The following is a 234,173-nucleotide window of genomic DNA, read 5'->3' as shown; positions in this document are numbered from 1 at the left end:
ATCAAAAAAGTAATTCTAGAAGCACCTTGGGTATTACTTGAACTCTATCATTACTGTTATTAGTTGCTACTCAGCCTACCCTACCATGTACCCTTCCCATCACCCCCGTTTAACTTGACCTTATTTACTCCATTTCCAGGTATTTAAAATAGTCCAGGATTTGGCCACTTCATTTTTTGTTTTGTTTTGTTTTAAATAAAGCTTCTTCAAGCTGTTTTCAGCTTTGGAACCAGAAACCTCCAAACTTTGTAAGTTACATAAATGCTTAGTACATCATAACCTTCAAAAGGTTGCCAATTAGAAGAAATCTTAAGCATTGTCAGGAAATTCCTTCTCTCTCTATATAGCCTTATGCATAGCAGACTTGTTGCTTTCTTTCCTTTTTAAAGTTGGAACACAGAACATAAAACCCCAGTACATCGGCATTGTGAGGTCCTTGTGACCTCACCTTTCAAATAGGATATGGTTACCTGGGAAACTAAGTTAATTACATATGGAACATCAGAGGCTAAGCTCAGGTGGCAACAGGATGGGTCAGATCAAGGAAGACTGAGACTCCGGACCAACCCTCACGGCTGGTGAGGGCCAGGGACTCAATCACAGGAACAAGGTTAGGAGTTAGTCACCTAAGGCATAGGCACTTGGGGACAGGACAAGAGAAGCAGGACGCAAACCAGAAGCCCGTTTCATTTAAAAAAGAGATTCATGATAAGTAACTCCAATTGTTGGTGGAACTATGCAATCAGTTAACAGTTATTTGAGAACTTGAATATAAGGCAGTCACAGGAGAAAAAGGCAGAACTAGTTAAAAGAGAACAGCAAATCAGAGTATCAGAAGGTAAAAAGCATAGGGAGGTGAAAAGAGCTTTGGAATTGGAAGGTATGACTTCCAACTAGCTATAAATGACTAGTAAGCCTTTTAAATTTTCTCAATAAACCTTTCTATTAATCCATTAGATGATTAAATTGAATTCAGTTCTCACTGAATATTGAATTGAATACTCATATCGCTAAAGTCCCTTCCAGATTTTATTTTTTGTTTTTTTGAGACAGAGTCTGGCTGTGTCGCCCAGGCTGGAGTGCAGTGGCGTGATCTCTGCTCACTGCAAGCTCTGCCTCCCGGGTTCACACCATTCTCCTGCCTCAGCCTCCCGAGTAGCTGGGACTACAGGTGCCCGCCACCACGCCCGGCTAATTTTTGTATTTTTAGTAGAGACGGGGTTTCACCATGTTAGCCAGGATGGTCTATGATCTCCTGACCTCGTGATCCGCCCGCCTCGGCCTTCCAAAGTGCTGTGATTACGGGCGTGAGCCACCGCGCCGGGCCAAGTCCCTTCCAGCTTTAATATTCAGGAATTAAAAACTGTTTTAGAATTGAAACCACAAATTGTCCTGGTTTCAGACAAGTTTGGTACCTGAGCAGGAGGTGAGGATGTATTTACAATTCAAAAGTAGTGGTTTTATAGGGGTAACAAGTCAAGCAGGTCATCACATGGTGTGACTGTTTCTGACTTTACTCTCTCCTATCTTTGTATCGTAGCTTCACTCGCTCCTTGTAATGTAGCTGTTATATGACAAGTTCTTTCACTGCTTTTACAAGCTGTACTGCTTCAACACCGGCCAAAACTTCCTAAACTTCCACTGAACATTTTCATCACATTGAGAATACAAGAAACAATTTAAAACAAAAATTTCAATGTGGGTTTTCAAACCTGATCAGTGTTGAAGCTGGATGTAGCCCAGATATCTCACCTTAAAATCTTTTTTTCTTTTTCTTGAGACAGGGTCTCACTCTGTTGCCCAGGCTGGAACGCAGTGGTGTGATCATAGCTCACTGCCTCCTGGCCTCAAGCAATCCTCCCTGCTTGGCCTCCCAAAGTGCTGGGATAACAGGTGTGAGCCACTGTGCCTTCCTTGCCCCATGCCTTAAAAACTTTTAAGAGTGGGATAAATGGACCATATATCTTTACTGCTAAAATGACTTAAAATTCCTGCACAATTCATGTAGCATTTCGGGAGTAGCAACATCCCCATGTACGTTTTTACCTAGGCAGTTCATCAGTAAAGGTATTTGTCAAGTGGCTTTCTTGTAGCCGGGAAGAAAGTGCATGTTAAAAACAACAACACCGGGCTGGTTTTTACTTTGTAAGTTTGAGCAAAGTGGTAGCTATACCAAACCTGGGAGTGGCTGAATGTCTTTCTATTTAGCAGTGAAAGATGATGGGAAACCAGCCAGATGGTCCTGATTTTAGGGTGAGATAGAGAGGTAAGCTCCAGATCTCATATAGGTTGCCTTTATTTCTGAGCTGTTTCTCACAGGACGGTGAGCTAAACGCTGGGTGCTTTTCCATGCAGAGATTCTTGTTCGGGGCTGGGATCAGCCATCCTACTTCACAAACAAGGAATATGCGGAAGAAGGAGTATACACAACGCTAACAACCCCAATATCAATGGAAACCCCACTTCCCACACTTTTCCTTTGGGACATCTGCCCCACCCCCCACTCCTCCCGCGTTACACGTTGCCAGGCTGCTTTGGGCGTTCCTTCCTCTGTAGTGCATTGCACGGGTACGTCATCAAATGTGCGTGTACACGTGCCAGATTCGCCTTTAAACGGTAATTTCCCCTAGGTCCAGATCGTGTACTTTCCTGTATGTAACGGTAGTGCAGTACCTGAACTATTAGTTATTTAAGTAATACGTAATGAATGAAGAGCTGAAAATGCAACCTGTTGATGGAAGAATGAATGAACGCGCTCCCCTCCTTCCTGCGGGGCTGCGCCGAGAAAATACGGTTCTGATTTAGCCACGACGTTAAAGGCTTTGACCTGTAGGGGGAGGGGAAAGAAAAGACGGGAAAAAGAAAACCAAAAAACAAAAAACCGGAAAAAGGGAAAAAGCGAAAAGGGGGAGGTCGCTCGGCCGCTCGCTGTCTCAGCCCGGTGGCCCCGCCCCGCGGCGGCCGGTGGCTGTGCGCGTGCGCAGGCGGGAGCGCGGCGGCTGGTCCAAGCCCGGCGCTGGGGGCGCGCAGCCGAGAAAGGGTTTGACGTGGCAGTTCCCAGCCCAGCTGCAACTCCGAGCGTGAGTCCAGGCTAAGGGGACGCCGGCCGGGGAAGAGGCGCGGCGGGAGAAGCGACCGCAGCGGGAGCCCGGCCACCGAGGGCTGCCGGCACTAGGCGCAGAGCCGCCAGCGCTCGGAAGCCCGCGGGGTGCGGGAGAGGGAACAGGTAAAGCCTCCCACCCGCGGACGCCTTCAGGCGGGACAGCCCCTGCCCAAGCACAGCGGAGCGGGTTGCGGCGCCCGGCCCGGGGACGCGGCGGGAGGCCGGGTGCTCACCTGAGGCAGTGGCGGCGGGAGGAGAACTCATTCTTTGTTCTTTAGCCTTTTAGTGCAGTTTAATAGTGGGGCCGGCGGGATGGGGGAGCAGGAGGTGGGCGTGGGCATTTTTTACCCGCCCCCACCTTTTGCCTTGGGATGCAGGAACTGCCTTGTTAGGATCCTCAGTGGCCACCATTCGAGTGTCATTGCCAGCGGTTTTCTCGTCTCCTTATCAACTTAATTTCCTTTTTTGAAGGAAGGAAATGTTAGAAATATTCATGGTAAAAATGGCAACTATATCTTGAAGCCTCGGGACATCCGAATAGTGAAACTGATCTGGCCAAATACGAACTTGTTCCAGGGTTAGAAGTGCACCTTGGCTAGAGTTGCTGGGTGACAGTGAGCCAGGGGGCCGTTCTGGGGTTGGGGCTCCCCAGATTTTGATCCTAGGCCTGCTCATACCAAGTGGCTTTCTGCCGTGTCGCCGCTTGAAGCTGAGTCAGGTTTCTTTAACTTGGTGCTCTGTGTGAGGAAGTTTGACGTGGCAAACTGGGTTGCGTGAGGAAGCTGATTCCTCTGAGGACCAGTTCAGAGGGACCTGGCTGCTTCCTGTTCTTTGGAGTGACCATCTCAGCCTCTCTTTTCTGTCACTCAGCAACAGGCTGCTACTTAGGTGTGTTCGTGCCGACTTCCTAAGTGCTCTTGGTTGGATGAGCTTGACCAAAGCTCAGGCTGCCACGTCTCTCTCTGCTAAGTGGGAGGAGGAAAAAGGGGTTGTCAGAAACGAAGTGGACCAGAAGGCCTTTGCCTGCCTCTCTCCTCTTTTTCAGTTCTCCCCTTCCCAGGAGAAGGAAATGATCTCATAATATTTTTACATGGTTGCTTTTATTTTGGAAACTTATAGTTTAATACGGAAACAAAATCAAATCACAAATTTTAGGCTTCAAATTTTTAATTTGAAATGTTATTTCTTGAATATAGACATTCTAAGTCTTAGCAGGTATCACTGATCTCTTATCTTAAATTGTAGCAAATAAAAGAACAAAAGGAAGAATATGCTTGTATGGGGCAAATAGACTGGAGATAAATTGTAGAATCAGTGGAAATCTGGAAAGGCTTCATTTTCTAAAAGAAGGAACTGAGGCTCAGAGAGGTTCTTCAGCTCATTCCATGTCACACAGTTAAGTATGGCAGACATAGAATGGAAACCCACTTCTCTTGCATTCAAAGCATTTTCTGTCGTATTTAATTTTTTTTTTTTAAAAATCATCAGTCCTATGAAATATCTCTTATTTTGTTAAAACCTGGAAAAAATAGAAAATTTAAAGCAAATTTGGGTTCTGATTAGAATCAAGATTTAAAAAAATCAAGATGAGTCTGTTATATTTGTGATGTGTGTGCCTACACACTTACAAAATTACACTTTTTTTCCTTAGTCCCTTAAATATAGGTGCATATGTTCTTAGAGATGTGATATGATTTAAATTAGAAAGAAATTCTGTCGCCTTTGAAAAACCACTGACAACACTCAAGTGGTTATAGTGACCACCTGGCTCGGTCAAATTATGACTCATAAAATAAGCCCATTATCAACGTTGTCTGTTGCTATGTTTGTTGGACTATGATTTCTCTTTGTCCTAATGACTAGATTAAAATAATTAATTAGATGAGCACTAAAAAGACATAAGTCATAAAACATCTGATTGCAGGCTACTGGCAGTTATGGTGGTCAGTCAATTGAATGGCATGGTGTGCTCTGTGCTGAAATGTGACCATGGAAACCAAAAGCACAAAATCATAGGAACACTATGAGAGACTATCTGTGAGATGCTTCAGGCTTCCATTAAAAAAGTGGTTGCGAGTTGTTATTCAGGTCTCACGCTTGAGAATTTGCCCAGGATTATTGAAGTGATTTACTGAGTTTCAGAGAGCTATGGTTAGGCCCTTTTTAGGGGATAATGATATATTGTATAATACAAAGATTTCTCATGTACCTGATATCTGTACTTTTCCTCAAACCATCATAAACATGTAATAACAGTGTTTATATTTTTAATAGCTTTACATAACTAAAACTGTCTTGGTAACATGTTTCTTGTTTCTCTATTGCAGACTTCTTTTGTAGAATTATCCTATGGAATGATATTTTCATAATGAGTCAACAAGGTTACGTGGCTACACCTCCGTATTCTCAGCCTCAGCCTGGAATAGGCCTTTCTCCACCTCATTATGGGCACTATGGGGATCCGTCGCACACAGCATCTCCAACAGGTACAGTGTGTTATTTTGACTTGTATGTGATTATTCAGTTCTCAGGCTCAGAGACATAAGATGTTCTAAAAGAGGAGATTTGAAAGCATTGAATGATCATTATATAATGAAATGGCTTGAGATTACAGGATCATTTGGAAAAGGCTCTCATAGCAGAACTCTACATCACTAGTTTGGTTATTGCATGGAATACAAGTTTAGTTTTTAAATATAGACTAAAACAAACACTTCCTGTTTTATTTTTACTGTGAGTCTTGTTCTTGCTGTTAGTTAGTGGTGTAAGGCTATTGTAAACATTGAATGAAAAAAGAATTAAATTTATAAATGAATTAAATTTACATATCCTTATCTAGGATTGGCCCTAGATAAATCTGTACATCATGTGAGGATAATTCTTTGTACAATTCTTTGTACAAATGGACCATGTATAAATCAATGAGTAACTCTCAGGGCTCACTGGAACTAGCTTAGATATCTGGGATCCAGGCTGTGCTAGGTAGAATGTATATAGTGCAGAATCAGCAAGGGGTGAGGACTCCCTTTAGTGGGGCTTGATGTTAGCAGCCACACACAGTATGCTGCAGAAGATGCTCTGAGATTGTGAATTTCCTGTGGAAAGTCAGTCTTATGATTTATTCTTCCCGAGATTTTAAAGATGTCCAGATGAAGCATCCCTCTTCTTGTTCGGACCATCCTCTCCAGAATGTTTATAATCTTGCCTTACTGGATCCTGTAGAAACCATTAACCCCTTCAGTTTCTAACTGGTGGTTCATTTCTCCTCAGCATTTATTTATAATGATAATTATAAATTATTCCTTTTTATGATGTGTCGAAATCTGGCCCTAAAAGCTTTTCCTGTATTGTCTTATTTAATCCTCATACAATGCTATGCAGTAAGTTATTTTTGCAGCTAAGAAAACTGAATGTCTGGTGTCATGTGACTTGTCTAAGGTCACAGACAGCAAGTAGTAGCACCAGGATTCATACCCAGATCTCTCAAGAAGGCAAAAAACAAATTGCATACACACCTAAGTATAACACTCTATATTATTCACCCTTCCCTCTTCACAGGCATCTTCTTGAGAAAGTACTCACTATGCTTGGTAATCTCCACCTTTACCTCTCCTTCCCTCCATGGCTCAGCATAGTTTACACTCCATAGTTTGCCACCCCATCCACACTTTCACTTCCCTCACCAGGACTATCAGTGTCCTATTTCTCAATGCAGTAGACATTGTGCTGTCTGTCCTCTTTTGTATTTGACACTGTTTACCACTCTCATTTTTACAAAACTCTTTTCTCCTTTGGTTTCAATGACACTATCCTTTTGTTGTTGTCTTTTGAGGTGGAGTCTCCCTCTGTTGACCAGGTTGGGGTGCAGTTTTGTGATCTCAGCTCACTGCAACCTCCGCCTCCTGGGTTCTAGTGATTCTCCTGCCTCAGCCTCCTGGGTTCTAGTGATTCTCCTGCCTCAGCCTCCTGAGTAGCTGGGATTACAGGCGCCCGCCACCATGCCCGGGTAATTTTTGTATTTTTAGTAGAGACGGGGTTTCACAATGTTGGCCAGGTTGGTCTCGAACTCCTGACCTCACGTGATCCACCCGCCTCCACCTCCCAAAGTGCTGGAATTATAGGTGTGAGCCATTGTGCCCATTTTTTGGGTTGCTTTCTGGACATTTCTTTTGAAGGAATTCTTCTACATCACTCTTAAGTGTTGCTGTTTCTCCCTCCATGTTCCATCTTCACTACTGTTATCCCACTCTGTAGATTTTTCCCTAAGCTGTATCATTCATAGAAAGTGCTTGTCTCTCAGATCTATTTCTCCAGCCCAGATGCCTCTCCTAAGCTCTGGACCAGGGGTATCCAGTCTTTTGGCTTTCCTGGGCCACACTGGGAGAAGAATTGTCATGGGCCACACATAAAATACACTAACAATAGCCGATGAGCTAAAAAAAAAAAAAATCAAAAAAATCTCATAATGGATTAAAAAAGTTTTCAAATTTGTGTTGGGCCATATTCAAAGCTGTCCTGGGCTGCGTGTGGGCGGTGGGTTGGAAAAGCTTGCTCTAGACCCATATTTCCAGTTGCCCACCTTTGTTGAGGCACATCACAGTCACCATGCCCAAAACAATTCCATATTCATCATGGAAGCCTATGTTTTCTGGCATTTCAAATCTCACTCATTAGCATCATTTATTTCATGATCCATACCAGAAACTTTATTAAAAAAACAAAAAAACAAAACTTGGTGGGGTGTGGTGGCTCACACCTGTAATCCTAGCACTTTGGGAGACCAAGACAAGTGGATCACTTGAGGCCCGGAGTTTGAGACCAGCCTGGCCAACATGGGGAATCCCGGTCTCTACTAAAAAAATAGAAAATAAAAATTAGCTGGGCATGGTGGCACATGCTTGTAATCTCAGCTATTTGGGAGGCTAAGGCATGAGAATCGCTTGAACCAGGGAGATGGAGGTTGCAGTGGGCCAAGATCACGCCACTGCACTCCAGCCTGGGGAACAGAGTGAGACTCTCTCAAACAAACCAGCAAAAAAACCTCTCCCTCCTTTTTATCTCCTCCAATGTGATCGGTCTCCCAAATCTTTTTGGAGTGATTGTAAACAGCTGTCCTACCTGCTTTCTCCTTTCCATTCTCCTGTCACTCTTTTTGTTTAATCCATCCATCTCTCACATGGATTACTAAAATGATCTTGTAACTATTATCCCTCTCTCCAATACTGCCTTTTTCCAAACCATCAACTCCTGAGCCAGAGGGATTTTTTTATACCATGCAAATCTAATTTGAATTCTTTTGTATTCTAATACTTTTTCAGGCCTCTATACTATTTGCCATACTGTGTTATAATAGATGTTCCTATAGTAGATGTTCCTGGAGCAGAGAAGGCACTCATGGCTGTTTTTAAAAAAAAAAAAAATTTTAATTGGCAAATAAAAAATTATATATACATATATATAATGTACAACATATTGTTTTGAAATATGTATACACTGTGGAATGGTTAAATTGAGCTAATTATAAATGTTTATTCAATGAAGTGGATGACAAACTGTAGCACTCATTAGCAAAACACTCTGGTATTTACCAATATTTAATTAAATTAAATTAATTTATTTATTTGAGACAGGGTTTTGCTCTGTTGCCTAGCTTCCAAGTAGCTGGTAGAGATGGGATCTCCCTATGTTTCCCAGGCTGGTCTTGAACTCCTCAGCTCAAGTGATCCTCTCGCCTTGGCCTCGCAAAGTGCTGAGATTATAGGCGTTAGCCTCGGCACCTGGCCTTACCAGTGTTTTTAAAAGCTGTCTTTGTTGGATTAAATCCTTCATGCTTTAATTTAAACTGCTTTCTCCTTACTTAATGGCTATTAAATATCAGGTGAATAACCAGGCTATTATACTCTCTGCAAATATATCTTTCTATGCATATTGTGGTGTTTTGGTTTAATTATTTAAGACTTTCACTAAATTACTTCAGCTCTTTTATCTCTGATTATATTCTGCTGAAAAACCTTAGATACCTTAATCTTCAGTCTTCCTGTGTCTTCTTGTCTAGCCTTTTAGTGACGCTTTTATTGGTCTCCTGACAGACACAAGCAAACTTATTGTGGTTCTTTGAAGTATCTATTCCACTGTAGATCTGGCCAGTGCTAACTCTTGCTTTGTGTTGCTCACATTATCGTATCTCCATTTATGCTTATTCATTGTGTTTTTGTAAAGCTAGTGCTGTATACTAACACTTTTTTTTTTTGAGACGGAGTTTCGCTCTTATTACCCAGGCTGGAGTGCAATGGCACGATCTCGGCTCACTGCAACCTCCGCCTCCCAGGTTCAAGCGATTTTCCTGCCTCAGCCTCCTGAGTAGCTGAGATTACAGGCATGCGCCACCACACCCGGCTAATTTTGTATTTTTAGTAGAGACGGGGTTTCTCTGTGTTGGTCAGGCTGGTCTCAAACTCCCGACCTCAGGTAATCCACCCGCCTCGGCCTCCCAAAGTGCTGGGATTATAGGCGTGAGCCACCGCGCCTGGCCCCTAACACTTTTTTTTTAAAGAGACAAGGTCTTGCTCTGTTACTCAGGCTGGATTGCAGTGACGAAATTATAGCTCACTGCAGCCTTGAACTCCTGGGCTCAAATGGTCCTCCTGCCCCAGCTTCCCAAGTGGCCAGGATTATAGGTGTGCCCACCATGCCCAGCTAATTTTAAAATTTTTTGTAGAGATGGGGTCTCACTATGTTGCCCAGTTCTGTCTCGATCTCCTGGCCTCAAGCCATCCTCCTGCCTTGGCCTCCCAAAGTGCTGAAATTACAAACATGAGCCACTGCACCCAGCCACAAATTTAACAATTTATTTGATGAACAAAATAATTGTGGTAATATGACACTTAATAAAATAAGCCTAATCTCAGTCCTCATAGTATTTACTTAGCTAGTGAGAAATGCACCAAAGAAATTAACAATGACAATTTTGGGGGGAAGTACTACTGTAAAGGAAGTAGAGGGTGGTATGGAAGCACGTGGCAGGGGCACCTAAACAAGACTTAGGGTGGAAGGGCTCCTTCCCGGAGGGAATGCCCTGAAACATGAGTGAGAATTGGCCAGGTCGGGAAGCAGTTTGCTGGGATTGGAAGGCGGTACTTTTCAGGACCTGCAAGACGTTTGGCATAGCCGGGGAGTAGCATGGGAACGGTGAGAGATGCCACTGGCGGGGGAATGTGGGATCATTTTAAGGAATTTAGACTTTATTGTAAGGGCAGTAGAGTACCACTGAAGTGATTTAGTCTGGGGAGGGTCACAATCCAATGTATGTACAGTTTAGAAAGCTACATAGAACATTACTAAGTGTGGAGAAGGAATTACAGCTGGGCATACTGCTCTCTGCAGCAGGGTTTTTCAACTTCAGCACTACTGACATTTGGGGCCAACTAATTCTTTGTTGGGGGAGGGTAACAGAGTGCCATCCTGTGCATTGTGGGATATTTAGTAGCATCTTTGGTCTCTATCCACTGGATGCCAGTAGTACCTCCCCCAACCTTCTGGGAGTTGTGGCAACCAAAAATGTCCCAAACATTGCCAGATGTCCTATTTTAGGGGCAAAATCGCCCTTGCTTGAAGACACTGGTCTGGAGACTGAGAGTTAAGAAGTATTAATGTAAGGCCGGGCGCGGTGGCTCACGCCTGTAATCCCAGCACTTTGGGAGGCTGAGATGGGCAGATCACGAGGTCAGGAGATCAAGACCATCCTGGCTAACATGGTGAAACGCCGTCTCTACTAAAAACGCAAATAAATTAGCCGGGCGTAGTGGCAGGCGCCTGTGGTCCCAGCTACTCGGGAGGCTGAGGCAGGAGAATGGCGTGAACCTGGGAGGCGGAGCTTGCAGTGAGCCGAGATTGCACCATTGCACTCCAGCCTGGGAGACTGAGCGAGATTCTGTCTCAAAAAAAAAAAAAGTATTAATGTCCTGAAACTAGAACAGGGGCTGTGGGGTGGTGATAGGGCTCCTAATAGTGAGCTTATATAGGTGGATCAAGCACGGTGCTTTAGGGACCATGGTCATTACAATTCTACCCATATGATAGGGAGCTTATCTTTGTTTATTTTAGATAAACATTTTCCCCCCCAACAAATGGCTTTTAATTTTGGTTTTAGTTTGTCAGGTCCAGGACCAAATTCAAGGCATGCTATTCTGTGATGTGGTTTGGTCAGTGTTACTTTGCTGATAACAGTCCCCTTTAGTGGAAAGGGATTTGTTAAAGGGTATCAGGAAGCAAACAAAACATCAGAAAAAGGCAGAGAACCAGACTTGGGAGTATGTGGTCCATGAAAATGAACATTCCCATGCAGGACCATTCCACCAGAAGTCACCACCTTTCTCTCCCAGGAGAATCATCTCTGCCACCAGGCTGGCCAGAGTCTCCCAGAGGTGTGCTGCTTTGCTGAATTTAGAGCACATGGCAAAACAAATTGTAAGGCAGTCTAGGAATTTTCACTTTTCCACCTCAAGACCTTATATTAATATTAACAGAAAAGCAAGTCAGAAAGGGATTGGAATTGTTGTGTTTACTGGTCTATGGTATCTGCCACTGTGTGAGAGACCAACTTGTGATCTTAGATTTTTTTTGGTGGCAGGTGTCTTAAGAACAGTTCATTCTCATTGCACGGTGTTCCTTTCCTATTAAAATTCTCATATTGCTCTATAAAGAACCTGATTCTGTTTGTGTTTGAGTACTTTTGAAAATGCCAATAACATGGCTGGGGGAAGACTATGACTTTGCAGATATCAGTGATACTGACTTCCCTTTGCCCTGGGGGTGAAGTGCAAGTGACACATAGGACTTTGCAGTCTGACCCCAGCCAACCTGGACAGCTTCCACTCTGGGTACTTTCCCTCCCAGCCTCTCCACACCAAGCCTTTCCCCTGTCCTGATCGTGCCATCCTCTCTCATGTCTTTGCTCAAGCTTTGCTTTCTAACTGGAATCCCTTATCCTGTCTTCTATATGAAGAAAACTCCTGCTTGTCCTTCAAGATTCAGCTCAAGCAGTCCTCCTTCTTTGAACTCTTCTCAATTCCCCCAGGAAGAGTTAGGTAGTCTCTCTGCATATTGTAACAGTCATCCCAAGACATTGTAATGATTTGTTTACATGGTTGTCTCTTCTCTCAAATGGCTCAAAGGCACCTTAAATGTATGTTGAATAATAATGAGAATGATTTGAGAATGCCACAGAATGATTTGAATCACTGCCATAGAGTTGATTCCCAAACAAAAGGGAGAGCACAGTAATATTGATGTATAAAGTTCTGCTTGCATATATCAGAGCTTTTTTTTTTTTAATTCTCTAGACATGTCTATAGGGGTTTTCATGAAAATTGCTGCTATCCTACTTATTTTTTAAAAGGGGGAATATTTTTGGAGAGCCGTGAGGCAAATTTAAAAAAAGAAAAAAAAAAGACCAAAAAAAAAAAAAAAGAATATTTTTGACTTCTCGTAGTGCATGTAATTATTTAAGTTGAAAATATTTTAATGCTACTGTTGTGAATTGCCTACTTTTGTCCAAAATAATGTTTTTAAAATGAAAATATAAATGTGCTTGTAATTATGTTGCACATGCTTTGTTAGAATAAAAATGCTTAAGAAAGGAGAGCAGGGGCTATGGCCAGGGAAGATGAAACAGCTGTTTTAAAAACCGTCATATCCATTGGTTCATTTAATTCTCAGAACAATCCTTGGAGCTAGGGAATATTATTGCCATGACATGGGATTACAAGTTGAAGCTCTGAAAAATATAGTATCTTATCGGAGTCACAAATTCAAACTTGTCTGTGACTGCAAGTCTCATGTTTTTCTAACTTTGCTGGGTTTGGGGTTTAGAACTTAGTATTAAAGTGTAGTGCTATAAGGATAATATTTATTGAAAATAGTGGTATATGAATTTGCTAAGTAAAACTATGTAGAATTAATATAAAAATGTCCTCAGTTTAAGGAATCCTATTTTAAGAGAGGAAACCTTGTAAAAGTTTCAATATTATTCATGAAGACCGGCACTTCACTAGATACCTGTCATTTTAGATTATGCAAACATCTGAAAGCACTCTCTCGAAAGCAATTATGATGACAATATAAGAAACTCTTCCTGGGTGACTACACATCATCAGTCAATTCCTTTCTATCTGAGAGAATAAACTTTCTGGAGGAATATAACAGAATAAAGGAAATGTTAATATGAAATACTATGACGAAGTCAAAAGGAGAAGTGCACAGCAGGCAGCTAGGTGGTCATTGATGACCTTGCCAGAGAGCAGGGTATGGTCAAAAGTAAATCGAATGAGGGAAAACAAGCAAGTGGAGACAGCAGATAGAAGAACTGAAGTTTTTCTCTTTTTTTCTTTTCTCTTTTTTTCTTTCTAGAAGCTAGAAGAGGTCTCAGGTAATCTAGTCTAAGCCTTTCATTTTACAGGAAGAAAACTGAGGTCCTTAAAGATAAGCTTCTTGCCCAGGGTCTTACAACTAATAAGTAACCAGTGGGGCCTTGAACTACTCTAACCCAAGCCCAGTGATTTCTCTCCTTTACTGCAATTTCTCAAGAAGAAAAGAGAGAAATGTCTGAAGACAGTTCCAAAGAGAAGTCTTTAAAGATCTCTATTTGAGAAGAGCTGCTAATAAATGAAAACACAGACATTCCCAGAAGCATCCGTTAATTGCATGTGGTCCCATATTTTGTCTGAGCAAGCATGGTGAATCTGACTCTGAGTGAGCAGTGCCCCAACTGTTTATCATCCAGCCAGTTAAGATCCTGGAAAGATTTTTAAGCTCTGAAGGAAGTGCTCAGGATTTTTAGAAAGATAGACCCTACTCCCCATCTGCTTTTGTTGTGCTGTAAGTCAAAGGCATTTCTAGTGTTCTCCCCCATGCCCCGTTTAGTTACAGTTAGAATGCTTTACCATGACCCTTCCTGCTTTTTCCAGGTTTATTTTCTGATATCTAACTGCCATTTTTCATTGCGTGTTTTAGTATTCTTTGTGTGGTAATATACTTTATCAAGGTGCCTCTGTCATATGCAAATTTATTTTTTTCTGTTTTGGTTTCTGTTTAGTGATAAAATGATTCCCTTCTTTTCTGCTCTTTCATCATTATGATAGTCAAATACTCATGCCAGAGCCTGGTATTGACAGGTCTGTAGGTGATGGTTAAGCTTGAAAGAGATTTTGTTCTAATCCATTTGTTTCCCTCCTCCTCCACCTAGTTCTCATTTTTAACCTAATGACTTTGCCTCATCTCTCTTTGTACTTTAATACACTTCTAAATTCATGCCCCTCTCTTGCAGGTATGATGAAGCCAGCAGGGCCTTTGGGGGCCACTGCCACTAGGGGAATGTTGCCTCCGGGTCCCCCACCTCCTGGACCCCATCAGTTTGGTCAGAATGGAGCTCATGCCACTGGTCACCCTTCCCAAAGGTGAGCTAGGTAGATTCCAACCTTCGTTTGTATATTCTCCTAAAATGATTTCAGAAATACCTTCTAAGCTTGTGTGTTTATTGGTTGAAAGTTTGACATTTTGATGATGTTACACACCCCTGAAAGGATCTGTTAGATAACTGCCCTAGGAAACAAAGCAATAAGAAAAGTTATGGCTGGGCATGATGGTTCACAGCTTTAATCCCAGCACTTTGAGAGGTTGAGTTGGGCAGATGGCTTGAGCCCAGGAGTTTGAGACCGGGCTAGGCAACATAGTGAGACCCCATGTCTACAAAAATAGAAAAAATTAGCCGGCCTGGTGGTGCACGTTTGTAGTCCTAGCTACTGGAGAGGCTGAGATGGGAGGATCCTGTAAGCCCGGGAAGTCAAGGCTGCAGTGAGCTATGATTGTGCCATTGCACTCCAGCCTGGGCAACACAGTGAGACCCTGTCTCAAAAAAAAAACAAAAGTTATGAAGAAAAAGGCAGTATTAGTAGGTATTTAAAAATGTATCAAAAATAACTTGTGTCAATACCATACATGTTAGTTTTGAGTTATATTCAGTTTATTTTAGAATTTTATATCAATTTTAATTCCTTTAGATGCCCATGGCCTTTATTCTTGAATAAAACTTTAAATCATTCTATTTTCTTGGATCCTTCACAGAACTGAGCTCAGTGCCAATGGGTACTTAATAAATATTTTCAAATTAAATCAGATTGTCGCCAATGGGTCTGTGAGCTTGATGTGGAAGGCACACAGATGCCAGTGAGGGATTATCAAAAGGCAGAGCTGTAGTAAAAACAACACAGGAAATAAATATTGTGTTTGTGTTTATAATAAATTGAGGAAGGGAAAAGTTGGAAGCAGGCCTGGAGAAGCCAAGATGTATGAAATATTTAGAGCCTGCAGCCCACTAGGGACTAATCCCTGGGAAAGAAGCCAGTATCACACCTTCCCTGTTAGAAATCCCATTATTCTTTATCCGGTGAGGTGTAGCTGCTGAGAACCTGTGCCAAGCCAGTGCCAAGCCGCAGGCAGTGTTTGCTTTGGAGTTTCTCCAAGGATTACCCAGAGGCTTCATTTCTCAGGTTCCTTCCCAGGTAGCAAGGTTTGGGGGTGGGGAGGCGTGGGCAGTACCCCCTAGATATGACTGTAGATCCTCCTAATGGTGAAGCCTTTTAGTCATGGCCTTTCATGAAGCCTATAGTCCTCCATAATAGGAAAACTCCCTCTGGGATTTTTTAAAGTCATCAGGTTAATTCTCCTACAGGGCATTTGTGAGCTTGGCACTGGCTGGCTCTTGTTTGTCATGATAACATGACATTTGCCGGTTGAAATGGTAGCTATGGGATGCAAAGGGTAGGTCATTAAGCGTGATTGTGGTTTAAGCTTGGAGCAAGAAGTCAAAGGGTCTTACTCGGGACCTGAACCTACTGCCCTGAGTCTCAAAAGAGTGATAGAAAGGCAAGAGAGGAAGAGCAAAAAGACAGAGAACCAAAATGCCTCTTCTGGTTCAAGCAGTTTACTAACTGTGGACACTGGTGAAGTTCCTTGGCCATGCCTGTCCTCATTTTCACTTGTAAAATGAGAATATAGAATTCTCAGTCCAGAAGTAAAGGGGAGAAGATCTGGAAAAATTCACTGTTGCCGGGTGTGGTGGCTCACAGACTCACTTGTAAAATGAGAATATAGAATTCTCAGTCCAGAAATAAAGGGGAGAAGACCTAGAAAAATTCATGGTTGCCGGGTGTGGTGGCTCACATCTGTAATCCCAGCACTTTGGGAGGCTGACACGAGAGGATCGCCTGAGCCCAGGAGTTCGAGACAGCCTGGGCAACATGATGAGACCCCATCTCTACAAAAAAAAAAAATAGAAAATTAGCCAAGCATGGTGGCATGCACCTGTGGTCCCAGCTACTTTGGAGGCTGAGGTGGGAGGATTGCTTGAGCCCAGGAGGTCAAGGCTGCAGTGAGCTGTGTTCATGCTATTATATTCCAGGCTGGGTGACAGAGGGAGACCCTGTCTCAAGGCAAAAAAAAAAAAAAAAAAAAATTGTTGTAAACTTCCAGGCATCTCAGATATTTTTTTTTAAAGAAAGAAATGCAAAGATTGAACAGCTGGTTTCAAGTTTAGAAGAATGTTTTGGTCACTGGTATTAGCTTGGAATTGATTGATCTTTTTGGTTTATTGCCATTTATTTCACTTGATCAGGTTGCTTAGGAGTGAGTAAACCATGGACTTTACCATCAAGCAGGCCCTAACTTTGTGATTGTGAGCCCAGCACAGGGTCTGGCCCAGTGAAGAGCAGAGGACTCTAGAGTCAGGACATGTTTGCTAATCTTGGCCCAGACAATTACTAGCTAGATAAGTTACCTAACCTCTGTGTGCCTCGGTTTCCTCATGATGATTTTAACAATAATATGTGGTTGTGAGGATTTTAATGATTAATACATGCAGAGTACCTTACACAGTGCACTAGGCCCATGGACTCAACACCTTAGCATTTGTCAATATCATTTCCATTGGATCTGAAAAGTCCACTGTTTATAGCTTGTCTGTCCTTAGAGCTCAATCTAGTTACTCATGACAGCTCAGGAATCTCTTGATAGCTTAAAGAATCTGCTTTTGTGGTGATTCCTAGGGAAGTACTGACAGATTTTACTCCCTCTCTTCTACTGTTCACTTGCTACAACTTGCATACTGGATTGAAGGTTAGAATTGGGGTTAAAAAGTGAAAAAGTCAGGGAAAAGTATAGTATTTCAGGCTGAGCCTTCCTGGTTACCATGCTGCCTTGCCCTCATGGGACATGCTTCTGTGAATGTAGCGCAATGCAAGGGTAAAGTGCACCGTGATTGTGCAGGTGAATCACATCAGTCTGATGACAGAGGCTGTCAAAGAGCATAGATGGCATATGACTTTTCTTTGTGGATTCTAGCATTTTATCTGTGTCATTTGTACTTAGTATACCAAAGAAATATTTTAATTTTACTATATCTAAATTATCAAATAAAAACAAGATATAAATAAGTTACTATGTTGATTTGAATTTAACATGTAAAATTTTTATCTTTAAAATACTGCTATTTTAAATATAATGTTTTATAAAATTTAAAAATCATACCTAGTTATTTGTCTTTTTGATTTGACTGAGGAAGAATAAATGTCTTAAACTTGCAAGCAGTGCAAAAGTTATCTACATAGAGTTACTACTGGGTAGGATATTAAATAAAATCTGCAACCTAAAAATCAGTGTTTTTAATTATAAAATAAAAATTCAATCAATCAAGTTTAAGTGATGTATTCTGATGAAGAAACAGTGAATTTGAGGGAACAGTGGACCCATCTTCCCAAATTGAAGCTGATATGTGTGAATCTACTAAGAAATTGATTTCAACAAAAGTTGAAGGAAGGAGCAATAAAAATAAGAGAAGTAGTTGTTTTTTCTTCAATTTTATTTGCTGTGGAGAACGATGCTAGGATTTGGTGGAACTTTCATTTTTTCTCTATGGGCTAGGTATTCAAAATTCTGATTTTGTTTCAATCAAATCTTGAAAAATTTGGCATCTTAATTCCGCATACAAACTTCAGCATACATCTCATTTCTTGAGCAATTTATTGCAAACTTGAAAATGGGGAGTGTTTGAAGTTGAACAGGCCACAGAAAACTGAGTCAACTCTGCAGAGGATTAGGATTAAATTGAGGCTAAATTTTCATGTTTTATTAATCATCTGGTAGTAATTCTTTATTGAATTCTTTCTTATGGTGAATCTGCCCTTCTCTGACATTCAGTGAAATGTAAATTAAAATATATACTTGACATTCAATGAAACCATAAATTAAAATATATAATTGAATGTTTTTCAGTCCAGAGCCATGTTGAATAAAGGCAGTCAACATGAGAAACATTTATTTAACTCTATATGGTTCTTAATTTTAACATTATATTTATAGCAAAAAAAAAAAGGGATCACTCCATTTCACATGCTTTTTCAGAATTTGAAAGCTGAGAGCTACAGAGATTAAGTGGCTTACCTATAGTTACACACCAGGTTTCTACACTAGGGCAGGAGGACCTGGATTCCCACCTCAGCTTTGTACAACATGCTATGTGACTTTGAATAAAGTAATGAAATTAAAAAATATTGGCTGGGTGCGGTGGCTCATGCCTGTAATCCCAGCACTTTGGGAGGCCAAGGCGGGCGGATCACGAGGTCACGAGATTGAGACCATCCTGGTCAACATGGTGAAACCCTGTCTCCACTAAAAATACAAAAATTAGCTGGGCGTGGTGGTGCGTACCTGTAATCCCAGCTACTCGGAAGGCTGAGGTAGGAGAATCACTTGAACCTGGGAGGTGGAGGTTGCAGTGAGCCGAGATCTTGCCATTTTACTCCAGCCTGGGCGACAAGAGCGAAACTCCATCTCAAAAAAAAAAAAAAAATTAAACTAATTTGTATGTTTAAGATGTTCTTTCATCTCTTCCCTCATTTATGTGAGGCATTTATATGAGGGGTTTGTTAGCCATTTAATACTATTCTATTTATTTTAAAATTGATAATAATTGCTTTTAAAAACCAAATCTATTTAAGACTTACCATATTTAAGTTGGTCAGAAAGAAATAATTTATTTGTTAATTTCTGAAACCTAACTCCTGGGGTATATGTTAGGCACTGAATCATAAGTAGGCATTTATGGGTTGAAAGTAATAACTGATGGTTATATAGTCTCTCATTCTCTATTTTAAATCCTTAACCTTTGTTAAGTTAAAAAAATTACTTGAAGCTGCTTGTGTTATAACTCCTGTTTGAAATATATTTTGTCCTACCTGTATTGTAAAAACAAAAAATGATTCACAGATCTGTATATTTAAAAGTACTAACATTTATGAAACACCTTTGAAAATGTTTTGGGGAGCTTTTTTCTCCATATAAATGCAACATCCCCAGTTTCTGCTTATCAAATCCAACATCTGTAACCATACCTCATTGCATCCATGAATATATTCTATAGTACATGTATATTCTGCCTGTGTGTAATTACTTCATTTATTCCCTATATGACAAACTTTTTTTTTTTTTTTTTTTTTTTGAGACGGAGTTTCCCTGTGTTGCCCAGGCTGGAGTGCAGTGGCGCGATCTTGGCTCACTGCAAGCTCCGCCTACCAGGTTCACGCCATTCTCCTGCCTCAGGCTCCCAAGTAGCTGGGACTACAGGCGCCCACCACCATGCCCGGCTAATTTTTTGTATTTTTAATAGAGATGGGGTTTCACCGTGTTAGCCAGGATGGTCTTGATCTCCTGACCTCGTGATCCGCCCTCCTCAGCCTCCCAAAGTGCTGGAATTACAAGCATGAGCCACCACGCCCTGCGGACAAAGTTTTTTTAAAAGACGAAAAAGTATTATTTCTTAAAAAGAAGAAATGTTTTCGTCTTAGGAAACAATGGATTTACAAAACAGACCTTTAATGTAATTCTTGAAATCATTTTTTAGTGATCACAACATATTTTAAATGTGTCATACAAGACTAGAATTATATTTTTTGTGCTTGTGTTTCACCAGTGTCATTAATTGATTAGAGATATAAAGAAAACTTTTACTGTGAAAAGTTAATGTTTGTATTTTCTATCTTTTATTCATTTTCTTCCAAAAAGTATTTAAGTCAAAGGGTGCTTAGCCTAACTGTGTTGGGCTTTTTGAAAAATTTGACAGGAGAGAAATTGGATAGTTTTGTTTAACAATATTTTTGGGTTACAATGTTATTCATTCCATTATTTCTAGCCAATTTTCTGCTATAGGATAGCTTGTACTTGTGCATACAATGGAAAGAATGGAAAGAACATTTTCTTTTTTTTCTTTTTTCTTGCAACATGTATTTTATTAGGCAGCCTTTCTGTATCATTACAGAAGAGTCCTAAATTATAAAGTCAATTCCGGCTACCGATAAAACATAGACTCTGCAGAAATAAGCTGTTCAGAGGTATGAGTGGAAAAGAGCATTTTCATCACTCACCTATTTATCTCAAAGTGTGAGATACTATTCTGCAAATATGCTTAATGTCATGCACTCAGAGTAATGGTTGGAAGGTTAATTTTCTGTTTTGTTTATAATAATTATTCAATTTAAACATATGGATAAAAATGACAAGATAAAATTAGTGTGATGCTTTGAAAAGTGTACTCACTGAAGACCTGGAAAAACGCTGGTCCTAGTGTTGTCACAAATAAATTGTGGGACTTCAGGCAAGCACTGGCTTCCCTCAGGCTCTGCTCCTAACCTCTCAATGGCAGAAGGGGCAGAAGGCAAGACATGGGCCATGGGGAAATAGTTTCCAGTTTTCAGATAGAGAAATTGAAATCAGAGTATACCATTTGGGAAAACTTAATTTAAAATTTAAAATTCATAAGAATTTATAATGTGACTCTCAGGCAGGCTTTAATCGCATTTGGCAGATTAACCATGCTAGGCACATTGTCCAGATAGCGGCCATTGTTTAATGCAGAACAAGAAAAAATAAACGTCTAATAAGTTCAAGCTAAATCAAAGGTAAAGCATGATGTAATTTTTAGATTTTTTTTTTTTTTCTCTTTGGGACAGGGTCTGGCTCTGTTGCCCAAGCTAGAGTGCAGTGGTGCAGTCTCAGCTCACTGTAGTCTTGACCTCCTGGGCTCAAGTGATCATCTTACTTCAACTGCCCAAGTAGCGCCACCACTCCTGGCTAATTTTTTATTTTATTTTGTTTTATTTTTTGTAGAGAAGGGGGTCTCACTATGTTGCCCAGGCTGGTCTTGAATTCCGGGGCTCAAATTGTCCTCCCACCTCAGCCTCCCAAAGTGCTAGGATTATAGGCATGAGCCGCTGCTCCTGGCTGTATTGTTTTCTTGATTTTCATTCTGTTGATGATTAACTTTAGTATAGATAAGGCTCTGGTTGGCTCAGTTTCCCAGATTGATTTCCAGAACTGGTTTTATGCTCACATTAGGATTTTTTTTTTCTGTCTTGGCATGTTCAGCATGTGAGCATAAATATAAGATGATGCTACATGATCATATTGAGTTCATGTCAAGCTTAATTAAAGATTTAGTGTATAATATCAGTCATTTTCCTAGGCCTACTAGACAGGTTTAATTTAATTTTACAAGCTATTAACATTATTGTACGCCATTTGCTTGAGACGCTGTGATATTGTTTGACATCCTGTTTTCCTCTCTCAGATTTCCAGGCCCTCCACCTGTCAACAATGTGGCATCCTCATATGCACCATACCAACCCTCTGCACAATCTTCTTATCCAGGTCCTATATCCACTTCATCTGTCACCCAGCTGGGCAGCCAGCTCAGTGCTATGCAAATCAACAGCTATGGTAATAGTTTTATTATTAGTGTTTATTGACTGCCTTGTGTCCTGGTCATTTTTAATGAGAGAGGTTTTCTTCATTTTTAAAATAGATGTAACTAGGGCATACTGTGTTGAAGTAGTATTTGGACACTTTTAATAATAAAGCATCTATCTTATGTATGGCTATGGTTAATTGTTTTCTTGATCATGCTGCCACTTATTTCAAGGTAATTGAAGGACCCTCAGAATACCTTCCATTCAATGATTGAACAATAAAAAAAGACAAAAAATGCTGATTTCACAAATAAACATTAGAATAGTGAAATTATTTTAAGAAATAAATAAGGATAATTTAAACCTTGTATTGTTTATGATGGGGCCCCAAAATCAGAAATATAGTACTCATTGTTTCACAGTGCATTTTAATTATGTGTTTAGATCATGGAAAGAATGGAAGCTCAGATGTTGTGAGGCAGAAAAGAGAAGATAGGAGAGGAAAGAGTCACAGTACTGAGATTTACATCAACAGAAATGCTGTATATCCTGTGAGTCATGGAAAGCTCCACTGTAATGACAGCACAGTCGGCCATTTATCTAGATGAAGAATGTTTCCATGTTACTTAAAATTAGTTTTCTGAAGTATCATTAAAACCCCTCTATTTTCTGTCTTTTACTCATTTCAAAATGGATAAGTCTTCAAAGAAGCAACCCAATTTCCCATAATCAGAGAAAGGAAAACATAATCTGGTTTTACAGCTATTTCCAATATGATTGGAGAGCATGTTGGTGGCCCTTCTCTTCTCTCTGGTTATTTCTACCTAATTCTGAAATTTGTTTGGTCAACTCACGCACAAGATGCAAATAATTTATTGAATGTGCAATTTACCTGAGTAATGCTTGTTATGTAATAGAATTTTTATATGATTTTCTAGATTTGTACCAGATACAGATGCTTTAATTAATGCATATATCATGTAATTACACAACTGAGTTAAAATTTATTCTATGAATTCCCTCACTTAAATTATAAATGTTGCTTTTACCTTTTAAAAATTTTCCAGGCCAGGCATGGTGGCTCACACCTATAATCCCAGCACTTTGGGACGCCAAGGAGGAAGTATTGCTTGAGCCCAGGAGTTTGAGACCAGCCTGAGCAATATCATGAGACCCCAACTCTACAAAAAAAAAAAAAAAAAAAAAAGAACTTGGCGTAGTGGTGTGTGCCTGTAGTCTCAGTTACTTAGGAGGCTGAGGTGGGAGGATCACTGGAGCCCAGGATGTTGAGGCTACAGTGGTCCATTATCTTGCCATTGTATTGCAGCCTCAGTGACAGAGCAAGACCCTGTCCTAAAAAAAAAAAAAAAAAAAAAAAAATCCCAGTTGTATAAAATAGCATTTGTTCTATTTTCTGAATGAAGATTTCAATTTGTGGCAAAAAACCCAAACATGTGTTTCTAAGGGTGTCCTCTTGCTTTATGTCAGGAAAACAAACATCTCTGTCATGTACTTTGCAGAAGTCAGAGAGTTGAGAAATGTGGTATTTAAGTGGGCTGGTCTCCTTTCTCACACAGGTTCAGGCATGGCTCCTCCAAGCCAGGGACCCCCTGGCCCTCTGTCAGCCACATCATTGCAGACTCCTCCACGACCTCCACAGCCATCCATTTTGCAGCCTGGATCTCAAGTTCTTCCACCACCACCCACCACACTCAATGGTCCTGGTGCCTCACCTTTGCCTCTACCAATGTACAGACCAGATGGGCTCTCTGGGCCTCCTCCTCCAAATGCCCAGTACCAGCCCCCACCTCTTCCAGGCCAGACCTTGGGTGCTGGATATCCTCCGCAGCAGGGTAAGGCAGACAGGGTGCAGGGGAAGGCTTTGTGTTACCCAGGGGAACCCTTAACTGAAAATCAGCTTTGTTCCTATGTTACTAGGTATCTATCACTTACTTTTAAGAAATGGTAGTTTTTGAAGAGTTTTGGCAAGAGCAAAGAAATGGGGAACCACACTCATACTTGACTCCTTGCCTTTTTTAATAAGATGAAAAATACAACATGCTTGACTGAACAGCATAATATCATCAACAAGTCTTACATGCTGGATTTGGGATGATAGTCATTTCTCTTTAAATTTTTTCCAAGCAGCCAACTCTGGTCCCCAGATGGCAGGCGCACAACTGTCTTACCCAGGAGGCTTCCCCGGAGGTCCTGCACAGATGGCTGGTCCGCCACAGCCCCAGAAGAAGCTGGATCCTGACTCTATCCCTAGCCCAGTAAGTGCTCTTCTCACTCTCACAGTCTCACTCACAAAGGAGCATTCATTTTTCTCAGCAACTCATCAGTTTGTTAGCATTTATCCTGTTCATTAGCATAGAAGTTAGGAGATACTCATCACATAGAGGGAAGGCTTCCTTCCTTATATGCATGTATGGGGGAAAGCATGCTAGGGTTATGGGCATACTAAAGGTCTCCATGAAAGAGCAGCCTGTGCTGATTTTTTTTTTCTTTTTTTTTTGGTGTCATATAAACTTGGCAGTGTCTACAATGTTTACATTGACGTATTTTGGCAGTATCTATTGCTATCTAATGAGTAATTAACAGACTATATCCTATAGAAATATGCTATTTCAGATAACTAAAGGATCCTTTTCAATAAGAGAAACCCATAGAGACTGAAAGTATATTTTACATCTTGCACAATAAAAAAACAAAATTTTTTTAATGTAAAGTTAGAACTAAACTCTTCACTCAAGTGATTTCCTTGGAGGGTTACTCTTTAATAATTTTATCAGTCAAGCTTTGCAAGGCCATTCTGCATAGCAAACAATCCCCAACTTTGCTTACAACTGCAAAGATGTATTTATCACTCAGTTTACATGTAGGCTGTGGCAGCTGCAGATTGGCTTTAGACTCTGCTTCATCCGTCCTTATCATTCCAAAATCCAGCGTGAAGAGGTAAACACTACTGAGGACATGCTATTTTGTGGCATAGGGAGGAAACAGAGCTGGCCAAAATGTGCAACAGCTCTTAAAGCTTCCACTCATGTGTGGCATGTGTCATAACCACTCATGTGCCCTTGGCTGAAACAAGTCATAAAACAAAGCCCATTGTCACTGAGGCAGGGAAGCTGCCAATCTTATGGCATTGGGATGTAAAATCCTTTTGGAATAATGATGAAATTGGCTACAGTTTATTTTGTGTCTTTGAATAGGTTCGATAAACATAAGTACTTGAAGAAGTTAGAAATAAAGGAGCAGGAAAAGCTACCTTATTAGCTAACTTATGCTGTGTAACCAACTGCTACAAAACAGTAGCTTAGCACTACTATTTATTAATACTCATGACCCAGTGGGTTCCCGGTTTTGCTAATCTGGGCCAGGTTCATCTGATTTTGGCTGAGCTTGCTCATGCATCTGGGGTCAGCTGGAGGCTTGGCTAGAGTGTGGATGGTTTAGGATAATGTATTAGTTTCCTGTGGCTGCTGTAACAAATTTGTAACAAATTACCACAAATCGGGTGACTAAAAACAACAGAAATGTATTCTCTCACAGTTCTGGGGACCAAAAGTCCAAAATCAATGTGTTGGCAAGTGCTATGGTTTGAACACTTGTCTTCTCCAAAACTCATGTTGAAACTTAATCTCCACTGTGGCAGTGTTGAGAGATGATTGGGTCGTAAGGGCTCTGCCCTTGTGAATGGATTAATCCGTTCATGGATTAGTGGGTTAATGGATTAATAGGTTATCATGGGAGTGGAACTGGTGGCCTTATAAGAAGAATAAAAGAGACCTGAGCTAGCACGCTCAGCCCCTTTGCCATGTCATGCTCTGTGCCGCTTTGGGATTCTGCAGAGTCTCCACCAGAAGAAGGCTCTCACCACATGTGGCCCCTCAACCTGGGACTTCTTAGCCTCCATAGCTATAAGAAATAAATGTCTTTTCTTTATAAATTACTGTTTCGGGTGTTATAAGCAATGAAAAACGGACTAAGCAGGGCTGTGCTGCCCCTGAAGGCTGTAGAGGAGAATCTGTTCCTAGGCTCTTTCAGCTTCTGGTGGCTCCAGGTCTTCCTTGGCTTGTGACCATGTGACTCCAGTCTCTGCTTCTGTGGTCACATTGAGTCCTCCTTCTCTTTGTGTCTTCTCTGGGTGTCTGTCTCAAAATTCCTCTGCCTCTTTTCTTATACATGTGATTCCATTCAGGGCCAGGATAAGCTCCTCCTCTCAAGATCCTTAACTTAATAAAATTATTTTGCCATATGAGGTAATGAAATGGAAAAGGTTCCCTCATCCCCCTTGGAGGGTATGCAATGGGGGTGTGGCTCGCTTCTTCAGTGCTCCAAAGCTCAAATCTCTAGGGGAGGATACAGATGGGCAGGCTGTGGGGCTCCGACTCCCATGGCAGTGTCTGGGGGTGAATGTTTACAGCTGAAGTCCCAGTGGGCGTGTGTTACAGGGTGCTCTTTTAGTTTGCCGTCTATAGGTGACTTGTATTAACCAGCTCAATTAGACCCCTTCCTTATCACAAGGACAGAGGGATTTCAGTATCCCAGGTTTTTGCCTTGCTGTACTGGAAGAATTGGATCACACATGGGCTTGGAGAATGAGTGCAAGGTTTTATTGAGTAGAAGTAACTCTCAGCAGGTGGGGGAGCCAGAGGGAGATGGTTTTCCTCTGGAGTCCCACCACTCAGTGGCCCTGGCTCTCCTCTGACTGCCCCGGCCAAACTCCGCCTCTTCCCATGTCTGTCAGTGTGCTCTTCCACTGGCGTTCTCCCTCCACGTCCTCTCGCCGTCTAGCTGCTTGTATCTTTATCCGCTGATGTGCTCCTCTCCACGTCTGGCTGCCTTTGTGTCTCCCCACTAGGAACTCGGGTTTTTATAGGCCCAGGATGGGGGTATGGTGGGCCAGGGTGGTTTTGGAAAATGCAACATTTGGGCACGGAAGGAGGAGTGCCTGTCCTCACCTAGGTCCGTGGGGTAGAGCCCTAACCAGGGACCCACCTTTCTCTACCCAGCACTTCCCTGCCCCCCTCCCGTATCAGTAATATTCACAGATTTCAGAGATTAGGACATGGACGTATCTTTCTGAGGGCCACCACTCTGCCCATCATAGATAGTGTCAATTGTTGTCTTGTGTTTGGTACCCATCTGTTGATGAGGAATGACCAGGCCACATTGTCAAGTAGGGTATACTGGGTTTGTTCATGGGGTGGCAGACATCCAAAAGGGAAGGTAGGAGTGTACGTGGCCTTTTGAGGCTTAGGCTTGGAACTGGCACATCGCTACTTCTGCTACATTTTCTTGGCCAAAGCAAGTCCCAAGACTGCCTCAGATTCAAAAATGGACTTTGCCTCTTGATGGGAGGAGGGGCAAGGCAACATTGAAAAGAGCATTGATACAGGGAAGTGTAGATAATTTTGGCTATTTTTGTAATCTGTCACTTATTCTATATTTGAATTTAAAGGATGTTAGAAATTAAATTTTGACAATTCTTAGTGCCTTTATTGATAATCATATTGCCAGTAATTACTTTTATGGCTTAAAAGAAAGAAGGAGGGAGATTTATTTTAAGTAATGGTTTTACTTCATTATGGGGACTGAATGGGAAAGTTAGGACAGCAGGCTGGAGACCCAGGGAAGAGTTGATATTGCAGCTCAAGTCTAAAGGCATCTGGAAGCAGAATTTTCCTCTTTCTCAGGGAACCTTTTTCTCCTAAGGCCGTCCGCTGATTAGATTAAGCCCAGCCACATTATGGAAAGTAATCTGCTTTACTCAAAGCCTGCCTGTTTAAATGTTAATTAGATCTTAAAAAATACTTTTAAAATACTTTCATAGCACCATTTAGACTTAGACTGGTGTTTGTCCCAAAAATGGCCTAGCCAAGTTGACACATAAAATTAACTGTCACATCCCCTTTCTCTTGCATCATCTGCACTTCTTTGAAAACGAACTTAAATTTTTCTGTGTCTAGATCATTCTCGTCAGAATATAAATATCCTATGATGCCTCCCATCATTAATAAAAGCAGCTTTCCTTGGCCTCTCCCCAAACCTGGATTCAGTTTCCACCCATCTCCTGGCTTTCTTTTAAAGCAAGAAATCTCCCAAAGAGTTGCCTATATCTGCTGTTTTCACTTAATCTCCTCCCACTCTCTCCTGATCCTATTCCAGTTTAGATTTCATCACCACAACCCCACAATACTGTGCTAGTCCAATTACCAATGACTTCCTGTTACCAAATCTAATGGTCAATTCTCAGCTTTCATGTGATTTGACATCAGCAGCAATTTGACACATCTGTTTACTCCGTTCTCCTTGAAATGAAACTTTTACATTTTGCTTCTGGGATTCCACCCGTTTGCTTATATCTCTGCCTACCCCACTGGAGGCTGTGTCTCCTTTGTTAATGTCTCCTCATCTCTCTGACTACCTAGTGTTAGAAGTGTCCTAAGGCTTAGTCTTTGGACCTTTCCAAAGACTTAGTCTTAGTCTTTGGACCTTTCCTTTCTCCATTGGCATTTACTCTCTGGATAACACTTCTCAAAATGTGCTCGCAGGACAGCACCATCAGCATCATCTGGGAGCTTATTAAAAATTCATGTTCTCAGGCCTCAGCCCAAACCTACAGAATCAGAATCTCTTAAGGGTAAGGCCCTGGAATCTGTGTTTCAACAAGCTCTTCAGATGATTCCTAGGCACACTAAAGTGTGCAAAGCACCACTCTAGGTAATTCCATCTATTTTCGTGGCTTTGAATGAGAATGCAGATATTCCTAGTAAAGACCTTTTCCCTGAAATCCAGATCCAATTCCATTCTTCTGGCTCCTCAGGCCAAAAACCTGGGAATCATCTCTGATTCTTCCTTTCTTGCACATCTCATATTTAGTTCTTTAGCTAATTCTCTTGGTCCTACCTTGTCTATTCATCCTGTTTCAAGCCTCTACTATCTACCTACCTAGGTTTTTATAAGAGCCTCCTAATTGGTCTCCCTGCCCTTTCAGTCTGCACAGAGCAGCCAGAGTCATCCATTCAAATTCTAAGTCAGATCATGTCGTGGCTACGGAAACCAATACTCTAAAAACCAAAGTTCTTACAATAGTCTGCAGGACCCTACATTATTTGCCAACCCTGGCTCCCCTATACCCTCTGCCACACACACACACACACACACACACACACACACACACACACACACACACACACACACACCTACCTCTGACCTGGTCTCTTACCACTCTTCTCCACCCGCTTTGACCAGCAACACCAGCCTCTTTGTTGTTCCTTGGCAGGCCAAGCATGGTCCTGCCTCAAGGCCTTTGCCTTTATTCTGCTTAGATGCTCTTCCCCTAGATGTATGCAGGACACGGCTCATGTCCTCATTTCCTTAATGTCCTCATTGCTCATCCTCAGTCTCCCTGGCACCCCATCCATACCACTCCATATCCACAGCACTGAATTACTGCCTGATGTTGGATGTGTTATTTGTACGTTTGTTTACTTATTGCCTGTCTTCCACACAAGAATGTCCACTCCATGATGGTTTTGTTCACTGCTGTGTCTCTAACACTTAGAACAGAGCCTGATACATAGTATATGTCCACATATTCCTTGAATGAATGAATGAATGAATGAATGATTGGGCAACAAAAGCAAGAAGGAGTAGATGCTGTGACTCATCCAGGACCCTTATAATACATACAGACAAATCAGTCCAGTATTTATTTTTATCTTAAAACTAATGAAATAGTGACGGTCAGATGGAGCCTGTTTGTGTTCCTATTACCAAAGGAACATACTTTTGCTAACAAAATAAATTTTTCCTTCTGGAAAGAAAGATGTAAAGTCACATTTACTGAGCTTCTGCTATAGCCCAGTCCTGAGCGAGGTGCTTATTATAACCCTTTTGGTGGTGGTTTTAAACAAATTTTGAAAGTAAGGAAATGTATCATCATCAAAACTCTTCCTCCCTCCTTTTCTGTGTCCATAAGAGGATTATTCAGAAGTTGGGTGCTTTCTGTAGGCCGGGCGCGGTGGCTCACACCTGTAATCCCAGCACTTTGGGAGGCTGAGGCGGGTGGATCACGAGGTCAGGAGATTGAGACCATCCTGGCTAACATGGTGAAACCCCGTCTCTACTAAAAATACAAAAAATAGCCGGGCGTGGTAGTGCGTGCCTGTAGTCCCAGCTACTCAGGAGGCTGAGGCAGGAGAATGGCATGAACCTGGGAGGCAGAGCTTGCAGTGAGCCAAGATCGTGCCACTGCACTCCAGCCTGGGCGACAGAGCAAGACTCTGTCTCAAAAAAAAAAAGGAAGTTGGATGCTTTCTACTCTGCTTTATCTTACCACTCCAAAATTCACATGATCCTGCTAAGCAGCCTTTCTTGCATGGCACACACGTCTTCTTGTTTTTCCCTTATCCTTGTTCATTTATCTCAAGATAATCACTTTCTTTTTTTCTCTTTTCCAATTCTGTTTTATGAACCCAGAATGCTCCACTCATAGCAGATAAATATAATCGTAATTCTAGCAGCACATCTTCTGAAGCAAAAATAAATCTATACCTTTTGAAGTAGTTTTGGAATTATCAAGGATCACTGTCATTAAATCTAAACCCTTCAAGTACCGAGTCACAGTCAAAATTGCTATTGAAGCTTCTTTATCTCTAAGCCTGTTTTTCAAGAACATGCATTTGAGGTAAATAAAAAAGGTATAGTATTTTTTAGCAATTATCAGAACGACTTTAATCTCCCATTCTTTTCTTTGTAGTATTCCATCCAAGATGTGAATTAATTTAGAAATGTAATTACTACTGATAACACTGTTTCTTTGGAGGCAGGGCTTTGTAAATTGCAAATGGATAATTTAAAAGTAAACTTTTTGGAAATTCAGTCTATTGAAGACTATATTCAATATGTTCTGTATATTATGCACACTAATACATTATCATGGCTTTTACCTCACTTTCATATTTGACTCTTTGTTGGTTGAAATGATTGCAATAAATATTGATAATATAAAAATGACTCTAAGCCAGGTGCAGTGGTTCATGCCTGTAATCCCAGCACTTTTGGTGGCTAAAGTAGGAGGAAAGCTTGAGCCCAAGAATTTGAGACAAGCCTGGTCAACAAAGTTAGACCCCATCTCTACAAAAAATTTAAAAATTAACTGGGCATAGTGGTGCACTCCTGTAGTCCCAGTTACTTGGGAGGCTAAGGCAAGAGATGGCTTGAGCCCAGGAGATTGAGGCTGCAGTGAACCCCCTTCACACCACTGCACTCCAGCCTGGGCATCAGAGCAAGACCCTGTCTCAAAAGAAATAAAAAACAACTCTGTTTTTAATGAATCCGATTAACCTTGTGGTCAAAATACAGAATATAATTACAGCGTTTCGATTTCTCTGCTTTTTGTCTCTGCTCATGGTAGCTTTAGTCTTATCTGTGTCTGACAGCAGTTATGTTTGGAGCCATTTTATATTTTAATCTAATAACAATTCACATCCTATGAAATTAGGAGGGAAGACCTGTAGACTTAAAGGCAGGCTAAATCTGTCATCAACATTTCATAAAACCAGTGTTGTCGGTACCAGCTGGGGGCTGGATTGGATGGAATGGGAGGGAAGAGTAGAGAAAGCAACATTTCAGAGTTTGGCAGAAGGCAATTTTCATATTATTAATGGTTTTAAGAATACTAAAAACTGCACCCTTGGTGCCATTTGGACACACTATTCCAGTCTGAACACACTTCCTGTTTCTCCATTTTTTTTTTCCTCTTCTTACACCCTCTCCATTTTTTTTTCCTTTTATTCCTCCTTGTTTCTCTTATGAAGAAAGAAGTGACGGAAGGGAGAAGAGAAAGAGGAACATAATTATTAGGATTCTTTCTTGTTCTCTTTTTAACTCCACACTACTAGATTTTGCTCATAATTTTCACCCCTACACAATTAGAACAGAAAGATATTTTGTATCTCTTATATTCTTCATCAATAACAATTGTTTTTAGTAGAGAAATATCAGATGTTTCCACATTACATGACAGAACTTAAGAGACTTTTGCTGCTTTTGACTTCTCTACAGCGGGCAAAAACCACATGGGATTGCTTTATACCATTTGTGTCTTACATCTCAAGGAACCAGGGATGCAGTTGGGGAAGCTTGAAAAGCAAATTGAAGATCAAAAGACATTTGAGGAGAAAGTTAAGGTTTTTATAGGTTGTATATTATAAATCATTTCTTCTGAGATAATTTTTAGCCTTTTGGAAGTTTCTTTTATTTGAAAAAGTATTTCCTTTATTTATTTATTTTGAGATAGGCTCTTGCTCTGTTGCCCAGGCTGGAATGCAGTGTCACGATCATAGCTTATTGCAGCCTTGAACTCCTGAGCTTAAGCAATCCTCCTACCTCAGCCTCCAGAGTAGCTGGGACTACAGTCAGGTGCCACCATGCCTGGCTAATTTTTAAAACCTTTTTAGTAAAGATGAGGCCTCACTCTGTTGCCCAGGCTATTCTTGAACTCCTGAGCTGAAGTGGTCCTCCCGCCTCAGACTCCCAAAGTGCTGGGATTACAGACATGAGCCATTGTGCCAGGCCAGTATTTCCTTTAAATAGTTGGTTTCAATTTCTTTTCTTACCAGATTTTTTTTTTTTTTTTTAAGAAAATGCTGGCCAGGTGCAGTGGCTCACACCTGTAACACCAACACTTTGAGAGGCCAAGGCAGGAGGATTGCTTGCACCCAGGAGTTTGAGACCAGCCTGGGCAACATAGGGAGAAGAGACCTTGTCTCTACAAAAAGATGAAGAAAAAGAAAATTAGCCAGGTGTGGTGGCACCCACCTGTGGTCCCAGCTACTCAGAATGGCTTTAGTCAGGGAGGTGAAGGCTGCAGTGAGCTGTGATTGCGCCACAGCACTCCAGCCTTGGTGACACAGTGAGACCCCATCTCAAAAAATGAAAAAAAATAAATAAATAAAAAAGAAAGAAAATGCTTACCTATGTTCTAATAAACAAATTGGATAAAAATAAAGTTCTCTGAAGGGTCACGTTGTCAGATTTGAAGCCAAAGAATTACAAAATAGAATTGGAAACTACTATTCTAAAATTGTAACCATTTTAACTGAAGACATGGTAGGTTTTTCCATGACAATTTGATCTGAAATGAACAGAAAGGATTTAGAAAATGCCAGTTTGTGTGAGTGTGTGAGACTGTGTGTGCATCTCGTGTGTGAATATTGAGAAGGAGGGGAAAAGGAGGGAGGAGAGAGCAAGGGTACTCTCTAAATGGAATGTTGGGAAGAACTGGAACCTACTTTAACGGGCTCTTGATGTCTTATTTATCAGATCCAGGTGATCGAGAATGATAGAGCCAGCAGAGGAGGACAAGTTTATGCCACCAACACCAGAGGCCAGATCCCTCCCCTGGTCACTACAGATTGCATGATACAAGACCAAGGTATTTGTTTTTAATTATGCCATTTATTAAGGTTTTAAAATTTCTCACCGTTTTTAAAGCAAATACACTGATACCCTTCAATAATGCTCTTAATAATGGAAAACCCCATTATAGCTGATAATCAGTTCTCTGTTAATCCCTCAAGTACCAAGAGGATGCTATCAACTGAATTTTATTCTGTGCGTATGGAAGTCTGGAGAGTTTCCAGTGAGGTACAGAGCAATATATCTGCTTAAAACAATTATTTATTTTAATTTATGGGTTTAAATTAGTTTATACCCTACTTTGGTTTAATTTATTCACTATGTTGGAAAGCTGGCACGAGCAGAGCAGTAAGGAATTACACTGTTTGAGATGTTAGCAGACCTGGTTCTAGCCCCAACAGTATTTTCTAAGCAGATATTTTTAACATTTTGGGTTCTGTTTTCCCACATTTAAACTGGGAAGAGGAGAAGCTGAGCTGCATCTCTACTGTTCCATACCTCTCAGCTCGAGAATATATTACCCTATTGTTGATGACAAGTTAAGAATATAGCCCGATGAAATCTGATGTCTGAGATTTTGAATATACCATTTTAATGGATCATGTACTCAATCCTAGAAGCATAACATCAGTATACAAACAAGCATTTTGTCTCATCCCAGAGTTGTTGAGCTAGCCAAGTTCTAGTTGGGGATCCTCTCTCTATCCTCTGTGCCACCTTCAGAGCTAACCTTATAGAGTGGGTAGCACAGTGAGGTAGAAAGAGACTTGATTGGGAGAATTCAGACTCCACTCCTTACTGCCCAAGTGAGCTTTGTCCATTTCACCTCTCTCTCAACCTCAGCATCACCCTCAGTAATATGTGGAGACTAAGACCGGCTCTGCAGAGCCAGTTTAAGAATTAGAGGTGACTGTGTGCATGAGTCTTTGTATGTGTGTGTGTGTGTGTGTGTATGCATGCATACACATAAGTATGCTTATATGTGTATAGAGGGCTCAATACACAGAAGGGTTTCATGTAAATTATAGGTGTTGTAGATACTAATATTAAAACAATTCAGATGACTTCATTTATTATTCTAAAAATAATTTTTCCTTCTCGGCCTTTTGGCTAAGATCAAGTGTAAAAATAATTTGTTTCTTCCTCATTACTTAGAACTCATTCCAACTAGTTAGATGAGTTCATATTTGTAAAGGATTTAGGGCTTGGTAGATAATAGGTTGAGGTATATGAAATTGTTGATTTTTTTTTTCTATCACTGTGACCTATAAAAGGTGGCAATTTCATTTCAACCTAATGATAAGTATTATATAAGTGTTTTAATATCTATTTATTTAATATTTAAAATAAATATAAAACAATATTGGGGCTTTTTTCAACCTAAGGAATATTCCTGACCAGCCTCATCTCCCACCTGTTTCTTGCTTTACAACTGCCTTCATATACCAAACTCATCCTCTTTCTCCTCATGCCTCTGATTCTCACATTGTACTGTTTTCTCTGCAACAGCCTGAGGATGGTTTTTTGTTGTATCCTTAGAAATTCACCTGGTATCTAGAACATACTAGTTGACCAATAAATATTTATCGGACACATGTACTTGGAATATATGACTCTCAGCCCTTTAATTGGGAAACATTTAGTTCTTCTAAACTCAATTTAAATTTTCTTTTTCAAGTCTTCTCCAGTGTCTTTTCCCATAATGCTTCATATATATTTCACCCGTATCACATTAAATTTTATTGTGGTTTAGATAGGTCTCTCCCACAAATCTTGGAGCTATCTGGGATCAGAATTCCACTTGTTCAGAACTTCACTCATTCATGCATATATCCAGAAAATGTTTATTCAGTACCTATTATGTGCCAGGCCTCTATGCTAAACCTGAGGTTAATAATATAATAAAAAATATACAAATTAACATTATTATTATAGCTAATAATTGCAAGTACTTAGTATGTATCAAGACAATTTTCTAACCACTTTATATGGAATAATTTAATCCCCCTGTAATGTTATGAGATAGGCGTTAATATCATTCTCATATTACAGAGTGGAAAACTGAGGCATAGAATGCTTAGGTAATTTACCTAAGAAATGTAGCTAGTAGGAGGCAAAGCTAGAATTTGAACTCAAGCATTCTGATGCAAGTGCCTGTGTTCTTAACTTCACTGCCTCTATTCAGAAATAAAAGACACAGCTCTTTTTTTAAATGAGTGAACAATCTGGCAAGGAAAAAGATAACTAAATATTAATTCAGTGAGATAAATGTTATATTAGAAAGATAAAACACATGTTGCCATGGGAACTTAAATGTGAGGTCACCAACCAGATAACTGACCCAGCCTGTCTTGCCCAAGTCGGGGACACCCAAACTGTGTCTTCAGTGAGCAAGTGTAACCCACAAGACTAGGGAGATGGGGGAGGGAAGGGTTGCCAGGCAGAGGAGGTGAATGTGCTAAAGTATGGTAGTGGGAGAGAGCATAATACATGTCAAGTAACAGCATGTGCATAGTTTTTTGATTTTTGAGGGACTTGTGGGTAGTTTTTAAATTGTGGTCAAATCTATATATATAACATAAAATTTATTATTTTAACCATTTTTAAGTATACAATTCAGTGGCCTTAATTACATTCACAATGTTGTGCAACCAAATCATTCTTATTACCTGTTTCTAGAACTGTAAAAAAAATCATCCCACACTGAAACTCTGTACCCATTAAACAATAACTCCCCATTCTTCCACCCCACCCAGCCCCTGGTAGACTCTGTTCTACGTTCTGTCTCTATGAGTTTGCCTACTCTAGGCTCCTCATTTGAGAGAATCATACAATATTTGCCCTTTTCTGTCTGGTTTATTTTACTTAGTATAATATTTTCAAGGTTCATCTACCTTGTAGCGTATATCAGAATTTCATTCCTTTTTAAGGCTACGTAACTTTCCGTCTTTTATACATACTGCATTTTGTTTTCCATTCATCTGTTGAAGGACATTTGAGTTGTTTCTACCTTTTGGCTCTTGTGAGTAATGCTGCTGTGGATATTTACGTACAAGTATCTATGCGAGCCCCTGCTTTCACTTCTTTGGAGTATATACTGTACCTAAAAGTGAAATTGCTGGATCGTATAGTATGGAAAGAGTATGAAGGAAGGAGTGGGTGAGCAGGCAGGACTAGTAAGGTGGCAGGGTCTCAGTCATCGTTCTCTCTCCTTAGCCTGCAGCCTAGCCCTTGGCAAGAAGAGAGAGCTGCCCTGGTATGGAGCCCCAAAGTTGGCCCAGTCATACCCTTTTGCTATGAAGCCCCTTTGTCTGACCTGGCTTATTTGCCAATAGTAATAAGCTTTTTAGGATGTAGCTCAAGATTCTCAGACTTGTACAGAAATTCACAGACATAAGTACAATATAGAGCTGGAAGGAACCTTGGACTTTATTTGCTCAGCTCTCTCACTTTACAGATGTAAGGATAAGGCCCAGGGAGGTTAAGTGGCTTGCCCAAGGCCATACAGCTGGTTAGGATCAGAGCCAACAAAGAAAAGTTTAAAATATTCTTAAACTTTAAAATATTATTCCTTTGCCTTTGGCTCCAGGATCTTATTTTAAGATTCCACTTGTCCTTTGGTTCCCATCCTTTAAGACCCTGTTCAAGCACCTCATCCTTCGTGTGGTAAATTCTGGTCCAAGTGACAGAGTCATTGTCTCCCTTCTTCTATTTCTTAATCTATTTGCTCTTCTGTGATGCTTACCATGCTATGTTGCAATGATCTATTTTTACTGTCACTCTTTCCAACTAGATTGTGAAGCCAGAGACTTTACTGTATTCTGTTTCTAAGCCCTTTCCTGGAGCTTTGCTTAGTAAATGTTTGTGGAATGAATTTATTGAATGTTTTCAGTAAAATTATCCCATAATGCTCTTTATTAAGCATCTCAAAAAGTTTCAAATCTTAGTTCCTGTGGTTGCTAAATTATCCACGGTAGCCAGACCTTTTATGCCCCACTGTTGTATACCTGTTTATAGAAACAAATTCTCAATTGCTTTTTCAAATTTTATTATTTGTGCACATTATCTTCCTGAACGAAGCATTTGTTTAGTCACCTTTAGAGCTCATTCATTTATGCATATTTCACTGTCAAAAAATAAACCCTTTAAAGGTAACAAATATCCAGCTTCAATATTTTATTGGTAATTTTAACGAGTATAATTGAGTGCAATGGAAAATTAAAATAAACTTTCAAATACTTTTAAAATTCTTAGTTCATGGTCTGTATAACATTGTGTAATGATGATAATAAGGAAAGTTTTGTTTAAATATGAAACAAACACTATTAAGCATTCAAGCATACTTACATATATTAATATTACCTAAGAGTTCCTTTACTTGTATTCCTGCTGCCAAAAGTCTGGTTTCCTCCTCTGTTACTGCTTACCTGGGCTCTTAAAGCAATGGACCAGTTTACCTGTCTGTATTCTTTTTCTATTCCTAGAAGCTATCTAACTTTGGGCAGACTGATTTTCTTCAATTACTTAATTGATCATTTTACCCTTGCCAAAAAAAGTTTGATTTTTTTTTTTTTTTTGAGATGGAGTCTTGCTCTGTCGCCCAGGCTGGAGTGCAATGGCGCGATCTCAGCTCACTGCAAGCTCCGCCTCCCAGGTTCACGCCATTCTCCTGCCTCAGCCTCCCGAGTAGCTGGGACTACAGGCGCCCACCACCATGCCTGGCTAATTTTTTTGTATTTTTAATAGAGACGGGGTTTCACCATGTTAGCCAAGATGGTCTCAATCTCCTGACCTTGTGATCCACCCGTCTCGGCCTTCCAAAGTGCTGGGATTACAAGTGTGAGCCACCGTGACTGGCCTTTTTTTAACCCTGACTAAAAAAATGTCACGGTTGCCCATGGGCAGACAGGGTTGGTCTCAACTCCTCATCCAGCATTCCAGGCCTTGACAACCTGGACTCAATTTTTCTGGGATGTTATAGAAATTTATAATTGGTTCTAATCCCACTTTTGCCACTTACTAACTCTTTGACTTTTGGAAAGTCACATAACCTCCCGGTGTCTCAGTTTCCTCCTCAGTAAAGTAGATTATAAATATATTAATCCATAGAGTTATTGTGGGGCTAAATGAGTTTACATGTAACAGTCTTAGAATGATGTCTAGCGCATTGGCTGCTGTTATTATTATCACCCTTGTTGTTAGTACTATGTCTTCCCCTTCTCTCAGATGCTCTGCAGAGCAGCCCAAGGACTGGATTCAGCCTGCAGTCATGTTAATTTGTCCTACACAGTAACTTCTTCTGTTTCTATTTGAATTAATTGTCATTATTTAAAAATCAGAATACATTATATAAAAATCCGAATTTCCAGTTTGTCCTAAAAATGTGAAATCTGGCACTAGTAGCTTGGAAATGAACAGAATAAAAGCTTTTTTAAGTCCAACCTCCCGTTCATTTCAGGCCTGCATCTGTGCAGCAAAACATGGCCAGAGAGAGGCTCACAACCCCGCCACAATCGCTGTTTAAGCTCAGGACCATAAACTTCCCAACATACTGTATTTCTCAAGTCTTTTCACTTTTCCACTCTCCTTAGTGACTATTTCATACTTTTTCAAACCTGCAGCACCTTCTCTCGCATCTTTCTTTTAGCTGCTTTACATCCTCCTTTCAGAAAGGAAATTCCATGCACCCCACCACCACATGGACCCCCAGTCTCAGCGCATCCTCCCACTGTGCCCACCTGCATTTGGCCCTCAGTGAGCAATCTGTGCTCCAGTCGAAAGCCAGCCTCTCTCCCTGTGCACCACTCAAGTATATTTCCACAGTAAGTTTCCCCTCTTCCTCTTAAATCATCAGTATTTTTCTTTCTACAGAATGATTCCCATCTTTTTTTTAAAAAAACCTTCTTTCATCTTAAAATATAAAAATGTTTTCTTGATCCACTTCCCTTACCAGCTAGCACTCTTTTCTTTCCACCCCTCTACAGCAAAACTTAAAAGGACTATTGCCAATTCTTCTCCTTCTGTTATCTCTTAAACTCACTCTGAGCAGATTTTTCCCTAGCATTCCACCAAAACTGCCTCTTTAGGATCTCCAGCAGCACCATCTGGCACAGATGATCGTGCCTCCGCATGATACACATCCTACACTTCACTTCAGGATGCTAGGCTCCTCGTTTCATCCTTCTCAGTCCTTTGGCTGCTTTCTTCTCCTCCTCTGACCTCCTTATCTTGGAGGACCCCAGGGCTCAGTACTTGGTCATCTTCTCTTCTTTGGCCATAATTATTCCCTTGGTGGTTTTAACCTGGTTTCATGGTTTCAAATACCATCTATATGCTAAGAATTCCCAAATGTGTATCTCCACCCCAGACTTTAGCCCAGTCTCCAGATGTACATATCTAATTGTCTACTCAGCATTGCTGTATGACTGTGTAATAGATTTCCCAAATTGGACATGTCCCTGACTAGATTCCTGATCTCCACCCGCACACCCGTTAAAACATCCCTTCCCTTTCTGCAGCCTTTACTTTGTCAGTTGGTGGCAATTTTATGCTTCTGGTTTCTCAGGCCAGCAATCTTAAGAGTCGTTCTTGACCATCACGCTCTCTCACACTCACATCTTCACACCTTATATGCCCTTAACAAATAAGTCACTGTACCTTTGAAATATATCCAGAATTTAGCCACATCTCAACACTTCTACTCCTGTCAGGCTGGTACTGCAGCAGCCTCCACATGGTCTCCCTGGTTCTACTCTTCTCCACTGCAATCCATTCTGAAAATGCAGGCAGAGGAACCTACATTACAGCATGACAGTCCTCTGTTCTAAAGCCATCAGTGGCTCCCCATTTCATTGGGAGAAAAGCCAGAGGGCTTAAAATGGTCTCAAGAGTCTACCTCATCTGGCCTGTTGCTTCGCTGAACTCCACACCAGTTGGTACCCCCCACAGTGGCTCCATTCCAGCTCCATGGGCCTCCTGCTGTCACTCTACTCCGGGCATGTCCTTCCCCAGATACCCACTAGGGTAAATCGCTTGCCTCCTATGACTCTTTGCTCCAATGTTACCTTTTAAATAAGGCCTACCTTGTAAGTATTTAAAATTGCAATCTGCCTGCCACTTCTTGGTACCCCTTCACTAGATATGCTTTTTTCACAGCATTTATCACCTTCTAATGTCCTATATAATTTACTTTTATTAGGCGTAATATTCATTGTCTGTGTCCTCTGCAAGAACATAAGCCCTGCAAGCACCTAGGACAGGGCCTGAAATGTCTTAGACATTCAGTGAACATTTGATTGATGATTACATTCTTTTAGTCATAATATTTTATTTCAAAATTTATCTTAGATAAGTTATTCTAGTGATACAAATATTCTTTATGTCATAGATATTGTTTTAACACTCGGATATGCCATGAAGTATAGATATTTTGGTCAGGAAGCCTAACATCTATTAAAAATAGTTTAGGGTGTTTTTGAAAATAATATTTCTATTATAAGTAGAATTTTCATTTTGAAATTCAATTTCCAAATTTAGAAAAAAATAGTCAAATGGAATCATATTTGACAAAGTATCACTTGCTAATATGAAATAGTATACAAATGCTTACCTTTCCCATAAGCAGATAGAAGAGGATGAAGAAGAAATGATTGTGATTCAAAAATTTTGTTCTGTCATATTTGTGTGTCTCTTTATTTTTTCCATTGCATCTAAATGCCTCTCAAATATATAGTAAGGCTATATTAAGACTCTGCTTACGGAAAATAATAATAACTAAGATACTTCTTTTATATCTTTGCAGTAGGATTCAGAGTATTTTTATTTTGTAAGAAATTACAGTATGCCTAGAATATAGATTGTAGAATTGCACAATACTACTTTTTTAAAAAACAAATCGTGAAGAGAGTTTTACAAATAAGAAATAATGCAATGCATTATCTAGAAGTACCTTTATAAATATTTGAATATCTTAGGGAAGGTTTTTTTCTAAACAAGTTTTAAGTGTATCCTTTTGAATGTTTCAGGAAATGCCAGTCCTCGATTCATCCGTTGTACAACATACTGTTTTCCATGCACGTCAGATATGGCTAAGCAAGCTCAGATTCCATTAGCTGCTGTCATCAAGCCCTTTGCCACCATTCCTTCAAATGAGGTAAGAATGATATATAATAGCAATTCAATAATTTATCAATTCCAAAATTACTATTTTCTCACAATTTTCTTATACATTATTCTATAATATAACCAGGAAACTGGAATATATTTTTATAATGCAAAACATCTAGTAATTGAATTCATCAGGAAAACAAATAATCCAGCAAGCTATGGTTTTTGGCATCCTGTACACCAAATACAGATGGACTGCGTCACTTTTTGGCATATTGTAGTAATGCACACATACAGAAAATATAGAATGTCACACAGTAGAAGTATTGTGACTTGTCACAAGGCCCTGATACCCTAGTTTAGAGCCCTTACATTGTGGGTGTTCTGTTGAGGGAAGATGATAGATCCTATAGTCCTTGATCTATTAGAGCAGATCTTACTACATCTGCTTAATTATCACTGGGTCAGGATACTCATCAACTCCTACTTAAAGATTAGAAAGTATGGGATAGATAAATCTGTATATATTGATTTGAAAATATGTGCTCAAAATACAGTTGAGCGGGAAAAAAAGATAAGTGGTTTACATTGAAAATCTGCAGTGTCAGGATGCTGCCAGTGGGTATTTGATCTAGACTTCCAGAAACAACCCAATTCCAACCTACACTGCTGCCATTCCTTCTTTTGATGCCCCTGAGTGATGAATGCCCACATGCGCACAGAAACACAGGCACTATAGCAGAGCAAGTCACACGGGAAGAAAAGCTTGACTTCCAGCTGGAGCTGTGACCATAACCCATTGTAGTATCCAGGTAAGCTAGGCCGAACCACAGATTCCTCTTGCTGCACTAAAGGCCAGAGCCCCAGTATTCACTCCCAGCATAAACCTCAGTGTTGGATCTAATGATCCTTTGAAGTAGGCTGATGTAATGTACACCTAGCAGCATCTAAGCAAGAGGCAGAGCATCTGCAAGAGCAAACAGATTCGTTCCCTTTCTTGGGCTCACCACACCAGCTGGTATGGAGAGTAAAGCAGTGTGAGGAAGGGGAGGAGGAAGCTATGGTGAGTGGGGCTTTATGTCCACTAAGGGAAAGAAGAGAGAAAAGAGAGATGTGTGATGTGTGCAGTAGCTTTCATGCCCTTTGGGATCTTCACTCACTGTCCTTATGAATGTAATGTAGTGCTGCCAACACTTCCTTTTGGGAGTAGAGTGAACTGGCTTAGAGTAGGTCATGGGAGAGGCATTGAACTGTTGTTAGAAGCCAAACTTACGTGTGGTATGGTTTCATATTTGCAAATCAAGATGTACATTCAGTATCTCCTTTACATATTTTAACCATAGTCTCTTCCATGATGGTTCTAGAAATTTAATATAATATTTATAAACACCTCATTAAACTCACTATGCTTAGTATGAATGAGGTAGACCAATATGTATTGACAGAGATGCCGCTATGTACAATGCATGCATTTTAAAGAAAAACTTAACTAGAAGTATTTTCAAAGCTATTTTCAACATTGTGTTTTGAAAATTTTCAAACATACAGAAAATCTAAAACAATTTCATAGTGAACACCTATATCCCTGCCACCTGGATATTACCATTAACATGTAACTACACTTGTTTTGTCACATATCATGATGTTCATCTGTCCATCAACCCATCTTTTTTATTCTGATCAGTTTCAAAGTAAATTGCAGACATTTAGACACTTAATACTAGATACTAAATACTCCAGAATGCATATCATTAGGTAGTGTTCAAAATTTGCTTACGGATTATTTTCTCATTTGAGGCAAAATTCATTTACAATAAAATGTACATGTCTTAAGCGAACGTTTATTGAGTTTTGACAACTGTGTATACCTATGTAGCTGAGACACCTATCAAAACATAGAACATAATTGCCACCCCAGAAAGTTATCTCATGCCCTTTCCTAGGCGACCCCCACCCCTTCACATAACCTCCCTTCCCTGGCAGCCACAGTTGTGATTGTTTTCTGTGATAGATTTGTTTAGCCTATTCTAGGACTTCATGTAAATAGAATGATAAAGCATGCTCTATTTTGTACAAAGGTTCTCTTACTCAGCATAACGTTTTAAAGAGCCATTGTGATGTTGCATGTATCAACAGTCTGTTTCTTTTTTATTGCTGAATAGTGTAATTCATTGTATGAGCATACCGCCACACCTTGGCCTACTATAAGAGGTTTTAGGCTGGGCACGGTGGCTCACACCTGTAATCCCAGGACTTTGGAAGGCTGAGGCGGGTGAATCACCAGAGGTCAGGAGTTTGAGACCAGCCTGACCAATATGATGAAACCCCATCTCTACTAAAAATACAAAAATTAGCCGGGTATGGTGGTGTGTGCCTGTAGTCCCAGCTACTCGGGAGGCTGAGGCAGGAGAATTGCTTGAACCCAGGAGGTAGATGTTGCAGTGAGCCAAGATTACGTGATAATCTTGGCTCACAAGATTGGAGACAGAGGGAGACTCTGTCTCAAAAAAAAAAAAAAAGTTTTTATGTGCTGACTTCATATGCAGGTATCTATAACAATATGTAGTATTGGTCTTTTCTTTTGAAAGTCAATTACTGTACTTTTAAATAAGTAAAACATAAACAATCAAAAGATGAAAAGGGCATACAATGAAAAATAGGCCTCTGCCTACCTCTGCTTCCTCCCCTTTCATGTAGCCCTTACCTGTTCTTTGTGATTCCTTCTAGAAATAAAATATGCATATAACAATATATAACTATCTATCCTTCAAAAAAAAAAGTATGTAAATGTAAATGATAGAATGGTACACACATTGTTCTATACTTTTTAAAATTAATATATCTGGCGCTGATTTTATATTATTTCCTACAGAGCTACCTCCTTCTTTAAAACAGCTGGGTAATATATTAATATGAGAAATATTATAACTGTACATACAAAATCAATTTTGAGATGCATACTGTCAAAAATGTGAAACTTTTATGAATCCTAAAATTGAGGAAATGTATTGCCATCAGTGTGCCTACAAGAACCATCCCCACAGCTTTTCTCAGGGGGATGGGGTTGCTACACATGTGCAGCCTCTGACTTATTTGTTCCTTTGCTATCTGAACCTTATCAAAGAGATCTTTTATTTTCATAAACAGAAGATACTTCTACCTTGATGGAAACCTGCAGCATATATAAATAACAAAATATCATAGGAAGCAATTCTATTGTATATCAGTATTGTGGATACATAGGATTTATACACATGAATAATGTCAGTTTTGGCTGCACCTTGTTAATGGCAATGAGTTTGCATGGTTTTCAGTTATCTACTAGCAAAAACCCCCTCCTTGCCCCTTCCTCGTGATAAAGCTGACCTGGGTCAAATATCCATGAAATAGAACAAAACTCAGCAATTGTTCACACCCAAAACTAGAGTCTGGAACCTTCTTGTTATCATCATTTAGTATTAATTATTATAAAATTATTCACTAATGTCTTCTGGAAAATAAAACCTGGCATTTCAATGCTGTTGAAAAAAATCTTTCAAACATTAGTTTAAGCCTCCTAAAAAATGCATATACGCATTTTATACATAAATTGAGTGGGTATGGTTTCTATTTTCCAAAGTTGTTTGTTTTAACCAAATACTACCTACCCAGTAACATAGGATCTTTTAGTAAGGACTTGTGCTGCATTTTCATCTCTGTGCTTTCCAAAGTATTAAACAGGAGGTTAGAATGGTAGCTTATTTCTGGAATCTGACTTAGGGAGACGCTCTACTTGTGAAAATAACATACTCTATTCCTTTAATGTTGTTGGAGACTCTGAATACTGACTATGTAAATGTATTTGACAGTACTGTTTTCTCTACTCAGGCTCTCTCTACACAAAGCCCTTTCTTTTCCCCTAGACATTCAAGAATAGAATTACTCTGAATATATTTAAGAATTACTTCCCTTTATATAGCAGTGCTTCCTGGTTTGAATGAAGACACTCTCTATTTAAAGGAGTACTTTTATTTTTATTTGTTGAAATAGACTTAGAAGTCAAAAAATAAGGACTGTGAAAGGGATGCTGCAACACCAGGAAGAAGTTCCTCAGGGGCATGTGCCCAAAAAATGTCTTCCTTTTTGGGCATGTAGCTGGACCTAAACTTGGAGAGCCACCAACATTAGGGAATTATTGCTGCTCTACTACACCAGCTAGCTAGATGCAAGTCTGTGTGCTACCAAGTGTTTGGGCCTTCTTGACAGATTCTCCTCTTTTGGCTTCCATGACACCGTCCTGGTCTAATTTTTCCTACGTCACAGGCAGGGAACATTTAAGTTCCCTTTATTATTTTCCTGATCTCTAATTTGGAGGTTAGTCAAGGCTTGAACTTGGGATCTTCTTTCCACTCTCCTTAGATACCCTATCCCCTCCAAAAACTAAATATCATCTGTAACAGCTGCTGCTGCTACTGATGGGAATAATAACAGTCAAAATTTATAAAAAGCAAAATTATGTTTTTTTGTTTTGTTTTTTAGTATTTATTGATCATTCTTGGGTGTTTCTCGGAGAGGGGGATTTGGCAGGGTCATAGGACAATAGTGGAGGGAAGGTCAGCAGATAAACATGTGAACAAAGGTCTCTGGTTTTCCTAGGCAGAGGGCCCTGCCGCCTTCCGCAGTCTTTGTGTCCCTGGGTACTTGAGATTAGGGAGTGGTGATGACTCTTAATGAGTATGCTGCCTTCAAGCATCTGTTTAACAAAGCACATCTTGCACCGCCCTTAATCCATTTAACCCTTAGTGGACACAGCACATGTTTCAGAGAGCACGGGGTTGGGGATAAGGTTATAGATTAACAGCATCCCAAGGCAGAAGAATTTTTCTTAGTACAGAGCAAGATGGAGTCTCCTATGTCTACTTCTTTCTACACAGACACAGTAACAATCTGATCTCTCTTTCTTTTCCCCACATTTCCCCCTTTTCTGTTCGACAAAACCGCCATCGTCATCATGGCCCGTTCTCAATGAGCTATTGGGTACACCTCCCAGAAGGGGTGGCGGCCGGGCAGAGGGGCTCCTCACTTCCCAGACAGGGCGGCCGGGCAGAGGCGCCCCCCCACCTCCCGGACGGGGTGGCTGGCCGGGCGGGGGCTGCCCCCTACCTCCCGGACGGGGCGGCTGCCGGGCGGAGGGTCTCCTCACTTCCCGGACGGGGCGGCTGGTCAGAGACGCTCCTCACCTCCCAGACGAGGTGGCGGCGGGGCAGAGACACTCCTCAGTTCCCAGACGGGGTCGCGGCCGGGCAGAGGCGCTCTTCACATCTCAGACGGGGCAGTGGGGCAGAGGTGCTCCCCATATCCCAGATGATGGGCGGCCGGGCAGAGACGCTCCTCACTTCCTAGATGGGATGAGGCCGGGAAGAGGCGCTCCTCACTTCCCAGACTGGGCGGCCGGGCAGAGGGGCTCCTCACATCCCAGACGATGGGCGGCCAGGCAGAGACGCTCCTCACTTCCTAGACAGGGTGGCGGCCGGGCAGAGGCTGCAAACTCAGCACTTTGGGAAGCCAAGGCAGGCGGCTGGGAGGTGGAGGTTGTAGCGAGCCAAGATCACGCCACTGCACTCCAGCCTGGGCAACATTGAGCACTGAGTGAGCGAGACTCCGTCTGCAATCCCGGCACCTCGGGAGGCCAAGGCTGGCAGGTCACTCGCGGTCAGGAGCTGGAGACCAGCCCGGCCAGCACGGCGAAACCCCGTCTCCACCAAAAAATACGAAAACCAGTCAGGCGTGGCGGCGCGCACCTGCAATTCCAGGCACTTGGCAGGCTGAGGCAGGAGAATCAGGCAGGGAGGTTGCAGTGAGTCGAGATGGCGGCAGTACAGTCCAGTCTCGGTTCGGCATCAGAGGGAGACCGTGGAGGGAGAGGGAGGAGGGAGGAGGGAGGAGGAGAGCTATAAATTTTAAAAATATTTATTTACTTATCACATTAACCTACTTATCCCCATTTTAGATATAAGTAAACTGAGGCACAGAGTTAGATAACTTGTTAAGGTCAACAGCTGCTAAATAGCAAAGCTAGGATGCAAAACCACACAGACTCTGGTGTCTAAAGTACTCTAAAGCACTGCGCTGTTACTCATTCATTCATTCGTTTTTACATTTTCAGTCCCATACTCACATATCCAAACACCTCTCTGAAATCTCTCCTTGGGTGCTTCATAGAAACCTCAAACTTAACGTGTCCAAAAATGAACTTCTGATCTCTGCACCCCAAACCTGTTTATTTTTCCACATATCAATAAGTGGCACTATCGTTTATCTAATTGTGTGAGACAAAAATAAAAAACTAAACAATTATAGTTAATAATAGAAAATGAGGGACATGCTGCTATTTTAGATGTTCATAATCTCTAATCAAGGAAATAACAGTTTTAAAGTATCTTTTCTAAGCAAATGTATTACTTGAATACTGTTATTCTATGTATAAAGTCATCTTTAATTATCTTCCTCTACTATAAATGATTTATTTCAGTGTTAGTAAAATTTTATGTTTTGTTTGCTTATCTAGTATTGCCATCATTACTGCAATTTTAAAATCTTTCCTTAGAGATAAGCTGCTTTGGCATCTACCAAAGTATTTATTTAGTACAGTGTTTTTTAAAATTGGTTCCATTGTTTGACAGGTTCCAACATTTCTAAGCATGCTATTGTGTTAGCAACGGCCTATAAAAATAAACCTAACCCAAGCGGTTTGGACGAGAGGATGTTCCTTAGGAACATTTGCTTTGGAGATGTTTGCTATTTCCAGGGGTATATCTATGTTGTCACTGTTTAAATTTCGTATTCCTTACCATACGTTTTAAATTTTTATGTCTTTTAAGTGAAACCCATCCCCACAGCCAGTATAATTAATTCTGAGGTATATATGTAGCAAAAGTAATTGGTTATGCTGTAAACCCTTTTGTTTAGTAAACTGTGTTTTAATTTTTGATGCTGTATTTTAGGAACTGAGGTAGTATGGTGTAGAAGTCCAGTGCAAAAGGATTGAAGATTATAACTAATTTAATTTTGCATTTTTTTCTCTAAAATAGGAAATGTTTATCTTTTGGACAAGTGCATAGTCTAATTATACATGCAATTAAGTAATTTCACCTATAAACCAGATGGTAGAAGCTTTTACTCCATCTGTGACTAGATTCAGGAATATCTGTGTATATTTTTCAGTTATAAATGGATATAATAGTCAAAGTAATTTCCTTGCTTATTGAATTAGCAAGGATAAACTTTCATCCAAGACTCAACATTTCAGTTGCGTTTTAATCCCCTCCTTACTCTGTGCTAGGAACTCTGCTGAACTTTAGGAATTTGGAAAACAAGAAAAACAAGATCAGTTACTCTTGCCTAGGACTTAATAAAAATTTTTCACGAATGCAGCTAACTTTCGTACAATGTGAAAAAGGCTCTGATGGGGATAGCTTCGTTGTTATATGGAGCTTATTTTCTGGGAAAATTTTACCTGAATTATGACTTAAATAAATAAGGACTTTGTCTTGTTAATAAATGCTGTTTAGGCAGGGCGCGGTGGCTCACGCCTGTAATCCCAGCACTTTGGGAGGCCGAGGTGGGTGGATCACGAGGTCAGGAGATCAAGACCATCCTGGCTAACGTGGTGAAACCCCATCTCTACTAAAAATACAAAAAATTAGCCTGGCATAGTGGCACGTGCCTGTAGTCCCAGCTACTCGGGAGGCTGAGGCAGGAGAATCACTTAAACCCGGGAGGCAGAGGTTGCAGTGAGCTAAGGTTGCGCCACTGCGCTCTAGCTTAAGTGACAGAGTAAGACTCCATCTCAAAAAAATAAAAATAAATAAATAATACATGCTGTTTAAATCTTTCTTGTTAATGATTGTTTATATTTTGATAGATTCAGCAGGTCTAAAGAGGGTACCATTGTGGGGGAAAAAGGAATGGATGTCAAGGAACCGATTAATGGAGTTAACAAGAAAGGAAAATTCTGTTAGAGAATAAGCCCAGCACCAATACGTTACGTCAGTAATGGTCTTTACATGTCACCTGCAAAAGGAATTGCTGGTCATGCATTTGACTTTTCAGCTAATCTTGCTTGCATGCGTTGACATAGTTTTGGCAGAACTTACAGTGCCTCACTGTAGTAGTTTATTCACGATGACCATGTCATCCCTTCTTTTAGGAAGATAGCAGCTTATGTAACAGGTGTAATCCCACTTTTATAGATGATGAAGCTCCACAGGTTCTGGGGCTATTAAAATTACCAGCTGGTAAGTGATATGCTGGAACTCAAGATTCCAAATTTCAATAAAACAGTATTTATTTTTCTTGCTGGCTAAAGTTTTAGCAATGAGCCTCTTGCTCTTCCTGGAAGCTTGTGAGTTATCTTGAAATAATCATTTTAGAGTTCTTAAAGTCTTTTTGACCTTAAGCCTCTGCTTAGTACTCCTTGTAGGCAAAGACTATCCAGAGTTCAGCAGTGGGCTGGGCATAGAGGTCTTAGTTGAATAAATGCACTCTTCTCAGGGTTGTAGAGACATTTAAAAGACAAAAATAAACCATATCACAGAATGGTGGTTGATTTGTAGGTATTTTAGGCCTCTAATTTTTTTTAGCACAGTGAATCTTAGTTGTTCCTTGGCAGCAGTTGGGTCTACTGATAAACATGTTGCTAATGAAATAAACATTTTTTTAAATCCTACTTTGGATATTTCATGTCTTTTAAATGACTACCAACTTCATTTATAACCCTGTTCACCTCTCTAACAAACTCTGTGGGTAAAGAAAAAATCATTTGAAAGACAATGTAGTTTTCACAAGTTCCTCAACACTGTGGGAGAATTAACTCAGTTTCTTCTATCACATATTAATGAGAGAGGTTCTCTTTCACTATAAAGGACAGAACAGTAAAACAATTGGATGAATTTTGGACCAAGATATTTTAGGAACCAATAAAAACTGGCTACTTTTTCCAAAGCACAGTAACCAAATGGTGGAACACTGGATTAGGAGCCGGGAAATAATTTCAGGTCTCCACTGTGCCTTGTATTGTGACCTTAGGCCTCCATTTCTAAGAGGGAGAAGCCTGGTTCTGTTATCTCATAAATCCAGAAAGCTGATAGTGTCTGTCTTACTTTTCCAGTTTTATTGGACATTCACCATAGATGCCATTTATGAAGCCCTATATGTTATTAGAAATTAATGTGAACAAATTTTGCAACCCAACCCAAAGTGATTTCATATGTATAGCACTTTCAGTTTAAGTCTGGAGTGTATTATATTATTCATTTAAAAAGAAACACATGGCCAGGCATGATGGCTGACACTTGTAATCCCACCTCCTTGGGAGGCTGAGGTCAGAGAATCACTTGAGGCCAGGAGATTGAGACCAGCCTGGGCAACATAGTGAGACCCCATGTCTACCAAAATAAATATTTTTTTAAGTAGCCAAGTACAGTGATGCATGCCTGTAGTTCCAGCTACTCAGGAGGCTGAGGCAGGAGAATCACTTGAGCTCAGGAGTGTGAGACTGCAGTGAGCTATCATAGTGTCACTCTACTCTATCCTGGTGTCAGAGTGAGACCTCGACTTTAATTTTGTTTATTTCATTATTTATTTATTGAGACAAGATTTCACTCTGTGACCCAGGCTGGAGTACGGTGTACAATCTCTGTTCACGGCAACCTTCACCTCCCAGGCTCAAGCGATCCTCACACCTCAGCCACCCAAATAGGGACCGCGGCCACGTGCACCACACCTGGCTAATTTTTGTATTTTTTGTAAAGACAGGGTCTCACTATATGGCCTAGGCTGGTCTCAAACTCCTAGCTCAAGCAGTCCACCTGCCTCGGCCTCCCAAAGTGCCGGGATTATAGACTTGAGCCACCACATCCAGCCTCAACTTTAAAAATAAAAAGAACACATGAAGATTGGGAGACTATGCATTTTCACGTATAGCCTAAATTTAGCTAGTTTAGTGATAAGTATGCTCTGAAATTAAACTGATTACTGTATGATATCATGGCCTGTAAAGAACTTAAAGAATACTTAAATTATTTATTTTTAAATGAAAACTTCAAAAGCCAGAATTTATTTTTTAAGTTGTGTATCATCATCTTGTCTGCTTTAATTATTTTTAAAGTGTCAACATAAAAACTTGGACATACAAAATGCATGTATTTAGAAATAAAATGATGAATGTAACATTTAAAATACCTTTGTTTTATCAAGTTACTTTCGAAACTGAATCTCATCTCTTAAGATTTTTGGTCACTGTTTATATAGTGCTATGAAAAAGTACTATGAAAAAGTTTGGCAGCTGAAGAACAGAATATTATCCCTTTTTAGAACAGTGTTCTAGCCTTATAGCACATGTGTAGGGAGAGTCACATTTGTCAGGGCAAAGATCATTTGAATTCTTTTTAAGTTACATTTTAGAAGCGAAATGCACCAAGCTTATTTTCTTAATCACAGAATTATTCCTGTAAGTCTTTATTCTTTTATTAAATGGGGAACAACTTCAGGAGAAACAATACAAAGAAAACATTCTGCCATGATTTAATTTTCAGTGAATTTTCAGAAAGTGTGGGTTTGATGACCTTCCTTGCCCTAGTGATTGAGGACCCAAATCAGCCTTTCTTGATGTAGAACAGTGGGGAGGATTGAGAAGCCACCACAGACGAGGAACTGTGTTAGAGCCTTTTTGCTGCTATTTCTCTAAATTCTAAGACCCATATTTTCTCGTATTTTAACATTTTAAAAATAGGAATATGCCTTATTAAAAAGGCTTCTTAGCAATGTGTCATGTTCACCTGGAAGGTTTGGTGTCTCTTAGAATTGAAGGGATTTTAGAATCAATGAAATATACTATCTATACCTTGCTTCATGCTTCTAACTTCTGTCAAATTTTGTGGATATTTAGATAATTCAAGAGTACCAGGGTCTACAATGTGTGCAGCTGTGCGTCTTTGCTAATCAAGTACAAGAAAGTCAAATATTTTAATGTTTATATTGGAAAGCTTCATAGAAATCAAGTTCCCATTGAATAAAAGGCTAAAAAATAAACAAAATTATACTTTTAAGAAACAAGAAAGAGAAAAATGTAGGAAAAGAAAACCCTGTCTAAACATTTAATTTGGCATTGTTTCTTGAAATGTTTGAAAGTGACCCCCAAGTTTGAAGCACAGATTATTTCTGAAGTGATTTTTTTTGTCAGGAATATAGCATTGTCATGAATGTGGTGACTAAGGCAGGAATTTAGGAGTTAGATGGAGTTAGGTGCATAAATTGACTCTATTTTAGCAGTATGACCTTGAAACATTTACTTTTTTGAGCCTTATTTCTTTCATAAGTAAAATTACAATAACATCCCTTAACCTGTAGTTGTTTAAAAATAAATCAGTCTTATCTTCATCTGTATTATGATTATTTGCTATACAATATCAAATTTTGCCATGGAAAATTTTATTTTAATCTTATCTTGATTTTGGGTGTCTGCTATATACAAGAAAGAGAAGTATGAGAACTTCAGGCAATTTATATTTACTTAAAGTGTATACATTTAAGAGGGATGTCATCAAACCCCTTCAGTGGTTCTAGCTATTATATAAGAAGGAGGAAACTGAATTAGACTCCACAATTTATATTCATATGTAAATGGGAAAGAGGCTTAATTACTCTGATTTTAAAGGAATGTTGCATGGTATCTGTCATTTGATATTAGATCACTATTTTCTCTGTTTCTTATTATTCAAATTATAAGCATCACCATAACATAAACATTTGTATAGACTTTATTTTTTCATAAGGTGTTTCATGAGCATTTGCTGGAATAATTTTTCTTCAATTCCTTCACACTATTCTGTCCTTTTAGTCACTTCCTGAGGGGAGCTTTTGGGATACTTCCCAAGCCCCATTCTCCCCTGTAGCTCAACTCATACCATGAATCCCAGTTTGCAATTTTGATATGTAGATTTGACTAACATCTTTTTCCTGCTGGGTTCACAAGGGTAGGGACCACATCTGATTTTTCTCACTATTGCATTTCTAGGACCTAAAACAGTACATGGAACATTTTTAGCTAAATAATATTTAACTATGATATTTTAATCATACAATATCATTTATATATAGAAGTATGGTAGAATTTTGATGCCAAGTAATTTGTTGACATTTTTACCATAGAGGTCTGCCTGTGCTCAAACATTTATTGAGCTTGTTGTATTCAAATGCCATATTTGATACTAAAACTGTTACAAAGTAGATAAGAAAGTAATTGACAATTTAAATGCCAAACTAAGGCGAGGATCTTGTATTTAGGAGTCATCTCTTTATCCTAGTGTCTGCTCGAGTTCAGTTTCCATGGTCTATATCAATGAAAATATTTTATTTCCCACACATGTTCTTATTTAAAAAAGCCATTTGGGGATGCACTACAAATTATGATTGCTTTAGTATTGCCAGCAGATAAAAACAGCTGCACTGAGTAGAATAACAATTTCATAAGGAATTTCCAGGACAGTAAAATTTTACATAAAGTTTAGCTTAGGTTTCACTTTTATTCTCCCCCTACTCCAGTGTTTCTCTCAATATCATCTCACAGAGGAAGGTATGTAGTATTTGTGAGTGTGTGTTTGTGTGTATTTGGTGGGGGGGGGGGGGGCAGGGAAGGATGTTATGAGCAGTACCTGTAACAAAAAAGAGCATTTAAAAATCTTTAAAATATTATTTGTTGTTTGGGAAAATAAAACCACCATTTACTTTCTTGAAAAATATTTCTGTAAAATGCAGTTAAAATAGAAGAGCCATAATTATTAAATCTAGTGTTTGTAGGTATCCTGGAGTTCATCTACCACAAAGATCACTTTCTTTTATCCTAAACTGTAAATTAAAGTACATTGTAGTCTTAACATGGAATGAGATTTAAGTTTTTTTGGGTTTACTACATCCCATACTTCCTTGTCCTCTATAGTTTGAAAAGTTTTGAAAAATTCTTTAAATAGTTCAAACATAATTTTGTCTATATTTCTTCTTTCTTACAGAAAAGCATAGAAAATGTTTCATATTTATCAACTTTTATTTTGATAACAAGTCATCTTTCCTCTTATTTCAGTTTATTGATATAGAATAAATATATAAATGTATTTATTTCTCTAAATGCTTTTGAATTCATCATCTGTTTTTTAAATTAAATTTTTTTCTCAACTTTTTAAATTCCTGTTTTCAAAAATGCTCTCCTTCAAATGATTTTTGGCTGTGTGCCCAAATCAAATTAACTCACCAAAGATGATTTGCTGTATTACTGGAAGTAGCCCAGCCGGAGCACAGGGGTTGGTTAGTCACCAGTGTTTTCTTCTGTTTAAATAGAGACAAGGTTTCGCCATGTTGGCCAGGCTGGTCTTGATCTCCTGAGCTCAAGTGATCTGCCCACCTCAGCCTCCCAAATTGCTCGTATTACAGGCATGAACCACTATGCCTGGCCAGTCTTCAGTGTTTACATCAATAGCAGATTGAACTGTGTGACCTTTAGAGCCCTATATTTTTTTCCACTCTGAAAGGAATTTGTAGAAAAAGTTTTAGACATATTTGGACAAATGCATAGCTTCCATAGGTGTCTACTCTAAAGGGAATTGATCATTTGGTTTGAGTTCTCTTAAGCTTCTTTACAGAAACAGTTTTATACTTGTATTTGTACTTGTATAATCACTCCTGGGATTTTAGTGATGTTTTCAGTCATCTCATATACCATAATCTGGACAATAATCCATTGTTATTTGATATGATAATTTATAAACTATGACCATTTTATGAAAGACTTTATGTCACCTTATTTCAAAAAGAATTTAAGAATAACCAATTCAATTCAATGAATACTCATTGTTCTCCCAGTATGTGCTGGATACTGTTCTTGGCACTTGAGATATGTCAGTGAACAGAGCAGACAAAGATCTCTGCCCTCATGGAGCTTACATTCTAATGGAGACTAGACAGTGAACCTGGTAAGAAGGTTATCTAAGTCTATGGAGGAAGGAAAAAGTAGAGCAGACTTGGGGGATGATGTCTGCCTGGGAGGAGGTGGAGTGTGGGTTTTGTAGATTAAATAGGGTATTCAGGGCAGGCCTGATTGAGAAAGTGTCATTTAAATTCAGACCCTCAGGGGTCTGTTCCAAGATGGTCGAATAGGAACAGCTCCCGTCTGCAGCTCTGAGCGTGATTGACGCAGAAGACGGGTGATTTCTGCATTTCCAACTGAGGTACCTGGTTCATCTCATTAGGACTGGTTGGACAGTGGGTGCAGCCCACAGAGGGTGAGCCAAAACAGGGCGGGGCGTCGCCTCACCCGGGAAGCACAAGGGGTCAGGGGATTTCCCTTTCCTAGCCAAGGGAAGCCGTGACAGACTGTACCTGGAGAAAACGGAACATCCCCACCAAAATACTGCGCTTTTCCAATGGTCTTAGCAAATGGTACACCAGGAGATTATATCCCATGCCTGACTCGGCGGGTCCCACACCCAAGGAGCCTTGCTCACTGCTAGTGCAGCAGTCTGAGATCAACCTGTGAGGCAGCAGCCTGGCAGGGGGGAGGGGTGTACCCCATCGCTGAGGCTTGAGTAGGTAAACAAACCAGCCAGGGAAGCTCAAACTGGGCGGAGCCCACCACAGCTCAGCAAGGCCTGCTGCCTCTGTTGACTCCACCTCTGGGTCCAGGGCATAGCTGAACAAAAGGCAGCAGAAACTTCTGCAGACTTAAACATCCCTGTCTGACAGCTCTGAAGAGAGTAGTGGTTCTCCCTGCACGGTGTTTGAGCTCTGAGAACGGACAGACTGCCTCCTCATGTGGGTCCCTGACCCCCATGTAGCCTAACTGGGGAGACACCTACTGGGACTGACTGACACCTCATACAGGTGGGTGCCCCCTGGGACGAAGCTTCCAGAGGAAGGATCAGGCAGCATTATTTGCTGTTCTGCAATATTTGCTGTTCTGGAGCCTCTGCTGGTGATACCCAGGCAAACAGGGTCTGGAGTGGACCTCCAGCAAACTCCAACAGCCCTGCTGCTGAGGGACCTGTTAGAAGGAAGACTAACAAACAGAAAGGAATAGCATCAACATCAACAAAAAGGACATCCACACCAAAACCCCATTTGTAGGTCACCAACATCAAAGACCAAAGGTAGATAAAACCACAAAGATGGGGAGAAACCAGAGCAGAAAAGCTGAAAATTCTAAAAACCAGAGTGCCTCTTCTCCTTCAAAGGATTGCAGCTCCTTGCCAACAATGGAACAAAGCTAGATGGAGAATGACTTTGACGAATTGACAGAAGTAGGCTTTAGAAGGTCAGTAATAACAAACTTCTCCAAGCTAAAGGAAGACGATCAAACCCATCGCAAGGAAGCTAAAAACCTTGAAAAAACATTAGACGAATGGCTAACTAGAATAAACAGTGAAGAGAAGACCTTAAATGACCTGATGGAGCTGAAAACCATGGCGCGAAAACTACGTGACGCATGCACAAGCCTCAGTAGCCGATTCCTTCAAGTGGAAGAAAGGGTATCAGTGATCGAAGATCAAATTAATGAAATAAAGTGAGAAGTTTAGAGAAAAAAGAGTAAAAAGAAATGAACAAAGCCTCCAAGAAATATGGGACTATGTGAAAAGACCAAATCTGTGTTTGATTGGTGTACCTGAAAATGACATGGAGAATGGAACCAAGTTGGAAAACACTCTTCAGAACATTATCCAGGAGAACTTCCCCAACCTAGCAAGACAGGCTAACATTCAAATTCAGGAAATACAGAGACCACCACAAAGATACTCCTCGAGAAGAGTAACCCCAAGACACATAATTGCCAGAATCACCAAGGCTGAAATGAAGGAAAAAATGTTAAGGGCAGCCAGAGAGAAAGGTCGGGTTACCCACAAAGGGAAGCCCATCAGACTAACAGCAGACCTCTCGGCAAAAACTCTACAAGCCAGAAGAGAGTGGGGGCCAATATTCAACATTCTTAAAGAAAAGAATTTTCAACCCAGAATTTCATATCCAGCCAAACTAAGCTTCATAAGTGAAGGAGAAATAAAATCCTTTACAGACAAGCAAATGCTGAGAGATTTTGTCACCACCAGGCCTGCCTTACAAGAGTTCCTGAAGGAAGCACTAAACATGGAAAGGGACAACAGATACCAGCCACTGCAAAAACATGCCAAATTGTAAAGACCGTCAATGCTAGGAAGAAACTGCATCAACTAACGGGCAAAATAACCAGCTAACATCATAACGTCAGGATGAAATTCACACATAACAGTATTAACCTTAAATGTAAATGACACAATTAAAAGACACAGACTGGCAAATTAGATAAAGAGTCAAGACCCATCAGTGTGCTGTATTCAGGAGACCCATTTCACATGCAGAGACACACATAGGCTCAAAATAAAGGGATGGAGGAAGATCTACCAAGCAAATGGAAAGCAAAAAAAAAAAAAAAGCGGGGTTGCAATCCTAGTCTCTGATAAAACAGACTTTAAAACAACAAAGATCAAAAGGGACAAGGCCATTGCATAATGGTAAAGGGATCAATTCAACAAGAAGACCTAACTATCCTAAATATATATGCATCCAATGCAGGAGCACCCAGATTCATAAAGCAAGTCCTTAGACACCTAAAAAGAGACTTACACTCCCACACAATAATAATGGGAGACTTTTTAGACAGATCAATGAGACAGAAGGTTAACAAGGATATCCAGGACTTGAACTCAGCTCTGCACCAAGCAGACCTGATAGACATCTACAGAACTCTCCACCCCAAATGAACAGAATATACATTCATCTCAGTACCACATCACGCTTATTCCAAAATTGACCACATAGTTGGAAGTAAAGTACTCCTCAGCAAATGTAAAAGAACAGAAATCACAACAGACTGCCTCTCTGACCACAGTGCAATCAAATTAGAACTCAGGATTAAGAAACTCACTAAAAACTGCACAACTACATGGAAACCGAACATCCCGCTCCTGAGTGACTACTGGGTACATAACGAAATGAAGGCAGAAATAACAATGTTCTTTGAAACCAATGAGAACAAAGACACAACGTGCCAGAATCTCTGGGACACATATAAAGCAGTGTGTAGAGGGAAATTTATAGCACTAAATGCCCACAAGAGAAAGCAGGAAAGACCCAAAATCGACACCCTAACATCACAATTAAAAGAACTAGAGAAGCAAGAGCAAACACATTCAAAAGCTAGCAGAAGGCAAGGAATAACTAACATCAGAGCAGAACTGAAGGAGATAGAGACACGAAACACCCTTCAAAAAATCAATGAATCCAGGAGCTGGTTTTTTGAACAGATCAACAAAATTGATAGACCGCTAGCAAGACTAATAAAGAAGAAAAGAGAGAAGAATCAAATAGACGCAATAAAAAATGATGAAAGGGATATCACCACCGATCCCACAGAAATACAAACTACCATCAGGAATACTATAAACACCTCTAAGCAAATAAACTAGAAAATCTAGAAGAAATGGGTAAATTCCTCAACACATACACCCTCCCAAGACTAAACCAGGAAGAAGTTGAATCTCTGAATAGACCAATAAAAGGCTCTGAAATTGAGGCAATAATCAATAGCCTACCAACCAAAAAAATTCCAGGACCAGATGGATTCACAGCCGAATTCTACCAGAGGTACAAAGAGAAGCTGGTACCATTCCTTCTGAAACTATTCCAATCAATAGAAAAAGAGGGAATCCTCCCTAACTCATTTTATGAGGCCAGCATGATCCTGATATCAAAGCCTGACAGAGACACAACAAAAAAAGAGAATTTTAGACCAATATCCCTGATGAACATCGATGCAAAAATCCTCAGTAAAATACTGGCAAACCGAATCCAACAGCACATCAAAAAGCTTATCCACCACATTCAAGTCAGCTTCATCCCTGGGATGCAACGCTTGTTCAACATATGCAAATCAGTAAATGTAATCCATCACATAAACAGAACCAATGACAAAAACCACATGATTATCTCAATAGATGCAGAAAAGGCCTTTGACAAAATTCAACAACGCTTCATGCTAAAAACTCTTAATAAACTAGGTATTGATGGAACATATCTCAAAATAATAAGAGCTATTCATGACAAACCCACAGCCAATATCATACTGAATGGGCAAAAACTGGAAGCATTCCCTTTGAAAGCTGGCACAAGACAGAGATGCCCTCTCTCACCACTCCTACTCAACATAGTGCTGGAAGTTCTGGCCAGGGCAATCAGGCAAGGGAAAGAAATAAAGCGTATTTAATTAGGAAAAGAGGAAGTCAAATTGTCCCTGTTTGCAGATGACATGATTGTGTATTTAGAAAAACTCTATCATTTCAGCCCCAAATCTCCTTAAGCCGATAAGCAATTTCAGCAAAGTCTCAGGATACAAAATCAATGTGTAAAAATCACAAGCATTCCTATATACCAATAACAGACAAACAGAGAGTCAAATCATGAGTGAACTCCCATTCACAGTTGCTACAAAGAGAATAAAATACCTAGGAATCCAACTTACAAGGGATGTGAAGGACCTCTTCAAGGAGAACTACAAACCACTGCTCAACAAAATAAAAGAGGACACAAACAAATGGAAGAACATTCCATGCTCATGGGTAGGAAGAATCAATATCGTGAAAATGGCCATACTGCCCAAGGTAATTTATGGATTCAGTGCCATCCTCGTCAAGCTACCAATGACTTTCTTCATGGAATTGGAAAAAACTAAAGTTCATATGGAACCAAAAAAGAGCCTGCATTGCCAAAGCAATCCTAAGCCAAAAGAACAAAGCTGGAGGCATCACACTACCTGACTTCAAACTATACTACAAGGCTGCAGTAACCAAATCAGCGTGGTACTGGTACCAAAACAGAGATATAGACCAGTGGAACAGAACAGAGGCCTCAGAAATAACACCACACATCTAGAACCATCTGATCTTTGACAAACCTAACAAAAACAAGAAATGGGGAAAGGTTTCCCTGTTTAATAAATGGTGCTGAGAAAACTGGCTAGCCGTATGTAGAAAGCTGAAACTGAATCCCTTCCTTACACCTTATACAAAAATTAATACAAGATGGATTAAAGACTTAAATGTTAGACCTAAAACCATAAAAACCCTAGAAGAAAACCTAGGCAATACCATTCAGGACATAGGCATGGGCAAGGACTTCATGTCTAAAACACCAAAAGCAATGGTGACAAAAGCCAGAACAGACAAATGTGATCTAATTAAACTAAAGAGCTTCTGCACAGCAAAAGAAACTACCATCAGAGTGAACAGGCAACCTACAGAATGGGAGAAAATTTTTGCAATCTACCCATCTGACAAAGGGCTAATATCCAGAATCTACAAAGAACTTAAACAAATTTACAAGAAAAAAACAACCCCATCAAAAAGTGGCAAAGGATATGAACAGACTCTTCTCAAAAGAGGACATTTATGGAGCCAACAGACACATGAAAAAATGCTCATCATCACTGGTCATCAAAGAAATGCAAGTCAAAACCACAATGAGATACCATCTCACGCCAGTTAGAATGGCGATCATTAAAAAGTCAGGAAACAACAGATGCTGGAGAGGTTGTGGGGAAATAGGAATGCTTTTACACTGTTGGTGGGAGTGTAAACTAGTTCAACCATTGTGGAAGACAGTGTGATGATTCCTCAAGGATCTAGAACTAGAAATACCATTTGACCCAGCAATCCCATTACTGGGTATATACCCAAAGGATTATAAATCATGCTGCTATAAAGACACATGCACATGTATGTTTATTGTGGCACTGTTCACAACAGCAAAGACTTGGAACCAACCCAAATGTCCATCCATGATAGACTGGATTAAGAAAGTGTGGCTACCCCATGGAATACTATGCAGCCATAAAAAAGGATGAGTTTATGTCCTTTTTAGGGTCATGGATGAAGCTGGAAACCATCATTCTGAGCAAACTGTCACAAGGACAGAAAACCAAACACCACATGTTCTCATTCATAGTTGGGAATTGAACAATGAGAACACTTGGACACAGGGTGGGGAACATCACACACCGGGGTCTGTTGTGAGGTGGAGGGCTGGGGGAGGGATAGCATTAGGAGAAATACCTAGTGTAAATGATGAGTTAATGGGTGCAGCAAACCAACATGGCACATGTATACCTATGTAACAAACCTGCACGTTGTGCACATGTACCCTCTAACTTAAAGTATAATAAAAATAAATAAATAAATAAATAAATAAATAATTCAGACCCTCACATAGAGGGAAATCTCTTTTTATGGCCTTATAAAGAAGTAAGACTAATGCAGGGAATACTTTGACTAATTTATAATTCTGCCAGAGAGACAAAGATAGTTTGCCTCTGGGCTTATTATTTTTAACGCTTTTTATCTTTAGGGTATTTCACAACTTTCCTTTGAGGAGTGGAAAGCTGCCAATTGTTCTGTCATAGAAGAAAAACACTAGCTATAGAAGGGTTTTAAGTCTAAGATAGATTAATCATTTGTAGAACATTGTGCATTATTGTAACAATGAAGTGTGTTTTCTGCTAGTGGCCTGTAACTAGACAACATATAATTTTCCCATAGAGATAAAAGATAAATTACAGTAGGTCAAAGATTGTAAGAAATGTGGCAAAATGTTGCTCAAGCATAAGATTCTGGAGAGATAATATCTTACTCAAAAGTTTTAAACATCTGTTCTAGCAAGAAAAATAATGCTGATCTTTGCAAATATGCCCTTAACTTGAAACATTGTGTCAGCATAACCCAATCCAAACAGACCATTTTTTGCTTAAGAATCATTACCTACCATTGATAGTTTAGTTATGAACTAGGACAGAAAAAACTGTTAAGGTGCTCTCTTAACTGCATTGGTATTTATTTTCCCTTCTGAAACTAAAGATGCCCTCTCACCAGGAGCTGCCCTTTCATAGACTTCAGTGTACAGTTTAATGTGACCTTCCCACCAAAAAGCCCTCCTGGCATTAGAGGCCTGGGTAGAAAGGTCACAGCTGTGCTTGCTTTAAAGCATTTTTGGCCATTCCAAGAGACGAATCTCCTAGTATAGTTATCAGTGTATATTTTGGAATAAAAGCACATTAGGGTTCATCACACCCAGATCTTCTGTAATAGAACTGGCAGATATCCTCAATTCCAGAGGAGACTTCTCTGTCTCCCTCCCTTTCCACTCCCCTACCCCTTCCCCTCCTCTCCCCTCCCCTCCCCTTCCCTTCCTTCAGTTTTCCCCTCCCTAACTCCTTCCCTATCTCTCTTCCTTGTCATCCACTCAAATATTTATTGAGAATTTACTCTGTAATGTAGGCCCTTGGGATCAGTGGTGAATGTGAAGCTAACATACTGCTGTTAAGGAGTGAAGTTTTTTAGTTAGAAATTCAATTTAAAAATTGTTCACAGTATTCAAACGTATTTTGAGTTTATTTTAAACATAAACCCAAAATTTAATGAATTGAGTGAAATATGAGATGATGAAACAAACAAAAATTCTAAAAACTCTTCATGATATTGGTAAAACGTGATAGAATTTGCTAATTTATAAGCAGGTTTCAAAATTTATAACACATGTACTATTTTCCCAAGGATATCATTTTAGTGAATGGTGAAATATCTTACTAACTTCTATCAGAATTCCTACCATGTAGTAACAACAGATTTTAGGTAGGGGTGTGTATGCGTCTGTCTGTCTGTCTGAAACCTGCTGAGTCAGTATACTACTACCTTACCTGGCTTTGAAGGCTCTCCTCAAAATCACTCCAGCCTTTCTCTTTATCTCCCTTCATCCCAGCTGTTCAAGGCTACTTGCCTGCTGGCCACCAACAAACCGTGGGCTTTTCCTCCTGTGTTAAGCTGTTCTCACTGGTTGAAATTCTTTCTCTCTCTCAGTGGACAAATAGCTCCTCATAAGTGCCCATATCTTCCTTGAGCGAAGGCTTTACTGACCCCTCTGAAGATTTCTTCTTTTTTTTTTTTTTTTTTTTTTGACCTTTTGCTTTAACACCTATCACAAATTATCCTGAGCGTATATTTGTGGGTACCTGAGCTGTTGTGTTTTTTCATTCAGAAACCATTGACCGACCCCTGTCTCAGGTATTGTGCTACAGGAGATACTACAGTAAACAGGCTGGACCTGTGAGTCATGGATTTGAGAATGTAGTCGTGGTTTTGAAAAGTAAAATAGTGTGATAAGTGCTTTCAGGCACAAGGTTATATGGGAACATATGGCAATTAAATATGTCTCCTGCAAGTGGCCTGGAATTAGACAACAAAATATATTTCTCCCTTGTGGATGAAAGGATCTTGAGGGGCCAGATTTAGACATGGTCCAGGATTAGACAAAACCTCTAAGAAGTCACAAGAGAGGGGATACCCCTTCCATTGTAACAGGAGAAGGAGAGAAAGGAAAGTGTTGGATAGATGCTGGTCAATTAGTGGGGGGAAAGTCAAGAGAGTTCTTACCTGAGGTTTTGTTTTCTTTGTGAAGAAGAATGTAAATTTAACTGCCAAGGGAGGTGGAGAAGGAGCTTATGGGGAGGAGCTTAATAAAGATGCAAAGGTATATGGCAGCTCCTATAGAGAATGGGAGAGAGAAATGACCAGAGACAATTAGAATGCTTACCAGGGAGCATGGTTTAAGGGCTTGATTCAAGTCACAGACCAGCGAGAATGGTACCTTTCTCTGAAACTGTATGCTTTTCTACAGATCCAGTCTGCAAGCTGTTTCTTGCACATATAGTATAGAGGAGATAAATAGCTGGAATAAATCAGAATTCAAGCTACAGCTCTGCAGTTTGTTCATAAGTCACTTCCTATCACTGACCTTGCATTCCTCTGAACAATGTGGATGGGAATTCCCCACTCCCTGGGTTGTTAGCCCCTCAATATCAAATTGAGATTTTATAAATGAGAACATTTTAAACTACAAGTGACCATAAGATCATAAAGATAATAGTTATGCTCTTACATTTATTATGAAAAGTCTGAATCAGTAAAATTTTTCAGTATTTTTCAATGAAAAGAAACCCAAAAATAAAAAACTAACTTCCAAATTAAAGAGGTATCCAAATCTAATACAAGATGTAGATATAATTAAGACAGAACAAATAGACTCTCTGATAGTATTGTTCAAAGAAAAAAAGGAAAACAATCTCCCAAGTGTCACTAACAAACTAAGAAAACTAAAATCTTCTGAAAATGCAAAAAAGCAAAGTTTTAGGTTAAGAAGAGCCAACTAAAAGCATTAAATTTTTAAATAAACATTATTTATAAAAATATAAATATAGTCTTAGAACTAACACAATGTATTAAGTGTCTTATCCTCAAGCTCGCTGTTTCTTTTTAGAAGACACATGATAGGATTTTATTTTTTAATTCAGAAAATATTCTTTCATTTCACATGTATTTAAAAAATTCTAAATAGAATAGTATTGCTCTCTAAAAAGCACTTGTACGGTAAATAGCCTATTGAACTGTACCTTTTTTGTCCATATAGGCCAAGCAAATGTCATATACAGTAAAGCTAAAAGTAGAAAGCACATATAAGCTGCTTCTCATTTCTCTTTCACATGGAAATGTCTTTAATAAATGCAGTTGATACAGACTCTTTTCCTTTTAGCCTCTGGGCATAATCCTTTGGGAATCTGACTGACTGCTCATCTTCCAGCATGCCTAATAGTCTGAATGTTTAACATTTTTAAAGGGTAGTTGTTCATCACAGGTTCTGGATTATCTTTTCACATACCATTTCCATGCTTCTACTTATATCCCCCAATTAATCCAAATTACCAACTGACCTCCTCTTGAGGCAGTTCCAAAGAATAAGCAGCACTCCAATTCCAAGAAGTAGCTGCTTGCCAAAGTTACATTGACAATAGGAAATCACTGCTGCTAGAGAGATACATTTACAGTGATTTCCTGGGAAATACAAGTTGATGCTGAATATGATCCTTAATCAGGCTAGAAAACTGTATAACATTTGGCAGGTCTTATTTTAAATCTTCTCATCTTATTTAGGTCCCATTGTAGGCAAAAATTTCTTTCCCATGACCAGTAACTGCTTAGCCAAGGTATTTCCTTCAGGCACTTTGTAAAGTAGAATATTGGTGCTGTGGGGACAACTGTAGAGTCCTAGGATGCTGATTACATTCCTGAATACTTCTAATGAAGGAAATAAAGAGAGAAAAAAAAGAGGGGGAGGAAGAAGTATACATTGAAAATGTAAAATAAGTTTTTTAAAAAAATTTGTGAATAAGTGTTAGAAAGAGAGGGGAAAGTAGGTGGTTGAAGAGTTTGTGTGTGTATATTAGAACTTACATGAACTCCGGTGCTGAAAGATAAGGAGAGTGGGTAGTGGACCAATGAGAGAAGAAAGGAGAGATGGGGCCAGTTTCACCCAGCAATGTTCTGGGTGTGGGTGGATATGACATTACTTATTCAGAGTATTCTGAAATCTGGGCTTTGGCTACTCTGTCTCTGCCCTTTACCAGCGCCATGCCTGTGATAGGATGTTCCAACAGGAAGCTAGGCGTTTGCTTTAGAAAATCATTTTTCTTCATCGCAGTGTACTGCCGTGTGCCAGGACACACCAGACATCACTGTTGCTTTGTTATTTTGCACCACGATGGCTAATGTGGAGAGTGGGCTTGGACGCTGGCAGCAGGGCATTCGTGTCATTGTTCTCTTTGCTTCACAGGCTGTCATTAGGTTGCCTGCTCCACTTTGTGGCTCCCTATCCCAACCGTACCTCTGTTTCCCTACATATACTCAAGGAAAGTCGGCAGAGGATTAGGAACTTCAAAAATAAGTTTTTCTTGGCAATTAGTAAATGTGGCACATTCTGTAGTTTCTATACAGTGTATGCATAAAATAGTCTTGTATTCCATGTTTATTTGTATTTTGCTTGGCCCGGAATATTTTTAAACCATTATCAAAAGTTTCTTTGAGAAAAGCAAGTTCAGTTAAAAGTTATTAGAGTTACATGTAATGAATGTAGCATGATTATCTTGGTTGTTTTCTTGCCTGCTGATAAGGTATATACAGCCTTAATTTTTAGTTGCATAGTGCCACCTATTGGATCTATGTGATAAAAACACTTTGGTATTTAGCTGCTTTCTTTAATTCCTCACTGCAATTCATTACTTTCCTAAAACAGAAATACTGTAGCCAGGCTTGGGTATTCAGATTTTTCTTAATAATATAGATGCCAAAACAAAAATACACACAGCCTACAAACTTGATACAGATTTTTCATGATGGGTCTTTCTACACTGTATTTTCTTTGAGCATCTGTGTTTGTTTTGGAAATACAATCTGTGAATAATTTAACATCGCCTTTCTAAGCTGAAAAGAGCTTTAAAAAGAGCTCTTGTTTATGATGTTCTGCCAAGTATTGTTTCTCCTCATACCCTGTTTTTTTCATGGCATTTGTGTGTACTTTTTTATTTACTGTCTTTCTACCCCGCTACACTGTAGGTCCCTCAAAGGTACCTGTGGTACAAATGTTAAAGTTACCCAAGAGAATGGCAGGAATACTTGGAAAACTGATAATGTATTCAAATAAGAAGACTTCTAAAATTTTACTAGTGGTATTAAGAAGGCATTGGTGGATACATCTTGATGTCTGCTTCTTTTACATGGAAAAATAATCAAAAGTTGTTTTATTTTGTTTCTTAATTGTTGGATATCATTTTAGTACTAAGTCTCATTTCTTAGAATGATATTCTCACTTGTGGTCCAAAATCAACCAGTGTTTATATACATACACAAGAGATACATTTTATTCAATTAAAGCACTTTTATTAAAATTAGTATCAGCACAGTATTTGGCACACCCGTTAATCCAAAAATACAAGGAAAAGATTCACATTTTTCCTCAGCCTCCCTATCACTTTCATGTTGTGTAAACTCAGGCCACACAGGGCCAGAACCAAACAATAGCCAGGTGAGGTTTTTATAGCCAGTCTTTCTATCTTTTCACTTTTCCACTTAAGAACAGAAAAGAAAGGGCAGACAGGGATATACTAAGAGCTAAATATTAAAGTATATTTGTAAACAAAATTTTTAAAATCTGAAAATATTTCTGAGGTAAATATAATTCCCTTGGCAAGGAAAAAAGATAACTTAGGCAATTTTTTGAAAAGTAACTTGATTTTTTTTTAAAGCCATGCACACCAAGATCGAACTCAAAAGAAAAGTAAGGTTAGCTATTTATGAGCTCATGCACACTGTGGTGCAGATAAGCTGACATCTGGAGAGTGCAAAGGGAAATCTTTGATGCTTTTCAACATGGCCTGAGAGAGATGAAACAAGCCCGTGTAATTTAGAAGCCCTTGCCCTGTTGCCTGAAAATAAAATGTAAACAGTTAAAAAGCTTTTAACATTCTTTACTGTCACCTCAGTTTTCTGAAGACCTTACTTACCTATCCATCATCTGGTTTCTAAAAAAGTGAAAATTGAAAAAACTGTAAGTGTATTTAATAGCCTAGACACAGTCATGACTTGACTCCAGTTTCCTGTTAGACATTCATTTTCAGTCCTGCAAGTTTGAATCTGTCAGGACTGGAATGCATAGGTGTTCTTTGCCGACAATTTCACAGTAATTTTAGGCTGGGTCTGGTTTTGAGCAAATCATATCAGTGATAATAAGGTCAAATTTGCTTCCATTACTTTTGGCTTGTCTGGCATATAATTGGATCTTATTTGGTTTCTAAAATCAGGGGATTTGTTACAGCCTTTGGACTTTTTGAAAATAAAAGGATGAGAAAAGTAAACTTGGCTGAGTGAATGGAAACTGCAGAATTTCTCCCAATTTTAACTTCTGAAAGCATCTCCTGATCTCAGAGGTTGGAGTTGTGGAACAGAGCAGTAACTGGAGTCATGATTGGTAATTGTACTTTTAATCCAGAGGAAGCTACCTGAACAGCACATATTTGTTGTCTTCCGCTTCTTACTCTTCTAGCTTTCCATTTATTGTTCTAAGAATCTCTTTTTTTGTACCTGCATGCTTTTGCTTCTCTCTTGCCTCCTCAAGTAATTTCTTCTTATTACCAGCTGAAGAGAACAAACATTTGTCACTATATGCCTTTCTAACAAAAAGTTTGTCTGAAAGAGTGGTGTATACATCAGATATATGAATTTGTATGTGTGAGTATGTATTTAAATAAAGTTCCTGGAGTGTTTTAAAAATCCATTCTGCTTCTCAACTTTTAACCATTAGAGTGTATCAGAATCCCCTGAAAGTTTATTCTCTGTCTTCTAGATCATTTTTACAATAATGTTTTTACAATAACTGACCAGATAGCCTTCAGGACCTGAAGCCCATCTCATACTTGCCCTCCTGTCAAAGATGACTTTGTCCTGAGCTGAGTGGTTTTGAGAGAGGAAAGGCTGTTCGGGATAAAAATTTTCCAACTACTTTTTGCCAGGCACAATGCTGTACACTGCACATGTATTACTCAGCTAATCCTTGTCACAACCCCTACCAGTGGGGCACCAGAGCCAGGCCCATGCTGTGGATCAGAAGCGACCATAAACAAGAAAATCCAATCCGTCTTCTGGCTTTCTTGAGGCAAGATGCGGGGAAGAGGGCATTGCAGAAATAGAGGGGAATGATTAAAGAAAAAATTTAAATCCTTCCCCGATTCTTTTGAGTATTGTGTTAATAAACCTGTTTTTTCCTGCTCTGAGACCTCCCAAATGATTTCCGAAACCTCAGCTTTCACGTTGAACATCTGGGCAGGGACATTGGGAGATCTCGGTTTTCTAAGACTGAAGCAGAAAACGGCCTGATGCCCCTACCCCACTGACCTCCTGCTCTTCAGGCCTCGGTTCAAAAGCAGTCTGCTTTATTTGTATCTTTTTCAGTAAAGAAAAACTTAATTGACATGCCAAAGCCTGCAATTCTCAAGCTTTTCTTTAAATGTTATCTTTAAGGAGATTTACAAAAACAAGTATCTCTGTGGTTTTCTCCTGAAAGCCAGAAGAGTTGGGAAGGCAGACTTAATGCTGAACTTTTTTACTTTTAAACTGTAAAAGATGTATCATGCTTTCTATGTATGTTCATGAGGAAGAAGCAATTGAATGATTTATTTTTTCAGTTCTGGCAAAGCATGGCCAGCTACACTGTGAGTATTCTGTGAAACGTTTTTTTCTGATAAACTAACAGAAAAGGTAGAATCGACCGCCTTGCCTAAATAAATGAACATTATTGCATATTTCTTCAAATAGCTGCATTTTTGAAGAAATAGTTTATGTGCTTTGGGGGAACTACATAGACAGCATACTGCTATGCAAACTAGAACTTTTAAAATCAGGCCCAACTCTCTTTATTTATAATCTATGAAGAAACTTAGCAAAATATGTGACACAAGTTGTCTAGAATGTTTTTAACGTAAGTATAAGTAGGTATTATTACCATCACTATATGTTCTCTCTCCACACACATATTGGCAAATATGCATATGCAGATAGACATAAATATACATATATTGATATATCCTTATAAGTGAGATAAATTAACTTTTGTTTGGGTATTCTGGACAACATCTTATGGCTTTGAATTCATGTGTTATCAATAAAGACATCTTTACTGTCCTGGGGCAAAAGCTAAGAGTTGAGTTCCTTAAAAATTGCCACTAGGCCAGGCGCAGTGGCTTACGCCTGTAATCCCAGCACTTTGGGAGGCCAGGGTGGGTGGATCACCTGCAGTCAGGAGTTCGAGACCAGCCTGGCCAACATGGCGAAACCTCGTCTCTACTAAAAATACAAAAATTAGCCAGGCATGGTGGCAGGCATCTATAATCACAGCCACTCGAGAGGCTGAGGCAGGAGAATCGCTTGAACCCTGTAGGTGGAGGTTGCAGTGAGCAAACATCATGCCATTGCACTCTAGCCTGAGTGACAGAGCAAGACTCTGTCTCAAAAGAAAACAAAAAAAGTGCCATTAAAAGACTTCCCAAATTATAGTACCTAGAAATCCTATACTCACCTGTTCATTTAATTTTTCTTGCTTCTCCATAGAGTCCCCTTTACTTGGTAAATCACGGCGAGAGTGGACCAGTCAGATGCAACAGGTGCAAGGCCTACATGTGCCCATTTATGCAGTTCATCGAAGGAGGAAGGAGATATCAGTGTGGATTTTGCAACTGTGTGAATGATGGTAAGCAGTGCCATTAAAAGCTCTTTGTGAAATTCTTTATTAACTAAAATGTATTATACTTCTTAGTTTAGGAGAAGCATACATTCTTTTTTCTGCTATATAGCAGTACCTTCTTTATAATTTTCTAGAAGGAAACCAACTATGACAGGCTCTATTTGGGAAATTTAAGCCCCTTTTAACCTTAGGTAACTACATGAGCCCCACATGGAAGTTGAAATGTTTCTTAAAAAACTCAAATGTAGGGGGAAAAATTTTATTTCTTAATCCCCTTCCACAAAGCCTCAGTGGGAAACAAAATAAGATTTTTACCTCTTATGATTACAGATGATAAACTTGAGAGACTTTTCCTCTTTTGTCACTTCTCAAGGTTATTCTTGAAAATCAGCTCATTGATACTTAGGAAAAGCTTAGGTATAACCCAGGGCTTTAACACTTATATAGATTTTTTTTTTCACTCCGATGTAAATGTTGGATTGTTTAAGGAGGAAGGAACATTATTAAAAAGGGCTTTCCCGTATTCATTATATTTTGTTTTATTCCAGTACGAATTTACTGATTTTGAAGAAAACTGCTAAGTTGCTGAAAGTGTTTTCACATTTATTACATTTATAACATGTCTATATATTTTTAATTATTTGTTGTTAAATGAGGTACATACTGAGGCTGAGAACATTCCCATATTCATTGACATTTTTTGAACCATGTGATGATTACTAGAGTATGAGTTTTCTTCTCTGTTTCTTATCTTTGTAGACAGGCTTCCCTGCAGGTAATTAGATCTGAAGAACATATAGCACTGTCTGCCTGTGAACACATGGTTCTACCCACGGGTGCTGACTACTCCCTAATGCTGACTGAGCTGGGGACAGTATTCCTCCTACATCATTACATTCATGGCATCTTGGCTCTGTGAGCATTCTCTGGTGGGAGAGCGTTGCTTGCCTTCTTATTTCCCTGCCACCTTATCTCGCACACACACAGTCCATGGCTTTACCCAACTTAGGGTGCCAGAGACTGGCCTTGCGAGTGCTTCTCATGCAGACCTTTGGTCAGTTCTTAAACGCACCTTGCTGTGGAGTTGAATCATTGGCTTCTAGACTCATCCCAGCCTATGGCCTAAGCCTCTTGGTACGTCTCTCTCCTTACATTAACTATGGTTTCCACTCAGGGCAAATTGGATATCCCATTGAGACCAGATTGTTAGTTCTCTACCCTTACTTCTCTTTCTAAGGAAGATCTTGTTTCCTCTCTCAACCTGAATGAAATCTGCAACCAAATTCATGGCTATCATTCAGTCTTGGGACCTGGATTTCAGGAACCCTGTGACAATTCATTTCTCTGTGCTTTAGTTTTAGAGGAAAAAATCCTGAGAAGGGACAGAGGCTTCTCCCAAAGCATTTGGACAAAGTCCTCCAGCGAGCCCACCAGCTCCTCAGATGTCTTCACCCAAGCCCCCAGCTTTCTTAGAAAGGTGACCAAAATCATACCCACCATGAAGAGCAGCAAGGATCTTCAGTTTGCTGTGACTCTTTGGCCTCCTACCCAAAGTGTTGGCTCAGGGCCTTAAAAGGCCCAGCCACTTCCAGGAAGAGAAAAACGACTCAGAATTCTTGTGTCTCAACACAGCAGATTATGTTCCCTCAGGTATCCATTCCTAGGAAGCTGCCATGTTTATTTTCCAATAGAATTATTCATACTAGGCTTAAATATGTGTCCCTACAAGGAAGCCAGACTCCCATAGATGTATGCTGACACCTGTCTTCTTTTAGGTTTAACAAAGACAGAGGTTTGTTGGAGTTAGAAAGAACCCAGCAGGCTTGCTTTAGTGATTCCACTCTTATTTCCTTGCAAAGTGTCCAGAGATTGTCCAGTGGGGAGTATGTGTGGTCAGAGACATGCAGGAAGACAGGGGCCAAAGGGTAGTACATGATTTATGGTATGACTTGAATGTTGGCTTACAAAAGATGATAGACAATATTAAATGCTAATGAATATAAAATAAAATTTAAAGGGAAAACATTTCACATATTACATTTCTGTGTGTAGATGTGAATGAATTGTATGTTATACTATGTGGAAACTACTGTACTATGCATTCTAAGATAGCCGAGGCAGCATCCTCCATCTCATCTAAATGTAACAAAATAGCAATTTAAGACCCTCAAAGTTTACTTACCTCAGCTGAGCCTGTCAGTTGCTACTTATGTAATCTTTTCAAGAAGTTGAATCTTCCAAATTCAGAGATCCATATGTGCATAAGAACCTTATAAAATTTACTTTAAAAGAAATGGCCATGATACAGTAACAACGTAGAACAATCAAGCCTCGGTGAGTTTTTTTTTTTTTTTAAAAAGAACAACCTCAGAAAACAGTCTTGTTATTCTTATGTCAGTTTCACAGCTAACAATAAATAATGCCAAATTGTTGGCTTAAAAACAAGAAGCATTATTTGTATGGTTTTTACAAATGGCAATGTTGTTCTTTACAAAAAGTTTAAAACCAGAGCATTGGTAGTTTTTCTAAATACTTTTGTTGGCAGTGGTTTAGTAGCCAGCCCTATTAATCTCAAGGCAACAGGAGTTCGTTTTTACAGAGATACCAGGCCATATTTGTCCAAGTGCTCAGTATGTGACTCATAAGTGCTCCTGTGCTATTGGATGACTTCCAGATCTTTGCCAGAACTAACCTTCTTAGACATTTGAATCAAATTAAAGTTCCTTAGCTGAGATCTTAGTGGTGTAGTCTTTCCCTAATACAGTAATCCTCTCCACTCTTAAGCCCAAACATTAAAAGATTACCATGCAAACTCCACATGGGTGAAGACATCTCTTAATTAAAGCATAATAAATATTGTAGTTCATAGTATAGTTCAAATAACGAATGTTTATTTCTGTTAGGTATATTAAAAATTCAAATAGTTAGAAAAGTCAGAATTCTTTTTAAAAGAGGTAATAAAATGGGGACAATTGAATTTGGGTTGTGACAACTTAAAAACACCAATACTTTTATACCCTGTTTCTCTAGGATGGTCTAAATCATAAATGTTCTTTGTTATCAATAACTTATAGAATAAGAACCCTCCTCTTTTCCAAGACATGTTTTTAAAATAGTAGGTATTTACGATATACTACATTCCAGCTTTAAAATACATTTTTCCAGATACTAACTCCTTTCCTCTCATAATAAATTTTGAGAACTTACTAAATTGTCTGTGTTTATGAAAACAAAATATTTTCTTTCCTATTTTGTTTTTATTAGTTCCACCATTCTATTTCCAACATCTGGACCACATTGGAAGAAGACTGGACCACTATGAGAAACCAGAGTTATCTCTAGGATCTTATGAATATGTTGCCACTTTGGATTATTGCAGAGTAAGTGTTCCCAGAACTTCAAGTGTTTATACATTGACGTTAAATTCAAGTGAATAACTTTCATATGTAAAGAACTGACTCTTGATTCACAAACAAAGCATTTTGGTGGTACCATGGAGTGGTAGAAATGCCTAAGACACAGATCCCATCTCCTAGGTTGTTAACATGATTCAACTGCCAAACCATCTACTGGAGGAATTATTTTTAAAAACTGAAATGTGGTGTCAGAAATAGAAAACAATAATTTTTTATGTCCTTGCCAGACAGAATATACCTGGTTCTTAATGCAGTAGTTCCGTACAGTGCCTCTGCCTCCCTTATTTTGTAAAGAGTCTCAGAAAAACTTCCCTTCCAAGAGAAAAGCTCAACCAAAATGGTTAGTAGGACTATTGACGTGTTTCTGTACCTCCCTTCACTCCTGTTGCTACCACGATGGTTTGGACTCTCAGAATCCCCCTTACACTGTCTATCTCAGCAGGCTGAGATCCTGGCCTTTGATTTTCCTGCTCTATAATGTCACCATGAGACACGCCCCCACACTCACTGCCTCTCATAAACCTCTATTGGTTATTTCTTTTCTAAAAAATTAAATTAAAAAAAATTTAGCTTTCTTTGTAAGGCCATTAAGCATTGCCCCCCAAACTATCACCTCAGCTGTCTCTTCAGTTATACAAAACTTTTCACCATATACTCTGAACTCAGCCCCTTTGACAACTCCATGCCTTTATACCAGATGTTCATCTGACCAGAGTATCTTTCCATTCTCCTGTCACATCTTACATACCCCAACTGGCAAACCCCTCCCTATTCTGTAATGCCTGGCTGAAATTTTAATTGTGTATATGCATTTGCAACTTTCTCTGTCTTTATCATGGTAATTATTTACTATAGCTTCTGTTTTTTCACGGAATTTGGTCTATATCTCTATTTTAGCATTTATCCCCATGGAATTTAAACCTTCTTACATGTCTGCCGTCTTCTTAGATTCTGATATCCTCGTCATCTTTATGACATTTACCACACTATCTGCCATGGGATAGGTAGTTGATCAGTGTATGTGGAATAAATAAAACAATGAATTTGCGGGTATTACTATTCCCAGGACTAGCCATTTCCCTTGTCCAGTGTCACAATGACATCATTATGGATACCTTGCAAGGCTTTAAAATTCTTCACTGATTTGAAAATCACATCTTCTTGCGTATCATTCAGATTTCAGCGCATATCTGAAGCACCATGTGTAGACTTGAAGAAACAGGACCATTCTAACTTATTTTCTTATTTTCTCTTCTAAAAATGAGTGCCTACTAATGCCCAATTCCCAGAAAACAGCTTCTGACCCACAGATTTCTTTCATAGATGTTTGCAAGGGGAGCAGTCATGTATTGAGTGTAGATGATAATGAACATTTTTCCTAACTAGAATTTTTTTCAGTTGACTGGCTCTTAAAATTTTTTCCATTAACATAACTTACTGCATTTATTTTACTGCTTTATATGATTATTTTGCAATATATTACGTAGAACTAGTTGTTAAAGAAAATGTGATGCTTTATTAGTTTAAGATGTTGCAACATCTGAACATACTTAGGGAAATTTAGGAATATTTTTGGTACAAATGCTTTATTTTAGGCAAGAAACATGTCCTAAAATACAGTGACTTTTGGACAGTTTATTTGTTCCTAACTGCTGTTAACTGAAGGAGAATCATTGGGCAACATGCAAACATTTAATGTTTTAATTAAATGTAAGAAAGCCATTGTAACTAATGATGGAAAATTTATTTGCCGATCTTTGCAACCATAGTATAAATCTGACCCTGCTCTCAGTTTCTAGTTCTCTGCCAAAAAAGTGACATGATCTTGATTATATGCTTTTTTAGTAGTAACTTAGGCAGAGAGTCAAATCTGTTTCTGGGAACAAAAGTCTTAGTATCTTCAAACTCTGTTATCTGGAAATATTCCAGAAGTCTAATTGATGGGAAATCTCACCCAGCCAGGCAAGGAACCAAATAAAAATTGTACATTTTGAAGAACTTTTTGTAAGCATAATCTTCCTTTTATTATTCCAAGTAGAGTTCATAATAAATATGCTGTAAACATCTCCCAATTTAATTATAATTTAAAATGTAAATAAAGTATAATAATGAGTTGGCTTAGCTATTCAGACAATGAAAAAGTTTATTTAATTTGTACATGTATTTTTTACACCATGCACTTGGAAAGAGGAATTACAAAATCACATTTTCGTATTCATCTTGGCTCATCTTAGTGTTGATTTTAGATGGTAAAATTAACATTATTGAACATTTACCATGTGCCAAGCTGTAGGCTAAATTCTTTCTATGTATTGTATCATTTAGTCCTCACGGTGAACCCATGTGGTGCGCACCATCATTACTTGAGGAAACTTAGGCTTAGAGACCGCGTAAGTGCCAGCTTCAGGCCATACATCCAGAAAGTAACGGAGCCAGACTGAAAACCGTATCTGTGTGATCACAGAAGCCCTATTCTCTAATCAGTACACTGTGTATACATGAGCAAGTATTAACACAATCATCCTGGAGTTCCCTCAGAAAAAAAAAGGCCTCAGCTTTGCCATATAACTGAGAGTTTATCATTAATAAGTTTATGGAATATATCTGCATGTAAAGTGTACTTGAAATGTGAAGTCTCCATCCAAGTCAGCTTTTTTTTTTTTCTGAACAAAAATGTAGTTTCTTCACTTAATTTTAATTCACTTTGACATTACCAGATGCCTAACATGTCTAAGGTACTTGTCTGTGTGCTTTAAGGCATAACAAAATTAGCAAGATAATAAACCTGCTCTCAAGGTACTTACAATGTATAGACCTGATAAGAAATGTCTATAGTTTTCATATAAACTCAAATATGATAAATGCTGTAAGAATAGAACAATCATAGTGCCGTAAGAAAACAGGATTGGGAAGGCTTCATAGAGGAAGTGACATTTGAGCTGATTAAATTATGAGCCTGGACATGAGAACTAGGACAGTGAGCAGAAATAGTTTCACAAACTTATTGACAATTTACTCAGATTTCTTTAGGGGCTAGGCAGACATTGTAGATGAAGTGACATGGACCAGGATAATTAGAGAGTATATTCCCCCTTCCCTCAAAACATATTCAAATTCAAATATTTTTTCAAACACTATGCCAAACAAAACACTTTTCCAGCCAAATTCTTGGCTTAGGCCCACTAGTCTGTGACTTTTGGACAGGAGATATTTTGGAAATGTAAACTACTTAAATTGTTGGGAGAATGTGTATTGGGAATAATGGGAAGTAAAGCTGGGACATTGTTTTGAGACGCAGTCTATCTTTTTATTTTCCCCTGGGTCCAGCATTGTATCTTTGATTTCTTAGGTTTTTATACATGTTTGTTAAATGAGTATCATGGTAAGTCTTGAATGTCAGGCCATTGAAGAACTTACGTTAATTCAGTAGGCCATGAGGACAATTAAAGGTGAAGGTGGAGTTGTTCCATTCATTCATCCATGCATTCATTCACTCAGTCAACAGTTAATGAGCACTGTTTGTGGTGCCATGCTCTGTGCTAGGCTCTGAGGACTCAGTAAATTTCCTGTTCTCAGAGAAGGAAGCATTGTGATCTGTATTGAGCATCAGACAGTTTATTCTGACAGCAGTCTGTATAATGAGAGGAGAGATTAGAGGCAAGGGAACATTAGAAATTAATGTAGTTGTCCAACTATGAGAAAATGAGGGTAGTATGATAATTCCCCCCAAAATTAAAAATAGAATTACCGGCCAGGTGCGGTGGCTTATGCCTGTAATCCCAGCACTTCGGGAGGCAAAGGCGGGCAGATCACGAGGTCAGGAGTTTGAGACCAGCCTGGCCAACATAGTGAAACCCCATCTCTACTAAAAATAAAAATAAAAATTAGCTGGCATTGGTGGTGGGCACCTGTAATCCCAGCTACTTGGGATGCTGAGGCAGGAGAATCGCTTGAACCCAGGAGTTGGAGGTTGCACTGAGCCGAGATCGCACCACTGCACTCCAGCCCAGGTGACAGTGTGAGACTTCTTTAAACAAAAAAAAAAAAATTGAATTACCATATGACCTAGCAGTTTCACTTCTGGGTATATACCCAAAATAATTGAAAGCAGAGTCTCAAAAAGATATTTGCATATCCTTGTTCATAGCAGCAGTACTCACAATAGCCAAAAGGAGGAAGCAACCAGGTGTCTATGGAAGAAGAATGGATAAGCAAAATGTGGTATATACGTACAATGGAATATCATTCAGCCTCAAAAAGGAAGAAAAGTCTGACCCATGCTACAACATGGATGAATGTTGAGGATGTTATGCTAAGTAAAATAAGCCAGCCACAAAAAGGATAAATATGGAATGATTCTATATGAGGTATGTAGAGTAGTCAGATTCATAGAGACAGAACATGGGATGGTGATTGCCAGGTGCTGGAGAGAGGAAACAGAGGTTGTTTAGTGGGTACAGTTTCAGTTTTGCGAGCTGAAAAGCATTCTGTGATGGATGGTGGTAATGGTTGCACAGCATTGTGAGTGCACTTAATGCCACTGAACTGTACGCTTGAAATGGTTAAGATGGCAATTTTTATGTTTTCTTTGCCACAACTAAAAATAATAGAAAAAGAGAGAAATTGAGGATCTAAATTTGGCTACTGGAACTAGAAGAGCCACGTGGACCTTCACAATTAACTGGTTGTGGATGCTAAGTGAGGTGGACAAGTCCATGGAGACAGTGAGATTTCAAGCCCAGGTTATTTTAGTTTATCGTGTTTTTTTATAAGTTTCTTGTAGGAAAGACCAGTATAGTTGGAGAGATATTGTCATAATCTCTAAAATTTTGAGTCTAAGGTGCTGGCAGAACTTTTATGTGGATGTGTGCCGTAGTTAATTGGAATGCTGGTATTGAGCTCAAAAGGAATCATGATGAGAGAGAATTTGAAGAGTTGCCTATATAGAGGTGCTGGTTAAAACTGAGCAAATGAACGAGATTTCTGTGATGGACGTGGGTGGGAGGAGAGAAGTTGGATAAAGATGAGAAAATGAAAAACAGAAGCAACAGTTAGAGAGCTGGGAGAGGAAATGATGCTTCAGTGTCCTGGCAGCTAAGAGAGCCAAAGTGGTCTGGTGTGCCTGAAGTTGCAAAGAGATAGAAGAGATCTAGGATAAGAGCTGGATTTTTATTTCAAGTCGCTGTACTTTGCAATCTGGATGGTTCAGTGACCTTTAAGAGAGCAGTTTTAGTAAGGTGGCATGGAAAACCAGCATTTTATAGAGTATATACATGTTAAGCTTGGCTGGACAAAGCCAGCTGGATTGAATGGGTAGAGAAATAGATTAAGAAAGCTAATGATGAAGCCATGACAGTTATCTAGGCACAAGATGACAAGCTTTCAGATGGTTAAGAGTAGGGATGGGCCGAAACATCGTTAAAGAATCATTCTGAAAGTGAAAACAATGGGACTCAGTTATTGAAGGAAAAGGAACAGCCAAATCTAATTTCACACTTTGAAGCCTTGAGTTGGCATGTAGTGACGTTATTCCCATATAGAGAAATGGGAAGAGAATGTGATTTAGAGGAACGATGAATTAATTTTGAATATTTCAAAAACCAGTTATAGTGAAGCATTTCTGTAGAAATGTGCAAATTGGAAATATGGAAAATATTCCATGAGGAATTGGTAATGCTGATAGAAGAGATTAAAAGAATGGTACAGCACACTTGGGTTTGTCACAAAGAGGTTTTGGTTTAACTAATGGAAAGGTTGTTATTTTCATCCATTATAAATCAGCACAAGTCTATGCTGTGAATTAAAGTAGGTGTGAATCAGGAATGATTTGCAATAAAAATTATTCACATAGACAGCAGAATTCCTTCATTTCTTTGTTGGTCTGATTTTGGCAAAGGCTTGAAGTTTTCAGGATGATGATTTTTAAGTCCTATAATTTGTTTTTATTTAAAATGAAGGATTTTATTTTAAAAAGTTATCTCTAGCCTTGTAGTGGATATAGAATGAATCAGTAAGATAATTTACAGACATTGTCATCTAATTTTAAAATAATTAAAATACAATTTTAGAAAATTTTTGTAATTTATTATGAAGTTAAAAATTAAGTTGGTCTAAATTCTTTATTCTGTATGTAGGTCACTAAAGTTGTTTGCCTGTGGCTCTCTTTTCTAAATATTTTGTAAGATGCAACTGAAGGATCACTTCCTAAAAGCTGTTTGAACACCAGCCAGTAAAGGGACCAACAACTAAAAAACATGTTCGTAGCAGCTGCTTTATGTCACAGTGATTATTTTAAACAGATAAAGAAAAGGCCTGACGTTCTATGTTACCACAAATATGTAAAAAACTAGGTCAGTACTTAAAAATATAGTACAGTTTTTAAAAGTATACAGTTATATTTTCATAAACAATTTCATATCTTTAAAATGGAAAGAGCTGATAGAAGAAGAGAGTCTAAAATAGTGACATCCAAGTTAATGAAGTTTTATTACAGTTTCAAAAACAAACACTATTATATGTATTCTTTTTTAGCATAATTTTTTAGTGTGCCAAACATATTTCGACCTGTAAGGCAGAGTGTTACAAGCAAGTCTGGCCATGATTCTGTACTTTCCCTTCAGCAACTGTAATAATAAAGCTTTGCAAAAGTGAACCTTCTGTGCTAGATGTCATAATAGTGTCTAATTCAATACTAACCCAGGTCATACCCTGGAAAATAAACAACTTCTTTTATCTTTTTAATAGCATCTGAAACCAGATGCTCTAGATATTCTGGAAAAATGATTTAATTCCACAGATGGTATATCCTAAATATTAAATGAAACATCTGATAACTTTCAAGAGTTTCTAATGAGTATTGACATTTGATTATGCAATGTATTTACTTTATATCTATTTATGTGATGTGTTTGCTTTCCTATAGAAGAGTAAGCCTCCCAACCCACCAGCCTTTATCTTCATGATTGATGTTTCATATAGTAACATAAAGAATGGACTTGTCAAGCTCATATGTGAAGAACTGAAGACCATGCTGGAAAAAATTCCAAAGTAAGGCAACCGTCATTCTTTTTACAACTTATACATTATTGCCTAATTAATTTATTGGCCAGAAGATAAGTGCTGAATGACCAATTGATTTTTTTTGCTAATGAGGACATTGGGTAATTAGTCATAAATCAAACAGCATCATTGTTTTGAGTCCTTAGAAAGTTAGAGTGATTTTTGTACAAAGCAAAAGAAACAAACTGATAAAAAGAAATGCTATGGTAAAGAACTTTCAAAGTACATTATAAATTATAAGAAGAATCCCAACAGTGTGGTAGGAAAGACTTTGGATGTGTTATTCACTTTTCAAAGCATTGATTTTCCAATGGAAACTAGTAGTTGCTGAGCATGGCAGAGTTCGAAGGGATGACAGGAAACTGAACTGTTGTCTTATGGCAGAGATGGTAGATTTTTAAGCAGTTTCCTTTTGCCCTTATGATAAGCTGTCCAACCCATTTGCAGCTTTACTGCCTCTGTGTCCTGTAACTTAACAGCCTGAGGTGCACCACATTCCTTGCCATTGCAAGAGAGAGGGCAGCAAGGAAAGGTGAAAAACTAATTCTAATAGCTAACAGATGAACATACCTTAGACCTTACTCAAGACTTCAGACTGTGCTTTAAAAAGGCTGTTGGGCATATTACCTGCTTTAATACAAAGAAGTAAATCAAACTGATGGCAGTCTTACCATAAGAAATATAAAGTTACACACATACACAGCCCAAAACAAATTTCAGGAGAGAAAAAACAACCAGATTTGTTTTGAAAAATAAAGAGGAAAAAATGTATCTTGGCTTGAATAAAAGCTTTTAAGAGCGGTATTTGGAAACTAGCATGGAATAACTAGCACTATCCTTTTATTTTTCTCTCTTATTGCCTCTCCTAAAACTAATATCAAATGTGGCTATTTTAAAATTATCTTATTATAAAAACTAGTTGTTTAAGATGAGGAATAACATCTAGTAAGGAGATTCATGAGCAGGGAGAATGCCATCCCTCATGCGAGGAAATATGAACAGGCTGGGAAATGTTGTCTGTAACCTAGTCCCTACGTGTCCCACCCCCAACCTGTCTCCCTGAACATCAACAATCTTTGTTCTGGAAAAGGATGTTTTTCTGGAGGGTGGGTTGTTGGCTTCAGCCCTTAGAGCTCTATGAATCTTTGGGTGCCCATTCCTCTGTATTCTTTGCACATATGACTGGTGCTTTGGGAGATGTGAGGCTCAGACAAATGAACTCTGGACCTCCCAGGAGTGGTTTTTGTTTGTATCTGTGAAGCTGAAGTCATAATATTTTCGAAGATGGTTTGGAAAAGCAGTGGGGATGTTTAAAAAACACCGAGGCAATTTCAAACTAAATTCTAAAATGAAGAATGAGCTGGGAGCAAGTTGAAGATGGTGGCATAAGAAAGGCGTCTGATGCCTGCAGATGTGTTTGTGACTGTAGGTTCCCTTACCCTATTCTTAAGGAAACTTGAGAAGTATGGATTTTCTGCTGAATATGATGTATTTTATTACAGAACTCTCTCATGGGGTTGGTTTAATCTGAATTTGAACTTGATTAGCATGAAAGAAAACTACTCTAATTGCTGGAAATGGTCTTTCTCTCTTTTCCTTCTCTCAAACTGGTTCAACTTAGGCTAATCTATTATCCTAGACAGTTACTTCACCAGTCCCTTGTTCCTTATCAACGCTGGTGATATGAAGCTAATAGCCTGTTGATATAAGTTATGAAATCACACTCTTTCCTTTGGTGTCATTATAACTTTATGTACCATTGGAGCACAGATGTGTGACTTTGGCAAAAGATAGGAGGAAAAAATAAAGATACTGTTGGTTATTCTCTGCCACTATTCCGATCTCTCTTTTAAAAGATTTTATTCAAGCCAATTACCTTTTTCTACTTTATCTTTTAAAACAAATCTGGTTGTTTCTTCTCCCCTGAAATTTATTTTGGGCTGTGCATATGTGTAACTTTATTTTTTTTAAGGTAAGATTGTCATCAATTTGATCTACTTGCCAAACAGCTTTTTAAAAAGCACAGTCTGAAGTCTTGATTAACATCTTAGAGTGTGTTAATCTCTTAGCTGATCTTTTGAAAAAGGAAGGCCTCATTCTTTACTATTTAACTTTGAATTTATACCTTTGGCCTCTCAAGGTCGCCAGACTTTTCTGACTTCTCTGGAACAGGAAAGAAAAGATTTGAAATGTTTCATCTGTTATTCAGATCAAGCTCTTTAGTTATTTTGCCTTTTTTTTTTTGTCTTTGTTTTTAATGCTGCTGTAACTAAAATATTCCAAATGCTTGATCTTAAAATTTTCTGGTTCATCTAGTTACCAATGTCTTCAGTATTGCTCTGTCAGGTTCATTCCATTAAAATGATGATGGGGCAAGCACTGAGAGAAGTAATCATTGAAAAAAAGAACATCAACGTATTAGTCTTTATGAAATCTCTTATATAACTTCACAAAACATGTCTAGAATTAATAGGAAGGAGAGGCTGAAAATTAGTTTTCTTCTGGATATGATTTAATAAGGCAGTTATACCGTTAAAGAAAATTTTAGGACAGTTCTGTTTCTCAAACAAAAAAAAGTTCCCATGGAGACCAGTACTAATATTTTGCAATAATGTAGGATGTTCTGATTAGATGCTTTTAAAAAATGTTAATTTAGATCTTAAGTGAACCCTGTGAATCCCAGGATACTCCTTTCCCGTCACTTGAAAATGTCCAAATCCAATGGGAAATAGTAATCTAGTTTTTCCTCTGTAGATTTTCTTTTATGTCTTTTGCCTTAGTTGATTCTAAATTAACTATTAAAAGAGAATAAAAGCCCTTTGTGATTTGCTGGGATATTTTTCACCTAATGTCATAAAAAGTTTTACTGGGAAATGGGAGCTTAACTAGTGGTGTGCTGGTAAGCTCTCAAAAAAATAAAGCCTTAATTTGTAGTGTTAGCTCAATCCATGGTGTCAGTGCTTCTAGCCAGGCTGGTTCTAAACTATCAGGGTGACATCACTAAACTGGAGTTGGGAAGAAGTGTATACTATTGGGTTATCAGTTGGGGCTCTAACTTGACATCCCAAATCCAGTTTTTCACCATCATGATAATCATCCTCAGTTAAATATCGAATTCCCCACATTGTACTCGACCCTCAGGGGACAGATAACATAAGCTTTGGGTCCTGTCCTTTATTAGCATGCAGTCAAGGACTTGTGACTAAAAGGTACCTTATGCTAAGAGCCCAATGAGAATGATTTATAAGTGTTTGGAAGAGGAAATGACTTCTAATTGGTAGCATCGGGGAGATTTCACAGAGGAGGAAGAATTTGCACTTGGTTTTGAAGAGTAAGATTCAAATGAATCGGGTGGGGGTTGGGGTGAGTATGGATGCAGTATAGCATAGTGGTTAGTTGCATAAAGTTGCACCATTTAGGATAATTGAGGTGTGTGTGAGTGTCTGTTGTATGTGTAGTTAGAAAGAATAGGGATTCTCATTTCTGAAAGCTTTGCAAGTGTCCAGAATATAAACAGTTTCCAAGTGCTTTTGCAAGGGATTATGAGAATCTATTTAAACTGCCCAGTGAAGAACAAATAACCTCAGTTGAAGTGAAGGAAGTAGAGAAGAAAACACAGTTCAGAGTCAGTACCTTATCAGCCTGTACTCTGTTGACATATCAAAGAAATTGGTAAGTCTGCAGCAGAATCAGCAATTTGAACTTGAGATACTTCCATCTAGATACTTCCATTTTCCTCTCCCTTGTACTCGAGTAACTCTTTAGGCCGTATGCAAAATTTAGAAGCTGGGCAAACCAGGTTCCTTTTCAAAAAAGTTGTCCTTTAATCAAAATAAGTTATGCTGACATCTAATGGTCAAAGAAAGTGGCATGTATGTTTTGTGTCTTTTCTTTAACCATTGAGCACTATGTAATATTCTCCATTGAAAATTGGTAAGAGCATCAATAGTATCTACGTGTTTTCTTTTAGGGGAGACAAAAATAGACTGTACAATGCACTCAACAAACATGAAACTAAGTTTAGACCATGAAATTCTGAAGGTACTCACTATAGACTATAGACTGGAACGAGAACATTCATGCCTTTATACTTACAGGAATACTAAGGCCTCGTTTTGGAATTCCTTAAAAAAAAAAAGCTACTTTTTGTTACAGTTTTAGAGCTTTGGAGCTTTTTAGTGCTTTGCCATGACCATCATAAATGCTCACCTAATAACAAGTACACTGTCATTTTATAAATGTAACTTATTTTATATATTTATATTATGTGTTTATAAGGTATATAGTTCCCCAAATCTAGCCTATTTTCTGTTGAGATTCTCTGATATGTAAGAAAAGAATCAGAGAAGAGGAGCAAGTGTTTTCTCAATAAAAGCAGCTGTCCTGTTAGTAATATGAGTGTGGCTTCCTCATCCCTTGCTTCAAATATTCCATTTGTTCTTCTGACCTTCTGGTGACTTTTGAGAGAGCCTTGTTTACAAGGAATGTAAGAAGCCTAGCTTATTCATGAAAAAAGCATTATTGTTTTCTATAGATTGAAAATAAATATGTTACAGAAATATGAACAAGTGTTTACTTGATTTTTACCTAGAATTTTGAGGATTTTTTTCCTTATCAGTTTGTTTATTTTTGTAATAACTCCTATCCCCCATTGCCGTGACTAGTATTGTTTACACTTGGTAACAGAAAGTAAGACAAAAACTTTAAACATGTTTTTATGTATTTTATAGAAGACACACTTACTGAATTTCAGATAGAAACCTCCTTTTCATCTAAATTTATAAAGCATCTCAAACACTTTTTTTTTTCCTTACAGGGAAGAGCAAGAAGAGACGTCTGCAATTCGAGTGGGTTTTATCACGTATAACAAAGTTCTCCATTTCTTTAATGTGAAGAGTAATCTGGCCCAGCCTCAGATGATGGTGGTGACTGATGTTGGAGAAGTCTTTGTTCCTTTGTTGGATGGTTTCCTTGTCAACTATCAAGAATCCCAATCTGTGATTCATAAGTAAATATCACGTGTTTTATAATTTAAAAGTAAATCAGGTGTCTGTCTTTAATTGCACTGTGTTTTGATTCAATCATACATTGTTTTATCATTAGCAAGGGGGTTTCAAGACACAGATTATAAAACTCTATCATTTATGTTAAGTCTGTCTTTTTAAAATATAGACCAGTATCTAAGAGATTTTTAAATATAGACCAGTATCTAAGAATTTTTAAAATGCTCACATTCAGCCCTATTGGTTCTTCCTCTTTTTCTGGAAAGGTATCGCAAGGGAGCTATTTCCTATATATGGATGAATGTATTCAATGATGATGGTAATAACTGAAGATGTAGCCACTGTTCCAAGAATTTATGGTCTAAGAGATCAGTATTGCAGTGAATAGAAAAAATATCTACAAAGAATGATTTTGTAAATGTTCCATTCAAATCATAGATTTTGGTGCCAAGCCACGCTAAGATATCATTTCCTAAGGAAAAATTACCTATAGGTGTTGGTGTCAAATAAATACCATATGTGTTTAGGCTTGAAATGTCAGTGATTTATTGCTTGAAGTTTATTAAAATATGCTCAACATTTCAAACCTTTTGCTTATTCATGTCTTATAGTTTGTTGGACCAGATTCCAGACATGTTTGCAGACTCTAATGAAAATGAGACTGTCTTTGCTCCTGTCATCCAGGCTGGCATGGAAGCACTAAAGGTGAGAAGAAGCCACTTCTAATTGCTAGTAAATAAATTTTAAAAACAGAGAGACAAAAAATAAGAAAGTTTCATTTATGAAAGAAAAGACAGTCTTCATTAAAACGTGGGTCACTAGAGGCTATTCCAAACTTCCACTCAAATCTCAGGAGGAAATGACCAAAACCACAGATTGCTCCCAGTGTGTCCATTCCAGCACTGTTAGCATCTGAGCAACTCATTTTGCCAGGATTTCCAGTTTAGCTCCTCCCTCTGGCTTTTATATGAACTTTATATGGTCTATTTTAAAATTAGTCCAACAATATCAGAACTACCAGATTCCCATATCACCCTCCCCAGCCATGGGATTTTCAAACATGACAGGCCAAGGCCTTGTGACAGTCAGTGACAGAGATGTGAATGCTGATTGCCAGAAGTAGATGAGAGGTTGGCCATGTCTCCAGTTGGGAAGCTGAGTCCAAAATGACTCTGATCATTCTCATAGTAATGAAGACAGTAAACTGAAGAAGCCATAATGATTAAAAAGCACTCACTCTCACGCCTGTAATCCCAGCACTTTGGGAGGCTGAGGCAGGCAGACCACCTGAAATTGGGAGTTTGAGTCCAGCCTGACCAACATGGAGAAACCCCGTCTCTACTAAAAATACAAAATTAGCCATGCGTGGTGGCACATACCTGTAATCCCAGCTACTTGGGAGGCTGAGGTGGGAGAATCGCTTGAACCCAGGAGGTAGAGGTTGTGGTGAGCCAAGATTGTGCCATTGCACTCCAGCCTGGGCAACAAGAGCAAAACTACATCTCAAAAAAAAAAAAAAAAAAAAGAAGCCCTCACTCTAAAGCATCATTATTACCTTAACACAAGAGTCAAACCACTTTGGCCCTGACAGCTAGTTTCTAAAATTAATTTTAAAATGTTGTTATTAAAGTTAAATTTAAATTAACTTTTAACATAAAATGCTTAGTAATAATAACAAAAACAGCAACAACTGTATTACAGAACTGAGTTTATGAAACACTTCCCACATAATTTTATATCTAAATGTATAACTTGGTTCTAAGACAGTGATTCTTGCTTGGGTTTTTTTAATCTGCAAGAGTATTCATTTATGGGATCAAAGACTATTGTGGATATCACTCAAAAAGTCTCAGAATATATGTCAATTTAACATAAAATTAATAACATATATTATAAAGCAACTTGAAGATATTAAGGCTCACCTAACAGAAGCAAACAAATAATAATTGGTTGGTCTTCAGAAAGAAAGGAATTTGTTTTATTCCACGTTACTACAAACAAATATCTTCTATTTCAGTTTGAAAGGGTTGTTTTTGTTCTTCTCTCCTCCAGTAAGGTATCTAGAAATCCATATGTAAATGTTCCTGTACACAATAAGTCATACATCACCCTACAAGTCTTTCTACTCTAAGAAGTTAGGACTGGGAATAATATTACATTCATGGATTTGTGTGTAAAAGGAAGGATGAGTAGATATTCATTAGCTAATATTTCACCAATTAAGAGAGCATAGTAGAGTTGTACAGCCAAGGTTCCACAGGATCTGAGTGTAGAGTTCCAGCTCAACCCCATATTTCATTTCTAAAAGGGAGCAATGCTATCTTACAACAATGGTTTCCACATTGGCAGTCCACAAGAGGTCTAGAGACTGCTTGGCAGCTTAGAAAGAAAAAATATATAAAGCAAATTGTGTACATGCATTCTATGTATCTGAAATTTGATACTAATTATGATGCATTATGAAAATCACTATGTTCTTAATAGCCGTGTTCTCCAAGGTTGCTCATGCAGTACAACGACTGCAGCAATCAGTATAGTCAGCCATCAGCCAGTTTACTAGAGTCCAACTCATTTCAGCCGATGTGATATATCTTCATATCTTTTGCATCTTATTTTTTGTTATATTTGCAATTTTATTGTTATAGTAATACATATTTTTACCTTGACATTTAAAAATGAGAAGAAACTAATATCTAAATATATAACAACTCAGGATAACTTCATAAATACAAACTTAATGAGTAGTATAATAGTGTTCTTACAAAGTAGAATGAACTATCTTTATAAAAGGTAAATAACTCTTTATAAATAGATAAGGAACTATCTTTACAAAGTGACACTGTTGGACGTAATGTCAATGGCAGTTACTGCTGTCCCTGCTGGCAAAGTAAACATTGTTCTCCCCAATGCCAGTTTCATGCAGAGGCTGCGTGATGCTCCACTGCTGTCCCTGCCCCTAGGCTGCTTACAGTGTGCTGGAAGAGATGTAACTCTGTAATACAAAACATAATGTTCATTGGTTATATTTTTTTTAAATGGGGTGGGAGAAGGGCAAAGAGTAACTTTGGAAAGCCCAGGACTGTGGCTGGTCAGCCAGATAACTCAGGATATTCTGCCCAGAAGACCAGAGATGAGAGTCTCATCCCCTGTGCGCAGGGAGTAGAAATGGAAAGAACATAAAGTGAAAGCTTTCTTATTGTGTATTCAAGTGAAAACATTTCAGAACAGTACTCCCCTATTTGAATTATAGCTTTATTTTCTATCAGCTAGATGCCAAGTAAAATCTATATATAATCAGTAGTAGTAAACTTCTTGAAGCAAACAGAGTAGACAAAAACTAACCAAAAATTGTGCTAATTTGTCATGAAGATAAACAGCAACTGTTTGGAAAGTTCTTATGCGTCCTTTTGAAAAGTCCTTGAAATATCCAGCTAAAGGCTTCAGTGCACTCTTTTCTGTTGTAAATGCTTCCATGTCCACAGCATCTTGTACTCATAGCATTTTTTTCCCCACATAGTCTTTCAAAATCTGCATTTATTTCAAAATCTGACCTTCATAACTCAACTATACATGAATTGCTGGCATTGTCTTTTAACTTGGCCAAAGAACAGTTTTCTGAGTTAGCTATTATTTCCACCATAAAATTGGGGGTAAGATTTGGCAAAAAAAAAAAAGAAGAAAAAAAAATTGGAAGAAAATGGCCTTTAGTGGTTATGCTTAAAATACATGATGAATTGGGGGGAATTTATCTGTAAATTATCCATAATACGTACCTAAGTGTGATTGCAGGGGAATGCATCACAAACAATGCTCCTTGCACAAAGGTTTATGGAGCACCATAGAATGGAAGGTGGTAGTCTCAATGGGGGTTGGAGAAACACAAAATCAAGGTCCTTCCTTTTCAGGGAGCCCTTGATCTACAGGAGAAGACAGTAGGATACTTAAAGTTGTGATACAAATGTCATTAATTCTAGGATAGTCTTTTCTATTAAAAAAAAAAGCAGGTAGAGATAATAAGCTCTGCCGAGGGTGTTAATAACTTGTCTCTCAGAGGAAAGGGTGTCAGAGCTGAATTTCAGACTATGAGTTCTCCAAGCCAGCCTCTCTCAACCTGTTTTCTGCCATGTTAAGAATGATATATGGCATTCATTCATTCTGTATGACTCGCTCCTATAGGCAGAGTCAGGCTTTGGTGAAAACATAAATTTTTGTAGGGAATAGAACATTTAATACATAGGAGCTTTATCTTTTATTAATTTGCTACTTATAAAAGACTATATAATTGTGTGTTTATGAAATTATGGATCTAGAATTAACCATTTTATAAGGAAAAAGTAAATATGACTTTTAAACAATATAGACCTTTTTTCCTAGTGGGCCCTGATTTTTTTTTCCCTCAGAGTTTTACTGTAGGTAATTTTCTTTTTCTTTGAGATGGAGTCTAATTCTGTCACCCAGGGTGGAGTGCAGTGGCATGATCTCGGCTCACTGCAACCTCCACCTCCCAGGTTCAAGCAATGCTCCTGCCTCACCCTCCCAAGTAGCTGGGACTACAGATGTGTGCCACCACACCCCGGCTAATTTTTTGTATTTTTAGTAGAGATGGGGTTTCACCGTGTTAGGCAGGATGATCTTGATCTCCTGACCTTGTGATCTGCCAGCCTGGGCCTCCCAAAGTGCTGGGATTACAGGCCTGAGCCACCACGCCCGGCCTACTATAGGTAATATTAACAAGACAATCAAGTATGTTTAATTATGATTAATACTGTGTACTGGATGATGGAATTCTCCCAACAATATTTTGTGTAGTTTAATGTATTGCCTGTGTCATGGGATAATTGAGAATTAGAGAAGTTAAATAATTTGTCCAATGTCATTTGGATAATAAAATGGCTGATTCTGATCATGGCAGGTGGGACCCATGTTCTTTACTGCTATAGTATAAAACGGCAATATTAATATGAGTAGAGAATGTCTAAATGAATAGAATTTTTGACAGTGAATGCCTTAGGGGAATTGGGTGGGCCAGGCAAGAAAAGTTGAGGAGAAGGTAGACTTTTTTTTAAAGCTTTATACCCTCTTTGATATTTGAATTTTTTAAAAATTATTTTTATAATAATAAAAGCTACAGGCCTGGGCATGGTGGCTTACACCTGTAATCCCAGCACTTTGGGAGACCAAGGTGGGCGGATCCCCTGAGGTTGGGAGTTCGAGACCAGCCTGACCAACATGGAGAAGCCCCATCTCTACTAAAAATACAAAATTAGCTGGGCGTGGTGGCGCATGTCTGTAATCCCAGTTACTTGGGAGGCTGAGGCAGAAGAATCGCTTGAACCCAGGAGGCAGAGGTTGTGGTGAACTGAGATCACACCATTGCACTCCACCCTGGGGCAACAAGAGCAAAACTTCATCTCAAAAAAAAAAAAAAAAAAGCTACAGAAATGATAAATTCACAGTCATAGAATTTCAGAGTTTTCCACATGCTTAACATTTTATAATCAATATTACTGTAAATTTTACTCTGATTTGGTCATTGGAGCTCATGTGTCTTTACTGGCCAAAACCTTGCTAGTCTCTTTCTCCTATGCAGCATACATATACCTGTAGATTCGTACATGTGCTTCTTCATTTATCCTTGTGTTCTTATTAATGCTGCATCTATCACTAATTTTCGGTGGAAGACATATGCAACAATAAGATCACAGCACACAAATTTTTGCTCACTACTGGCCATAGCAGAGACAAGACAGCAGGCCCCAGGTTACACCCCTTCTCAGTGTGTCAGCTGTGTCTTCACCTCTCTGACCCACTCCACAGAGCTTAGAATGTCACTCACTGAGAGAGACATTGGGACAGGACTGACCTTGAATTCTCTCTTTGTTTTTAAGAGAGCTATTCACAAACCTAAGTACCTTATTATTAGTAGCACTTACTGCACATCTCGCAACTGAGCCAGGCACACTGTGCCTTTGCAAATAACAGCTGCAGGCAGAGAGCTGGAGAAATGGATTCCAGGCCAAGGGAACAGAATGTGCACAGATATGGAGGTGTGTAAAGCATGTGGTGTATCCCAGGAAAGCAAGAAGCTTGTGTGGCTAAAACTTCCAGTGCAAGCAGATGTCAGGGGTAAAGACATGTTGGAAATAAGACTGGAAAGATAGATTCAGACTCAACTTCAAAGGGCCTTTGAAGCTATCATTTACTGTTTGTGTGACCTGGGGCAAATTGGATGAGTCTCAGTTTTCCTGTTCTTAAAATGCAAACAGTAGTACCTGCTGAACAGGGTTGTGAGTGTTAAAGAAAATACATGTGAAGAGCCTGGCACAGAGCTGCATGCAATAAATGTCGGTAGCAGCTCATCTCACTGTTTCTTACCCTTCCTGCTCCCACCCAGATAAAGGACTGTGGATGTTATCCTGTATTAGAAAGCCTTCAGGATGCCTTCCCTCCCTCCCTCCCTCCCCCAACCTCCCCTCCCTCCTTCCTTCCTTCTTTCCTCCTTTTCTTCCTTTGTTTGAGACAGGATCTTGCTGTCACCTAGGCTGGAGTGCAGTGGCATGATCATAGCTCACTGCAGCCTCAAACTCCTAGGCTTAAGCAATCCTCTCACCTCAGCCTCCTGAGTAGCTGAGACTACAAGCATGCACCACCATGCTCAGCTAGTCTTTTTATTTTTGTAGAGACAAGAGTCTCACTATGTTGCCTGGGCTGGTCTCAAACTCCTGGGTTCAAGCAGTCCTCCTGCATTGGCGTCCCAAGGTGTTGGGATTACAGGCGTGAGCTACTGTGCTCAGCTCTTCAGGATTCATAAGGATAAAAGCCACATACCTGATCAGAGCTATTGTCTTCACTTCAGAGGCAGTGCTCTGGAGCAGTGTGCAGTATGGCTTGGAAAACGGCAGGGGTTGGAAGGACAATATATTGAATCATACTTAATTCCAGGAAATTTTGCTTAGTAGGTTACTTCTTAGCTCCTTAAATAAAATTTTAAATCTTGATTCTTAATGCTGACTTGACTGTCATGGAGCTTTGACTCTTCTTTTTGTTGCTTCCCAGAGACTACAGATATATAATCTTGATCCCACACTTTTCTTTTCGGCATCATGCCTCACAGCTGGTTCCTGTTGTCTACTGTTGCCACACCACCACTACGTTCTTATGCATTCTTCCTCAAAATACCACTGTAGCTTTAATCCATGTTTACTGAAGATTTGAAATAAGAACTTCTCTTGCATCACCATCCTGGGAATTCTACCATCTACTTTACATTATGGGATTTACCTGGTCCTGAAAGACTGTACTGTAGGCTAAATAAGAAAGTATTTCGTCGTAACACATCATTTTAATAGTTTTTTTAAAGCATTATGATACACAGACCTATCTTTAAATGTTGGCTCTCTTTCATTTACACATTCTATGACTTTTGGCTTGTCCTCTCTCAGCCTCAGTTTTCTAATCTGTAAAATAGAATAGTACCTGCCCAAGGACACAAAGGTTATTATGAGGATTAAATTAAATGAATATAGTGCTTAGCTCATAGAAAGAACTTGTATTTTATTTTCTGATTCTCTTAAAATGTTCCTACTCATGGCATTTTCTGTGGGTTTTTGGGTTTTTTTTTTTTTTAGGCAGCAGACTGTCCTGGGAAGCTGTTCATCTTCCATTCTTCCTTGCCAACTGCTGAAGCACCAGGGAAGCTCAAAAACAGAGATGACAAAAAACTGGTTAATACAGACAAAGAGAAGGTACTTTGTAACTCTTTGAGTATCCATATGTCAATTATTAAGAGGAGTTAAAGAGGCAGTGTGTTCTTCATGTAAGAAAAAAGGGGAGAAACTAAATCTCATAAATTAAGTCCAGGGCATTGCATGTTACAGGAATATTTTGGATTACAGACAACTTAAAATATTTTATATTCCTAGAAAAACCGATGTCTGAAATATGTAAATTAAAATAAGGCCCCAGGCTGGGCGCGGTGGCTCATGCCTGTAATCCCAGCACTTTGGGAGGCCAAGGCAGGTGGATTACGAGGTCAGGAGTTTTACCATGTTAGGCAAACTCTTCCCTTGGCGGCAGAGGCCTGAGGCATGAAGCACAGGTGTGGGGTTCTCAAAATATGCCTTCACCTAAAACCTCTGACAGTGTAGCAGTGAGGGGAATGTCTGTGGGAAGGATAAGGCTATGGATATAGGGACCCAACTAGTGGTTACACGGCAACACACAAGTTGCCTCATCTAAGTCTGTAAAGTAAGGGCTGCAGTATCAGCTCCATTAGGATTGATGGAGTATCAAATAAAATTAAACACACAATTATTTCACACAGCACGGACCTGGCACAGACTGGGTGCTCAGCAGGTGGCCACTGCACTGATGATGACCACGGTGTGTTTCTTCAGCCCAGTTCACTTAACGGGAAAATGTCTATTTTTCCATTTTGAAAATTCAATAAGAATTCAATAGAAATTTAAAATTTAAACCAAAAACATTTTGTAATTTTTATTTTTTTCTTTTTTTTGCATCTTTTTTCCAGATACTTTTCCAGCCCCAAACAAATGTCTATGACTCATTGGCCAAGGACTGCGTGGCTCACGGCTGCTCTGTGACACTCTTCCTCTTTCCTAGTCAGTATGTGGACGTGGCCTCGCTGGGGCTGGTTCCTCAGCTCACTGGAGGAACCCTTTACAAATACAACAATTTCCAGGTAAATGCCAGCAATTTGTTCACCTTGGTCTTCTACTCCCATTTTAATTTTGTTGTTTAGATTATAGGTTTAAAAAGCTGTGTTCCCTGATGGGTAGATGACACATATAAATTCAAGAGCAGATGGAAAACAGTATACCGTTGGTCCTTTTTATAAGGAGAGTTCTGCATCTTGGCTTCAACCAACCTCGGATCAAAAATACTCAGAACCAAATATTGCATTATACTGAATATGTACAGACTTTTTTCTTGTCATTATCCCCTATAGGATAACAATTATTTACATAACATTCACATTGTATTGGGTATTACAAGTAACGTAGGCAGGGCACAGTGGCCCAATGCCTGTAATCCCAGTGCTTTGAGAGGTTGAGGTGGGAAGATCACGTGAGGGCGGGAGTTCAAAATCAGCCTGGGCTACATAGCAAGACCCTGTCTCTACAAAAAATTTAAAAATAAGTAACCTAGAGGTGATTTAAGGGATATGTAAAATGTGTGTAGGTTATATGCAAATATGCCATTTTATGTCAGGGACTTGAGCATCTGGTGGAGTTTGGTATCTGTGGGAGGTTCTGGATCAAATCCCTCACAGATAACGAGAGACGACTGTGTGTGTGTGTATATATATATAGGAACCATATATATTTATGGTTCAGCAATTCCATACTTCCTAAGTGTTTGGTGATAGAATGAGCTCATTCATCCTCAGAGTTAAATATCAATGTGAGCTTTCATAATGGAGAAAAATATATTTTATGTAAAATATACTTAAGATAATATTTTTAAAAGTGACTGCATATTTGTTTTAAATTATTGGGATTTTAGGGATCAGTTCATTACACTTCTCTTTTCCAAGCCTGATTGAGAGAGAGATTCAAGAGACAATCAAAATGTCAGCACTATAATGGACCTGAGTCTGCAGGCAAGTGGGCTTGCTGATTCACCCCTGAATTTGACACACTTATACACCCCGGCACAGAGTGGGCACGATTTGAGTTTCTCCTGTGGACCCCTGTGCCTTGAAAAAACATTGTATTGAGGGACAGAAAATATGTGCCTCCTGCAGGCAAGCTGCCTTCCTATGAAGAGGACCCAGAAGAGGCTGAGCTGTGCCCACCCAGTTCCTTTTCCCAAACTTATTAATCAGATGAGTCACTCCCCGTCACCTAAGGAGAAGGGGTCAGGGGTGTGCCTCTAATGTGTGTGCCTGGGCAGGCATGGAGGCATGGACTGGGAAGGTGTATTCTCCAACATAAATGACAAATGTTAGTCATCATCTATTTTTATTAATCATCAATAAAATTATGAATAGAGACTAGTTACATATTTATTTATAAACTAAGGGACTTGATAAGACCAAAGGTTGTAAAGGAAATAAAATTGAAAAAGCTTTAACAACTCTTTCTAAGACTTCTGGATAAAAGTATGTTTTTTCAGGTACACTCTAGAAAATAAACTCTTAATAATCATACAGAATTCTGACCCTTACTGATTCTACCCACATTCTGGGTATTGAGGTACATGAAGCCTACCATGCTAATCAATTTTAGCTCCTTTTCCAGTTAGGGGGATAAATTTCATCAGAAGCTCCCCCCACTTTTCCAAAAAGGACTTTATCATCTTCCATTCCTGGCATATGTGAATTGTACTGGGGTTCTTGCTAGGTCCTTTGCTATGTACTGGTGTGATCATCTGCATGGTAGTGACTTGGCTTCAAAGAGCAGCCTACCAAGTGATGTGTAGGCAGGGGGTGCTCTGTGGTGTAATCATCCAGGCTTATTACTTTTTTTTTTCTATTTAAGTTTTTGAGTTACGTGCCAACCCCATGTCATTTCTGATATAAAAGGATATTTACTTGTACCTCAATGTATCCATAATTATTACTGATTCTTTCAATGTTACTAAAAAAGAAATGTTATAATGCAGCAGAGGAAAAGCCAATAAGATGTAAACAGGCAGTAAAATATTTTATAATAAAAGAGTGTTAATGTTGCCTATGCTGCCATTCAGTTGTTTGTTTACTCCAGTTGTTGCAAAACTGAATCCTGCCGTAGCATTTCTTTCTTATCTTCAACAATACAAATTTTAATAGTCTTTTCCATTCAATAACATTGTAAGATAAAAATGATGGTCAAGAACTATGCAGGCACCACCCAGTTGTATGTAAGCAACTAAAGGGATTATTGTAAAGATTGTGTCTATGATCTCCCTCTTTCCTTTCCTCCTTCATTCCCTTCGTGTTTGGGACTGGGGGGAAGGGATGAGATGCGTGTGTCAGTGTCTCTCCTATGTGTCAAGTAGTAGTGAGAATTTCCTAAAGAGTTTCACTGACAGATGAGAAGCTTTAGAAGCTCAGCTAGTTTGTTTCCTCTCTTGGGTGACCTCTGAGCTCAGTATTGTGCACATGTGCATATTATATAAATGTTGCTTAGTTGTGGAATGTGGACAGTTTTCAGAAATACGGTGATCGTAGAGTAGTTAACAGGGCTAGGAGAAGGGGTTTCTACTTTCCCTGACATAGCTTCACAAAGCTCTGAATGTGGTCAGACTTAAAAAGCCCCAGTTGCAAGGTCTTTCCCTAGCCTCATTAAACGGGTATTATACATTGGGTCTTAACCTTGTCTCTAACCCTAAGCCACTGAGTGGATCACTTATGCTCTCTTAATTTTCCCATTTGCAATTAATAACCGATTTTCTCATCCAAGTGTTAAAATGAAAGAAAATAGTAGATGAGATTTTAGTTTCAAAAGTTAAGAAACACTGTCCAAAAATGCTATATTTTCTTTAACCAAAGAAGCATAATATATAATAACAAAAATATGCTAAATCGGGATTTTAAAAATAATTATTGTAACTCAGGATTAAAATGAGAACGTTATTTTAAGTATTTTACTGCCATCTGGTGGACATTGATTAGACTTTATTTTTTAGATGCACTTGGATAGACAACAATTTTTGAACGACCTCAGAAATGATATTGAAAAGAAAATAGGCTTTGATGCTATTATGAGGGTTCGTACCAGCACAGGTAATTATCATTTATACAATTCTTCGGGTCTCTCTTGAATAATTGTTTCTTTTTCAAATTAATAACAGGCCAACAAAGAAAATAACAGTAGAATAAAGAGAAGCAAAATTTCCCTTTTTCCCTTATCTTTAGGTTTCAGAGCCACTGATTTCTTTGGTGGAATCTTGATGAACAACACCACCGATGTAGAAATGGCTGCCATCGATTGTGACAAGGCAGTGACCGTGGAGTTCAAGCACGATGACAAACTCAGTGAAGACAGTGGAGCCTTAATCCAGGTGATTGAAAGTGTATTCCCACCTTTCGTTATTTTAGTTTGTTGCCGACAATGATCAGTGGGGAGACTGAAATACCATCAAATGTGTTAGTCTCTTCATAAAAAAATTCAACTCTTTCTCCAAAGTCAAAAGTCAGTAGTTTAGAACACTCAGTTGGGAGGTTTCTCCATACTCATTCATATTTGCTACTTATATGAAGTGACAATTATGTGTCATTGCATGCAAGTCCAGCAAATTTGTGGTAAGTATCACAGGCATCAGCAAACTGACTTCCAACGGCTTCAGCACCTATTCACATCTACCATATGAATATTAATTTGCTAGGGCTGCTATAACAAACACTACAGAATAAGCAGCTTAAACAACAGAAATTTATTTTCTCACAGTTCTGGAGGCTGGAATTCCAAGATCAAGGTTTCTGAGGGCCTAGAGGGAAGGATCTGTTCCAGGCCCCTGTCCTTGGTTTGTAGATGGTTTTCTTCTCCCTGTGTCTTCACATCATCTTCCCTTTGTTACATGCCTATATCCAAAGTTTTTCCTCTTATAAGGACACCAGTCATAGTGAATTAGGGTGCACTCTAATGAACTCATTTTAATTAATTTACCTCTTTAAAGACCTCATCTCCAAATACTTAGGTACTAGGGGGTTAGGACATTTGAGGAGCCACAGTTCAGCCCGTAATACGATGTTAAGCAAGTGGAATAGGATTTGGCTTTGTTTAAAGTGAAACTAACTAGAAGCCATAGAGACTGAATTAAAACAAGAAAAACTATGACCACTAGATATACATGGTCATAGTTTCCAAACATTGGCATCATCTTTAAAGGATGAAGAGAGGCTGGCATTAGGTTGAAGAAGAACTTTTAATTAAAGTTTATTTTTTAATCACATATATTTGGTGAAATGCTTTTATCTATGCATTCTTCAAATGTATATCATCAGCATAAGACCTAAGTCCATTGTGAAAGCTAGTTGTATGTTTTTAAGAAAGTGAGCCTTGAGTAGGGCTCTGAGCACATGAAGGTATTGTTTCTGCACCTGGATCCCTGGTAATAAAACATGAGCTATGAAAAATGCAGACTAGTTGTAGAAATGTGAAATAGATATTTACATGTGAATCACTCAACAATTTAAACCAGTGAAGTGCTACATTGAAACCCAGCAAATGAATGGGTCATTATTCTCCCATACTTCCTGTTGTTCATTCTTTAACAATAATAGAAAAAAACCTGTGGAAAAATAGTTAGAGGTCTTTTATCTATCTGTACACAGTGTTTTGTAAATGCAAGTAAGATCAAGTTAGCTTGGGTGGATATGTTAATCAGAAAAACATGTGACCTCAATGTTGCTTCTACAGTGTGCTGTGCTTTACACGACAATCAGTGGTCAAAGAAGACTTCGGATTCACAATCTTGGCTTAAACTGCAGCTCCCAGCTAGCTGATCTTTATAAGAGCTGTGAGACAGATGCTCTTATCAACTTCTTTGCCAAGTCAGGTAACACTTTGCCAATCCTGAGGTTCAGTAAACCTTGCTTAGTAATTCAGTCAAGATTTGTCAGTAGCTAAAAAGCACTGTAGTTTTGCAACCTTATGGTGGGTAAATTCAGAACTAATAAAAGCAAAGGCTGAGAGAGAATAGTCAGCATTCCTAACTCTAAATTAATAAGTGAGGTAACTCAGTTCAGGGTCTGGCTATACAGACTTACTTAAAGTTAACTTCTGGGGTGGCAGTCTGAGTTGAAATTTAGGAATATGATGCTTAGACCCTTATTATGGTACATGATCATGCCCTCTGACACATTGGGTTAATGGACAGAGACGATCTCTAATGTTAGACTAAACTTGCTTATCCATACCATGATAACTATGAAATAGAATGGGCCCAAGGTGGAATTTTCTTTGGCTTTCCTTGAGAAATTCTACACTAAAGTTTGGAAAAGGTAGCAATCCAGCCCGTAAGAATTCAGGACATCAAAAAATGACAAATTGGCCTGTCTTTTTTTCTGTGTGTACAATTCTAATATTCTGAAGGTAAATCTGGCCAATATAACCTTTTGCTGTAGGTAGGCCAATGTTCTCCATTAGTTAGATCATCATATTTAGTCAAGAGGAGACCATTAGCAAATGACTTGAACAGATTTAAATGCTATTATTCTTGCTGGTTGGTCTGAAGATAATAGCAACTTGTTCTTTTTTGTTTGATTATTTGAAGAGATCAGTGTCTGAGCTAAAACTCATGTCCTTTTCATTGTTTTGTGATGTAGCTTTTAAAGCAGTTCTCCACCAGCCTTTGAAGGTCATCCGGGAAATTCTAGTTAATCAGACTGCCCATATGTTGGCATGTTACCGGAAGAATTGTGCAAGTCCTTCTGCAGCAAGCCAGGTGAGCTACCTATTGCACATAGATGTTAAAGTGTTACAAACGACTACTCATTTCTTCAGCACATAGCTATAGAAGGCTTATGATGTTGCAGGCACTTAGATGCTGTTACAGTAAACAGTGTAGCTGAGAAGATTAAGAATGCAATTTGGGGGGGCTGTGGTTTTTTTTTTATAGCCAACATTTAAAAATGTGAACAAAAAAAATGGATGTGCATATTCAGTTGACAGTCACTACGGTATGTATAAACAAAAGAATGTTATATGTAAGAAGTGTCCTAATATAAACAGGATTCTGTTTTGTATCCAGAGATGGGTATTTTGTTATGAAATGTGTATGCTTAAATACATTTTAGGCATATTAACAAAGTTGACATGAGCTGATGGCAGTAATAACATTTTATAAACAAATATAATTTATAAATATAAATACAGGAATTCTTTACATTTAAAAGTTATTAATAGGTGTGAAGAGTTTTCAAAGAATTGACTCTCTCCATCATCTAGTAATTTGAAATTTTAGAAGATTCTTTGAATAAACCTCATTTAGTCTCTCTCCTATAAAAGGAAAAGCAGAACCTCAAGTCCACATTTATTTTGCATTTGCTCTCTTGTTCACATTCTTCTCTATGTCAATAAAAGTTAGATGGCATTTTTTATAGCTGTGTATCAAATATGTGAATATAGAATTCCAACTAAAATAGCAATAGATGGGAAAACTTTCTAGTTCATTCATTGTCAAAAGTGAGTGCTGAGAGGACATCTGAAGCCCCACCTAAAAGTAAATCCTCAGCAGGAAAGATAATGCAGATAAATTTTGGGTCCAAATTCTTAATCTGGGCAAAGAAAGAAAACAAAACAAACACACTTACTAGATGGATTTTTCATAAAAGTTCCTTTCCATGCTGTCCAAAGTGATTAAATTAGTCATCCATTCTTTTATCTCTTCTGTTGATAATCATATAAGCAACTCCTGAATCTATATGAGTATTCAGTCTTCTTTATTATTCAGAAGATTTGCCATTTTAGTCAACTCAAATATCAGTACTATTTCATAGCATGCTAGTTCAGGTTACACAAAGCCCACCAGGTACACCTGGAATCTAGCCAGAATGCAGTCCAAACATGAGCACTTTAAACATTTACCTCATTTTACTATTTGTCTTAGAGCTATGGAAACATTATTCTGTTTCTGGAGTATCTCACACTTCAGGAGCATTAGTTGAAGCAGTACAGATACAGTTAGTGTCCTCTCTGGACATTCATTTGTTAACTTTGAAACAACTGGATTCAAAGACCTTAAGTTAAAAACAAACTTATTGCCTATTTATGGAAGAAAAACCTGTTATTTTATTCTGGTTTAAAAGTTAAAAGCATTGTCTCTACCACTGGATAACCTGTTTGCACAATTAAATGATTTCTGGAGTTAAAACATTATGATTATAAATTTTCTCTGAATAAGTTGATAGGAGATTATTCCTGTTCTTATAATGAGGTTTTTCCATTAGCACTTTTCAAGTGTGCCTTTCAACCAATGATATGTTTTTAAAAAATAATGTAACTTAAGTACCTTATGATTAACCATCATGCAGTCTAGAAAATGTGGAGATTCTAAAACAGTATTGTCTGAAAACATAGAATAGTTGGACTTAATGTTCTCTTCAGAAAATCTAACTGTAAACTTGGTACTTTCCTACAGTTCACTTGTGAAAAATAATATCTATGAAGATGGAGAGATTCCTAAAGGAATTCCACTATTTTACCATAGAGCCCAAAGTTTCCTTGACCCAAGCAAGACCATCAAGGAGCTATCTGGATTGTATGATACTGGACCTCAGTAGAACTACTTTTACTGAATTGCTGGAGCCAAAACTAGGCTGCAGCAAGAGAAGGCAATTAGGGTACAAAATCTAAGGAAGCTGTCATTCTGAGGATCATATGATAGATGCTGGGTTAAGACATATGGCTGGGCATGGTGGCTCATGCCTGTAATCCCAGCCCTTTGAGAGGCCAAGGCAGGTGGATCACTTGAGGTCAGGAGTTCAAGACCAGCCTGGGCAACATGGTGAAACCCCACATCTACTAAAAATACAATAACAGCTGGGCGTGGTGGCATAGACCTCTAATCCCAGTTACTTAGGAGGCTGAGGCAGGAGAATAGCTTGAACCCAGGAGGTAGACGTTGCAGTGAGCCGAGATCATGCCACTCGACTCCAGCGTGGGCAAAAAAAAAAAAAAAAAAGACATATAACTAGAAACAAGATAAATTAGGTTGGGTGCAGTGGCTCACACTTGTAATCCTAGCACTTTGGGAGGCCAAGACAGGAGGATTGCTTGAGGCCAGCAGTTGAAGGCCAGCCTGGGCAACATATCGAAACCTCCACCTCTACTAAAAATAAAAACTTAGCCAGGTGTAGTGGTACATGCCTATAATCCCAGCCACTCAGGAGGCTGAGGCAAGAGGATCCCTGGAACCCAGGAGCTTGAGGATGCAGCGAGCTATGATTGTGCCACCATACTCTAGCCTGGATGACAAAGTGAGACCCTGTATCTTTAAAAAAAAAAAAAAAAGCAAACTTTAAGGCTTATAAGGCTTACATAAGCAATGTAGATTCTTTTAATTAAATCTAATATCTCACTGTTCTGAGCTTAAATATATCAATATCATATGGAAGTGCATTCATTTCAAAAGGCAAGTCAAATGACCTTAACTGCAAAATAAGCTTTTTTTTAAAAAAACAAAAAACAAAAAAAAACTCATTACCACTTCTGTCACTTTAAAACCTAAAGAAGGAAAGAATTTTCCAAATTCAAGCAAGCTCGACTTATATGAATTACTGCTCCCACCTCACTCTCATTCTTTACTCCCAAAGAATAATTTAGTTATTTATGGAGGGGGTCAGTGGGGTGGGGAGATTTTATAGTGGTAATCCGTGGCCACATTTTCTTCCTCACCTCAAAAACATTGAATAAGATTGTCTTCTTGTTTTCTTTCATTCTTTAACTCCATTTTTTTTGGTTTTGTTTTCATGATTAGATTTTCCTTCTCATTTACCACCTGTTTTTCTTCCCTCTGCCTTCTATAATCCAATCTCCTCTGATTAGACTTTTTAGTCCCAATAGTGTCATTGTGGGCCAATGTCACCCCTTTGTGGTATTTAGGATCACAGATTTCTGAACTCTTAATATGACCTCATTAATTAGAAGCAACCAGTGAAATTTCAATCTGATATTTTCAAACCAAATGGACATGCTTTATACAGGAATCTAAGAACATTCTTGATCCTTGATCTTGATAACATGTAAAATGGCTAACTAGCAACTAGACCAGAAATAGCATCGGGGCCACATGGCTCTGGAATATGACCATGATCTATCTGGTTCCTGCATCTTTTTATCATAGTTTTCCTTGGCTGAGAAAGTAATCCAGTACCAAATGTTGTTAAATGAAGATATATTATGCTAGAGAAAAAATTAGAAGAGAGTGTTCTACTCTTATGAATAAACATATATTTAACTGTCCTTGGTTCTTTGAAAGGAGATTAGAAGTCGACGGGGGAAACAAACTGCAAAGTAGAATCATTCTGAAATACGTTTGCCTGAGCCAGTTAGAAAGTTCTGTTCCCCACATTCCTTACTTAGTACATCATGAGAAGAGACTTACGATATAAATTTAAGATGCAGAATAAATTCTAACAGACCCTCAGGGACATTTTCTTTTCAGTGTGGATTCCGATAACTGTATATCCATTTTCATCATCAAGATAGAAAACTAAGCCAGGCATGGTGGCTCACGCCTGTAATCCCAGCAGTTTGGGAGGCTGAGGTGGGCGGATTGCTTGAGGTCAGGAGTTTGAGACCAGCCTGGCCAACATGGCGAAACCCCATCTCTACTAAAAAAACAAGTTAGCCGGGTGTGGTGGTACATGCCTGTAATCCCAGGTACTCAGGAGGCTGAGGCAGGAGAATCACTTGAACCCAGGAGGCGAGGTTGCAGTGACCCGAGATTGCGCCGCTGCACTCCAGCCTGGGCAACAGAGTGAGACTCCATCTCAAAAAATAAAAATAAAAAAGAGAGAAAGCTAAAAAGAAACCATTAATTTATAGATCAGATATTTCATTTATCTGTTTGCAAGTTATTATCTCGTATGTATAATTTTTCTTTTGGATATGTCCTTGTTCACTGACTTGTGCTATTAAGTGGAAGGAAGTGACATTCAGATCAGTCAAACTTGATTATTAGCTATTCTTACAATATTGATTTAGGAGAAAGTTAAACAATATAGGACATTATAATTTCTTAAATCATCAGGTTGTGTTCCTAGAATTGCTGCATTGTGTTAGGTTGTAGTATCTCACAAGGGCATGGACTTTGGGGCAGTTAGAATGAGGTCATGTGAGCCAAAGTGAGGGTGGAGAGAAGGTACAGGTAGATTATGAAGGTAGAATTAAAAGGATTTGTTTATTAATTGAGGGTAAAGAAATAAATGAATTAGGGTTCATCTGGAAGTTCTACACTGAATAGGAAACATGGGAGGAAGAACATGTTTGTGGAATTGTAGGAGTTTGATTTTGCATGTTATCATTCATTAGTGACACATCTAAATGCAAGAAGCATTTCCTTTTTTAATCTATAGTACTGCAATCTCTTTATTATGTTTTATGTATTTATATGTCTATCCCCAGCGAACTTCAAGCATCTTACAACATGGACTATGCCTTATTCCTTTTTATATCCTTGACACTTTGCACAGAACCTATGACACAATGGCATTTAATATTTGTTTGATGAGTTTAAGATGCATGAAAAGCATAACGGAAGAGATACCCTGTTGGCAGTTAGAAATGCTATTCTTGAAGTGGAAATATAGGTTATGAAATCATTTTTTAAAAATTTTATTAAACATATGTATATATCTAAACATATATATATGGTATATCCTATGTGCTAGGCACTATTGTGCTTTACAAATCATTTAATTATCATAACCCAATTATGAAGTAGATATACTATTATTCCATATTCAGCTAAAAAAAAAAAACACTGAGAAAAAGACAGGGTAAGTAATTTGCCCAGGGTCACACACCTGCTAAAAGACAGAGCTGGGATTGCATCCTAAGCAGTGAGTGGGTAGTGCTGATAACAGCTACACCAGACTGCTGTAGCACTAGATAAAATAAAAACAACTGCTGCTCTTTGAATGCCTACTCTGTGCCAGTTACTGTGTGCTCTAGGTGTTTTACATGGGTTACCAGTTAATCCTTACATCCTTACAAGTTCAGAAGCAAATAATGTTTCAGTCTTACAGATGAAGCTCAGGGAATTGTTCTCAGTAAAGATCAAGCGTATGAAACAAAAAATTGTCTTTTTCAGCTTATTCTACCAGATTCCATGAAAGTATTGCCAGTGTACATGAATTGCTTGTTGAAAAACTGTGTGCTACTCAGCAGACCAGAGATCTCAACTGATGAACGAGCATACCAGAGACAGCTGGTCATGACCATGGGTGTGGCTGACTCTCAGCTTTTCTTCTACCCACAACTTCTGCCCATAGTAAGCATGCTGGGGTGGTGCATTTCCCAGAGGAGGCTGGAAGGGAATCATATTTTGTGCTTTCCTGTATATCTGAAATATGTTGTTCTTAAGAGGAAAGTTAAAGTCACAAATGCCTTCAAAATATATGGTGTGAGATTTCGAGCAGGGGCTCTTTCTGCAAGTTGCTTATGTGCATCAGTATGTGCTCACTATGGTGAGGGGAGGGAATCTGAGGAGTTCTGCGCCTCTTTCAGTCTGTTTTCAGCACAGAAGTTAGGGCATCCTGTTAAAATAATTGTCAGCTCTGGCCAGGTGCCGTGGCTCACGTCTGTAATCCCAGCACTTTGGGAGGCCAAGGCGGGCAGATTGCCTGAGGTCAGGAGTTTGAGACCAGTCTGGCCAACATGGTGAAACCCCATCTCTACTAAAAAATACAAAAAAATTAGCCGGGCTTGGTGGTATGTGCCTGTAATCCCAGCTACTCGTAGGGGGCTGAGGCAGGGGAATTGCTTGAACCAGGGAGGTGGAGGTTGCAGTGAGCCGAGATAGTGCCTCCAGCCTGGGTGACAGAGCAAGACTCCGTCTCAAAAAAGAAAAATAAAATAAAATTGTCAGCTCGTATTACTCCTTCGCTCAAAACACTCCAGGATTTCCCATCTCAGTTCCTACCACCCTGGCCCAGTGCTGTGTGCCCCGCCCTCCCCTCCCTTCTAGAAATCTTCTGTTACTCTCCCTTTCCCCATCCCACTTCAGCCACACTGGGCTTCATGCTGATCCTCAAACACTCCATTTGGGCCCTTGCTTTAGGACCAGTGCACTAGCTTTTCCTTCCATCTGAAATGGTCTTCTCCAGTTGTCCCGATGGCACCTTCTCTTACCTCCTCAGGTTACCTTCTTAAAAGTTTGTGGGCTCCCTGGACTACCCTAGTTAAAATTTGTCCCCACCTTTATCAGCGACACACCCCATCCCACTTTTGTGCATCTTTTCTTCATAACTCTTCACACCATCTATATTCTGTATATTTTACTTATTTTATGTGTTGTCTCTTCCTCCCTGCACAAAACCATTTGCTGTGCAAGGTAGGGATTATTTTCTAATGACTGGAATAAAGTCTGGCACATAATAGGTACTCACTATGCATTGAGGGAGGGGAGGGAGGAAAAAGGAAAGGAAAAGAGGAAGGAGGGAAGGGAAGGGGAAGAAAGGAGTTTCTAACTCTCTTGTCTGTGCCTGCCCAGCACACGTTAGATGTCAAGAGTACAATGTTACCTGCTGCTGTTCGTTGCTCTGAGTCCCGTCTTTCAGAAGAAGGAATATTCTTACTGGCTAATGGCCTACACATGTTCCTGTGGTTGGGAGTAAGCAGCCCACCAGAACTGATCCAAGGAATATTTAATGTGCCATCTTTTGCACATATCAACACAGACATGGTAAGTATTATTTTCATTGCTTTTGTGGTAATATGAAAAATATAAATTCGTAAATGTTTTTATTTATGTGCAGTCAAATATTACAGAAAGAAAAATAATAAGGCATATATTTCTGTATATGAAAGAAATAATTTCATGTTTTGATCAATATCAATTAGCTGGTATAAAGTTATTTGTATAGAGTACTTTCAAACAACTAAAATATGTGACTTTAATAGAAAATGCTAACACTTCCAGATCATTAACTATGTGCCAGTCTCTGTACTCTAAATACTTAAATATACCATTTCAGTTAATTGTCATAACAAATCAGTGAGATGGATATGGTCTCAACATTTTACAGAGGAATCAGTTGAGGCTTGGAGACAAGTTCCTTCAGGTAGTAAAGTGGCAGAGATGGGAACTGAATTCAGTTCTTATGCTCTGGACTCATCCCTGGTGCTGAACTGCATACTCAGAAGAATGTAGAAATCTTTCATAAGTGTTTGGCTACAGACTAAATCAGATTACTGAGTTAACAAATAATAATTCCATAAAAAGAGACTATACACCCCTCTGTTGCAATAACAACAAAAGAAATTGTGAGTTTGATGTTAAATTAATACAAATGACTATTTTAAAGTATCTTAGGAAAACCCAGCTTATAATTTGTACAAGAGTCAACATTTATTGCAAACGTTATTTGTAGACCATTGTTGTGTGAGCATCACTGCCGATGGCTATTGTTTGACTCTGATAGTGGATTCCAGTAGAGCTCAGCAGATAGTTAGTTTCCTGAAGCCTCACTTACGTTGTGGCAAGATGGCTTAAGTCTAGTTGTTGAACCCAATTGTATGAAGTACAGTTTATCAATATATATAGCATCTTGCAGAAAGAGGCAAGATAAAAATTCAAGGCCATGACAGGTGATCAGTTTAGAGAGCTGCATATTCATGAGGAATGTCAAAAGTGTATTTTTAAGAGAATTCAGGGGCATCAATATTCCAGTTAGAGATTGGTTTTAAGATGAAGATTTAGAAATTGATATCTGCATATGTTTGAAATTAAGAAATGATTATAAATGCAATTTAAAAAAATAAAATTCAGTAGGCAAAGAACTATGAGTCTGAAGAATGTTTATATAAAAGTTAAGGAAGCTTCCTCTTGTAATATATTGACATAGTAAATGCTGAATGCATAGTTGCTGAACTGAACATCCACAGGAAATGGCCAGTGTCTCTACCACAAGGCAGCACATTGGTAGGTCTGTGCTTATATCAGCATACTGGTATTTCCTTGACTTTCATCAACAAAATGAAACAAAGTTAAAAACCAAATGTAAGCTACTTTCTTTTTAGAGGCAGCTGGCACTTTAAAACACATACATGAAGAATACTTACGTTGTTTGTTGAATAAATAGATCTACCATAATATGCCACATAATGCATATAGAGGATGGGAGTGTGAATATAAATAATGAATTTTTTGCTTTCCTTACTCCTGTGAAAAACATTGACCATAAACTTTTCCTGACACTTGAGGTTTATGGTGAAACATTCTAAGTCACATGTTCTCTGTCCAACTCACAGTGATGCATTGGCTCTTGGCATCTTCTTGCTGAGAAGCAAACATTAGCATTTTACTCTGTCTTAACGGAAGAAATGTAAGTCAAAATCCTTCATATCACCTGGATGCCATGTGCAGCTGGATTGGCCTGTAGACCACTAACCAGATTTCTGGGCTATCTAAGACGCTGCATTCCCTTTGAGAAATCAACATTTGGTAGTTTGTTTTAATGCCGGAACAGTAGTACTTGGATGGAATTTTCCATCCATTGAAGGAATAAAGTACATTCTTTTCTCTCGCAACATAGCCTTGAATCTTGAAAAGGGATCAAACTTTCACAGGAAGTTGTTTGCATAAAACATATACTATTGTCTCTTGGTATCCATGGGGAATTGGTTCCAGAATACTCTATAAATTCACAGATGCTGAAGTCCCTGATATAAAATGGCATGGTATTTGCATATAACTTGTACATATACCCCCATATATTTTAAATCATCTCTAGATTACTTATAACACCAGCTGGGCACGGTGGCTCACACCTATAATCCCAGCACTTTGGGAGGCTGAAGTGGGAGGATTGCTTGAGTGCAGGCGTTCAAGACCAGCCTGGGCAACATAGTGAGACCCTCTCTCTATCAAAAAAAAAAAAAGATTACTTATAACACCTAATACAATATAAAATGCTATGTAAATAGTTGTTAAACTATATTGTTTACAGAATAATGACAAAAAAACCCAAAATCCATGCCTTTTCAGTACAGATGCATTTTTTACAAATAATATTTTTGTCTGTGGTTGGCTGAATCCATGGATGCAGAACCCATGGATACAGAGGGCTGACTACGTCTGTGCTGTGTCATTTCAGTGATGTACATGTGTCAAATTCCAGAGGAAGAGTTTTTTTCAAAAGACAGAAATAATTGTCTTCTGTCAATTATGGGAATGGGTGCCAATAATTTTTAGTGCATTTTCCCCAGTTTTGGTTTTCAGGTAATGAACTACACCAATGTTCAAGTACATGGTTTTAGAAGGATGTTTTTAACATTATGATAATCTCATATTGCTACTTCTATCTAAATGTTATAAACTGTACTAAAACTTTGATTTTCTTAAATCTAAGACATTGCTGCCTGAAGTGGGAAACCCATACTCTCAACAACTCAGAATGATAATGGGTATTATCCAACAAAAGAGGCCATATTCAATGAAGGTAAGAAAGCAATTTTATTTTTCCCTTTATTCAAATGTTAAAAATTTCATTAAAGACTTAAAATGCACACCCTATATTTTTATGACGTGATCTTTGATTTTAAAAACTCACACCATCATAAATCTAAAATAAAAGTTAAAAAAAACCTCACATTAACCTCTAAGTATATCTACCTACTTACCAGTCACAAACATAAATGGCTATTACCATGGGTTAACTATGGGGTATCTTAAGTCAGTATTAACTTCATGATTTAATAGCAACTGGTACCATTAACAGACTTTGAAGTGACTTTTCTTCTGGTGCCTAAAATTACTTAATTATAAAAGTATCATTTAGAACATTTGTAAAATTTGATTTATTACAATGTTTAATTTATAATCTCTGAAAAGTTTTGTTATTCTTGTCCTTCCAAGCCCTTCTAGCTTTTTCTGAGTTTGAGTAAAAAATTTTAATATGTCTAGAACCCAAGAAAATTATATGTTGTTGCCACGTTCCAGATACTTACTTGTTTTCCTTCCCAAGCTCAATATTAGAGTCTCCTGGGATCTGGAATGTATAGATGATGATGATGTGCTGTGTAACACTGCTTACTGAAGAGCTATAAGACACTCAGCTGGAGGCACGTGTCTACAAGTGCCAGGGTATTTATGGGGCCAGTTGTCTCCTGAAATGTAAATGTGATGTCAATCTGAACCAACATTAGTAACTGTGAAAGTAACTCATGCATGCAAACATCAACTTTAGGTAGAGCTTAGGTAAATTGAACTAATGACATCTGGATGAATACACAACTTTTCTAGAACAGTTTTCACACCACACAGCACCTATGGTTCAGTTTAAGGGCAGGACCTAGAGATGACAGACAAGGCTCAAACTAAACACATTCTCTTAAGATTTGCTTACACGTTTTTCTAGGGCATTCTCTCTGAACGCCCTAGAAACATGTAACCAAATCTTGAGTCTCATGAAATGCAAATTGAAAGCCACTGGTATTTAGAATGCACAGCAATAATGATTCACCTTCATCCCAGCTGCAGCAACTGCATCCCTCCAACTGGGCATTTGCAGAGAAGAGGCAAGACTAAGCATGGAGATCATCCTTGTGCTCAGTAGTTCCTCCTTCAGGGAAAAACATTAAACTTTCCTCTGCTTTCTCCCACCTGTTCCAACCTCTTATCAAAGTTATGTCAGCTTTGGTTATAAAACCATCTGGGGGTGAGCTTCAAATATTATATGTGAATAAAATATTAAGCACCTGTGTGATAAAACAATTTTAGCTTGAATACTTAAAGAATCAGATTTTCTTATGTACTACCTGCAAATGTATCCATCTGTTCATAGATTGCTATCTCTATAAAGAATTAGAAATATCTAAAATCTACAGATGTCAGAGTTGAAAGGAATCTGGGAGATACCTGGCTTCCTGTAGCTGCACATCACAGACATGAAAGTGAGGCTCAAAGGAGCTCACTAGCTTGGTCCGGGTCTCACAACTAGATCATAGCAGATACAGGGCTTGTACTAGCTGCTTAGTCCCAGTGCACTTAGCATTCCACCCTTTCTCTGACACTTGAAAACTGACTAAACAAAGGAAATGAAAACATACTTTTAAAGGGTTAAGATTAGGTAGGAGAAAAGAGTTGGTATGGAAGGATCAAGAGTAACAAAATCAAATCTAGAAGGAACTGCTACCTTCCAGGTTATGCTAATTACTTTTTCAAAAACAGTCCTCTTAGACCTTATTGTCAGATTATTCTCTGTGGGGAACAACAACAAAAAAAGATTTCTACCACAGTATATCTACAGATGACCGAAACCAAGTGCCTTCCTGAGAAATTCTAGTCCTGCCCTGCACAGTTCTCTGTGCTCCAAATGTTTTTTATTCTCTCTCCTTCCACTTGTATTTTCTAGATTATTCCTTTCCCATTGGCCCTTTTCCAGTTTACAAGCTGTTCAAATCTACCTTCATAGAAGCTGCCACTTCTCCAAGATTCTGCTTCCCTTTCCTCATTCATTCTACAAATATTTATTGAACACCGGCAATATACCAAACATTCTACAACGAAGCTCCTTGAAAAAGTCTATATTAACTGCTCTTTCCTTCTTCTCATCTCTCCACTTCTCTGTAAACTGCCAAATTGCTAAAGACAATTGATTCTCAATCCTTTTGTGCATTTACAAGGTTGACTACTTCCTCAAATTCTCTCCTGTCAGCTTTCAAAACATCCCCTGCTCCTGATTCTTCTTTCTCAGTGACTCTTTTTCATAGGCTTCTCTTCATTCATCTGCCACTTAAGAGTTGGTATTCCCCGAGGGTTGTATCATGGCTCTCTTCTCGCTCAACATGTTCTACCTGGGCCTTCCTAATCACTCCCATGCTTTAGCGATTCCCTGTGAGTCAGCCAATGAAAGATGAGATTGGCTTTTGAAGCACATTAATTCTTTAAGACCTCTGGTAAGGTGACCCAGAGAATGTCACATTCAGAGTTAGCCAGTCTTCCCTTGGAGAAGGCAAACAAGAAGCAAGGAGGTGACAAGCAGTGATTATTTTAATGTTCTCTTCCTACTCTATAGGGCCATCCCCCTCCCTTTAGAAATGTAAAGCGGGGAAATAAAGATGGATCTACCAATCCATACCAGTATGCTTTCCTTTTATTGGTGTGGGTGTGCCCCTTGAAGAGACGACCATCACTGTGTCAAGACAGGCCAATACCACTTCCATGACTCCACTCCCCTGAGACCTTCCACTATACTTTCTGTGTCATCCTGACACCTGTAGATAATCAAATGGTAGGTTAGGATATTAATCACTGTAGCTTAAAGCTAAGTTTCTCCCAAGGCTGACATTCATTCCCTGTTCTACTTACCACCTCAGCTCATAGCGAGACACTTTTGTCAGAGGAGGTTGTACAATGAGCACCACACAAAAACAAAACAAAAAAAACCCAAGTGAATGGCAGCAATAGAAGATACCTCAGATGAGCAACCTGACCTTCTTTCCATTAATTTCCATAAAGAAAGTAAATTCTAAAGAAATTGGAACTTCAAGTCTTTCCTCCTTCAATGTCTTATCCTGCCCAGCCTCAGTCTGAATTGTGTCAGAGGCTAGACCCACACTGCCCCTACCAATCATGGACAATAGTAAAGTTGTAGTGGCATGTGGGAGAGGGTGGATAAAACATAAAATGAAAAGAATCCTGACTTCAGGTTCATCAGGAGGCAAATCTTAAACTTCTTTGGAGAAATCTCATTAAGGGTTAGTTTTGCTTCCCCATGTAGGAGTGGAATCTGCCTATGCACACAGCTATTCCAGTGCCAACTCCCAGTACCTAGAGCTGACACCCAAAAGCCAAGGCATCACACATATCTGTATCCACATGGAATTAGCTGAGTTGTGGCAACAGCAGTTGTTCTTATATATTATTATTTTTACTAGGTCGGGGCAACTTAAAACCTAACAGACTTGGATCCAGGCCAAAACGTTATAAAGGAAAAAAGCAAGTGGTGTTGACAGAGTTACTCTCTGCTTGATAACTAAAAAGCATAGAATGCAAAAGTAGGGAGGGCCCTGCCCTCCTAGCCAAAATTGCACATACCTTCCCTGCTGCAGCTGGTGAAGCAGCTAACTGCATGTGTTTCCCTATTGCAGGCCTTTCTGGTGGGTTTACCTCCTGAGAGGAAGAAGTGAGAAATACCCTCGCTCCTCTTAATTACATAGGAGGCAGGTGGAGAGGCATTGTTGTGCATGTATGGCTCAGTTAACCCCACTTGTGGCGCAATAAATATGAAATTATGACAATTCAGATCATCTACCTTGACTTCCTCAAGTAGGAATACAGGTGTAGAAAGAAGGGTTCAAAGTGTTCATGACAAAACTGCCTCTCTTCTGGGCTTCTTCCCTGTGGGTTTCTTCTTAGAGCAGCACTCTCCAGTAATGCAAATGAATATGCAATTCTATGTTTTCTGATGACTGCATTTAAAAAGAAAAAATTCATTTAAATAATTAATTTAACCCAGTATATCTAAAATATAATTTCTATATGTAATCTGTATCAATTATTGAGATTTTTATATTTTATTTTTCATACTAAGTCTAGAAATCTATTTTTTTCTAGAATCTTATATAGAAAATATAGAAATCTTATATTTACAGCACATCTCAATTTGGATGAGCCACATTTTAAATGCTAAATAGTATGTGTGTCTGGCTGTTGTACTGGACAGCACAGGTCTAGAGAATCATGATGAGCAAAGGACAGGAGTTCTCCCTGTTTTCCCTGTGTGTTAACCTCTCTAGCATCTCTCCAATCTACCCCCTTTCCACCTCCACTGCTCTAATTCAGAACCTGATCATCTCCCACCCAGACACTTCAAACCACTTCCTATCTAGTGTCCCTCATCTCAGGAATGTATTGTACATACTGCTGCCACTTAACTGTCTCATTTCATTCTTCTGCACCTTCACTGGATCACATTTCCTACAGAAACCCAAACTCATTATGATGATAATTTGTCCCTTTTAGAAGCCTGTGATAATTTACATGCCAGCCATAATTGTATCTCTGGTACATGGCACATGAATTCCAGTATGGAACACTTTCTAGCCCTACCCCTATCCTTTAAGGCTCAGGGGACAGTTACTATCACTGTGAAGCCTTTCCCGTAACACTCTGCTTAGGTTTCATTTTTGCCACTTAAAATTGTATGTCTTAGGTTTTGGGGTTTCGGGGTCCATGCCTCTTTCCACTCTAGATATCAGGCACTTTCCCATCATCCTCCATAGCCTCACACATAATGGACATTCAATAATGTTTGCCAAAATTGAAATAGACAAAATTGACCCATTTTCAAATAATGTTTATAACCAGGGGCTGTTACTGTTTTGTTTTTTTTTCCTAGCTCACAATCGTAAAGCAGCGAGAACAACCAGAAATGGTTTTCCGACAGTTCCTGGTAGAAGACAAAGGACTTTACGGAGGCTCTTCTTATGTGGATTTCCTTTGTTGTGTTCACAAGGAGATCTGTCAGCTGCTTAATTAATTGAAACTTCTCTGTCATTGATGTTGCATTTCCAAGGAGATAATCTCCTTCTTGGTGCCTAATTTTCTAGATGATAATAGGCTAGTTTTGATTTCTTGCTCATTTTCAGAATAACTTTCCAGGAAGAGACGGCATTTAGAACTTCAGCTTTGGTGCTCAGGTATAAAGCCAATTAAGGTACAATTGTACCATAAAGGGAACAATCTGTTTCTGATTGCACAGTTTCTAATTTTTAAAACTGATGTGGTTTGCATTTCATAAAAGGCAAAGTTTACAGAACCATAAACATTCTCAATTTTCTTTATGCTAGATATATAAATTATTTTTCAAACTGTATAGATTTGGGGTAAAAAGTTGTCTCAGTTCCTCTCCCAATTGCAATGAGAAAAAAAAGCTTAATTTTTACATTATACTTAATTTTCTAAAACCATGTAACTCCATTGAACACATTTTTCAACTTAAGGTCTGCATAGCAGACTTTTAATAACCTTGGGATTTATCTGGTAGAACAATATGTGTTCTACATTTTTTTCATAATTATATATTGTGTATGTTAAAACTATTTTCCAGTTGTTTTGTCTGTAAAACTGTCTTTATCAATATGCTTAATGGTTCTTTGTACAATTTTGAAAGTTTCTACCTGTATATAATGGATCTTAACCAGTATCAATAAATCACTTCGTATAATCTTAGTAGGTAGATTTATTTATTTATTATGTATTTTTAGGTCTTAAAAAGAAATAAGGGTAGTATTCAAAAAGTCTTGGCAAAAAGTTGTTTGGGTAGCTCACTAAGAACAAATCATGAAAACAAAATTTTCTCTCTTTTTTTGAGGGTTGAGGAGTACTAGGCAATAAATCTAAGAAACATCATATTATACTTGAGAAAGGCATTTCAAAGTTCTCTAAAATGTTTTTGTGGGCAAAATAAATAGAAATGGGCGACATGAAACCATTATTAATGAATATGTCTAAACCTAGAAGAATGATTTTGAGTGATATCACAAAGGCATCTGCCTCTACCTGCCCTATTCAACTTTGTTATCAATTATATGAATAATAATAGCTAACATATATTGAGTACATATCGTGTCCCAAGAACTGCACTATGTTTTCTGGGAACATATGCATATGTATTCTTCACAGCAACCTTGATCCTGTTATCAGCCCCATTTACACATGAAGAAACAGGCTTAAGTTCCTTGTCTCTGATTATATGGCTAGTAAGATTTATTTATAAATTAGATGTCATGAAGTAGGTAGAAAAACAAATACAGTGACAGAACTAAAATCCCCCCCATGTTAGCCAACTGGCATGTTGCTTCAACATCAACTTGGATGAGTTTAACATCATCAACTTGGATGAGTTTAACATCATCAACTTCGATGAGTTTAACATCATCAACTTGGATGAGTTTAACAAGAAGAAATGTAAGCTCCTAGACTTGTGTCCAAAAAACAAATGCATATGCAGGAGATCATCCTTGGAAACAACACATGTTTGTTAGAAAAAGAACTTAGGGAGTTTGCCATTATGAATCACTAGTGGAATGAAAGCAGATATGATGTCAATCTACCTTATTACTAGGATAGGCTGTCAAATGAGCATAGTGATGGTTCCACTCTACTCTGAGGTCAGGCCACACCTAGGCGCTTGTTCAATTCTAGGCACCATGCCCTATGTGAAATAGAAGCACAGGGCACATTCCTTTATTCATTTGAAGGCTGTCTAATGATTTGTTCTTTGTGTTCCTTAGGGTATAGAACCAGAATCATTAAATAGAAGTGACAGGCTGGGTGCGGTGGCTCACGCCTGTAATACCAGCACTTTGGGTGGCCGAGGCGGGTGGATCACTTGAGGTCAGGAGTTTGAGACCAGCCTGGCCAACATGGTGAAACCCCGTCTCTACTGAAAATACAAAAAATTAGCTGGGCGTGATGGCAGGCACCTGTAATCCCAGCTACTTGGGAGGCTGAGGCAGGAGAATTGCTTGAACCCGGGAGGCAGAGGTTGCAGTGAGCTGAGATCGCACCATTGCACTCCAGCCTGGAAGACAGAGCTAGACTCCAAAAAAAAAAGAAGTTACAAAGTTCCACTTAATACAAGAAACTTCTAAATAATTAGGTGCTCAAAGAATATGCCATTGGAAGTAGTATCTTCTCATTTAACAAATACTAACTGCACATTTTCTAGGTGCCAAACACTAGGCGCAATACTGGAGAGACAACAGTGAACAGCACAAGCAAAGTCCCTGCCATCTCTACAATTACAGGAAAGTTTCAGAAATGCCATGAAATGCTACAGTAAGCACACAGCAGGGATATCTGACCTGGTCTAGCTGGGGGGCAAGGTGTAGTCAGTAAAGATTTTCCAGAGGAAGTTACATTGAAGATGAGACCTGAAAAATTGTAAACATTTGCCAGGTAATTGGCAGTATTGGTAAATATGCCAGCAGAAGAGAAAATAAGCATGAAGGCTCAGAGTGGAGAGGGCACACATCACCCTTTCAGTAAACTAAAGAACTTAAACTTGACTGGAACTATCAAGGAGAGACAAAGTCGTAAAAGATAAAGTTGGAGAAGCAAGTAGAGTGAGCCTTAGCCAAGGAAGAGTTTGGACTTTATCCTAATGACAAAGTGAAGACCTTCAAAGTAATTTAAGCAGGAGCAGCAGGATCACTCTAGAAAGATCACTTTGGGGTTGTAAGGTGATGTAACTTGCAGCAGACAGACCATTTAGGAGGCTATCAGAATAGTTCATTTGAGTTCACGATGGCCTGAATTAAAATAATGGTATTTAGTTGGGGGTGGGGGAATTGGGGGAGAGGTGACGTAAGAGAAGAGAAAGTGTCAGAAAACGATTTGTTTTGAGCAACTGGGTAGACAGATGATTCTCTGAGAGGAAACAGAAATAAAAACAGCTTGTGTATGTCAGTGTGTATGTAAAGGGTATAGTTCAGATTGTACATATCTAAGGTAGCTTGCAAGCTATAAGACCTAAAAATATGGGTGTGAAGCTCAGCAGAGAGCTGTAAGCTAAAGATTTGCAAGCCATCTACATGTATATCAAGAAAAGGAAGCCACACAAGTGGCTGAAAAAACTTAGGCTGACTCTGTAGAGTGGGAAGGAAGCAAATCCCTAGGGCAGAGAGTCACTAGAAACCTTGAAACTGGGAAGGGCCAGAGAGGTAGGAAGGGAACTTGGCTAGAAGATGTCACAAACCTCAAGGTAAAAGAGGGGGTGCATGAAGAGAGTGGGCAGCCAAGTTACAGGGTCCAAAAGACAAAGACAAAAATGTTTGTTGGGATTAGTAAAAGGTCATGGGTGACTTTGGTGAAGAGCAGTTTCTCTAAATCAGTAAGGCTAAAGGCTAGATTAGAACAGGTTGAAGAAGGGGAGGCAGAATGGAGGCAACTCAAGAGGCGACGAGCGGGTGGATCACAGAAAGGGGAGGATTTTTTAAATTTTAAATTATTTTTTTTAAATTTTAAATTTTAAGGGATTTGCCATTCAAATGCTGGTGGAAAGAAGCCAGTATTATGTGGAAAAAATATAGATAGTGACAATACTGTACTACAAAGAATGTTGAAGATTGAAGACAGAGAAAAAATATTCAAAAGAGCAAGACCCTTGGAAAACAGAGGGAATACAATATAAATGGTGAGGTTAGCTTTCATGGTGGAAGAAACCCAATATGTAATGGAAATGCTCCAGTGAATCCTGAATGACCACTTGCCAAAAATGGTGTAAGTGCTGCTCTGAAACGGTGCTCCCCATCCCCAGACTGGAAGAGCTGGTGGAGCACAACGGCTCAGACCCATGTCGCTCTGGACCCAGCGACATGGGTTTCTATACTAGTTCCACCACTAGCTGTGTGATCCAGGGCAAGTTAGAAAATTTTCTGTGTCTGTTTCCTCCAGTTTTTTCAAGAATTAAAGTTTATAAAGGGCCTCGAACAGTGTCTGACACATAGTGCTGCTATTTAAGTATTCATTGCTGTTATTGTTTTATTAGGTTTTTTACTAAACTTGCTAAGGATCATAAAAACTAGGACTAATCTGACTCCTAATAGGATTTGCTACTATGCCACCAGTATCGTAATTGACATCCTCCAAATCAAGCTCTTTAAATGCTATAGAAATTCCAATTAACAGATGGTTTCAGAGATCAGAATAAATTTGCCATATGAGAAATTTGCAGCTTAAACTACTTTAAATGCTAAAAACCAAAACCTCAATAATATATAAACCAAAGACAAGAACTTGTATTTCAAATGTTAAGGAACCATTATTTAAAAAAAAGAAATGAGTTCACTCACTTTTTGAAGGCACATCTTTTGAGATTACCAAATGGCAACTTTCCTAGAAGGTTCACTTCTAAAAGTCTAACATAATGGTAGTAGACTGAGAATAATTAAGAATCATCTAGACTTGTGTCCAAAAAACAAATGCATATGCAGGATATCGTTCTTGGAAACAATACATGTTAGAAAAAGAACTTAGGGAGTTTGCCATTATGAATCACTAGTGTGGAATGAAAGCAGGTATGAGCTCAATCTACCTTTGGCCTCAAAAGACAAGCGAGTACTTGTACCAAAAAGAGAAGTTTTAGGGAAAGTCCACCAAATATAATTTTCTAACAGAACTGTTCATAAATGGTTGTTTGGGAAAGTAATATTCTCATCACTTTTTTTGTTGTTGTTTTTTGAGACAGGGTCTCAGTTTGTTGCCCAGGCTGGAGTGCAGTGGCAAGATCATGACTCACTGCAGCCTCAACCTCCTGGGTTCAAGTGATCCTCCTGCCTTGGCCTCCTGAGTATCTGGGACTACAGGCATGTGCCTGGCTAATTTTTTGTAGAGATGTGGTTTCACCATGTTTCCCACGCTGGTCACAAACTGCTGGGCTCAAGCAATCCTCCCGCCTCAGCCTCCCAAGGTGAATTCCTCCTCCAATGAATAGCAGTTTTCAGATAGTTCAAAGACATATCCCTATCATGTTTCTTGTGCAGGCTAAACTCCCTCGATTTCCAAAATGTACCCTCATAAACATTTCCAGAGCCATTGTTATCCAAACTTAATACATGAGAATCTAGTTTTGAATCACGTAAAGAACAAAGTCAATTTGGGGAGACAAATTACTAGTGTTTCATTAAGGAAACTATAAGTGGATTACAGATGCAGTCTCAAGAATACATGAGTTGTGTAAGAATTTCCTTTTTTTGGAGATGGAGTCTTGCTCTGTTGCCCAGGCTGGAGTGCAGTGGTGCGATCTCGGCTCACTGCAACCTCCGCCTCCCGGGTTCAAGCGATTCTCCTGCCTCAGCCTCCCAAGTAGCTGGGACTACAGGTGCATGCTGCCATACCCGGCTAATTTTTTGTATTTTAGTAGAGACGGGGTTTCACCATTGTTGCCCAGGCTGGTCTCGAACTCCTAAGCTCAGGCAATCTGCCCGCCTCAGCCTCCCAAAGTGCTAGGATTATAGGTGTGAGCCACCGCGCTCGGCCGAGTTGTGTAAGAATTTTTAGGGAATGCTTTTTTATTTTTCCACTTTTTTATTATTTGAGATGAAGTCTCACTATGTCACCCAGGCTGGTCTCCAGCTTTCAGGCTCAAGTAATCCTTCCATCTCAGCCTCCCACACAGCTAGGATTACAGGGTATCATGCCTGGCTTTGATAATTTTTTTTTAAATTATATTACAGAATTACCATTCAACCTATTACTGAGTATATGCCCAAAGGAAAATAAATCATTCTACCAAAAAGACACATGTTCATAGCAGCACTATTCACAATAGCAAAGACATGGAATCAACCTAGGTACCCATCAATGGTGGACTGGATAAAGAAAATGTGGTACACATACACCATGGAATACTTCACAGCCATGTAAAAGAATGAAAGCATGTTCTTTGCAGCAACATAGATGCAGCTGGAGGCCATTATCCTAAGCAAATTAACAAAGGAACAGAAAACCAAATACCACATGTTCTCATAAGTGGGAGCTAAACATTTGCTACCCATAAAAATGGCAACAATAGACACGGGACTATTTGAGGTGGGAGGGAGGGAGTGGGGCAAGAATTCAAAAACTGTTGATCCAACAGTGTGTGCTCACTTTGTGTTTCTGTGTCACCTTTTGGTAATTATCACAATATTTCAAACCTGTTTATTATTATGTCTGTCATGGTGATGTGTGATCAGTGATCTTGGATGTTACTATCATAATTGTTTTGGGGGTGCCACAAACCACACCCATATAAGATGGCAAACCCTAATCAATAAATGTTGTATGTGTTCTGATTGCTCCACCAAAAAAGAAAAAAAAAAAAAGAAAAGAAAAAGAAAAACTTGGGTTCTGTGCTCAGTACCTGAGTGACGATCATTCAGACCCCAAACCTCAGCATCACACAATATACCCAGGTAAAAAATCTGCATGTGTATCCCCTGAATTTAAAATAAAAGTTGAAAAAATTCTCTTACCAGTTATAAAAACAACTCTTTTGCAATGAGATTTGCAATTTTAAGACCTTCTGAAGAACGAGACTCTAGTTTTTTTGTTGGTATTTTTCAATATGAGGTATTCCTTGGGTTCATGAAAAACTGTTTAAACACACATTATTCATGTTTGAAGAATACCATTTTAGGATACCCAATGGGGTTTAATGTTACCCAATCAATGTTTTAGGGACCCCACCTCATATGCCTATGTGTCAAAAAGGTTATTACCTTCATGAATTAGGGAAGTTTCAAGCAGATATAAATTGCAACTGTAAACTCTGGTGTGCAAAAATGTCATGTTTTTAAAATCAACCTGACTGAATCTGAATCTCTATCCCACAGGACTGAAAGGGAATCTTTACTCTCTTTCATCCACACTGATGACTAGTGTCAAAGTGCCCCATGGCTTTGTGAAGTCCAGGGCTCTCTGCTTTCACACCATGCTTGGGGAAAATGAGTGAGTGGTCTGGGCTGAGCTACTTTCCCAGTGGAGCTCCGTGCCACTGAGCTCTTTCCCCATGAGGTTCTCTCCCCTAGGGCCACTGTTGCAGACCAGCAGCAGTTTCCTAAGACTCCTGGGTGCCACCCCACACCCATCCTCCACCATCCTGTCTGCCCCCCTCACTCAGGCAATCTACTGTCTCTATTATTCACCGGAGAAATATAATCTACTTTTTCCACTTAGGCTATAATTAAACAAGGTGACACAGGTGTAGTTAAATCACTCTCCTTATTTTAACATGTTGCCCTTGGCAGAGAAGTAATTGAAAACTTACATTCTAAGGAAGGAGTCAGGTTCCTTTAAAGTCAGACCAGGGGAAGTTAGTTCTGTTCAAGACCTCTGATAAATGGTAATTCAGTGGAAACTGCTTTGTTTTCTTTATCCCCAAAGATAATGTTCTTTTATTTGACACAGAGAAAAAGTCTTTGTTAGAAAAACAGTCCTCTTACACAGCAAGAAAGCATCAGCAGAAGGGAAAAGAGCTGACAAGGGAAGGTTATGAAAAATCTCCTGGGAGTTATTTCCAATTATTAAGCAAGCAGCAAGGGAAAGGGACTATTTATTGAGCACTTATTATATGCCATACATTAGAAGCTGAGAAAGCATACCACTGCCCTTATAAAGCTAACGACAAAAACTAAGTCATAAGAGCCCAAGCAGCGGTGTAAAAGCTCAGGACTAGGTGAGTAGACAAATGCAGGTTATCAGATGAAAAGGCAAGCTTTCTGTTTGAATCAGGGTAAAGGAAAGCAATCAGAACTGGGAAAGGTCCCCAAAGAGGTGCTGGTGCCATCCTGATCCACTATCTTGTCAGCACCATCTGAGGAAGGATATGGAGTTAAGATTCAAGGAGCTAGTTGGCTGATGGGCTTACATTTGTGTTTACATTTTTCTAAATTTTGCTTTGGAATTATTTTTATAAATATATTTTTAATCATGCATTATCCTTTAATTGAGCTCAATAGTAGAAAAGAAAGCTATAATCTTGAGTTTTTATTTACCATGCTATAAACCTAGCTTCTTAGACAAAACAATAACCCAACTACCCGTGTAGCTTTCATGAATTATGAGCAATATTATTACATTAAAAATCTTTTTATTATTAAGGTACCCACCACAATACATAAACTATAAAGTGACAGCTAATTCCACAAGACATTTAAGCAATTACTTTGATCATTTAACCAGCATAAACTACTAAACTGGATATATCTGAACAAAATTGTGTTTTGAGGTTTTGTCCACTGCTTTCAAAAACAACAAAATAAACACACAGAAAAGGCAGGATAATGATGTAGCCATTCTCTTATGATAACAACAGTTATAAAAATCTGTACAGGTAAGGATTATCTAAAAGGTGTATTTTGTGACAACACAAGCCTAGACCTCCACATTTTCCCCCATTGGATAGATGAATGGCTTGCAATGACATCATTATACGGCAATTTTAAAGTATTAGTTCACATTTTCAGTCTACTGTGTGTTCCAAAGTAAGCCAACTACTTAATATGCTTTCAAAGGTGATAGTTTCCTGTCTCAAGCAAGTAACCCTTTTTCCTCTTTTTTAAGTAAATGTGGTCACACAGTATACAGCTATAATGCATGCATAATTTAAATATGCATGTTGGCCAGTCGCAGAGGCTCACGCCTGTAACCCTGACACTTTGGGAGGCCAGGGTGGGTGGATCAGTTGAGGTCGGGAGTTTGAGACCAGCCTGGCCAACATGGTGAAATCCTGTCTCTACTAAGAATACTAAAATTAGCTGGGTGTGGTGGTGGGCACCTGTAATTCCAGCTACTCAGGAGGCTGAGGCAGAAGAATTGCTTCAACCCTGGAGGCGGAGGTTGCAGTGAGCCAAGATCTTACCACTGCCCCCCACCCTGGGTAACAGAGACTCTGTCTCAAAAAATAAAAATAAAAAAGAAAATATGCATGTGGTATTTTGCTAGCCAAGTTAATTTAAATTTTTTTTAGTTCTATGAATGCAAATGTAAGCAAAAGTCACAAACTATTTTGTCAACCTCTAAAATGTAGGGAAATGCCACATGAACATCTCAGACTTACCCTCTTCTCTCTGTGGTGACAATTAGCTGGAGCTGACAAGTGATGTCCACTTTACCCAGGGTATGAGGTCTCCAGCCCCACTCTCCTCTCTATAGTTGCTATGGCCTGAGACCAAGAGTCAGTGGCCATTTACTAACGCACTCTATGCTGCTCTGCTCTGCTTTTCTTAGAAAGGAGTTGAGAGAACTCATCAAAGTGAGAAAAAGCACAGATAGATGGATGAAAGTAAATGAGTGAAAATATTTCCATGTCGTTAATATGCAAACAATGTGCCTAAAGAAGACAATTATCCCATTAAAAAGTTCTTGGCCTGCTTCTCTATTAATATAGAGTCCCATATGCATTTTACATTGTTGACTTCTAGGTTCTCAATTATTTAGAAGTATTTTTGGAAAAACCTACCTTATCTGATTTCAGTTTATTAGCACCTTTAGTTACAGAAACATGAACTCTTACACTCAAACTGATCATTTTAATATTTTATCCAGTAGTGGAAAAAGGGTTTACTGGAAAAGGATGTCCTAATTATCTAGATTGAATGAGGTAGTTTTTCTCTGTGCATTACAGCTAGCAATATTTATACGAGTAAATGATAGAGTTATTGAGAGCAGAAGCAATGTGGTATTTCCAGAAATGAAGTCTTCAATGGAGTCAGTTTGCTGGATAAATGTTCTAATCTTTTGAGAAGTCCTAGATTTATGGCCTCAAAACTGACTATATATACACAAGAACCCAGCAAAAGTTCAGCCCCTATTACCCAACATCAAAGAGAGGATAATGCTAAAGTCACACATGAACCCTAAGATTACAGGATTGTTCTAAGAAAGACCTTTTGCATAAGCAAAGGTTTATGTTTCTAATAGATCACAAAATATGAGACCCTTTCAGATCAAAGACTACAGTTTAGATTAAGTCCCAACGGGGCTTTCATTTTGTCATGTTAATAAGGATTATATTAAACAAATTAGTAAAGTCTGAAACTATACTTCAAAGGCTAAATCTTATGTTCTAAATTCAGGATGAAAACAGTACAGGTTTTAAATTAAGCGCTGTAACTAACTGAAAGATAATTTAGCAATTAAGATGGGTAGAAAGTATTTTAAAAGACATGAAAAGGAGTAACTCCTAGTAGCAGCTGTGACACCCTGATGCACAATATAGCTCCCAAGTATCCCATCTTTATACTCCATTAACTTAAATGAAACTATGGCGTATCACTGACCTGGCCTCAGAATAAGGGAGATAGGAAATAAGGGCTCATAAAGTGGCTCTACTACTTACCAGAGTAACAGGGCAGAACTGCTGCAGTAGTGATCCCTCTCAACTCTGGATCTGTGAGCTGGTTGCCATGCCACACTCCTGCTTGATTCTCACTTCCCAGGTTGACACCTTGACCTCTCACACTGTGCTGTTGCATGATGACCGTATTACATTCTGACTGCCATCACCACAATTCTGTGGTCTAATCTGATTCATTTGTGTTTGGGTATGCTATTCCACACCATAAAATCTGTTCTACCTGACATCATCAACTACCTGCCCTCTTCTTTCTCCACAGTGAAGAAGAGTAAAAAAGTATTCCTACTCAATCAGTACTTTGGGCCTCCTAATCCCCATCCTCTGAAAGGAGGAAGGTCGGTGGGAAAATGGTTCTCACTGGAAATAAATATCAACAGTTGGTTTGGAATACCATGAATTATAATTCTGTAAAAACTCAGACATGCTGATCTTCTAACTTCTAAACTAGGTTATTTCACAATAATTAGCTTCTATCCCCAGTAAAGAATTAGTGCATAAAGCAACTAAAAATTTATTTCTACACAATTTTTTTTTTTTTTTTTGAGACAGAGTCTCACTCTGTCGCCCAGGCTGGAGTGCAGTGGCACAATCTCGGCTCACTGCAACCTCCGCCTCCTGGGTTCAGGCAATTCTCCTGCCACAGCCTCCCGAGTAGCGGGGATTACAGGCGTGCACATGCCACCACGCCCAGCTAATTTTGTATTTTTAGTAGAGATGGGATTTCTCCATATTGGTCAGGCTGGTCTCAAACTCCTGACCTCAAGTGATCCACCCACATCGGCCTCACAAAGTGCTGGGATTACAGGCATGAGCCACCATGCCCAGCATTTCTAAATAATTTTGTGGAATGTAAGACATGTAAATATAAAGAAGACCAAAAATCAGAAGAGGTCAGAGTAATGAAATTTCATTGGAAACCTTTCCTCAATGAATACACAGTCATTGCAAAAACAACACCTCAACCTTTACTGAAAGTGAAAGTTAGCAAAAACTAGTGAATCAATTCCATCCTGCTATTAAAAAGGCCAGATTCATTGTCAAAGGGATAAATTCTGGGTCTTACATTCTTTTTCCACCATCTGCTCTTTTTTAAATAACTTTTTCCTAAATATGGTAGATCATGGCTCCCCTTAACTTTCAACCGACAAAGCAGCCATACCTACCTCTTTCTAAGATGAAATTGTGACACTGATCTCACAGGTGCCTATGCCATGTAAACAGCAGGAATGTCACCTTGGGTAGGCCCAGGGTATGGAACGTAATAGAGAGCCCTGTGTATAGGACAGGGTCACTCCTTAGCTGATACTTCTAAGGACCCATCACAGGCAAGTGGAATTTCTCTATCCTGACTTCATTCCCAGGTCAATGCTGACATATAGAGTTCTAAATCTAGATAATTTGTAATTAGTGAAGTTGAAAATATACCATAATTTCAGCAAAAAGAAGGGGTCTTGTACTAGATAGTACTAATGGGTTAAGCGAGTTAAATTAATTAGGCTTTTAAGGATCTCAGCCTTATTTCTTCCATCACTCATTCCTTATCTTCAAACTGAGTCTTTGGTGGATGTAATATAATCTCATCTTAGGTATATATGAGCACAGAACGGCCATTAAAATCCATCACAGACCAAAAGAAGAGACTGATTTTAGGTCAGTCCTTTTTCATTTGGTAACGACAGTAATTCTACTTATAGAAAACAGACTCTCAAATCTCAAAAGTTTAAAGTTTCATTAGAAAAATCATAAAAATAAGAAAAGTATTCATCAAGAATGATAATAGCATAATTTCATTATCAAATTCATTTAAAACATGAATTACAGTACAGCAAGAGAAGTGACAGCAAAAAGTCTTATATAATTTTAAAAACAAACATCACACCATATGGTTTTAATAAAAGGCAATTGCAGTTCCAATTTCCAAGCTGTATCCTTAAGTTGAGGGTTTTCTGTAGTTGGTTTTACATTAAACTATCTCCATAACAAGTTTAAAGGTGTATGTCATTTCATCACCAAGTATTTTAGTCCCAAAATGTTTAAACCAAGCATCTGATAATGAGGTATCTTGTTGCTGCCTCTCTTTTATTTGAGGAATATAAAATTTAAGGTCAATCCAAGTTCAAGTCCACACCACAGTGCTATCTAGCACATGAATATTTGTCCTCCTTTGCTTCTTAGGAAGCGTGATTAGGAGTCATAGCCACAAAATTGAGATTATGATGATGAACTTTTTTTTTTTTTTTTTTAAGTCTGCCTGCTAAGTCCTATCTCTTCTTTCACCCACCCCTGGAATCTCCACCTCCCCTATCAAATTTAGATTTGGGAAGAGATTTTGTTCAAAGTCTCTTAATTTCTTCAGTATTCAAATTATATCTGAGTTTATTTAAAACTTAAAAAAGAAGAAGAAAAAAGCTTACCTCTTTTTATTGTTTCATCAAGAAAATGTTAAAACCCTGACAGAAGCTTATCATCTTTTCCAACTCTATTCTATCAAGGCCGTGTCAGCACTAGCATGATACCACAGACTGGATCTTTTTCCATTATTTATTCCCAAAAATTAGCAAAATCCTTTGTAATTAGCTGAGGTCTATCAGAATAAATTCAGTCTCTGAAGATGAAGCTACTTGAGTTGTTCCATTCCGTTCATGCACATAACAAAAGGCAGAATCATTCATTTATCCTGAAAAAAACTAGACAGTGTGTGTGACAACGGCAAGCGAGGCTCGCTAAGACATTCCTGCAGCTCAGAGAAATTAAAGCAAAGTGCAAGCTGGAAGTGAGTTCTAAAGTTAAGTCTCCCACTTGAAATTTAATTACAATAAAGAAGGTTAGAGGAGGATGAATAGGTTCAATGTCTTCAACAATTATCGAGGTGGAAAGCCACCTCTGTGTGCTCCTCCACGGCCCCCTCTAAAGCCACCTCTTTCTCCTCGGAAGTTAGATCTATTTCTTTCTCGTCCACGGCCAGCAGAAGTTCCACCTCTTCCTCCACCTCTGGGAGCTCCACCTCCTCGGTCAGATTTAGATTTGGGAGGAGGCGATTTTGGTCGAAGTCTCTCAATTTCTTCTGTACAACCAGTCAAGTAGGAATTAGGAGCACTGAAATAGGATGCATATGTTTCTGCATTGTAGTTGCTATTTGTAAGCGTTGGTCCAACTGTGAGCCAGCCTGAAATGGAGGAAAAAAAGATTATACTTTTTATTTGCAATTCTCTTCTCTTATTAATTCTTTAGAAGCTAGTTCAAATCCCCAATGCATTCTTAAAGATGTCCCCATCATTCATCCAATACTGATCTCTTTTACAGAATGGCACTTAATTGTGGTCATGTTTTAAAGATTTCACAGGTATATATCTTGTTTCTCCTCCTAGATTGTAACTTTTGTAATATATCCTCCTCATCCACGTACTATCTTTTGTGAGAATAGAACTTAGAGAAAAAAAATCCTATACATTACACTGAGTTTGGGTTTAGTGAAACTGTAATAAATTATATATAATCTTCCTATTTATGTAAATGGTGCCATTTTCTGATTAAAATCTTGGAACCAACTTTTGTTCTACACTTGCTAACTAGAAAATATTCTCAGTTGATAGGTCTGAGAAATTCAACCACTACCATGTTACTCCCACTCATTCCTATCTTTCCATTTCTGCTGCCACCCTCAAATTTAAGCCTTTTTTTTTTTTTACAAGGTCAATTCCCTACCATATAACACATGTGTAACAGACACACATATATACTGTAATGATCTCCCAACCTATAGCTTCTCCTCCCTCTAAATGTGGAAAGCCTAAAGCAAAGCTTAAAACATGTCACTTCTCTGCTCAAAAACCTTCCAACTGTTTCCACAAAGCCCAAATTCATAAATATGAAATCTAAGATCTTTTACAATGATGGCTGAATGAACTTTCCAATAACACTTCTCATTAATGCTTTTCATGAACCTCTAAGGAAAACAATGAACTACTATAGTAACTGCTTCTATACTAACCCTGATTTTTGTGCCCATATTATTTTCTTTTCTATCCTGTCAACCTGTTAAAAATCCCACCCTTCAACATCCAATTGAAATATATTTCTTACATGAAATGAAATTTATTTCTTCTTTCTGAGAATTTCCACTGCACATTATACTTCTGTACGTAAAAAGCTATTTTGCCAATTATATTGCTAGACAACTTTGCTTGTAATAAGGGTATTCTCTGATTGATTAAACTGGCTTTAGAATGGAAGGAACTACAAATACCCAATACAGACACCGTGCTCTGGGGTTCTTTGGGTGTGGTGACTCTTACAGACATGCCCTTTGCAGGGGACCCTGAAAATATGCCTCTGGAGCATTATAAGAGACACAGCATTATTTGGGACAGGTCCAATTATCTGTAAGAATTAGGTTATTTATCTGCAAAATTAGGTTTATAAATATATCTGCCCCATCATCCTTAGGTTATTTCTTAGAAAAGTAGATGCATCATAAAAAGCTATAAAATGAAAAATATTTCACTAGGATCACATTCTAAAATACAGTAGCCATTTCTGTACAATACTTAGTTCATTGTTTTTTAAAACATTTTTAGTTTCTAAAAGTGCACGAATACAGTAAGATTTGTAATAGTTGAAGAAAAAAAGGTCAATTATACTGTGTCTTTTATGTATTACCTGGCAGATACCATGATCAAGAGCACATTCCACACCTAAGGGCTCTCACTGACTATTAAACCTATGAGATTTTTATTTGCTGCCTTCTAGTTTGTTTTTTGGCATGTTTGTGGTATTATGGAAGATAATATTCAATATATGTGGAACACAACACCACAAACAAGGAATAAGAAACAGAAAATTTAAAGATATAATAAAAATAACTAATACTCTGTCTCCCTTGCTATACTGTCTCTTACATAAAACATGGAAATCTTTGCAGAGTAAACTGGCTATAGAAGTCCAATGGATTCCCCTCTCTTCCAAATTCTGCACGGCAACATTGTGTTTTATTAGAAATTCTAAACGTATTACTAAGAACAGAGTAAGTTTAAAATAGTGTGGTGGCTTGGGTGTGTGGTGGCTCACACTTGTAATCCCAGCAATTTGGAGGCCAAGGCGGGCGATCACTTGGGGTCAGGAGTTCGAGACCAGCTTGGCCAACATGGTGAAACATCATCTCTACTAAAAATACAAAAAATTAGCCAGGTGTGGTGGCACACGCCTGCAGTCCCAGCTACTCAGGAGGCTGAATCACTTGAACCTGGGAGGCGGGGGTTGCAGTGAGCCAAGATCGTGCCACTGCACTCCAGCCTGGACAAGAGTGAGAACCTGTCTCAAAAAAAAAAAAAAAAAAAAATTGTCTGGCTTCAGAGTGTATTTGACTCACATAGTTATCTGTAAATTTTATTTTAAAGCAATGGTAAATTGTATTCCTAAGGTATATGTGAAATACCTTAGGCTATTTCCTTGAGGAAGAAGTGTATTTGAGGAGCAACTTAATAAACTAAGGTCTTTTTTTTTTTTTTTTTTTTTTTTTTTTTTGAGACAGGGTCTTATTCTGTCACCCTGGCTGGAGTACAGTGGCACAATCTCGGCTCACTGCAACCTCTGCCTCCCAGGTTCAAGTGATTCTTCTGCCTCAGCCTCCCAAGTAGCTGGGATTACAGGCACACACCACCACACCCAGCTAATTTTTGTATTTTTAGTAGAGACAGGGTTTCACCATGTTGCCCAGGCTGGTCTCAAACTCCTGACCTCAAGTGATCTGCCCACCCTGGTCTCCCAAAGTGCTGGGATTACAGGCTTGAGTCACAGTGCCTGGCCATAAATTAAGGTCTCTTGAACAGACTCTCAATTGCACATACAATTATTTATATGGCTAACTCCCAAACATCTACACTTGGATCCATCAAATTTTTCTTCCTTATTTGCATGTAGCTAATACTAAATTTTTGCAAGAGTTTCTTTCTTGAAACTCTTGCCTATTCAATTTCTTTCTTTCTTTTTGTACTAGTAGTTTACAAGTACAAAATTAAACCTGTACCCCTAACCTGAATATCAATCTAAAAATACTTCAGATAGAAAGACAGCAAGTAAATCCAAAGAAAGTAGAAAGAAAATAAAAAAGCAGAAATTAATTAAATAAAAATAAACATGCAACAAGGCAATGAGAAGACAGTCACCGAATAAAATATTTGCAAAAAACAAATCTGATAAAGTACTATTCTCCAAAATATACAAGTAACTCTTAAACCTCAACAATAAGAAAACAAACAGCCAAATAAAAAATGGACCAAAGACCTTAAAAGACATCTCACCAAAAAAGGCATACAGATAGTAAATAAGCATATGAAAAGATGTTCTACATCATATGTCATCAGAAAAATGCCAATTAAAACAACATTATGATACCACTACACACACACTAAAATTGCCAAAATCCTGAACACTGACAACACCAAATGCTGGTGAGGATGCGGAGCAACAGGAACTCTCACTGCCGGTGGAAATGTAAAATGGTACAGGCACTTCAGAAGACAGTCTTGGCAGTTTCTTACAAAATTAAACATTCTTACCATACAATCCAGCATTTGTGCTCCTTGGTATTTACCCAAAGGAGCTGAAAACTTATGACCACACAAAAACCTGTACACAAATTTCCATTGTAGCTTATTCATAATTGCCAAAACTTGGAAGATGTCCTTCAGTAGGTAAATGGATATAAAAACTGTGGTACATCCAATGGAATATTGTTCGGCACTAAAAAGAAATGACCTATCAAACCATGAAAAGGAATGGAGAAATCTTAAACGCCAATTACCAAATGAAAGAAGCCAATCTAAAAAGGCTACATACTATACCATTCCAACTATGTAACATTCTGACAAAGGCAAATTATGGAGACAGTAAAAAAATAAGTGGTTATCAAGAGTTGTGGGTAGGGATGAATAAGTGGAGCATAAAGGATTTTTAGGGCCGTGAAACTATTGAGTATGATCCTATAATGCTGGATAGATGTCATTATACATTTGTCCAAACTCACAGAATTACTACACCAAGAGTGAATCCTAATGTAAACTGTGGACTTTGAGTGATTATGACGTGTCAATGTAGGTTCATCATTTGTAACAAATGTACCACTCTGTTGGGAGATACTGATAACTGGAAAGGTTATGCATGTGTGGGGGCAGCAGGTATATGGAAAGTCTCTGTGCCTTCCTCTCAATTTTGCTGTGGACCTGAAACTGTTCATATTTGAAGTACAGCAAGAAAAGGAATCAAATGCATAAGAACTTTATTTTACACAGCACCATGTCCTATTTCTTGACATGCATAACCCAAAGAATCATAAAAGTTGTTGTTAACTGAGGTCCTACCTGGTCGAATTGTACTATCTCTTCCAAATAGGTGAAGGCGTCTTCTACCAAGACAAAAATGCTCAATTATATGAAAAATTTCTACAGGTTTTTCTATATTGCCAATTTCAGGTTCTTCTGTGATAATTAAGTCAATGTCAACATTAGCATGAATGAAGTCCCCGTCTGTGCTACGCTTCACAGTTCCTTTGATCCCCATGAGGCAGTGTTCCTAAATAACAAGAGCAGACCAATTAATCTGTTTTCATCAACAGTCACTCCAAAACCTTTCACATTTCTGATGTCCTCAATTCTAAAACAATCCTCATTTCTCCGAATCTTTGGGATACAGTTATTTCTCTTCTTTTTGAGACTGGGTCTCGCTCTGTCACCCAGGCTGGAGTATAGTAGCATGATCTCAGCTCACTGCAGCCTTGACCTCCTGGGCTCAAGCAATCCCCTGCCTCAGCCTCCCAAGTAGCTGGGACCACAGGAACACACCATCACACCTGGCTGATTTTTAAATTTTTTGTAAAGACAGGGTCTCGCCATGTTGCTCAGGCTGGTCTCAAATTCCTGGGCTCAAGGGGTCTACCTACCTCGGCCTCCCAAAGTGCTGGGATTACAGAAGTGAGCCACCATTTCTGGTGAGATACAGTTCTATGGGCAACAAAACAACAGGAAAACCTGGATCTCTGGATGAGGAAAGACTGCCACGTAAATAAGAAAAACAAACTCTTCTACGCACTCACAACACTCAGTATTTTCAGAATACTTCATTTCTGATCCCAGATGTGTGGGTTTTTCCCATACCAAGCAATTCTCCACTTCTCCATCAACACTGTAATTCAATTCAATTCTGACACTATCTACCTAGTTAGTGCAGACCCCACAGGTCAAGGGCTGAGAACCACATGAATGCCCCACCTTCAGATACCAATCACAAGTCCAGATTGTCGCCTGTGCTTCTGACCAACCGGCTATAAATCAGAGGTTCCCATGACCTCTTCCTCAGGTTAGATCATTTGCTAGAACAGCTCGAGGAATTCAGGAAAGCTCTTTACTTACTATGACCTATTTATTATAAAAGGATACAACTCAAAAACAGCCAGATGGAAGAGACACATAGTGAAAAGTATGGGGCATGGGGCATGGAGCTGCTGTGCCCTCTCCAAGCAGACCACCATCCCAGAAACTCCACAGGTTCACCAACCCAGAAGCTCTCCAACCCGCCTTGGGTTTTTACGGAGGCTTCATTACCTAGGCATGATTCCAGTACAAAAAAGACTTAATAAGAAAGACCCTCCCACCAGTGGCTCCCTAAAAAGTAAGAACAAAAACTGTTAAAGCCTGATACTAGCAGGGCAGAGTCACAACAAACAGAAGTTCTCAGGGGTTCTTGTAAAGGAAAAAGAAGGAAAGAAGAGAGAAATACGTCTCTAAGCTGGCCAACTCGAGTCTTGCTTTCTCTTCTTTCTGAGCCTAGAAAAATTCTGCGGGTCAGTGTGATCAAAAGCCTTTATCTAACTTAGAAATATGGCATTTAGGACATGGAGGAATATATACTCCCCTTTCTAGCATGGTGGGGTTGATCTAAGATAATGAATAAAACATTTTAAAACTAATTTGGATGTATTCCTGTAATGCTCAATGCTGTCTTTACAAGTCTAAGAAAAGGACCTTTTCACTAAAGTTAATTAAACAGTATATAGTTATTTGGAAAAGCTTGAGAGAAAATCACGAAAATTTAAAAAAACAAATCAGTAAAGGCAATACCTTTGTTCTCTGAAAGACAGCCTTTGGATCTAAAGTCTTAGTCTTCCCGGGATTGTTTTTATTGGTTTTAATCCAACAAATATCTTCACATCTTCTGTAACCCCATTTTCGTAAACACTAGAAACAAAAGAATTTTAAACACAAATCCTTAACTTAAAGAAATAAACAATACTTAACAATAACGACCAGCATTAAAAAAAACTTTCTAGAGGTTTCAGACACTATATTCCAAGGTTTCAAGGTAATTTTGTTTCAGTGTAGAATATAAAAAGAAATGCCAGTCTTTAAATACATAGCCATAATACGGAATGCATATATATCTTTTGGATATCAATGTCATATATATAGTTAAATATCAAAACATAGAAAGGATTACATCATCTCCCAATTCTACATTCTATTGTCATCAATGGACATGGGGTTTTAAATTGTAAGCACTCAGACCTTCTGTAATCACAAAATAATCCAAAACACAATTTGATTCCTGCCAACTCAATATTCTATTCTCTGACAAAGCTACATACTATTGAAAATTTTCTAAACGCTAACTTCAAATGACAGTCTTATAAAACCTTATTTCTATTTTTAATACAACTATAAAAATGTTTAAACTTAAAATTGTTATGTGTATCTCTTTGTTGGGTAAAATGGTACTTTCATCTCTATATAATCTAGAAAACAGAGATGTGAACCTTAATGTCCTAGAAGCTGTTAAATATTAACATAAAACGAATACCAGCTAAATGACTGCTCACAGTGACAACTGAAAGTCTACCATATGCCAGTGCTGGTTAGCTGCTGGAAATAAAAACATGAATAAGACACAGTCCCTATCCCCATCAACTTTAAGAGTAAAGGAGGGAAAAATAAACAAATAAGTACAGTATTGCTGGTATGATGATCAAGTACATATCAAGATATAGTAGAGGCGGGTTGGGGGCTAGGGGAGGGACAGCATTAGGAGAAATACCTAATGTAGATTACGGGTTGATGGGTGCAGCAAACCACCATGGCACATGTATACCTATGTAACAAACCTGCACGTTCTGCACATGTATCCCAGAACTTAAAGTATAATAATAATAATAATAATAACAACAAAACCTTCCAACAAGCTTCCTTTCCACCACAGGAAATCCTGTTGGGAGTTCCCCCTGAACCAAAAAAAAAAAAAGATAGAGTATAAAACATACACTTTTCAGGAATGCTTATTGGGTAATGTAAGATAACACCTCAAAATGAAACTTAGAATTTTATTTTATTTTATTTTTTGAGATGGAGTCTCACCTAGGCTGGAGTTCAGTGTGGTAATCTTGGCTCACTGCAACCTCCGCCTCTCAGGTTCAAGCAATTCTCATGCCTCAGCTTCCCAAGTGGCTGGGACCACAAGCACGTGCCACCATGCTGTGCTAATTTTTGTATTTTTAGTAGAGATGGGGTTTCACCATGTTGGCCAGGCTGGTCTTGAACTCCTGGCCTCAAGTGATCTGCCCGCCTCTGTCTCTCAAAGTGCTGAGATGACAGACATGAGCCACTGCGCCCAGCAGAACTTTATTTTAAAATCTCCAAAATCAAGATCAATATCTGTTCCTGTTACTAAATATTTATTTTGCACCAGGTGTCATTAACATCACTATGACCTAAATTCTACATGCCCTAATCCACTAATTTATCAAAATCTCATGAGTATTTCTCATGCTGAATTATCTTTTAAATCATTTTTTGCCAAACTCTCACCAGTATGATAAACTGCTACATTAAGTAAATAAGATAAAAACCTCCTGGATGGCTACTCAGGAGGCTGAAGCAGGAGAACTGCTTCAACTGGGAAGCAGAGTTTTGCAGGGAGCCAAGATCGCACCACTGCACTCCAGTGTGGGCGACAGAGCAAGGCTCTGTCTCAAAAAAAAAAAAAAAAAAAGATAAAAACCTTCTAATCATTTTCAATCTAATTTGGGGAATGAGAGGAAAGATCAAAGTCAGATATTAAAGTTAAAACAAAGTAAACACCAATATACCTATAAAAACATGTATGTTTCGCTCTCACTTTCTATAGCATCTTGAAGAGCCAACACCAAAAAAATGGAGATATCCAACTGAAACACAGTTATAGTTTACCTTGGAGTTAATAAATGATGGAAGCAATGATGTTACCCAACAGCCTTACTATTTATATAAAGAATATACAGTAATTGTAGAATTTCAGAATTTGGGTACAATCTTATTTCCATATAATCATACTTATTATCTCATATAATCCTACTTAAATTTTTCAATTGTCAAATGGATACCTCCCCAAATTGGAATCATTAAATGAGATAGTTTGGTGTATAATAAATAATATGTCATAAAAACGAAGTGTCAACCAATAAAATGTGACAAAATTGAGACCCTCAAGAGTATCTTTTTGCCCAAAGTCTTACTGTTACAGCATAGCAGCTGAATTGAGAGCAAAATTAAGACTCCTGATACCTAGTCATAATACTGTTGTTATTCTTGTTTAAAACAGCATATATACTATTTTGTTCCTTTTGGTGAAGGCCAATCAGGGCCAGGGGTGGTGGCTCATGCCTGTAATCCTAACACTTTGGGAGGCTGAGGTGGGAGGATCCCTTGAGCCCAGGAGTTTGGGGCCAGCCTGGGCAACATAACAAGACCTCATCTCTACAAATACTAAAAAAATTAGCCAGGGGTGGTGGTGTGCCTGTGGTCCCAGCTATTAGGAGGCTGAGGTGGGAAAACTGCTTGAGTCCAGGAGGTCGAGGCTGCAGTAAGCCACAATTGTGCCACTGCATGCCAGCCTGGGCAATAGAGTTGGTACCTTGTCTCAAAAAAAAAAAAAAAAACTCCAATAAAAAAATAAAAAATAAAAAAGCTGTGAAATACAATTAAATATCAGATACTTAAAATAAGTTCAGGTATTATAACTTCTTTCTCATTCATTCATGTCTTCCATATGCTGTGTTACTTTTCCAATTTTATTTGACTTCCATTTGGATTTCAGGAGCCAATGCTCCTGAATACTTTTAGCTACTCATAGAACACTTTTTAGCTACTCATAAAGAATTGTAAATGATACCAAGCAGCTCATTTTTGAGGTATAATTTGGAGTTTCAAATCTTTAAGCTGTTCTCTTCCTGTACTTGTAATGAAGTGTCTTTTGAAAGAGCTACACATTCCTCCCTAGTGCTGGTAAACTAACTTACAAGTATTGCCTTTCTTACGTTCTTTTCTGGACGGTTTTTTTTTCTCACTATTTTAGAATTATTTAAGAAACAAAGGACAAAATAACATCCACTTTCAAACATCCTATGCAACATACTGTTACATTTTTTTCTTATTAATTTAAAAATCCACTTTATAAAAGCACCATCTTACCACTCTTCCAAGGTCCAACCCCTCCCCAGAACCACACCAGAGAAAAATAAATGATCGAGGTGCTGCAATCTCATCAATTTCTAACTTCATAATCTGTAAGAAATCAAAACGATATTGCATAAAAGTATTTTGTTTCCCATTCATCCTAAATCCAAAAGAACAACAATTAAGATTTATTAGGATAGATGTGTTCTTTAAGTGTATTAGTTTCCATTAGGAACTAATAGAAAATAAATGTTATCCTTAAAATTACTCGTTCTATTGTTTTGTTACTTTATATACAAACAACATACACACCTGTGCACATATATACATATATACACTTGCTGTTATATGGAAAGAGCTTATAGGAAACAATAGCTATAGACTTATGCAATCTTTTAAGATGGAGCTTGAGACAGATTCTCCAGCAATCTTTTATCATTTACTGAAAAAGAATGAAGCACTTAACTAAGCCCAACGTTAGGGACAAAATTAAAATTAAAATATAACAATAAATGTCTCGGGAGGACTGTGATATCCAGTGTCTACAGAAGAACTTCTCAATAAATCAATATACATATTTTGCTACGATTACTACTTTGAGTCTCAAATGCCAAAAAAAAAAAAAATTATTCTCTTTTGACACTAATTCTAAAAGTTAAGTGTTGGTACTTTAATGCTTGTGTTCTTAAGTAAAACACAATGACCACTACCGACTCTCTAACATGAAAAAGAATACCTGTGAAACCCAAACATTTTTCTTATTTACATTTTGTTTATTACATTAACTACTGGCACTTTCTTTAGGACAGTATCTCATAAAAGTTAAAGAACTTAGGGCTCTGGGGCCAGACAAAATTTTTCAGTATGCCAGCCAGAGTTGAAGTACAGTGAAATTAAACTGAAATCAAGAATTTGCATATAAAATAGAATTTCTTTATTTTAAAAACTGTATTAGTTTATCACATATAATTGAAGTTCTTGTACCTTCACTGCTGAAACCTCACGGATTGGCTAGAGAAAACAAAATTCTGCCTAATTATTAATAAAGGACATAATCAGATTCATTGTTTAAATTTTTTCTTTTGATCAAACTGATAAAAAATGGTTTTTAATATTAATATTCAACTTTAATGAGGATATGGCTAACTAGACATTCTTAAACACTACTGAAAGGAATGTAAATTTATACCTATCTGGAAAACTTCTCTGCAAGAAATACCAAGAGCATTAAGTCTTTAATCTTAAGTCTTAGAAATACCACATTCTGTGCACTTTTCTGATTTTTCAACAATAAACACAGATAACACTTTAAACAGGGAAGGGGAAAAACTTTTACATTATAGGAGCCATACAAATATAAATAAAAGTGCTAGGAGTATTAAAGCTAATAGGAAAAGTTTCAAGGAAGAGGAAGAATTAGAGGTAAATCTTGGAAAAATAGATATTATTAAGAGTAGTAACTACCATTAACTCAGAAAGGGACATGCAAAGATTCTAATCCGTTTCCTAAGAAACATGTCTTCCAGTTTCAGTCCTTTCCTTGCCCCACATCTTTTCTAGAAGTGCAGGACGCTCCTGATTACACTCTCCTTGAAACTCACTGTTCCCTTGGTTTCCATTACATTCATACTCTCCTGGTTCTCTTCATTCACCACTGAACAACTCGTTTTTAAATTTCTTTTATATGTAGTCTTTAAATGTAAATGTTTTCCCGGCTTTACTGTCAGTCCACATTTTTATCCTGAGACACGATCCCAAGATAAACTCATCTATTTACATGGATTTTATGTGATAATCCTCTAAAATATGTATTTTGAAACCAGATCTGCCTGTCCTTAGAGTTTCATATTTTATTCCTATGACCTCTTCCATTTGAATGTCTCACATATACCTAGAAATCAACTTGTTCAGTATTATTTAACCTCTCTAATCCTGCTCATCTTCTGAAACTCACTCTCAGTTGGTGATAATTCAATCCACCTATCCCAAGATAGAAACCCTGAGTTATCCTTAACTCTTCCCCTCATCCCAATCACTCAATCTTACCAAATCTACCTCCTAAACATTACTGAATGTATCACCTTCTTTCCATTCCTACTATTACCCTAATTCAGCGTCCCTTCATCTCAGCATTAGGTTACTCTAAGAAAGAGTCTTCTAATTGCTCTCCTTTTTCCAGAAATTTTTTTTTTTTTTTTTGAGACAGAGTCTTGCTGTGTCGCCCAGGCTGGAGTGCGCAATGGCACAGTCTTGGCTCACTGCAACCTCCGCTTCCCGGGTTCAAGCTATTGTCCTGCCTCAGCCTCCCGAGTAGCTGGGATTACAGGTACGTGCCACCACACCCGGCTAATTTTTGTATTTTTAGTAGAGATAGGGTTTCACCATGTTGGTCAGGCTGGTCTCAAACTCCTGATCTCGTGATCCACCCTCCTCGGCCTCCCAAAGTGCTGGGATTACAGGCATGAGACACCACACCCGGCCATTTTTCCAGAATTCTTTCCCAGACTCTAGCCCAGCTTCCAAACACCAATCTGACCTTTTTACGAAACTGGTTAAAACTCTTCAGACTTATTAACGTCTTCAGAATAAAAGTCCCAACTCCTAACACATCACCTCAAGATAGTCCCAATCTGTGTTCCAACAATACCAACCTACATACAGGACCTCCACCCCACAACCAGATAGTCATTTGCCTCCATCCCCTCTGTTCTTGTTGTTCCTTCTGCTTGAAACCCCCGTCCCACATCTTTCTTGGCTAATTCCAACTAATCTATTTATATTGTTCAGGTGTCACCTCCTCTATGTTCCTATGTCCCATCTACCCAGGACTGGTCAGTTGTTCTCATGTCATCTTATGCAGGACTCCATCGTTTAATCAACAAAATTGTAATTATGTGTCCATACAGGGTATTTATCCATACTTTACTACACTGTAAGCTGTTTAAAGAGTAGAAATCATGTTTTTATATATATAAACAAGCTCCGATGTTTACTGAAACTAATCAAATGCAGAATGAATTATGAATCATTCCATCTGTTTTTAAACTTCTCTAACTATATAGCCAAGGACTCTAAGACCAAAATTTTAAGTCTTCTACAGCCTATTCACTTGCTATCTGCTCAATTTTTGCCTTGAAAAGAAGGCTCAAATTAAAGATAATGTAATATTAGTCAATGTACCTTGGACCTTCAGCTATAATTTACACTATAAATCTACATTTATAATCCCTACAAAAGTAGGGATGATATTTATTATCTCACTTTCTGACCAAATAAACATATTCATTTGAAAATAAATAATTCATTACAATGTAGAAAGTTTGATCATACATCATCCCAAGTCCAGCATTTTTCATTAGCAGTGATGCCAGTTTCTCTGTAATATTCTTCTAAAGGGGGTTCCAGAAGAATCACATCAAATTTGGGTGTTAGTTCTCTGATGTCAAAGGCTTCTATATCGGCTTGTAAGTACCTATTTGATTAAAGCATTAAAAATGAGGTTTTTTAAAAAATGCTTTTTAAATAAGATTTTCAAGTACCTTAACAGATGGTAATTAAAGAAATGCCTTAGATATCACTAAACATTATTACTAAACACTATTTACAAAGTAATCAGTAAGCTAATTACTAAAGGCCTTTTTATTGAGTCTTTTTTTCTTCAGTATAGACTTAAACGATCTACCAGTGATCTTTCTTAAGACATGAACGTAATCAAACTACATAGTAAAAGTCCTATTTTCCCCATGTACACCCAGAATATATTCTTCTCTCAATATTAAAAATCCATACTCAGATATGTCTCTGAACCCCTTTCCATTCTCATCTGAATTTTCTAAGGAATATCACATTGTTTTATTCTCAATTGTTCAGTTAGAAAACCCATTTCTCTGTAAGCTTTAAATTCTTCCCCCAAAACACAGTTTTCATATAGTTTTCTTTTATTAGTTTTTTCATTAGTAAAAATGTTTCTATTAAGAGTCTTTTCATGCTACCTAATATAAGTTATTACTGGCCTTTACTGAAAAGTTATTGTCACATAGCATGAAAATATTTTAAATTTAAAATACTTTAAATGTAAATGGGTTTTCGTTTGTTTGTTTGAGACAAGGTCTCACTATATTGCTCAGGCTGAATGCAGTGGCTATTCACAGGCCTGATTATACAGTACTACAATCTCAAACTCCTGGGCTCAAGTGATCTTCCCACCTCAACATCTCATTAAAGGTGTATTTTAGGCCAGGCATGGTGGCTCATGCCTATAATACCAACACTTTGGGAGGCCAGCGTGGGAGGATCAATTGACCCCAGGAGTTTGAGACCAGCCTGGTCTCAAAATAGAGACAGTGAGACCCTGTCTCTATTTAAATAAATAAATAAGTAAATAAGCAAGCAAGTAAAGGTGTATTTTAAAATACAATGAATATTAGAGTATACTTAGACTTCCTCTCCACATACTAAAACATTCTGTGGTGCTTCTAATGACTTACAGAATACAATTTTTTTTTTTTTTTTTTTTTTTTTTTTGAGACAGAGTCTCACTCTGTCGCCAGGCTGGAGTGCAGTGGCACAATCTCGGCTCACTGCAAACTCCACCTCCTGGGTTCAAACTCCACCTCTTCTGCCTCAGCCTCTGCCTCCTGAATAGCTGGGACTACAGGTGTGCGCCACCACACCCAGCTAATTTTTGTATTTTTAATAGAGACAAGGTTTCACCATGTTGGCCAAGACGGTCTTGATCTCTTGATCTAATGATCCGCCCACCTCAGCCTCCCAAAGTGCTGGGATTATAGGTGTGAGCCACCGCACCCAGCCCAAAATACATTTTATCATATCATTAAATGTACAAAACATTCAAAGCTAAATTCTCCAATTTCAAAGATCTCATATACATTTCTGAGGAAAACATTATTCTGCTTAGCAACGGTTGAAATGAATTATCATATTCCAAATTGTTAAGAATAGTATCTCAGAATGCTAAGCTGTAATTAATATTTGTTTTCTTCCTTTCCTGACTCTAAGTTTTCTAAGCTTCCTTTAACAAACAAATTACTTGACAAGAAGTCATTTAAAGGCATTTTAAGTAAGCTATCAAGAATACGGAGTCTCACTCCGTCACCCAGGCTAAAGTGCAATGGTGCGATCTCGGCTCACTGCAACCTCTGCCTCCTAGATTCAAACGATTCTACTGCCTCAGCCTCTCGAGTAGCTGGGATTACAGGCGTGCACCACCATGCCCAGCTAATTTTTGTATTTTTAGTAGAGACAGGGTTTCAGCATGTTGGGCAGGCTGGTCTCAAACTCCTGACCTCAGGTGATCCACCTGCCTCAGCCTCCCAATGTGCTGGGATTAGAGGGGTGAGCCACCATGCCCGACTTGGATGACTTTTAAGAAGAAAAAATATTTAGAGGCACTTTAAGCAAATTATCTGAAAAGCTGAAAAAAAACTGAGAGCCCCCTCTGAACTCAGCACCAGAGCTTCAAATTAACATTTTTGCTATAACGAAGAAATAGGGCTCAGTACACTGGCTCATGCCTGTAATCCCAGCATTTTGAGGCTGAGGGGGGCAAATCACCCAAGGTCAGGAGTTTGAGACCAGCCTGAGCAACATGGTGAAACCCCGTCTCTACTAAAAATACAAAAATTAGCCAGGCATGGTGGTGTGTGCCAAAAATTAGCCAGGCATGGTGGTGCGTGCCTGTAATTCTAGCTCTTCAGAAGGCTGAGGCATGAGAATCACTTGAACCCAGGGGGCGGAGGCTGCAGTGAGCCAAGATTGCGCCACTACACTCCACACTCCAGCCTGGACAACAGAGCAAGACTCCATCTCAAAACAAAAAAAGAAAGAAAGAAAAATAGAGCCAGGAGTGATGGCTGAAACGCCTGTAGTCCAGGTGAGGTGGGAGGATTGCTTGAGCCCAGGAGATGGACACAAGCCTGGGCAACATAATGAGCACCAGCCTTTAAAAAACAAAAAGGCAGAGAGAAGAAACAGAGTAATAAAGCATGTTAACATAAGTGCTGAATTTAGGAAAAAGAAAAAAGGTTATAGGATAAACAAACTGATACTTTAAGCCTGAGTTGGGAATAAACAGTAATTGAATAAAAACACTTACATGGGAGGAGTGTTAGATTTAGCTATTAACTCATCCTTTAGCCTGATGAGCTCCCTCAGTTTAGGATATTCTTCAAATCTGTCAGCTAAACCTGAGGAGAAAAAATAGTAAATTCTGAATTCATCTCAACTGAAGTTAATATCAGTAATTCAAAAGTTATGAGCCCTCTCAAGAAAACAAAATAATACACATGCCACTTGACTCATATCTTTTAAGGAAGCTTAATTTCTAATAATTTTAAATAATATGTATGCAGATTTCATAACTAATGACATGCAAGTAAAAACCCAGATGTTCTAAAACCCAGTCCAAGTCAATAAGCCACTTAATATCACATATTTATTAAGTTAAACCATCGCCCCTAGCATCCAGTTTAACATTCAGGAAAAAAAAAAAAAAAACAACTACCTTTCTTGTGTGATTCTTTTCCCCCTTCCTCTTAACTAAAAAAAAAAAAAAAAAAAATCCTTATCCTAAAGAACCTGATTGTTAAGATTTTTACTTAATTTCTTGGATAGTTATTCAAAGCAAAGAAAATGAGTGTTTCTTTTCTTCCCAAACAGGAAGCACATTTATAACAACATAAGTTATATGAACTTCCTAATTTAAAAACCAAAAGTACAAATATTAGTAACTTTAATATCAAAGAAAAAAGAAAACGATTTTGTAAAGCTTCCTCAGTCAGTGGTTGCAGATCACATTTCAATTAATGAATTTGAAGATTTTATTATAGTCAAATTTCAAGACAGCAGAGTCAGCTTCTAATCACCTATAAAACAGAAGGTACAACTTTTCCTCAATCTGTAATAGTTTTCTAAGTATGTTTTCTTTGCCTTGGGGAGGTAGGTATCCTAAGAGCAGAGCAGTTTATATCTAAATCTGGTTATACAATTTAACCACAAATTTTTATGCTACATCTACATGTTGCTTATAAAAACATTAAAATTAGTTTCTCTACTTCAAGAGAAATGTTGCTTACAAGTAACAAAGGAAAAACTAAATTTGATTATATCAAAAATAGAATGTTTGTGCTACAAAATATACTATCAAGAAAGTGACCCACAGAATGCGAGAAAATATTCGCAAATTATTCATCAGGTAAGAGACTTGTACTCAGAATATGTAAAAAATACACACCCACACCCACACACAAAGAGAATATATAAAAGACTCTTGTTATTCAATAGTAAAAAGACAGTGAAATAATTTAAAAATACACAAAGTATTAGGATATTTCTCTAAAAAAGATATTTAAATGGCCAATAAGCATAAAAAAAGATGCTCAATATCATTAGTCACTAGGCAAATGCAAATCAAAACCACAGTAAAATACCACTTCACACTTTCTAGGATGGCTACAATAAAAAACAGATAATAGTAAGTGCCAAAGATGTGAAGAAACTGGAACCATCATACGTTGTTAGTAAAAATGTAAAATCGTGAAGCTGCTTGGAAACACAAGAGAGTAGTTGTCAGAAAGGTAAACATATACAATAGCATATTACTTGGCAATTTAAAAACATGAAGTACAGGCACATGCTTCAACATCGATGACCCTTAAAAATATGCTAAGTGAAAGAAGCCAGTGACAAACCACCACACATTGTATAATTTCAATTACAAGAAATGTCCAAAATAGGCAAACGTATAGAAATAGAAAGCAGATCAGCAGATACTTAAGGCTGAGAAGGGGTAGATGAGAGAGAGGAAATGGGGACTGACTGCTAATGGGTACAGGGCTTCCTTAGGGGAGATGCAAATGTTCTAGTATAGATTGTGAAAATAGTTGCACAATTCTGTGGATACATTAAAAAAAAAACTCTTTGAGTGAATTGTACAGTATGTATTATCTCAATAAATCTGTCTAAAATGCAAGAATAGGCATAATACCAAACTGGAGCCAAAAAGAAACAAACAAAAAAATAGTAATATCGATTATAGAAAAAGAAGGTATACAGTGTGGGCCTGGCGCGGTGGCTCACGCCTGTAATCTCAGCACTTTGGGAGGCCGAGGCAGGCAGATCACCTGAGGTCAGGAGTTCCAGACCAGCCTGGCCAACATGGTGAAACCTCGTCTCTACTAAAAACACAAAAATTATCTAGGCACGGTGGGGGGTGCCTGTAATCCCAGCTACTTGGGAGGCTGAGGCAGGAGAATCGCTCGAATCTGGGAGGCAGAGGTTGTAGTGAGCCAAGAGGGATCACCCCACTGCACTCCAGCCTGAGCAACACAGCAAGGCTCTGTCTCAAAAAAAAAAAAAAGAAAAGAAAAGAAAAAGAAGGTATACCAGAAGCACTGAGAACGAAAAAAAGATGTCAAGCTGGAAAAATAATTTTGTTAGAAATATCCACAAATTGGATAAATTACATGCATGTAATTGAGAGTCAGCAATAGCGTAGTCCAAACAAACCTGACATACCTACATCCCTGATGAAATTCTGAGGTCTATGTCCAGTGTCTACAAAATGTTGGCAGTAATCATTATGGGGATTTAAGCTCTGTGTTCCCTAAATTAAAAAACAAAATTAAATTTGTAACATGCATTGTAATGGCAGATAAATTATCTCTGTACTGTTTTCTATTACAAGGTGATATAAAATGCAATCAATTGATAGATTTAAAAATTAGTAATATTTGAAAATACAACTAAAATTATTACTTTTCAGTAGCTACTGATATTAATATACTGTTACCTCACACTAAATAGCCAAATATCAGAAGACTATTTCATGAGTAATTTTAAATAATCTTTATTTTATAACAATGATCCCTCAATAATTAAAAAACATCTTGAAGACAAACAGGTATTTAAAATCTTTTCAGGTATAGAGCTTAAATATGAAGAGTTACAAAATTTGAAAATTATTTATTTTACCTTAAGAAAAGTACTAGAATCTTTGTAAATCTCTTCTTCATATGGCAAATTTTCTTCATCCTGTTGCATTTCTAGTTCATCCTTGAAAAACATAAGATTAAGTAAATATTTTACAGATAGGGGCTATTTCTCTAATTATCACATCCTGATTAAAACTCAACATATTTTATTTCCTTAAGATTTAATAAATGTTTTAAATTAGCATTAAAATCAAACATTGAAGTCTTTGCTTTCCCATTATTAGATCTAGCTAGCTGATTATTTTCATTAAAAAATTTCCTATCATAAATAATTACTGTAACTACTATTTTGTTGATTGATTTGTCTAAAACTATTTATCTCATATACAATACTATAAGTGTTAGAGTCTAGTTTGAGTCATGAAAGATACGACCACCAATGTTGCAATATGAAACTGCTATGCTTAAAGGTCAAAAAGGTTAGAATATCAGCAACTGCATATAGTTCCACCTAAAATAATCACTAACATTTTAATTAATAAAAAAAAGTCACAAACATTTAAGTTACATATTATAAGAACTGCAACATATAAGACAAGATTCACGAGATTAAGTATTATTTCACTGAACTTTCTAGAGATTTTATTGAAACTATACATTCTTATCTCTATTATATACAATTAACTTGAAAAAACAAAAGTAAGTTTTTTGGACCATAATACTTTCAACTATTTCAACTAAATATTGCAATTACAAGTTAGAAGTTGGGTTTTTCCTGAGCCTCTTTCAGAAATATTTCTACAATGTAGTCCAGGCCATAAATCCAAAAAATATCTTGATTATACTATCCAATATTGTTAACATGGAATAACAACTCCTCAAAAAAGCTTCTCAAAATCTGATCCAAAGCTACTGCAGCTTCTCAAAATCTGATCCAATCAATTACCCAAAGTTTTGTGGTTTTTTTTTTTTTTTTTTTGAGACAGAGTCACTCTGTTGCCCAGGCTGGAGTGCAGTGGCATGGTCTCAGCTCACTGCAACCTCTGCCTCCCGGGTTCAAGCGATTCTCCTGCCTCAGCCACCTGAGTAGCTGGGATTACAGGCGTGTGCCACCATGCCCAGCTAATTTTTTGTATTTTTAGTAGAGACAGGGTTTCACCATGTTAGCCAGGAGGGTGTTAAACTCCTGACCTCAAGTGATCTGCACGTCTTGACCTCCCAAAGTGCTGGGATTACAAGCGTGAGGCACCACACTGGGCCCAAAGTTTATGATACACTTATATCCTCAGTCATCTTTAAGAATATTATTGTCTACTGCTGGCCAGGCATGGTGGCTCACGCCTATAATCCCAGCACTTTGGGAGGCCGAGGCGGGTGGATCATGAGGTCAGGAGTTCGAGACGAGCCTGGCCAATATGGTGAAACCCTGTCTCTACTGAAAATACAAAAATAGCCGGGCGTCGTGGTGCGTGCTTGTAGTCCCAGCTACTTGGGAGGCCGAGACAGAAGAATAGCTTGAAACCAGGAGGCGGAAGTTGCACTGAGCTGAGATCACGACACTGCACTCCAGCCTGGGCGACAGAGTGAGACTCTGTCTCACAAAAAAAAAAAAAAAAAAAAAAAAAGAATATTATTAACTAGTTCTTACCAGACATTATGCTAAGTGCCTCATATATATAACCTCATTTAATCCACATAACTCTTGCATTAAGATAAGAAAACTGGCAGGGCACGGTGGCTCACACCTATAATCCCAGCACTTTGGGAGGCCAAGGCAGGTGGATCACCAGGTAAAGAGATCAAGACCATCCTGGCCAACATGGTGAAACCCTGTCTCTACTAAAAATACAAAAATTAGCTGGGCATGGTGGTGCACCAAGTCCCAGCTACTTGGGAGGCTGAGGCAGAAGAAACCCTTAGAATCCAGGAGGCGGAGGTTGCAGTGAGCCGAGATTGTGCCATTACACTCCAGCCTGGCGACAGAGCGAGACTCCGTCACAAAAAAAAAAAAAAGGAAAAGAAAAGAAAAAGATAAGAAAACTGATATAATGGTCTTAATGTAACTGGTGATAACATATGCCACTGACAATTATTTTAGCACATCTTAAAATTAGGCTTTCCATCAAATTTGTTTTCCTGGATATGAATCTATCATTTGGATTTATGTTTTCTTTGACCATAAACTTATTTCACTCTCTACTTGCCTTATATTCTTCCATTTTGTCTTCATCTGTCTCTCCTTCATCCAGATACTTACGTTTTGCATTTGGAGCAGAGGTATCATAGGAAGCCCTGAAAAATAAACAGAAATATTACCCATAAATATATACAAGATGTATAAATGCATCTATTAATAATAATAAACAGGTTATAAAAACAGAACAAGACAAATTTTTCCTGATTAAAGAATATCTATCTAAGCAGTTTATAAGTCATCCAAAAAGTCAAATAACCTGATTGATAATTCTCTGTTTCATTTTTATGAGAAAGCAACCAAATGAGAAAATAAGCTGCTATAAGGGATATATTGAAAATAAATTTATATAGTATGTATTATTTTAATCTGTTTTGAGCAAAACAGACGTACAAATTGAAAACTAGAATAGCGAAAAAATTTTGAAATGCTTTCTGAACTACCAAATAAATACCACTTTTAGGATAAAGTATATTTTCTTTTATAAAAATTTTTAGGCTGGGCATGGTGGGTCATGCCTGTAATCCCAGCCTTTGGGAGGCCAAGGCAGGCGGATCAAAAAGTCAAGAGATCGAGACCAGCCTGGCCAACATGATGAAACCCCATGTTTACTAAAAATACAAAAATTAGCTGGGGGTGGTGGTGCGCACCTGTAGTCCCAGCTACTGGGGAGGCTGAGGCAGGAGAATTGCTTCAACCCTGGAGGCGGAGGTTGCAGTGAGCCGAGATTGCGCCACTGCACTCAAGCCTGGTGACAGAGTGAGACTCTATTTCCAAAAAAATGTTTAAATATACTTGTTTATTTATAGTATATATGCTAATTCTTAGTCTAACATTCCATTTTCTAAGTACTTTACAAATGGGAACTTACTATCCTCAGAAAATAAATATTTCATAATTAATGAACTGACAATAAAAACCATTGTGTCTAAAATCATTATTTTGATGCTTTTCTTAATACACTGCATACCTACCTAGGGTTATTTATTAAAACAGTAATCCTTTCACATTCTTTTTTTTTTTTTTTGAGACGGAGTCTCACTCTGTCTCCCAGGCTGCAGTGCAGTGGCACAATCTTGGCTCAGCTCACTACAATCTCCGCCTCCCGGTTTCAAGCAATTCTACTGCCTAAGGCTCCCGAGTAGCTGGGATTACAGGAGCCCGCCAACATGTCTGGCTAATTTTTGTATTTTTAGTAGAGATGGGATTTCACCATGTTGGCCAGACTGGCCTCGAACTCCCGACTTCCTGGGCTCAAGTGATCCACCTGCCTCGGCACAGTGGCTCATATCTGTAATCTCAGCACTTTGGGAGGCCAAGGCAGGTGTACCACTTGAGCCCAGGAGTCAAGGCTGCAGTGAGCCATAATCATGCTACTGTACTCCAGCCTATCCAGCCTAAGCAACAGAGTGAAACCCTGTCTCAAAAAAAAAAAAAAAAAAGAATTATCTGACTGACCTGCAAGTTTCTCTTGTTTCAGCAATTTCTCTCTGCTCATCTTTGCTATTTAACACGGCACCAATGCTGTCGGCACTTTCAGCTCCCAACTGAGAAAAGGCAAAATCAGAAATTAGATTGCAATGCATTGGATAGCCTTTCTGGGCATTTGTAGCAGCATTTAATATATTAAATACTTAAAAAACAAAAACACCTTAATTCACACACACACACACACACACACACACACACACACAACAATGAATTAATCAGCTTGCAAGACAAACTGGAAAAACTCTGGAAAAAAACCGCATTAATTAAGAATGAGTTTCACAGCTGGCAAAACATTTTATGCTTTCAGTTATACAGCGGCTCCTTGATTTATGATGAGGTTATGTCCTGATAAACCCATTGTAAGTTGAAAGTAAATCTGTTTCAAAATAAACGTTGTAAGTGTGTTTTCAAGTTACAATATTTTCCACTTATGATGGGTTTATCAGAACACAACTCCACCGTAAGTCAATGAGCAGCCTGGATGCCTATCACTCTCAAACCATCATAAAGTCAATTGTTAAGTCAAATGATAGTAAGTCTGGAACCATCTGTATTTGAAAATAAGACACTTTAGCCAATTTCCTGTGAAGCAATACACACGATTTAATACAAATTGAGCATTCCAAATCTGAAAATCCAAAATCCAAAACGCTCCAAAATCTGGAACTTTTTGAGTACTGACATGACATTCAAAGGAAATGGTCACTGAAGCATTCCGATTTTGAGTTTTGGTATTTGGCATGCTCAACCAGTAAGTAATATGCAAATATTCCAAATCCTGAAAAAAATCTGAAATCCAAAACACTTCTGGCCCAAGCATTTCAGATAAGAGATATTCAACCTGCAATAGCAATAACTAAAAAAAGTAGATAAGACAGTGTTTGCACAGGGTTGTGGGTACCATGTTAAACATTTTGTAGGCATCAGCTTATATAATGTAACTTATTTATCCTATGCTCTAATAAAAATCGATCCAGTTTTACTCAAGCTAAGTCTTACTATTTATAGACACAAGGCTGAACTTTACTACCTTAAAATGGTAACATAAATTTTGTTTGGCAGTTTGGAAAATTTTGCAAAATACAAACAAATGTAAACAAATAATGGTTATAAGGCTGGCTAAGTAGAGTGCAACCAATTCATAAAAGACTTTAAAAGCTAGAGCCCCTGGCATCTGCTGAGTGTAAAACACTAAACAAATAATTGTCCTATGAATGTATACTGAGTCAAATAGAAGTTTGAATTCAATATTAAGGAGTAAAACATCTTCTGTGGTAGCAACAAAGAGCTACTTAACATTTTTGAAGATAATACGATAAAAGAAGTTGGCGAAAAGAAGACTTAGAAAGGATACTTGATTTGCCCAAGATCGTAATGCCAGCGGGATAACGAACAAAGGAACAAATCTGACTCCAAGTTTCCACGGTTTTAGCCATATTCCACAAATCTGTTCATCAGACCATAAAGAGGATAGGTTTCAGAAGTCCATTTACTAAAACCAAGTTTCATTACTGAAAAATAACTGCAAGATGACTAATTACAGTCTATGAGCATTGCTCCTATCACTTTTACTGATCTGAATAGTAGAATGGAAAATACAGCCTCGATTTTAAGTAGAACTGTGCACAATCTGTATTTTCTGCATGTGCACTCTACTAATCAGCAAATGTTAACTTACTCATACACAAGAAAGAAGTGAAGGACAATGGTTTAGAAGACAAGCTTTGGGGAGACAAACCTAGGTTCTATTTCCCAGCAGAGAAGTGAGCGACCAGGAGTAAAATTCCTTAACGTATGGAGCCTTTTTCATTACTTGATAAGTGAAGGTAATAATACCTGTTTCAGGAGATTATTGTGACTAACACAGAGTAAGATTTCAAATATTAACTGTGGATGTGACAAGGATACTCTATATAAGATGCAGAATCTAAAATTTACACTCAGGCTACTTCCAGTGTTGTCTTCAGAAAGATGTCAAAGAAAATACTGTAAACGTATTTCATAATGAAACCACAATCTCAGGAATTTGGGGCTGACGACGAAGAAAAGAAAGAAATAGATGACCATTTAATAGTGAAGAGAAATGTAGGGGATAACATGACACTCATCCTGGCGTGAACATGCCAGACACTCGGTGGGAGTTCCACAAAGCTTAAAGGCTAATCCTGGCATTCGGTTTAGCACCACAAAAACCGCGGAAGGAACTGGAAAAACATTCGGGACACCGCGAAAATTGAGAACTACAAAGGCAGAACCAGGGATCAGGATCGCAGGACCAGAAAGGCCTTAACAGCGGCAGGTAGAGAGGGGACAGAAAAAGGCGGGGTGTGGAGGGAAGAGGCGGCCGCGCATTCGCATTCTCGATCCCTCCCACAGGGGCCACCAGGGCCGCGGACCTGCTGCGCGAGGAGCTGTCGCCGTAACTTCTGCCGCTCCCGGATCTCCTGCAAGCGGCTATCCATGTTCCAACTCCTGCTTTTCACTATTCCGAGTACTTGTCAATCTCCAGTGAACTCTTATCCAACCTTTCTTCCGAGTCTGTGGAACAAAATTCACCGGGAGCTTACGAACAGAGTATCCTCATAGCTTTCCTCAGTAGAGACTTCCGGCGCGGCCGGAATTGGCTCGCTTGGCCCGGAAGTCCCGCCTCCTTCTGGACGCTTGCTATGTGACGCCACTTGGAAGGGACCCAGTAAGGGATCTGTTGCGCCACAGGGGTCTCCAGGGCCCTCGCAGGTTGGGGTGGTCTGAGCTAGTCTGAAGGAGGACAGTCAGCTGACTTCTCCTTTATCTCTCTTTCCCAGGATAGCAGGTTCCCTTGGTGTATTACAGTTTCTGAAGTGTTGATTCCCTTTTCAATTGATTCCACAGATGACAGTCCTGACGTTTAAAAAATTGCCAGATAACCTTTAATTTTTTTTTTTTTTTTAACAGAACACAAACTTAAGCCAGATTGCCTAGGATTGAACCTTGGCCTCTCACTTCCTAGCCGAGTGGCCTTGGCTAGTTAACCACCTTCGTGAGCCTCAGTTTTCTCATCTGTAAAATGGGAGTCATAAGTGTCTACCTCACAGAGCTGTGATTGAAAGGATAAATAGCACCTTGCACATAGCGGTGTAGAAGTGCTTGTTATTGTTAATATTTTATTTACCTTCACGCAGGTAACAGCCACAACATCTGCCCACTCTTCCCCACACCTTACTGTCCCTTGAAATGTTTCCCATTTTACTATAGTATGCATTTTTTGGCTACTTCCCTTTAGGGAAATGAGTGTGTGACAGTAAAGTGTGTCTTGGTTTATGTCCTAGGAGTCAGAAGCTAAGGGACTCATTTTTGTGCTTGTACATTTGTCTTAACTGAAAATAACCCAAGGATAAGGAAACAAATAGCTTCCTGAAATTACTCGGATTGCGGGGGTGAGGGGTGAGGGCTGGGGGGTGGTGATTCTGTCTTCATAGGATGGCAGCAAAGGCCAAAGTCTTATTTGAGTTATTACCATTATTATTCACCACACTTGCCATCTTATTTCAAGCCTACAGTGGCGGAAGTGGAGTAAGACATCATGTTGCCTCAAGTTTAATTGGAAATCGCGGTAAGTACTTAACAAAATTAGTAATAAGTCTGTTCTTTCAGAGTGGATTTAATTTTCAGAAATAATATTAAGTCATCCAGATCAAAACCAGTTGAGTCAGGCTGGGCCAAAAGTGGGCAAGACTAGATTCTACTTAGTCATGCCCACTTTTATAGAAATAATTATAATGTATTTCCGAAGAACTAGGTCTGAAAGAAATTTTGAACAAGTAGTCCTAAACAATTCCTTGAGTAATGTCAGCACTACTTGGATACTGTAAAATATTTATGTCCATATGAGTTAAAGTGTATTTCTTTAAAAATCAGTTGTATTATCTGGCAATCATTTAAGTTGAATACTGATTTAAATTTTACCAATGGTGAGAATAGGCAATTATTCACTTAAATATCTGTTGATATTGATTGAGCATTTTATATGGCAAGCACTGTGATAGGCCCTAGAGTCTATAAAGTCTGTCAAAGATTAAAAACTAAAGTCGATTTTTCTTTATGGAGTTTACTGTCTAATGGAGGATTTTTTTTTTCCTGATAAGTTGCTATGCAGGTTACTTGCCTGTAATCTTTGAACCCCATACTCACCTACCCTCTGCTTCGAGATGATGGCTAGGCAGGGAGTCCACAAACTACATTTTCCAGCCTTCCTTGTTAGATGGCTTCCTGTAAGACTCTGCCCACAGGAGGCACAGGCAGGAAATCAAAAGGTGGAACATGGGAAAGCTATTGTCCATTTATTTTACTCTCTGCTTCTGGCATCTAGAGCAATGACTATGTCCCTTACAAAGTCTAGAGCCAGTTGGAGCAGCCCCTCCTTTCCTTACCTTAAGAAAGTGACACCCTTAACAGTGAGTGAGTTTGCTCTTGTGCTATGATACTACTACTTCTACCTTCTGTTCCACCAGCTCAAGGACTGGTAGCCATCCTGCAGTTTAAAATTTCTGATTTAATCTTACTTCTCCCTTTTTGCTCTTCTAGCCTTCAATATCTGCTTAACTATTTCTCCATAGTGAATGGCATCTGTTTAAAATACTTTTTTAATTATTTGTTTTCCTACCTGGAACTGTACTGATGCAGATATGTACTTCCATGTAATATTTACAAAACTGTTGGAGTTGGGCAGAGGGTTGTTGCAGTTTGTACAAAGAAGGGGATATAATTTTGAAATCTCTCTCCCAACTAATGAATTTTAAAACACCAGACCACATCAGCATACTTGTAGAGAATTTTACAAGCCCATCAGTAACATCTGTTCATTATGACAACATAAAGGCCACTAGGGGGTGTGTGTGGCAGGAAGAGAGGGAAGAAATTTCGGAAGTCCTCACATAAAATCCATACTTTTTGAAGAAGCAATTTACTTCTAGGCACTTAATTTAAGGAAGTAAAGAGAGATCCACATTATAACTTATGCATCTCTCCCCAAGCTCCTGGAGACTGACTCCTCCAAACCTATACTCTACAACTCATGATGCTCCCCAACTTATGATGGGGCTATGTCCCAATAAATCCATTGTAAGTCAAAAAATCGTTAGGTGGGCCAGGCGCAGTGGCTCACGCCTGTAATCCCAGCACTTTGGGAGGCCAAGGCCAGCGAATCAACAGAGATCAGGAGGTCAGCCTGGCCAACATGGTGAAACCCCATCTCTACTAAAAATAAAAAAGTTAGCCAGGCGAGGTGTTGGGCGCCTGTAATCCCAGCTACTTGGGAGGCTGAGGCAGGCGAATCGCTTGAACTGGGGAGGTGGACGCTGCAGTGAGCTGAGATGGCGCCATTGCACTCCAGCCTGGGCAACAGGAGTGAAACTGCATCTCAAAAAAAAAAAAAAAAAAATCGTAAGTGGAACTTATGTTAGTTAGGGACTGCCTGTGTAGCTAGTTGCCTATTATACATCTTACTAGAATGCCCTCCACAATCTCTGCTATGGTTTACATAGCTAGTACTACCATACTAGTCAGCACATGTCTAGGTTCAAGAGTATAAATACCTAAACCACTTAGCATTTTATACAATACTTTGCTGCCTCACTGATACAGTTCGAATGTAAGTCCCCGCCCAATCTCACGTTGAATTGCAATCCCCAGTTTGGAGGTGGAGGCTGGCAGTAGGTTTTTGTCTCCTCCAAAAATTCATTTTGAAACTTAATCCCCAATACAACAATATTGGGAGGTGTGGTGTATGGAAGGTGATTGAGTTATAACCGGCTCTGCCCTCATGAATGGGATTAGGTACTCTTATAAAAAGGGTTTGGCAGAGAGAGTTCCTCTTCTGCCCTTCTACCCTCTACCATGTAGAATAGCATTCCTCCCCTCTGGAGGTTGCAGCATTCAAGATGCCATCTTGAAAGCAGAAACTGGACCTTCACCAGACAACAAACCTGCTGGCAACTTGATCCTGGACTTCCCAGACTCCAAAACTGTTAGAAATACGTTTCTGTTCTCCATAAATTACCCAGTCTGTGGTATTTTATTACAGCAGCACAACTGGACTAAGACAATCTCAAACAACATGAATAAAACCTAAATTTATCATCCACTAAAAAAAATCAATTTCACTCCTCTGGCATTTCCTATTTCAGAAAATAGGGTCAATATCCACCCATTTTCCTAAACAAGAAGCATTCCACCTCTCCTTCAGCCTCCATATCTGCTCTGTGACTGTAGTTCTGCTTCTGGTTGCACCACTGACACATACCATTCTTCATTTCTATAACCACAACCTGTGGATGACATGTATTCTGATTCGTATCCTAATTGTCTTATCTTTTTCCAGTCTATCCAATTTTTCCTAGATATTTGTGGAAAATTGTAATTTTATCATTTTAAACTGTGCTCAAAATTTTTTTATATTTCCTCAATATCTAGGACAGCACTATCCAATAAAACTTTCTGTAATAATAGAAATGTCCTACTAACATTTATTTCTATACTAATCAATATGGTAGCCACCGGCCATATGTGTCTACGGAACACTTAAAATGTGGCTAGTGTATTATTATTTTAAAATAAAGATTACTGAATCTTTAATTGTAATTAATTAAATGTAATAAGTTGTATTTGGCTAGTAGCTACCATATTAGATAGCATATGTCTGGGTTCAAGGGGATAAATTCCTAAACCACTTAGCATTTTATACAATAATTTGCTACCTCACTAATAGAGTTTAAATGTATGTCCCCATCAAATCTCATGTTGAATTGTAATCCCCAATGTTGGAGGTAGGGCCTGGTGGTAGGTGTTTGGATCATGGGAGCAGATCCCTCATGAATGGCTTGGGCCATTCCCTTGGTAATAAGAACTCTCTATCTGAGTTCATTTGAGATCATGTGGTTTAAAAGTGTGTGGCACCTCCCCTTGCCCCACTCTCTGTCTCTCTTGCTCCTCCTCTGGCTATGTGACATGCCTGCTCCCTCTTTGCCTTTGCCATGGTTGTACGCTTCCTGAGGCTTCCCCAGAAGCCAAGCAGTTGCCAAAATCATGCTTCCTGTACAGCCTGAAGAACCATAAACCAGTTAAACCTCTTCTCTTTATATATTATTCCTTATAACAATGCAAGAATGGCCTAAAACACTCAGCCTGCTCTATTCTCCTTTATCTACCCAATCTTATAAGCACATTAAGGTTTTGTCTTTTTTCCTAAACATGGCTTTTTTTCTTGTACTTGTTGTAAATTTATAATTGAGTAAGAGAAAATTCTCCTACAATGAAGAGATGGGCTCCAAAGTGACTTTTCTAAAAATACATTTTGTAAGCAGAAAGTTTTTTTCAGGGATACACGTAAGATAAAATGAGTGTCAGAATCCGGTGATAAGTTCTGTTTTCTTCCAGTGCCTTGTGAAGAATGGACACTCAGTAGATGCTTATTGATGAACCTGTTGGTTGAGGATAACTCACTAACTTTTCTGAGCTTTGTTGGAAAAACTGTGAGTACCTATGTTGGGTAGAAATTGGAAGACAGCCCCTAGCATTTTACATCATCCTTGGAGCTTTATTTATAGTCATTAAATGCAGAAGACTCCCCAGTTCATGAATTTATTGTGCTCAACAGGACAACTGCTGAGGTCTAGTGCATGTGTGGCACAAGAAAATGTTTATCAAGCCTCATATGTCAAATTAATGAACTACATAAGAAACAGAGATGAAGATTGTTTTCTCATCACTTGTCAATACATTTTTAAAGGATACTGTGATTACATAGAAATAATTTTATTTTATTTATTTATTTATTTTGAGACGGAGTTTCGCTGTTGTCGCCCAGGCTGGAGTGCAATGGCACGATATCGGCTCACTGCAACCTCCGCCTCCCAGGTTCAAGCAATTCTCCTGCCTCAGCCTCCCAAGTAGCTGGAATTACAGGCACCAGCCACCACGCCTGGCTAATTTTTATATTTTTAGTAGAGATGGGGTTTCACCACGTTGACTAGGCTGGTCTCAAACTCCTGACCTCAGGTGATCTGCCCGCCTCAGCCTCCCAAAGTGCTGGGATTATAGGTGTGAGCCACCGCACCCAGCCATGTAAAAATAATTTTAAAGGCTTGATTTTCTGGAACGTAAAGTAAGAAGAGGTATATTTCACAGCCTGTATATCAATGTCAAATGGAAATGTGGAGAATTGAATTGGATTGAATTATTTTGGGAATTTGCACCAAACATCCCTGTTGGTTTCTTCAAAATGACAAAAACTGTAAGGAAAGTGAGAAATGACAAGGTAAATAGAATAAAATAATACAAAAATGTTACAAGTAATGTCAATACATTTAACTGCATACATGAGAAAATATTTAAAGGTTGATTAGTGTAACATGAGTTTGCTCTATTAATTGAGAAAGTTCAGTTCTGTAGTAGAGCACAGAATGAGGTGGATTAATCCCATAGGATGTGCTAAGCACAGATAATGAGTAAGCGAGTAGCTTGTGAGACATAGGTAGAATTCATAATATACTAAATATAGACTGATATATGTACTATATTATTATATTTACTATATTACTGTATTATTATATTTATTATATTTACTATATTAAATATATTTACTATATTACTATATTATTTATAGATGGAAAGGGATGGAAAGAACCAGCCACTTATACCAGCCACTTACGGTCCTACTCTGGGCCCACATGTGCTCTACCTAAGAAATCCTTATAGTACCCATAGCTTTTTGCAGGCTGATTGACAAGTTATGGCTGTGGCCAGGCGTACTTGTCACTGTCTCTCTTTAATAGAGCAAGTGTGTATCATTGGCCCCAAGCACCTTCTGTCTGTTGACCTGGCTCAAACTTCAATCTGACCATCAGTGAAGAAGGCTGATGCCGCAGATGGAGAGAGACACAGGATGTATGAATGTAGCATAACTCAGGATTCACCTCGTGTGGTCCTTCCCACTTGAACCCTATCCTAAGTGTGGAAAGTTACCCCATCGCTTTCCTCTTGCTTCAGATTATGTGCTTTAAAGTGATTTAATAAACTATGCGATTCAAACATCTTAATTTGATCTTTGAGCCTGTTTTGTGACTTCCGGGATAGCTTGCCTTGTAGTGTACTTGTAGGTCACCATTGCATCAAGGTAATTTCTCATGACAACTACAAAAAACTTAGAAAATAAGAACATAGCATTGTATAGCATAAAGGAAAGCAATCTGAAGAGGAGAAAGACAGGTAGTCACAAATTGTGTCATTAATAGACTGAAAGACCAAAAAAGTAAAGGACAAACCAAAAGACAAAGTGTGGAGAAGATTTTTTTCTAAATTGATTTATAGAAAAAGGAATGAGACAAGAAAGAAAGACATGGTTTGGGCAATGTATAAATGTCATTGATCCCAATTCTACTTTATTTCTGAGTCCAAAATAACAGTTTCAGAGGTGACTACCACAAGGTCCAACAAGTGGACTCATCCCTGAATTTCTTCCTCCTCCTCCTTCTTTCTAATTCCTCCTCCTCCTCCTTTTCTTTCTTTCCTTCTTTCCTTTCCTCTTTCTCTCTCTTTCTTTTTCTTTCTTTCTTCCTTTCTTTCTTTCTCTCTCTTTCTTTCTTTCTGTGTCTCTCTCTTTCTTTTTCTTTTTTTCTTTCCTTTTCTTTCTTCTTTTTTTTTCTCAAAAAGAATCTCTTGCTCTGCTGCCCAGGCTGGAGTACAGTGGTGTGATCACAGCTCACTATAATCTCAAACTCCTGGGCTCAAGTAATCCTCTCACTTCAGCCTCCCAAGTAGCTAGGACAACAGGTGCACATCACCACACCCAGCTAATTTTTTATTTTATTTTTTCTAGAGACAGGGGTCTCACTATGTGATGCAGGATGATCTCAAACTCCCTGGCCTCAAGCGATCCTCCTGCCTTGGTCTCCTAAAGTGCTGGGATTACAGGTATGAGCCACTGCACCTGGCCTATCCTGAATTTCTTTTAATTCATGCTACATAGCATTACAAGTTTGTTAAAAAAAAAAAAAGTTTACGACATTTTTAAAGACAGAAAAGTAATAGGCTTTAAAAATACCTATAACTAGGAAGGAAATGCATATAAAATACTACTTTCAATAAAAGTTTTATTATTTATATAAAATTACTGAAACATTCCCTGTAAATTTATTCCTATCTAAAAAAATATTAATAATGCACCTATCTTAAATATTTGTGGGATAAAAAATTTAGTAAAATGAAATATACCTTTAAAATGAAAGTAGGCCAGGCATGGTGGCTTACACCTGTAATCCCAGTACTTTGGGAGGCCGAGGCAGGTGGATCACCTGAGGTCAGGAGTTCGAGACCAGCCTGGCCAACATGGCAAAACCCCATCTCTACTAAAAATACAAAAGTTAGCTGGGGATGGTGGCGCGTACCTGTTATCCCAGCTACTCGGGAGACTGAGGCAGGAGAATTGCTTGAACCCAGGAGGTGGAGGTTGCAGTGAGCTGAAATTGTGCCACTGCACTCATTCCAGCCTGGCCAAAAGAGCAAAACTCCGTCTCAAAAAAAAAAAGAAAAGAAAAGAAAAAAAGGTAATTTATTTGTAATTTGTAATTTATCTCTTTTGTAATTTATTTTCTTTAGCAGGTCGCTGTATCTCTATGCATTACAGAAAATGGCTAGTTAAAAACTTGTCAAGGTAAGTGAAATAGCTGTATGTATAAGTTGCTTGTAGGGATCTCTCTAATAAGTTACCATACTTACATAAGAAATGAAATTGTTTATCAGGCAAATACTTCTTGGCATTAACTTTGTGGTGTTTAAAGAATGTGAAATTCTGTGATGTAGCTTATTCAAACTGTCTGAATACTTTAACACTGTGTTTTTAGTTTGTTTGTTTTTACAACTTAATTCTTTCCCTGAAGTTGAGTATTTTCTCCCTAAGTTAAATTTGAAATGGTAAAAACAATCAGAAAAAGGAAGTGCATTCTATGATGAATCAAAAATAGAGCTTGCATTCAAAGACACTGAAAATATAATATCATTAAGTCCTACTTATTTTTATTAATGATATGTTTGGGATTTTAAATATTTATATCATTTTATAACCCAGAACAATAAAAGATCTGGTCTAAAAATTTACAAACTACTGTTTGTAAATGGTAAACTTTGTGCCATTAAAAATATGTTATTATAAATTAGAAAATTACTAAAATTTTTTTTTACTTTATACTAGATGACCATAAAAATGGATTTAGTTGTATACATTCTTTAGAAGTATGTCACATTATTATAGCCAATACAAATACCATAATTTTTACCTCAAAGAATTAAGTTTTGAGTGAATATGAAAGAGAATCTTTGTACATATGCTCAGGAGAAAGATAATAAAACTAATTATGACAAACACACTAAATCTGTTTCAGATTATGAATGAGTGCATCCAAAAGTAATCACTGGAATTGCTGTTCATTGTGGGCTTCCCAGCATTCTCCTCTGGGCATTTATATCAAATAACTTATAAGTGATGCAGAATTAGTATTCACCGGTCAGACATTGATTATTTAGAATTCCCTCTGATTTGAATTACATCTACTGTTTTTTTCTCCCATCCATTTATGGGTCAAATGTACAATAAGCCAAAACATGTTGATTCTGGTGAAATTTAGCAGAGAAAAACAGCTTCACCTAGTGGCCACAGAAACTAGAAAAGCTTTACTGAAAGGGAATAAATTGGATATCTTCTCATCCTGGATATGAACTGGATTCCAACTTAACCTTCCAACTGTTTTGCTGTTTCTCTGAAGTCTGAACCTTGTGTATGGCAATACTTATCTCAAGCAAAAATATAGTTTCACATTGGTAGTACTGTATTCAGGAAAACTGGAAATTGTACTATGAAGAAGCACTTCTACCACATCCGTATCTAAGTCTACATTCACAGCTGCTGGAAACAGATATTGTATTCATATTATGGTGGGAAACACATAATGTATGTATGTATACACATGTGTGCACACATATATATGCTAGCGTATAATCTGGAAAAATTTTGCTAAGATATATAGGAAGAGAACCTTTTTATTCAGAATATTGAACAAGTAGGACTCATAGTGTAAAATTAAGAAAAATTATTTTTCTTCTACTGCCCTTTCTATGGATTTGGTTCTTCCTCTTCCCCTGAATGTAAACTTAAGCAGTCTTCTATGCATTTTGTGTTCATTCCTAAATATTAGAAATAGTTATTTGATTATTTAGCCTTTAGTCTCAGTTTAATAACCAAAATATGAGGTTAAAATTTAATTCTGGCTACAGAATTAAGGCTTCTCTCTCCTGCCGCACTTCCAGGCCATTTGCAGGCATGATACCAGCAGTCTGGGAGGTAGAGACAAGAGGACACATCTCTGCTGCTCCCTTCTTTCCCCATGGTTATGCGCCAACTTTGGTTTCACCAGGCCTACAGTGCTTCCCTGGTTTGGAGTGTGGGGAAGGAGAAGATTTAATGGAAGCAGCTTAAGGGAAATGCTCAAACTAAACTGATACTTTCTTCATGATCTAGCATTGAAACTTTCTGGACTTGACAGATATTTAAAATTAACTCTTTTTCTCATCAACATTTTCATGGGTTCTTCCGAGATCCACATTACCCAACCTGTGGGTTCCCATGACAAGGATTAAGGCATCTCTGTTTCTTCTGGACCTTTATTTACCTGGATTCTTTCTCTAGGGACTGTTTACCCTTATGGGCCATCCTTTTGAGCATAACCTAACAAGATTCATGCTGGCTTTAAGTGAGTGGTCCACATTTGGTTCATGGGAAAACCACATAGTTTGTCCCCAACAAACCTGGAAGTAATATTTATTTTACTGCTGGAATTAAGGAAAACCAAAAATCCTATTACAAAATGGCTCCTCTAAACATTCACATTACCCCTTTTTGTCTCTGTCCCCTGAGGAACTAACCAACTCTAGCTCTTTGGATTTTCCAAATGAGAGGTCAACACATCGATGTCTCCAAGACCTTAAGTTCTTCTAGTGGTCTCTTTAAGCTTCCTCCCTTGAATTATGGTGAAAAGGGACTGCCTGCTACCCCCTCCTCTTGAGGAGAGGGGTGGTATCACAGCCTAACAATAATTTCCAAAAATTTTCTCCTCCAGCTCTAATTCTTAACCAGTTTAGACTTTCCAAGTGGGTAATGTAATTTAAAGCCTTACAGCCAGTTATGCTCTACTTCTTCTACAAGTCCTGCAACCAGGTGGTCTCAATCCTCACTTGCGAATACTGCATTTACTCACCTTGTGCCCTAGCCAAAACTTCCACAACAAATTCTGTGGTGCATTTAAGTGAAAGATGTTATTTGATTGATAGAGAGATAGATAGATAGATACAGATATAGATATAGATATATATTAGAACCATGTCAAATGGTTAACTTTTTTAAAAAGGTAAATTTTTTATATTGAGATAATTATAGATTCTCATACACTCGTAAGAAATAACACAGAAAGATCCCATGTAGCCTTTATCCAGTTTCCCCAGTGATAATATCTTGCAAAACTATAGTCCAATATCACAACCAAGATACTGGCATTGGTAGATCACTTCCATCACCACAAACATCCCTCATGTTGCCCTTTTATAGCCACACTCATTTCCCTCCTGCTGCCACCCTCTCCTTTACCCATAACAACCACTTATCTGTTCTCTATTTTTGTAATTTTATCATTTCAAGAATACTGTAGAAATGGAATAATACAGTATGTATTTTAGGCTTATCTTTTTTACACTCGGCATGATTCTCTGGAGATTCATCCAGGTTGTTGCATGTATCAATAGTTCATTCCTTTTTTACTGCTGAACAGTATTCCATTGTATGTATGTACCATAGTTTGTTTAACTATTTGCTCAATGAAGGACATATATTAATAGTTTCCAGTTTTTGCTGTTATGAATAAAGCTACTATAAACATTCATGTACAGGTTTTTGTATTAATGCAAGTCTTCATTTCTTTGGAAGAGATGACTGAAGTTCAATTACTGGGTTACATGGTAGTTGCATATTTCTTTTTTAAAGAAACTGCCAAACTGTTTTTCAGAGCATCTGTATCATTTTATATTCTTACCAGCAACGTATCAATGACCTAGTTTCTCTACATCCTTTCTAGCCTTAATTGTCTTTGTTTTTTTATTTTACTTTGTTTGTTTGTTTTGAGACAGGGTCTTTCTCTGTTGCCCAGACTGGAATTCAGTAGTGTCATCAAGGCTCACTGAAGCCTGACCTGCCGGCTGAAGTGAACTGCCCACCTCAGTGCTGGAAGTAGGGTGGGGCATCAGACACCAGTAGCAGGACTGTAGGCATCTGCCACCATGCCTGGCTGATTTTTCTTTTTTCTTTTTGCAGAGATGGGGTTTTACTATGTTGGAGAAGCTGGTCTCAAACTCCTGGGCTCAAGTCATCCTCCCGCCTCAGCCTCCCAAAGTGCTGAGATTACAGACGTGTGCCTGGCCTATTTTACTCGTTTTAATAGATGTAAGTTTGTTTCAATTTAGGATTTTTAAGACAGAGAGCACACTTTCAATGATTAGGAGAGACAAAGATGGAAATAAAGATTTTATTACTTACAGGTTGAGGGCTCATGACACTCCTGGCGGCCATATACACAGAGGTCAGGGAGAGAAAGGGACCTGTGGGTCAGCACCCTTATTGGGTCCAGAGAGTTATCCAAACAAGTTTCCAGCAGGGAGTTTAATTGGTGGATTTAAAGCAAGCAAGCATGAGTTCCAGGGGGCCACACTGTGACGGAGAGGTAGTCACTATGGCATGTCTGCATAGTTCGTTCCGTGTGTGAGTATCAGCAGGGCCAGTCAAGCAGTCTGCATCTAGCCACCACCTAGGGAAGTAGTCACCAGAGAGCAGTTGTATAAGGCAGATATCTGGATCCACCACATTGAGGAACTGGGGGAAGGGAGCACCAAACCGAAAACTGTGTCCAAGGTGACAGAGTCCTGCCTCTGGTGTGAGAAAGCCCAGCTTATATTTAAAGTGGATGCCAAAGCAATATAAAATTATAGGAATTCATTACCAAACTGATAGCTTGTGGTTTTAATTTGCATTTCCCCAATGAATAATGATGTTGAGCATCATTTCATGTGTTTATTTGGCATCTGTGTTACTGTGTGCATGAAATATGTCTTCATGTCTTTTGTCCATGTTCTAATTGGATTTTCTCATACTGTTGAGTTTTGAAAATTTTTTATATATTCCATATACTAGTCCTTTGTTGGATACGTGGTTTTCAAGTATTTTCTCCCAGTCCGTAGCTTACCTTTTTGCCCTCTTAACAGAGTCTTTCACAAAATGTGTTTTTTTTTTCTTTTTTTTTGAAACAGAGTCTCAGTCTATCACCCAAGCTGGAGTGCAGTGGTGTGATCTTGGCTCACTGCAACCTCCACTTCCCGGGTTCAAGTAATTCTCCTGCTTCAGCCTTCCGAGTAGCTGGGATTACAGGCTCCCACCACCACGCCTGGCTAATTTTTGTATTTTTAGAAGAGACAGGGTTCACCATGTTGGCCAGGCTGGTCTCAAACTCCTGACTTCAGGAGATCTGCCCACCTCAGCCTCCCAAAGTGCTGGGTTTACAGGGGGAGCCACCGCGTCCGGCCTCACGGAATGAGTTTTAATTTTGATGAAGTTTAGGTTTTACTTTTTGAATCATGCATTTGGTATGACATAATAGTTAACATTTTATGTGTGGAAATATGTGCATTCTCTCATTCCCTCTCCTCCCATGTCCAATCCATTGGCAGGTCCTGTCAGCACCATCTCCAAGATATAACCTAAATGTGTGTACCTTTCTCCATTTTTATAGCTATCACCAAGCTTCAAACCACCATCATCTCTCACTCAGTTGGTCTCCCTTATGTCATGTGACCTCATAACTTAAAATCTCCCAAAGGTTTCCCATTCACACTTAAAATAAAATCCAAACTCTACCACAGTCTACAAGAACCTGCCCCATCTGGACTCACCCTGGTGCACTAACTCCCACCTCCCTCCATCTCACTGTGGTGCACTAAACTACAGCTACACTCCTTTCTGTTTGTTTATATTCTCACCCAACTCAAACACAACCAGCTCCCTCTCACTTCAGGTCCTTGTATATGCAGGCCCCTCCCCAATGTCTGCAGGACTAGCTTCTCCTCATTCAGGATTCAGTTCAAATGTCAACCTCCCCAAGAAGCCTTCACTCATCACCATATGTAAAGTAGCTTATCTTTCTCATCACTTTGTATTATGACTCTTTTATTTTTATATAGGACTTTATTAGCTGAAGTTATTTATTTGTTTACTCTGCATACCCCTAGTCAAATGTAAGCTATCGAGCAGTGACCTTGCCTGTCATGTTCAGCCCTACATCTCAAACTCCCAGCACATGGTGGTCACTCAGTTAATACTTATTAAATATTGAACACTTCTTTTTCAAAAAGCAAATTTCCTTTTGAGTATTCAGCTACTGGTAGATTAAACATGTCCTCAAAAGAAACTATTTGTAATCACACTAATTAATTAGAGGAAAAAAGATAAGAGAATTCTAGTTTCTGAATAAATTAACTCATGCTAAGTCATGTCTTTTACTCATGTTACCTGAGGTACACAAATATAATGTAGAGTAAAATATATCTCAAGTATATCTTGATTCTAACTGCAAGAGGATACCATTATTGTGTAGTCACAAACTCCAAAAACTATGTAAATTTGTATCCTCAGCTTCAGCAGTAATTCTATGACTTACCCTAGGCAAGCCTGAACAGGTCTCTACAGCTTAGTTTCTTGTTTTGTTAAAGGGATTTAATATAAGCTTACCTCACCAAGATGCTATGTAAAACAGTTTCTATTTATTGCAAGTACTCTATGATTTTTGTGTCTATTGGTGTGGAACAACACACTCATTACATGATGGCATCAAAAATTTTGTGCCACGAAGGATGCCAAATTCTTGGAGATACTAGAGGGATTATAGTGCATATGACTAATTAATTTTGGGGATTGTGTTGCAGTTACATCTAAAGACAAACTTGGAATTTAGGCTGAAGAATTGTCTCAAATCATTTTAAATTGTGTTTTTAGAATATGACACTTAAATATCTCAGGATAGCCTCAAAACTTTAGTAGAAAATCAGGGAAATATGCCTAAATATCTCAGGATAGCCTCAAAACTTTAGTAGAAAATCCGGGAAATATGCCTTATAAGCTTATAAAGTTATAAAATTTATGGTTTTATGTATTATATAAATAGAGCATTGCAGACACATTCCTTATTTTGAAATGAAAAAACTTTCTGATATTAGAATTCATTTACTTAAGACCCTGTGGAACTCAACAAAGCAATGGAGCTGGAGAAAGGATTGCTAACTTATCCAAGATATAGTTCTGATTCTGAATGGATACTATCCATCTTTCTCAAAGAAACTGGGACTTGCAATAAATATAGTTTGATAGGATGCATTATGTAGAGTTTTTTCAAAGATTTTAAAATGTCAAAAGAGCCTTATAATTACTTTACTATAAGTAGCCATAATACTGCAATAGAATTCAGCAAAATCAATCATTTAATTTAATTTATAAAATTAAAATTTTTGTTTACAAATATAAAACAGGTTTTTAAAATTCTGAAGTCATCAAAATGAACTAGCTTTCTGACTTGAATCGAGTCATCTAACCACACTATCAGAGGTTCCTCAATTGCAATTCAAAGGAAATGAAATAATTCAGTGATTCTCAAACATTTGGGTCAAGGACACCTTTACCCTCTTAAAAACTGAGGACCTCAAAGAGCTTAATTTATGTTTATGTGGATTATATCAATCATTATTTACCATATTAGAAATTAAAACTATCATTAAGATAAAAACTGAGATACTTACTGATTAATTCATTTAAAAATAAGTAAATATTCTTATTTTTACATGTCATCATAAGCAGTATTTTATAAAAAAACTATATTTTCCAAAATAGCTTTTTTTTTTAAGAAGAGTGACATTGTTTTACATTTTTTCAAACCTGTTTAATGTCTAGCTTAATAAAAGGTGGCTGGATTCATATATCTTTTTCTGCATTCATTCTGCTGTGCATTTATTCATGTTGTTTCGCATTTTGCATTTATTCATGTTTTGGTAGAAATATTGTGAAGAAAATTTGGTCGCAAACAGAGTATATATTTGGAAAGGGATTTATGCCTTTAAAACTTTAATATTCATTTCAGATAATTGTTTGTTGCTAATATGCTTATATCATCAAAAGGAAGATGCGCCAAAGGGTAGTTAATAGCATCTTGGGCTGCTGCTTTTAGAATAAGAGAAGAGGTCTTACTCAGCTCAGTAATGCTTGTCTAGGGAGTGCCTGGTTCCTTTTTTCTGTCTTTCTTTTTTTTTTGAGACAGAGTTTTGTTCTTAATGCCCAGGCTAGAGTGCAGTGGCGCAGTCTTGGCTCCCTGCAACCTCTGCCTCCCAAGTTTGAGCAATTCTTCTGCCTCAGCCTCCCGAGTAGCTGGAATTACAGGTATGTGCCACCACACTCAGCTAATTTTGTATTTTTAGCAGAGACGGGTTTTCACCATGTTGGTCAGGCTGGTCTCAAACTCCTGACCTCAGGTGATCTGCCTGCCTCGGCCTCCCAAAGTGCTAGGATTACAGGCGTGAGCTACTGCGCCTGGTCCCTGGTTTCTTTTTAATACTACATGGAAATTTCACATGTAGTAATGTCTTAAAGCCTAGTTGCTTTGTGAAATCTGAAACATAGCAATAAATTTTTTATATTAAGATTGAAAAAAAATCCGTATCAAAGAATAACATGTTGGGAATGGCTTGAAGAGACTAATAGAGATTATGCCATCCTTTAGTATACCACGGCTGAGTGATAAGAGGAGGCAGCGGACAAAACTATGGGAAGAATCCAACAAGTCAATTAAAGTTAATGATTTTAACCCACCCCTCTTAAATACTGAAGGAATAAGCCTACCAAAAATATAATCAAAACTATATAACATTATCTGATTAATAAACTAAAATTAATAAAGGAAGATATAGAATCTTAACAGAGAATATATATTTTTTAAAACACATATGGAACATCCACAAAAATCACCATGAATGAAGTCATAAAGGAAACTTCATATATTTCAAAGAATTCATGAAATGGAGATTATGTTATTTCATTATATGATTTAATTAAGAATAAACACTAAAGCCGGGCACAGTGGCTCACGCCTGTAATACCAGGACTTTGGGAGGCAGAGGCAGGTGGATCACTTGAGGTCAGGAGTTTGAGACCAGCCTGGCCAACATGGTGAAACCTCGTCTCTACTAAAAATACAAGAATTAGCTGGGCGTGGTGTTGCATGCCTGTAATCCCAGCTACTCAGGAGGCTGAGGCAGGAGAATCGCTTGAACCCGGGAGGCAGAAGTTGTAGAAAGCCAATATCATGCCATTGCATTCCAGCCTGGGCGACAAGAGCAAAACTCTGTCACGAGAAAAGAAAAGAATAAACACTAAAAAGATGGATTTTTAAAAATCTCATAACTCTAGGAATTGAAAGTAATTAACATCCCTTGGATTAAAAGGGGGAAATTAAAAAATTCTTTAGGCTGAATGAATACATTTATCAAAAAACAAGAAAGACTGAAAAAAATAAAGCAAATATAAAGCTCAAAGAGCTAGAAAAGGAAACAAAGGAATAAATATATAGAAACAAGATGAGACAAGATTATACAAGTAAGAGAAAATAAATAAAATGGTAAAGAAAAAATTAGTAGAGATAATTTAACAATCAAAACCCTATTTCTTTGAAGAGATTTTTTAAATGTACACGTATCTGACAAAGTTGATCAAACAAATTGTGATGGTTAATTTTAGGTGTCAGCTTGACTGGATTAAGGAATACTTAGAATACTGGTAAAGTGTTACCTCTGGTGTGTCTCCTCTCAGATGTTTCCAGAGGATACTGGCATGTGAGTCAGGGACCAAGCGAGAAAGGTCTGCCCTCAATGTGGACAGGCACCATCCAATCAGCTTGGGGCCTACATAAAGCAAAAAAACTCTCTCTCTCTCTGTCTTTCTCTCTCTCTCTCTCTCTCATCCTGATTAATACAAAGAATATAAGAGACTAAGAAATTAAAATTCAACCCCCAAAAGAGAATCACCTATAGAAATAGTAGTGATTTCAGAAATAATAATGAACTATATAGCAATAATATTGAAAAACTTCAATGAAAAAAGAAACAGGTTTCCAGGAATAATTTGCCTGGAAAGTAGAAAACTTGAATTGCCTGTTAGCTATGAAATTGATTTCTAATCACCCATCAGGCCTCTGGTGCAGGTAATGTTTGTTATGGTCAAAGTTCTTTATTCTAGTTAAGCAAATCCACTCTAGCTATTATAATCTGAAAATACTTTATTAAGAAATGTATGAGGCCCAGCATGGTGGCTCATACCTATAATTCCAGCACTTTGGGAGGCCTAAGAGGGCGGATCATTTGAGCTCAAGAGTTTGAAACCCACCTGGGCAACATGGCAAAACCCCATTTCTACAAAAAATGCACACAAAACATTAGGCAGGTGTGCTGGTGTGCGTCTGTAGCCCAGCTACTAGGGGACTGATGTGGGAGGATGGCTTGAGCCCATGGAGCGGAGGTGGCAGTGAGCTGTGATCAGTGCCACTGCACTCCTGGGTGACAGAGTGAGACTCTGTCTCAAAAGAAAATAAACAAATAAATAAATTTTAAAAAGGAAATGTATATATATCACAGAAGTACTAGAAAGACTTAAGTTACAGACTCTGACTTAGTTTCCAAGAATCATCTCCAAAATCCAGCAGAACTGAACAACTAAGAGAACTGCAGCCACTATTATGATCAGGAATTTGCCACCAGCAGTACTGGTTTTAGTATCACACTGCCACTGCCACAATCTATACTATAAAACCAAATGTACTGTACCCTGTTTCCACATAATCCCATCTTGAATCAAAATCTCCCACAAGTGAATATTATTAACAGAACCTAAATTACATTCAGAATCCTAACTGCTAGAGAATCTAAAACATGTAGATTTTTCTTTCAGTCTCTATATGTTATAAAGCAGTTTTGGAACAAGATTGAAAAAATAATCTACAGGATCAGATTGTTTTAAAGATGGGTTCTTCAAAACTTTCCCAGAAGAGCTAAGTCTAGTTTATACAAAGTGTTCCAGAAAAAAGAAAGTGAAGGACAGCTGCACAACTCATTTTAAATCTTCAACTCTCAACTCATTTTAAGAAGTTAATTATAATCTTCAGACAACCACTGGATTAGGACAGTACAAGAAAAGAAAGTTATTAGCTACTTGTTAGCCGTAAGTGAGTTATTAGCTCACTTTTGAGCAAAAATGTGAAATTCTAAATAAATATTAGCTTATTTCAACCAAGTTTTAATAAAATACGGCAATGTAAATTTTATTCCAGAAATGTAAGGAGGTTCGTCACCAGAAAAGATATTAATATAATTTATCACATTAGTAGACTAAAGGGGGGGAAATGACTCAACATATGCAGAAAGACCATTTGATAATGTTTAACATCTAATTATGAGATATTTTAAAGTGTTAGAAAAAACTATGAATTAAAGATAATTTTTTAATTTGACAAAAGCTTTTTTTTTTTTTTTTGAGATGGAGTCTCACTCTGTCGCCCAGGCTGGAGCGCAGTGGTGCGATCTCAGCTCACTGCAACCTCCACCTCCTGGGTTCAAGCGATTCTCCTGCCTCAGCCACCAGAGTAGCTGGAACTACAGGCACCCGCCACCACTCTTGGCTAATTTTTGTATTTTCAGTTGAGACGGGGTTCCACCATGTTGGTCAGGCTGGTCTCGAACTCCTGACCTCAGGTGATCCGCCCGCCTCGGCCTCCCAAAATGCTGGGATTACAGGCATGAGCCACCACTCCTGGCCTTAACAAAAGCTTTTAATAAATATCTCTTAGCAAACTTAGGAAAAAAAATTGTGACATATCATCTTTAGGGACAAGAAAGAGTCTTGCATGGCTTCCACTGAATATGGTGAGGGGTTCTCAGTCAACACAGTATTTTTTCCTTCCAAAAAAATGGGAAGTATAAGGATTGGATAGAATGGACAACCCAACCCTTTCACAGTTTGCAGATTATTAGATCTTATACTAGAGGACCCAATTGAATCAATAGACAAACTATTAGAACTAATATGAGAGCTCAGAAGGGCTGTGGAGATGCAAGATTTATGATAGGCAACAAAACAATAGTGAACACATATAGTATTTACTTAATTCATATATGACATTTTATAAATATTTTCTGTATATTAATTCATTTAAATTCCATATAAAAATCAGTAACATTCTTCCATATCAGCAGTGACCAACTGGAAATTAGTATAAAATGCAATTTCATTCACAATAGCAGTAAAAACTACAAAGTATATAGGATATAAACTAATGAATGAACCCATCCTTTAAAACAGAGTTTTTCAAGCTCTATTAAAGGACATAAAACAAGATCTAGGTAAAAAGGAAAAAGTACCACATTCATGAGTGGGACAAATGAATACTGTAAAAATATCATTCTCCCTAAATTAATCTATAAATTCAATGCAATTTTAATGAAAATTTCATGAGGATTTTGTGAAGAACTAGGCAATTAATTAGCTTATAAAATGTGCATAGAATACTAATAGACCACAAATAAATAAGATGAATTTTTTAAAAAGAAGAGCAAAGAGAGGGAACTTGTCTAGTTGAATATATTAAGACATATAAAACCATAGCAATAAAAATAGTATGATACCAGTATAGGAATGGACAAAAAAAATGATATAACAGAATAGGAAACCAGTAAACAAGCCTATGTTATATATGAGAATGAGGAATATAGTAGAAATTAGCATCATAACTCATAGAGGAAAGACACATTATTTAGTATGTGGCTCAACACATAGGAAAAAAATAAACCTAACTATGAAAGGCAACACTATGAAGTGAGTGAAATACATGAAGCTTTCTTTGTGAACTTGGGATGGGAAAGGATTTTTAAACAAGACCCAAAAAGTGCAAACCTTAAGGGTGGGTGGTGGAAATTGATGGATGTGATCATGTTAAAACTGAATATTTCTATACAAAGAAGATATGATAGACAAACTTAACAGGCTGGTTGCAGACACATTAGCAGGAGATATTTTTAAAATGTAACACTAAAAAGTGATTAACATGTAGACCATATAAGGAACTACTAAAATCTACAAGGAAACTCAAAAATTGAACAAGGACTAAAATAGACAATTCATGGGAGGGGAATTCTAAATAGCCAAAATGTATATGAAGAGATGTTCAACTTCACTTGTAATCAGAGAAATTCAAATTAAGTCAACAAAGAATCGCTAAAAATTACAAAGTCAGCTAATACTAAGTGCTGGCTAGGATGTCAAGAAATCAGAAACCTCATGCACTATTGATGGGAGTGTAACTCACAATACCTAGTGAAATTAATTATTCATATAATTTGTATACTTATCATTCCCTCACCTGGGTTTATATTGTGTACAAATCCTTAAGGGGATATTTTGGAGTGTGGTATCCTATCATTATTAGTGTTAGCAAGAAGTTAGAGGCAGCTTAATGTCCATCCCTAGGGAAATGGCTACTCAGAATACATAGCATGTACACACAATGGGATAAAATACAGGAAGAAGTAGTTAACCATTTTTATATGTAGGAATGTAGATGGATCTTGGAAATATGGAATTCTATAGAACAAAACAATTTTTATATATTCAAAATACACATATACACAGAAAACAACCATATGTTATATCTCAGGGCTGTATTTTCAGATGCCTAAGGAAACATATTGGATATATTAATGTGTATATCTCTGATGGGAAAGATGATGTATATGAGAATGAATAGGACAAAGGGGAAAGAATAATGAAATAAAACAGGGGCATTGTATGGACTCATAATGATGATGGAATCTGAAATCTGTGTATTTGAGAGCTGTATGACTCACAGATAATACAGGTGTGTCCTAATTTGGGGAGGAATATTTAAGTAATGTTCTCAACAAAAGGAAGCACTGGTTTTAAAACAGATTCTGGGAGGATTTGAATGGCCTTATGTAGAAGACAGATGGATATGTGATTAATACAAATTCTTGCTTTAGGTATTTTCCTCCCTCAGAAGTGTTGGAAATTAATCTGAAATTAATTTGGCTCCAGCAATCAGTCTAGGAGAGGAGTAGAAATTTAAAACTATGGTTATTTAATATTCAAAGAGAATGGCTCTGTAAATCTGGAAAACACAAATATCCTGACAAAAGCTTGTTTTTTATTTAGTTTCATGTAATCTGTCAGGCAGTAGTTTAAAAAGTATCAGGTTTTCTTCTTCTGGTATTATTTCATTGCATGTACTCACTGACAAAACCTTTTATTTATCAATAAAATGTTCCCTATTATTCATTGTTATGCAAGCAATATACCACAAATTACTGCATAGCTATTTTTTAAATTTTATTATTATTATACTTTAAGTTTTAGGGTACATGCGCACAATGTGCAGGTTTATTACATATGTATACATGTGCCATGTTGGCGTGCTGCACCCATTAACTCGTCGTTTAGCATTAGGTATATCTCCTAATGCTATCCCTCCCCCCTCCCCCAACCCCACGACAGTCCCCAGTGTGTGATGTTCCCCTTCCTGTGTCCATGTGTTCTCATTGTTCAATTCCCACCTATGTGTGAGAACATGTGGTGTTTGGTTTTTTATCCTTGCCATAGTTTGCTGAGAATGATAGTTTCCAGCTTCATCCATGTCCCGACAAAGGACATGAACTCATCATTTTTTATGGCTGCATAGTATTCCATGGTGTATATGTGCAACATTTTCTTAACCCAGTCTATCATTGTTGGACATTTGGGTTGGTTCCAAGACTTTGCTATTGTGAATAGTGCCATGATAAACACATGTGTGCATGTGTCTTTATAGCAGCATGATTTGTAATCCTTTGGGTATATACCCAGTAATGGGATGGCTGGGTCAAATGGTATTTCTAGTTCTAGATCCCTGAGGAATCGCCACACCGACTTCCACAATGGTTGAACTAGTTTACAGTCCCACCAACAGTGTAAAAGTGTTCCTATGTCTCCACATCCTCTCCAGCACCTGTTGTTTCCTGACTTTTTAATGATTGCCGTTCTAACTGGTGTGAGATGGTATCTCACTATGGTTTTGATTTGCATTTCTCTGATGGCGAGTGATGATGAGCATTCTTTCATGTCTTTTTTGGCTGCATAAATGTCTTCTTTTGGGAAGTGTCTGTTCATGTCCTTTGCCCACTTTTTGGTGGGGTTGTTTGTTTTTTTCTTGTAAATTTGTTTGAGTTCATTGTAGATTCTGGATATTAGCCCTTTGTCAGATGAGTAGGTTGCAAAAATTTTCTCCCATTCTATAGGTTGCCTGTTCATTCTGATGGTGGTTTCTTTTGCTGTGCAGAAGCTCTTTAGTTTAATTAGATCCCATTTGTCAATTTTGGCTTTTGTTGCCATTACTTTTGGTGTTTTAGACATGAAGTCCTTGCCCATGCCTGTGTCCTGAATGGTATTGCCTAGGTTTTCTTCTGGGGTTTTTATGGTTTTAGGTCTAACATGTAAGTCTTTAATCCATCTTGAATTAATTTTTGTATAAGATGTAAGGAAGGGATCCAGTTTCAGCTTTCTACATATGGCTAGCCAGTTTTCCCAGCACCATTTATTAAATAGGGAATCCTTTCCCCATTGCTTGTTTTTGTCAGGTTTGTCAAAGATCAGATAGTTGTAGATATGTGGCATTATTTCTGAGGCCTCTGTTCTGTTCCATTGGTCTATATCTCTGTTTTGGTACCAGTACCATGCTGTTTTGGTTAATGTAGCCTTGTAGTATAGTTTGAAGTCAGATAGCATGATGCCTCCAGCTTTGTTCTTTTGGCTTAGGATTGACTTGGCAATGCGGGCTCTTTTTGGTTCCATATGAACTTTAAAGTAGTTTTTTCCAATTCTGTGAAGAAAGTCATTGGTAGCTTGATGGGGATGGCATTGAATCTATAAATTACCTTGGGCAGTATGGCCATTTTCACGATATTGATTCTTCCTACCCACGAGCATGGAATATTCTTCCATTTGTTTGTATCCTCTTTTATTTCATTGAGCAGTAGTTTGTAGTTCTCCTTGAAGAGGTCCTTCACATCCTTTGTAAGTTGGATTCCTAGGTATTTTATTCTCTTTGAAGCAATTGTGAATGGGAGTTCACTCATGATTTGGCTCTCAGTTTGTCTGTTATTGGTGTATAAGAATGCTTGTGATTTTTGCACATTGATTTTGTATCCTGAGACTTTGCTGAAATTGCTTATCAGCTTAAGGAGATTTTGGGCTGAGATGATGGGGTTTTCTAGATATACAATCATGTCATCTGCAAACAGGGACAATTTGACTTCCTCTTTTCCTAATTGAATACCCTTTATTTCTTTCTCCTGCCTGATTTCCCTGGCCAGAACTTCCAACACTATGTTGAATAGGTGGTGAGAGAGGGCATCCCTGTCTTGTGCCAGCTTTCAAAGGGAATGCTTCCAGTTTTTGCCCATTCAGTATGATATTGGCTGTGGGTTTGTCATAAATAGCTCCTATTATTTTGAAATATGTTCTTTCAATACCTAACTTATTGAGAGTTTTTAGCATGAAGGGCTGTTGAATTTTGTCAAAGGCCTTTTCTGCATCTATTGAGATAATCATGTGGTTTTTGTCTTTGGTTCCGTTTATATACTGGATTACGTTTATTGATTTGCGTATGTTGAACCAGCCTTGCATCCCAGGGATGAAGACCACTTGATCATGGTGGATAAGCTTTTTGATGTGCTGCTGGACTCAGTTTGCCAGTATTTTATTGAGAACTTTTGCATCGATATTCATCAGGGATATTGGTCTAAAATTCTCTTTTTTGTTGTATCTCTGTCAGGCTTTGATATCAGGATGATGATGGCCTCATAAAATGATTTAGGGAGGATTCCCTCTTTTTCTATTGATGGAATAGTTTCAGAAGGAATGGTACCAGCTCCTCCTTGTACCTCAGGTAAAATTCGGCTGTGAATCCATCTGGTCCCGGACTTTTTTTGGTTGATAAGCTATTAATTACTGCCTCAATTTCAGAGCCTGCTATTGGTCTATTCAGAGATTCAACTTGGGAATCTCCTCCTCAGTCTTGGGAGGGTGTATGTGTTGAGGAATTTATCCATTTCTTCTAGATTTTCTAGTTTATTTGCATAGAGGTGTTTATAGTATTCTCTGATGGTAGTTTGTATTTCTGTGGGATCGGTGGTGATATCCCCTTTATCATTTTTTATTGCATCTATTTGATTCTTCTCTCTTTTCTTCTTTATTAGCCTTGCTAGTGGTCTATCAATTTTGTTGATCTTTTCAAAAAACCAGCTCCTGGATTCATTGATTTTTTGAAAGGTTTTTTGTGTCTCTATCTCCTTCAGTTCTGCTCTGATCTTAGTTATTTCTTGCCTTCTGCTAGCTTTTGAATGTGTTTGCTCTTGCTTCTCTAGTTCTTTTAAATTGTGATGTTAGGGTGTCAATTTTAGATCTTTCATGCTTTCTCTTGTGGGCATTTAGTGCTATAAATTTCCCTCTACACACTGCTTTAAATATGTCCCAGAGATTCTGGTATATTGTGTCTTTGTTCTTGTTGGTTTGAAAGAACATCTTTATTTCTGCCTTCATTTCATTATGTACCTAGTAGTCATTCAGGAGCAGGTTGTTCAGTTTCCATGTAGTTGAGTGGTTTTGAGTTTCTTAATCCTGAGTTCTAGTTTGATTGCACTATGGTCTGAGAGACAGTTTGTTATAATTTCTGTTCTTTTACATTTGCGGAGGAGTGCTTTACTTCCAACTATGTGGTCAATTTTGGAATAAGTGCAATGTGGTGCTGAGAAGAATGTATATTCTGTTGATTTGGGGTGGAGAGTTCTGTAGATGTCTATTAGGTCCACTTGGTGCAGAGCTGAGTTCAATTCCTGGATAACCTTGTTAACTTTCTATCTCGTTGATCTGTCTAATGTTGACAGTGGGGTGTTAAAAGTCTCCCATTATTATTGTGTGGGAGTCTAAATCTCTTTGTAGGTCTCTAAGGACTTGCTTTATGAATCTGGGTGCTCCTGTATTGGGTGCATATAAATTTAGGATAGTTAGCTCTTCTTGTTGAATTGATCCCTTTACCATTATGTAATGGCCTTCTTTGTCTCTTTTGATCTTTGTTGGTTTAAAGTCTGTTTTATCAGAGACTAGGATTGCAACCCTGCCTTTTTTTGTTTTCCATTTGCTTTGTGGATCTTCCTCCATCTCTTTATTTTAAGCCTATATGTGTCTCTGCACGTGAGATGGGTTTCCTGAATACAGCACACTGATGGGTCTTGATTCTTTATCCAATTTGCCAGTCTGTGTCTTTTAATTGGAGCATTTAGCCCATTTACATTTAAGGTTAATATTGTTATGTGTGAATTTGATCCCATCATTATCTTGTTAGCTGGTTATTTTGCTCATTAGTTGATGCAGTTTCTTCCTAGCATCGATGGTCTTTACAATTTGGCATGTTTTTGCAGTGGCTGGTACCAGTTGTTCCTTTCCATGTTTAGTGCTTCCTTCAGGAGCTCTTTTAGGGCAGGCCTGGTGGTGACAAAATCTCTCAGCATTTGCTTGTCTGTAAAGTATTTTATTTCTCCTTCATTTATGAAGCTTAGTTTGGCTGGATATGAAATTCTGGGTTGAAAATTCTTTTCTTTAAGAATGTTGAATATTGGCCCCCTACTCTCTTCTGGCTTGTAGAGTTTCTGCCGACAGATCAGCTGTTAGTCTGATGGGCTTCCCTTTGTGGGTAACCCAACCTTTCTCTCTGGCTGCCCTTAACATTTTTTCCTTCATTTCAACTTTGGTGAATCTGACAATTATGTGTCTTGGAGTTGCTCTTCTCGAGGAGTATCTTTGTGGCGTTCTCTTTATTTCCTGAATTTGAATGTTGGCCTGCCTTTCTAGGTTGGGGAAGTTCTCCTGGATAATATCCTGCAGAGTGTTTTCCAACTTGGTTCCATTCTCCCCATCACTTTCAGGTACACCAATCAGACATAGATTTGGTCTTTTCACATAGTTCCATATTTCTTGGAGGCTTTGTTCGTTTCTTTTTATTCTTTTTTCTCTAAACTTCTCTTCTCGCTTCATTTCATTCATTTGATCTTCAGTCACTGATACCCTTTCTTCCAGTTGATCGAATCAGCTACTGAAGCTTGTGCATTCATCACATAGTTCTCGTGCCATGGTTTTCAGCTCCATCAGGTCCTTTAAGGACTTCTCTGCATTGGTTATTCTAGTTAGCCATTCGTCTAATCTTTTTTCAAGGTTTTTAACTTCTTTGAGATGGGTTCGAACTCCTCCTTTAGCTTGGAGAAGTTTGATCATCTGAAGCCTTCTTCTCTCAGCTCATCAAAGTCATTCTCCATCCAGCTTTGTTCCATTGCTGGTGAGGAACTGCATTCCTTTGGAGGAGGAGAGGTGCTCTGGTTTTTAGTATTTTCAGTTTTTCTTTTCTGTCTTTTCCCCATCTTTGTGGTTTTATCTACCTTTGGTCTTTGATGATGGTGACGTACAGATGGGGTTTTGGTGTAGATGTCCTTTCTGTTTGCTGTTTTCTTTCTAACAGTCAGGATCATCAGCTATAGGTCTGTTAGAGTTTGCTGGAGGGCCACTCCAGAACTCGTTTGCCTGGGTATCAGCAGCAGAGGCTGCAGAACAGCGAATATTGCTGAACAGCAAATGTTGCTGCCTGATTGCTCCTCTGGAAGTTTTGTCTCAGAGGGCTACCCAGCCGTGTGAGGTGTCAGTCTGCCCCTACTGGGGGGTGCCTCCCAGTTAGGCTACTCACGGGTCAGGGACCCACTTGAGGAGGCAGTCTGTCTGTTCTCAGATCTCAAACTCTGTGCTGGGAGAACCACTACTCTCTTCAAAGCTGTCTGACAGAGACATTTAAGTCTGCAGAGGTTTCTGCTGCCTTTTATTTGGCTATGCCCTGCCCCCAGAGGTGGAGTCTACAGAGGCAGGCAGGCCTCCTTGAGCTGTGGTGGGCTCCACCCAGTTTGAGCTTCCCGGCTGCTTTGTTTACCTACTCAAGCCTCAGCAATGGTGGTCGCCCCTCCCCCAGCCTCGCTGCCACCTTGCAGTTCGAGCTTAGACTGCTGTGCTAGCAATGAGCAAGGCTCAGTGGGCCTGGGACCCTCTGAGCCATGCACAGGATATAATCTCCTGGTGTGCCGTTTGCTAAGACCATTGGAAAAGCGCAGTATTAGGGTGGGAGTGACCCAATTTTCCATGTGCCTTCTGTCACAGCTTTGCTTGGCTAGGAAAGGGAATTCCCTGACCCCTTGTGCTTCCTGGGTGAGGCGATGCCTCACCCTGCTTCGGCTCATGCTTGGTTCACTGCACCCACTGTCCTGCACCCACTGTCTGACAAGCCCCAGTTAGATGAACCCGGTACTTCAGTTGGAAATTCAGAAATCACCCATCTTATGCATCACTCCTGTTCGGAGCTGTAGACTGGAGCTGTTCCTATTCAGCCATCTTGGAACCCACCCACCGAACTTTTCATAGTTGATAGTAAATTTGATTTAAGTTATTAACCCAATTATGTATTTTAATAATTTTTATCTATGTTACAATTTTTCTAAATTTTGTACAATAGAATGTACTACTTTCATAGTGAAAAATCAGGCTGTGTATTGTATTTTGCTATATGATGCCATTTAAAATATATGATCCCAAAAAACTAGAAGGAAATGTGCAAAATATAATAGTGTTTATCTTGGGATGGTAGAACTTCATGTGATTTTTTATTTCTTTTGTCTCCTATGATGATCATCGGGAAAATTTTAAGAATGCATAAATTTCCTGGGTAAATAAGGAAAAATGCCTTTTAAGCTTAATTTTATATTTGCAAATCTTTTGTTTAAATAAACGAGTAAATGTTCTGAACTATTTTATTTCACTTACTGATGTAGGAACACTTAAAAGGAAATCAGATGAACATCACACTTGTGGAATCAATGTAAAGAAACAAAAAGCACTCTAAAATTCTTTTCTGCTTTATTTGGTAGATGTTTATTACTTGATATATTTCAATGATTATTTCTCTGAAAACTTACAGATTTTACATCTGAAAGTAGATAAATAAACATAGTCAAACACCAAAGGCATTGCTTCTTTCAGTGCTTCAGGAATTACTTTGTTTAAAAGTAATTTATCAAATACATGAGAAGTCATAATTTCAGTATGACATTTCAAAAGTTTTACCCAAATATTTTAGTTAGGTATTTTTCTTGCTGTTGTAAAACACCTACTTCTTCAGTTTTGATCCCACCATTTCAATGCCAATATTTTAGCTCTGAAGAAATATTAAATAGAAATATAATCACAATATATAAACTTGCATTCTACTCGGTTTTCCAACCAGAAAGTATTTTCAGAGCAAACTCCAAAAGCCAGATAATTCCTCAACTTTCTGATATGATTTGGCCCTGTGTCCCCACCCAAATTTCACCTTGAATTATAATCCCCATAATACCCACATGTCAAGGGCAGAACCTGGTGGAGGTAATTGAATCATGGGGGAGGTTCCCCCATGTTGCTCTCATAATAATGAGTGAGTCTCACAGATGTGATGGTTTTATAAGTGTCTGCCATTTCCCCTGCTTGAATTTCTCCTTCCTGCTGCCTTGTAAAGAAGGTGCCTTGCTTTCCCTTGGCCTTCTGCCATGATTGCAAATTTCCTGAGGCCTCCCCAGCCATGCTGAACTGTGAGTCAATTAAACCTCTTTCCTTTATAAATTATCCAGTCTCAGGTATGTTTTTATTAGCAGCATGAGAATAGACTAATACAATAGCTTAGTTAACATTTCTAGTTTTTCCTATTTTTATCTTTACTAAACTTATTCTCACATTTTATAATCAAGATTTTAAATTCATCTAACTTGCTTTTATTTATTTTATTTGTTTATTTATTTATTTTGAGATGGAGTCTTGCTCTGTTGCCCAGGCTGGAGTGCAGTGGTGCGATGTCAGCTCACTGCAACCTACACTTCTTGGATTTAAGCAATCCTCCCACTTCAGCCTCCCAAGTAGCTGGGATTACAAGCATGCACTACCATGCCCGGCTAATTTTTGTGTTTTTAGTAGTGACAGGGTTTCACCATGTTGACCAGACTGGTCTCAAGCTCCTGACCTCAAGTGAACCACCCACCTTGACCTCACAAAGTCCTAGGATTACTGCGCCCCACCTAACTTGCTTTTATACATATAAAATGAACTATTCCATTGTGAAATTTATTTTTTTTTTTTGGCCATCATATCAATGTCATTTTTTTCTGGCCTATATTTTACCTGTTGTTCTGTATATTCTGATGTCTGCCCTAGAAACATCCTTGAAAATACAGTCTTGAACAAAGGCAGTCAGGTGCTTCTTCTCAAAAGATGTAAAGAAATGTGAGCTATGTAGAGAACTCTCTTCTTACAGTAAAGCAAGAGGCAGAGAGGCTGCAGCTATTCCGATAGATTGCTAAACTGTGGAATTAAGGGTGGCATTAATTCTTTTTTTCTCTGCTCTGTTTCCTTCTGTTGGTTCCTTCACTGCTGTTTCTTGCATCTAGCATAATGCCCCAGCACCTAATACAGTGCCCAGCATTGAGGAGCCCTTACTTTTTGAGAGAGTAGAAGGAAGGAAGGAATTCAGTTTCCTATCACTGCCGTAACAAATTATCACAAACTTAGTGGTTTAAAACAACTACAATTCTGTAGTTCAGAAGTCTCACGTGGGGCTCTCTCTGCTAAAATTGAGGTATGAACAGGGCAGCATTCCTTTCTGGAGGCCATAGGAAAAAATCTGTTTCTTTGCCTTTTCAATTGCTAGAGGTCACCTGCATCCCTTGACTCATGGCTTCCCTTCTCCGACTCCAAAGCCAGCAACACAGCAACTCTCTAACCCTGCTTTCAGCGTCGTATCTCTTTCTGACTCTCATTTTTGGCCTCTCCCTTCCACTTTTAAGGAATCTTGTGGATACATTGAATCTACCTGGATAATCCAGGATAATCTGTCAACTGATCAACAACCTTAATTCTGTCTGCAATCTTAATTCCCCTTTGCATGTAACATAACATATTAACAGGTTCCAGGGATTCAGATGCGGAGATCTATGAAGGGACCATTATTATGCCTACCCCCTCGCTTTTGAGGGCAGTACCTATTCTGACTAAACAAATCTATCCAACAGCAGGTCATACAGTAGCAGAGAGTAATTTAGGTGAAAGAAATCACTTAGAAGAATGTTATGAGCATGGCGAGCATGCTGAACCTTGCTTAGCCAGTAAATCCAGTAATTATATTGTGATTTTTAAAAACCACTAAATTAGAGAAGAGACAAGGGCATGAGCATCAGATCGCCATGCCTTTCTTGGATGTGCAGAAAAGGTTCGGCCTTAATGTAGATCGATGGTTGACAATCCAAAGTGCTGAACAGCCCTACAAGATTCCTGGTCGATGTCATGCTTTTGAAAAAGAATAGATAGAAAGTGCACATGGAATCGGTAGTATCTGGGCAGAGAAAGAGTGCAAGATAGAATATGATGATTTCACAGAGAGTATACTTAGGCAGAAAACGATGAGACATGTGAGTACTATGAGGAAGCAGCAGGATAAGCTGATAAAGGAAAGGAAGTGCACCCCTCCACCTCACCATGTGGGCAAGGGGGAGCCTCAGCCCTGAGCAGAGCAGCTGCTGATGTCTAGGGGCTGATTTCATGTTCTCTGTTCTCCACTGGAAAGGTTGTTTACAGAAAACCTCCTTGTCAAAGTGTGTGAAAATAAAGGATTGCTCCATCCTAAAAAAAAAACAAAAAACACTAAACTGAATGATGCACAAATATGTAAATGATTTTCCATTGTGGTAGAATTATGAATTATTTAAATTGTTAATGTTCTGCATTTATTAACCTTTCTGCAATAATTAGGTTTTGCTTTATAATTATGTTAATTTTTCAGAATTTTAAAACAATCTGCATAGACTGGGGAAGTTACAAACAGAAAAGAAATACATGAAATGACTCATATGAAATTAACATATATAGCTACTCTTCAACATGTGCTGTGTCAACTCAGGTTTAAATGGATTAAGGGCAGTGCAAGATGTGCTTTGTTAAACAGATGCTTGAAGACAGCATGCTCCTTAAGAGTCATCACCACTCCCTAATCTCAAGTACCCAGGGACACAAACAGGGCCGAAGGTGGCAGGGACCTCTGCCTAGGAAAACCAGAGACTTTTGTTCTCGTGTTTATCTGCTGACCTTCTCTCCACTATTATCCTATGACCCTGCCAAATCCCCCTCTCCGAGAAACACCCAAGAATGATCAATAAATACTAAAAAAAAAAAAAAGAAAGAAATTCATATAAATGATAAAGGCTTAATACATAAATTAGATAATAATTTATAAAATTAGAAAATTTAAAAAAGCAGGATAAATTTCACACATAATACCACTACTCCCAACACAATCCCTTTAAGATGTTTGGTATAGTCTTTCCTATTCCAACATAAATGAGATAATAGACATATTAAAAACACTGTAACTGTGGATCATTCTAAAATATAGTAAAATTATCAAGTCATCCTACTACCACATTTAGCACAGGCTGCTAGTAGTATCCTTATTTCTTGTCTGAAGTTCTAGTACAGGTAAATAGAGGGGGCATTAAAATGAAAAAAATTAGACTGGAGTAAATAATAATTTTTTTCTGGGCCAGGCACAATGGCTCATACCTGATCCCAGCACTTTGAGAGGCCGAGGCGGGAGGATCACTTGAGCCCAGGAGTTTGAGAACAGCCTGGGCAACATGGCAAGCCTCTATTTCTACAAAAAAAAAAAAAAAAAAAAAAAAAAACAATAAAAACACAAAAATCAGCTGGGCGTGGTGGTGCGTGCCTGTAATCCCAGCTACTCGGGAGGCTGAGGTGGGAGGATCGCTTGAACTTGGGAGGGTGAGGCTGTAGTGAGCCATGATTGTGCCACTGCACTCCAGCCTGGGTGATACAACAAAATCCTGTTTCAAAAAAATAATACAAATTACTTTTTCTGACAAAGAAACCATTGAAAGATGGCTTAAAACTTGTTCAGAGGACAGGGAAACTCAGCAAACACTGTGCTTGCCAGTGCTTTTGTCTCTGTGTACCAGGTTGAGTTGTAAAGGGATCAGGAAATAACTAGGGCTTCTTATTCAAGAGTGAAAATGAGACTCTTCCCACAGGCTAGAGTCTAAAAGTTACCACCCGCAAGTCCCAAGCCACTCTTAACCAGTCAAGAAATACATCCCACTGGCTGATGAGAGTTGGAATTACTTCTTTTGCTAATTGACCTAGTACTTGGCATACTATTGTAGGGGAGAAAACAGAATTTCTTTTCTTTTTCTTAGGTTCTTCGTTGAGACACTCTCCTGAAGTCAGATTAACAAAAGAAAAATAAGCAGAAGTTTACTAACACTTGTACCCATTACGTGGAAGAGGCCTCAGGGCAAACATTTATCTTTCAAGGTAGTGTTTTAAGGGCCTGCTGAAATGGTATTTTAACAATGGCCCATAAATCCTATGTAGTGACAAGACAAAGAAATGTTAAAAGAAAAACCTTAGCCAAATTAAATTTAGCAGAGTTTAATTGATCAAAGAACAATTCGCAAATCAGGCAGCCTCCTGAGCCAGGGAGACTCCAGTGCAACCATGTGGTGGAAGAAGATTTACAGACAGAAAAGGAAAGTGACATACAGAAAACGGAAGTGCAATAGGAAACAGCTGGGTTGGTTACAGCTTGGCATTTACCTTATTGAACATGGTTTCAACAGTTGGCCCCCTTGGCCAAAACTCAGTAACTGCACAAGCATAGGCTTTAGTCTGTGTACACCTCCATTTAAGTTATAGTTCGCTATGTACAGAGAAACCTTTAGGCTGAACTTAAAATATGTAAGGAGGCAGCTTCAGGCTAAACATGATGTAATAGAAAAGAGTATGTTCAGGTTTCCAAAAGGCAAAAAAATGTAGGAAGGTAAATTTATGGGAAAAGGAAAGTCTCCTCCTAAATCCTCTGGCACCAGTATCTCTGAGTTCTGTTTCTGAGCTGATAAAGGAGCCCATCTTCAGGTGCGAAAGGCAGAGGGGAGGGGCACAGTGTACTCCTGCCTTTCAATCTTAATTTTAGCTCAACAATCCCCAGTATTTTAGAGAGGAATATTCTGGTTTCCTTCATCACAGATATGTGCCCAGAACATGTAAAATTGGTTTTCTGCCTCTATTTCCCTGTCTAGCACTCCTTTTCCTCACTAGAACAACTGGAGTTCTATCCAAAACCTCAACCTGTAACAGATGGGCTGCATCACTGATATTGTGCCAGCTCCAACCCTAGAATACAGACTCACATCTGCCCAGAACAGCTGAAGCCTTGCCAGAGAGGGCATGATTTTCCAGAAGCACAAAGCCTTTCTTTGGTATGGCTATACCTTTTTTTTTTTGCATGATAAAAGCCATAATTACATGACACAACATTAGAAAATGTAGAAAATAAGGACAAATTTCACACATAATACCACTACACCCAACACAATTCCTTTAAGAAGTTTGGTATAATTATTCCTATAAAGTTGTTAATGTATAGTCATTTTTATAAACATGTAGAGCAAAGTTCCTAGTTTCAGAATAAACTAGGCTCACACTAGAACTCAGACATGTCTGGGCATATCTCAAGGTCTTGCTGAGCCTGCCAGGGGAGAGAATTGTGAGGTGGAGTGGGGCTCCCAGTTGGGATTCATGCCAGCCACACAGACCCACATATAAGTTCTGGGGAGAGAGGACAGTGAATGGATATGAAAAACTCTTCCCTCCAACGAACCAGCAAATGAAAACCTAATTTCATTACTGTTTGAAATCCAGATATCAGAGTTTATCAATAAAGTGATGGAAGAGTGATTTCTACTTCAGCAGGAATACAGTCGGACTTCTCCTTTAAGGGCTTAGGGATAGCTTCCTCAGGGCACTAACCCAGAGGAGAAGGAGAGGGCAAGATATAATCAGTGAGATGTCTGAGGTCACGAGAACAAATGAAAAGGCCTCTGGAAATGTGAGGAAATGTCGGAGGCTTTTAAACAGGTTGAGGACAGAGGAATGTTACTGTGAACCTATCATTCCACCTCTAGCCTGGAATGGCTTTATGGAGTTCAGGTTCCTTTTGGAGCCTCAAGGAGCAACGTTATATCCTGGTGCATTGTCTGTGTGCTCCAAAGATTGCTTCCTTCCCTAGAATTACAGCTAATTGACATGTTAAAGACAATGGTGGGGACATGGTTAGACTACATTGCAAGCTCCTGGAAGACTGGGACTGTGCTTACCTCATTCTCTATTCCCAACACTTAGCACAGTGCTAGCACGTAAGAGATACTCAGTAAACACATGCTAAATAAATGCCAGATAAATGCAGAATGAAGCCCAGTACACCTGGTTACAGACGGAACCTTTGGAGGTCACCGATGATTTGGGGAAATCAGTGAACGTTGTGACAAGACTAAAACTGAAGACATCCTGCAGACTGCTCTAAGGTCTTCAGAGGGTAGAAACTGATCAAAAGCCTGAAAACCATTCAAGGCCTTATTGCAGACAATCTGTACAACTGTGATGGAAGGCTATGGGCAGGGGGTGGTAGTTTTAGAATGGTAAAGAGTGATTAGCTCTGAGAACATTAAAAGAAGGAGGCTTTTTGGAACAAGAGTTAGGAACCTAAGAACCAGAAACAGGTCAGAAATTGGGCATGCACACCTGAGGTCATATGAGCCAGAGAAGTAAATTCAAATGCAAAATTTTAGTGGCTTAACATAATAAAAACACTTGCTATTAGGGAGTGCAAATGCATATCAACTGTCTCAAGGGTAATTTGGTGACATAGTTATAACCAACTATGTACCAGACTTTAAATGTATTAACTCATTTGGTTTTCTCAATAATCCTAGTTAAGTATTAATATTAACTCTATCATATAGATAGGGAACTCAGATGAATTAACTAATCCAAGGATGTACAGCTAGTGACGCTCTGAGTACAGGCAGCTTAGCTTTGGAGGTCAAGATTTGAACCAGGCTCTGATCTCTTTCGGTGTAGTAAGAGGTGAGGGCTTTCTGAATGATACTTCTGTTGCTAGGAATTTCTTCTAAGGATAAATAGTCAAATATGTTACTAAAAATATTTTGATTGTAACTTGGATTATAATGGTGAAAAAGTGTAAGCATCCAAAGTGAGGCAGCAAGTCCTAGGTGTAAAGACACCAAGGGTTTTAGAGTCAGTTTTGGGTCAGATCCTGTCTCTGTCACCTACCATGGAACCTTAGACAAGTCACTGACCCACTCTAAGCCTCTTCCATAAAATCAGAATAGTAATATGCCTACCTCACAGGAATTTAAAATAGGAAAATACTGTTTTCTGGAAGCCTCAACTAAAGATGTGACTGCATGAAGACAATAGCTCTTTGAAAATCTCCAAATTTGGTAACTTAATTATACAAATAAAGAAATGTTTTGCCACTGATACAATCAGCTTAATCTTTAGTGCATTAAAGTTAGGGAAACCCCGAGGGAAATTGTAAAAAGTGAAAATTCTAAAATAATCCACAGCAGCTCCGATGAGACAGTGAGTCTCCAGCCTGCCTCTTTCAAACCTCTGTCTGTGTTTTCCATAGATCAACATTCAATGGTGGTGGAGGAGGTTCTCCTGCTTGCATTTGCTGGGACCAGGCCCTTTATTGTTCCACTTTAGTTCAAAGATGCAAGGTCACTAAGCACGCTTCTTTTTTGTATCAGTTTTAGAAATTATTATATCTTGTTCTACATCACTTTAACATTCATGTAATTGTTGAAATTTTACCACCCAAGGCATAAAAGGAAATATCAAATAACCTTGAAGCAGGAATTTTTTAGATGCATGAGTGGCTTTGAATCCCAGCTCTCTTACACTAGTCCACAAAGGGAAACATTTAGTCCTTTATGTACTTGTGGAACAGAATGAAGGAGGGTGCCTTAAAACTTTTATCTTTACTGTAACAATTTCTTACTATTGTATTGCCTTTCTTTTCAATTTAAAAGGATAATAAGAGAAATAGTTACAGGGAAAGTAGGTTTCAGTTTCAATATTTTGAACAAAACAATCTATTGAGTCTTTGACATTTTTTAGAAAACTCACCCACAGGGAAAAAAAGTTTGCTGCTGCTTTTTTTTTTTAAATAGAGACACGGTCTTACTCTGTTGTCTAAAGCGGAGTGCAGTGGCACAGTCACACAGTCACACAGTCACACAGTTACAGGTCTCACTGTGATTTCAAACTCCTGAGCTGAAGCTATTCTCCTGCCTTGACCTCCCAAAACACTGGGATTACAGGAGGGAGCTGCCTGGCCTGCTGCTTCTTAAGGCTTATTTTAAAAAACTTTAAAAACAAGGACATTCATGAGAATTATCTGATGATTCCTGCAATATAGTGAGATTCATTTAAGGTCAGAGCACCAGTAAAAAAAAATTTGCCGCCTGGAGGAAACACAGACCCTAGATTAGATGGTCCTGATCATCTATTACACTGGCAATAAATAGCACGTCAGAATAGGCGCTATGTTCTGGAATATACTACTCGTTTTTTGAATTTTTAAAACAATATTTTAAGCAAGGATTCTGCTTCCATAATCTTTGGATTCTGATAATCCAAAAAAAGGATTTAAACCCCTTTTTTGATCCCAATCCAGATTTTACTCATGGCCAGAGCCACCTGGTTTCTGGCTGATGAGAGGGGCACACGTTGCACAAAGGAGTGTGCTGACTATGCTTGAACACACAGAAGACAGAGAGAGAAAAGTGCTCGGTATGCAATATGTAGAATGATTTTGCACATCTAATTTTTGCTATTCAGGAGTACTACTTAGAAGAAAAATACTACCGTTAATCAGCATCCAGTCAGAAAAATAGAGCCCTCACAAGGTAGTTCAATAGAGGTAATTTAGTATAGAGACCTGTTACAAAAGTCCTGAAATCTGGGGCCAGCATGATTTTCTGTCAACAGACTCTTTACCCCCAGGCTGTTTCTTTCATTTAAAAAAGAATGAGGTAAATGAAAATTTTCTTTTCAGTTGCTTTCTTCTTAGAAATTTTATTCTTCGTATAGATTCATTAAAATGTAGTTTATACATTTATATATAGTTTTAGTATAGTTACTGTAAATCCTTTTCTTACTTTTCCTGTGCAACTCATACTCAGAAAAGTATGGGTTGCATTTATTACTATTACTCAGAAAAGTGTGTTTAAAATTGTAAAATCAATAATGTTCATTTTAGAAATCTAAAAAATATAGAGAAAAAGCTTTAAACTACCAGTTATTTTATCACCTAGAAATAACACTTGAAATTTTTTGGTTTAAAAGCTTCTAGAAAAATCTGTATGGAATCAGATATGCTTGTCACCAGCTTTTTTTCCTTTTCTTTTGCAGTAAACATACTTTGTTTTCTTCCTTCTTCATTACGTATTCGTCAGAAGCATTCTCTTTAGTGGCTTTTTCAATATATTCTAAGTCTAAATTTTTTTCTTATTTTCCTACTAGTGGACGTTAAGTTTCTTTTCAACTCTTCATTATTTCAAATTGTGCTTCAATATTGCATTGCAATATTGCATTGAAGCAGGATTTGAGTAACACCTAGGCTGGAGTGCTGTGGCACAGTCACAGCTGACTGTAGCCTCGACCTCCCAGGCTCAAGCAACCTCACAGTTCACTGTAGCCTCAACCTCCCACCTCAGACTCCTGAGTAGCTGGAACTACAGGAGCAAACCACCATCCCTAGCTAAATTTTTGTGTTTTTTGTAGAGACGGGGTTTTTGCCATGTTGGCAAGACTGCTCTTGAACTCCTAGGCTCAAACGATTCACCCAGCTCAGCCTCCCAAAGCGCTGGTGTGTCCAGAATTTATTCCTTCTTGTGGGTTCTTGGTCTCACTGACTTCAAGAACGAAGCCGCGGACCCTCACGGTGAGTGTTACAGCTCTTAAAGATGGTGCGTCCGGAGTTTGTTCCTTTAGATGTTCAGATGTGTCCAGAGTTTCCTCCTTCTGGTGGGTTCGTGGTGTCGCTGACTTGAGGAGTGAAGCTGCAGACCTTCGCAGTAAGTGTTACAGCTCATAAAGGTAGTGCGGACCCAAAGAGTGAGCAGCAGCAAGATTTATTGTGAAGAGCAAAAGGACAAAGCTTCCACAGCATGGAAGAGGACATGAGCAGGTTGCGGCTGCTGGCTAGGGTGGCCCACTTTTATTCCCTTATTTGGCCCCACCCCCATCCTGCTGATGGGTCCATTTTACAGAGCGCTGATTGGTCCATTTTACAGAGTGCTGATTGGTCCATTTTACAGAGTGCTGATTGGTGCGTTTACAATCCTTTAGCTAGACACAGAGTGCTGATTGGTGCGTTTTTACAGAGTGCTGATTGGTGCATTTACAATCCCTTAGCTAGACACAGAGTGCTGATTGGTGCGTTTACAATCCTTTAGCTAGACAGAAAAGTTCTCCAAGTCACCATTCTACCCAGGCAGTCCAGCTGGCTTCACCTATCACTGGGACTACAGGGTGTGAGCCACCGTGCTCAGCCTGTAATATTCTTATAAATAAACTTTATTTTTCCTTTTTGATTATTTCCAAGCCAAAAACAAACAAACAAACAAACAAAAAACTTACTCTCTTTTTGCCTCTCTTCTTAGATTTGTGAAAAGAGAAAAAAATCAGCTTCAATCATGATTTAATATGAGTAGTGTTAAATAACATGATTTCTCAAAAATAGAGGAATAAGCAATATAAAAAGCAATTAGACATAACGAATGATCCCAGCAACCTCTAAAGACTTAAAATATCCCTAAGTCCCCTCAACAGTCTCTTTCTTTTTTTCTCTCTGTCTGTTTTCCTCTAAATGACCTCAATCTTTTTCAGTATTATCCCTTAGGAAAAAAATCTGATTCTTTTGTATAGATACTCCATTTGCTTAAAGACTGTAATCAGAAACAATATTATTTTCTAATATTTCTTCAATTGTTATTAACAGCATTTCAGGTAAATAATAAACTTGGATATACATCCTTATACTTAATATTGTTTCTATGGGAAAATGTTCATAGATTCAAATACGTATTTACAAATGAACTTTTAAAAACACAATTTGCTTATAAATAAAAGATTTTCAGTATCTCAAAAATTAAACCATATTCACTTAGCCTCATATTTCATAATTCTTATATTGCCAAATAACACCGTGCTTAGATATATAATTAATCATCAGGTCAAATATTAATATTTTCTTTTTGTTTTAGCTCTTTTTTTGGAGACAGAGTCTAATTCTGTCACCCAGGCTGGAGTGCAGCGGTGTGAACATGGCTCAGTGCAGCCTCAACCTCCTGGGATCAAGCAATCATCCCACCTTACCCTCCTAAGTAGCTGGGAGCACAGGTATGTACTACCATGCCCAGCTAATTTTTTTTATTTTTTATTTTTTGTAGAGATGGGGTCTTGCTATGTTGTCCAGGCTGGTCTTGAACTCCTGGGTTCAAGCAGTCCTCTAGACTTGGCCTCCCAAAGTGCTGGGATTACAGGCATTGAGCCAATGTACCCAGCCCTTTTTTTTGCTTTTTTTGAGATAGCGAGATAGGGTCTCACTCTGTTATCCAGGCTGGAGTACAGTGATGTAGTCATAGCTCACTACAGCCTGGAATTCCTGGGCTCAAGTGATCCTCCTGCCTCAGTCTCCCAAGTAGCTGGGATTACAGACATATACCACCACACCTGGCTGAATACTGTCTTTTCTAAAAGATTTGTGTGTGTGCATGTATTATATATTAGATATGGTAGAATCTTTGTAGGACCAGGGCATTGGAATTATTAGCATGACCCTTAAATTACGTTGATCTCCAAAATGAGATTATAAACCATAAGAGTGAAGATCCTGGACAAGCTATATAAAATAGCAGTCACCTCTGTTGCTTGCTGTCCCTTTGCCCGGCTTTATTTTTCTTCATAACATTTATCACCACCTGGCTTATATGTATATGTTTTCATATTTATTGTATGCATATTTCACTAAACTCTAAGTACCATGAGAGCAGGACATTTATTTCATTCTCTGCTTTATTCACTCCCTGGTACATAGAAGGTGCTCAATAAATGTGTCTTATTTGGCCAGGTGCAGTGGCTAACGCCTGTAATCCCAGCATTTTGGGAGGCCGAGGCAGGCAGATCAACTGAGGTCAGGAGTTTGAGACCAGCCTGGCCAACATGGTGAAACCCCATCTGTACTAAAAATACAAAAATTAGCCAGCGTGGTGCTGCATGCCTGTAGTCCCAGCTACTTGGGAGGCTGAGGCAGGAGAATTGCTTGAACCCAGGAGGCAGAGGTTGCGGTGAGCTGAGATCATGACACTGCACTCCAGCCTGGGTGACAGAGTGAGACTCTGTCTCAAAAAAAAAAAAAAAAAAAAAATTAAAAAAATTAAAAATGTGTCTTATTTGAATGAGTGACTATTACTTGAATAAACAGTGAAGGTTCTTTGTTTTCAGATTTAATAGAACAGAAATAACGTATAATAAAATACTGAAAAATTTGTAAATAAGCCAAGTTTTGAAAACTTTCAAGTGTCATGTTTTTATTATCCTTTGAAAATTTTAATGTGTCAATTCCGTGGCTAAATCTGTGCAGGAAAGAAATATGAATCTCAGGGAAAAAAATGTCTTTTTTTCCCAAGTAAATTAAAGAGTTTTGTCTTAAAAATGTGCGATAAACTAACTCTCTGAACCAAGTAGCATTGCTAATGATTTCAAAATGTGGTTGCCCTGACCTTCATGGAAAGTCACAAACCTGTTTTTCATTTAACACAGACTTCATTTGCTAAATTTTTAATAAGTAAATTAAACCTCCCACATCATAAAAATTACCCTTGGATAGTGAATAATATGTAATCTAAATTTTTGAAAACTAAGAATTCTCAGCAATTCAAAGATAAACTGTTCAGTTTCTTTTTTAGAGGGGCAAGTCTACAAATAAATAATGAGGGCCGGGTGCGGTGGCTCATGCCTGTACTCCCAGAGTGCTGGGATCCCCAGCACTCTGGGAGTACAGGCATGAGCCACCGCACCCGGCCAGGAATGGGATGGATTCTAAACAAATGTTTATTAAAACCCACAACTGTGTTCATTTTTGGTACTGGACCTCCAAAGCAGAGTAATTGAATATACAATCACAGAATTTTTTTTTGTTCATTTATAAAAGGAACTACAAGTTAGATTGTAAACAATAGGCAAAGAATCGTTAACATTAGTCATCCTTACAACCAAAGCCTTGCTTTCTGATTCACTAGGAGGTGAACCAGTTAATATACCAATGCCCTGCACTTTTTTATTATATCTCTTTTCTCCACGTGTCTTTTTCACTCTAGCCTTCCCTTTTCAGACCCCTTCCCTCCTGTCACAACACAGTCAAACTACATACTATACACATACCAAGCTGTGTCTTCGGTATAAAGCTATTGTATGCCTAAAGTTTAATGTTGGTATGTTGCCTTTACTAAAGGACCTAGGCATAATTATCTCATTAGCACAATTACAGCAATAGCCACACATTATCACAGAAGGTCATATGGAAAAAAGTTATTCCCTTTTCCTTTTCTAAAATACCTCCCTGTAAAGAAAGCAATTACTTTACTTTTGTCATCTCCTGCAAGTATAAAGAATATTTTTTTTATTTAGTTTGGTATCTGGAATCACATAGACAGGTATTTATATCAAAGTCTAGAAAAACTGTCAAGAATGTTGACTTAGTAATCCCAATGCTTGCAAATCTATCATTAGAAAATATTCCAAAATATGGGAAAGTATGAATGTGATTATTGTTACAAGTAACACAATTAGTTCTGGCAAAATTCAGCAAATTGTATTTGTAGAAAAGATAACAGAGAAGTCACAAAATTAATGAAACATTTCTAAAACAGGTTCAAGATTGAACAGGAGTTAAAATATAGCTCTAGTGTAGATCGTCCAGGCTACAGAAATCCCTAAAATCTCTTGTCAATATGCTGCTACTGGAATTAGCTCCAACTGCTTTTTCTGTCTTGGTTTCACTGAGCTTAAGATTAAAAACCCAGAAGACTGATTGACTTTGTGTTTTAAAGCAACGAACACTCCAAAATACAGTGGATCAAAAATAAATATAAATTTATTTATCTCTCATGTAACACTCCACATTATAGTTCAAGGCAGAGAATCTGTCCCACAATGTCATTCAAAGACCACGTGGTCCCTTTTGTTTCATTGTACTGTCATCCCTTAGGGACTGTCGACTAGTCAGATAACTATAGATGGCTCACATGAAACGGGGATACAGAGCTTAGTGGATAAGCAGCTTAATTCTTTTAAAAGATGCTGCCACCTAGAAGTTGAATATAATATTTCTGTTCATTTCCCGTTTGCTGAATGCTAGACACACATACACAGATCTGAAAGTAAAGTTAGAAATGTGGTCTCCAAACTAAAACTTGAAAATATTCTACTGCTAAAAAATGGAAGAGGAGAGTGAATGCTGGGGACCAGAGCAAAGACTAGGATGAAGCAAGTATATTGCCTAAGGTGCAAAATTTAAGGAGACACTTGCAGAGATAAGGTTTGTTTCTGCGTCCCCACCCAAATCTCATCTTGAATTGTAATCCCCACGTGACAAGGGAGGGACCTGGTGGGAGGTGATTGGATTATGGGGACAGTTTACCCCATGCTGTGCTTGTGATAGTGAATGAATTCTCATGAGATCTGGTGGTTTTAAAAAGTGTTTGGCAGATCCCCACTGCTCTGTTCTCTCCTGCTGCCATGTAAGACATGCCTTGCTTTCCCTACACCTTCTGCCATGATTGTAAGTTTCCTGAGGCCTCCCCAGCCATGCAGAACTGTGAGTCAATTAAACTTCTTTCCTTTATAAATTACCCAGTCTTGGGTATTTCTTTATAGCAGTGTGAAAATAGACTAATACTGGCTGGGTGTGATGGCTCACACCTGTAATCCCAGCACTTTGGGAGGCTGAGGTGGGCAGATCATTTGAGGTCAGGAGTTCGAGACCAGCCTGGGCAACATGGTGAAAACCCATCTCTACTAAAAATACAAAAATTAACAAGTCATGCTGTCGCACACCTGTAATCCCAGCTACTCGGGAGGCTGAGGCAGGAAAATGGCTTGAACTCGGGAGGTGGAGGTTGCAGTGAGCCAAGATGGTGCCACTGCACTCCAGCCTGGGTGACAGAGTGAGACTCTGTCTCAAAAAAAAAAAAAAAAAAGATTAATACACTCAATGTTATATAAATACATGTGCTACTTAAATTTTGCACCCTAAGAACTTCACTTGCCTTAACCTAGTTCTGTTCCTGCTCTGCCACCCCTAGCTTAGATTACACAGGAGCACAAAATAGCTTAATTTACCAAGAGTGCATACACTGGGGAAGAAATAGTTCACCAAAAAGAAACTGGAATACAGTTGGTGAAAATAGGCTGAATATATGGTGTGTGGCCTGAAAAAAAATATCCATTACAAACATGAAGATGGCTGTGATATATTGCCAAATCCCCACAACTTTTTATAGCCCCTGTATCCACATCCTTTGTCATGTAAATTTTCAGCTCCCTCCCTTTGGATCAGGGTTGTATGTTTGATGAGCTTTGACCAACAGAATGCAACTGGAATAGAATAATATTGGGAAAATCTTATTTGTTTTAAAACTTCATTCAGAACTACTCCCATGAAAAGGCAAACTGAGTATTATGTTAGCTGTGGGTTTTTCATATATAGTTTTTACATGGAGGTGGTTTTTTTATTTCTGGTTTGTTGTACATTTTTATCATGAAAGGGTATTACATTTTGTAAAATGCTTTTTCTGCATCAATTAAGATGATCATGTGGGTTTTCTCTTCCATTCTGTTAATGTTAATTAATGGTAAATAATGTTAATTAATTATGTTAATTAATTCTCATATGTTGAACCACGCTTGCATTCTAGGAATAAATTCTACTTGGTCATGGTGTATAACTCTTTTAATATGCTTTTGAATTCTGTTTGCTAGTATTTTGTTGACAATTTTTGCATCAGTGTTCATAAGGGATATTGGTCTGCACTTTTCTTGTAGTTTTTGTCTGGCTTTGGTATTAGAGGGTTTTTGGCCTCATAGAATGAGTTAGAAGATGTTTCTTTAGTTTTTTTGGAAGAGCTGAAGAAGGATTGTTGTTGATTCTTCTTTAAATGTTTGATAGAATTTGCCAGTGGAGGTGGCAAACTTCAGGTTCAGGGCTTTTTTTGTTGTTGTTGGGAGGTTTTTGATTACTAATTCAATCTTCTTACTAGTGATGAGTCTATTCAGATTTTCTATTTCTTTGTGTTTCAGTCTTCATGTTTCATTCTTTTATAATCTCTTTATTTCTATAAAATTGGTATGCCTCCATTTTCATTTCTGATTTTAGTAATTTGAGTCTTCTGTGTTTTTTTCTTTGTCACTCTAATCATTTGTCATTTTGTTAATCTTTTTGAAGAAACAACTTTGGGTTTTATTTATTTTCTCTATTGTCTTTCTATATTCTTATTTTATTTATTTATTTATTTATGTTTATTTGTTTGTTTATTTGAGACAGGGTCTTGCTCTGTCACCCAGGCTGGAGTACAGTGGCATGATCATGGTTCACTGAAGCCTCGACCTTTTGGGCTCAACCGATCCTCCCACCTTAGCCTCCCAAGAAGCTGGGATCACAAGTATGTGCCACCACACCCAACGCCCAGCTAATTTTTATTTACTTATTTCTTTATAGAGACAGGGGTCTATGTTGCCAAGGCTGGTGTCAAACTCCTGGGTTCAAGCAATCCTCCCACCTCAGCCTCCTAAAGTGTTGGGATTAAGCATGACCCATCATTCCTGGCCTATTCTATTTTATATATCTCTGTTTTAAACAGTATTACTTCTTTCTTTTACTGTTTCTTGAGTGGGCCAACTTTATCCCCTGCCTTTACATTAACTTTCACCTTTGCTTGGGGTGTTCTTTAACAGCTATTTTCTAGTTGGCTTGTCCCTTCCTTTCTCTCCCTTTCTTTCTTTCTTTCTCTCTTTCTTTCTTTCTTTCTTTCTTCTTTCTTTCTCTTTCTCTCTTTCTTTGACAGTGTCTCACTCTGTCACCCAGGCTGGAGTGCAGTAGCATAATCATAGCTCACTTTAACTTTAAACTCCTGGGCACAAGTGGTCCTCCTACCTCAGCCTCCCGAGTAGCTAGGACTACAGGTTTGCACCACCATGCCCAGCTTATTTATTTATTTATTTATTGAGACAGAGTTTCGCTCTTTTTACCCAGGCTGGAGTGCAATGGCGTGATCTTGGCTCACTGCAACCTCCGCCTCCCGGGTTCAACTGATTCTCCTGCCTCTGCCTCCCCAGTAGCTGGAATTACAGGCATGCACCACCACACCCGGCTAATTTAGTATTTTTAGTAGACATGGGGTTTTTCCATGTTGATCAGGCTGGTCTCGAACTCCCAACCTCAGGTGATCCACCTGCCTCGGCCTCCCAAATTGCTGGGATTACAGGCGTGAGTGACCATGCCCAGCCCAATTATTTATTTATTTATTTATTTATTTTGTAGAGACAGGGGTCTCACTATGTTACCCAGCTGGTGTTGAACTCCTGGCCTCAAGTGATCCTCTCACCTCCGCCTCTTAAAGTGCTGGGATTGCAGTCATTCTTTAGTATTCAGTTCCTCAGGAAACCTTTATTTTCCACACTAGAGTAGCCTGCAGTTATTCTCCATCACCCTTTTATTCCTCAGAGCCTTTATTACTTTGTGATTCCATTAGCCCATTTTGCATCACTATAAAGGAATACCTTAGACTGGGTAATTTATAAAAAGAAGTTTATTTGGCTCACAGTTCTGCGGGATGTACAAGCATGGCATGTGCTCAGCTTCTGGCAAAGCTTCAGGAAGCTTACGATCATGGCAGAAGGCAAATGGGCAGCCAGTGTATCACATGGCAAAAGAGGGAGCAAGAGAGAGAGGAGGAGATGCCAGGCTCTTTTAAACAACCAGCTCCCGTGTGAACTAATAGAATGTGAAATCACTAATTACCATGGGGAAGGCACCAAGCCATTCATAAGAGATCCACCCCCATGACCCAAACACTTTCCAGTAGGCTCCAGCAGCAACATTGGGGAACACATTTCAACATGATGTTTGGAGGGGACAAGCATCGAAACAATGTCAGTGATATTTTCTTATTTCGTTTGCTCCCTATGACTACTACATGCATGTACACACACACAAACGTGTGCATGCACACATATTAGAATGTAAGCTCTGTAATAACAGGAACCTACTCTGTCTGGTTCAACCACTGCATCCCAACTGCCTAGAACAGTCCCTGGTTCAAAAATAAAAGATGCTCAATAAATATTTGTTGATTCCTCTAAGATGTTGCAAAGGCTATTATTGTGAAAAAGAAATGATTGGCTGAAAAATGTATTACACCTTGCTCCAAGGAGATTACTGAGAAAGAAGTAGTTTTAGATTTTAAGATGAGGCTAGATGCGGTATCTTACGCCTTTAATTCAAGCACTTTGGGAGCCTGAGGTGGGAGGATCACCTGAGGCCAGGAATTGAAGACCAGTCTGGGCAACATAGTGAAACCTCATCTCTACAATTTTTTTTTTCAATTTAGCTGGGCGTGGTGGTGTGCACCTGTAGTCCTAGCTACTTGGGAGGCTGAGACTAGATGATCAATTGAGCCCAGAATTTGAAGGTTACAATGAGCACGATTGTGTAAGTGTACTCCATCCTGGGTGACAAAGCAAGACTCTGTCTCTAAAAAAGAAAGAGAGAGAGACAGAAAGAAAGAGACAGAGAGAGAAAGAAAGAGAGAGAAAGAAAGGAAGGAAGGAAGGAGGGAAGGAAGGAGAAAGAAAAGAGAAAAGAAAAAGGAAGGAAGGAAGGAAGGAACGAAGGAAGGGGAAGGGAAAGAAGAAAGTAAGGGAGAGAAAGAGAAAGAAAAAGAAATTTTAAGATGTTAGTAATCAAAATAATTACTAATATGCTTTAGCAATATAATAATTACTGTGTTATAGGGCATCTTTAGAATCAGCATCTACTTATTTATAGATTCTTCCATTCATTTTTGAGGCTAATGGATTTTGGACTACAAATATACACTACTCATATAAGGAGGTCAGTATGTGGCACTAAAATGTGCATCAAACTGAGAGTTTGATATGTTAGTTTTTAGCCCCATCTTTGCTACAATATAATTGTATGATTTTGATTAGAATTATTTAACTTGGGCCAGGTGCAGTGGCTCATGCCTGCAATCCCAGCACTTTGGGAGGCCGAGGCGGGTGGATCACTTGAGGTCAGGAGTTCGAGACCAGCCTGGCCATCGTGGCAAAACCCCATCTGTACTAAAAATACAAAAAATTAGCTGAGTGTGGTGGCATGCACTTGTAATCCCAGCTACTTGGGAGGCTGAGGCAGGAGAATTGCTTGAACCCAGGAGGCAGTGGTTGCAGTGAGCTAAGATCGTGCCACTGCACTCCAGCCTGGGTGACAGAGTATGACTCTGTCTCAAAAAAAAAAAAATTATTTAACTTATCTGTACCTTGGTTTCCTCATTTGTAAAATGAAGATATTAAATTATATTAGTCAACAAGTACCTTCTAGCAATCTAATCTATAATTTCATAATTTATAGCTCAATTTTATGGGTTTGAGATAAATTTTTTAATTGTTAGATATTCATAATACATTTCTATATTTTTAAATGCCAAGTTCTTTGATGAGTCATTAATAATCCACTTATAATATTGTATCTACCAATTAGAACACAGTCTGCTTCACACATTTCCACTTTATAATGGCATTTCCAGAACTGAACTTCATTAAGTCTTTCCTACCCTAGGCAAGATGAGTAGTTGACTCTCATTAAATGTTTGTTGTATTTTTATCTTGAGTCTACCAACAGGAGAGCAAAGATAGTATAGCATGATCAATTTTTAAGAAAAAATAAATAAATAAAACTGGACCTAGGCCAGGCATGGTGGCTCATACCTGTAATCCCAGGACTTTGGGAGGCCAAGGTGAGAGGAACTCAAGGATCTCTTGACTCTAGGAGTTTGAGACCAGTCTGGGCAATGAGACTCCTGTCTCTATTTTTAAAAAATTAATAAATTAATTATTTTTAAAAAATAAAAAACTAGACCTAGTGAAATAAAAGGAAATGAGTTAAAAGGATAAATCCTTAACTTCGTAATTTAAAACTGCTGGTTTTTTTTAAAATTTTTATTTATTTTTTCACAGAATCTCACTTTGTAGCCCAGGCTGGAGTGCCGTGGCACAATCTAGGTTCACTGCAACCTCTGCCTCACAGGTTCAAGCCATTTTCCTGCCTCAGCCTCCGGAGTAGCTGGGATTACAGGCGCTTGTCACCCAACCTGGATAATTTTTGTATTTTTAGTAGAGATGGGTTTTCTCCATGTTTGCCAGGCTGGTCTCAAACTCCTGATCTCATGCTGATCTCAAACTCCCACCTCGGCTTCCCAAAGTGCTGGGATTACAGGTGTGAGCCACCGCACCTGGCCAAAACTGCTGTTTTTATTTAGCAGCCAACGAAGTGTCTAAAATCTAAAAATCAACCTCATTGCTTGTGCTGAATGTTGTCAGTAATCCTGCTGCTACTTATGGATTGGATGTAATTGATTACATTACAAAAGTACATAAATAACACTAAATCAAGGAGTTGCATTTTAATATAACAACTAAAATAATATAATAATAGGTTAAGGAGAAAAATAAGTATTTTCAGACTCTATGATATTGATAAAATAAGTGGCAATTGCATTTCAATATAAAAGACATTAATCTAAATATAAAGAGTAACATCGAGAGGACAATACTGATGCTTCACTTAACCTTTTAAGATCTTAAATGTAAACAACTGTCATACATTGGAAGAAATAGATCTTAGCACGTGAGGTAACTTTACTTTCCAAGCTTCCTGACCCATCATTGGAGGACCCGTCACATTTGTGTTGAGATACACAGTGTGCACAGACACATAAATAAAAATATTTTTGGTACATTTAGAGTACAAAAAAGCTTCTGGGCTATAACAAAAAGAACATTTCATGTCTTCAGAGTTTGAAAGTGGGAAAGACTAGCTATAAAAACCCAATAGGCAGCTCTGCTCATTAAGAAAATTGTGGGTTATAACCGTATAAGGTAAAGTTTTTATTTATTTCCAGTTAAGTTGCCATTTAGGGACACTTGTACGATTGTAAAATGCCTTCTGTGGATATAATCTATTTGATTTGTTACCATTTCTTTATAGGAATAGAGATAACATAAAGGAGTCTCCGAAGAGGTATTAGAGACTTTAGTACTGGCCAACCATTTAGCATGTTTCTAATTATCCTTTTTGTCTCCTCTGTACTTAGACCATTTCACTAATTTAGAATCCTCATTGAAACATCCTCTGCTACGAACCATTTGTGGAAAGACTTACTCTATACAATCCATTTTGTACTATATAATGGAAGGGCTGAGCAGAAGGGATTTGTTAGGCATAATTTATATCTACTGCACAGTCAAACCTTAATTATTTAGTGGCTACCTGTCCTGTTTGGGGATTATACAAGCATTTGGCCTTTACTTTGTCTCACTGTGGCTATTTAGCTATTTCACTAATCACTGATACATCTGCCAAGAGTAGTTTGGAGATAGAGGAAAGCAGGGGATCATGTTGTCCATCATTTTGCTATTTATTAGAGGATTTAATAAAATCTTTGAGGAAAGAGGGGACTTAAGTGCCTGTGTAAAATGACTGTCAGTGGATTTTAATGTTTCCATTAGCTGTATTGGTCTATATATTAGTCTCTCTCTCCCAAGGACAATTAAAAGTTGTCTGTATATGTTTTTAAAACCTTAAAATAAGGATAAGAACATGGTTATGCATATTAGCATTTTAAATATATTATCCTACAAAAAAGTTATATCAAATTGCACTCCCGTAAATGGTATGTGAGAGTGCCTTTCCCCTTTAAATTTCTCCAAACAATACTGTAGCCCAGTGCAATGGCTCACGCCTGTAGTGGCAACACTTTGGGAAGCCAGGAGTTTGAGACCAGTCTGGCCAACATAGGGAGACCAGTGTACACACACACACACAAAAGAAATAGCTGAATGTGATGGTGTGTGCCTGTGGTCCCAGCTACTTGAGAGGCTGACGTGGGAGGATTGTTTGAGCCCAAGAGGCTGAGGCTGCAGTGAGCCATGATCACCCCACTGCACTCCAGCCTGGGCAACAGAACAAGACTTTGTCTCACAAACAAAAACAAAAAAAACCAACACTGAATTTTTTTCCTCAACAGAGTAGGTGAAAAATTATCTTTAACTGTTGTGCATTTTATCTTTCAGATACATAAATGCCCAAAGACATTTTCATTTCAAGAGATAATAAAATCCACAGAGAAGTTTAAGGGGGAAGGTTAAAGGGAGAGGGATATTAAATAAGGAAAATTATTTTTAATATAATAAAATGTTTCCTTTAAATTGCATTTTATATTAAAACTTCTTTCAGAAGTAGAAAAATCAAATGAAGAATTATAATTTCACATTACAAATATTTAATATTAACATATAACCTGATATTGCTATATTGTTACTTCAATATAAAATACCACTATGAGCTAATCCAGCAAAATCATTATATAAACTAACTGGAAAATTAGATAAGGAGTAGCATCTCCTGTTATAAAATGAGTGAGAGGAATATATCAAAAGGAATATATTAAAAATTTACTTACTTTCATACTATGACCAGCATTTTCTCTTGCTATCCAAACCCCTTTTTTATTAATCATTTCCTTCTTGTAATCATTTATAATAGAGAATATTTGGAAATGGTCAAAATCTTCAACAATGGGGGAGTATAATTAAATATTGTGCAGCCAAAATGGAAATTTCAAAGAAATGTTAATGGCAAGGAAAATACTCTGCAATGACATAATGAGTGAAAAAGTCAGAGAACAGAACTGAAAATTCCATGTGACTTCCATATAGTACTCCCATCTCCCAAGGGTAGAGAGCAAGAGAAGAGAAGGGAAAGGAAGGGAGAGGAAAGAAAGAACATATATAAGTGTTAACAATAGTTATCTCTGGACTATGACATATGAGAATTTTAATTTTCTAAGCTTTATTTCTGATGTTTTTATTAACAAAATTTACTCTCCATTCAATGTGTATTTTTAATGTCTGTATTCATGCACCTATCAGCATACACTACAGCAATTTCATCATGTCACATCTTCCATAAAACTGGGATTTCCTTGGGGAAGGGTCTTGTTTATTTGTATTTCCAGCACATAGTGCTTAACAAATCCTTCTTAAACACAAAACCTCAAGAAACATTGAAAATAACCTCACAATACAATGAACATCCAACTATCAGGGTACTCATCCCCTAGATTTTCCAAGTATTAACACTTGTCAGATTTATTATCTGTTTATCATTGCTGATGTCATGACACATCACCTCTCGAGAACAAAAATACTATTCTACATAAATATAATATTGTCACAAGCTATACAGTTAATACTATGTAATACTATTATGTTATGTTCAAATGTCCCCAATTGTCTAAATAATAGCATTGACATTTATAGCTTTTTAAAAAAAATCCAGGGCAAAACAAGGACCAGACAGGCATTGCATTTAGATCATGAGTTTTTCTAGCTTTTATTCTAGGAGTGTTCTGTTTTTGTTCTTGTTACTTTTCTTTGACTTCCATGAGACTGACATTTTTGAAACATTTGGGCCAGGTGTTTGATAGAATGTCCCACAGTTTCAGTTCGTCTGATTGTTTCCTCATGATTAGAATCAGTTGAAATATTTTTGCCAAAAATATTACAATGATGATATAATGTCTTTCTCAAATGACATTACTGGGAAGTACATAATATCATTTTGTCCTATTTATATTCTTATTTTCCTTTAAAAAGTTCATTTATTTATTTTAATTGACAAGTAAAAATTGTGTGGTTATGGTATACAACATGATGTTTTGGTATATGCATACATTGTGAAATGGAAAATTCAAGCTATTTAGCATATGAATTACCTCACATACTTATTTTCTTGTGGTGAGAACACAAAATTTACTCTCTTAGCAAATTTCTTGTTTGTTTGTTTGTTTATTTATTTATTTATTTATTTATTTTTGAGACGGAATCTTGCTCTGTTGCCCAAGCTGGAGTGCAGTGGTGCGATCTCAGCTCACTGCAAACTCCACCTCCTGGGTTCAAGCAATTCTCCTGCCTCAGCCTCCCAAGTAGCTGGGATTACAGGCATGCACCACCATGCCTGGCTAATTTTTGTATTTTTAGTAGAGAGGGGTTTCACCATGTTGGCCAGGCTGGTCTGGAACTCCTGACCTCAAATGATCTGCCCACCTTGGCCTCCCAAAGGACTGGGATTACAGGTGTGAGCCACTGCTCCCGGCAACACATTTCAAATACACAATATATTGTTATTAACTGCAGTCACCATGATGTGCTATTTTTTATAGGTCTCTTGAATTTATTCCTCCTGTCTAACTGAAATTTTGTGTCCTTTGATCAACATCTCCCCAGTTCCCTTATTCCCAAGTCTGGTAATCACCATTTTACACCTTGTTCTGATGAGGTTTCACTTTTTCATATTTCACAGATGGAATCATATGGCATTTATCTTTCTGAACCTGAATTATTTCACCTAACTTATGTCCTCCAGGTTCATCCATGTTGTCACCAATGACATATATATTTTTTTCTAATATAGTATTTCAAGTGCTATAATTCCTTTCGACTACCATCATAACTGTATTCTACAAATTTGCATAAGTAAATTCATTTTCACTCAGTCCTAAATATCAGCTTCCATTGTGGTTACCTTTTGAAATCATAAATTATATAGATATGTGTTTTGACATCTCAAACAAAAGTTTCCCCTTTGTTTTTATCACCCAGATCCTCTGATAATATTTCTGAGCCATTTGAGAATAAGTTGCAGATATTATACCATGTTATCTCTTAATATTTCAGTGTTTGTTTCGTGTATACAAGGACAATCTACTACAAAATCACACTAGGACAAGGAAATTAGCATTGTAAATTACCATCTAATCCATAGGCCCCTTTCAAATTTTACCAATCGTCCAGTGATGTCCATCAAAGGTCCTAGATCTAATCCAGGATCACATGACACATTTAGTTGACATGCTTTTTTAGATCCCTTCAGTCTGAAACATTTCCTGTCTTTCTCTTTCATGCTCTTGTTACTTTTGAAGAGTTACTTTGTAGAAAGTCCCCCAAATTGGTTTTGTCTGATTTCTCATGATTTGTGCATTTTTGACAGAAATACCACATAAATGATGTGGTCTCCTCAGTGCATCATATCAAGACCCACAAGGTATCAATTTGTCTTTAACTGATGATGTTAACTTTGAAAACTTGGTTAAGATGGTGTCTTCCAGTTTTCTGTACTGGAAAATTGGTTAAATATGTTGTCATTATTAATTAATAAGTAATTAACAAAACACTCTGAGGCTATGTGAATATCCTATTCCTCATGATACTTCACCGATATGATTTGGCTATGTCCCCACCCAAATCTCATCTTGAATTGTAGCTCCTATAATCTCCATGTGTTGCAGGAGGGACCTGGTGGGAGGTAATTAAGCCATGGGGGCAGTTTTTCCTGTGCTGTTCTCATGATAGTGAATAAGTCTCATGAGATCTGATAGTTTTATAAAGGGGAGTTCTCCTGCGCATAGTCTTTTGCCTGCCACCATGTAAGACATGCCTTTGCTCCTCCTTTGCTTTCCACCATGATTGTCAGGCCTCCCCAGCCATGTGGAACTGTGTGTCAAACCTCTTTCCTTTATAAATTACCCAGTCTTGGGTATGTCTTTATTAGCAGCATGAGAACAGGCTAATACATTCACCCATCAGTTTTAGCATTTTTTTATTATTCTTGCCTGAAGATGGACTGTGACATTCGACAACACTGTTGAGATTATGCTTTGTGCCAGTGAACCTAATTAGTTAGTTAACATCATTATAGATTCATGGCTTTCTACTTTACTCAAAGAGTTTTCATCCATTACCATCATTATTTATTTGTTGGTTTGTTTTGGACCTCACTTCCTGGTGCCATCTCTTCTAGTTTCCTCTTCTGCCTCAAGCACATCTCCACTATTCTAGCTGTTGGAGAGCAGCATGAGGCCTCTGTGCTTAAGAGGCTGAAGCCTGCCAGAGCTGCTTGAGGACAGCTGTGGTTTGTCCTTTTAGAGTTATCTGTCCTACCCTGTCATACACCAGCTACTCAGGGAAACTGAAGTCAGATTTCACCTCCTTTATTTTGCTGCTCGAATTGTCTGACCCTTGGCCAGTGAAGCCCCTTCCAACTGGTTTCTGTGTCCTTTTGATATGTCCCCACTATTCTTTGCTCTTTCCTTATTCTTTAGCCCAACAAGGCATGCCTGCTGTATCGCTGGGATCAACCATTTCTCCAAGGACCCCCTTGGAGAAGAACTCCAGGGTTCCTTCTAGTGGAATTATTTCTAGAAAACTAGATCTAGGCACTAGGTATGCTTGTTGCTAAAGTGATTTCTTTACTTCTTGGACTTCTCAGGGTATTGAGTTACAAAATATATGTGTGCACATTTGGACATATAGCTGTATGTACGACCACACATACATATGTTTATTCCTGTTTCTATTTTTTTGGTTGTTTCCTTTGGCTTTTTTGTTTTGTTTTGTTGTTGTTGTTGTTGCTGTTTTTGTTTTTTAAGATAAGGTCTCACTCTGTCACCCAGTGCAGTGGCATGATCACAGCTCACTGCAGACTCGACTTCCTGGCCTCAAACTATCCTCCCAGGCTCAAACGATCCTCCCACCTCAGCCTCCTGAGTAGCTGGGACTGTAAGTGTGCACCGCCACACCTTGCTAATTTTCAAATATTTTGTAGATACAAGGTCTCGCCATGTTGCCCAGGCTGGTCTTGAACTCCTGAGTTCAACAAATCCACCTGCTCTGGCCTTCCAAAGTCCTGGGATTACAGGCATGAGTCACAGTGCCCAACCTTGTTTCTGTTATTTTATCTATTTCTATATCCATATCTATCTATACCTTAAGCTATCCATTTATTTGAAACAATGAGTTTACACGGATATCTCCAGTTCCAATCCAACGGCACAGGATTCATTCCAGCATTTCTTTTTTCTATATTAGTACTCCTTTTTCCTTTGCTCCCATTATTTCCAATTTTCTCTATATGTAACCAAATTCCTGGGCCTTCCTATTTGAAATATCTCAGCCTGATGAAGAAGGAAGAAGAAAAAAAGGAGGACAACACAGGAAAGAAGAAGGAGAATGGTCCATTTAGAAAGCATAGCTTCAGGCACACCAAGCCTGGCACATGAAGAAAGGCTCTGTCAAGAAAAGATGTATTAGTCTGTTCTCATGCTGCTAAAAAATACATACCTGAAACTGGGTAATTTAACAATGAAAGACATTTAATTGACTCGCAGTTCCACATGGCTGGAGAGGCCTCACAATCGTAGCAGAAGAGCAAGGGATGTCTTATATTGCGGCAGGCAAGAGAGAGCTTGTGCAGGGGAAATCACCTTTATAAAACCATCAGATCTTGTGAGGCTTATTCATTATCACCAGAACAGCACAGGAAAGACCTGCCCCCATGATTCAATTAACTCCCACTGGGTCCCTCCTGTGACACATCGGAATTGTGGGAGCTAGAACTCAAGATGAGATTTGAGTGGGGACACAGCCAAAACATATCAAAGGAGAAGAGGAAGAAAGAATCTCTCCAGTTATTGTTAATATTAATTATTGTCACTTGGTTTAGGTGTCTACTATCTTTTTCCAATTGTAAAGGAAATGTTTATTCCTGAATAGTTTATAATGAATGTGAGGTTGATTCTTTGACAGTAAATATCTCGTTCTCCAACAATATTTTAACCACTCAATAGTTTTAGCATCTATTAATGATACTTTCCTGAATGGTATTATGTTGGTGTCTGGAAAATGGTGATTTACTAATTCTATCATCTTTTGTATGTTCGTTATCTAACACTATTCTCTGAAGGGTAGCTTCACTTTCTCCCTTTTTTTCTTTTTTAGTATCACTATAAACTCATGAATTATTTTTATAATCTGGGTATACAAAGAGGAATCACACTCAGAGCCCACACTCCAGTGGTTCGCAGTTTAGTAAAAGAGAAAGATATATACAAGTAATTACAGGAATGTGATAGAACTCACAAGTAATTCAGGAAGAACCAAATTATCTGTAAACATTAACTAGAAAGCCACTTGTTCTGTTCAACATCAATTTCAGAAGTTATTTCCCACCAAATCTTCTAGGTTGAGAATACGGTACTTATTTAATGGCTGTAGTTCCTGTGTACCAATATACTGTCAATAAAAGAGATATCTGAGGGGAGCCCTTAATTTGGTTTGAACAACTGTTATTCTATTTGTGCACTGAGTAACACATTTTGTAACTTTAAATGGACTCAGTGATGTATTTTAAAAAGAATGTGTAGGTCATGGCTAATGTTGTTGCTGTCTGAGAGATGTCTATATTTTATGAGAACAACAGTCCAGAGGATTATCATGTTTTGCATATTTTCCCCCACAAATGTCTCCATTTTTCTGAGAGGCTCATAAGTTCAACTATATTTCATCACCAATCAGGAAACCAGACAAAGCTCAGACTATGAAATCCATTGGCTTTGTTTAGGTTTATTTTAAACCTCAGTGCACTCATATTTTTGCTTTCATTTAGGTTTTCACTAGTGAGTTCACAAAGTACTGTAGGCATCTGTTTGAAGATGGGCAGAAATCTTGTGACCATCTCACTGCCTGTAAGTTTCCCTGCATGCAGGTGTCCTAGCGGTGAAGGACAAGTGCCCCAGTTCTGGTTTCACCTTTTAAGATGCAGCACATTATTCAACCTCACCAAACCTCAATATGCTTCTGTGAAAATGTCCGTCTTGTAGAGGTTGCTGGGTTGATTGAGCGAGGTAACATATATTAAGTTGATTTATCATTGCCAGTAATTAATCAAGCAATGGCCACTGTTACTATCCAAATAGCACAAAAACAAAAAGCAGACTTTAAGCCATTGGTCAGGATATGCTTGATGATTTTTCCACTAGAATTATTTATTTATGTATTTATAGTCAGTCAGTACTTTTCTAAAATATGCAATTCTCTATCATTCCATGTGATACCTTCATTAAGTGATAACGTATCACATCCTATGTGATATCTTTTTTTTTTTTTTGAGACAGAGTTTGGCTCTTGTTGCCCAAACTGGAGTGCAACGGCGTGATCTCAGCTTACTGCAACCTCCACCTCCCAGGTTCAAGCGATTCTCCTGTGATCTATGCCTCTTTGTAGCTAAATTCACATTATCTATTTAAAAATAATAGATTATTTTTTTTTGAAATTTTTTTTTGAAAAATTTTTCAACTGTTTTTTGAAAATTTCCCTTGTGCCTTCATTATCACACTAACTAAACCTCACTAAATAGTAACGTAAACCTCTTTAGCAACAAGCTGATGCTCAACAGCTTGAAGAAATATGCAGCCATTCTACAGAACTCATTATAGATTAAGACAAAAGACTTCATTGTAATTTCAGCAGACAAGTGACTATAATGTCACAGTGGTAAAAATGCTTCATTTTTGCATGCTTTCTAGAAAAACTGAGATAAAATCTCACAATCACAACTCATATATTTTATAATTTAAATTTCAAGGTATTTTTTCACTCTGAAAGCTGATATCATGAATTTTCTTATGAGTTTGTGGCAAAAGTTATCTTGTGATAAATAATTGTCACAGGAACTCTTTTATTATGTCTACAATGTTAAAATATCAATTGGATGCCTCACTGAAATATGTAATCATTTTATGAGTCTTTTAACATGTTGACATTTTACACTATTCTGTTTTAATAGTATCAACAAATTATACCAGATTCGAGAAGATTAAATAACAAAAAAAGGGAAATAGCATTGTTTCTCTTAATATGATCAATCATAGTAATGATAATATTAACAGAATAGTGCATAAATAAAATGTAAACACTTTAACGGTCTAATGACTTTAGACAGATATTTAAGGCTTCAATCTGTCAAGGGAGATGAAGAAACCTCCAAGGTTCATGGGTTTTTCACAGAGAGGGAGAGCCTGGTTTCTGTCTGTCTTTAGTCCCACAGAGGAAGATGAGAAACAGAGCTAATGCTTCTTTTATCTTTTTTTCTCCTGTTTTTCCCTTTATTCCAGTCCCAAGAGGAAAATTTCAGAGCTGGCATGTCCATTATGCAAGTAACGGATTTCAAAAGAAGAATTTTGAGGCTGGGTGCGGAGGCTCATGCCTGTAATCCTAGCACTTTGGGAGGCTGAAGCAAGTGGAACACTTGAAGTCAGGAGTTCAAGAACAGCCTGGCCAACATGGTGAAACCCCGTCTCTACTAAAAATACAAAAAAAATTAGCTGGGCATGGTGGTGGACGCCTGTAATCCTAGCTACTCGGAAGGGTGAGGTGGGAGAATTGCTCGAACCCAAGAGTCAGAGTTTACAATGAACCGAGATTGCGCCACTGCACACTCCATCCAGCCTGGGCGATAGAACGAGACTCCACCTCAAAAAAAAAAGAAGAATCTTAAAGAATGATAGAACATGTACGTGGAAGAGAAAGATAGAAACAAAGGAAGTGGGAGAACTTCAGGCTTAGTAAGCTGTGCAGAAAAAAATACCACTGAAATGGGTGTGGGAAGAGACAAAGAGCATTCAGGAGGAAAAATGGCTGAGAAAAAGAGGGAAGGACAATAGGGAATGGAGATGTTTAGAAATCACCATTAAAAATAACAAACGTCGAGTGGAAAACTTTCCTTTTCCCCAAATGACTTGCTCAAGTTCATTCTGTTTTTTTGTTTGTTTGTTTTTGAGATGTCTGATGCCCAGGCTGGAGTGCAATGGTGCAATCTCGGCTCATTGCAACCTCCGCCTCCAGGGTTCAAGTGATTCTCCTGCCTCAGCCTCCCAAGTAGCTAGGATTACAGGCACACACCACCACGCCCAGCTAATTTTTATATTTTTAGTAGAGACAGGGTTTCACCATGTTGGTCAGGCTGGTCTCGAACTCCTGACCTCGTGATCTGCCCGCCTTGGTCTCCCAAAGTGCTGAGATTTCAGGCGTGAGCCACCGTGCCCGGCCAAGTTCATTCTTTAGCAGGCACTGGAAAGCTGGGAAAAAGCTGTTGGCCACGTACTCAGAAGAATCAAGCTCCTCAGCAAGCTACTCATAAAAAGTATCTGTCTCAACCTGTTCACCTTCACCTCTCACCTGGTCTGGAATTTTAACCTCTTCTCTCATTCCTTTGGATGGCAAACCAAAGTATCAATAAAAAACCATCATTAAGACTTTTTGAGGTAGGGAAGAGGCCCTGAAGGTTATTTTAATGTAGCACAATGGAATTTATCAGATTCACTGGTACTGTTTGAAAACACCAAGAGCCTGATATGGTCCACAACAAAGTGTTTGCACTGAGGGAATTACAGGAAGAGGAAAGATTGTAACTCAACGATTGTACTCCTAAGGCTGCCTTCTAAGTAGGAGTCTCTAGAAAGCACCACACCTAGCAAAGTAGGCCCTGGGATCTGATTCAGGAAGCACACTCAGAGAGGGCAAGAGTAACCAAAGTGAAGACTATGGAAAAGCAAGAAGTACAGATTTATTTATTTATTTATTTTTTTTCAGACAGAGTTTCGCTCTTGTTGTCCAGGCTGGAGTGCAATGGCACCATCTCAGCTCACTGCAACCTCTGCCTCCCAGGTTCAAACGATTTTCCTGCCTCAGCCTCCCAAGTAGCTGAGAATACAGGCATGTGCCACCATGCCCAGCTAATTTTGTATTTTTAGTAGAGACAGGATTTCACTATGTTGGTCAGGCTGGTCTCGAACTCCAGACATCAGGTGATCCACCCGCCTCAGCCTCCCAAAGTGCCGGGATTACAGGCGTGAGCCACCGCTCCTGGCCGCTTTAAAAATATCTGTTTTACATAGGGCTTACTTTGGTTTGATGTCTGTTGACAGCCAGGACTGGAATGGGCCTGGATGGGGTTCCTCAGTGTCTTGAGCAGACTGGCATGAAAAGTCAGGGATTACACTGTTCTTCCTCCTAAAATTGGCTGTCTGGAATAGCATGGTGGCACCCTTAAGAGTCCCAAGTTCAATTTTGGGACTAATGCTTTGAGATTACATACTCATTGAATAGTCTCTGAGAATTGATTATGAGAACATAATTGATTGGGTCTAACCTAAACTCAGAGGTGATCATTTGGGTCAGAGTTGACTAGCAATTGAAACTTAGGGCAGAGAGGTAGTGAATTCTAAAAGGTAGTCTAGTACTTTTGAAAATGAGGGCACTTGTTTTAATCTACATTTTGGGCTGGAATCCTCTGGAAGGACATTTATAGGGGAAAAAATGGACCTTGGTTAATAAGATTTAGATAGGTGGAGAACAGAGTAAAGACAATCATTGATTCATTTACTTATTCCTTCAAGAAATATTTATGAAACTGCATCACAGGTAAAGTTCAATGGCCTAAATGCTTTATATTTTTTCTTTTTTCTTTTCTTTTTTTTTTGGAGACAGTGTTGCGCTCTGTCGCCCAGGCTGGAGTGCAGTAGCGTGATCTCAGCTCACTGCAACCTCCGTCTCTTGGATTCAAGCAATTCTTCTGCCTCAGCCTCCTGAGTAGCTGGGACTACAGGTGCACGCCACCACACCCAGCTAAGTTTTTGTATTTTAGTAGAGACGGGATTTCACCATGTTGCCCAGGCTGGTCTCAAACTCTTGAGCTCAAGCAATCCGCCTGCCTTGGCTTCCCAAAGTGCTGAGATTACAGGCGTGAGCCACTGCGCCTGGCCACTTTATATTTTTAATACAGTAAAAGAGTTAAAATGTCAGTGTGGGAAGACAAAAAATCAGCATATAATTTAGTCCTTAGAAATATTATTTTGTTTGTTTTGTATTTTGAAGGCTCAACAACACTTTAATTTGGTCTAAATTCCTTTGCCTACCAATTTGAACGACAAAGTTCACTTCCTTCCCAAAGAAGCTGAGATTTTAATTAAATACACATTATTTACTGGACTTCAGGGTCCCAAATAAACACTGGGTGAGTTTTTTTCTAAAGGTTAGCGTGTTCTCAAGGGTTTATAACAACTTTTCCTGACTAGTTCCATTTCAGTCTGGATTGCAAAACTGCTTCTTGACACATGCTTTGGAAAGGAACAAACATTGAATCCTCTAATAATATTGAAAGAACATTGATCTTTTTTTCCTTTTTTCTTTTTTTTTGAGACGAAATCTCGCTCCGTTGCCCAGGCTGGAGTGCAGTGACACAAACTCGGCTTACTGCAGCCTCTGCCTCTCTGGTTCAAGCTATTCTTCTGCCTCTTATACAAAAAAAAAAAAAAAAAAAAAAAAAAAGGGAACAAAAAACATACCATCTGTTGAGTGCATATGAAGTAACAAACAGCATTTCTTTTTACAGCATCTCTGCAAAACATTACTATGAGGTGACATTGTCATCTACAGATGCAACTCAATCAAAAACAGCAAGTCTGAGGTATAAAATAGCCAAGTAGAATTTGACATAATGTGCATTGATTGCCAATCTATGTGCTATCCACTAGGCAACATAGTATCTCCTTATTTAAATATAACAATAAATATAAAGAATAATTTAATGTTAAGAAAAAATAAGTAAATCCATCTTTTGAATGATCACCTTTATTGTAATATTCCCTTCTTCTGACAGAAAGTTAATGGTTAGAAACCTGCTAAAGATCAAGGTTATATTTCAAAGAGAGCTTGTGATGTTGGAGGCCTGGGGAAAGAAGGAAGAATAAAATCATTTGCAGCTAACTGTAGCCTGCATGGAAGCCCTAGAAGCATTATCTATCTGTGATTAAGGAAGAGGAATTTTCTTGAATTCTTTTTTTTTATTTTAATTTTATTTTTTAGGAGACAGGGTTTCATTCTGTTGTCCAGGCTGGAGTACAGTGGCGTGATGATAGCTCACTGAAGCCTTGGCTTCCTGGGCTCAAGTAATCCTCCTACCTCAGCCTCCCAACTAGCTAGGACTGCAGAGGTGCACCACCACACCTGGCTAATTTTTAAAAATTTTTTGTAGATGAGAGGTCTCACTATGTTGCCCAGGATGGTCTCCAACAGCTGGCCTCGAGCCATCCTCCCACCCTGTCTTCCCAAGGTGTTGGGATTACAGGTATGAGCCATCGCACCCAGCCTTGAATTCTTTTGGCCTGTTATTATTCAGGAATTCACACAGAAGCCTAGGCTAGGCACCTTAAAAATTTCTGAAACAAACAATCTTTGTTTTTTCTTTCTTAACAAAATAATCACTGAAATGTTAAGAACTCTTTCAGGTAACGTTTATGTTTATTGATCAATATTTTCCCTTGGCAGAAGATTGTTATGCCTGCTCTTAAGCACCAACTACTTGAGGCCAGAGAGCCTAATGTTTACCCAGCTCCTGGGCAGGCTGAGTCTCAATTGTCATTGAACATGTGACTTCATTAAACCACGTCTAACATTTCCCTCTCCTACCTCTTTTCTCAGAAGACAGTCGAGTGGCCCAGTATGTGGCCAAATTGAATTGCAAGCAATAGGGAGAAAAAGCCAAAGTTCTTTTCATTTCCCTTTACTTGAGCTTTAGAGTTCTTATTTTGTACTTATACTTGAACAATAATAATTTTATTAACATTATTAACAGACATTTATCTAAAATGTATTATATGCCAGGTACCATGCTGTTATTTCATTATTTATTCATCAAATAATGATTACCAGCTGGGTACAGTTGCTCACACCTGTAATCCCAGTGCGTTGAGAGGCCAAGGTGGGAGGATCATTTGAGACCAGGAGTTTGAGACCAGTCTGGGTTACATAGGCAGATGTTGTCTGTACAAAAAAAAAAATTAAAAAAAGTTACTGCTGAAGTATTAGAGTTATCCTTATTTTATAGACAAGTAAACTGAGCTAAAGGAAGTTAAGCAACTTGCCTGATGTCATCCGAGTTAAGTAAGAAGCACAGTTAAATTTTGAACACAAACTTTTTCTGACTCCTCTTGAAGGCCAGTCCTTAATTGCTACGTTACATAATATAACATAATACATACAAAATTTCTTTGAAATTGTGTGTTAGTGGCCAGTAGTTTTCAAATAGCTATTTTTGTTATTTTCTTTCTTTCTTTCAAGAGATATGGTCTCATTCTGTCACCCAGGCTGGAGTGCAGTGGCACAATAATAGCTCACTGCAGTCTTGAACTCCTGGGTGCAAGCAATCTTTCTGCCTTAGTATCCTGAGTAGTTGGGACTACAGGTGTGGGCCACCAACCCCAGCTAATTAAAAACAGATTTTTTTTTTTTGTAGAGATGGGGTCTTACTTTGTTGCCCAGGATGGTCTCCAACTCCTGGCCTCAAGTGATCCTTCTGCCTCAGCCTCCCAAAGTGCTGGGATTACAGACGTAAGCCACTGTGTCCAACCTACTATTTTCAATAAGAGCAGTTTATGAACTAAATATTTCTCACTTTCTCCTTAAATTAATACTTCTGTGTATATATATATATTTTTTTTCTTTTTTTTTTTGAAAAGTCAGACCTGACTGGGTATGGTAGCTCACGCCTGTAATCCCAGCATTTGGGAGGCCAAGGTGGGTGGATCACTTGAGGTCAGGAGTTCGAGACCAGCCTGGCCAACATGGTGAAACCCTGTCTCTACTAAAAATACAAAAAATTAGCCGGGTGTGGTGGCGCACACCTGTAATCCCAGCTTCTCAGGAGGCTGAGACAGGAGAATCGCTTGAACCCAGGAGGCAGAGGTTGCAGTGAGCCGAGATGGTGCCACTGCACTCCAGCCTGGGCAATAAGAGCAAAACTCCACTTCAAAAAAAAAAAAAAAAAAAGTCAGATCTAAAATAAATGTTATACCAAAATATACAAAAATTATCCCACTTAATTCTTATAACAATTTTACAAGGCTTAATGCAGTTATATAACTTGCCAAAATGCTCAAATTGATAATAAGCAGCTGAAATGAATTTGAACCCAAGCTGTGTGAGCTCATAGCTTGGGTTGGTAACTGCCAAATTACGCCATAGAAACTCACCTATGTGACAAAATCATAACCAGGTCAGGCATTCAGCTCAGTGGTAAGTGGTGACCCCTCATTAGCTATAATATTCCCATTTGGTTTTTCAGCTTTTCAAAGTCCAGATCTTTATGTTCAGCTGGTGCTCAAGTGTGGAAACTTGCCTGATAAACTCAGTCACCAGAGACCTGAAGATTTTAAGTTCTTTAAATCTACTTTTCTAAATTGGATGGCTGCATGGCTACAATTCCTATAACCCGATGTAAGACTTCAGTCTAATATAACTTTGTAGATTAATGAAGTCTACTAGGATCTTCATCTTTGCTTTTGAGAAATCATGAATTGAGCATCTATACTGAATTTTATAGTTGAAGATAACAATTAGAATAATTTAGTTGCAGATAAAGCTTATTGGCTGGGCACAGTGGCTTACCTGTAATCCTAGCCCTTTGAGAGGCCGAGGCAGGTGGATTACCTGAGGTCAGGAGTTCAAGATCAGCCTGGCCAACATGGTGAAACCTCTTCTCTACTAAAAATACAAAAATTAGCTGGGCATGGTGGCGGGTACCTGTAGTCCCAGTTACTCGGGAGGCTGAGGCAGGAGAATCACTTGAACCCGGGAGGCGGAGGTTGCAGTGAGCCAAGATCATGCCACTGTACTCCAGCCTGGGCAACAGAGTGAAACTCTGTTTCAAAGAAAAAAAGAAAAAAAGAAAAAGAAGCTTATTTTCTGTTCTGCAATGAAGTGGTTATGGTCCTGCCTGCGTATCTCATCTTAATCACTTACTACTTTTATAGATTTAGGCAAGTTGATTAAACTCTCTGAGCTTCAGTTTTCTTTTCTTTTATTATTGGATAACAATGCCTGTCTGCCTATATTATAGGCTTTGGGAAGAATTAATGAACATACATAAAATGAGTGATTGATATGATTGACGATATGCTTATTGTGGGGTCTTGAACAGAGTAAGTGTTCAATTAATGCCAACTCTTATTATTTTACCTAAATTGTCAAGATATTCACTTTGACTCTTCCCCTGTCTATAGTTTGTATGCTGTTATAGCAAGTTTTCAACATGAGCTAGAGTTCAACAAACAGACAAATCTGAAAGAATAAGGATAGATTTTAAAATTTAATGTTTATGGCCGGGCGTGGTGGCTCAGGCCTGTAATCCCAGAACTTTGGGAGGCCAAGGCAGGCGGATCACCTGAGGTCAGGAGTTCGAGTCCAGCCTAACCAACATGGAGAAACCCTGTCTCTACTAAAGATACAAAATTAGCTGGGCATGATGGTGCATGCCTGTAATCCCAGCTACTCGGGAGGCTGAGGCAGGAGAATCGCTTGAAACCAGGAGGCAGAGATTGCGGTGAGCCAAGATCGCACCATTGCACTCCAGCCTGGGCAACAAGAGCGAAACTCCATCTCAAAAAATAAAAAATAAAAAAATAAAATTTAATGTTTATTTATTAGATTTACTGTTTATAATTCTTCTTTATAGTTTGTCCCTTTTAATTTCACCTAAAATTTGATTTGGCATTAACCACATAGTGTAGTTTGGAACACACCTTGCTAGATACTTAGGTATACAAAAAGAGAAAGTAATCTGGCTTTAATCCTTGCAAATAAAAAGCAAGCAAAGCTAAATATTCTCAACCCCCTCAGAGTAACTTAGGCTTATGAATCATCAATTGTAGATAATGAGAGTTTCTGTTTGAAATAAAACAGTATCGTTAATTACATCTCTTGTATCAGTTTTTTAACTTCCCAAAAATATCTCATCTATTCATTTATTTTTCCTGATTATAGCATATGCTTTATTTTTTACTGATTTAAATACAGTAATTTATACCGCATGCAGAAATCTTTTTAGATTGTTTAATATACTGCAACTTCATGAGCCCCATGGGCTAGAGTGAAGCTGTATGAGAAACAGTGAAATCCCAGTGTTCTTCTGTATTTGCAAAAGAGAAATGTAGGTGGTTGTGTGTTCCCGGATTGATTTAGCATATGTCTGACCGCTTAAAGCACTTTTCAAATTATTGTTGCTCCAAATTCATATCCAGATGCTTTTATAAATTGTGTAGGTTACAATCCATCTAGTTCAAAGCCTCTAGAATGGATAATCCAATCCATTTTCTGAGAGAATTAGAAAGAAAATGTAGTGAAAAATGTATATTTTTAGCAAAATATTCTAAACAAAGTAAGTTTTTATTAACATTTCCCATAAAATCTATTAAATTTGCAGGAAACAGTAACAACAACCTTGTAACCCTGTATTCACTGCATTCTATGCATTTACCTCCGGCCAACCATCTCACAAAGGTAATCTAATCCACTGACCATAAAGAGAACTAAGTAAGAGACTGGAGATCGAATCAGTGAAAAATATTTATTGAGCAGCTTTCACTAAATGAGGATCTGGAAATGAGTAAGACCCAATATCTCCCTCAAAAGCTTACTTACAGTCAACACAAATCCATCCAACCACTTGAGAAAAATTCTTCTTCATTATGAATAAGTCAGTATATCTTTAAATGGACGCTACTAGATGGGTGTACATTAAAGATATTTTTACTCTGCTTGCACTCTTTCTTTAACGATCTTTATCAAACATATTTAGAAAATAAAATATAGAAAATTATAAAGTATAAAATCATAGCTTCCAAAAACACTGTGTATCACAATCAAAAATGAAAATCATGACGTTTGTCTTCTTAAACCCATGTCATTTATCTGGTTTTTGTGTGTTTTCAATGTTTAAACATTTTAAATTCCTCCCTTCTAGAGATCTATTTTTTAACAGATCATCTCCTTCTGCTTTAATCATTATATGCCTTGAGCTAATTAAGGTCCAAAGGTTAATGTTATCCAAAGTTATTGTTGATTCTCTGAAATAATTTACTTAAAATATTTCTGAAGACGAACATTCCACAAGACATATGCATTGCATTAATAGGCATTGTTTCACAGAACAAAGTCTAACCAGTTACCATTTCTTATTTTAGAATCCTGATGGAACCTAGCAACTTATATAAAGTTGTCTGCTCAGCCTCAGCTGTGGGCTGCAACATAACTAATGCTATGTGCCAAATACTGTCTTACTTGTTTAATGACCATATTTCATCTTTTAAATGACATTCGATAGCAAAGAACATTAAGTCATATGAAAAAGCCTTTTACACTGGGTAGAGGTTTCTAAGCCTTCTAAAAATAAAGACTAGTCTAGGGTAGCGTCATATTTTTAATGCCCTGAGTTTGTTTTATTACACAGCTCAGCTGTTAATACTGCCAATGAGTCTCTGTTTCAAAACTGTGTCAATCTTTCAGCACCAAAATGAGGGCATATGTCCTTTACAATGTAGCTGTTTTATGAAAGGGGGGGAAAAGAAATTCTTTCTGATTTAGCTGTACCAGCAAATTTTGTTTCTAGTTGTTATAGCTGCATTATGCATATAAACTTTTTGACGCTTTGGGGTTTTTTGTTTGGCTGAGAGTGTATTGGGAGGCAATAGAAATGTGTGTAGCTTAATTTATTGGACAGGAAATTCTGATGCATTACAAAATACTCAGAGTTGTTTGTTTTGCAGATAGTAAATATAATTTAACTGAAAAACTTTGGTAATCTTTTTGTCAAATTAAACCATGGTTGTTTTGGTTTTGTTTTACAATTCTTTGTCTTTAGCAGTATTCTAATATGAGAGGCCTTACAAGTGATAGCTTTTCAGGAAGCATCTTTCTTACCCAAATTTCTGCTCCTCTGGACTCAGTTCAGAGGGTGCCTGAAATCCTATAGTTCCCTTGTCAGTTTCATGCATTCTTTTGTCCCTATTAAGATATTAATAACTCAAGGCTGATTGACATATTAAGTCTTATCAGGCAGCTGGTACACTCTGGAGTCCTACTGTGAGTCTGGATACCTAAATTCATGGATAAAATCTTTTGCTTTCTTGTAACCAGAAAAATAATAGACCAAGAATGAGCCTGCTCATAAAGTATAGTGGGAGATGCAATTGTAGGGAAATTAAAACACTTTTGCTTGGAACTGACCCTATGTTTTGTTTAAAATACTTGTTTCATTGAAAAGGCACTTACTTATTTAGCATTTAGAAAATACATATGGCCACATTATAAACACAGTATTTTTAAATTCTCTGTTTTAGAGCAATTTTGCAGAATATAACTGTTAACCAGCCTCAAAGATGGTCCCCAACAATCCCTATCTCCTAGAATTCACATCATTTCATAGTCTTCTCCTGCCCTGTACCAGGGCTAATTTACTGTGTGAGTAATAGAATATGACAGAAGTGATGATATGCCATTTCTGAGATTAAGTTATAAAAGTGTTTGTGTCTTCTGTCTTGCTTGTTCTTTTGTATCATTTGCAATGGGGAAGCTAATGTTACGTTTTAAGCACCACCTTGGAGAAGTCCATGCGGTAAGGAACTGAGGCCTCCAGCCAACAGCCACATGAGTGATCTGGGAAACAGTTCCTCTACCTCAGTCAAGCCTTCAGATGACTGCAGTCCCAATAACATTTTTACTGCAACTTCATGACCCTGAGCTGCAGATTAGCCACTCCCAGATCTCTGATCCTCAGGACTCTGTGAGATAATAAACACTTGTTGTTTTAAAACACTAAGTTGTGGAACAATTTGTTATGTGCTATAGATAACTCACACAGTTACCTACACATCATTTACTGTGAAAAATCCATAGACTAAAATACCCATGAAACATTATAACTTAGCATGAAATTCCTGCCAGATAAAGAAGTATAAACTAGGTGTGGTAAAACTCAAATGGTTACAAAAGCCAGGCAAGTGGGGACCATGGGGAACTGAAGACCATTTTCTAGGTCTCTGTAAGGATAGAAACAGCTCTAGACATTTGTTGCCATGTGAGAATTTGGATTGCAGTGTTGCCAGATCTTTTGATTTTTCAAGGTAGTACACATAGGTTGGATTAATCTCTTCCCAAGCATCCATTATACCCCAGATAATTAGTCCAAGCTGATCCTAGGATGTTTATCCTCCCTGCCAGAGAATGTTTATTGAACAAGTATGTGACCCAATTCTGGTCAACAACATTAGAGGAAAAATCTCCAAGGAGGCTTCTGGGAAAGATTTCTTTGCTCCTAAAAAAGAGGTACAGAAATAACAAGTCTCTCTTCTTCCTCTAAACACAGGCTGTATCTGAATATGATGTCTTGCCATTTGCTGGCAGTATGAAGATGAAGCTAACAGTAAGATGGGCAGGCAGAAAAAGACAAGGAGCCTGGGACCTCAAGAGCATAGTTAGTTAGACATTGAAGGAATTAACCCTGGGGAATTTGATGCCTCCTATTTTATGAGACCTATATGGTCCTTAAAAAACCTTATTGTAAGGCAGCTTGAGGTTTATTTTACTTGCAGCCAAAAGTATTCTTACAGTTACATAAGAGAAGCTAGAAATCAATAATTTTATGTGTGAGCTACTCATCTTAAAATCATGAATGAAATTTAATTTTTAAAATGAGTTGGGGCTGGGCACTCTGGCTTACGCCTGTAATCCCAGCACTTTGGGAGGTCGAGGCAAGTGGATCACCTGAGGTTAGGAGCTCGAGAAAAGCCTGGCCAACACGGTGAAACCCATCTCTACTAAAAATACAAAATTAGCCAGGCGTGGTGGCAGGCACCTGTAATCCCAGCTGCTTGGGAGGCTAAGGCAGGAGAATCACTTGAAGCCAGGAGGCGAAAGTTGCAGTGAGCCGAGATCATGCCATGGTACTCGCGCCTGGACAGCAAGAGTGAAACTTGGTTTCAAAAAAAAAAAAAAAAAAAAAAAAAAGAGTTGGTAGCACAAAAAACATATTTGGATGGCATATGCATTTTGCTGGCTTCTGGTTTGTGATGTCTTTTGTAGACACTACACTACCACATTATAAAAAAAAAAAGGAAAAGACTCATTTGCACTTTACTTAAAAACCTCATTTGTTCAATGACTGTTCATTGGCTGCCAGTTAAGAACCAATCACTGTGGAGTGCATAATTATTTCCATTAAAGAGCTTATAATGAAGACAGCTCTGGATTAACGTGATTATGATTGTGAAATTCTGTGTGTATAGCGTGCCAGGCTAACACATATTTTGAGAGCAGAATTTGGTTAGGGAAGGTTTCACAGTTTGAACAGGGTTGTTGAAAATTTTCAGGCTGACAAGAATTTAAGTAACGTTGTGCTTATTGTATAAGAACCAAATGTTATGTGGCTGTAAACAAGTTAATATAATCATAGTATGATATTTGAAACAAGGGGAACATTTTTATTCTCTCGAAATCTGCTGTGGTCAAATAATACCTAAAGTATTGTTTTTTAATTCTATGAGCTACAGTTTAATGAGGATATTGCTGCACTTGGGCTTAACCAGAGAAGGGGTTCCAGCATAAGGCATCAAAATAAGAAATGGTAGAAGGAAAAATAGTACATTTAGTCTAGAAAAAGCAGAAAAGCCCTGATAATTGTTTCCACAAACTTAAATGATAGTCATTTGCTTAGTGTCCAACATAATATTTTTAATCCTGTAGAGTAGAATTGTTACCTCCATATTATGGACAGGCAAACTATATTTTGAGAGGTTATCAGTAATGACGGATTACTGGGAAGCTAGGATCCTGAAATCATGTTGCCACAGGGTGAACCCCAAAATTGGGAGGCCATGTGAGTTCTTGGCTTCATGTAGGAAGGAATTCAAGAGTGAGCCAACAGAGTAAAGTGAAAGCAAGTTTATTAAGAAAAGTAAAGGAATAACAGGGTGGCTATTCCACAGGCAGAGCAGCAGCATGGGCTGCTTAAGTATACTTATGGGTATTCCTTGATTATTCACTAAACAAAGGGTGGGTTATTCCTGTGTTTTCTGGGAAAGGGGTTGGGAGTTCCTGAAACTGAGGGTTTCTCCCCTTTTTAGACTATACAGGGTAACTTTTGGATGTTGCAAACTATCATGGCACTGGTGGGAGTGTCTTTTAGCACGCTAATGCATTATAATTGGCGTATAATGAGCAGCCAGGATGACCAGAGGTTGCTTTCATCGCCATCTTGCTTTTGGTGGATTTTCACTGGCTTCTTTACCACATCTCGTTTTATCAGCTGGGTCTTTGTGACCTGTATCTTATGGAGCCAGTCCTGCTGACCTCCTATCTCATCCTGTGACTAAGAATGCCTAACCTCTAGGGAATGCAGGTCTCATCCTCCAAGAAACCAGCCCCTATTCAAGATGGAGTTGCTCTGGTTTGAACACTTCTCACACGATCTTCATGCCTCCCCACTCCCAGTGAATTCCCTGGGAGACATCTATATGTAGAGGACGAGCTTAGCCAAATGCAAGCTTTTAAAATTAACTGGAATTTTGCCCCCAAACCCCAAAGCAGTTTGCTAGTATCTAGGCCAAATAGCTAAACAGTGCCTTTTCCTACCTTTTACTACAACTGTTACCCAAACCTCAGCTTTATGGTTCTTATGATTCCAATGATAAAGTAAAGAAAAACACAATAAGCAAAAGGAGAGAAAATAGGAAACTGATTACTTATGCTTATGCAGTCTTATTTATTTTTATTTTTTTATTTTTTTATTTTTTTCCTTTTTTCTTTTTTATTGATCATTCTTGGGTGTTTCTCGCAGAGGGGGATTTGGCAGGGTCACAGGACAATAGTGGAGGGAAGGTCAGCAGATAAACAAGTGAACAAAGTTCTCTGGTTTTCCTAGGCAGAGGACCCTGCGGCCTTCGGCAGTGTTTGTGTCCCTGGGTACTTGAGATTAGGGAGTGGCGATGACTCTTAACGAGCATGCTGCCTTCAAGCATCTGTTTAACAAAGCACATCTTGCACCACCCTTAATCCATTCAACCCTGAGTGGACACAGCACATGTTTCAGAGAGCACAGGGTTGGGGGTAAGGTCACAGATCAACAGGATCCCAAGGCAGAAGAATTTTTCTTAGTACAGAACAAAATGAAAAGTCTCCCATGTCTACCTCTTTCTACACAGACACGGCAACCATCCGATTTCTCAATCTTTTCCCCACCTTCCCCCCTTTCTATTCCACAAAACCGCCATTGTCTTCATGGCCCGTTCTCAATGAGCTGTTGAGTACACCTCCCAGATGGGGTGGTGGCCGGGCAGAGGAGCTCCTCACTTCCCAGTAGGGGCGGCCGGGCAGAAGCGCCCCTCACCTCCCGGACGGAGCGGCTGGCCGGGCGGGGGGCTGACCCCCCACCTCCCTCCCGGACAGGGCGGCTGGCTGGGCAGAGGGGCTCCTCACTTCCCAGTAGGGGCGGCCGGGCAGAGGCGCCCCTCACTTCCCCGACGGGGCGGCTGGCCCGGTGGGGGGCTGACCCCCCCACCTCCCTCCCGGAGGGGGCGGCTGGCTGGGCAGAGGGGCTCCTCACTTCCCGGTAGGGGCGGCCGGGCAGAGGCGCCCCTCACCTCCCGGACAGGGCGGCTGGCCGGGCGGGGGGCTGACCCCCCCACCTCCCTCCCGGACGGGGCGGCTGGCCGGGCAGGGGGCTGACCCCCCCACCTCCCTCCCGGACGGGGCGGCTGGCCGGGCGGGGGGCTGACCCCCCCACCTCCCTCCCGGACGGGGTGGCTGGCCGGGCGGGGGGCTGACCCCCCCACCTCCCTCCCGGACGGGGCGGCTGGCCGGGCAGAGGGGCTCCTCACTTCCCAGAAGGGGCAGCCGGGCAGAGGCGCCCCTCACCTCCCGGATGGGGCGGCTGGCCAGGCGGGGGGCTAACCCCCCCACCTCCCTCCCGGACGGGGCAGCTGGCCGGGCCAGGGGCTGACCCCCCCACCTCCCTCCCAGACAGAGCGGCTGGCCGGGCAGAGGGGCTCCTCACTTCCCAGTAGGGGCGGCCGGGCAGAGGCGCCCCCCCCACCTCCTGGACAGGGCGGCTGGCCGGGCAGGGGGCTGATCCCCCCACCTCCCTCCCGGACGGGGCGGCTGGCCAGGCAGGGGGGCTGACCCCCCCACCTCCCTCCCGGATGGGGCGGCTGGCCGGGCGGGGGGCTGACCCCCCCACCTCCCTCCCGGATGGGGCGGCTGGCCGGGAGGGGGGCTGACCCCCCCACCTCCCTCCCGGACGGGGCGGCTGGCCGGGCAGAGGGGCTCCTCACTTCCCAGTAGGGGCGGCCGGGCAGAGGCACCCCTCGCCTCCCGGACGGGGCGGCTGGCCAGGCGGGGGGCTGACCCCCCCACCTCCCTCCCGGACGAGGCGGCTGGCCGGGCAGAGGGGCTCCTCACTTCCCGGTAGGGGCGGCCGGGCAGAGGTGCCCCTCACCTCCCGGACGGGGTGGCTGGCCGGGCGGGGGGCTGACCCCCCCACCTCCCTCCCGGACGAGGAGGGAGGACGCTCCTCACTTCTCAGACGGGGTGGCTGCCGGGCGGAGGGGCTCCTCACTTCTCAGACGGGGCGGTTGCCAGGCAGAGGGTCTCCTCACTTCTCAGACAGGGCGGCCGGGCAGAGACACTCCTCACATCCCGGACGGGGCGGCAGGGCAGAGGTGCTCCCCACATCTCAGACGATGGGCGGCCGGGCAGAGACGCTCCTCACTTCCCAGATGTGATGGCGGCCGGGAAGAGGCGCTCCTCACTTCCTAGATGGGATGGCGGCCGGGCAGAGACGCTCCTCACTTTCCAGACTGGGCAGCCAGGCAGAGGGGCTCCTCACATCCCAGACGATGGGCAGTCAGGCGGAGACGCTCCTCACTTCCCAGACGGGGTGGCTGCCAGGCAGAGGCTGCAATCTCGGCACTTAGGGAGGCCAAGGCAGGCGGCTGGGAGGTGGTTGTAGCGAGCCGAGATCACGCCACTGCACTCCAGCCTGGGCGCCACTGAGCACTGAGTTAACGAGACTCCGTCTGCAATCCCGGCACCTCGGGAGGCCGAGGCTGGCGGATCACTCGCGGTTAGGAGCTGGAGACCAGCCCAGCCGACACATCGAAACCCCGTCTCCACCAAAAAAATACGAAAACCAGTCAGGCGTGGCGGCGCACGCCTGCAATCGCAGGCACTCGGCAGGCTGAGGCAGGAGAATCGGGCAGGGAGGTTGCAGTGAGCTGAGATGGCAGCAGTACCGTCCAGCTTCGGCTCGGCATCAGAGGGAGACCGTGGAAAGAGGGGAGAGGGGAGAGGGGAGAGGGGAGAGGGGAGAGGGGAGAGGGGGGAGGGGAGAGGGGAGAGGGGAGAGGGGAGCTCTATCTACCACACAGTCCTTCTCTGAATATGAGTCTCTATTTTTATTTTTTATAGAGACAGGGTCTTGTTATGTTGCCCGGGCTGGTCTTGAATTCCTGGGCACAAATGATCCTCCTACCTTGGCCTCCCAAAATGCTGGAATTACAGGCATGAGCCACCGCTCCTAGCCATATACAGACTTATTTATACCTCACATGATAATACTACTAATGGACCCTAGTAATGTGGACTAATTACTGCTCTTGGATCTGCCCCCGCCAAGTCAACACATCTCCTCTTTCTTGAGGATAAAGAGAAATGGGGAAGAAAAGAGTCTTTAGTATCCCCTGGAGGCCAAGAAGCTAATACATAATTTAACAGGGACTTGAACCCAGGTGGGGTGGATTCCACAACTGTTACTGCCCACTCAAATAACCTCTATTCCCCCAAATCAGTAGGAGGATAGAAACAGAATTACAGCTAGATAAAGTAGGTTTCTACCTGTAGGGAACTTCTGGCTTTGTGGAAGGGAAGATTTTCTGAACAATTTGGATTTTCTAGAGATAAGAGTGTGCTGGCTCCCAAGTAGGAACTTCTCCCGTGATTAGTTTTAAAGAAATAGAGGGGGCCGGGCATGGTGGCTTACGGCTGTAATCCTAGCACTTTGGGAGGCCAAGACAGGCGAATTAGTGGAGGTCAGGAGTTTGAGACCAGTCAGCCAACATGGTGAAACCCTGCCTCTACTAAAAATACAAAAAAATTAGCCAGGTGTGGTGGTGCATGCCTGTAATCTCAGCTACTCAGGGGCTGAGGCAGGAGAATCACTTGAACCTGGGAGGCAGAGGTTGCAGTAAGCCGAGATAGTGCCACTGCACTCTAGCCTGGGTGACAGAGTAAGACTCCATTTCAAAAAGAAAGAAAAAAAAAGAAAGAAAGAAATAGATGGAGGTCCGTTTGTCAGAAAGTTCTGGAAGGATTCCTGCATTTGACAGAAAGTTGGAGCTTTAAGCCCTTTTCCACACTAAGATTCTGTGATTCCCAGATCATTGGCAAGCAGTTCTGGTGCTGCGTTTCTTTCAATCTGTTTACTCTTTTCCTCTGTGATCACAGCCCACTTGCAACTAGAAGGCTGAGGGATTTGAAAACCACTCGTTATACTTAGGCAAACTCCTCTGGAGAAGTGTTTTAACTTGAGATACTTAGTATTTCATTGGCTTTCAGGGACAAAACTTGTGGAGAGGAAGAGAGAGAACATACAAAGAGGACAAGCGCTCAAGTGAGCAGAGCTACAGCAGCCTCATGACTGCCATCAATCTTAAAGGGGAAATTGCTGAGGTGCAGTAAGAGGCAGAGCATGATGGGGAGGGAAAATCTAGGCAAATTTCCTGCATCACTGATGTAGATTTTCACTGGGTGACTTAGTTTGAGGGGTTAAGAATTCAATGGCAGTTACTGATGCTATTCCACCGTACAATATGGAGTACTCTGTTCAACAGTTTACATGCATTATCTCAATTACCTCTCACAGAGATCTAGCATGCAAGTACTGTCACTCTCCCTTTTTCACAGATGAGGAGCCTTGGGCTTAGGAGGTAAAGAAACTCGTCTGAATTTCCCTACTGATTAGTGTGCAGATCAAGCACAGGTTTGATGCCAAGGCCAAAGTAACCAAGTTTAGGAACTATATATAGAGAGAGTGTGAGGCGCGTGCACACACACACACACACACACACACACACTCCTTACCTATTAGTATATATAATTTGGGTAACCCTGAAAATGAGTCTGTAGAACTAATTTCTGCATAGGAATTATATCGTTTAGGTGAATTTTAAACATCAATCCAAATTAAAAAACATTTTGTTCTGTTTATGAAATTCAACCTTAAACCATGAGAAAAATCAAGATCAAATGACTCCTATGGTACTACTGTTGCAATCATTGGCCCTCAGATGTCTTCATGGTTTGGGGCGAGCAGAGAAGAGTGTGACTAATACAAGGCATAGGTGGAGACTTTCCCTGTATTGCCAGAGACTGCCTACTAACAGGGACTTCTGACCCCAAAGCATTGTGCCATTCATTTGGCAATTCATCATTTATTTTCTGGATGTTTCTCTTATTTTTTTGAATTTTACATAAAATATTATATTGTCATCTAATTTTCTTTTCACCTCTCTATAGGCTGGACAATGTTCTATAATTTTGAGTCCCCTACAGTCCCTAGACAGTCCCTCATATTATTTGACTTTTTTTTCCTTTGATGTGAAAGAGCAATGCTCAGTGTTCTTTTGACAATTTTTTTTGCCATTGGAATTGTCAAAGTAAATACTGTTGTTAGCCATTTGTTTAAAAGTTCTTAGCTTTTCTAAATGCAGGCATTATCTAAATTGTAAATGGGCCTTTTCCAAAAGTTATTTTGTATATTGGTTTTTGGAACTCTCTAAAAATAATATACATATCGGCTATGTTTCCAAATCAAACTACACAAGAGCTATTCAGCCCATCACTTATGTGAAGTAAGATGATCCCCTAAACTACCACAAAACCAAATATTCATGTATAACACAGTTGCCGTGGGAAAGCACAGATATGCAGATGTATGTGTACCGCACCCTCACCCCCAAGACTACCCACCCTCCCTGCCGTTGTGTGTGCAGGGAGACTCTTCCCTTCACTTCCCTAGGTTTCCAGTTGTTGTTCTGGATCTAGGCACTACCAGAACAGGCTGTGTGGCAAAGGAGAGTTGAATTCTTGGGTCCCAAATCAATGACAGAGGATTGATGAAATCAGAGGTGATAGAGGTGACAGAGTCCCATTATGGGGGCCTCCCTGGGACTTCCAAGTGTTGAGATGAGGTGTGCCTGCAAGATGTCATTTGTTTCTTTTTGTCCCTTTCCTTGTTCCTTTGTTGCTGCTGAAAGGAAGGGAAAGCAGAGGATCAGCTGTGGGAGTTTTTTTTTTTGGCAGGGTCTCACTCTGCTATCCAAGCTGGAGTGCAGTGGCGTGATCACATCTCACTGCAACCTCAATCTCCTGAGCTCAAGCAGTTCTCCTGCCTCAGCCTCCTTGTAGTTAAAAAATGTTTTTTAGAGAGACGGAGTCCCACTATGTTTCCCAGGCTGGTATTGAACTCTTGGGCTCAAGCAATCCTCCCACCTCAGCCTCCCAAGCTGCTGGGATTATAGGCTTAAGCCACTGCACATGACGAGGATTCTTACAGTTGTAACAAGATGGAATTGCCTCCCCTCTCCTTTGGCATATACTAGAGGGTGATGAAAATCCTGGGAGGGAGCTTTGACTAAGTAGTGCCTTAATAGAGGTAGAAGGAAAAGATTTCTTCCTGCAAATCCCTGTACTCTTAATTCCCCCCAACTCCACACACGCTGTGATGTGACAGGTAGAAGAGGGAGAAATGCATTTCAGGGATTGAACTGGGAATTGGAAATTCTAAACATCTGTATGTTGGTAGCAGCAAGGAGAAATGAAAGAAGAGAGGAAGAGAAAATATTAGCAGAGGAGGGGACTAACATGTCAAGAAGAGAGCTATTTAAGACACACTTTTCCTGTCAAATAGAAGGCAAAACCCAAGCCAAGGCCCTCAAATCATAATTACATAAATGCCCTTATATTTTCTAAGAAAAGTATGTTTTAAAACTTAAATGATGAAATCCGGATGTGGAATTTTCTGTGGGTAACTCCACTTTGTGTATGTCAATTTTATAGTCTGTTAAATGTTAAGTGGCCTCAGAGTACAGGGAAGTGGAGAGGCCAGACTGCCCGAGGCCATGCTCCTCTCTGGAGCTCAGATCTAACAGTCTTCTGTTTTATTCACTTCTCTCTCATTATTTTCCTGTCTGCAAGGTATGTAGATGCATGGAAATTGGGTCTGTTTCTGGACCCCCAGGAAGCATGGAAGCAATGATTATAGGGGTCAATGTGGGAAGGGGAGGGAGCAGGGTCCAAGCAGCCTCCCCACAGTCCTAAAATGAGCCTTCCCTGGGCCATCAGGTGTGTAGCCTGAGGTGGAAGAGATAGTCAGAAAGAAAAAGGGCTGACCCCTGATAGAACTGTCACCTATTATTTCAAAAATCTGTGATTGATGAGCTCTGCCAACCCTCACTAAAGTGAACAAATAGACTACTCCAGATATATATTTTATCTTTCATTGTCTTCCACAAGTATAGATTTAACTATGCTTTTGGAGCCAGAAAAGTATTAGTAAAAAAATAATGGGTAAAAACAACTGGAATGAAAACATCTTGAATAAAGATTTGACAAATACATCCCTGGACTCTTAATATCATTTCTTTTACCCAATTCTCTCTAAAGTAAAATCAAATATTTCATTAATAGGAGTGAAACAAAAAACAATAAAACGACCCACAAAATTAAAGATGGATTTTTTTTTTTTTTTCTTGAGACAACGTCTCCCGCTGTCGCCCAGGCTGGAGTGCAGTGGCACGATCTCGGCTCACTGCAACCTCTGCTCCCAGGTTCAAGCGATTCTCCTGGCTCAGCCTCCCAAGTAGCTGGAATTACAGGCGTGCGCCAACACTCCCCCGGCTTTTTGTATTTTTAGTAAAGGCGGGTTTCATCATGTTGGCGACGCTGTTCTCGAACTCCTGGCCTCATGTGATCTGCCTGCCTGGGCGTCCCAAACTGCTGGGATTACAGGTGTGAGCCACCTCGCCCGGCTAAAGATGGCTTATTTAAAGCTAGTAGTGAATTAATTCAGTTCTTAATTGAAACCTAGGTTTTAACAATAAACATTTGAATTTTGTTCAAGTTTTCTTCAGGGTACATTATATTATGAGACAGCATTGCTTTTTCACAACGAAACATGACCATGCCAGAAAATAAAATGTTGCCTTCTTTACGGGCTTCCTTTTCCTTGTCAAACTTTGGTAGCATAGTCAGAAACAACTGAAAGGCAAAATACTAAACTTTTTTTTTTTTTTTTTTAAATTCTAAGCCAACAGTTTTTTGGAGCCTGCGGGAGGGGGGCGAGGAGTGTTGAAAGGGCCCTACTAAGCTGAGGTCGAGCCAACAGTGAAGCTTCAAAATTGTCAGCAGGCAGAGTCTCTGGAGAGGCAAATGAATAGGCTTAACTGAAGTCCCTTGCCCTGCAAAAAACGAGGCAGGTGCTAGGGGGATGGACTTTTTGGATAGGATGGAAACCGGGACGGATGAAGTCTTCTCTGGTTAGAGAGGAAATTTGGTATTAAGAGAGCCTCACTGAATCCCAATAATAACCAAACAACTGGTGTTGTCCAGGGCACCGGCTGGAAAGTGGGAGGCAGGAAGCAGAAAGGCTCAAGCTCCTTTCCCTGAGTCGGTTCAGGAATTTAATTTCAGACAATGTTTATTGGGGCACGGTGTTAAGCACGGGGATATCAAGCTGAATAAAACGTGGTCTTGTCCTTGAAGAGCGTATAGTTCAGTGAAACGGCTTTAACATTCCTCGTGGGTTTTGATAACTTTTATCCTGGGAGTTGTCAGGGGAGAGCTGCATCTAAATCCATCCACACTTTGGTAAAGATTTCAAAACAGAGGAAACAAGATACGGGGCGACGAGGTTGGAGGAGAGATGACGGCAGGGGCCGGTGCCAGACTTGGGAGCCGCCAACGCCGGGCTGTGCTGGTGCTGCATGCTGGCAAGGGGCAGCCAAGACCGTGCTCCGCGCGGGCACCCTCGGGCTCGGT

The 234,173-nt window shown here is 38.8% G+C and overlaps 2 protein-coding genes, 1 long non-coding RNA gene and 1 pseudogene across 14 annotated transcripts; 2 read left to right on the top strand and 2 right to left on the bottom strand.

Annotated features, from left to right (window-relative positions):
* Nucleotides 1–459: 459 nt before the first annotated feature.
* On the top strand, nt 460–115,981 carry SEC24D (SEC24 homolog D, COPII coat complex component). 12 transcript variants are annotated; one of them, XM_054683841.1, is made up of 23 exons: nt 460–610; nt 5,431–5,589; nt 14,427–14,556; nt 21,777–21,925; nt 23,472–23,747; nt 24,043–24,170; nt 33,232–33,343; nt 41,352–41,479; nt 70,524–70,662; nt 73,921–74,036; nt 80,995–81,119; nt 85,948–86,139; nt 86,746–86,839; nt 93,763–93,879; nt 94,665–94,835; nt 97,766–97,862; nt 97,995–98,140; nt 99,499–99,637; nt 100,407–100,525; nt 105,896–106,075; nt 107,297–107,488; nt 110,157–110,246; nt 115,149–115,981. In XM_054683841.1, the coding sequence occupies exons 2-23, from the start codon at nt 5,472–5,474 to the stop codon at nt 115,287–115,289; spliced, it is 3,099 nt and encodes a 1,032-aa protein (XP_054539816.1). In that variant the 5' UTR covers nt 460–610; nt 5,431–5,471; the 3' UTR covers nt 115,290–115,981. The 12 variants fall into 12 exon arrangements, with proteins under 12 accessions (XP_054539816.1, XP_016807598.1, XP_054539820.1 ...); XM_016952109.2 differs by having other exon boundaries at nt 24,040–24,170; XM_054683845.2 differs by lacking the exon at nt 115,149–115,981 and adding an exon at nt 110,772–110,890.
* LOC134809910 (uncharacterized) lies at nt 110,237–115,149 on the bottom strand. Its single transcript, XR_010156679.1, has 2 exons — nt 114,063–115,149; nt 110,237–110,913 (listed from the first exon to the last, which is right to left on the bottom strand). It is a non-coding gene; the product is annotated as an uncharacterized LOC134809910 (long non-coding RNA).
* An 11,385-nt stretch (nt 115,982–127,366) lies between the features above and the next one.
* On the bottom strand, nt 127,367–153,771 carry METTL14 (methyltransferase 14, N6-adenosine-methyltransferase subunit). The gene is made up of 11 exons (XM_517408.9): nt 153,163–153,771; nt 150,734–150,822; nt 149,286–149,373; nt 147,122–147,202; nt 146,666–146,753; nt 144,246–144,336; nt 141,461–141,602; nt 138,146–138,238; nt 134,768–134,884; nt 133,013–133,223; nt 127,367–128,820 (listed from the first exon to the last, which is right to left on the bottom strand). The coding sequence occupies exons 1-11, from the start codon at nt 153,226–153,228 to the stop codon at nt 128,516–128,518; spliced, it is 1,371 nt and encodes a 456-aa protein (XP_517408.2). The 5' UTR covers nt 153,229–153,771; the 3' UTR covers nt 127,367–128,515.
* Nucleotides 153,772–184,303: 30,532 nt separating this feature from the next.
* On the top strand, nt 184,304–184,728 carry LOC107974387 (NADH dehydrogenase [ubiquinone] iron-sulfur protein 5-like; annotated as a pseudogene).
* Nucleotides 184,729–234,173: the final 49,445 nt, after the last annotated feature.

This window comes from Pan troglodytes, chromosome 3 (assembly GCF_028858775.2).
Source record: "Pan troglodytes isolate AG18354 chromosome 3, NHGRI_mPanTro3-v2.0_pri, whole genome shotgun sequence".
NCBI lineage: Eukaryota > Metazoa > Chordata > Mammalia > Primates > Hominidae > Pan > Pan troglodytes.
Note: the sequence above shows the minus strand (reverse complement) of the source record. Positions and strands in the feature narration are given on the sequence as shown.

Excerpts from the sequence above, each read along its gene's own strand:
- METTL14 (XM_517408.9), bottom strand. The coding sequence starts at position 153,228 with ATGGATAGCCGCTTGCAGGAGATCCGGGAGCGGCAGAAGTTACGGCGA. Across the intron at positions 147,203-149,285 it reads ACAAAATGGAAGAATATAAG|GATGAACTAGAAATGCAACA; the intron begins GCAAGTAGAGAG and ends ATGTTTTTCAAG. Across the intron at positions 128,821-133,012 it reads AGATAGTACAATTCGACCAG|GCTGGCTCACAGTTGGACCA; the intron begins GTAGGACCTCAG and ends CCTCCATTTCAG.
- SEC24D (XM_016952109.2), top strand. The coding sequence starts at position 5,472 with ATGAGTCAACAAGGTTACGTGGCTACACCTCCGTATTCTCAGCCTCAG. Across the intron at positions 23,748-24,039 it reads TGGATATCCTCCGCAGCAGG|CAGCCAACTCTGGTCCCCAG; the intron begins GTAAGGCAGACA and ends ATTTTTTCCAAG. Across the intron at positions 81,120-85,947 it reads ATGCTGGAAAAAATTCCAAA|GGAAGAGCAAGAAGAGACGT; the intron begins GTAAGGCAACCG and ends TTTTCCTTACAG.